Here is a 271,445-nt window from a genome sequence, read left to right on the forward strand (position 1 = left end):
CAAAATTAAAACCACCTTCTGCTGGATCCTGATATCCCGTGACCCCCTCTAAAATCAATCTGTAATCCTCTACAGTGTACTGCTGTCCCTTACACATCCTTTTCAAGTATGATACAGTGGCTGCGGGGGTTTTTCTGGGGTCTGGTGAATTCTTAATAATATCATTTAAGACAGTGGATGGTAATGGCTTCATTATCATTTGATTTCCCATTATTACAAAAGGGAATGCTTCAGCTGCTATGGGAGAGGTATCTTCTGGTTCAAACCCCTTAATCTTTGCAGCCCTTGCATATATTGTTCTACTGGGCTGTACAATAGGCTGATTAGCATGCTCAGACAAAACTTGTTCCACAGGTTCTGTAAAGCCAGGAGCCTGTGGTAGAGTCAAGTGTGCACATACCTCATCATCTGATTCTGTTGTTAATTTTGTTTCTACAGGGTACAATGGCAGATATGGGGGTGGACCAGGAGCTGGAATCACAATGGGGGTTTTACTTTGTTGTCTTGTGTTTGAACTGCACAAGTCAGTCCAAAATTTTTGCACAGATAGCCATGCTTGGCCACAAGTTTTCATATACATTTTATTCCAATGAGGGTCTCCTTTGTACCATGGAAAAGTGTCTATGTCATTCAGACATAGGCCCTTGATCATGGCCATATGAAAGTCTGAAAAAGACCCTTCTTTTGGGAACGGGTCAGTACATTTCATTCCTTCTGTCCATTTACACATATTATCAACCCAAGGATCAGTATAAAATGGACCTAAACACCTCTGGACAAACATTTTTGGACTTTCCCCCAATTCATTTTTAGGAGACAATTTTACCATAGAGTGATTCGCAGCAGACTTAGGAACATGATTTTCAGTTCTAAATTTAAAATTCAATTTCTTTTTGGGATCCTCCTTACCATAAGAATTGCCCATTTTTACTTAGCTAAAATATACAGTGAGATCAGCTGAATTTGGAGGTTTATCAAAAGGATGTTTGTGTTCAGTGCAAAAATACTTACTGATAAACCTTATGCTTATCAGTTCATGTGGGTTTTTATCCTATTTCTTCTAATTCAGGTTCATAACTACTCCTGAATTTATGGCAGATTTTAAACTATTGATGGCCAATTTTATACCTTCAATTTCAGCATGAACTCACATACAATCTATACATAATCTATACACAGTCTATATAGTAAAATTCAACCTTATATATATAACGACTAAAAATGCTTAAGCAACTATACAGCTATATACAGGTTTTAGCAAAGGATATTCGTTGCACACAATACAGTTTTTTTTTTTTTTCAGATTAGGGGACTACAGACCCCATTTTTTTTCAAGAATATCAGATTCTTGGGGGACATCAGATCCCTCTATTTCTTTAGGAATATCAGATTCCTGGGAGACGCTTATCAGAAGCGCTTACCGGGTTCAAATAATCCACTCTTACAGTATAGGGCAGTAATAATATATATCTTAAATATAGAATCACTTACCCGATACTGTATTTTGGTGGATCCCACCTTCTGACACCAAACTGTTAGCGGTTTTCTTCAGGCAGGTTTATGCTGGTACAAGATGAGGCATCAGACCTCCAACCCGTAAATATTTCCCTGTGCAATGAATATCCCTTTGCGTCTGATCAGAGAGATAAATAACAGCCCAGACCGAACTTAGGTTGCTAAATATCTGACATCTTTATTTTTCATCACATACTTATAGGGCTTTTTGGGGGTGGGCGCATATTGTTTCTCAAGGTCCAATTTGAACACTCCTGGTATTTCTAAAGAGGCTCTGGGAACATGTGTCACCAAATTACAGTTGAAACTTTGTTAAACAATGCTGGTATTTGCTGTATACAATACTTGCAAAAGAGCTATTTTACATTCAACAGGTTTCCCTTTATACGCTAACAAGGTGAATAGGCTATCTTAGGTTGTTTGATTGTATGTGAGGTGAGATGTTAAATAGCTCCTTTGTTCAGAGATGCTGCTATTGTGTCCAGGATGGCAGAGGGTGTGTTACGTGCTAATTCGATGTGATGCATGCATACGAGATGAGGCTTGTATAATATGTATCTTATCTGTGATGTATCAAACGATTTATGAGAATCCCTTTCACGGATGTTTAGAGGAAAGGGCTCGCAACTCTCCCAACCGCTTTGCTGATGTAATTGCGATTAGAAAGGACACCTTATAGGTAAGCCATTTGAAATCAGCTTGCTGGAGAGGCTCGAATGGAGAAGTCGTTAATCTTCTGAGTACCAAGGACAGGTCCCAGACAGGTATGGGTTCTCGAAAAACAGGTCTTAACTTCCTTATTGCTTTAAAGAACCGGACGATGAGCGGGTGATGAACAAATTTACTTTCGGTCATGGCATTGATCGCCGTCATATGTGCCCTTAGTGTATTGGGTTTGAGACCCTTTTGAAAACCGTCTTGAAGGAACTGCAGTATAGAAGAGATGTCAATGACTGAACAATTCGACTCACAGAGCCATTGTGAGAATTTATTCCAGATCTTGGCATACTTCATATTTGTTGATTGCTTCCGAGAGCAAAGAAGTGTATTGATTACTGAGTCTGAGAGTCCTCTTTCCTCTAGCGCAGATCTCTCAGCCTCCAGGCTGTGAGGTGTAGTCTGTCCAGATGCTGATGATATAGACCCTCTTGAAGCAAAAGATCCGGAACTAGAGGGAGCTTCCAGAATTCCCCCTTGGAAAGATGGAGAAGAAGGGGAAACCACGACCTTCTCGGCCAGAATGGCGCTATTAATATCGCCTGAGGCCTCTCTGCAAGGATCTTCCGAAGGACTCTCACAATGAGAGGGACCGGAGGAAAGATGTACACGAACAGGTGTCTCCAACTGAAGGAAAAAGCGTCCAGCCGTGTGGGTTCCTCCCACCTGTTCAGAGAGCAAAACCTTGGCAGCTTTTTGTTCCTTCTGGACGCCATTAGGTCCCATGCTGGCAGACCCCATTTGGCCACTATTTGCTGGAATATGTCTTGATTCAGCTCCCATTCTGCCGGTTTGATCATCCTCCGACTCAAGCGATCCGCTTGAATATTGCAGCAGCCTTTGATATGCATGGCTCTCAATTCTAAAAGGTGGGACTCTGCCCAGGAGAAGATCTGCTTGCACAAGCCTAGGAGAACCGCATTCCTCGTCCCTCCTTGCTTGTTCAGATAAAATACCGCCGGGAGGTTGTCTGACCGCACAAGCACTGGTCTTCCCTTTGTCTCTGCTGCAAACTGGTGGAGAGCCAAGTGGACCACTTTCAGCTCCCTGAAATTTGAAGATTGCTTCTTCATCTGTGGGGACCAGAGGCCTTGAACCCATCTGTCTTGGAGGTGTGCTCCCCAGCCTTGGCCAGATGCGTCTGTTGTGATTATGACCGGAGACATGAACTGGAAACTCTTCCCAGAGGAAAGATTCTTGGTCTGCAGCCACCAGTTTAGACTCTGAATTGTTGAAGGCTTCAATCTTACTTTTGCTTTCAGACTGTGGTGGGTGTGATGCCACGTCTGGAGCATATCCTGCTGTAGGTCCCTGGTATGGATCATGGCCCAGGGGACGGCATCCGCTGTCGCTGTCATATGTCCCAGCGTCTTCATGACTCTGCGCACTGAAGGACGATGTAAGGATAATAGGGTTCTTATCTCTCTCTTTAAAGTCCCAACCTTTACAGCTGGCAGGAAAAGTGTCATGCTGCGTGTGTCTATCCTGAATCCTAGGAAAGACTTGGAGGTAGTAGGAATGATTTCTGACTTCTTCCAATTTATTAGGAATCCTAGGGATTGAAGCAGTTTTATCGCTTTCTGGAGATGAATCTGCAGAAGGTGTTCGGATTGGGCGGCCAGAAGCCAGTCGTCCAGGTAAGGAAAGACTTGAATATTCTGGAGACGAAGAGTCACCGCTACTATAACTGCAATCTTGGTAAAGATTCTTGGTGAAGAGCAGAGGCCAAAAGGAAGAGCCTTGAACTGGAAGTGGAAGATACCTTCTCCCCTCTGCATAGCCAGTCTTAGAAACTTTCTGGACGACTCTTTTATGGGGATGTGTAGATACGCGTCCTTTAAATATAAGGATACCATGTACTGATCCCTTGTGAGTACTGCTGTTATTGATCTTATAGTTTCCATTTTGAAATGAACTTTCTTCAGGTACTGATTTAAGTAACGCAGATCTATGATAAGACGGCTTCTTCCGTCTGACTTGGGTACATGGAATACTCTGGTGTATACTCCCTTTCCCCTCTGGTGGTAAGGAACGGATTCCAGTGCGCCTTTTTTTACAAATTCTTCCAGTAAACGAACTAGTAGAGGATCTCTTCCCCTGTTTGTCAGAAATCTGTCCCTTGGGAAGTGGTCGAACTCCAGTTCGTAACCTTCTCTGACGATCTGGAGACCCCAATTGTCTGAGGTAATCCGCAGCCATTCTGGATAGTAGTTTGACAGGCGGCCTCCCACTTCCTGACCTGTGGCGTCAGAACTCCATGTTTGGTTGCTTGGAGTCGTCTGGCTTTTTTCCTGGCTTTTCAGGAGCTGGTCTGAATCTACGGTCAGATCTTCCCCTGGTTGAGCGTCCTCTAAAACTTGACCTCCTATACTCCTGTCCTCTATAGGGACGAAAAAACTTCCGTTTGTCTCTACGTCTGGTCTGAGGAAAATTCAAAGTCTTCTCCTCCATATTAGCTTCCAGAAGCTTATCCAGCTGAGAGCCAAAAAGTCTTCCAGGCTCAAACGGCAAGGAGCAGAGATTACTTTTAGACGAAGGATCACCGGACCATAGCTTCAACCAGAAGGCTCTTCTAACGGAGTTTGATAGAGCCATATTTTTCGCCGTCAACCTCAACGTATCCAGAGGAAAATCACAAAGGAACTCCGCCGCCATTTTCAAAGATGGTAGCTGTTGAAGCAATTCCTCCCTTGGTACTCCATCCTCTATATCCCTACCCAGCTGGCTTAGCCATACCCTGAGAGCCCGAGCTACAGGGACTGTAGCCATAGCAGCCTTGCTTAGGGAGGCCAGGTAGGTGTGCAGTCTCTTTAAGAGCCCATCCGCCTTCTTCTCCATAGGCTCCTTGAGCAAGGAGGAGTCATCAGTAGGAAACAGAGATCTTTTAGCTAAACGGGTAACCGCCGGGTCTACTCTTGCTGGGACTTCCCAGCTGGTGGATTCAGCAGGATCTGTTTTGTACGCTGCTCTAAATCTGGATCCCAGATTTATCTTTCCCACTGGCTGTTCCCATTCTTTGCGCATAATGGAGCTCAAGACAGGGTGACTAGGAAACACAGAGGCTTTTTTCTTAGGAAAATAAAAAAGATTTTCTTCCTCTCGCTCTGATGTCTTTTCTTTTTTAGACTCCATGCTCCTCTTTACTTCCTTAATCAATTGGTTAACGTTACTTTTATTAAACAGAAAGTTATCCTCCAGAATCGGTGGCTCGGACTCAGAGTCTGAAGAGACTTCACCTTCAGAGCGTGAAGACTGCTCAGAAGACGACTCAGAAGATAACCGATCTCTCCTGTTACTCTTCTTCCTAGTTTTAGCAAGAAATTTCTTAAATAGAGACATCATTTTCCTGGTTTCTGCATCAGAAGCCTCATCTGAATGAGAACAACTCTTACATATATTGGTGGAGCAATTAGGAGGTAACGGCTGAATACAAGATATGCACAATGCTTGTTTGGATTTGCGTTTCTTAGCAGATCTAGATGGGGAGACCTTAGGAGGATTCCCACTACACTGCTCACAGCGATCCTCTGGATATTCATCAGGCAGAGGCTGATCACATGAATGGCACAACCTGTGCCTGCTCTTCCTGGACCTCTTCCCTGTTCTGCTTGAGGAGCTGGACATCTGTAACACATAATACAGGAACCAGTAAACAAGGGAAGCTTATAGGAGGATTTGCCTGACACAGGACAGGCAGGAATTACCTTTACAATACCAGAGCTCTGCTGCCAGGCACATGCGGCAGCGAGCACTACAGGCAGCTAGTTTAAATACTCACAGCTGTATCAGGTAGGCGGCGGCATGCAGGATGACGTCAGACGCCCAGCGCCTGCGTTCCACCAGGCGCTACTTGCGCTCCACAGAACCGGAAGACCGGAACCGGAATACTGCTGCCGCCGAAGGAGGCACACGGGGTGACGTCAGACGCCCAGTGCCTGCGTTCCACCAAGCGCTTCTTGCGCTCCACAAACCGGAAGTTCGGCTGACGAGGAGGAGGCATGTGAAAAGACGTCAGACGCCCCGCGTCTGACAGAAAAATACACCCGGTAGTTGGTGCGGTAAGCGCTGCCTCCAATGCAGAAAGCGCGTCCTGGAAAAACACAGGAGCAAACGCTAGGGGCCAGGAAATATACATGGCCAAAAAGAAAGAAAAGAAAAAGAAAAAAAAAAGGTCAATCAGGCTACCTGATCCAGGTAACCAGCCGCTAGGTGGGCTTACTGAAGGACAATAAAAAAACACAAGGATGCATTCTGGTTGCCGCCCTATATTAGGGAGCTAATTAATTAATTAATTATTCTGATTTATCTAGGTGGGCGGTCCTACAATCTGAAGGGAATGGGATTAACCCGTGATGTGCTGCCGGAGTACGAAAAGGGAAATAATAGATGCAGTGTACAGACATATAGTATATACAGCAGTGTACTGATATGTGAGGTACAAGGTATAATAGATGCAGTGTGTACAGATATATAGTATATACAGCAGTGTACTGATATGTGAGGTATGAGGTATAATAGATGCAGTGTGTACAGATATATAGTATATACAGCAGTGTACTGATATGTGAGGTACGAGGTATAATAGATGCAGTGTGTACAGATATATAGTATATACAGCAGTGTACTGATATGTGAGGTACGACGTATAATAGATGCAGTGTGTACAGGTATATAGTATATACAGCAGTGTACTGATATGTGAGGTATGAGGTATAATAGATGCAGTGTGTACAGATATATAGTATATACAGCAGTGTACTGATGTGTGAGGTACGAGGTATAATAGATGCAGTGTGTACAGATATATAGTATATACAGCAGTGTACTGATGTGTGAGGTACGAGGTATAATAGATGCAGTGTGTCTAGATACATAGTATATACAGCAGTATACTGATATGTGAGGTACGAGGTATAATAGATGCAGTGTGTACAGATATATAGTATATACAGTAGTGTACTGATATGTGAGGTACGAGGTATAATAGATACAGTGTGTACAGGTATATAGTATATACAGCAGTGTACTGATATATGAGGTATGAGGTATAATAGATGCAGTGTGTACAGATATATAGTATATACAGCAGTGTACTGATATGTGAGGTATGAGGTATAATAGATGCAGTGTGTACAGATATATAGTGTATACAGCAGTGTACTGATATGTGAGGTACGAGGTATAATAGATACAGTGTGTACAGGTATATAGTATATACAGCAGTGTACTGATATGTGAGGTACGAGGTATAATAGATACAGTGTGTACAGGTATATAGTATATACAGCAGTGTACTGATATGTGAGGTACCAGGTATAATAGATACAGTGTGTACAGGTATATAGTATATACAGCAGTGTACTGATATGTGAGGTACGAGGTATAATAGATGCAGCGTACAGATATATAGTATATATAGCAGTGTACTGATATGTGAGGTACGAGGTATAATAGATGCAGTGTGTACAGAAATATAGTATATACAGCAGTGTACTGATATGTGAGGTATGAGGTATGATAGATGAGGTGTGTACAGGTATATAGTATATACAGCAGTGTACTGATATGTGAGGTATGAGGTATAATAGATGCAGTGCGTACAGATATATAGTATATACAGCAGTGTACTGATATGTGAGGTACAAGGTATAATAGATGCAGTGTGTACAGATATATAGTATATACAGCAGTGTACTGATATGTGAGGTATGAGGTATAATAGATGCAGAGTACAGATATATAGTATATACAGCAGTGTACTGATATGTGAGGTACGAGGTATAATAGATGCAGTGTGTACAGGTATATAGTATATACAGCAGTGTACTGATATGTGAGGTACGAGGTATAATAGATGCAGTGTGTACATATATATAGTATATACAGCAGTGTACTGATATGTGAGGTACAAGGTATAATAGATGCAGTGTGTACAGGTATATAGTATATACAGCAGTGTACTGATATGTGAGGTGTGAGGTATAATAGATGCAGTGTGTACAGATATATAGTATATACAGCAGTGTACTGATATGTGAGGTATGAGGTATAATAGGTGCAGTGTGTACATATATATAGTATATACAGCAGTGTACTGATATGTGAGGTATGAGGTATAATAGATGCAGTGTGTACAGGTATATAGTATATACAGCAGTGTACTGATATGTGAGGTACGAGGTATAATAGATGTGGTGTGTACAGATATATAGTATATACAGCAGTGTACTGATATGTGAGGTACAAGGTATAATAGATGCAGTGTGTACAGGTATATAGTATATACAGCAGTGTACTGATATGTGAGGTGTGAGGTATAATAGATGCAGTGTGTACAGATATATAGTATATACAGCAGTGTACTGATATGTGAGGTATGAGGTATAATAGGTGCAGTGTGTACATATATATAGTATATACAGCAGTGTACTGATATGTGAGGTATGAGGTATAATAGATGCAGTGTGTACAGATATATAGTATATACAGCAGTGTACTGATAAGTGAGGTACGAGGTATAATAGATGCAGTGTGTACAGATATATAGTGTATACAGCAGTGTACTGATATGTGATGTACGAGGTATAATAGATGCAGAGTGTACAGATATATGGTATATACAGCAGTGTACTGATATGTGAGGTACGAGGTATAATAGATGCAGTGTGTACAGATATATAGTATATACAGCAGTGTACTGATATGTGAGGTATGAGGTATAATAGATGCAGTGTGTACAGATATATAGTATATACAGCAGTGTACTGATATGTGAGGTATGAGGTATAATAGGTGCAGTGTGTACATATATATAGTATATACAGCAGTGTACTGATATGTGAGGTACGAGGTATAATAGATGCAGTGTGTACAGATATATAGTATATACAGCAGTGTACTGATATGTGAGGTATGAGGTATAATAGATGCAGTGTGTACAGATATATAGTATATACAGCAGTGTACTGATATGTGAGGTACGAGGTATAATAGATGCAGTGTGTACAGGTATATAGTATATACAGCAGTGTACTGATATGTGAGGTACGAGGTATAATAGATGCAGTGTGTACATATATATAGTATATACAGCAGTGTACTGATATGTGAGGTACAAGGTATAATAGATGCAGTGTGTACAGGTATATAGTATATACAGCAGTGTACTGATATGTGAGGTGTGAGGTATAATAGATGCAGTGTGTACAGATATATAGTATATACAGCAGTGTACTGATATGTGAGGTATGAGGTATAATAGGTGCAGTGTGTACATATATATAGTATATACAGCAGTGTACTGATATGTGAGGTATGAGGTATAATAGATGCAGTGTGTACAGGTATATAGTATATACAGCAGTGTACTGATATGTGAGGTACGAGGTATAATAGATGTGGTGTGTACAGATATATAGTATATACAGCAGTGTACTGATATGTGAGGTACAAGGTATAATAGATGCAGTGTGTACAGGTATATAGTATATACAGCAGTGTACTGATATGTGAGGTGTGAGGTATAATAGATGCAGTGTGTACAGATATATAGTATATACAGCAGTGTACTGATATGTGAGGTATGAGGTATAATAGGTGCAGTGTGTACATATATATAGTATATACAGCAGTGTACTGATATGTGAGGTATGAGGTATAATAGATGCAGTGTGTACAGATATATAGTATATACAGCAGTGTACTGATAAGTGAGGTACGAGGTATAATAGATGCAGTGTGTACAGATATATAGTGTATACAGCAGTGTACTGATATGTGATGTACGAGGTATAATAGATGCAGAGTGTACAGATATATGGTATATACAGCAGTGTACTGATATGTGAGGTACGAGGTATAATAGATGCAGTGTGTACAGATATATAGTATATACAGCAGTGTACTGATATGTGAGGTATGAGGTATAATAGATGCAGTGTGTACAGATATATAGTATATACAGCAGTGTACTGATATGTGAGGTATGAGGTATAATAGGTGCAGTGTGTACATATATATAGTATATACAGCAGTGTACTGATATGTGAGGTACGAGGTATAATAGATGCAGTGTGTACAGATATATAGTATATACAGCAGTGTACTGATATGTGAGGTATGAGGTATAATAGATGCAGTGTGTACAGATATATAGTATATACAGCAGTGTACTGATATGTGAGGTATGAGGTATAATAGATGCAGTGTGTACAGATATATAGTGTATACAGCAGTGTACTGATATGTGAGGTATGAGGTATAATAGGTGCAGTGTGTACATATATATAGTATATACAGCAGTGTACTGATATGTGAGGTATGAGGTATAATAGATGCAGTGTGTACAGGTATATAGTATATACAGCAGTGTACTGATATGTGAGGTACGAGCAGTGGCGTACCTACCATATAGGCAGACCACGCAGCTGCTATGGGTCCCGTGAGGAAGGGGGGGACCCTGCAGTGGAGGAGAGTCCCCGCCCCTGTCTATCTTCCTAACTGTCTCCCGTCTGCCTGCCCCGCCTCCTAGCTCCGCCTCCTGCCTGTTAGCTCCGCCCCCGCCTGATTCCTCTGGATTGCTACAACCAGTAATGAAGTATAAGTGAGGACTTGTAGGTGAGCTTTCCCAGGCTATTCCTCTGCACATATGCCATTCAGAACAGGATGGAAGCTGGGTGTTACTACATTATGTAATGTGACTCAGCTTTCCTGATGTCCTGCATGGCACAAGTGCAGAGGCATGAGAAGATATGAGGGTTGTGTCACTCAGCTTTCTCATGTCTCTCCACATGTGCCATGCAGGAGAGCAGAAAAGCTGGGTGCTATTACATCATGTAATGTCACTCAGATTTCCTGCTATCCTGCAAGGCATAAAAGCAGATAATTAGAACATGGAAAGGCAGGGGGAGGGGTTCACTCAGCTTTCCCAGAGACTCATGTCTCTTCACATGTGTTATGCAGGATAGCAAGTAATGTCACTGTATCCCAGCTGTCCTGCATGACACAGAGGATGGGGGAAGGGGGACACTCACTTCATCAAACTTTTCTCATGTCTTTTCTCATGTGCATGTGCCATGCTGGACAGCAGGAAAGTTGGGTGGTATTCCATCATGTAATGCCCCAGATTTTTGTCAATATATGCTGAACACTGCTGGAACCTACCGGATCACATTTACTATAATGGGTCTGTTGGGTTCCAGCGTGAGTACTGCTGCACGAGATGGGGCAGGGGAGAAGTTAGGGAGGGTAGTGAGAGGAGCCAGGGCGCATAGTGGGAGGGACTAGGAACGGGCATGGGGGCCCAATCTAAATTCTTGCTATGGGGCCCAATAATTTCTGTGTACGCCCCTGGGTACGAGGTATAATAGATACAGTGTGCACAGGTATATAGTATATACAGCAGTGTACTGATATGTGAGGTATGAGGTATAATAGATGCAGTGTGTACAGGTATATAGTATATACAGCAGTGTACTGATATGTGAGGTACAAGGTATAATAGATGCAGTGTGTACAGATATATAGTATATACAGCAGTGTACTGATATGTGAGGTATGAGGTATAATAGATGCAGTGCATACAGATATATAGTATATACAGCAGTGTACTGATATGTGAGGTATGAGGTATAATAGATGCAGTGTGTACAGATATATAGTATATACAGCAGTGTACTGATATGTGAGGTATGAGGTATAATAGATGCAGTGTGTACAGATATATAATATATACAGCAGTGTACTGATATGTGAGGTACGAGGTATACTAGATGCCGTGTGTACAGATATATAGTATATACAGCAGTGTACTGATATGTGAGGTATGAGGTATAATAGATGCAGTGTGTACAGATATATAGTATATACAGCAGTGTACTGATATGTGAGGTATGAGGTATAATAGATGCAGTGTGTACATATATATAGTATATACAGCAGTGTACTGATATGTGAGGTATGAGGTATAATAGATGCAGTGTGTACAGATATATAGTATATACAGCAGTGTACTGATATGTGAGGTATGAGGTATAATAGATGCAGTGTGTACAGATATATAGTATATACAGCAGTGTACTGATATGTGAGGTATGAGGTATAATAGATGCAGTGTGTACAGATATATAGTATATACAGCAGTGTACTGATATGTGAGGTATGAGGTATAATAGGTGCAGTGTGTACATATATATAGTATATACAGCAGTGTACTGATATGTGAGGTATGAGGTATAATAGATGCAGTGTGTACAGGTATATAGTATATACAGCAGTGTACTGATATGTGAGGTATGAGGTATAATAGATGCAGTGTGTACAGATATGTAATATATACAGCAGTGTACTGATAGGATTCAAGGTTGGGGTCCCTGTTTCTGGGAGCTCCTACTAACACAGCCTACCCCAGCAGGGGGGCTGGTTACACTGCCTAGAACTTTCCTTCCTCCCCCTGAAGTAGGATGTGGGAACATTCCACTCCTCCTCAGAAAGGGGGGAGCTAGCCTGGAATGGTCTGTTCCAGCCTAGAGATGCTAACTATCACCTCCTGTATACTGCTGCCACCTGCTGGTGTACATTAAGAATTACAGCATATATAAAACAGGCATAGAAATATATATAAAAAGGCAATGCACAGTTAGCTTACACCAGATGACAATACACATATACACTCAACATTATGAAGTAGGGTGGAAGAAGTTTAGTGACATACTTCAGGATGTTACATACCCCGTTACTTTAAATGAAGCCGTCCTCGGCGTATGCTAGGATAAGAGGAATAAGCTCTGGGTACCCAATAAAATACAAAGTGCTGCGTGAATATACATATAAAACATTACATAGACAAAACATTTAACGGTTTCCTCGAGGTTCCTGCCCGCTAGAGTAAGGTGTCCAACACACAGTTTCCTTCTCTTGGTATAACCAGTGAACCTATAACTGCACAAAGCAATACCTTCACTAACTGACTTTGTATGTCTTGAGCGCTTTTGACATCAAAGAAAGCATGGGGGGGTCTTTACTCCGTAATCCCGCCATTATGTAATGGAATGATCAAGCAAAGGAGTAGGGAAAGGAAGATACAGCGGCACTACAGCAAACACCTTTTGTCTAAGTACGTCCGTGCCAGAACCTGGGGAGGCAGCCGTGGTGAGGTGCACAGCAGGAGGTGGTGCTCAGCGTAGTTAAGCGGTAAGTCAATGAAAGTTGAGAAAGAGACGCGGCACTCACCAAACTTCTAAATGCTGGTAGCTGTTTATTGGAGATCGAGCATCATGCGCAAGCAGGGGGGGCGGTATGGCCACAGTGTGCGTCGGCGGCGACGGCCGTTTCGCGCTGGAATAGCGCTTCTTCTGGCCGGATATTCCATTATGTAATGGAATGCCCGCAAATGAAAGGGTGGCTTTATCCTGTATTCCCTTCCCTGCACCATAGCCTGAAGAAATTTGGCTTAAAGCACGATCACTATGATGACTAAGAGGAAGCTAGAATATATGTCTCTAAGGCTTGAGGCGCCTTACCTTAGGCAAACGCTCAGAAGGGGAGGTATTTATTGTCTCCGTGTCTTCTGGCAAGTCACAGGAGGAGGGCAGTACGTTCCCATGGATCTCCTGGAAATGAGACACCTCCGGATGGGAACAATCCGGAACATTAAACAAGCGGGAAGGAGCAGCCTAGGGCTTCTAACGATTCCCGAAGCAGCAGGGGTACCTGTGGAGTAACTGGATCTGTCTGGACTTACCACTTGGTCCTACCCTGGGTACCTATGGGTATCTATCACCGGGTGTAGGCCATTAGTATTCAATGTCCCTATGATGACAGTCCTTATAAAGGGGGGAGAGAACAAGAGCTGTGAAAAAGGCACACTTTAAGCAAGTTGCTACATTTTTGTTAAGTGCAATGGTTAAGTGCAATTATTAGAAACAGTGCATAAAATCACATTGCGGCACCTAGAAGGTTAACCCTAACCCTAATACACACAATAGGCATGTTATCTTAAACGTTACATAACAGTAAACTGGTTACAATAGTGCAAAAATTATCATAATAGGACAATCACAAAGAGCTCAGGTATCACGTTTGAGTCTTTTCTTTGGCACAAAGAGCTCAGGTATCACGTTTGAGTCTTTTCTTTGGGTGAAAGCTTTTATGTTGCAATAAAACATTTAATATAAAATAGTGCAATTTTATTAAGTGCAAGGATAGGCTCAACAATAACTTGAGTCCTTATTCCTGGAAGTGCTTGAAGTTGTAGAATCCTCTGGAAACTAATAAAAGTTCTTTGCAATCCACAGGGCAAAAGAGTTAATTGTAATCCAAAGGGTTAAAATGTCATAAAATAGCAGCAACAGGCTATCAAGTAACCTGAGAAAGGGGATAAAACTTTTAACTTGGATATGAGGGGGTTAAGTGCTAATGGGGGGAGTCCTAACTGACATGACCATCTGGATGAGGACAACACTGGCAACCTGGAACAAAACGGTTAAAACACACAAAAATGCCAAACAGGTCCTCACCCGTCAGGTAGCAGTCCACGGAGTGGCTCCCAAACAATGTCACTTGTTATATTTTTCTTATAGTGGGGACACCTTACAAGTAGGTGTCCAGCTCCTCATCACTGCTAGAGCTGCTAAACCTCATCAGAGGTTGCTCCAGCCTCTGCTGGTAGCTGAGGGTAGTGTTGGTAGTGGTGCGCCACTGCCCTCTACCGGTGGCTGCAGGGATTGGCTGTGCCGACAGCCTGGAAAATGCTGCAGTGACTTGCTGCAAACCGGAATCCACAGCCGGTGCAGGAACTGGCAGAACTTCTGGATGCAGGGGTGCAGGAAGCGCTGGAGCAGTTACTTGGTTTTGCTTCCAAGGAAGCACGTAGGGGGGCATGAAACATGGCTGGACCTTGGGATTGAAGGTCAGGACACTATTATTAATCTGTCCCACTCTCAAGGTTGGTGGTGGCGACAGGTCTGGGATCAAAGGTACAGGTGCAGGTTGGGACTTCTCCCTGAAGTGCATGCGACCATCCGGGGTCTCCTGTAGACAACGGGTCCTGCCTGCAGAGCCTGGATCCTCCTGCCAGGTCTCTGGGGTAATGGCAGGGGAAAGTGGCTTGTCCAGGAGCGTTACTCCGGCGGCAAAAAGTCCTTGCATGGACCGCATCGGGGGGTACTCGATTTGGTCACCCGAGTATAAATTGTGCCGGGCCTGAGGCAAGTAGTGCCTTTTAACTGAACGCCGGCCTACGAATAGTTCAGTGCCGGAGTGGCTGTCCTGCACAAATCCGACGCCACGTTCAACCGAGAACCACAAGACGGTTCCGGTTCTCCTGGTAAGCTTGGGGTCTCCGGGCTGGGGGTTGTCTATCACCTGCTTGACCCACTCTTCAACCGCAGATTTATACTCCCATGCGGTCTGGGCAAATGCAGTGATTTCATGCGGGAAGTCAGGATTTAGGCTCCGCAACTTTTCATAGCTGGGCGGCGGAGTGGAATCTCCAGCCACCTCCGCCGCACCAGTAGGCGGTAGTGGCGTGGTAGGCCTAAGGCTGATGACCGGTGCTGGGGTTTCAGGATGTGGTGCAGGGGCGGACATGGACCGGGCCGGGGCCTCAGGGAGCGCGGCAGCTCGTACCTGTGGTTGCGGCTGGTTCCGGTGCCTCCTGGTGGTACTCGTGAAACTCTGGCGCCATCTGGGTCACTGGCTTCTCCACAGCTGATGCAGCGAAGTCAGCGGCGTCCTCCGCGGAAGCAGGTTGTGCGTCTGTGCCCATCTGGGGTGGCGCTGGGGTGGCGCTTGATCTTCTGTGGGAGCGCTTGACAAGACGGAGGGATCCACGGCCTCCGGGAACTTGATTAAGTCCTTGTCTTTGTGAGTAGGAAGCGGGACTTCAGCGGTGACCTCCTCCGGAATGCTGGGTAAGGTCAGCGGGACATCCGTCTTGATCAGGTTGGAATCCACAGCCTCTGGTACGATAGCGAATACCGAGGGCCCACTTTTCCTCAGGATCTGGGAGATATGGATCTCCGGTGGACGCTCCTCATACACCGCTTCTCCACAGATTGCCATTTGATTCCACCGAGGTTAGGGAAACGCCATCTTGGTGTCTTCTTCCCTCTGGCAGATAGCAGGTTCTAAGGGCGCAGCCCAGAGGGAGGGGTCTTTATCACCTCTGCTTGCATTCGGAAGTGCATTGGGGGCAGTCTCTCTTTTTCCCGCTACCAGGGGGGCGTATTCGACATCATCGCGCTTTTCTTGAGGGGGTGTTGCTAGATTTTCCCACTTCTGGGGGGCGTAAACAGCATTTTCGCGCTCCTGAGAGGGCGTTCCTTTGTCCCTGGGCATGAAGATGAGGCGAAGATTTTAAACGAATATGGCGAATTCCACAATATCGAATTAACTCTGTGAATGCTGTAGCGCACGTTTAGCGCTTTCTGGCACAACAATACAAGTAAGAAAGTCACTTTTTAAGCGATTTTTGCACAATCTTCAGCCCTTATTAAACTGTGAAACATGCGGTTTTAAGTCCGTTTTTTTACACACAATTAGATCTGGTTCTGTTGTTAGGGATGGACACACAATTCAATCCTATCCTGTTCGTGACGCCACTTGTTGCAATGAGCAAGACACTGGGTCAGTGGGAATGCTATGCAGTGGGTCAGTTTACATGTGTATAAGTTCGTGACGCCAGTTGCAGCTTGCGCAGGTACTGTAGCAGGGCCCTTTAAGATGTAATAGCTCATGTACCAGGTGAGGAATGCCAGAGGGGGATAATGTCTCTGTGTAGTAGATATGGTAGTGTCAACGGTGTCTCCTACCTGTAGTACGGCTGGACTCCTGTATCCCGGCTCACATGCAACAAAATTGAGTGTTGTTAATAGGAGTAATTGAGGAATGATGGAAATCCACACAGATAATAGGGTCCAACTTGTCTGTTATGCAGCTTTGATCCATACAGTGTACAGCAATAGTCTAGGGTCCCAGCAGGTAGTGGCAATATGTGGCATCAATTTATAAGTATTCTGCATCTAATGATATGCCTAGAGAAACTGGCAGGAATCTGTCTTCTGCTCTGTCTATCTTCTGCTTAGTTTGGGCCTGACTAGCTGAAGAGGTACTTATCTTCTCTTTGTCTTAGGATCTTTACTTACAGGACTGCTCGCAGGGTATGGTGGTGGCTTCCTGGAGATCTGATAGTTCTGCGAAAGGCAGCTTTATTGGTCTACCAGCTGAGGTAAGGGACTCAGGCTGGGAAGGTTGATCTTGGGCCTCAGCCGAGGCTTGGATTCAAGGTTGGGGTCCCTGTTTCTGGGAGCTCCTACTAACACAGCCTACCCCAGCAGTTCCTTTCCTTCTCCATACTCTTCTCTTCCCATCACTCTGGTACAAGTTGATCTTGGTCTCATCTGTCCATAGGATGTTGTTCCAGAACTGTGGAGATTTTTTTAGATGTCGTTTGGCAAACTCTAATCTGGCCTTCCTGTTTTTGAGGCTCACCAATGGTTTACATCTTGTGGTGAACCCTCTGTATTCACTCTGGTGAAGTCTTCTCTTGATTGTTGACTTTGACACACATACACCTACCTCGTGGAGAGTGTTCTTGATCTGGCCAACGGTTGTGAAGGGTGTTTTCTTCACCATGGAAATAATTCTTCGGTCATCCACCACAGTTGTTTTCCGTGGTTTTTCGTGGTCTTCCGGGTCTTTTGTTGTTGCTGAGCTCACCGGTGCATTCCTTCTTTTTAAGAATGTTCCAAACTGTTATTTTGGCCACGCCTAATGTTTTTGCTATCTCTCTGATGGGTATGTTGTGTTTTTTCAGCCTAATGATGGCTTCACTGATAGTGACAGCTCTTTGGATCTCATCTTGAGAGTTGACAGCAACAGATTCCAAATGCAAATAGCAAGCTGGAAATGAACTCTGGACCTTTTATCTGCTCATTGTAATTGGGATAATGAGGGAATAACACACACCTGGTCATGGAACAGCCGAGAAGCCAATTGTCCCATTACTTTTGGTCCCTTAACAAGTGGGAGGCACATATGCAAACTGTTGCAATTCCTACACCGTTCACCTGATTTGGATGTAAATACCCTCAAATTAAAGCTGACAGTCTGCAGTTAAAGCACATCTTGTTCGTTTCATTTCAAATCCATTGTGGTGGTGTATAGAGCCAAAAATGTTAGAATTGTGTCGATGTCCCAATATTTATGGACCTGACTGTATATGTTCTGTGCAGTAACACATGAGGATTGTATGTTAGACTCCTTCTGGATCTGGATGGCTTCACCAATTCTATATGCTATATATGTTGTGTGTAGGAACACATGAGGATTGTATGTGATACTCCTTCTGGAGCTGGATGAGTTCATTTTTTCTATATGTTATGTATGTTGTATGCAGTAACACAAGGAATGTATGTAAGACTCCTTATGGATCTGGATGGATTCATTATTTTTATATGTTATGTATGTTGTGTATAGGAACACATGAGGATTGTATGTAAGACTCCTTCTGGAGCTGGATGACTCCATTATTCCTATATGTTATGTATGTTCTGTACAGTAATACATGAGGATTGTATGTAAGACTCTTTCTAAATCTGGATGACTTAATTATTTCTATGTTATATATTTGCGTGCAGGAACACATGAGGATTGTATGTAAGACTCCTTCTGGATATGGATGGCTTCATTATTTCTATATCTTATGTACAGCCAGGTCCATAAATATTGGGACATCAACACTATTCTAAAATTTTTGGCTCTATACACCACCACAATTGATTTGAAATGAAACGAACAAGATGTGCTTTAACTGCAGACTGTCAGCTTTAATTTGAGGGTATTTACATCCAAATCAGGTGAACGGTGCAGGAATTACAGCAGTTTGCATATGTGCCTCCCACTTGTTAAGGGACCAAAAGTAATGGGACAATTGGCTTCTCAGCTGTTCCATGGTCAGGTGTGTGTTATTCCCTCATTATCCCAATTACAATGAGCAGATAAAAGGTCCAGAGTTAATTTCCAGTCTGCTATTTGCATTTGGAATCTGTTGCTGTCAACTCTCAAGATGAGATCCAAAGAGCGGTCACTATCAGTGAAGCAAGCCATCATTAGGCTGAAAAAACACAACAAACCCATCAGAGAGATAGCAAAAACATTAGGCCTGGCCAAAACAACTGTTTGGAACATTCTTAAAAAGAAGGAACGCATCGGTGAGCTCAGCAACACCAAAAGACCCGGAAGACCATGGAAAACAACTGTGGTGGATGACTGAAGAATTCTTTCCCTGGTGAAGAAAACACCCTTCACAACAGTTGGCCATATCAAGAACACTCTCCAGAAGGTAGGTGTATGTGTGTCAAAGTCAACAATCAAGAGAAGACTTCACCAGAGTGAATACAGAGGGTTCACCACAAGATATAAACCATTGGTGAGCCTCAGAAAAAGGAAGGCCAGATTAGAGTTTGCCAAACGACATCTAAAAAGCCTTCACAGTTCTGGAACAACATCCTATGGACAGATGAGACCAAGATCAACTTGTACCAGAGTGATGGGAAGAGAAGAGTATGGAGAAGGAAAGGAACTGCTCATGATCCTAAGCATACCACCTCATCAGTGAAGCATGGTGGTGGTAGTGTCATGGCGTGGGCATGTATGGCTGCCAATGGAACTGCTTCTCTTGTATTTATTGATGATGTGACTGCTGACAAAAGCAGCAGGATGAATTCTGAAGTGTTTTGGGCAATATTATCGGCTCATATTCAGCCAAATGCTTCAGAACTCATTGGACGGCGCTTCACAGTGCAGATGGACAATGACCCAAAGCATACTGCAAAAGCAACCAAAGAGTTTTTTAAGGGAAAGAAGTGGAATGTTATGCAATGGCCAAGTCAATCACCGGACCTGAATCCGATTGAGCATGCATTTCACTTGCTGAAGACAAAACTGAAGGGGAAATGCCCCAACAACAAGCAGGAACTGAAGACAGTTGCAGTAGAGGCCTGGCAGAGCATCACCAGGGATGAAACCCAGCATCTGGTGATGTCTATGCGTTCCAGACTTCAGGCTGTAATTAACTGCAAAGGATTTGCAACCAAGTATTAAAAAGTGAAAGTTTGATTTATGATGATTATTCTGTCTCATTACTTTTGGTCCCTTAACAAGTGGGAGGCACATATGCAAACTGTTGTAATTCCTACACCGTTCAGGAAAGAAAAGATCAAGTGATTATGTGGCTGGAGGCATATTAGACAGTCATTGAATAACAATTTTACTGTAGGCCAGTAGAGTACAGGTCCCAAACATTAGGCATTCACAGGGAAGAAAAGATCAAGTGATTTTGTGGCTGGAGGCATATTAGACGGTCATTGAATAACAATTTTACTGTAGGCCAGTACAAATACATGTCAAATACATATGTTTAAAAGAACTAAAAATATAAAATTGGATTAAAAACATGGCTAACGAAATTCCCCTCTTGAATAAACCCCAAATGATAATAGGTGAAATTTGATAACACGTGGTCGTCACAGCTGTTGAATTCCTCCGAGGCCCCAACAATTAGGCATTCACCGGACAGAAAAGATCTAGTGATTATGTGGCTGGAGGTATATTAGACGGTCAATGGATATCAATTTTACTGCAGGCCAGTGGAGTACAGGCCCCAAACATTAGGCATTTACCGGACAGAAAACATCAAGTGATTATGTGGCTGGAGGTATATTAGACGGTCATTGGATATCAATTTTACAGCAGGCCAGTGGAGTACAGGTCCCAAACATTAGGCATTCACAGGAAAGAAAAGATCAAGTGATTTTGTGGCTGGAGGCATATTAGACGGTCATTGAATAACAATTTTACTGTAGACCAGTACAAATACATGTCAAATACATATGTTTAAAAGAACTAAAAATATAAAATTGGATTAAAAACATGGCTAACGAAATCCCCCTCTTGAATAAACCCAAATGATAATAGGTGAAATTTGATAACATGTGGTTGTCACAGGTGTTGAATTCCTCTGATGCCCCAACAATTAGGCATTCACCAGACAGAAAAGATCAAGTGATTATGTGGCTGGAGGTATATTAAACGGTCATTGGTTATTAATTTTACTGCAGGCCAGTGGAGTACAGGCCCCAAACATTAGGCATTCACTAAACAGAATAGATCAAGTGATTATGTGGCTGGAAGTATATTAGACGGTCACTAGATAACAATTTTACTGTAGGCCAGAACAAATATGTGAAATACATATGTTTAACCCCTTAAGGACGCAGGGCGTATCGGTACGCCCTATTTCCCGAGTCCTTAAGGACTCAGGGCGTACCGGTACGTCCTAACTTTAAATCGGGATTCCGGCGCCCCAGGGGTTAATCGGAACGGGATTTTGGCTGAAATCATTCAGCCGGCATCCTGTCACAACGACAGGGGGGTCATGTGACCCCCCCGTGTCGGCGATCGCAGCAAACCGCAGGTCAATTCAGACCTGCGGTTTGCTGCGCTTTTTGCAGTTTCTGGTCCCCGCGGTGGGGGCGTTGCGGGAGGCGGGCGGTGCGGCAGGCGGGATCGCAATTCCCCGCCCGCCTCCCCTTGAATGATCGTTGGCTTCTAGTGGGTATACCAGGGTGCCAGCACATTGCTGGCACCCTGGTATAAACGGCTGACATCTGTGCAGATGTCAGCCGTTTAACCCTTTCCATACCGCGGTTCGTACGGACCGCTGTATGGAAAAAGTTAACTGTCATCGGTCAGGGAGCTCCCTCCCTCTCCATCGGGGGGCTGCTGTGCCTTTGCAGCCCCCCGATGGAGAGGGAGAGAGCCCCCCGACAGCCCCCCTCAGCCCTGTGCTTACCCTTCCCCGTCTGCGAAGTTGTGGCAGACGGGGAAGGTTCCCATGGCAACAGGACGCCTGCTCAGGCGTCCTGCTGTCCATGGTGCTGAACAGATCTATGCTAAAAGCATAGATCTGTTCAGACAAAGTGTAAGTAAAATACTGTACAGTACAATATATATTGTACTGTACTGTATTATACAGACATCAGACCCACTGGATCTTCAAGAACCAAGTGGGTCTGGGTCAAAAAAAATCAAAAAAAAAGTGAAAAAAGTTAAGATAAAAAAAACAAACATTCATCACTGAATAAAAATTAAAAAAATAAAATACACTACACATATTAGGTATCTCCGCGTCCATAACGACCTGATATATAAAACGGTCATGTTACTTTCCCCGTACGGTGAACACCATAAAAATAAAAAAATAAAAACTATGAGAAAATTGAAATTTTGCCCACCTTACTTCCCAAAAAAGGTAATAAAAGTGATCAAAAAAGTCACATGTATGCCAAAATAGTACCAATCAAACCATCATCTCATCCCGCAAAAAATGAGACCCTACTCAAGATAATCGCCCAAAAACTGAAAAAACTATGGCTCTTAGACTATGGAAACACTAAAACATGATTTTTTTTGTTTCAAAAATGAAATCATTGTGTAAAACTTACATAAATAATAAATAAAGTATACATATTAGGTATCGCCGCGTCCGTATCGACCGGCTCTATAAAAATATCACATGACCTAACCCCTCAAGTGACCACCGTAAAAAATAAAAAATAAAAACGGTGTAAAAAAAGCCATTTTTTGTCATCTTACATCACAAAAAGTGTAATAGCAAGCGATCAAAAAGTCATATGCACCCCAAAATAGTGCCAATCAAACCATCATCTCATCCCGCAAAAAATGAGACCCTACTCAAGATAATCGCCCAAAAACTGAAAAAACTATGGCTCTTAGACTTTGGAGACACTAAAACTTTTTTTGGTTTTGAAAATGAAACTATTGTATAAAACTTACATAAATAAAAAAAATTGTATACATATTAGGTATTGCCGCGTCCGTGACAACCTGCTCTATAAAATTACCACATGATCTAACCTGTCAGATGAATGTTGTAAATAACAAAAAAAAAAAAAACGTGCCAAAAAAGCTATTTCTTGTTACCTTGCCGCACAAAAAGTGTAATGTAGAGCAACCAAAAATCATATGTACCCTAAACTAGTACCAACAAAGCTGCCACCCTATTCCGTACTTTCTAAAATGGGGTCACTTTTTTGGAGTTTCTACTCTAGGGGTGCAACAGGGGGGCTTCAAATGGGACATGGTGTCAAAAAAAACAGTCCAGCAAAATCTGCCTTCCAAAAACCGTATGGCATTCCTTTCCTTCTGCGCCCTGCCGTGTGCCCGTACAGCGGTTTACGAACACATATGGGGTGTTTCTGTAAACTACAGAATCAGGGCCATAAATAATGAGTTTTGTTTGGCTGTTAACCCTTGCTTTGTAACTGGAAAAAAAATATTAAAATGGAAAATCTGCCAAAAAAGTGAAATTTTGAAATTGTATCTCTATTTTCCATTAAATCTTGTGCAACACCTAAAGGGTTAACAAAGTTTGTAAAATCCGTTTTTAATACCTTGAGGGGTGTAGTTTCTTAGATGGGGTCACTTTTATGGAGTTTCTACTCTAGGGGTGCATCAGGGGGGCTTCAAATGGGACATGGTGTCAAAAAAACAGTCCAGCAAAATCTGGCTTCCAAAAACCAAACGGCGCACCTTTCACTCTACGCCCCGCTGTGCGGCCGTACAGTAGTTTACGGCCACATATGGGGTGTTTCTGTAAACGGCAGAGTCAGGGCAATAAAGATACAGTCTTGTTTGGCTGTTAACCCTTGCTTTGTTAGTGGAAAAAATGGGTTAAAATGGAAAATTAGGCAAAAAAATGAAATTCTCAAATTTCATCCCCATTTGCCAATAACTCTTGTGCAACACCTAAAGGGTTAACGAAGTTTGTAAAATCAGTTTTGAATACCTTGAGGGGTGTAGTTTTTGGGCGGTTTCTATTATGTAAGCCTCGCAAAGTGACTTCAGACCTGTAGTGGTCCCTAAAAATTTGGTTTTTGTAAATTTCTGAAAAATTTCAAGATTTGCTTCTAAACTTCTAAGCCTTGTAACATCCCCAAAAAATAAAATATCATTCCCAAAATGCTACAAACATGAAGTAGACATATGGGGAATGTAAAGTCATCACAATTTTTGGGGGTATTACTATGCATTACAGAAGTAGAGAAACTGAAACTTTGAAATTTGCAAATTTTTCAAAATTTTGGGTAAATATGGTATTTTTTTATGCAAAAAAATTAACTTTTTTGACCCAATTTTACCAGTGTCATGAAGTACAATATGTGACGAAAAAACAATCTCAGAACGGCCTGGATAAGTCAAAGTGTTTTAAAGTTATCAGCACTTAAAGTGACACTGGTCAGATTTGCAAAAAATGGCCAAGTCCTTAAGGTGAAATAGGGCTGAGTCCTTAAGGGGTTAAAAGAACTAAAAATATTAAATTGGATTAAAAACATGGCTAACGAAATCCCCCCTCTTTAATAAACCCCAAATTATAATAGGTGAAATTCGATAATTCCTCTGTGGCCCCAGCAATTAGGCATTCACTGTACAGAAGAGATCAAGTGATTATGTGTCTGGAGGTATATTAGACGGTCATTGGATATCAATTTTACTGCAGGCCAGTGGAGTACAGGCCCCAATCATTAGGCATTTACCGGACAGAAAACATCAAGTGATTATGTGGCTGGAGGTATATTAGGCGGTCAGTGGATAACAATTTTACCGCAGGCCATTGGAGTACAGGTCCCAAACATTATGCATTCACCGGACAGAAAAGGCCTTTTATGCCGCTGTATTTACATAAGACAGGGACCATTCTTTGTTTTGGGTGGTGGTGGATATGTGTGGGCTGGCATTAGGAAATTCAATTAAACGTGGTCGTCACAGGTGTTGAATTCCTCCGAGATTCATGCCTCATTCATTTTTAGAAATGTGAGGTAGTCCACACTGTCGTGAGCTAGGTGAGTGTGCTTATCGGTCACGATCTCCCCTGCTGCGCTGAGCGTCTTTTCGAACAGGACACTCGACGATGGGCAAGCCTAGAGTTCCATGCCAAATTGTGCCAGCTCTGTCCACAGGTCAAGCCTTCACACCCAGTAGTCCAGGGGTTCTCAGAGCGTCCACATCAGCCGTTAACCCAATGTAGTCGGACACCTGTCAGTCTAGGCGTTCCCTGAGGCTGGATGCGGAGGGAGGCTGTCGATGGGTTGGCTGGAAGAATGATTTCATATCTGAAGTGACCAACACATCTTCAAACCACCCTCTTCTTGCATGCATGGTAAGATTGTTAACCGCACCTGTTTCTCTGTAGGTGGAAATTCCTCTGCCAGCCCCAGCAACAGCAGAATGCAGCATCTCTCACAGCAAGGCCTGGAAATGCTGCATTCTGACAGCCCTCTATGATGCTGGTAACATTTCTGCCATTTTGTGTTTGTACCGGGGGTGGTCTAAGTACGTTGCCACCCAGTACTGATCCTTGCCCTTTATGCTTTTTATACGGGGGTCCATCTTTAAACACTGGAGCATGAAGGCCCCCATTTGCACTAAATTGGAAGCGGTGGAGCGCCCTGGCTCCTGCTCATCGCCCAGGAGAATTTCGTCCTCGGTCTCCTCCCCCTGCCACGGAAAACACCAGGGATCCCAGAAAAGTTTAAAGTCTGCTCCTCCTCCCCCCAGCAACCATCCTCCTCTGACTCCTCTTCAGACTCCTGCTGACTTGTCTCAGATGGAGTAGCCTCCCCTGGGAATTCATTTAGCATTGTGACTTCCTCATCTTCCAGCTCCTGCTCCTCGACGGCTTGATCAATGACATGACGCAATGCACGCTCCAGAAAGAAGGCGTAAGGTACGATGTCACTGATGGTGTCCTGGCTGTGACTGACCAGTTTGGTGATCTCATCAAATGGCTGCATAAGTCTGCATGCGTTGCGCATGAGCAGTCATTGGCGCGGTGAAAAGAAACCAAGCTCCTCAGAACCTGTCCTGCTGCAGAGTTCGTACAGGTAGTCGTTAATTGCACATTGCTGCTGTAGCAGCCTATCAAGCATATACAAGATGGAGTTCCAGCGCATTGGGCATTCACAAATCAGACGTCTGACAGGCAGGTGGTGTCGCCACTGAACATCAGCAAGGCGAGCCATGGCCGTGTAAGATCTTCTAAAATGGGCAGAGATTTTCCTGGCCTGCCGCAAGCCATCCTAGACCCCGGGGTATCTGGCCCTGTTTCAGCGCCCTCAGCAGATTGGCACCATTGTCGCACATCACTTTACCAACTTTCAAATTGAGCGTGGTTAGCCACTGATCAGCCTGTGACCGCAGAGCTGAAAGCAGTGCAGGACCCATGTGGCTCTTGGCTTCAAGGCAGAAAAGCCACAGAACAGCATGGCGATATCTCACCTGGCACGTCGAATAGGTTCTGGGGAGCTTGGGGGGCGCAGCGGAAGAGTCGGTAGCAGTGGAAAAGGAGGAATCAGCCGAGGAGGAGACGGGGGATTGAGTAGGAGGAGGAGAAGAAGAGGCCGGCCTGCATACAATCCGTGGCGGTAACACCAAATCCACACGGGTGCCACGGGTTGCATGCTTGACAGCTGTCAGAAGGTTCACCCAGTGGGCAGTAAAAGTTATGTACCTTCCCTGCCCGTGTTTGCTAGAAACATAGAATGTGTCGGCAGATAAGAACCATTTGGCCCATCTAGTCTGCCCCATATACTGAGTACTATGAATAGCCCCTGGCCCTATCTTATATGAAGGATGGCCTTATGCTTATCCCATGCATGCTTAAACTCCTTCACTGTACTTGCAGCTACCACTTCTGCAGGAAGGCTATTCCATGCATCCACTACTCTCTCAGTAAAGTAATACTTCCTGATATTACTTTTAAACCTTTGCCCCTCTAACCCTAACCCTTAAAACTATGTCCTCTTGTAGCAGTTTTTCTTCTTTTAAATATTCTCTCCTCTTTTACCTTGTTGATTCCCTTTATGTATTTAAAAGTGTCAAGACCACGTGTCTGTGGTCAGATGTATCTTGGCACCGATACTGTGTGCCAGAAATACATTCACTTGCCGATAAACATGGCCATATAGCTCTGGGATGCCCTTCTGGGAGAAATATTTCCTTCCGGGGGACCTTCCATTGCGATGTGCCAATGGCAACAATTTTTCTAAAGGCCTCCGAGTCCATCAGTTTATATGGCAGTAGTTGGCGGGCTAGCAGTTCCTGTGGCAGATGCAGCGCTATGCCTTTTGCACTGTGGCATTAGAAGAATTCTGATATCTCTGACTTTTAGTCTAACCAGACTGTCTATTACTCTGTAATTCCTCTAGCGCCGTTCTATGGAAACAGTAGGTTTAAAGAGCACACCAAATGCCTGAAATAACTTCTTTATTAACTTCAACTTTTCTTCATATATAACACTGCCGCCTCCACAGCAGATAGTCCATGTACATAACACGTGTTGAAAAGATATCACAAAATGGCGGTATGCATAAGATGGTGGTTCAACTGTTCAATCTTGTCATTCAACATAAAATGGTGGATATATTTATCTCTTGAGTATCTGTACTCTCACTTTGGGTTATTTAAGTACTTTATGATCTCTCTGAGAGGTTGCAATTTGCAGTATGCAGTTAGCAGTAACTATTTTCAGATTGGTTGAGTATGATCTGGTATGGTTTTATGCAATTTGGATTGCAATATGGAATTTGAATTTGGACTGTGAACAAGTTTGCAATTGGTGTAGCTGTAATCACTGTATTAACAGTAGGAACATTATATAACTGTTTTAAATTCATATTTTGGCCTCTCTGCTTCCATAAAACACAGCTCTTAGTGGAGTAAATGTCTATTCAGCTCCTCTCCTCTGGTGTAATGATTCTAGCAGCTCCTGTTAAGCGATTTCCCACGCTGGCTGTGATTGGTCAAGACTCCTGCCTAGCAACAACAGTTTAACTCTATGCTTTCTGTTGTTTTTGCTGTGTCATTGAGCTTACCTTACATTATATAATGAATCTTAAAGGCATTCTATCTTTTCTGCTTCTGTGAACACAAAATATAACTGTTACATGACATCCAAAACATTAAGTCACAGTAAATAACTCTGTTTTTGTCTTTGACACATAAACATAGGAACTGTATTTAGGTTATTGGCAGGTCTAGCTGTATAAACATATAAGCTATATTAGCAACCTAGGACAGGTCTTAGCTGGCCAGCTACAGTTCTGACAAGCCAGAGGTCAGCCATTGGGCAAGAGGGTTATCTGGCTTCATCAACTTTTTACGTTCGAACATTTTGGCCACGGAAGCCTGCCTTTTGCCAGATGAACTGGACAATGGCACAGTGGAAGGTGGAGCGGAGACAAATGGGAGAAGAGAGGAGAAGGAGAAGAGGCAGGATGTGGAGCGCCGGGAGTGTGGCTTAGTGGGTTCTGATGGTGTTACTCCCACTGGGCTTGGTGATGGGAGACCAGGTGCCTTCTTAAGACGGTCGTCCCTAGGTAAGTGTTAGACTTACCGCAACTTATGCGTTAATAGCACAGGCTGCAGATGGCAACAGTATTGTCAGCAGCTGACACGTTAAAAAAAGCCCACACTGCGGAGCCATTTGCCGGTATCCTGGGAGCGCCAGATGTGACAGACATTTGCTGTCTGCTTTTTGCCTCCTGTGCAGTGCGAGCTCTGCCTGCTTCTCCTCCTTCTCCTACCTATCTGCTGCTCCGTCTCTCCCTCTGAACCCCCCTCCTTTTCCTCTCTTGTAGGCACCCACATGACGTCCATCGACACGTCATCATCGTCACCTTCACCACCACTGACATTAGAGATCTCGGAGTAGGCAGCAACAGCGGGGACCACCCTCCTTGGGCTGATCTGGGTACTGTCGTCAGACCGCTGGGTGGTGACCGTTGCTACCTCCTCTACCTGATCCGATGCCAAGAATGGCTGCGCATCAGTAAGGTCTGGGAATGGATGGGAAAATAATTCCTCTGTCTCGAGTGGAGGGGCTATGGTGGTGGTGGTGTTAGTGTCTTTGGGGGTGCACACAGCAGATAGTGAGGAGGGTGCAGATGCAGAGGATGAGGAGGGTGCGGAAGGCTGTCTGAGCCACTCAACCAACTCTGGTGCATCCTTTGACGTAATCGCACGCACCTTCTCCAACTTCCCTCTTAGGCTCTGGCCTGGTGCACCTGCCCGACCCCTACCACCCATGCGGAACGGCCTGTCTCTTCCTCTGCCTGTCATTTTCAAAGTGACCCTGTGCCAAAGTCCCTAAAGAAGAGCAGTATTTGTGGAAGCAGGTATATGGCAGGCCTCAATCAATATTTGGTGGAAACCGGTATATCAATCCCCTCTATCAGTATTTAGTGGAAACAGGTATATAGAACCACTTAATGAGTATTTGCTGAAAGCTGGTATATCAAACCCCTTAATCAATATTTGGTGGAAGCTGGTATCTCAAATCCCTTAATGAGTATTTGGGGGAAGCAGGTATGCATATTCTATGTTAGAAAGTATATTATAAGTATTTCACACCCCTCAGTATATCTCACCTATCGATAGCACCCTTATACCAGTTCTTAAAAGGACTTTTGTGGCCCTATTAGCTAGCGTTTTGTGCCCCTAACAGTCTGTCCCTGCTCCACACAGCAACCTCTCTCTCTACACTGGCAAAACACAGAATGGAAAATGGCGGCCACATCAGGTTTATTTATAAGGTAGGGGGTGTGTCCATGTGCTGAAACATCTCAATTGGCTGTCCTGTCCCATCTGATGGATTTCATGGGTCAAAGTTCGGCGCAATACAAAAGAATATGGCACCAGCGGACATCGCCATATGTTTGCATGTTTGGCAAACTGCGAACAAGCAAAATTCGCCACAAAACGACCGCCGGGCGAACCGCAAGGCCATCTCTAATGTTATGTATGTTGTATGCAGTAACACATGAGGATTATATGTAAGACTCCTAGACCTAACTGACTTCATTATTTCTACATGGAAGCTGCTGATGTTTTTCCAGCATTAGAAGGAACAGGTTTCTACACAACTTGGGCTGGAGACGAGTGGAATCATTCGCTGCCAGGCTGGAGACAGGCGGTGGTTTCAGAGCTATAAAATCTCTGATCCCTCAACATCTCCTAGTTTAATAGAAAAATCAAAGGAAAATTTAAGAGTCTGAGAGGGAGTGAAGGAGGATTATGAAAATTCACACTTTAATCTGACTGTAAAGCACTTATAGAAGAAGCCCTGGGAAGAGCAATAACTCCATGAAATGAGCGTGTGTCTCACAGCAGCAATTACCAGCAGAAAAACTTCATGTCACATCAGGAATTGGAGGAAGAAGACAAGATTCCCTCTTCTCTGGGCGAAGACACACCTTTCACCCCCACCCAAGCCACTTATAAACCAGAGACTTCCAATGACGCTGCTTGACACCAGGAGGCTGAAGAGTGCAGAACCTGGAGGACTCACCTACCTTCACCTTCACGAACGGTAAGATGTCAGGGTTATGTAGAAAACTGATGGAGAAAATGTTCATTTATCTATCTATCTATCTATCTATCTATCTATCTATCTATCTATCTATCTATCTATCTATCTATCTATCTATCATCTATCTATTATGTATCTATCTACTGTATCTATCTATCTACTGTATCTATCTATCTATCTATCTATCTATCATCTATCTATCTATTATCTATCTAGGGTTGGGGGATGGGGACATATACAGGGTGGGGGTATAGGAGTCCATGGCATATCAGGCTCCCCTCAGTCTATGGCAGGCAGTAATATATTGTGCTGCTGTGGCCGCTGTGTTCTTCTCTTTCCCCAGCAGCATGGAGAGTCCCTCTTCCTCCTCCATGGAGATGAAGTCTATCTATTTATAGAACAAAAAAACAGCAGCACTTGTCAAAATTCATGTGGGTGCAATTCCTCCAGGCTGTAGGGCATTCAGCCTGAGCATTAACAAGTGCAAGATAAGGCAGCACTCCAATTCAGTGAAGAGGGGTGGTGGAGCACTTCATTTCACCCAAAAGCAACGTTTCAGCCCAACAATGAGGCCTTTTTTCAACCAATGTGACATGTGCAAACATAAGGTATATATACTGCAAGCTTAATGGCTCAAGTGAATAATTAACAATCTGAATAAAGCATCATAAAATATATTACATATTACAATTACCCAGTGGATACTCATATTCTGGCTTCAGTTAATCAGTGATACACACGGTGTATACATTATTCCTCCTCCTAGGACATATGATGTATGTAGATTATTAGTACCTGATCCTTCTATGCAAGTGACTGTCCAGTGTTACTCCCCCTAGGACATATGATGTATGTAGATTATTACTACCTGATCCTTCTATGCAAGTGTCTCTCCAGTGTTACTCCTACTAGGACATATGATGTATGTAGATTATTAGTACCTGATCCTTCTCTACAAGTGACTCTCCAGTGTTACTCCTCCAAGGACATATGATGCATGTAGATTATGAGTTTTCGATACTTTTTTACAAGTGACTTTCCAGTGTCACTCCCCCTAGAACTGTGATGGCTAACCTCTGACATTCCAGCTGCAGTAAAACTACAACTCCCAAGATGCCCACTTGCTTAGAAATGAATAGAGCATGCAGGGAGTCATAGTTTCACCATAGCTGGAGTGGCGGAGGTTAGTCATCACTGCCCTCGGACATATGATGTATGTAGATTATTAGTACCCGATCCTTCTCTACAAGTGACTCTCTAGTGTTACTCCTCCTCGGACATATGATGTATGTAGATTATTAGTACCTGATCATTCTCTACAATTGACTCTCCAGTGTTACTCCTCCTAGGACATATAATGTATGTAGATTATTAGTACCCGATCCTTCTCTACAATTGACTCTCCAGTGTTACTCCTCCTAGGACATATAATGTATGTAGATTATTAGTACCTGATCGTTCTCTACAAGTGACTCTCCAGTGTTACTCCTCCTAGGACATATAATGTATGTAGATTATTAGTACCTGATCCTTCTCTACAATTGACTCTTCAGTGTTACTCCTCCTAGGACATATGATGTATGTAGATTATTAGTACCTGATGCTTTTCTACAATTGACTCTCCAGTGTTACTCCTCCAAGGACATATGATTAGGGATGAGCGAACCCGAACTGTATAGTTCGGGTTCGTACCGAATTTTGGGGTGTCCGTGACACAGACCCGAACCCGAACATTTTCGTAAAAGTCCGGGTTTGGGTTCGGTGTTCGGCGCTTTCTTGGTGCTTTTTGAAAGGCTGCAAAGCAGCCAATCAACAAGCGTCATACTACTTGCCCCAAGAGGCCATCACAGCCATGCCTACTATTGGCATGGCTGTGATTGGCCAGTGCAGCATGTGACCCAGCCTCTATATAAGCTTGGGTCACGTAGCGCCGCACGTCACTCTGCTGATTCAAGCATAGGGAGAGGTTGCTGCTGCGACGTTAGGGCGAGATTAGGCAGATTAACTCCTCCAAAAGACTTAATTCAGTGATCGATCTCCAGCTGTGGATCATTGAAGTGCTGATAATGAATTGCTCACTTTTTTTAGGCTTCCCAGAGCGTTTTTATATCACTTTTTTCTGGGGTGATCGGCGCCCATTTTGTGGCTTGTGCTGCGCCAGCACAAGCTGTCACCAAGTGCATTTAACCATCAATAGTGTGGTTATTTTTTGCTATATCCTACATCAGGTGCAGGCTGAGCCTGTGTCACCGAAGTGCATTTAACCATCAACAGTCTGGTTATTTTTTGGCCATATACTACATCAGGTGCAGGCTGAGCCTGTGTCACCCAAGTGCATTTAACCATCAACAGTGTGGTTATTTTTTGGCCATATACTACATCTGGTGCAGGCTGAGCCTGTGTCACCCAAGTGCATTTAACCATCAACAGTGTGGTTATTTTTTGCTATATCCTACATCAGGTGCAGGCTGAGCCTGTGTCACCCAAGTGCATTTAACCATCAAAAGTCTGGTTATTTTTTGGCCATATACTACATCAGGTGCAGGCTGAGCCTGTGTCACCCAAGTGCATTTAACCATCAACAGTGTGGTTATTTTTTGGCCATATACTACATCAGCTGCAGGCTGAGCCTGTGTCACCCAAGTGCATTTAACCATCAACAGTGTGGTTATTTTTTGCTATATCCTACATCAGGTGCAGGCTGAGCCTGTGTCACCCAAGTGCATTTAACCATCAACAGTGTGGTTATTTTTTGGCCATATATTACATCAGGGGCAAGTTGAGCCTGTCACCCAGCGCCTAAAAAATAGGCCTGACATTTCTATTCCTCCAAATCAGTACAGTTTTAGCTGGTCAAGTTATATTTAGTGACCGTAAAAGCACAGTTTTTGTTCTGGGTTGAAAAACTATTCCCAAATTTGCCATTCTCATAAATAAGTAGTTTCTGCTATATCAGGCCTACTTTAAATCTATCCCAAAAAGGATATCTTAGATTCAAGGTGCTTATAGTGTCATTCTGAAAAACTTAACACACACGCTACCATGCAGATACAAGTCTAATTCTGTGATTAAAGGTATATCTGTCACACAGCGCGTAAAAAATAGGCCTGATATTTATATTCAACCAAATCTGTACTGTTTTAGCTGGTCAAGTTATATTTAGTGACCGTAAAAGCACAGTTTTTGTTCTGGGTTGAAAAACTATTCCCAAATTTGCCATTCTCATAAATAAGTAGTTTCTGCTATATCAGGCCTACTTTAAATCTATCCCAAAAAGGATATCTTAGATTCAAGGTGCTGATAGTGTCATTCTGAAAAACTTAACACACACGCTACAGTGTAGATAGAAGTCTGATTCTGTGATTAAAGGTATATCTGTCACACAGCGTGTAAAAAATAGGCCTCACATTTATATTCAACCAAATCTGTCATTACTTGTGTGCCTGTATTAGTGTAATACGGTACCTAAATAGATAGCCAGACAGTGTTAGGTGTCTGTAAAAAAAGGCCTGAATTTTAATTCAATACATTGGCCCGAAAAATATTTTTCTTATTGTGGTGAACGGTAACAATGAGGAAAACAACTAGTAAGGGACGCGGACGTGGACATGGTCGTGGTGGTGTTAGTGGACCCTCTGGTGCTGGGAGAGGACGTGGCCGTTCTGCCACAGCCACACGTCCTAGTGTACCAACTACCTCAGGTCCCAGTAGCCGCCAGAATTTACAGGGATATTTGGTGGGGCCCAATGCCGTTCTAAGGATGGTAAGGCCTGAGCAGGTACAGGCATTAGTCAATTGGGTGGCCGACAGTGCATCCAGCACGTTCACATTATCTCCCACCCAGTCTTCTGCAGAAAGCGCACAGATGGCGCATGAAAACCAAGCCCATCAGTCTGTCACATCACCCCCATGCATATCAGGGAAACTGTCTGAGCCTCAAGTTATGCAGCAGTCTCTTATGCTGTTTGATGACTCTGCTGCCAGGGTTTCCCAAGGGCATCCACTTAGCCCTTCCCCAGGGGTGGAAGAGATAGAATGCACTAACGCACAACCACTTATGTTTTCTGATGATGAGGACATGGGAATACCACCTCAGCACGTCTCTGATGATGACGAAACACAGGTGCCAACTGCTGCGTCTTTCTGCAGTGTGCAGACTGAACAGGAGGTCAGGGATCAAGACTGGGTGGAAGACGATGCAGGGGACGATGAGGTCCTAGACCCCACATGGAATGAAGGTCGTGCCACTGACTTTCACAGTTCGGAGGAAGAGGCAGTGGTGAGACCGAGCCAACAGCGTAGCAAAAGACAAAGAGGGAGCAGTGGGCAAAATCAGAATACCCGCCGCCAAGAGACTCCGCCTGCTACTGACCGCCGCCATCTGGGACCGAGCACCCCAAAGGCAGCTTCAAGGAGTTCCCTGGCATGGCACTTCTTTAAACAATGTGCTGACGACAAGACCCGAGTGGTTTGCACGCTGTGCCATCAGAGCCTGAAGCGAGGCATTAACGTTCTGAACCTTAGCACAACCTGCATGACCAGGCACCTGCATGCAAAGCATGAACTGCAGTGGAGTAAACACCTTAAAAACAAAGAAGTCACTCAGGCTCCCCCTGCTACCTCTTCTGCTGCTGCCTCCTCGGCCTCTTCTGCTGCTGCCGCCGCCTCGGCCTCTTCCTCCGCCTCTGGAGGAACGTTGGCACCTGCCGCCCAGCAAACATGGGATGTACCACCAACACCACCACCTGCGTCACCAAGCATCTCAACCATGTCACACGGCAGCGTATAGCTCTCCATCTCACAAACATTTGAGAGAAAGCGTAAATTCCCACCTAGCCACCCTCGATCCCTGGCCCTGAATGCCAGCATTTCTAAACTACTGGCCTATGAAATGCTGTCATTTAGGCTGGTGGACAGCTCATGTTGCTTGCTGTCCCACAGTATGTTGTTCCCAGCCGGCACTACTTCTCCAAGAGAGCCGTGCCTTCCCTGCACAACCAAGTGTCCGATAAAATCAAGTGTGCACTGCGCAACGCCATCTGTGGCAAGGTCCACCTAACCACAGATACGTGGACCAGTAAGCACGGCCAGGGACGCTATATCTCCCTAACTGCACACTGGGTAAATGTAGTGGCGGCTGGGCCCCAGGCGGAGAGCTGTTTGGCGCACGTCCTTCTGCCGCCAAGGATCGCAGGGCAACATTCTTTGCCTCCTGTCTGCTCCTCCTCCTACTCAGCTTCCTCCTCTTCTTCTTCCACCTGCTCATCCAGTCAGCCACACACCTTCACCACCAACTTCAGCACAGCCCAGGGTAAACGTCAGCAGGCCGTTCTGAAACTCATATGTTTGGGGGACAGGCCCCACACCGCACAGGAGTTGTGGCGGGGTATAGAACAACAGACGGACGAGTGGTTGCTGCCGGTGAGCCTCAAGCCCGGCCTGGTGGTGTGCGATAATGAGCGAAATCTCGTTGCAGCTCTGGGACTAGCCGGTTTGACGCACATCCCTTGCCTGGCGCATGTGCTGAATTTGGTGGTGCAGAAGTTCATTCGCAACTACCCCGACATGTCAGAGCTGCTGCATAAAGTGCGGGCCGTCTGTTCGCGCTTCCGGCGTTCACACCCTGCCGTTGCTCGCCTGTCTGCGCTACAGCGTAACTTCGGCATTCCCGCTCACCGCCTCATATGCGATGTGCCCACCAGGTGGAACTCCACCTTGCACATGCTGGACAGACTGTGCGAGCAGCAGCAGGCCATAGTGGAGTTTCAGCTGCAGCACGCACGGGTCAGTCGCACTGCGGAACAGCACCACTTCACCACCAATGACTGGGCCTCCATGCGAGACCTGTGTGCCCTGTTGCGCTGTTTCGAGTACTCCACCAACATGGCCAGAAGCGATGACGCCGTTATCACAGTTACAATACCACTTCTATGTCTCCTTGAGAAAACACTTAGGGCGATGATGGAAGAGGAGGTGGCCCAGGAGGAAGAGGAGGAAGAGGGGTCATTTTTAGCACTTTCAGGCCAGTCTCTTCCAAGTGACTCAGAGGGAGGTTTTTTGCAACACCAGAGGCCAGGTACAAATGTGGCCAGACAGGGCCCACTACTGGAGGACGAGGAGGATGAGGAGGAGGTGGAGGAGGATGAGGATGAAGCATGTTCACAGCGGGGTGGCACCCAAAGCAGCTCGGGCCCATCACTGGTGCGTGGCTGGGGGGAAACACAGGACGATGACGATACGCCTCCCACAGAGGACAGCTTGTCCTTACCTGTGGGCAGCCTGGCACACATGAGCGACTACATGCTGCAGTGCCTGCGCAACGACAGCAGAGTTGCCCACATTTTAACGTGTGCGGACTACTGGGTTGCCACCCTGCTGGATCCCCGGTACAAAGACAATGTGCCCACCTTACTTCCTACACTGGAGCGTGATAGGAAGATGCGCGAGTACAAGCGCACGTTGGTAGACGCGCTACTGAGAGCATTCCCAAATGTCACAGGGGAACCAGTGGAAGCCCAAGGCGAAGGCAGAGGAGGAGCAAGAGGTCGCCAACGCAGCTGTGTCACGCCCAGCTCCTCTGAGGGCAGGGTTAGCATGGCAGAGATGTGGAAAAGTTTTGTCAACACGCCACAGCTAAGTGCACCACCACCTGATACGGAACGTGTTAGCAGGAGGCAACATTTCACTAACATGGTGGAACAGTACCTGTGCACACCCCTCCACGTACTGACTGATGGTTCGGCCCTATTCAACTTCTGGGTCTCCAAATTGTCCACGTGGCCAGAGCTAGCCTTTTATGCCTTGGAGGTGCTGGCCTGCCCGGCGGCCAGCGTTTTGTCTGAACGTGTATTCAGCACGGCAGGGGGCGTCATTACAGACAAACGCAGCCGCCTGTCTACAGCCAATGTGGACAAGCTGACGTTCATAAAAATGAACCAGGCATGGATCCCACAGGACCTGTCCATCCCTTGTGCAGATTAGATATTAACTACCTCCCCTTAACAATATATTATTCTACTCCAGGGCACTTCCTCATTCAATCCTATTTTTATTTTCATTTTACCATTATATTGCGGGGCAACCCAAAATTGAATGAACCTCTCCTCTGTCTGGGTGCCGGGGCCTAAATGTGTGACAGTGGCCTGTTTCAGTGGTGGGTGACGTGAAGCCTGATTCTCTGCTATGACATGAAGACTGATTCTGTGCTGACATGAAGCCAGATTCTCGGTTACGCGACCTCTCTCCTCTGCCTGGGTGCCTGGGCCTAAATATGTGGCAGTGGCCTGTTTCAGTGGTGGGTGACGTGAAGCCTGATTCTCTGCTATGACATGAAGACTGATTCTGTGCTGACATGAAGCCAGATTCTCTGTAACGGGGCCTCTCTCCTCTGTCTGGGTGCCTGGGCCTAAATATGTGACAGTGGCCTGTTCCAGTGGTGGGTGACGTGAAGCTTGATTCTCTGCTATGACATGAAGACTGATTCTCTGCTGACATGAAGCCTGAATCTCTGTTATGGGACCTCTCTCCTCTGCCTGGGTGCCTGGGCCTAAATATGTGACAGTGGCCTGTTCCAGTGGTGGGTGACGTGAAGCCTGATTCTCTGCTATGACATGAAGACTGATTCTGTGCTGACATGAAGCCAGATTCTCTGTTACGGGACCTCTCTCCTCTGTCTGGGTGCCTGGGCCTAAATATGTGACAGTGGCCTGTTCCAGTGGTGGGTGACGTGAAGCTTGATTCTCTGCTATGACATGAAGATTGATTCTCTGCTGACATGAAGCCTGAATTTCTGTTATGGGACCTCTCTCCTCTGCCTGGGTGCCTGGGCCTAAATATGTGACAGTGGCCTGTTCCAGTGGTGGGTGACGTGAAGCCTGATTCTCTGCTATGACATGAAGACTGATTCTGTGCTGACATGAAGCCAGATTCTCTGTTACGGGACCTCTCTCCTCTGTCTGGGTGCCGGGGCCTAAATATGTGACAGTGGCCTGTTCCAGTGGTGGGTGACGTTAAGCCTGATTCTCTGCTATGACATGAAGACTGATTCTCTGCTGACATGAAGCCTGAATCTCTGTTATGGGACCTCTCTCTTCTGCCTGGGTGCCTGGTCCTAAATATGTGACAGTGGCCTGTTCCAATGGTGGGTGACGTGAAGCCTGATTCTCTGCTATGACATGAAGACTGATTCTGTGCTGACATGAAGCCAGATTCTCTGTCACGGGACCTCTCTCCTCTGTCTGGGTGCCGGGGCCTAAATATGTGACAGTGGCCTGTTCCAGTGGTGGGTGACGTGAAGCCTGATTCTCTGCTATGACATGAAGACTGATTCTCTGCTGACATGAAGCCTGAATCTCTGTTATGGGACCTCTCTCCTCTGCCTGGGTGCCTGGGCCTAAATATGTGACAGTGGCCTGTTCCAGTGGTGGGTGACGTGAAGCCTGATTCTCTGCTATGACATGAATACAGATTCTGCGCTGACATAAGGCCAGATTCTCTGCTATGACATGAAGACTGATTCTCTGCTGACATGAAGCCAGATTCTCTGCTATGGCATGAAGAGACTGATTCTCTGCTGACGTGAAGCCAGATTCTCTGCTATGGGACCTCTGTCCAATTGATATTGGTTAATTTTTATTTTTTTTATTTTTATTTTTATTCATTTCCCTATCCACATTTGTTTGCAGGGGATTTACCTACATGTTGCTGCCTTTTGCAGCCCTCTAGCTCTTTCCTGGGCTGTTTTACAGCCTTTTTAGTGCCGAAAAGTTCGGGTCCCCATTGACTTAAATGGGGTTCGGGTTCGGGTCCGGGACGAAGTTCGGGTCGGGTTCGGATCCCGAACACGAACATTTCCGGGAAGTTCGGCCGAATTTCTCGAACCCGAACATCCAGGTGTTCGCTCAACTCTACATATGATGTATGTAGATTATTAGTACCCAATACCTTTTCTACAATTGACTCTCCAGTGTTACTCCTCCTAGGACATAAGATGTATGTAGATTATTAGTACCTGATTTTTCTCTATAAGTGACTCTTCAGTGTTACTCCTCCTAGGACATAAGATGTATGTAGATTATTAGTACCTGATCCCAGGGGCATCGTTAGGTCAAAACATTCAGGGCTTGAGCCCCAAATGTTATGCTGGCAGAGCCGGCCGCTCTGACTCTCCTGCGCTGCGCAGCGCTACTCTACACCGGCCCCGCCATCCTAATCCGTATCCTGCAGTAACTGAACTTTAAATCAGCGTTCCTCTCAATACTATCTTACACACTCAGCTCCGGAAACATGCAGTGCGAGCGGCGTTTGCTTACTGACGTCACGTGCCTGCTCCTCCAACTATACCGTACCGCACAGGCGCGTGACGTCAGTGAGTGAGCGCCTCCCGCACTGCCTGTTACTGGAGCTGAGTGTGTAAGTCAAGATAGTAATGAGATGAGCGCTGATTTAAATTTAAAGGGCTTCTGTCACCCCACTAAACAGTTTTTTTTTTTTTTTGGTTAGTTATAATCCCTATACTGCGATTTAGGGTCCATTCACACGTCCGTTGTTTCTTTCCTGATCTGTTCCGTTTTTTGCGGAACAGATCTGGACCAGTTCTGTACCCATTCATTTTCAATGGGTCCTGAAAAAAAATCAGACATTGAGCTGTCCGATTTTTTTCAGGACCCATTGAAAATAAATGGGTACAGAACTGGTCCAGATCTGTTCCGCAAAAAACGGAACAGATCAGGAAAGAAACAACGGACGTGTGAATGGACCCTTATGCATACACCCTGTACAGAATTATTAGGCAAATGAGTATTTTGACCACATCATCCTCTTTATGCATGTTGTCTTACTCCAAGCTGTATAGGCTCGAAAGCCTACTACCAATTAAGCATATTAGGTGATGTGCATCTCTGTAATGAGAAGGGGTGTGGTCTAATGACATTAACACCCTATATCAGGTGTGCATAATTATTAGGCAACTTCCTTTCCTTTGGCAAAATGGGTCAAAAGAAGGACTTGACAGGCTCAGAAAAGTCAAAAATAGTGAGATATCTTGCAGAGGGATGCAGCACTCTTAAAATTGCAAAGCTTCTGAAGCGTGATCATCGAACAATCAAGCGTTTCATTCAAAATAGTCAACAGGGTCGCAAGAAGCGTGTGGAAAAACCAAGGCGCAAAATAACTGCCCATGAACTGAGAAAAGTCAAGCATGCAGCTGCCAAGATGCCACTTGCCACCAGTTTGGCCATATTTCAGAGCTGCAACATCACTGGAGTGCCCAAAAGCACAAGGTGTGCAATACTCAGAGACATGGCCAAGGTAAGAAAGGCTGAAAGACGACCACCGCTGAACAAGACACACAAGCTGAAACGTCAAGACTGGGCCAAGAAATATCTCAAGACTGATTTTTCTAAGGTTTTATGGACTGATGAAATGAGAGTGAGTCTTGATGGGCCAGATGGATGGGCCCGTGGCTGGATTGGTAAAGGGCAGAGAGCTCCAGTCCGACTCAGACGCCAGCAAGGTGGAGGTGGAGTACTGGTTTGGGCTGGTATCATCAAAGATGAGCTTGTGGGGCCTTTTTGGGTTGAGGATGGAGTCAAGCTCAACTCCCAGTCCTACTGCCAGTTTCTGGAAGACACCTTCTTCAAGCAGTGGTACAGGAAGAAGTCTGCATCCTTCAAGAAAAACATGATTTTCATGCAGGACAATGCTCCATCACACGCGTCCAAGTACTCCACAGCGTGGCTGGCAAGAAAGGGTATAAAAGAAGAAAATCGAATGACATGGCCTCCTTGTTCACCTGATCTGAACCCCATTGAGAACCTGTGGTCCATCATCAAATGTGAGATTTACAAGGAGGGAAAACAGTACACCTCTCTGAACAGTGTCTGGGAGGCTGTGGTTGCTGCTGCACGCAATGTTGATGGTGAACAGATCAAAACACTGACAGAATCCATGGATGGCAGGCTTTTGAGTGTCCTTGCAAAGAAAGGTGGCTATATTGGTCACTGATTTGTTTTTGTTTTGTTTTTGAATGTCAGAAATGTATATTTGTGAATGTTGAGATGTTATATTGGTTTCACTGGTAAAAATAAATAATTGAAATGGGTATACATTTGTTTTTTGTTAAGTTGCCTAATAATTATGCACAGTAATAGTCACCTGCACACACAGATATCCCCCTAAAATAGCTAAAACTAAAAACAAACTAAAAACTACTCAGAAATATTCAGCTTTGATATTAATGAGTTTTTTGGGTTCATTGAGAACATGGTTGTTGTTCAATAATAAAATGAATCCTCAAAAATACAACTTGCCTAATAATTCTGCACTCCCTGTACATACTGTAATTAATCATTTCGGTTCAGCAGATTATGTTAAAAACGTACTTTTAAAATATGCAAATTACCTTGCTACCAGCAAGTAGGGCGGCTACTTGCTGGTAGCAGCCGCGTCCTCCTATCCTAAAGACGCCCCCTCCGCATGTTGATTGACAGGGCCAACGGACAGGATCGTCCTCTGGCTGGTCCTGTCTGCTATCAAGATCTCGCGCCTGCGCCGTAACGGTATTCAGTCGGCGCAGGCGCACTGAGAGGAGGACGCTCGCTCGGCCGCTCCATCCTCAATGCGCCTGTGCCGATGACGTCATCAAGTACACCCGGAAGAGATTTATTATTAATAATCGTTGGTGGTATAGTGTTAATAACTGTCATTTTTATAAAATTATTTATTCCCATTTCGTTGGTGTTTTTTGTGGCAGCATGCTTATTACGTACATACTTACCTGATTCGAGCATCCAGCAACGTCACCAGACTCTCAGCCTCCTTCCAGCGATGCCGGCGTCTTCTCTTCCGGGTGTACTTGATGACGTCATCGGCGCAGGCGCATTGAGGATGGAGCGGCCGAGCGAGCGTCTGCCTCTCAGTGCGCCTGCGCCGACTGAATACTGTTACGGCGCAGGCGCGAGATCTTGATAGCAGACAGGACCAGCCAAAGGACGATCCCGTCCGTTGGCTGTCAATCAACATGCGGAGGGGGCGTCTTTAGGATAGGAGGATGCGGCTCCTACCACCAAGTAGCCGCCCTACTTGCTGGTAGCAAGGTAATTTGCATATTTATAAAGTACATTTTTAACATAATCTGCTGAACCGAAATGATAAATTACAGTATGTATGCAAAAATCGCAGTATAGGGATTAAAACTAACCAAAAAAAAAAAAACAGTTTAGTGGGGTGACAGAAGCCCTTTAAGTTACTGCAGGATACAGATTACTGATGGAATGATCTGTGGGGTTGCCCAGACTGATAGGCCCTTCACAGTAGTTATTAATCCCTTTCAGCAGTCCCCCATTCAATGAAGGGGGGACTGCTGAAAGGGGTTAATAACTACTGTAAAGTCGGGACTGCTGAAAGTGGTTAAAGTACAAGGGGGGTGGGTGGATGATCTGTGGGGTTGCCCAGATGGCTAGGCCCTTCACAGTAGTTATTAACCCCTTTCAGCAGTCCTCCATTCACTGAAGAGGGGACTGCAAAAAGGGGTTAATAACTACTGTGAAGGGGGGACTGCTAAAAGGGGTTAATAACTACTGTGAAGGGGTACCCGATGCGTCTCTATAACTAACTCTCTCATGTTACTTCACCTAGGACATATGATGTATGTAGATTATTAGTACCCGATCCTTCTCTACAAGTGACTCTCCAGTGTTACTCCTCTTAGGACATATCATGTATGCAGATTATTAGTACCAAATCCTTCTCTACAAGTGATTCTCCAGTGTTACTCCTCTTAGGACATATCATGTATGCAGATTATTAGTACCAAATCCTTCTCTACAAGTGATTCTCCAGTGTTACTCCTCCTAGGACATATGATGTATGTAGATTATAAGTACCCGATCCTTCTCTACAAGTGACTCTCCAGTGTTACTCCTCCTAGGACATATGATGTATGTAGATTATAAGTACCCGATCCTACTGTACATGTGACTCTCCAGTGTTACTCCTCTTAGGACATATGATGTATATAGTTTATTAGTACATGATCCTTCTCTACAAGTGACTCTCCAGTGTTACGCCCTCTAGCACATATGATGTATGAAGATTATTAGTACATGATCCTTCTCTACAAGTGACTCCGCCTTTGTTACTCCCCCTAGGACATATGATGTATGTAGATTATTAGTACCCGATCCTTCTCTACAAGTGATTCTCTAGTGTTACTCCTCCTAGGACATATGATGTATGTAGATTATTAGTATCTGCTCGTTCTCTACAATTGACTCTCCAGTGTTACTCCTACTAGGACATATGAAGTATGTTGATTATTAGTACCTGATCCTTCTCTGCAAATGACTCTCCAGTGTTACTCCTCCTAGGACATATGAAGTATGTTGATTATTAGTACCTGATCATTCTCTGCAAATGACTCTCCAGTGTTACTCCTACTAGGACATATGAAGTATGTTGATTATTAGTACCTGATCCTTCTCTGCAAATTACTCTCCAGTGTTACTCCTCCTAGGACATATGATGTATGTAGATTATTAGTATCTGCTCCTTCTCTACAATTGACTCTCCAGTGTTACTCCTCCTAGGACATATGATGAATGTAGATTATTAGTATCTGCTCGTTCTCTACAAGTGACTCTCCAGTGTTACTCCCCCTAGGATATATACAGTACAGACCAAAAGTTTGGACACACCTTCTCATTCAAAGAGTTTTCTTTATTTTCAGGACTATGAAGGCATCAAAACTATGAATTAACACATGTGGAATTGTATACATAACAAACAAGTGTGAAACAACTGAAAATATGTCATATTCTAGGTTCTTCAAAGTAGCCACCTTTTGCTTTGATTACTGCTTTGCACACTCTTGGCATTCTCTTGATGAGCTTCAAGAGGTAGTCCCCTGAAATGGTCTTCCAACAGTCTTGAAGGAGTTCCCAGAGATGCTTAGCACTTGTTGGCCCTTTTGCCTTCACTCTGCGGTCCAGCTCACCCCAAACCATCTCGATTGTGTTCAGGTCCGGTGACTGTGGAGGCCAGGTCATGTGGCGCAGCACCCCATCACTCTCCTTCATGGTAAAATAGCCCTTACTTTCAAAGTTTTCCCAATTTTTCGGCTGACTGACTGACCTTCATTTCTTAAAGTAATGATGGCCACTCGTTTTTCTTTACTTAGCTGCTTTTTTCTTGCCATAATACAAATTCTAACAGTCTATTCAGTAGGACTATCAGCTGTGTATCCACCTGACTTCTCCTCAACGCAACTGATGGTCCCAACCCCATTTATAAGGCAAGAAATCCCACTTATTAAACCTGACACGGCACACCTGTGAAGTGAAAAACATTTCAAGGGACTACCTCTTGAAGCTCATCAAGAGAATGCCAAGAGTGTGCAAAGCAGTAATCAAAGCAAAAGGTGGCTACTTTGAAGAACCTAGAATATGACATATTTTCAGTTGTTTCACACTTGTTTGTTATGTATATAATTCCACATGTGTTAATTCATAGTTTTGATGCCTTCAGTGTGAATCTACAATTTTCATAGTCATGAAAATAAAGAAAACTCTTTGAATGAGAAGGTGTGTCCAAACTTTTGGTCTGTACTGTATATGTAGATTATTAGTACCTGATCCTTCTCTACAAGTGTCTCTCCAGTGATAATCCTTCTAGGACATATGATGTATTTAGAATATTAGTTTTCGATACTTTTTTACAAGTGACTCTCCAGTGTCCCTCCACCTAGAACTGTGATGGCTAACCTCTGGCACTCCAGCTGCAGTAAAACTACAACTCCCAAGATGCCTATTTGCTTAGCTGTTTTCAAAACCCCATAGAAATGAATAGAGCATGCTGGGAGTCATAGTTTCACCATAGCTGGAGTGGCGGAGGTTAGCCATCACTGCCCTCGGACATATGATGTATGTAGATAATTAGTACACGATCCTTCTCTACAAGCGACTCTCCAGTGTTACTCCTCCTTGGACATATGATGTATGTAGATTATTAGTACCTGATCCTTCTCTACAATTGACTCTCCATTGTTACTCATCCAAGGATGTAACGGCACCTCGGGCATAAAAGGGGTTAAAACCATTTAGGCGATCTTCTCCTTCCAGAGCTACAGGCAGAGCTATGTACAGAACACCAAACTCCCGAACGGCATACAAGGGAATGCCCCAAACTCCCGAACGGAATACAGCATAGCACTCAAAACTCCCGAACGGAACCTCACGAATAGCTGCTAGCAGACCAATAGGAAATGCACCCAAGCGGCTTACACTGCTAGCAATCAGTCTCTAACAGCATACAGTGAATCTCCCCCAAGAACGAGACGAGGATCTGTGTTGAGGGTCAAGCAGTGGTCAGCCAGAGCTGTGGGTTTATTGTTCTTATACACATTCTTACACATTAGTAGCACCCACAGGGTTTTTGTAAAACAACCAGTAACCCCGTACAATACACTCAGACACTCCCACACAAAATCCTCCCCTCTGCCTATGATACAATTACCTTACACAATGGGTTAATGTAATTATCACAGGCAGGAGAATACACAGTTTTACACAATGTCTTCTGTCTTGGAGACAACCGAGGAGTAATTAAATTATCTCTCAGGACAAAGGGAAATCGCCAATACACACATGGGGACAATAGGACAGAAATCACTATTCAAATATACAATGTCACAACCATTACAGTAAACATAGACATTTAACATATCCCCAGATAGCTTGGATCTGAGCACATTTAATTATTAGGTGAATGGCACTCAGACTACACGAATACAGTTCAATTGCCATGGAGCCAAATTCTTTCACATAGTCTTTGCAGGGAAAAATCAAGCGTTTCAACATGGGGCCATAGTCTAAAGGAAGCAGGCGGGCAACCAGTCTTCTCCAATGCAATGTGGCAAGATTGGTCTCGTCACATCTCTCCCCTTTTCCAAACAGACTAACAGGGTATCTGACTTCCTGCCAGTCAGTGCCCTTGTTAGTCTAGCAGCCCACCCACAAAACATAAACAGCAGTACAGCCCACCCACAATAAATGGTTACTACACCTGAGCAAGGGAGAAACCTGTCCATGTCCATGTGCCTCATTACGGCTGTGTGGGGGACTGGTAGACTGCCTTGGTGGGTTGCTGGGCAGAGACCAGCAGTACTTTGCCCTGGTGCCAGCGCTACCACGGAAGAAACCTGGTTGTAGCCTGGTTGTTGGAGGGGGAGACCGACTGTCTCCCCTTTAGATAAACCACCATGCTGCTGTGGGGGGAGACCGACTGTCTCCCTTTTGGCTAAACAGCCCTGTTGCTGGGGGACAGGACCGACTGTCCCTACCCCCTGTGCTGTAAGTGCAGAGACCATGGTGTTGAGCTTACTGTCTCCCCCTGGTGCGTTAAGCTGCCGCTGGGAAGAGGGGGTAACGAGCTCCTCTCCCATACATACTTCCAGCCGCTGGGGAGGGCGATCGACCGTCTCCGCTCCCAATACAGTGTCCTGCTGCTGGGGAAAGGAGACTGGGCTCTCTATTCCCTGCTGGACACTCTGCCGCTGGGGGACAGGACCGACTGTCTCTGCCCCCTGTAACTCAGCCTGCCGCTGGGGAATGAAGACTGGGCTCCCAATTCCCAATAAATCACATTGCCGCTGGGGGACAGGACCGACTGTCTCTGCCCCCTGTAACTCAGCCTGCCGCTGGGGAATGGAGACTGGGCTCCCAATTCCCTGCAGGACCAGTGGAGAGACCTCAGTCCCATCTCCACCGGCCCCCTGGGGTTCTTCCCAGTAAACCTCCACAATATCTTCCCAGCTGAAGAGGTCTGGCTCTGGGTCTGTCACTCTGCTCTCCTGCTGAGCCTTCAAACTGGAGTGGAACAGCTGCTGGTAGCCCTGTTCCAGCTCCATCTCCCGGGTCACCAGGTGGACCAGGTCCTGCTCAATCTCATGAGTGTCGTCCCAGTCATACCTGCTCTCCCTCCATTCCAAGAGATCACGGAACCGGGCTTGTGTAGGGCACCCAAACTCCAACTCTGAAAAAGTCTCCCATAACAAGCCAGGACCATCAAACTCCTCTCCCTCTGGCTTGTCATGCTCAGCTGTCCTGGGTAGGTACTGTGCCCCATACCACCAGAGCGCCTGGTAGGCATCTTCCAGCCACAGCTCCTGCCATGCTAGGTGTTCCAATTTCTTTACCAATTCCTCCCGGGGCTGCTCTCCCAGAAAGGGCATCCACAGGGCTACTCGCTTCTGCAACTGCTGGTCTCCCGTGGGGAGTCTCTCGTCCCGCATATACTCCACTGTGGCGAAACCGACCTCGCCACTGGGTTTTGGAGAGGACTGGCTGCTGGCCTCTTGCCCCAGGATTATGGGCCATATACTAACTTTTAAACCCCTGAACCGATTCAAGTGAATTTTGGATAGGTTTGTCCCCAAGTTATACTGTTTAAATTGATGTAAGTTATATGTATGGCCAATGTAAACTCACAAAGTTGTAACAATTTATAATAAGTGTAACTTGTCAGCTTGGGAGGAAAATGCTGGGTGTGTTTCTATTGTGCCATTGTCCCATTGTGTGTTTAAATGGTGATGTCTGTTCTGTTGTCCTCACATGTGTATTGGTGATCTCCCTTTGTCCTCAGAGATAATTGAATTGCTCCTCAGGTTGTCTCCGGGACAGAGAGGAGGAGACCATGATGCATTGTGGGGATATGTTGTATTTGTCCTATGTCACAGTCTTCATTCTGGTCCTCTGGGGGCGTGAATGATTGGTTGCTGTAGTTACATTGTATGTGTTGTAAATTACTGATTGGTTGTATTTCAAACCCCTGTGGGCAGTACTATGTTTGTGGTTTATGAATAAAAGAGGCTGTACGTGAAGTACAGTCAGACCACTGCTTGACCCTCAAAACGGAGCCTTGTCTCGTTATTGGGGGGATTCGCTGTATGCTGTTAGAAGACCGATTGCCAGGATTGTAAGCTGATTCCTGTTCGTCTGCTAGCAGCTATTCGTGAGGTTCCAGTTTGGAGTGCTACTTTGTATCCAGTTCGGTCGTTTGGTGTTCTGCAGTAGCTGTGCCTGTCTCTCAGAAAGGGGCTTATCGCCTGAACGGATTTTAACCCCTTGTCTGCTGAAACGGTCCGTTACATTGGTGGCAGCAGTGGGATCGTTCCTACAGCCAGAAGGACAGCTACAGGAGACACCATTTCTGTGGATTCTACAATTTAAGGACAACGCATGTCCCAGTACAGCGTCCCTGACAGCAGCAGGATGGAACCAGCAGTGTTATACGAGGAGGAGGACCTGGATGGCCGGGATGCATTAAGGAAAGGCATCTGGTACCAGGCCCTGGATAATCTACAATACCAGCGGGGTGAGAGTCTCCCCAGTGAAGAGCAGCGGTTGCAGAAGCAAGTGGCCCTGCGGATGCCCTTCCTGGGAGAGCAGCCCCTGGAGGAATGGGTGAAGGAACTAGAGCACCGGGTATGGCAGGAGCTATGGCTGGAGGATGCCTACCAGGCGCTTTGGTGGTATATGGCACAGTATATACCCTGGACAGCCGAACATGATAAGCCAGAGGGAGAGGAGTTTTATGGTCCTGGCTTGTTATGGGAGTCCTTTGCAGAGCCTGACTTCGGGAGCCCTGTACAGTCCAGACTTCAGGACATTTTCTATGAGAGGGAGGCTAGGCATGAGTGGGATGACCCCCATGAGGTAGAGCAAGACCTGGCTCACCTAGCAACCCTGGAGTGGGAACTGGAGCAGGACTACCGAGATCTCTTCCACTCCATTGAGAAGGCTCAGCAGGACGGTAAGGTGACAGACCCAGATCCATACCCATTCAGCTGGGCAGATATTGTAGAGTGTTACTGGGAAGGACCCCAGGTGGCCGGTAGAGATGGGACCAAGGTCTCTCCACCGGTCCTGCAGGGAATTGGGAGCCCAGTCTCCATTCCCCAGCGGCAGTGTGAAGTGCAGGGAGAGGAGAGCAGCGTCCTCCCTCCCCAGCGGCAGGCTGAGTTACAGGGGGCAGAGGTGGTTGTTTCTGCCCCCCAGCAGCAGAGTGATATGCCGGGAAGGCAGTGTGAAGTGCAGGGAGAGGAGAGCAGCGTCCTCCCTCCCCAGCGGCAGGCTGAGTTACAGGGGGCAGAGGTAGTAGTTCCTGCCCCCCAGCAGCAGAGTGATATGCCGGGAAGGCAGTGGGAAATGCAGGGAGAGGAGAGCAGCGTCCTCCCTCCTCAGCGGCAGGCGGAGTTACAGGGGGCAGAGACAGTCGGTCCTGTCCCCCAGCGGCAGAGTGTCCAGCAGGGAATAGAGAGCCCAGTCTCCTTTCCCCAGCAACAGGACACTGTATTGGGAGCGGAGACGGTCGGTCGCCCTCCCCAGCGGCTGGAAGTATGTATGGGAGAGGAGCTTGTTACCCCCTCTCCCCAGCGGCAGCTTAACGCACCAGGGGGAGACAGTAAGCCCCACAACAGTGCAGATGGGACCGTGGTCTCTGCACTTACAGCACAGGGGGTAGAGACATTCGGTCTCCCCCTCCAACAACCAGGCTCCAACCAGGCTTCTTCCGTGGTAGCGCTGGCACCAGGGCAGAGTACCGCTGATCCCTGCCCACAAAGCAACCTCCACTCCAAGCCAGGGAGCAACACAGAGACCGGGAGTACCAGCTTCCAACATAACCTTGGTGGACTCACTGGACAGAGACAGGCTACTAAAGTCAACAGGTCCAGTATTTGGTTGTGGGTGGGCTGCCAGACTAACTCCGGTACCGACCAGCGTGAGGTCAGGTATCTGGTTAGTCTTCCCTGGGGGGGGGGGATGTGTGGCGAAACCGACCTCGCCACTGGGTTTTGGAGAGGACTGGCTGCTGGCCTCTTGCCCCAGGATTATGGGCCATATACTAACTTTTAAACCCCTGAACCGATTCAAGTGAATTTTGGATAGGTTTGTCCCCAAGTTATACTGTTTAAATTGATGTAAGTTATATGTATGGCCAATGTAAACTCACAAAGTTGTAACAATTTATAATAAGTGTAACTTGTCAGCTTGGGAGGAAAATGCTGGGTGTGTTTCTATTGTGCCATTGTCCCATTGTGTGTTTAAATGGTGATGTCTGTTCTGTTGTCCTCACATGTGTATTGGCGATCTCCCTTTGTCCTCAGAGATAATTGAATTGCTCCTCAGGTTGTCTCCGGGACAGAGAGGAGGAGACCATGATGCATTGTGGGGATATGTTGTATTTGTCCTATGTCACAGTCTTCATTCTGGTCCTCTGGGGGCGTGAATGATTGGTTGCTGTAGTTACATTGTATGTGTTGTAAATTACTGATTGGTTGTATTTCAAACCCCTGTGGGCAGTACTATGTTTGTGGTTTATGAATAAAAGAGGCTGTACGTGAAGTACAGTCAGACCACTGCTTGACCCTCAAAACGGAGCCTTGTCTCGTTATTGGGGGGATTCGCTGTATGCTGTTAGAAGACCGATTGCCAGGATTGTAAGCTGATTCCTGTTCGTCTGCTAGCAGCTATTCGTGAGGTTCCAGTTTGGAGTGCTACTTTGTATCCAGTTCGGTCGTTTGGTGTTCTGCAGTAGCTGTGCCTGTCTCTCAGAAAGGGGCTTATCGCCTGAACGGATTTTAACCCCTTGTCTGCTGAAACGCTTTGTTACATCCACAATACCCAGTGCCTGGTACCAGATGCCTTTGCGGACTGCATCTCGGTCATCCATGACACCCTCATCGTACTCCACTGCTGTTTCCATTCTGTTGCTCTTAGGGTCGCTGTACTGGGACATGTGTTGCCCCCAACTTGTAAATCCACGGAATGCTGTCTCCTGTAGCTGTCCCTCTGGCTGTAGGAACGATCCCACTGCTGCCACCAATGTAACGGAACGCCTTGCACCCCGACTGGGTACCTCCGTTGATGGGTGCTCCTAGTGCTTCCCGAGGACTCAAAGCACTCCGCTCTACACCGTAACTACCACAGGAACAAGGAACAGGAACAGCTCTTACAAGAGCTAGGAGTTATAGCCTTCCCCATACACATGAGCATATAGCCTTCCCCATACACATGAGACGAGGCTCTATGTTGAATGTAAAACAGGAACTCTTTATTGAACACACCAGCATTTACTTATATACACATTTTCCAACAAGGGTACCACCCCCGTGGACCTGGTTGAGAACTGAGGACATGACATAGTAGCCAATTCTTTACAGCTTTACGGTTTAAACACAAAAACTAACCCTATTCAACAAACACGATGGCATTGTCTGTGACGCAATTAACAAACACAATGGCATTGTATTTGACGCAATTAACTAACACAATGGCATGGTCTGTGACGCAATTAACAAACACAATGGCATGGTCTGTGACGCAATTAACAAAATACAATTACCAAAACACATTGGGCTCTGCCTGTGATACAATTACCAAACATAATGGGCTAATTTAAAGAGGACCTTTCACTTGTAAAAACATTGTGAACTAAGTATGCTGACATATAGAGCGGCGCCCGGGGATCTCACTGCACTTACTATTATCCCCGGGCGCCGCTCCGTTTTCCAGTTATGCCCTCCGGTACCTTTGCTCCTTAAGTTATAGTAGGCGGTGTCTGCCCTTGTCCTGTGGGCGTCTCCTTCTCCTAGGCTGCAGCGCTGGCCAATTGCAGCGCACAGCGCACAGCGCACAGCTCACAGCCTGGGAGGGTTTTTTCTCCCAGGCTGTGAGCTGTGCGTTGCGATTGGCCAGCGCTGCAGCCTAGGAGAAGGAGACGCCCACAGGACAAGGGAAGACCCGCCTACTATAACTTAAGGAGCAAAGGTACCGGAGGGCATAACGGGATAACGGAGCGGCGCCCGGGGATAATAGTAAGTGCAGTGAGATCCCCGGGCGCCGCTCTATATGTCAGCATACTTAGTTCACATAGTTTTTACAAGTGAAAGGTCCTCTTTAATCACTACCAGACAGAAAACACACATTTTTCCCAAAACACAGAAAACACCTCAAAACCCCACATATCCCCATAATGTATACATCCATGGATAGCTCTGATCTGGGTGAACAACACATCCAAAAATCACCCAGATCCGAGCAGGGGTTCCCGAATTCCATGGAAGTCACATTTGGCAGACTGCAAGCATGGCTTTCCTGCCCAAAACAGTTCCACAGATTTAGGCTGTGCGGCCGGTCTGTCTTCTCCTTCAAAGTTAGTATATGGGCCATAATCCTGAGGCAAGAGGCTGGCAACCAGGCCCCTCTAAAACCCAGTGGCGAGGTTAGTTTTGCCACAAAGGATTTATGATGTAAGTAGATTATTAGTACCCTATACTTCTCTACAAGTGACTCTATAGTGTTACTCCTCCTAGGACATATGATGTATGTAGATTATTAGTACCGGTCTTTTTCTACAAGTGATTCTATAGTGTTACTCCTCCAAGGACATATGATGTATGTAGATTATTAGTTCCCAATCCTTCTATATAAGTGACTCTCCAGTTTTACTTCTTCTAGGACATATGATGTATGTAGATTATTAGTTTTAAATACTTTTTTACAAGTGACTTTCCAGTGTCACTCCCCCTAAAATTGTGATGGCTAACCTCTGGCACTCCAGCTGCAGTAAAACTACAACTCCCAAGATGCCCACTTGCTTAGCTGTTTTCAAAACCCCATAGAAATCAATAGAGCATGCTGGGAGTCATATTTTCACCATAGCTGGAGTGGCATAGGTTACTCCTCCAAGGACATATGATGTATGTAGATTATTAGTACCCGATCCTTCTCTACAAGGGACTCTCCAGTGTTACTCGTCCTAGGACATATGATGTATATATGTAGAATATTAGTACCCGATCATTCTTTACAAGTGACTCTCCAGTGTTACTCTTCCTAGGATATAAAATGTATGTAGATTATTAGTACCTGATCCGTCTCTACAAGTGACTCTCCAGTGTTACTCCTCCTAGGACATATGATGTATGTAGATTATTAGTACCCGATCCTTCTCTACAAGGGACTCTCCAGTGTTACTCGTCCTAGGACATATGATGTATATATGTAGAATATTAGTACCCAATCCTTCTCTACAAGTGACTCTCTATTGTTACTCCTCCTAGGACATATGATGTATGTAGATTATTAGTATCTGATCCTTTTCTACAAGTGACACTTCAGTATTACTCCCCCTAGGACATATGATGTATGTAGATTAGTAGTTTTCGATACTTTTTTTACAATTGACTTTCCAGTGTCACTCCCCCTAAAACTGTGATGGCTAACCTCTGGCACTCCAGCTGCAGTAAAACTACAACTCCCAAGATGCCCACTTGCTTAGCTGTTTTCAAAACCCCATAGAAATGAATAGAGCATGCAGGGAGTCATAGTTTCACCATAGCTGGAGTGGTGGAGGTTAGCCAATACTGCCCTCGGACATATGATGTATGTAGATTATTAGTACCTGATCCTTCTCTACAAGTGACTCTCCAGTGTTACTCTTCCTAGGACATATGATGTATGTAGATTATTAGTATCTGATCCTTTTCTACAAGTGACTCTTCAGTATAACTCCCCCTAGAACATATGATGTATGTAGATTAGTAGTACCCCGATCCTTCTCTACAATTGAATTTTTAGGGTAACTCCACCAAGAACATATGATGTATGTAGATTATTAGTACCTGATCCTTCTCTACAAGTGACTCTCCAGTGTTATTCGTTCTAGGACATATGATGTACAGTATGTAGATTATTAGTACCTGATCCTTCTCTTCAAGTGACTCTCCAGTGTTACTCGTCCTAAGACATATGATGTATGTAGATTATTAGTAGCTGATTAGGGATAAGCGAACCCGAACTGTATAGTTCGGGTTCGTACCGAATTTTGGGGTGTCCGTGACACGGACCCGAACATTTTCGTAAAAGTCTGGGTTCGGGTTCGGTGTTCGGCGCTTTCTTGGCGCTTTTTGAAAGGCTGCCAATCAACAAGCATCATACTACTTGCCCCAAGAGGCCATCACAGCCATGCCTACTATTGGCATGGCTGTGATTGGCCAGTGCAGCATGTGACCCAGCCTCTATATAAGCTTGGGTCACATAGCGCTGCACGTCACTCTGCTGATACAAGTGTAGGGAGAGGTTGCAGCTGTGACGTTAGGGCGAGATTAGGCAGTGATTAACTCCTCCAAAAGACTTCATTCAGTGATCGATCTACAGCTGTGGATCATTGAACTGGTGCTATTCAATTGCTCACTGTTTTTAGGCTGCCCAGAGCGTTTTTCAGTCACTTTTTTCTGGGGTGATCGGCGGCCATTTTGTGGCTTGTGGTGCGCCAGCACAGGCTGCCACCAAGTACATTTAACCATCAATAGTGTGGTTATTTTTTGCTATATCCTACATCAGGGTCAAGCTGTCATCAAGTGCATTTAACCATCAATAGTGTGGTTATTTTTTGCTATATCCTACATCAGGGTCAAGCTGTCATCAAGTGCATTTAACCATCAATAGTGTGGTTATTTTTTGGCCATATACTACATCAGGGGCAAGCTGAGCCTGTCACCAAGTGCATTTAACCATCAATAGTGTGGTTATTTTTTGGCTATATCCTACATCAGGGTCAAGCTGTCATCAAGTGCATTTAACCATCAATAGTGTGGTTATTTTTTGGCCATATACTACATCAGGGGCAAGCTGAGCCTGTCACCAAGTGCATTTAACCATCAATAGTGTGGTTATTTTTTGGCTATATCCTACATCAGGGTCAAGCTTTCATCAAGTGCATTTAACCATCAATAGTGTGGTTATTTTTTGGCCATATACTACATCAGGGGCAAGCTGAGCCTGTCACAAAGTGCATTTAACCATCAATAGTGTGGTTATTTTTTGGCTATATCCTACATCAGGGTCAAGCTGTCATCAAGTGCATTTAACCATCAATAGTGTGGTTATTTTTTGGCCATATACTACATCAGGGGAAAGCTGAGCCTGTCACAAGTGCATTTAACCATCAATAGTGTGGTTATTTTTTGGCTATATCCTACATCAAAATTATTCTCAATAACTTCACACACACGCTACTGTGCAGATCCAAGTCTAATTCTGTGATTAAACGTATACCTGTCACCCAGCGCCTAAAAAATAGGCCTCACATTTATATTCATCCAAATTTGTCATTACTGCTTTAGCTGGTCAAGTTATTTAGTGTCCGTCAAAGCACAGTTTTTGTTCTGGGTTGAAATACAATTCCCAATTTTGCAATTCTCTAAATTAGTGGTTTCTGCTGTATCAGGTCTACTTTAAATCTATCCCTAAAAGGGTATATTAGATTCAAGGTGCTGATAGGGTAATTCTCAATAACTTCACACACACGCTACTGTGCAGATCCAAGTCTAATTCTGTCCTTAAACGTATACCTGTCACCCAGCGCCTAAATAATAGGCCTCAAATTTGTATTCAGCTAAATCTGTCATTACTGGTGTGCCTGTATTAGTGTAATACGGTACCTAAATAGATAACCAGATAGTGTTAGGTGTCTATAAAAAAAGGCCTGAATTTGAATTCAATACATTGGCCCGAATAATATTTTTCTTATTGTGGTGAACGGTAACAATGAGGAAAACATCTAGTAAGGGACGCGGACATGGTCGTGGTGGTGTTAGTGGACCCTCTGGTGCTGGGAGAGGACGTGGCCGTTCTGCCACAGTCACACGTCCTAGTGTACCAACTACCTCAGGTCCCAGTAGCCGCCAGAATTTACAGGGATATTTGGTGGGGCCCAATGCCGTTCTAAGGATGGTAAGGCCTGAGCAGGTACAGGCATTAGTCAATTGGGTGGCCGACAGTGAATCCAGCAGGTTCACATTATCTCCCACCCAGTCTTCTGCAGAAAGCGCACAGATGGCGCATGAAAACCAAGCCCATCAGTCTGTCACATCACCCCCATGCATATCAGAGAAACTGTCTGAGCCTCAAGTTATGCAGCAGTGTCTTATGCTGTTTGAAGACTCTGCTGGCAGGGTTTCCCAAGGGCATCCACCTAGACCTTCCCCAGCGGTGGAAGACATAGAATGCACTAACGCACAACCACTTATGTTTCCTGATGATGAGGACATGGGAATACCACCTCAGCACGTCTCTGATGATGACAAAACACAGGTTCCAACTGCTGCGTCTTTCTGCAGTGTGCAGACTGAACAGGAGGTCAGGGATGAAGACGATGCAGGGGACGATGAGGTCCTAGACCCCACATGGAATGAAGGTCGTGCCACTGACTTTCCCAGTTCGGAGGAAGAGGCAGTGGTGAGACCGAGCCAACAGCGTAGCAAAAGACAAAGAGGGAGCAGTGGGCAAAATCAGAACACCCGCCGCCAAGAGACTCCGCCTGCTACTGACCGCCGCCATCTGGGACCGAGCACCCCAAAGGCAGCTTCAAGGAGTTCCCTGGCATGGCACTTCTTCAAACAATGTGCTGACGACAAGACCCGAGTGGTTTGCACGCTGTGCCATCAGAGCCTGAAGCGAGGCATTAACGTTCTGAACCTTAGCACAACCTGCATGACCAGGCACCTGCATGCAAAGCATGAACTGCAGTGGAGTAAACACCTTAAAAACAAGGAACTCACTCAGGCTCCCCCTGCTACCTCTTCTGCTGCTGCCGCCTCGGCCTCTTCTGCTGCTGCCGCCTCGGCCTCTTCCTCCGCCTCTGGAGGAACGTTGGCACCTGCCGCCCAGCAAACATGGGATGTACCACCAACACCACCACCTGCGTCACCAAGCATCTCAACCATGTCACACGGCAGCATTCAGCTCTCCATCTCACAAACATTTGAGAGAAAGCGTAAATTCCCACCTAGCCACCCTCGATCCCTGGCCCTGAATGCCAGCATTTCTAAACTACTGGCCTATGAAATGCTGACATTTAGGCTGGTGGACACACACAGCTTCAAACAGCTCATGTCGCTTGCTGTCCCACAGTATGTTGTTCCCAGCCGCCACTACTTCTCCAAGAGAGCCGTGCCTTCCCTGCACAACCAAGTGTCCGATAAAATCAAGTGTGCACTGCGCAACGCCATCTGTGGCAAGGTCCACCTAACCACAGATATGTGGACCAGTAAGCACGGCCAGGGACGCTATATCTCCCTAACTGCACACTGGGTAAATGTAGTGGCGGCTGGGCCCCAGGCGGAGAGCTGTTTGGCGCACGTCCTTCCGCCGCCAAGGATCGCAGGGCAACATTCTTTGCCTCCTGTCTCCTCCTCCTACTCAGCTTCATCCTCCTCTTGTTACACCTGCTTATCCAGTCAGCCACACTCCTTCACCACCAACTTCAGCACAGCCCGGGGTAAACGTCAGCAGGCCATTCTGAAACTCATATGTTTGGGGGACAGGCCCCACACCGCACAGGAGTTGTGGCGGGGTATAGAACAACAGACCGACGAGTGGTTGCTGCCGGTGAGCCTCAAGCCCGGCCTGGTGGTGTGCGATAATGGGCAAAATCTCGTTGCAGCTCTGGGACTAGCCGATTTGACGCACATCCCTTGCCTGGCGCATGTGCTGAATTTGGTGGTGCAGAAGTTCATTCGCAACTACCCCGACATGTCAGAGCTGCTGCATAAAGTGCAGGCCGTCTGTTCGCGCTTCCGGCGTTCACATCCTGCCGCTGCTCGCCTGTCTGCGCTACAGCGTAACTTCGGCCTTCCTGCTCACCGTCTCATATGCGACGTTCCCATCAGGTGGAACTCCACCTTGCACATGCTGGACAGACTGTGCGAGCAGCAGCAGGCCATAGTGGAGTTTCAGCTGCAGCGCGCACGGGTCAGTCGCACTGCGGAACAGCACCACTTCACCACCAATGACTGGGCCTCCATGCGAGACCTGTGTGCCCTGTTGCGCTGTTTCGAGTACTCCACCAACATGGCCAGTGGCGATGACGCCGTTATCAGCGTTACAATACCACTTCTATGTCTCCTTGAGAAAACACTTAGGGCGATGAGGGAAGAGGAGGTGGCCTAGGAGGAGGAGGAGGAAGAGGGGTCATTTTTAGCACTTTCAGGCCAGTCTCTTCGAAGTGACTCAGAGGGAGGCCAGGTACAAATGTGGCCAGACAGGGCCCACTACTGGAGGACGAGGAGGACGAGGATGAGGAGGAGGTGGAGGAGGAGGAGGATGAGGATGAAGCATGTTCACAGCAGGCTGGCACCCAACGCAGCTCGGGCCCATCACTGGTGCGTGGCTGGGGGGAAACGCAGGACGATGACGATACGCCTCCCACAGAGGACAGCTTGTCCTTACCTGTGGGCAGCCTGGCACACATGAGCGACTACATGCTGCAGTGCCTGCGCAACGACAGCAGAGTTGCCCACATTTTAACGTGTGCGGAGTACTGGGTTGCCACCCTGCTGGATCCACGGTACAAAGACAATGTGCCCACCTTACTTCCTGCACTGGAGCGTGATAGGAAGATGCGCGAGTACAAGCGCACGTTGGTAGACGCGCTACTGAGAGCATTCCCAAATGTCACAGGGGAACAAGTGGAAGCCCAAGGCGAAGGCAGAGGAGGAGCAAGAGGTCGCCAACGCAGCTGTGTCACGGCCAGCTCCTCTGAGGGCAGGGTTAGCATGGCAGAGATGTGGAAAAGTTTTGTCACCACGCCACAGCTAACTGCACCACCACCTGATACGGAACGTGTTAGCAGGCGGCAACATTTCAATAACATGGTGGAACAGTACCTGTGCACACCCCTCCACGTACTGACTGATGGTTCGGCCCCATTCAACTTCTGGGTCTCCAAATTGTCCACGTGGCCAGAGCTAGCCTTTTATGCCTTGGAGGTGCTGGCCTGCCCGGCGGCCAGCGTTTTGTCTGAACGTGTATTCAGCACGGCAGGGGGCGTCATTACAGACAAACGCAGCCGCCTGTCTACAGCCAATGTGGACAAGCTGACGTTCATAAAAATGAACCAGGCATGGATCCCACAGGACCTGTCCATCCCTTGTGCAGATTAGACATTAACTACCTCCCCTTAACAATATATTATTCTACTCCAGGGCACTTCCTCATTCAATCCTATTTTTATTTTCATTTTACCATTATATTGCGGGGCAAACCAAAGTTGAATGAACCTCTCCTCTGTCTGGGTGCCGGGGCCTAAAAATATCTGACAGTGGCCTGTTCCAGTGGTGGGTGACATGAAGCCTGATTCTCTGCTATGACATGAAGACTGATTCTGTGCTGACATGAAGCCAGATTCTCTGTTACGCGACCTCTCTCCTCTGCCTGGGTGCCTGGGCCTAAATATGTGACAATGGACTGTTCCAGTGTTGGGTGACATGAAGCCTGATTCTCTGCTATGACATGAAGACTGATTCTCTGCTGACATGAAGCCTGAATCTCTGTTATGGGACCTCTCTCCTCTGTCTGGGTGCCGGGGCCTAAAAATATCTGACAGTGGCCTGTTCCAGTGGTGGGTGACATGAAGCCTGATTCTCTGCTATGACATGAAGACTGATTCTCTGCTGAGTCGCTGACATGAACCCAGATTCTATGTTATGGGACCTCTCTCCTCTGTCTGGGTGCCGGGGCCTAAATTATATGACAATGGACTGTTCCAATGTTGGGTGACGTGAAGCATGATTCTCTGCTATGACATGAAGACTGATTCTCTGCTGACATGAAGCCAGATTCTATGTTATGGGACCTCTCTCCTCTGTCTGGGTGCCGGGGCCTAAAAATATCTGACAGTGGCCTGTTCCAGTGGTGGGTGACATGAAGCCTGATTCTCTGCTATGACATGAAGACTGATTCTCTGCTGAGTCGCTGACATGAAGCCAGATTCTATGTTATGGGACCTCTCTCCTCTGTCTGGGTGCCGGGGCCTAAATTATATGACAATGGACTGTTCCAATGTTGGGTGACGTGAAGCCTGATTCTTTGCTATGACAAGAAGACTGATTCTCTGCTGACATGAAGCCAGATTATATGTTATGGGACCTCTCTCCTCTGTCTGGGTGCCGGGGCCTAAAAATATCTGACAGTGGCCTGTTCCAGTGGTGGGTGACGTGAAGCCTGATTCTCTGCTATGACATGAAGACTGATTCTCTGCGGACATGAAGCCTGAATCTCTGCTATGGGACCTCTCTCCTCTGTCTGGGTGCCGGGGCCTAAATTATATGACAATGGACTGTTCCAATGTTGGGTGACGTGATGCATGATTCTCTGCTATGACATGAAGACTGATTCTCTGCTGACATGAAGCCTGAATCTCTGCTATGGAACCTCTCTCCTCTGCCTGGGTGCCTGGGCCTAAATATCTGACAATGGACTGTTCCAGTGGTGGGTGACGTGAAGCCTGATTCTCTGCTATGACATGAAGACTGATTCTCTGCTGACATGAAGCCAGATTCTCTGCTATGGGACCTCTCTCCTTTGTCTGGGTGCCGGGGCCTAAATATGTGACAGTGGCCTGTTCCAGTGGTGGGTGACGTGAAGCCTGATTCTCTGCTATGACATGAAGACTGATTCTCTGCTGACATGAAGCCAGATTCTCTGCCATGGGACCTCTCTCCTCTGTCTGGGTGCCGGGGCCTAAATATGTGACAGTGGCCTGTTCCAGTGTTGGGTGACGTGAAGCATGATTCTCTGCTATGACATGCAGACTGATTCTCTGCTGACATGAAGCCTGATTCTCTGCTATGGGACCTCTCTCCAATTGATATTGGTTAATTTTTATTTATTTTATTTTTATTTTAATTCATTTCCCTATCCACATTTGTTTGCAGGGGATTTAACTACATTTTGCTGCCTTTTGCAGCCCTCTAGCCCTTTCCTGGGCTATTTTACAGCCTTTTTAGTGCCGAAAAGTTCGGGTCCCCATTGACTTCAATGGGGTTCGGGTTCGGGACGAATTTCGGGTCGGGTTCAGATCCCGAACCCGAACATTTCCGGGAAATTCGGCCGAACTTCTCGAACCCGAACATCCAGGTGTTCGCTCAACTCTATAGCTGATTCTTCTCTACAAGTAATTCTCCATTATTACTCCACTTGGGACATATGATGTACTGTACGTAGATTAATAGTACCTGAACCTTCTCTACAAAAGACTCTCCAGTGTTACATCCCTTAGGACATATGTTATATGTAGATCATTAGTACCCGATCCTCCTGTACAAGTGACTCACCAAGTGTTACTTAGAGATGTCGTGAACATAAAATTTTCCGTTCGCGAACGGCGAACGCGAATTTACGCAAATGTTCGCGACCGGGCGAACCGCCATAGACTTCAATAGGCAGGCGAATTTTAAAACCCACAGGGACTTATTCTGGCCACAATAGTGATGGAAAAGTTGTTTCATGGGGACTAACACCTGGACTCTGGCATGCCGGAGGGGGATCCATGGCAAAACTCCCATGGAAAATTACGTAGTTGATGCAGAGTTGGGTTTTAATCCATAAAGGGCATAAATCACCTAACATTCCTAAATTGTTTGGAATAACGTGCTTTAAAACATCAGGTATGATGTTGTATCGATCAGGTAGTGTAAGGGTTACATCCGCTTCACAGTGACAGACCAAACTCCCCGTTTAACGCACCGCAAACAACCGCAAACAGTCCATTTGCACAACCGCAAACTCCCCATTTGCACAAGGTTGGATACCAAGCTAGCCATGTCCCGTTCCTTGTCCTCACTGACGTCATTGAAGGTCTCTTCCTCCACCCAGCCACGTACAACACCAAGGGTCCCCGAAAGGTGACAACAAGCCCCCTAGGACGCCTGCTGTGGTTGGTCTTCCACCTCCTTAAAGCCACCTTCCTCCTCTGACTCCTCTTCTACAGACTCCTCTCTCTGCGTTGCCACAGGTCCAGCAATCGACGACGACAAGGCTGCTTCTGGTGGTGATGGTGACCACAACTCTTCCTCTTCATACTCATCTACGGCCTGATCCAGCACTCTTCGCAGGGCATGCTCCAGAAAAAACGCATATGGGATGAGGTTGATGATGTTGCCTTGGGTTTGACTGACCAGGTTTGTCACCTCCGCAAAAGGACGCATGAGCCTACAGCCATTGTGCATGAGCGTTCAGTAACGCGGCCAAAAAATACCCAGCTCCGCAGAGGCTGTCCTCTTTTTTTTTTATTAAAAAAAATCTGTTCTTCCCAGTTTAATCTCTGTTTTGTCCCATATCAGGGGCCGGTGTGGTGTATGGAATAGATTTTAGGAACCGGGAGATGGAAAAAGATGCTTGGTCGGTCCTCTTACTTCCAATTTGGGGCACTGCGCGTGCGCCGTGCAATTTACTGTGCTACCAGATATGAGTGGTATGTTAAGTAGTACTATTCCTATCAGTTTAATCCCTGTTACGTCCCCTATCAGGGGCCGGTGTATGGAATAGAGTTTAGGAACCGGGAGATGGAAAAAGATGCTTGGTCGGCCCTCTCACTTCCAATTTGGGGCACTGCGCGTGCGCCGTCCAATTTACTGTGCTACCAGATATGAGTGGTATGTTAAGTAGTACTATTCCTATCAGTTTAATCCCTGTTACGTCCCCTATCAGGGGACGTGTATGGAATAGATTTTAGGAATCGGGAGATGGAAAAAGATGCTTGGTCGGTCCTCTTACTCCCAATTTGGGGCACTGCGCGTGCGCCGTGCAATGTACTGTGCAATCCCAATATGAGTGGTGTGTTAAGTAGTACTATTCCTATCAGTCTAATCCCTGTTACGTCCCCTATCAGGGGACGTGTATGGAATAGAGTTTAGACAACCGCAAAGAGTTGTCAATAGTTGACACACTTATGACAGAAATTTTATTCCTCTATGCGTCAATCTTGGTGAAGTGATGACTGTGCTCGTGCGCACGTTTGGGAGATTGCAGGCGATGGCGGTTTTTCAAATCCTATGGTCGTGCTGAGGTAGTTCAGTGACAGTTAAGTGACCCAGAAAACAATGATTCTGCAGTATGGGCCCATTGTTGGCCTAGTAGGCTTTAATGATCACCTTAGATGATCACAAAGAAAATTATTGTTTTTTCTATACAAAATTATCCAGCCGATCGCTTTTGGTCTGTTCACAATGAAGCAACGACCTTATCTCATCTGGGGTGTGCCAACATCTCCATTGCCAACACACTCATAGTGGTGATTGCTTCATTGTGATACGCAAGCCCCTTCACCACAACAAGGTAACGATCACGAAGGGTAACTGACACTTGTATGTGCCTTTTTTTTTTGTTTTGTTTTTGCAGCCACAGTGCAGCACCAGAGGCCAGAAAAATGAGGCATGTGCACATGCCTGAAAAATTTGGTATTGTTGCAGGCAGAAAGTGCACTAAAACATTGCGGCTTGAACCCTAGTTGGTGGTGGAGAAGTCACGCAAGTCTTGCAAAGATTAAATACAGCAGCGTGTGGACCATTTTAAAGCCCAAGGCATCTCATCAGGCCTTTTTTACTCAAATGCATCCCCCACTGTCAGTCCCTTCGGGATCCATGCCTCATTCATCTTAATAAAGGTGAGGTAATCTAGTCTTTTTTGACCTAGACGACTTTTCTTCTGAGTGACAATACCTCCTGCTGCGCTGAAGGTCCTTTCTGACAGGACACTTGAAGCGGGGCAGGCCAGAAGTTCTATCGCAAACTAGGATAGCTCAGGCCACAGGTCAAGCCTGCACACCCAGTAGTCAAGGGGTTCATCGCTCCTCAGAGTGTCGATATCTGCAGTTAAGTTTTTTTGCTGATGACACAAAGATAGGTAACAGGGTTGATGTTCCTGGAGGGAAACGCCAAATGGAAAAGGATTTAGGAAAACTAGAAGAATGGTCAGAACTCTGGAAACTGAAATTTAATGTGGATAAGTGCAAGATAATGCACCTGGGGCGTAAAAACCCAAGGGCAGAATATAGAATATTTGACACAGTCCTGACCTCAGTATCTGAGGAAAGGGATTTAGGAGTAATTATTTCAGAAGACTTAAAGGTGGGAAGACAATGTAATAGAGCAGCACGTAATGCCAGCAGAATGCTTGGATGTATAGGGAGAGGTATAAGCAGTAGAAAGAGTGAAGTGCTTATGCCGCTGTACAGAACACTGGTGAGACCTCACTTGGAGTATTGTGCGCAGTACTGGAGGCCATATCTCCAGAAGGATATAGATACTCTAGAGAGAGTTCAGAGAAGAGCTACTAAACTAGTACATGGATTGCAGGATAAAACTTACCAGGAAAGGTTAAAGGACCTTAATATGTATAGCTTGGAAGAAAGAAGAGACAGAGGGGATATGATAGAAACTTTTAAATACATAAAGGGAATCAACTCGGTAAAGGAAGAGAGCATATTTAAAAGAAGAAAAACTACCACAAGAGGACACAGTTTTAAATTAGAGGGGCAAAGGTTTAAAAGTAATATAAGGAAGTATTACTTTACTGAGAGAGTAGTGGATGCATGGAATAGCCTTCCTGCAGAAGTGGTAGCTGCAAATACAGTGAAGGGGTTTAAGCATGCATGGGATAGGCATAAGGCCATCCTTCATATAAGATAGGGCCGGGGGCTATCCATAGTAATTCAGTATATTGGGCAGACTAGATGGGCCAAATGGTTCTTATCTGCCGACACATTCTATGTTTCTATGTTTCTATGTAAGGCGAGGTAGTCTGCTACCTGTCGGTCGAGTCGTTCTCTGAGGGTGGACCCCGAAGGGCTGTGGCGATGCGTAGGACTTAAAAAGCTCTGCATGTCCTCCATCAACAACACGTCTGTAAAGCGTCCTGTCCTTGCCGGCGTGGTCGTGGGAGGATTACTTTCACCTCTTCCCCTGTTAGATTCCCGTTGTGCTGTGACATCACCCTTATACGCTGTGTAAAGCATACTTTTTAACTTGTTTTGTAACTGCTGCATCCTTTCCGACTTCCGGTAATTCGGTAACATTTCAGCCACTTTCTGCTTATAGCGGGGGTCTAGTGGCGTGGCCACCCAGTACAGATCGTTCTCCTTCAGCCTTTTTATACAAGGGTCCCTCAACAGGCATGACAGCATGAAAGACCCCATTTGCACAAGGTTGGATGCCGAGCTACTCATGTCCCGTTCCTCGTCCTCACTGATGTCATTGAAGGTCTGTTCTTCCCCCCAGCCACGTACAACACCACAGGTACTAGATAGGTGACAACGAGCACCCTGGGATGCCTGCTGTGGTTGGTCTTCCTCCTCCTCAAAGCCACATTCCTCCTCTGAGTCCTCTTCCTCAGACTCCTCTTCCAGCGTTGCCGCAGGTCCAGCAAGCGATGATGATAAGGCTGTTTCTGGTGGTGATGGTGACCACAACTCTTCCTCTTCACGCTCATCTATGGCCTGATCCAGCACTCTTCGCAGGGCACGCTCCAGGAAGAAAACAAATGGGATGATGTCGCTGATGGTGCCTTCGGTGCGACTGACTAGGTTTGTCACCTCCTCAAAAGGACGCATGAGCCTACAGGCATTGCGCATGAGCGTTCAGTAACGTGGCAAAAAAATACCCAGCTCTGCAGAGGCTGTCCTAGCACCCCGGTCATACAAATACTCGTTGACGGCTTTTTCTTGTTGGAGTAGGCGGTCGAACATTAGGAGTGTTGAATTCCAACGTGTCGGGCTGTCGCAAATCAAGCGCCTCACTGGCATGTTGTTTCGCCACTGAATATCTGAAAAGTGCGCCATGGCCGTGTAGCAACGCCTGAAATGGCCACACACCTTCCTGGCCTGCTTGAGGACGTCCTGTAAGCCTGGGTACTTATGCACAAAGCGTTGTACCATCAGATTACACACATGTGCCATGCACGGCACATGTGTCAACTTGCCCAAATTCAATGCCACCAACAAATTGCTTCCGTTGTCACACACCACTTTGCCGATCTCCAGTTGGTGCGGAGTCAGCCACTGATCCACCTGTGCATTCAGGGCGGACAGGAGTGCTGGTCCAGTGTGACTCTTTGCTTTCAGGCAAGTCAACCACAAGACGGCGTGACACTGTCGTATCCGGGATGTGGAATAGCCCCTGGGGAGCTTGGTGGGTGCAGTTGATGTGGAGCAAGACACAGCAGCAGAAGAGGACTCAGCCGAGTAGGTTAGCGAAGAGGATGGAGTAGGAGGAGTAGAGGAGGTGGCAGCAGGCCTGCCTGCAAGTCGTGGCGGTGTCACCAACTCCTCTACAGAGCCACGCATTCCATGCTTGGCAGCCGTCAGCAGGTTGACCCAATGCGCAGTGTACGTGATATACCTGCCCTGACCGTGCTTTGCAGACCAGGTATCAGTGGTCAGATGGACCCTTGCCCCAACACTGTGTGCCAGACATGCCATGACTTCCTTTTCCACAATAGAGTACAGGTTGGGGATTGCCTTTTGTGAAAAGAAATTTCGGCCGGGTACCTTCCACTGCGGTGTCCCAATAGCTACAAATTTTTTGAAGGCCTCAGACTCCACCAGCTTGTATAGTAAAAGCTGGCGGGCTAAGAGTTCCAACAAGCCAGCTGTCAGACGCCGGGCAAGGGGGTGACTCTGTGACATTGGCTTCTTACGCTCAAACATTTCCTTGACAGACACCTGACTGTGGGCAGATGAGCAGGAACTGCTGAAGGTGAGAGGCGGAGTGGCGGATGGTTGAGAGGGGGCAAGGAGGACAGCAGTGGTTGACGTGGCTGAAGATTCTGGACCAGGAGGAGGATGGTGGCTTTGAGTTTGTGTGCTGCTTGTACTCATCTCAGGCGTTTGTGATGTGAGATCATGTGCCTTTGCAAAGAAGTTGTACCTAGGTGGGTGTTGGACTTCCCACGACTAAGTTTCTTTTGGCACAGGTTGCAAATGGCATTGCTGTTATCAGAGGCAGACACACAAAAAAAAAGCCACACTGCTGAGCTCTGCAATGACGGCATTCTGGTGGTGGCAACAGCATGCGTTGATTGGCGTGCTGTCTGGCTGACCCCGGGTGCCGATACATGCTGTCTGACTGTGCCACTAGCTCCTTGCGACGACCTCCCCCTGCTACCAACTCGTCTCCTCCTCCTCTCTGTCTCCCCATCTGAACTTTCCCCCTGTTCTTCTTCTCTTCGAGCAGGCACCCACGTGACATCCACGGACACATCGTCATCATCAACTGCTTCACTTGTATCTGACAACTCAGCAAAGGAAGCAGCAGCGGGTACAACATCATCATCATCACACCATACGTCCATGTGTGTAATGCTGCCTGACTGAGACATATCCCTGTTATCTCCATCCTCTGGCAATAATGGTTGCACATCACTCATTTCTTCCAACTGATGTGTAAATAACTCCTCTGACAGATCAAGTGAAGCAGCTTTGGTGCTAGTGTTAGTGGTGGCGGCAGGCGGGCGAGTGGTAACTTGAGAGGTGCCCGAAGCTGAGCTGGAGGAGGATGGTGCTTCAAGGTTCCGAGCGGAAGCTGTAGAAGATTGGGTGTCCTGTGTAAGCCAGTCAACTATGTCCTCAGAACTTTTCGAGTTCAGGGTACGTGGCCTCTGAACACTGGGCATTATTCTAGGGCCAAAGGGAATCACAGCACCACGACCACGACGGCCCCTGCGGGGTGGCCTGCCTCTGCCTGTCATTTTTTTTCCGATTAGTTGTACTATGCGGTCAAGCTACTGTGACACCAGATATGAGTGGTGAAACTGGGCACTGGCAGTAGTGGGCACAGTACACGCTGTAGGCCCGACACACACGCTTGCAGGCAACTGCAATTATATTACAGTGAAAAAATAGTTGTTTTTTTTAAAATGCAAGCTACTGTGACACCAGATATGAGTGGTGGCACTGGGCACTGGCAGTAGTGGGCACAGTACACGCTGTGGGCCTGACACACACGCTGGCAGGCAACTGCAATTAGATTACAGAGAAAAAAAAAGCAAAAAAAATAAAAGCAGACTGATGTACTAGCCCTAAAAAAGGCTTTTTGGGGTGCTGTCAGGACACTGTCCTTACAGCAGATCAGATGAGTCTTTGAGGACTGTAGTGGACACTGAATACACTGGCCTAGCTATCGATTTCCCTATTAAATCAGCAGCAGCTGCACTGTCCCTCCTCTCACTAACACTGCAGCTTCCGAATGAATCTATGATGGATGCTGTCATTGCTTTTTGATAGGAGGTGGGAGGGTCTGGGAGGGAGGGTCTGCTGCTGATTGGCTGGAATGTGTCTGCTGACTGTGAGGTACAGGGTCAAAGTTTGCTCAATGATGACGTATATATGTATATATATGATGTATGTTCGCCCACCGTGGCGAACGCAAACAAACAATGTTCGCCGGCGAATAGTTCGGGACATCTCTAGTGTTACTCCTCTTAGGACATATGATGTATGTAGATCATTAGTATCTGCTCATTCTCTAGAATTGACTCTCCAGTGTTACTCCTCCTAGTACATATGACGTTTGTAGATTATTTTTACCTAATTCTTCTCTATAACTTTAGCTTGCCTAATTATAGCTTGCTGCTTTTTCAAAGTCCTGATTTTTATAAGTGCATTGGAGATATTCAGGAGATACTCAGGAGGTAATCTGGAGGTGGATACAATCTAAACAAGTAAGATTTGTTTGTTTAAAATCTTTCCCCTCTTTAAAATGGCAGACCTGGTTCTGTGCAGGAATTGTTGTGCTTTTATTTCAGGTTCCACTCTTCGGAGGTTTGGATGCTGTCTGATCTGTAGACAGCTCTCCATAATGCAGCAGGAAATTGCATTTTTGAAATCTGAGATTTGTAAATTTACCGTTAAACAAACTCAGGCTGAGAACGTTGCAATGCCACTGCCACAGAGGCCCCCTAGAAATGGAAGATGGGTTACTGCAGGTTCTGGTAGACTGAGAGTTGTTGATATGTCACGAGGGTGTCAAGAGCCACGCCTGACTCCGTTGTACCCGGGGTCAGGAAGTCGCAACGGTTGGCTGCACGCTCTATGTAAGATAGGGCTGTTTCCTTATAGTAGCTTTCTGGGTTTGCTTTACAAACCCTTTTGGCTCACTCAGGGATCCGTAGCTCCTTCTCCTCAGCTGTTCCTTGTCCAGCACTCCCAACCTCCTTATATTCCCCTCTCACACTTCTCTGGTTGCCAGATATAGAGCTTCCTGCCTGGACATCTATTCTGACCCTCTGGAGCTGTGTTGCTGCGTTCTCTGGTAGTTGGTCCAGAACGCTACCCTCCGGATCCCTGTTGGGCCTTTGTGGTCTATTGTGGTCGCCCACCTGGGTGTATGTGTTTGTCTGTTTTGTCTGTCCTCTCCCTGGTGTTTCCCTCTTAGTGACAGTGGTGCGACCTAGCGATCCCACCGGCCCGTTCACTATCTAGGGCTCATTTTAGGGAAAGCCAGGGTTTAGGCACGTGATCGCCGCCCGGGTGAGGAACCCGTCTAGGGGACGTCAGGGCAGTCAGGTGCCAGCCGCAAGGTGAGTTAGGGGTCACCACCTTTCCCTCTCCCTTGGGCAGGGCTTTCCCTTTTTCCTCCCTGTGCGCGGTCATTACATTATATCTGGCCCTTATTTTGTGTAGGTAAAAAAAATGAAAATTTTTTTTTTTACCTACTTAGAATCCAGTATGGATCAAATTGCTGCTCTGTCCAAACAATTTCATGGCCTGTCTTTGGAGGTGGCAGGATTGAAGGCGTCGGTCCTCCAGCAACAGCAGCAATTACAACTGACCGCAAGCCCAGCGGTTGCTACTGGTAACCAGAATGTTGCGGAACCCAAGGTCCCTCTCCCTGACAGATTTTCTGGGGGAAGGGACAAGTTTTTGACATTCCGTGAGGCCTGTAAATTATATTTTAAACTGTGCCCTTACTCCTCTGGTAATGAAGAACAGCGGGTGGGGGTTGTTATTTCCCTGCTGCAGGGGGACCCGCAGTCCTGGGCGTTCTCTTTACCCACTGATTCCCAGGCTCTTCGGTCAGTGGATGAGTTTTTCGGGGCCTTGGGTCTCATATATGACGACCCTGACCGAGTCGCACTGGCTGAATCAAGATTACGGAGACTCTTACAAGGAGAGCGGCCGGTAGAGGAGTATTGCTCTGAATTCCGTAGGTGGGCTACGGATACCCAATGGAACGACCCGGCTCTCAGGAGTCAGTTATGCTCTGGGTTATCCGAAAGGGTTAAGGATGCATTTGCATTATATGAGACCCCCTTTTCCCTTGATGCGGTTATGGCCCTTTCTATCCGAATAGATAGACGCCTTAGGGACAGGTTGAAAAACCCGGAGCAATTGGTAACCCCTCCCAAGCAGCAGTTAGTCTGTACGGACTTAGACGAGCCTATGCAGCTAGGAGGAACTACTCGTCAGGTCCGTCCTCCTGAGGCTCGCCGTAGGCGTGGGGTTTGTTTTTTTTGTGGGGAGAGGGGTCATTTCATTAATGTCTGTCCTTCTTTCCTCAGAAACAAAAGACCGTCGGAAAACTACTAACTACGTTTCCTCCATACGTACATCGCAATTTGTGTTGCCAGTGGTTGTTGTTTTTGGTGATAAGACGGAGACTATTTCTTTCTTTCTAGACAGTGGAGCAGGGGTAAATTTGATAGATGCCCATTTTGCCCGCACTATGGGTTTGTCTCTCTGTACGCTACAGAGACCTATTTCCATATTCGCTATTGATTCTGCTCCTCTATCTCAGAGAAACCTCACCCACATTGTTCATAATTTACACCTTCGGGTAGGGGACCACCATAACGAGATGCTTTCATGTTATGTTCTGGAGGGGCTTCCCACTCCGGTAGTGCTGGGTCTTCCCTGGTTGGTAGCGCACAATCCAGTGGTGGATTGGCAAGCCAGGGAGATATTGGAGTGGAGTGAGCAGTGCAGAGAAAATTGCTTAAATAGCAATTGCTCAGTTGCCTCCATAACTACCCTACCTACATTTATTTCGGATTTTGAGGATGTTTTTTCTGAAAAGGGTTGTCAGAAGTTACCACCTCATCGTCCTTATGATTGCCCGGTTAACCTTATTCCCGGCACAAAATTACCCAAGGCCAGGTTATATAATCTTTCGGGTCCAGAGAGACAAGCCATGAATGATTATATCTCCGAGAGCTTGGCTAAGGGACACATCAGACCCTCTTCTTCACCCGTGGCTGCAGGGTGTTTCTTCGTTAAAAAGAAAGATGGGGGCCTGCGTCCTTGCCTAGATTTTTGCGAATTAAATCGGATAACCATCCGAGACCCATACCCTCTTCCTCTCATTCCTGACCTGTTTAACCAGATTGCGGGTGCTAGGTGGTTCTCCAAACTTGATCTTAGGGGGGCCTACAATCTGATTCGTATCAAGGAGGGGGATGAGTGGAAGACAGCTTTTAACACCCCTGAGGGGCATTATGAAAATCTAGTCCTGCCTTTCGGTCTGACCAATGCTCCTGCTGTCTTCCAACATTTCGTTAATTACATTTTTATTCATCTAATCGGCAGGTTTGTGGTAATATACCTAGATGATATTTTAATTTATTCGTCTGATCTGAGAACACATGAGGTGCATGTCAGACAAGTACTGCAGGTCCTACGGACGAATAAATTATATGCTAAAATTGAAAATGTGTCTTCGCCGTTCAGGAGATACAATTCCTAGGTTATTTTTTATCTGCTTCAGGTTTCCGTACGGATCCTAGGAAGGTCCAGGCAATTTTAGATTGGGATCTTCCTGAGAACCTCAAAGCACTACAACGGTTCTTGGGCTACGCGAATTTCTATAGGAAATTCATTAAAAATTATTCACTTATTGTAAAACCCCTTACTGACATGACTAGGAAGGGGACTGATTTTTCTAAATGGTCTGATGCCGCTAAAGTTGCTTTTTCCTCTCTAAAAGAGAGGTTTACCTCAGCACCTGTACTAGTCCAACCTGATGTCTCTCAGCCTTTTATTGTTGAATTCGATGCGTCAGAGGTGGGAGTGGGGGCGGTGCTGTCTCAGGGTCCATCTCCTGGCAAATGGCGTCCTTGTGCTTTCTTTTCAAAAAAACTATCTGCAGCAGAAAAGAACTACGATATTGGCAATAGGGAACTATTAGCTATTAAACTTGCGTTTGAGGAGTGGCGTCACTTTTTAGAGGGAGCAGTCCACCCCGTCACTGTGATTACGGACCACAAAAATCTTCTGTACCTCGAATCAGCTAAGCGTCTCACCCCTAGGCAGGCTAGGTGGTCGCTATTTTTTACCAGGTTTAACTTTGTGATTACCTATCGTCCTGGGGCAAAGAATACCAAGGCTGATGCACTATCTCGTTGTTTCCCTAGAGGGGGTAATGTGAGTGATCCGGTGCCCATTCTTCAAAGAGGAGTGGTTGTTTCTGCGGTACACTCTGTTCTGGAGGGGAAGGTGTTAGAGGCCCAGGGGGACGCCCCGGTCTCTTGCCCCTCAGAGAAATTGTTTGTACCGTTGAACCTACGTTTCGAATTATTAAAGGAACATCATAATTCGGCACTTGCTGGGCACCCGGGTAGTAAAGCAACCTTGGAGCTATTGTCTCGTCGTTTTTGGTGGCCAAGGTTGCGTCAGGATGTATTGGATTTTGTGTCTTCTTGTTTCACATACACGTCCTGCAGGGTCTCTATTACCACTCGTCATTCCCAATAGACCATCGACACATCTGTCAATGGATTTTATCACTGACTTACCTTTGTCTGCGGGTAAAACAGTTATTTTGGTAGTAGTGGACAGGTTTAGCAAAATGGTACACTTCATTGCGTTACCCGCACTACCTAATGCTAAGACTCTTGCTCAGGTATTTGACAGTGAAATCGTGAAGCTTCACGGGGTCCCCTCCGATGTTGTTCCGGATCGGGGTACCCAGTTTATTTCTAAATTTTGGAAAGCTTTTTGTTCCCGTTTGGGGGTACACTTGTCCTTTTCCTCAGCTTTCCATCCTCAGTCGAATGGACAGACTGAGCGTACCAACCAAAACCTGGAGACATATCTAAGATGTTTTGTGTCTGAAAACCAAGAGTTGTGGTCATCATATTTACCGTTAGCTGAGTTTGCCATAAATAATCGTCGTCAGGAATCCACTGGCAAGTCACCATTTCTTGGTGCATATGGTTTTCATCCCCAATTCTGTACTTTCAAAGAGGGGGGGTCTTCTGGGGTTCCCAAAGAGGAACGGTTTTCGTCATCTCTTTCATCGGTATGGCAGAAGGTGCAAGCTAACTTGAAAAATATGGGAGGTAAATACAAATGCATGGCTGATAAGAGACGGTCGCCAGGTCCGGACCTAGGAGTGAATGACTATGTGTGGTTGTCTACTAGGAATATTAAATTAAAGGTTCCCTCTTGGAAACTGGGTCCTAGGTTTATTGGCCCTTACAAAATTGTAGCATTAATCATCAACCCCGTGGCTTTTCGCCTGGAGTTACCTCAGACTTTTAAAATCCATAATGTTTTTTATAAGTTGTTACTCAAAAAATATGTTCCACCTCTAGAACCGTCACCACTGCCACCCCCTCCTGTTGTCGTGGATGGTAATCTAGAATTTCAGATATCCAAAATTGTTAATTCTCGTCGGGTCCGCCGCTCTCTTCAATATCTGGTGCATTGGAGAGGTTACGGTCCCGAGGAAAGAATGTAGGTTCCTGCATCTGAGGTAAAAGCCGACAGGCTAGTTCGGGTTTTTCATGCCTCTCATCCTGAGAGACCTGGTCCTGAGTGTCCGGAGGCCCCTCGTAGAGAGGGGGGTACTGTCACGAGGGTGTCAAGAACCACGCCTGACTCCGTTATACCCGGGGTCAGGAAGTCGCAGCGGTTGGCTGCACGCTCTATGTAAGATAGGGCTGTTTCCTTATGGTAGCTTTCTGGGTTTGCTTTGCAAACCCTTTTGGCTCACTCAGGGATCCGTAGCTCCTTCTTCTCAGCTGTTCCTTGTCCAGCACTCCCAACCTCCTTATATTCCCCTCTCACACTTCTCAGGTTGCCAGATATAGAGCTTCCTGCCTGGACATCTATTCTGACCCTCTGGAGCTGTGTTGCTGCGTTCTCTGGTAGTTGGTCTAGAACGCTACCCTCCGGATCCCTGTTGGACCTTTGTGGTCTATTGTGGTCGCCCACCTGGGTGTATGTGTTTGTCTGTTTTGTCTGTCCTCTCCCTGGTGTTTCCCTCTTAGTGACAGTGGTGCGGACTAGCGATCCCACCGGCCCGTTCACTATCCAGGGCTCATTTTAGGGAAAGCCAGGGTTTAGGCACGTGATCGCCGCACGGGTTAGGAACCCGTCTAGGGACGTCAGGGCAGTCAGGTGCCAGCCGCAAGGTGAGTTAGGGGTCACCACCTTTCCCTCTCCCTTGGGCAGGGCTTTCCCTTTTTCCTCCCTGTGCGTGACGCCGGTCATTACATGATAGAAGACATGTCCCACAGTCTGTGGCTCTCCATAATTCATTTGCAGCACTTTCAGAGTGCAAGAGCAACATGGAGGATGGCTCAAGCACAGTGGGTGAGAAACAATCATCCCCCATGCCTAAAGTATGCAAGACTGCAGCCAAAGACAAAAAGGATAGAGGGTGAGGACTGATAGTAAGCAGCTGATGGTGGGCGATTCCATCATAAGAGGTGTGAAGTTTGAGGAAAATGGTGTTGTGAGATGTCTCCCTGGTGCTACCACTAGCAGGGATAGACGACGGATCCTAATATTGTTAGGCAAGAAAAGCAGGAAAGGGAGGTGGATGTTATTGTCCATCTTGGGTCAAATGATCTGGCTTGCTATGAGGTTTCAAAAGTGAAAGAAGCTTTTCACACACTTGGAAATGATATACGGGAAGTTGCATCAACTGTTTCATTCTCTGCAGTTTTGCCTGTGCATAACCTTCAGCATGACAGGAAGATGCGCATTAAGGAATTCAATGTATGGCTTGGTGAATGGTGTCGAACCAAGGGTTTGGCTTTGTGTCTCATGTTAGCTCTCATTGGAATGGAAAAGAACTGTACAAGAAAGATGGTTTGCATCTTTCTCTCAAGGGAACGAATGTCCTCAGTGAACAGTTCCAAGTATTTGCTAAGGAACATTTAAACTAGGAAAGGGGGGCAAAAGAGTGATAATCCAGCAGTCCGACTGCCCCCCGCAACAATGCCAGAAGATGCCAATAGCACCAAGGTTAAGAAATGTCAAGCTCAGATTCTTGTCTAAAATGCTCGCAGTTTAGGGAATAAGATCAATGAACCTGAGGCTATGATGGCGACTGAGAATATAGATTTAGTGGCTGTTACTGAGACGTGGTTCAATGGGAGTAATGACTGGAATATAACAATACCAGGGTTCTCTCTATATAGGAAAGACAGAGAAGGCAAGAAGGGGGAGTGGTGGCCCTGTATGTAAAAGATAGCATAAAATCTAATTTGATACAAGTTAGCGAGAACAAATTACAGTCAGTTTGGGTTACTGTGCAGCTTGATAATCATAAGGTAACTTGTGTAGGTGTGATATATAGACCACCTAGCCAAGTCAAAGAATTAGATGATCAACTAGTTGAGGAAATAGCTAAAATGACATTGAAGGGGGAAGTTATCATTATGGGAGACTTCAATCTTCCTGATGTAAACTGGAAAACCAAAATAGCTAGTTCTGCCAGGAGTACAGATATTCTAAATTCCCTACTGGGATTATCACTACAGCAAGTAGTTCAGGAGCCAACCCGGAAGGAGGCCATTTTAGATTTAGTATTCACAAATGGGAATTTGGTATCTGATATTACTGTAGGGGAAAGCTTGGGATCTAGTGATCACCAGTCAGTGTGGTTTACTATAAGTACAGTGACTGAGTCACACCACACAAAAACAAAAGTTTTAGATTTTAGAAAAACTGACTTTTCTAAAATTAGATTAGTGGTTTACGAGTCCCTATCAGATTGGAACAGTTTCAATGGAGTACAGGAGAAATAGGACTACTTAAAAGTGGCACTATTGAAGGCAACAGAAAATTGCATTAGGGCTCTTTCACACTTGCGTTCTTTTCTTCCGGCATAGAGTTCTGTCGTCGGGGCTCTATGCCGGAAGAATCCTGATCAGTTTTATCCTAATGCATTCTGAATGGAGAGAAATCCGTTCAGGATGCATCAGGATGCCTTCAGTTCCGGACCGGAACGTTTTTTGGCCGGAGAAAATACCGCAGCATGCTGCGCTTTTTGCTCCGGCCAAAAATCCTGAACACTTGCCGCAAGGCCGGATCCGGAATTAATGCCCATTGAGAAGCATTAATCCGGATCCGGCCTTAAGCTAAACGTCGTTTCGGCGCATTGCCGGATCCGACGTTTAGCTTTTTCTGAATGGTTACCATGGCTGCCAAGACGCTAAAGTCCTGGCAGCCATGGTAAAGTGTAGTGGGGAGCGGGGGAGCAGTATACTTACCGTCCGTGCGGCTCCCCGGGCGCTCCAGAGTGACGTCAGGGCGCCCCACGCGCATGGGTGACGTGATCACATGGATCACGTCATCCATGCGCATGGGGCGCTCTGACTTCATTCTGGAGCGCCCCGGGAGGCGCAGGGACTGTAAGTATACTGCTCCCCCGCTCCCCACTACTACTATGGCAGCCAGGACTTTAATAGCGTCCTGGCTGCCATAGTAACACTGAACGCATTTTGAAGACGGATCCGTCTTCAAATGCTTTCAGTTCACTTGCGTTTTTCCGGATCCGGCGTGTAATTCTGGCAAATGGAGTACACGCCGGATCCGGACAACGCAAGTGTGAAAGAGCCCTTAGGCTTGTCAGTAAAAGCAAAAAAAGGAAGAGACCACTGTGGTACTCAGCAGAAGTGGACAAAATCATTAAAAACAAAAAGATAGCATTTAGTAATTATAAAAAAAAAATGTGAAAAAAGGCGATAAGGCATTCTTCAGATACATAAATGAAGAAAGGAAACTAAAACAAGGAATTGCCAAATTAAAAACAAAAGAAGGAAGGTTTATGGAAGAAGATAAAGAACTAGCTGACTGCCTCAATGAATACTTCTGTTCAGTTTTTACAAAGGAAAATTAAGGAAAAGGACCTCAGTTAGGAAAGAAGACTAATTAATATTTTGATGCATGTGTCTTTACAGAGGAAGAGGTTCTAAGTCAGCTGTCTAAAATCAATACAAATAAGTCACAGGGGCCTGATGGGATACACCCAAAGCTTTTAAAAGAGCTCAGCGGTGAACTAGCAAAACCATTAACAGATTTATTTAACCAATCACTGGCAACAGGAGTAGAGTTGAGCGAACACCTGGATGTTCGGGTTCGAGAAGTTCGGCCGAACTTCCCGGAAATGTTCGGGTTCGGGATCCGAACCCGATCCGAACTTCGTCCCGAACCCGAACCCCATTGAAGTCAAAGGCAGCAACATGTAGGTAAATCCCCTGCAAACAAATGTGGATAGGGAAATGAATTAAAATTAAAAAAATTAAAATGAACCAATATCAATTGGACAGAGGTCCCATAGCAGAGAATCTGGCTTCACGTCAGCAGAGAATCAGTCTCTTCATGCCATAGCAAAGAATCTGGCTTTATGTCAGCAGAGAATCAGTCTCTTCATGCCATAGCAGAGAATCTGGCTTCATGTCAGCGCAGAATTTAGACTTCATGTCATAGCAGAGAATCAGGCTTCACGTCACCCACCACTGGAACAGGCCACAGTCACACATTTAGGCCCAGGCACCCAGGCAGAGGAGAGAGGTCCCGTAACAGAGAATCTGGCCTTATGTCAGCGCAGAATCTGTCTTCATGTCATAGCAGAGAATCAGGCTTCACTTCACCCACCACTGGAACAGGCCACTGTCACACATTTAGGCCCAGGCACCCAGGCAGAGGAGAGAGGTCCCGTAACAGAGAATCTGGCCTTATGTCAGCGCAGAATCTGTATTTATGTCATAGCAGAGAATCAGGCTTCACGTCACCCACCACTGGAACAGGCCACTGTCACACATTTAGGCCCCGGCACCCAGGCAGAGGAGAGAGGTCCCGTAACAGAGAATCTGGCCTTATGTCAGCGCAGAATCTGTCTTCATGTCATAGCAGAGAATCAGGCTTCACGTCACCCACCACTGGAACAGGCCACTGTCACACATTTAGGCCCAGGCACCCAGGCAGAGGAGAGAGGTCCCGTAACAGAGAATCTGGCCTTATGTCAGCGCAGAATCTGTATTCATGTCATAGCAGAGAATCAGGCTTCACGTCACCCACCACTGGAACAGGCCACTGTCACACATTTAGGCCCCGGCACCCAGGCAGAGGAGAGAGGTCCCGTAACAGAGAATCTGGCCTTATGTCAGCGCAGAATCTGTCTTCATGTCATAGCAGAGAATCAGGCTTCACGTCACCCACCACTGGAACAGGCCACTGTCACACATTTAGGCCCAGGCACCCAGGCAGAGGAGAGAGGTCCCGTAACAGAGAATCTGGCCTTATGTCAGCGCAGAATCTGTATTCATGTCATAGCAGAGAATCAGGCTTCACGTCACCCACCACTGGAACAGGCCACTGTCACACATTTAGGCCCCGGCACCCAGACAGAGGAGAGCGGTCCCGTAACAGAGAATCTGGCCTTATGTCAGCGCAGAATCTGTCTTCATGTCATAGCAGAGAATCAGGCTTCACGTCACCCACCACTGGAACAGGCCACTGTCACACATTTAGGCCCAGGCACCCAGGCAGAGGAGAGAGGTCCCGTAACAGAGAATCTGGCCTTATGTCAGCGCAGAATCTGTCTTCATGTCATAGCAGAGAATCAGGCTTCACGTCACCCACCACTGGAACAGGCCACTGTCACACATTTAGGCCCCGGCACCCAGACAGAGGAGAGGTTCATTCAACTTTGGGTTGCCCCGCAATATAATGGTAAAATAAAATTAAAAATAGTATTGAATGAGGAAGTGCCCTGGAGTAGAATAATATATTGTTAAGGGGAGGTAGTTAATATCTAATCTGCACAAGGGATGGACAGGTCCTGTGGGATCCATGCCTGGTTCATTTTTATGAACGTCAGCTTGTCCACATTGGCTGTAGACAGGCGGCTGCGTTTGTCTGTAATGACGCCCCCTGCCGTGCTGAATACACGTTCAGACAAAACGCTGGCCGCCGAGCAGGCCAGCACCTCCAAGGCATAAAAGGCTAGCTCTGGCCACGTGGACAATTTGGAGACCCAGAAGTTGAATGGGGCCGAACCATCAGTCAGTACGTGGAGGGGTGTGCACAGGTACTGTTCCACCATGTTAGTGAAATGTTGCCTCCTGCTAACACGTTCCGTATCAGGTGGTGGTGCACTTAGCTGTGGCGTGTTGACAAAACTTTTCCACATCTCTGCCATGCTAACCCTGCCCTCAGAGAAGCTGGGCGTGACATAGCTGCGTTGGCGACCTCTTGCTCCTCCTCTGCCTTCGCCTTGGGCTTCCACTGGTTCCCCTGTGACATTTGGGAATGCTCTCAGTAGCGCGTCTACCAACCTGCGCTTGTACTCGCGCATCTTCCTATCACGCTCCAGTGTAGGAAGTAAGGTGGGCACATTGTCTTTGTACCGGGGATCCAGCAGGGTGGCAACCCAGTAGTCCGCACACGTTAAAATGTGGGCAACTCTGCTGTCGTTGCGCAGGCACTGCAGCATGTAGTCGCTCATGTGTGCCAGGCTGCCCAGAGGTAAGGACAAGCTGTCCTCTGTGGGAGGCGTATCGTCATCGTCCTGTGTTTCCCCCCAGCCACGCACCAGTGATGGGCCCGAGCTGCTTTGGGTGCCACCCCGCTGTGAACATGCTTCATCCTCATCCTCCTCCACCTCCTCCTCATCCTCGTCCTCCTCGTCCTCCAGTAGTGGGCCCTGTCTGGCCACATTTGTACCTGGCCTCTGGTGTTGCAAAAAACCTCCCTCTGAGTCACTTCGAAGAGACTGGCCTGAAAGTGCTAAAAATAACCCCTCTTCCTCCTCTTCCTCCTGGGCCACCTCCTCTTCCATCATCGCCCTAAGTGTTTTCTCAAGGAGACATAGAAGTGGTATTGTAACGCTGATAACGGCGTCATCGCCACTGGCCATGTTGGTGGAGTACTCGAAACAGCGCAACAGGGCACACAGGTCTCGCATGGAGGCCTAGTCATTGGTGGTGAAGTGGGTCTGATCCACAGTGCGACTGACCCGTGCGTGCTGCAGCTGAAACTCCACTATGGCCTGCTGCTGCTCGCACAGTCTGTCCAGCATATGCAAGGTGGAGTTCCACCTGGTGGGCACGTCGCATATGAGGCGGTGAGCGGGAAGGCCGAAGTTACGCTGTAGCGCAGACAGGCGAGCAGCGGCAGGGTGTGAACGCCGGAAGCGCGAACAGACGGCCCGCACTTTATGCAGCAGCTCTGACATGTCGGGGTAGTTGCGAATGAACTTCTGCACCACCAAATTCAGCACATGCGCCAGGCAAGGGATGTGCGTCAAACCGGCTAGTCCCAGAGCTGCAACGAGATTTCGCCCATTATCGCACACCACCAGGCCGGGCTTGAGGCTCACCGGCAGCAACCACTCGTCGGTCTGTTGTTCTATACTCCCCCACAACTCCTGTGCGGTGTGGGGCCTATCCCCCAAACATATGAGTTTCAGAACGGCCTGCTGACGTTTACCCCGGGCTGTGCTGAAGTTGTGTGGCTGACTGGATGAGCAGGTGGAAGAAGAGGAGGAAGCTGAGTAGGAGGAGGAAGAGACAGGAGGCAAAGAATGTTGCCCTGCGATCCTTGGCGGCGGAAGGACGTGCGCCAAACAGCTCTCCGCCTGGGGCCCAGCCGCCACTACATTTACCCAGTGTGCAGTTAGGGAGATATAGCGTCCCTGGCCGTGCTTACTGGTCCACGTATCTGTGGTTAGGTGGACCTTGCCACAGATGGCGTTGCGCAGTGCACACTTGATTTTATCAGACACTTGTTTGTGCAGGGAAGGCACGGCTCTCTTGGAGAAGTAGTAGCGGCTGGGAACAACATACTGTGGGACAGCAAGTGACATGAGCTGTTTGAAGCTGTGTGTGTCCACCAGCCTAAATGACAGCATTTCATAGGCCAGTAGTTTAGAAATGCTGGCATTCAGGGCCAGGGATCGAGGGTGGCTAGGTGGGAATTTACGCTTTCTCTCAAATGTTTGTGAGATGGAGAGCTGAACGCTGCCGTATGACATGGTTGAGATGCTTGGTGACGCAGGTAGTGGTGTTGGTGGTACATCCCATGTTTGCTGGGCGGCAGGTGCCAACGTTCCTCCAGAGGCAGAGGAAGAGGCCGAGGCGGCGGCAGCAGCAGCAGAAGAGGCCGAGGCGGCGGCAGCAGCAGAAGAGGCCGAGGCGGCGGCAGCAGCAGAAGAGGTAGCAGGGGGAGCCTGAGTGACTTCCTTGTTTTTAAGGTGTTTACTCCACTGCAGTTCATGCTTTGCATGCAGGTGCCTGGTCATGCAGGTTGTGCTAAGGTTCAGAACGTTAATGCCTCGCTTCAGGCTCTGATGGCACAGCGTGCAAACCACTCGGGTCTTGTCGTCAGCACATTGTTTGAAGAAGTGCCATGCCAGGGAACTCCTTGAAGCTGCCTTTGGGGTGCTCGGTCCCAGATGGCGGCGGTCAGTAGCAGGTGGAGTCTCTTGGCGGCGGGTGTTCTGATTTTGCCCACTGCTCCCTCTTTTGCTACGCTGTTGGCTCGGTCTCACCACTGCCTCTTCCTCCGAACTCTGAAAGTCAGTGGCACGACCTTCATTCCATGTGGGGTCTAGGACCTCATCGTCCCCTGCATCGTCTTCCACCCAGTCTTGACCCCTGACCTCCTGTTCAGTCTGCACACTGCAGAAAGACGCAGCAGTTGGCACCTGTGTTTCGTCATCATCAGAGACGTGCTGAGGTGGTATTCCCATGTCCTCATCATCAGGAAAAATAAGTGGTTGTGCGTTAGTGCATTCTATCTCTTCCACCCCTGGGGAAGGGCTAGGTGGATGCCCTTGGGAAACCCTGGCAGCAGAGTCTTCAAACAGCATAAGAGACTGCTGCATAACTTGAGGCTCAGACAGTTTCCCTGATATGCATGGGGGTGATGTGACAGACCGATGGGCTTGGTTTTCATGCGCCATCTGTGCGCTTTCTGCAGAAGACTGGGTGGGAGATAATGTGAACGTGCTGGATCCACTGTCGGCCACCCAATTGACTAATGCCTGCACCTGCTCAGGCCTTACCATCCTTAGAACGGCATTGGGCCCCACCAAATATCGCTGTAAATTCTGCTGGCTACTGGGACCTGAGGTAGTTGGTTCACTAGGACGTGTGGCTGTGGCAGAACGGCCACGTCCTCTCCCAGCACCAGAGGGTCCACTAACACCACCACGACCATGTCCACGTCCGCGTCCCTTATTAGATGTTTTCCTCATTGTTCCTGTTCACCAAAATTTTGAGAATGGCAAATTTGGGAATGCTTTTTCAACCCAGAAAAAAAAGTGTGCTTTTACGGTCACTACAAATAACTTGACCAGCTAAAACAGTGCAGATTTGGTTGAATAGAGATGTGAGACCTGTTTTTTTTTGCGCTGTCTGACAGGTATAGGTTTAATCACAGAATCACACTTCTATCAGCACGCTAGCGTGTGTCTTAGGTTTTTCTGAATGACACTATCAATACCTTCAATGTAAGATTTTCTTTTTGGGATAGATTTCAAGTAGGCCTCAAATACCAGAAACTAGTTATTTTGAGAATGGCAAATTTGGGAATGCTTTTTCAACCCAGAACAAAAAGTCTGCTTTTACGGTCACTACAAATAACTTGACCAGATAAAACACTGCAGATTTGGTTGAATAGAGATGTGAGACCTGTTTTTTTTTGCGCTGTGTGACAGGTATAGGTTTAATCACAGAATCACACTTCTATCAGCACGCTAGCGTGTGTCTTAGGTTTTTCTGAATGACACTATCAATACCTTCAATGTAAGATATTCTTTTTGGGATAGATTTCAAGTAGGCCTCAAATACCAGAAACTAGTTATTTTGAGAATGGCAAATTTGGGAATGCTTTTTCAACCCAGAAAAAAAAGTGTGCTTTTACGGTCAATACAAATAACTTGACCAGCTAAAACACTGCAGATTTGGTTGAATAGAGATGTGAGACCTGTTTTTTTTTGCGCTGTGTGACAGGTATAGGTTTAATCACAGAATCACACTTCTATCAGCACGCTAGCGTGTGTCTTAGGTTTTTCTGAATGACACTATCAATACCTTCAATGTAAGATTTTCTTTTTGGGATAGATTTCAAGTAGGCCTCAAATACCAGAAACTAGTTATTTTGAGAATGGCAAATTTGGGAATGCTTTTTCAACCCAGAAAAAAAAGTGTGCTTTTACGGTCAATACAAATAACTTGACCAGCTAAAACACTGCAGATTTGGTTGAATAGAGATGTGAGACCTGTTTTTTTTTGCGCTGTGTGACAGGTATAGGTTTAATCACAGAATCACACTTCTATCAGCACGCTAGCGTGTGTCTTAGGTTTTTCTGAATGACACTATCAATACCTTCAATGTAAGATTTTCTTTTTGGGATAGATTTCAAGTAGGCCTCAAATACCAGAAACTAGTTATTTTGAGAATGGCAAATTTGGGAATGCTTTTTCAACCCAGAACAAAAAGTCTGCTTTTACGGTCACTACAAATAACTTGACCAGATAAAACACTGCAGATTTGGTTGAATAGAGATGTGAGACCTGTTTTTTTTTGCGCTGTGTGACAGGTATAGGTTTAATCACAGAATCACACTTCTATCAGCACGCTAGCGTGTGTCTTAGGTTTTTCTGAATGACACTATCAATACCTTCAATGTAAGATTTTCTTTTTGGGATAGATTTCAAGTAGGCCTCAAATACCAGAAACTAGTTATTTTGAGAATGGCAAATTTGGGAATGCTTTTTCAACCCAGAAAAAAAAGTGTGCTTTTACGGTCAATACAAATAACTTGACCAGCTAAAACAGTACAGATTTGGTTGAATAGAAATGTCAGGTCTATTTTTTAGGCGCTGGGTGACAGGCTCAACTTGCCCCTGATGTAATATATGGCCAAAAAATAACCACACTGTTGATGGTTAAATGCACTTGGGTGACACAGGCTCAGCCTGCACCAGATGTAGTATATGGCCAAAAAATAATCAGACTGTTGATGGTTAAATGCACTTGGGTGACACAGGCTCAGCCTGCAGCTGATGTAGTATATGGCCAAAAAATAACCAGACTGTTGATGGTTAAATGCACTTCGGTGACACAGGCTCAGCCTGCAGCTGATGTAGGATATAGCACAAAATAAGCACACTATCGATGGTTAAATACACTTGGGTGACACAGGCTCAGCCTGCAGCTGATGTAGTATATGGCCAAAAAATAACCAGACTGTTGATGGTTAAATGCACTTCGGTGACACAGGCTCAGCCTGCAGCTGATGTAGGATATAGCACAAAATAACCACACTATCGATGGTTAAATACACTTGGTGATAGCTCGTGCTGGCGCACCACAAGTCACAAAATGGCCGCCGATCACCCCAGAAAAAAAGTGATCTAAAAACGCTCTGGGCAGCCTCAAAAAAGTGAGCAAGTCAATAATAGCACTTCAATGATCCACAGCTGCAGATCGATCACAGAATGAAGTCTTTTGGAGGAGTTAATCTGCCTAATCTCGCCCTAACGTCGCAGCTGCAACCTCTCCCTATACTGATCATAGCAGAGTGACGTGCGGCGCTACGTGACTCCAGCTTAAATAGAGGCTGGGTCACATGGTGCACTGGCCAATCACAGCCATGCCAATAGTAGGCATGGCTGTGATGGCCTCTTGGGCCAAGTAGTATGACGCTTGTTGATTGGCTGCTTTGCAGCCTTTCAAAAAGCGCCAAGAAAGCGCCGAACACCGAACCCGAACCCGGACTTTTACGAAAATGTTTGGGTTCGGGTCCGTGTCACGGACACCCCAAAATTCGGTACGAACCCGAACTATACAGTTCGGGTTCGCTCATCCCTAAACACGAGTCGTCCCAGAAGATTGGAAATTAGCAAATGTTGTGCCCATTCACAAGAAAGGTAGTAGGAAGGAATCGGGCAACTATAGGCCAGTAAGCCTGACATCAATAGTGGGGAAATTAATGGAAACCATACTTAAGGAGAGGATTGTGGAACATCTAAAATCCCATTGATTGAAAGATGAAAAACAGCCTGGGTTTACTTCAGGGAGATCATGTCAAACTAATCTTATTGATTTCTTTGATTGGGTGACTAAAATAATAGATGGCGGAGGTGCAGTAGACATCACTTATCTGGACTTTAGTAAGGCTTTTGATACTGTCCCACATAGAAGGCTTATCAATAAATTGCAGTCTTTGTGCGTGGACTCCCATATTGTTGAATAAATTAGGCAGTGGCTGAGGGACAGACAACAGAGGGTTGTAGTCAATGGAGTATATTCAGACCATGGTCTTGTTACCAGTGGGGTACCTCAGGGATCTGTTCTAGGACCCATATTGTTTAATATCTTTATCAGCGAAATTGCAGAAGGCCTCGATGGTAAGGTGTGTCTTTTTGCTGATGACACAAAGATTTGTAACAGGGTTGATGTTCCTGGAGGGATACACCAAATGGAAAAGGATTTAGGAAAACTAGAGGAATGGTCAAAAATCTGGCAACTAAAATGTAATGTTGATAAGTGCAAGATAATGCACCTGGGATGTAAAAACCCAAGAGCAGAATATAAAATCAGTGATACAGTCCTAACCTCAGTATCTGAGGAAAGGGATTTAGGGGTCATTATTTCAGAAGACTTAAAGGTAGGCAGACAATGTCATAGATCAGCAGGAAATGCTAGCAGAATGCTTGGGTGTATAGGGAGAGGCATTACCAGTAGACAGAGGGAGGTGCTCATGGCGCTCTACAGAGCACTAGTGAGACCTCATTTGGAGTATTGTGCGCAGTACTGGAGAACATATCTCCAGAAGGATATTGATACTTTGGAGAGAGTTCAGAAAAGAGCTACTAAACTAGTACATGGATTGCAGGACAAAACTTACCAGGATAGATTAAAGGACCTTAACATGTATAGCTTGGAAGAAAGCCAAGACAGAGGGGATATGAGAGAAACTGCTAAATACATAAAGGGAATCAACAAGGTAAAAGAGGAGAGAATATTTAAAAGAAGAAAAACTGCTACAAGAGGACATAGTTTTAAATTAGAGGGGCAAAGGTTTAAAAGTAATATCAGGAATATCAGGAATTTACTGAGAGAGTAGTGGATGCATGGAATAGCCTTCCTGCAGAAGTGGTAGCTGCAAATACAGTGAAGGAGTTTAAGCATGCATGGGATAGGCATAAGGCCATCCTTCATATAAGATAGGGCCAGGGGCTATTCATAGTATTCAGTATATTGGGCAGACTAGATGGGCCAAATGGTTCTTATCTGCCGACACATTCTATGTTTCTATGTTTCTATGAATTCAACACCACATGATGACCACATGTTATCGAATTTCAATTATTATCATTAGTTTTTTTTTCAAGAGGGGGGATTTCGTTATGTTTTTAATCCAATTTGATATTTTTTGTTCTTTTAAAAATATATATTTGAAATCTATTTGTACTGGCCTGCAGTGAAATTGATATCTAATGACCTTCTAATATACCTCCAGCCACATAAAAGGCCTTTTCTGTCCGGTGAATGCCTAATGTTTGGGACCTCAGAGGAATTAAACACTTTTGACGACCACATGTTATCCAATTTCAACTATTATCATTTGGGTTTTTTTTCGAGAGGGGGGATTTCGTTAGCCATGTTTTTAATCCAATTTGATATTTTTTGTTCTTTTAAAAATATGTATTTGAAATCTATTTGTACTGGCCTGCAGTAAAATTGATATCTAATGACCTAATATACCTCCAGCTACATAATTACTTGTTCTTTTCTGTCCTGTGAATTCCTAATGTTTTTGGCCTGTACTACACTGTATATACAAACTGAAAAGACTAGCGTGGTATTAGCAGGAGGTGCTCAAACCCACATGCAGTCGTGCATATATATATAGGGGAGCAAATCCTGCACTTGTGGCCCGTTGCTAATGGTGATCCCCAGCAAAAATGCATACTGTGGAGGATGCCCGCAGCGAACCACAAGTACCACAATAGACATCCTACACAAGGTAGCAATTGTGTGGATGTGATAATTAATATAACAATATAACAAAATAATAGCAAAGGCAGGTGCACTCTGCAGTCTTACTAAACCCTCAAACAGATTTTAAAATTGAGAGATTAGTCAACATGTCCTACGGTGTAGGACATGTCTAAGCCCGGGCACCACGCCAAGGTTTCTCAAGTAGCCCGGGACCTAACACTCTTCTAACTGAGCCGTATGGGCAATACCAGGAGCCAGTGGGCAAATTACAGGAGCATGAGGCCGACTCACAAACAACTCACCAGTTACCTCCAGCATGTAACCATGCTTGCAGTGGGAGGAGGGAGGAGTCTGCGAGTCCCACTGAAGACTGGCTGATATAGCCCAGGCCTCACAGGTGCACCTAAATGTGACCTGTAGATGGAAAACAGGCACATTTAAATTGGAGTTTATACACCTCCAGGCATCTCTATATATACAAACTGAAAAGACTAGCGTGGTATTAGCAGGAGGTGCTCAAACCCACATGCAGTCGTGCATATATATAGGGGAGCAAATCCTGCACTTGTGGCCCGTTGCTAATGGCGATCCCCAGCAAAAATACATACGGTGGAGGATGCCCGCAGCGAACCACAAGTACCACAATAGACATCCTACACAAGGTAGCAATTGTGTGGATGTGATAATCAATATAACAATATAACAAAATAATAGCAAAGACAGATGCACTCTGCAGTCTTACTAAACCCTCAAACTGATTTTAAAATTGAGAGATTAGTCCAACATGTCCTACCCTGTACTACACTGGCCTGCTTTAAAATTGAAATTGAATGGCTGTCTAATATACCTCCGGCCACATAATCACTTGATCATTTATGTACGGTGAATGCATTATTAATTGTGCTTTTCTGTACGGTGAATGAATCATTTTTGGGGCCTGTAGTCCGCTGGCCTGCAGTAAAATTGATATCCATTGACCGTCTAATATACCTCCAGCCACATAATCACTTGATCATTTATGTACGTTGAATGCATAATTTTTGGGGCCTGTAGTCCGCTGGCCTGCAGTAAAATTGATATACATTGACCGTCTAATATACCTCCAGCCACATAATCACTTGATCATTTATGTACGTTGAATGCATAATTTTTGGGGACTGTACTCCACTGACCTGCAGTAAAATTTATATCCATTGACCGTCTAATATACCTCCAGCCACATAATCACTTGATTATTTATGTACGTTGAATGCATAATTTTTGGGGCCTGTAATCTAACTGGCCAACAGTAAAATTGTTATAAGGTGACCGCCGAATTTACCTCCAGTTACATTATCAATTGTTCTTTTCTGTACGGTGATTATATAATTTTTGGGGCCTGTAGTCCACTGGCCTGCAGTAAAATTGATATCCATTGACCGTCTAATATACCTCCAGCCACATAATCACTTCATCATTTATGTAAGTTGAATGCATAATCTTTGGGGCCTGTAATCTAACTGGCCAAAAGTAAAATTGTTATACGGTGACCGCCTAATGTACCTCCAACCACATTATCAATTGTTCTTTTCTGTACGGCGAATGAATACTTTTTGGGGCCTGTACTCCATTGGCCTACAGTAAAATTGATATCCAATGACCATCTAATATACCTCCGGCCACATAATCACTTGATCTTTTATGTACGTTACATGCATAATTTTTGGGGCCTGTAATCTAACTGGCCAACAGTAAAATTGTTAGACGGTGACCACATAATGTACCTCCTGCCACATTATCAATTGTTATTTTCTGTACGGTGAATGCCTAATGTTTGGGGCCAGTACTCCACTGGCCTGCAGTAAAATTGATATTGAATGACCTTCTAATATACCTCCAGCCACATAATTACTTGTTCTTTTCTGTCCAGTGAATGCCTAATGTTTGGGACCTCGGAGGTATTCAACACCTGTTGACGACGACCACGTGTTATCAAATTTCAACTATTATCATTTCTTTTTTTTCGAGAGGGGGGATTTCGTTAGCCATGTTTTTAATCCAATTTGATATTTTTTGTTCTTTTAAACATATGTATTTGACATGTATTTGTACTGGCCTGCATTAAAATTGATATCCAATGACCATCTAATATACCTCTAGCCACATAATCACCTGTTCTTTTTTGTCAGGTAAATGCCAAATTTTTGGGGCCTGTACTCCTGTGGCCTAAAATAAAATTTTTCTAGGCTCCAGCAGGCCACATTTTTGAGAGTTTCCCTTTAAGACGCATAAAAATGGCCACTGATTAAAATACAAATTTTTTGTGGGAATTTTTGCCATTGATCCCCCTGTGGTATGTCACTGTCCATGTTGTGGGACGATTTGTGCACTTCTTGTATTTGGTGGGTGCAATAATGAGCTTAAGGTTTTTCAGGTTCACCTGCCATTAAAGTGAATGGGGCCCGCCGCGAACTTGCAGTTCGCGAACGATTGATCGAGTTCGCGAATCTTCCCGGCCGATGTTCGTCCGTCACTGCATATGATGTATGTAAATTATTAGTATCTGATTCATCTCTAAAAGTGACTCTCCAGTGTTACTCAATGTAGGACATATGATGTATGTAGATCATTAGTACCTGATTCTTCTCTACAAGTGATTCTCCAGTATTACTCCTCCTACGACATATGATGTATGTAGATTATTAGTACCTGATCCTTCTCTACAAAAGTCTCTCCAGTGTAACATCCCCTAGGCCAGGTGTCGGCAACCCGCGGCTCTTTTGAACCTTTGCCGCGGCTCCAGCATGGGCATGAGCAGTGTGTGTGCGGCGGCGGCTGGGCAGGCACTGAGATGAGCGCTTCCATTGTGGAAGCGAAGCGCTCATCTCTATAGTGATCTGTTTGTATCGCCGTCCTCAGGACAGCGATACAAACAGAAGGCTGTGCGGAGGAGCAGGGCAGGGAGGTGTGTCCCTTTCCTGTTCCTCTGATAGGCACTACTAGGCCGGCAGCCTATCAGAGGCCGGCGTAGGCGGCATCGCTCCAAAGAGGTAAGTATAAGTGTTAATTTTTTTTTTTTTTAACTGCCAGTCTGGCACATAATGGGGGGGCCCTGGTATTATACTGGCACATGATTGGGGAATTTGGGGGGGCCCTGGAATTACTGGCACATGATTGGGGGGGGGGTCTGGTATTACTACTGGCACATGATTGGGGGGGGTCTGGTATTACTACTGGCACATGATTGGGGGGTGTCTGGTATTACTACTGGCACATGATTGGGGGGGTCTGGTATTACTGGCACATGATTGGAGGGGGGTCTGGTATTACTGGCACATGTTTGGAGGGGGGTCTGGTATTACTGGCACATGATTGGGGGGTCTGGTATTACTGGCACATGATTGGAGGGGGGTCTGGTATTACTGGCACATGATTGGAGGGGGGTCTGGTATTACTGGCACATGATTTGAGGGGGGTCTGGTATTACTGGCACATGATTGGGGGAGTCTGGTATTACTGGCACATGATTGGAGGGGGGTCTGGTATTACTGGCACATGATTGGGGGGTCTGGTATTACTGGCACATGATTGGAGGGGGATGTGGTATTACTGGCACATGATTGGGGGGGATGTGGTATTACTGGCACATGATTGGGGGGGTCTGGTAAAGGTAAATTAAATATTTTAATTAGCTATTAATTTGCAAAAATATATTTTACATTGTTAAGTGAAAAAGTCCTTTTTTTTCTTCAGATTGACAGCTGACTGCACGATCCTGTATATAGCATTAAGGTAAGAAACAATATATGCAGTGTTATATTTGTTTTAAATGTCGCAATGGTTTTGCGGCTCCCAGGTTTTTTTTTCCTTCGGAAACTGGTCCAAGTAGCTCTTTATGTCTTAAAGGTTGCAGACCCCTGCCCTAGGCCATATGATATATGTAGATCATTAGTACCCCGATCCTTCTCTACAAGTGACTCTCCAGTATTACTCCCCCTAGGGCAGTGATGGCGAACCTTTTAGAGACCGAGTGCTCAAACTGCAACCGTACAACCCACTTATTTATCGCAAAGTGCCAACACGACAATTTACCCAGAATACCAATATAGTATATCTTCCATGTACTTTACCATTTAGCTACAATAGCCTGCCTACATACAGTGCGCTGCCTGTCCTGTTCATAGTGTGTCCTCTGCTGGTGAATGTCAGGAAAAGTGTAAGGCATATTGGTACACTATAGACTTTTTCCAGGCCGCCGGTGTCCACAGAGAGGGCTCTGAGTGCCGCCTCTGGCACCCGTGCCATAGGTTCGCCACCACTGCCCTAGGGCATATGATGTACTGTATGTAGATCATTAGTACCTGATCCTTCTCTACAAGTGGCTCCCTAGAGTTATTCCTACTAGGACCTATGAAGTATGTCGATTATTAGTACCTGATCCTTCTCTACAAGTGACTCTCTAGTGTTACTCCCCCTAGGACATATGATGTATGTAGATTATTATTATCTTTTCCTTCTGTACAAGTGACTCTCCAGTGCTACTCCCTCTCGTACATATGATGTATGTAGATTATTAGTACCTGATCCTTCTCTACAAGTGACTCTCCAGTGTTACTCCCCCTAGGACATATGATGTATGTAGATTATTAGTACCTCATCCTTTTTTACAAGTGACTCTGTCTTTGTTACTCCTTCTACTACATATGATGTATGTAGATCATTTGTACCTGATCCTTCTCTATAATTGACTCTCTGGTCAGTGGCGTGCATACTGTGCCCCCTTCATAGTATTGATGCTCACTCTGCCCCCTAATAGTAGTAATGCCCACTGTGCTAGTAATGCCCTCTGTGCTTCCTCCATAGTAGAAATCCCCATTGTGACCTGTTCACAGTAATAATGACCACTGTGCCCCCTTCACAGTAATAATGCCCACTGTGCCCCCTTCATTGTAGTAATGTCCTCTGGCTCTGTGCCCCCTTCATGGTAGAAATGCCCATTGTGCCCCCTTCACATTAGTAATGCCCTCTGTGGCCCCTCCAGAGTAGTAATGCCCTCTGGTTCCCCTCCAGCACCCTCAATCTGATGCGCAGCCTAGTGTCACAAGGAGGGAAAATTTTTGGAAGATGATGAAGGATTACCGTGTTAGCGTCCTCAATGATCCCTATGTGCCTTACAACTACCGGGTGTCCAAGCTGGACACGTGGCATGAACTGGCTCTCTACGCCTTGGAGGTGCTGGCCAACATTTTGTCAGAGCGGGTATTTAGTGCTGCTGGTGGCATAATAACTGATAAGCGCACCCACATTGCATTCCCATGCACCCCTTCCACCACAAAAAAGGGTATATGGTTCAATCTTCCTTTTCTCGCCCTCCTCCTCCTCCTCTGCCCTTGCTCCTAATGTTGTAGAGGGTCAGCTCACCAGCAGGCCCTCACCTACAATCTTTTAGAGGGCCAGCTCACCTGCAGGCCCTCGCATGTAATTTTTGAGAGGGTCAGATCACCAGCAGGCCCTCAATTACAATCTATTAGAGCAGTGGTTCTCAACCTTTCTAAAGCCGTGACCCCTTAATACAGTTCCTCATGTTGTGGTGACCCCCAACCATTAAATTTTTTTCCTTGCTACGTCATAACTAATTTTGCTACTGTTATGAATTGTAATGTAAATATCTGATATGCAGGATGTATTTTTATTGCTACAAATTGAACATAATTAAAGCAGAGTAATTAATCACAAAGACAAAATGTTATATATTGTCAAATATTTATTTCTAATTACAAATAAATGAAATTTTGTATTGAAGCATGGTGTATAAATCAGTGGTGCTTCAAGTCCCCACCAAATAAATAAATCAGACGTGCTCAGGGTCCCCCAAATAAGTAAATCAGCGGGGCTTCAGGTCTCCCCCAAATAAATAAATCAGTGGTGCATCAGGTTTCCCCCAAATAAATAAATCAATGGTGCTCAGGGTCCCCCAAATAAATAAATCAGAAGTGCTCAGGGTCCCACAAATAAATAAATCAGCGGTGCTTCAGGTCCCCCCCAAATAAATAAATCAATGGTGCTCAGGGTCCCCCAAATAAATAAATCAATGGTGCTCAGAGTCCCCCAAATAAATAAATCAGCGGTGCTTCATGTCCCCCCAAATAAATTAAGCCTTGCTCAGCCAAATAATTAAAATAAAATTAGCCAGGCTCAGCCAGGCTCAATTAAATCATTGGTGGCAGTGGTGCTCAGCGGCGGTGTCATTAACGAAAAAACTCGGACCTCAGCAGACAGGCGGTCCGACTTACCCGTCCAGACGTCAGGCTCCTTCAAGCACAGGCAGTGATAGGACATCACTTCCTGTGCGCGAGGATAAGGGGCCGCTGCCGTTGTGCGGGCGACCCACAATAGGAAGCCTCAGGCGACCCCCCGGAAAGGGCCGATCGACCCCCAAAGGGGTCGCGACCCCTAGGATGAGAACCGCTGTATTAGAGGGTTAGCTCACCTGCAGGCCCTCACATATAATGTTTTTGAGGGTCAGCTCACCAGCATGCCCTCACCTACAATGTTTTAGAGGGTCAGCTCACCAGCAGATTCTCACCTACAATATTTTATAGGGCCAGCTCACCTGCAGGCCCTCACCTACAATCTTTTAGAGGGTGAGCTCATCTGTAGGCCCTCGCATGTAATGATTTAGAGAGCCAGCTCACCTGCAGGTCCTCACATGTAATGTTTTAGAGATTCAGCTCACCAGCAGGCCCTCACCTACAATCTTTTAGAGGGTAAGCTCACCTGCAGGCCCTCGCATGTAATGTTTTAGAGGGTCAGCTCACCAGCAGGCCCTCACATACAATCTTTTAGAGGGTCAGCTCACTGACAGGCCCTCACATATAATTTTTTAGAGGGTTAGCTCACCAGCAGGCCCTCACCTACAATCTTTTAGTGAGTCAGCTCACCTGCAGGCCCTTCGCATATAATGTTTTTCAGCAGCAGCTCACCAGCAAGCCCTCACCTACAATCTTTTAGAGGGTCAGCTCACCTGCAGGCCCTCACATATAATGTTTTTTAGGGTAAGCTCACCAGCAGGCCCTCGTACATATTTTTTTTAATGGTTAGCTAAGCAGCAGGCACCTGCCCATTATTTGTTCGATGCTCAGATAAGCAACAGGTACTCCCCCCTAATGTTTTAGAGAGTCAGCTCTGCAGCAGACCCTCACCCCTAATGTTTTAGATGGACAGCTCAGCAGCAGGACCTCGCCCGTAATTTTTTAGAGAGTCACCAGCAGGCCATTGCTCTTAATGTTTTTAAGGGTCACCAGCCGGCCATCAATCATAATTTTTCAAGGGTTTATGATGCCCTCCTTTATGTGTAACAAAGGGTGTATTGTAGTGCCGGTTCCTTGTAATTTTTGGCAGCCCTTTCCCTTAACCTGTTTGGGACATAGGGCGTACAGGTGCGCCCTGATATCCTGGTACTTAAGGACACAGGGCGTACCTGTACGTCCTGTGTAGTTCCGAACACTGCCGCGCGGTGATCAGAACAAGGAGCCTGCTCAAATCATTGAGTACGGCTGTAGGGGGGGGACCCGATGGCATGGAAGGCAGCGCGATGCCTTCCTTAGGCATCGGCGCTGCCTCCCGGTGATGAGCCTGTGAGATCCAGCCCTCTGGATCTCACAGGCCGGAAGCTGTATGAGTAATACACACTGTATGAGTAATACACACTGTATGAGTAATACACACTGTATTACTCATACAGCCAATGCATTCCAATACAGAAGTATTGGAATGCATTGTAAAGGGGATCAGACCCCCAAAAGTTTAAGTCCCAAAGTGGGACAAAAAATAAAGTGAAAAAAAAGTTGAAAAAATAAAGTTTTCTCCCAAAAAAATTAAAAGTTTAAACTTAATTTCCCCCAAATAAAGTAAAAAAAAATTGTTAAGGAATAGGGAAAAAAAAAATAAGTTTACATATTAGGTATCGCCACGTCCGTATCGACCAGCTCTATAAACATATCACATGACCTAACCCCTCAGATGAACACCGTAAAAAAATAAAAATAAAAATAAAAACAATTTTTTTGTCACCTTACATCACAAAAAGTACAACAGTAAGCGATCAAAAAGGCGTATGCCCACCAAAAAAGTACCAATTTAACCGTCACCTCATCCCGCAAAAAATGAGCCCCTACCTAAGACAATCGCCCAAAAAATAAAAAAACTATGGCTCAGAATATGGAGACACTAAAACATCATTTTTTGGTTTTAAAAAAGCTGTTATTGTGTAAAACTTAAGTAAATTAAAAAAGTATGCATATTATGTATCGCCGCGTCTGTAATAACCTGCTCTATAAAAATATCACATGACCTAACCCATCAGGTGAACACCGTAAAAAATAAATAAAAAAAAACGGTGTAAAAAAAGCTATTTTTTGTCACCTTACATGACAAAAAGTGTAATAGCAAGCGATCAAAAAGTCATATGCACCCCAAAATAGTTCCAATCAAACTGTCATCTCATCCCTCAAAAAATTTTACCCTACCCAAGATAATCGCCCAAAAACTGAAAAAACGATGGCTCTCAGACTATGGAAACACTAAAACATGATTTTTTTTTGTTTCAAAAATAAAATCATTGTGTAAAACTTACATAATTAAAAAAAAGTATACATATTAGGTATCGCCGCATCCGTAATAACATTCTCTATTAAAATATCACATTACCTAACCCCTCAGTAGAGATGTCGCGAACATAAAATTTTCCGTTCGCGAACGGCGAATGCGAATTTCTGCAAATGTTCGCGAACGGGCGAACCGGGCGACCCGCCATAGACTTCAATAGGCAGGCGAATTTTAAAACCCACAGGGACTCTTTCTAGCCACAGTAGTGATGGAAAAGTTGTTTCAAGGGGACTAACACCTGGACTGTGGCATGCCGGAGGGGGATCCATGGCAAAACTCCCATGGAAAATTACATAGTTGACGCAGAGTTGGATTTTAATCCATAAAGGGCATAAATCACCTAACAATCCAATTTTTTTTTGAACAACGTGGTTTAAAACATCCAGTGTGTGTATACGATCAGGTATGATGTTGTATCGATCAGGTAGTGTAAGGGTTACGCCCGCTTCACAGACATTGACAGACCAAACTCCCCTTTTAATGCACCGCAAACAACAGCAAACAGTCCATTTGCCCAACCGCAAACTTCCCATTTGCACAAGGTTGGATACCAAGCTAGCCATGTCCCGTTGATGTCATTGAAGGTTTCTTCCTCCACTCAGCCACGTACAACACCAAGGGTCCCCGAAAGGTGAATTGAATAGATTTTTCGAACGGGGAGATGGTTAAAAAAACGCTGGCTCCCTCCCCTTTGTTTGAATCTACGCCACGGTCACTGCTTCTGCACCGTGCAATTTACTCTCACACCCGATATTAATGGTATTTTCTGTAGTTCTCTCTTCTCATCAGTTTAATCCCTGTTACGTCCCCAATCTGGGGTCCATTTATTAAATTGATTTTTCGAACGGGGAGATGGTTAAAAAAACGCTGGCTCCCTCCCCTTTGTTTGAATCCACGCCACGGTCAATGCGTCTGCGCCGTGCAATTTACTGTCACACCCGTGAGTGGTATTTTCTGTAGTACTATTTTCATTAGTTTAATTCCTGTATGGTCCCCAATCTAGGGTCCATTTATTAAATTGATTTTTCGAACGGGGAGATGGTTAAAAAAACGCTGGCTGCCTCCCCTTTGTTTGACTCCATGCCACGGTCACTGTGTCTGCGCCGTGCAATTTACTCTCACACCCGATATGAGTGGTATTTTCTGTAGTTCTCTCTTCTCATCAGTTTAATCCTGTTACGTCCCCAATCTGGGGTCCATTTATTAAATTGATTTTTCGAACGGGGAGATGGTTAAAAAAACGCTGGCTGCCTCCCCTTTGTTTGACTTCATGCCACGGTCACTGTGTCTGCGCCGTGCAATTTACTCTCACACCCGATATGAGTGGTATTTTCTGTAGTTCTCTCTTCTCATCAGTTTAATCCCTGTTACGTCCCCAATCTGGGGTCCATTTATTAAATTGATTTTTCGAACGGGGAGATGGTTAAAAAAACGCTGGCTCCCTCCCCTTTGTTTGAATCTAGCAATGAGCAGGACACTGGGTCAGTGGGAATGCTATGCAGTGGGTCAGTTTATATGTATATAAGTTTGTGACGCCAGTTGCAGCTTGCGCAGGTACTGTAGCAGGGCCCTTTAAGATGTTATAGCTCATGTACCAGGTGAGGAATGCCAGAGGGGGATAACGTCTCTGTATAGCAGATATGGTAGTGTCAATGGTGTCTCCTACCTTGGTACGGCTGGACTCCTGTATCCTGGCTCACATGCAACAAAATGAGTGTTGTTAATAGGAGTAATTGAGGAGTGATGGAAATCCACACAGATAATAGGGTCCAACTTGTCTTTACTTGGTGTTATGCAGCTTTGATCCATACAAGTTACAGCTTTAGTCTAGGGTCCCAGCAGGTAGTGGCAATATGTGGCAGGAATTTATATATATATTCTGCTTCTTGTACATACACCTATTATAATCTGGCAGGTATCTATCTTCTGCTCTGTCTTTATTCTGCTTGGTTTGGGCCTGACTAGCTGAAGAGGTACTTATCTTCTCTTTGTCTTTGGATCTGTACTTATAGAACTGCTCGCAGGGAATGGTGTTGTCTTCCTGGAGATCTATACGTCTGTGAAGGGCTGCTTTCTTTGTCTACCAGCTGAGGTAAGGGACTCAGGCTGGGAAGGTTGATCTTGGGCCTCAGCCGAGGCTTGGATCCTAGGTTGGAATCCCTGTTTCTGGGAGCTCCTACTAACACAGCCTACCCCAACAGGGGGCTGGCTCACACTCCCTAGAACTTTCCTTCCTCCCCCTGATGTAGGATGTGGGAACATTCCACTCCTCCTCAGAAAGGGGGGAGCTAGCCTGGAATGGTCTATTCCAGTCTAGATCTATTAACTAACCATGGTCTGCTTACATATTGCTGCCACCTGCTGGTGTACATTGAGAATTACAGCAAATATACAATACAAGCCTGGAAAATACATATACAGGAAAATGCACACTTCAGATTACACAAAATAAGGGACAATACACTCAACATGTTGTAGCAGGGAGACAGAGTTTTAGTGACATACTCTGGGATGTTACAAATCCACGCCACGGTTACTGCGTCTGCGCCGTGCAATTTACTGTCACACCCGTGAGTGGTATTTTCTGTAGTACTATTCTCATCAGTTTAATCCCTGTTACGTCCCCAATCTGGGGTCCATTTATTAAATTGATTTTTTGAACGGGGAGATGGTTAAAAAAATGCTGGCTCCCTCCCCTTTGTTTGAATCCAGGCCATGGTCACTGCGTCTGCGCCGTGCAATTTACTGTCACACCCGTGAGTCGTTGTCACGGCTGGGGATGGGGAAAACCCTCAGCCGTGCGATGCCAGAATATGGAAGGTCGCTACTTGGCCAGTACCACAGATTTAGGGAGCAGGTCACCTCCTAATGCATACCTAATCTGACCCTGACTCCTAGCTGCATGAGCCGACCTTGATGGTAGGAGGGCTCATGCTCGGGAACCTCGGATCCCTACTCACCCTCCGCCGATCCATGAACTAGGAGCTGGGTAGACCACCTGTTCCTCCTGGATGCGGAGAAACAGGAGTCTAAACTCCTACCTGCCACAGACACAGAGCCTGGAACCCAAGTATAAGTGCTGCTGTACACAACAACACAAGAGACAGAGCACACACCACACAGGAACCCAGGAAACCATACGCTGCAATAAATAAGCATAACACAAACACATCTTCATAACATCGTGTATCACAATTTATGACCACAAGGGTGGCCCTCACTGGCAGATGGAATAAGGGACCAGGAGGGTGCCTCCAGCTTACAAACAAGGCTGGAGTACCCCTCAGACATCAGGTCTCAACTGAATCTTTATAGCCCATGTAGCCACACCCACACAGACGCACCCAGTGTTCACACACACAGAAGGGAATTAACCCTTCTCACACCAGGGAAGGGAGAACAGCCACTTAAAGGAGAAAGTGCACACATAACTAAAACCCTGTGCACACCAGACATACAAAAGACACACCCAACAAAGATAGGTTGCCAGGTGCAACCGCACGCACATTGCAGCAAGCTGCCTAGCACCAGCTCAGGCTGCTAAACTGCAAAATAACTAAATGTTTCCAGCGGCAACCACAAGTGAGGCAACATACTAGCGGCCCTCACCTGTGGTTGAACAACCAAACCAAACCGCAGGCAACAGCATGCGGATAAGGAGTCACGACCATAACCATGGTCGTGACAGTCGTATTTTCTGTAGTACTATTCTCATCAGTTTAATCCCTGTTACGTCCCCAATCTGGGGTCCATTTATTAAATAGATTTTTTGAACGGGGAGATGGTTAAAAAAATGCTGGCTCCCTCCCCTTTGTTTGAATCCACGCCACGGTCACTGCGTCTGCGCCGTGCAATTTACTCTCACACCCGATATGAGTGGTATGTTCTGTAGTTCTCTCTTCTCATCAGTTTAATCCCTGTTACGTTCCCAATCTGGGGTCCATTTATTAAATTTATTTTTCGAACGGGGAGATGGTTAAAAAAACGCTGGCTCCCTCCCCTTTGTTTGAATCCACGCCACGGTCACTGCGTCTGCGCCGTGCAATTTACTGTCACACCCGATATGAGTGGTATTTTCTGTAGTACTATTCTCATCAGTTTAATCCCTGTTACGTCCCCAATCTGGGGTCCATTTATTAAATTGATTTTTCGAATGGGGAGATGGTTAAAAAAACGCTGGCTCCCTTCCCTTTGTTTGAATCCACGCCACGGTCACTGCGTCTGCGCCGTGCAATTTACTCTCACACCCGATATGAGTGCTATTTTCTGTAGTACTATTCTCATCAGTTTAATCCCTGTTACGTCCCATATCAGGGTGGGATTGCCTTTTGTGAAAAAAAATTTAGACCGGGTACCTTCGACTGCCTTTACAGTGACAGACCAAACTCTGATACACCAAACTGAATTGATTTTAGGAACCGGGAGATAGAAAAAGCAGCTTGGTCGGTCCTCTTACTCCCAAGTTGGGGCACTGCGCGTGCACGGAGCAATGTGCTGTGACACCCTATATGAGTGGTGTCTTAACTAGTACTATTCCTATCAGTTTAATCCCTGTTACGTCCCCTATCCGGGGACGTGTGTCGAATTGATTAACCATTGTCGAATTAACAAACCATTACGACATCCTGTAATAATTTAGTTCTGAGCTTTGTACTTGCTTTGTATTGGAATTGATCTGGATTATTTAAATTGTCTGCATTATTTCTAATAATTTATTAAGAGACTTTATTATGATTTTTTTTATTTTATGTATTAAAAACCCACCCATACAACTTAAAAAAATAATAATAAAAATTATGTTTTTTCTATGAAAAATTATCCAGCCGATCGCTTTTGGTCTGATCATAATGAAGCAACGGCCTTATCATCTGGGGTGTGGCAACATTGCCAACACACTCATAGAGGTGATGATCGCTTCATTGTGATACGCAAGCCCCTTCACCACAACAAGGTAACGATCACGAAAGGGGAATTGACACTTGTATGTGCCTTTTTTTTTTGTTTTGTTTTTGCAGCCACAGTGCAGCACCAGAGGCCAGAAAAATTAGGCATGTACACATGCCTGAAAAATAATGTTATTGTTGCAGCCGCTGTTGTAGCAGCGGCCGGAAAAATTTATGTTTTCAAGGCAGAAAGGTGACTAAAACATTGCGGCTTGAACCCTAGTTGGTGTGGAGAATTCACGAAAGTCATCCGGTATGCAGACATTAAATACAGCAACGTGGGGACCATTTTGAGGCCAAGGCATGTCATCAGGCCCTTTGTTAGTCAAACGTATCCCCCACTGTCAGTCCCTTCGGGATCCATGCCTCATTCATCTTAATGAAGGTGAGGTAATCAACACTTTTTTGACCGAGGCGACTTCTTTTGTCAGTGACAATGCCTCCTGCTGCACTGAAGGTTCTTTCTGACAGGACACTTGAAGCGGGGCAGGCCAGAAGTTCTATCGCAAACTGGGATAGCTCAGGCCACAGGTCAAGCCTGCACACCTAGTAGTCAAGGGGTTCATCGCTCCTCAGAGTGTCGATATCTGCAGTTAAGGCGAGGTAGTCTGCTACCTGTCGGTCGAGTCGTTCTCTAAGGCTGAATCCCGAAGGGCTGTGGCGATGTGTAGGACTGAAAAAGCTCCGCATGTCCTCCATCAACAACACATCTGTAAAGCGTCGTGTCCTTGCCGCCGTGGTCGTAGTAGGAGGAGGATTACTTTCATCTCTTCCCCTGTTAGATTCCCGTTGTGCTGTGACATCCCCCTTATAAGCTGTGTAAAGCATATTTTTTAGTTTTGTTTTGAACTGCTGCATCCTTTCTGACTTTTGGTAATTTGGTAACATTTCCGCCACTTTCTGCTTATACCGGGGGTCTAGTAGCGTGGCCACCCAGTACAGGTCGTTCTCCTTCATCCTTTTTATACGAGGGTCCCTCAACAGATATGACAGCATGAAAGACCCCATTTGCACAAGGTTGTATGCCGAGCTACTCATTTCCCGTTCCTCGTCCTCACTGATGTCATTGACGGTCTGTTCTTCACCCCAGCCACGTACAACACCACGGGTCCCAGATAGGTGACAACAACGAGCACCCTGGGATGCCTGCTGTGGTTGGTCTTCCTCCTCCTCAAAGCCACATTCCTCCTCTGACTCCTCTTCCTCATACTCCTCTTGCAGCGTTGCCGCAGGTCCGGCAAGCGATGATGACAAGGCTGTTTCTGGTGGTGATGGTGACCACAACTCTTCCTCTTCACGCTCATCTACGGCCTGATCCAGCACTCTTCACAGGGCATGCTCCAGGAAGAAAACAAATGGGATGAGGTCGCTGATGGTGCCTTCGGTGCGACTGACTAGGTTTGTCACCTCCTCAAAAGGACGCATGAGCCTACAGGCATTGCGCATGAGCGTTCAGTAACGTGGCAAAAAAATTCCCAGCTCCGCAGAGGCTGTCCTAGCACCCCGGTCATACAAATACTCGTTGACGGCTTTTTCTTGTTGGAGCAGGCGGTCGAACATTAGGAGTGTTGAATTCCAACGTGTCGGGCTGTCGCAAATCAAGCGCCTCACTGGCATGTTGTTTCGGCGCTGAATGTCTGAAAAGTGCACCATGGCCGTGTAGGAACGCCTGAAATGGCCACACACCTTCCTGGCCTGCTTGAGGACGTCCTGTAAGCCTGGGTACTTAGACACAAAGCGTTGTACGATGAGATTCCACACATGTGCCATGCACGGCACATGTGACAACTTGCCCAAATTCAATGCCGCCAACAAATTGCTTCCATTGTCACACACCACTTTGCCGATCTCCAGTTGGTGCGGGGTAAGCCACTGATCCACCTGTGCGTTCAGGGCGGACAGGAGTACTGGTCCGGTGTGGCTCTCTGCTTTCAGGCAAGTCAACCCCAAGACAGCGTGACACTGTCGTATCCGGGATGTGGAATAGCCCCTGGGGAGCTGGGGGGATTCAGTTGATGTGCAGCCAGACGCCGCAGCAGAAGAGGACTCAGCCGAGGAGGTTATGGAAGAGGATGGAGTAGGAGGAGTAGAGGAGGTGGCAGTAGGCCTGCCTGCAAGTCGTGGCGGTGTCACCAACTCCGCTGCAGAGCCACGCATTCCATGCTTGGCAGCCGTCAGCAGGTTGACCCAATGCGCAGTGTAGGTGATATACCTGCCCTGACCGTGCTTTGCAGACCAGGTATCAGTGGTCAGATGGACCCTTGCCCCAACACTGTATGCCAAAGATGCCATGACTTCCTTTTCAATCACTGAGTAGAGGTTTGGGATTGCCTTTTTTGAAAAAAAAATTTAGTCCGGGTACCTTCCACTGGGGTGTCCCAATAGCGACAAATTTTTTGAAGGCCTCAGACTCCACCAGCTGGTATGGTAAAAGCTGGCGAGCTAAGAGTTCCGTCAAGCCAGCTGTCAGACGCCGGGCAAGGGGGTGACTCTGTGACATTGGCTTCCTACGCTCAAACATTTCCTTTACAGACACCTGACTGTGGGCAGATGAGATGGAACTGCTGATGGTGAGAGGCGGAGTGGCGGGTGGTTGAGAGGGGGCAAGGAGGACAGCAGTGGTTGACGTGGCTGAAGATGCTGGACCAGGAGGAGGATGGTGGCTTTGAGCTTGTGTGCTGCTTCTACTCGTCATCATGTGTTGATCCCATAGGCGTTTGTGATGTGCAATCATGTGCCTTCGCAAAGCAGTTGTACCTAGGTGAGTGTTGGATTTCTCACGACTCAGTTTCTTTTGGCACAGGTTGCAAATGGCATCGCTGTTGTCAGAGGCAGACACACAAAAAAAATGCCACACTGCTGAGCTTTGCAATGACGGCATTCTGGTGGTGGCAACAGCATGTGTTGATTGGCGTGCTGTCTGGCTGACCCCGTGTGCTGATACATGCTGTCTGACTGTGCCACTAGCTCCTTGCGACGACCTCCCCCTTCTTCCAACTCGTCTCCTCCTTCTCTCTGTCTCCCCTTCTGAACTTTCCCACTCTTCTTCTTCTCTTCGAGCAGGCACCCACGTGGCATCCACGGACACATCGTCATCATCAACCACTTCACTTGTATCTGACACCTCAGCAAAGGAAGCAGCAGCGGGTACAACATCATCATCACACTGTACGTCCATGCGTGTAATGCTGCCTGACTGAGACATATCCCTGTTATCTCCATCCTCTGGCAATAATGGTTGCGCATCACTCCTTTCATCCAACTGATGTGTAAATAACTCCTCTGAGGGATCAAGTGAAGCGGCTGTGGTAGCTGTGGTGGTAGTGGTGGTGGTGGTGGCGGGCGGGAGAGTGGTATCTTGAGAGCAGGTGACCAAAGCTGAGCTGGAGGAGGATGGTGCGTCAAGGTTCTTAGTGGAAGCTGTTGAAGATTGGGTGTCCTGTGTAAGCCAGTCAACTATTTTCTCCAAATTTTTTGGGTTCAGGGTACGTGGCCTCTGAACACTGGGCATTATTCCAGGGCCAGTAGAAATCACAGCACCACGACCACGACGGCCCCTGCGGCGTGGCCTGCCTCTGCCTGTCATTTTTTATTAGATAAGTGTTACTATGCGTGCAAGGTACTGTGCCACCCTATATAAGTGGTGGGCGGTGGGCACAGTACAGTCTGTGTGGGCCTGACACACACTGGCTTGCAACTGTGATTATATCACAGAAAAATATTAAATATAATTTTTTTTTATCTGCGAGGTATTTGTGAGTGAGTGACACCCTGTAACGGTATAAGTGGAGGCCTAGCCACTAGCCAGTGGCCACAATACAGTCTGTGTGGGCCTGACACACATGGGCTTGCAAATGTGATTATATCACAGAAAAATATTAAATAGAATTTTTTTTTATCTGCAAGGTATTTGTGAGTGAGTGACACCCTGTAACGGTATAAGTGGAGGCCTAGCCAGTGGCCAGTGGCCACAATACAGTCTGTGTGGGCCTGACACACATGGGTTTGCAAATGTGATTATATCACAGAAAAATATTAAATATAATTTTTTTTATCTGAAAGGTATTTGAGTGAGTGACACCCTGCAACGGTATAAGTGGAGGCCTAGCCAGTGGCCACAGTACAGTCTGTGTGGGCCAGACACACACTGGCTTGCAACTGTGATTATATCACAGAAAAAGATTAAATAGAATTAGTTTTTATCTGCGAGGTATTTTCTGTCACACCCTGTATGAATGGTGTGCACACAGTACTGTCTGTGACTGAGCCTGCAGCCTCACACACACGGGCAGGCAACTGCAATATACACTCACCTAAAGAATTATTAGGAACACCTGTTCTATTTCTCATTAATGCGATTATCTAGTCAACCAATCACATGGCAGTTGCTTCAATGCATTTAGGGGGGGGGCTCCTGGTCAAGACAATCTCCTGAACTCCAAATTGAATGTCAGAATGAGAAAGAAAGGTGATTTAAGCAATTTTGAGCGTGGCATGGTTGTTGGTGCCAGACGGGCCGGTCTGAGTATTTCACAATCTGCTCAGTTACTGTTATTTTAACGCACAACCATTTCTAGGGTTTACAAAGAATGGTGTGAAAAGGGAAAAACATCCAGTATGCGGCCGTCCTGTGGGCAAAAATGCCTTGTGGAGGCTGGAGGTCAGAGGAGAATGGGCCGACTGATTCAAGCTGATAGAAGAGCAACGTTGGCTGAAATAACCACTCGTTACAACCGAGGTCTGCAGCAAAGCATTTGTGAAGCCACAACACGCACAACCTTGAGGCAGATGGGCTACAACAGCAGAAGACCCCACCGGGGACCACTCATCTCCACTACAAATAGGGAAAAGAGGCTACAATCTGCACGAGCTCACCAAAATTGGACTGTTGAAGACTGGAAAAATGTTGCCTGGTCTGTTGAGTCTCGATTTCTGTTGAGACATTCAAATGGTAGAGTCGGAATTTGGCGTAAACAGAATGAGAACATGTATCCATCCTCTGATGGCTACTTCCAGCAGGATAATGCACCATGTCACAAAGCTCCAATCATTTCACATTGGTTTCTTGAACATGACAATGAGTTCACTGTACTAAAATGGCCCCACAGTCACCAGATCTCAACCCAATAGAGCATCTTTGGGATGTGGTGGAACGAGAGCTTCGTGCCCTGGATGTGCATCCCTCAAATCTCCATCAACTGCAAGATGCTATCCTATCAATATGGGCCAACATTTCTAAAGAATGCTATCAGCACCTTGTGGAATCAATGCCACGTAGAATTAAGGCAGTTCTGAAGGCAAAAGGGGGTCCAACGCCGTATTAGTATGGGGGCACTAATAATTCTTTAGGTGAGTGTATATATATATATATATATAAAAAAAAAAAAAGCAGACTGATGTACCAGCCCTGAAAAGGGCTTTTTGGGGTGCTGTCAGGACGCTGTCCTTACAGCAGATGAGTCTTTCAGGACTGGAGTGGACACAGAACACTGCCCTAGCTAACGCTTTCCCTATTAGATCAGCAGCAGCAGCAGCACTGTCCCTCCTCTCACTGAGAATGCAGATTCCGAATGAATCTAAGATGGATGCTGTCCAGGAGGTGGGAGGGTCTGGGAGGGAGGGTCTGCTGCTGATTGGCTGGAATGTGTCTGCTGACTGTGAGGTACAGGGTCAAAGTTTACTCAATGATGATGTATAGGGGCGGACCGAACATCGCATATGTTCGCCCGCCGCGGCGAACGCGAACAAGCTATGTTCGCCGGGAACTATTCGCCGGCGAACTATTCGGGACATCTCTACCCCTCAAGTGAATACCGTAAAAAAAAAAAAACGGTGTAAAAAAAGCAATTTTTTGTCACCTTACATCACAAAAGAGTAATAGCGAGCGATCAAAAAGTCATACGCACCCCAAAATAGTGCCAATCAAACGATCATCTCATCCTGCAAAAATAATACCCTACCCAAGATAATCACCCAAAAAAAACTGAAAAAACTATGGCTCTCAGACTATGGAAAAACTAAAACATGATTTTTTTTGTTTCAAAAATGAAATCATTGTGTAAAACTTACATTAATAAAAAAATTGGTTACATATTAGGTATCGCCGCGTCTGTGAAAATCTGCTCTATAAAAGGTTGCTTGTGCTTTGTTAAGCGATCCCACCCTCCGGGGCCCTGGGGCGGCCCCCCGAAGCTCCTATTTTTTCCCATAGACTTTCATTGGAAAATTTTTAACTTTTGCCACTCATACAGGTTTTAATTAAATTCGCCAAACTTGGGTCACTTAGTCATGGGGTCAACCTGAAAATTTCTGTCACATTTTGGGGACTCTAAAAGTGGGCGGAGCCACAAACAACCAATCAGAATTCCCCTATTGACTTTAATGAGAAAATTGAAATTGCTGCCATTGTCACAGTATTTAAGCCAGAGTACCCAAACTTTTCACCATTGTTCAATGGGTGACTGAAGTTAAAATGTATGAAAAGTGGGCGGAGTCTACAAAAGCCAATCAAATTTCAGCCATTAGTTTAAATGGGAAAATTTAAAACTGCGGCTGCTCTTAGACTGTTAATGGCAGGGTTCTGAAACTTGGCACAGTTGGTCACTGGAGGACTGTGAGAATGTCTGTCTCATTTTGGGGATGCTAAAAAGTGGGCGGAGCCACAAACAACCAGATTTTCCCTATTGACTTCAATGAAAAACCTTTAAAAAGCTGTCATTCTCACAGTATTTAAGCCACAGCACCCAAACTCGGCAGGGTGGGTCAGTGTGTGACAAAGGTTAAAATTTATAAAAAGTGGGCGGAGTCTACAATGGCCAATCAAATTTTAGTCAGTTGTTTTAATGGGGAAATTTAAAAATGCCGCTGTTAATGGCAGGGTCCCCAAACTTGGTACAGTTGGACAATTTAGGATTAGGATTAAAATTCAGCAAAGTAGGCGGGCCAAAATAAACCAATCAGATTTCTTTAATTGATATCAATCGGAAAAATGAAAAATGCTGCTATTCTTACATTATTGATGTCAAGGACCTAATAAATCTAAAAAAAAAAAAAAAAAAAAATTTTTAAATGTAAAAAAATATTTTACTATTTTTTAAAAAAATCCAAAAAAACTTTAAAACCCTAACCCTAAAATTACTAAAATGTAAAAAACATATATAAAATTTTTTATAAGCGATCCCACCCTCCGGGCCCCTGGGGCGGCCCCCCGAAGACCCCACTTTATGTCATAGACTTTCATCGGAAAATTTAAAACTTTTTCCACTCGTACAGCTTTGAAGTTAAACTCACCAAACTTGGGTCACTTAGTCATGAGGTTAACCTGAAAATTTCTGTCACATTTTGGGGACTCTAAAAAGTAGGCGGAGCCACAAACAACCAATCAGATTTTCCCCAGTCATTCTCACAGTATTTAAGCCAGAACATTTTATTTTAAATCATAACAAAACAATACAAGGACCATTCCCAATAAAGGACTTAACCCGGCCAGTCTCCCACCCCACACCCCCCTTCTACATTTATAGTATCCATTCATGCACATCTATACACTATTTACATGTTTACATACACTCACCTAAAGAATTATTAGTGCCCCCATACTAATACGGTGTTGGACCCACTTTTGCCTTCAGAACTGCCTTAATTCTACGTGGCATTGATTCCACAAGGTGCTGATAGCATTCTTTAGAAATGTTGGCCCATATTGATAGGATAGCATCTTGCAGTTGATGGAGATTTGAGGGATGCACATCCAGGGCACGAAGCTCCCGTTCCACCACATCCCAAAGATGCTCTATTGGGTTGAGATCTGGTGACTGTGGGGCCATTTTAGTACAGTGAACTCATTGTCATGTTCAAGAAACCAATGTGAAATGATTGGAGCTTTGTGACATGGTGCATTATCCTGCTGGAAGTAGCCATCAGAGGATGGATACATGTTCTCATTCTGTTTACACCAAATTCGGACTCTACCATTTGAATGTCTCAACAGAAATCGAGACTCATCAGACCAGGCAACATTTTTCCAGTCTTCAATTTTGGTGAGCTTGTGCAAATTGTAGCCTCTTTTTCCTATTTGTAGTGGAGATGAGTGGTACCCGGTGGGGTCTTCTGCTGTTGTAGCCCATCCGCCTCAAGCTTGTGCATGTTGTGGCTTCACAAATGCTTTGCTGCATACCTCGGTTGTAACAAGTGGTTATTTCAGCCAACGTTGCTCTTCTATCAGCTTGAATCAGTCGGCCCATTCTCCTCTGACCTCTAGCATCCACAAGGCATTTTTGCCCACAGGATGGCCGCATACTGGATGTTTTTCCCTTTTCACACCATTCTTTGTAAACCCTAGAAATGGTTGTGTGTGAAAATCCCAGTAACTGAGCAGATTGTGAAATACTCAGACCGGCCTGTCTGGCACCAACAACCATGCCACGCTCAAAATGGCTTACATCACCTTTCTTTCCCATTCTGACATTCAGTTTGGAGTTCAGGAGATTGTCTTGACCAGGAGCACCCCCCTAAATGCATTGAAGCAACTGCCATGTGATTGGTTGGCTAGATAATCGCACTAATGAGAAATAGAACAGGTGTTCCCAATAATTCTTTAGGTGAGTGTATAAACATATTTACATAACTAAATAGGACAAAACTAAAAGAATAAATAAATTAAAAGACAACAATGTATACAATATATACAGGACCTATCCTTAACCCTAAATCTAACTTATAACCCATCACCTGTCCCCACCTAGCACACCAAGTGTTATTATAAGGTAATTACAGATCTTTTGACAATCATTGAAAGACTAAGGGCTCTTGCACATGAGGGGATGCCGTGCGTGTCATCCATAGCGTGAATGACAGCCAGACAGCAGAAACACGGAGCATTAACATGATTGATAATGCTCCATGCCTCTCTGTTATCTTTTTACTACAAAATTGCAATGAGATAAAGTTGTCACCGTGATTCTGTAGTAAAAATATCACAGAGAGGCACAGAGCATTATCAATCATGTTAATGCTCCGTGTCTCTGCTATCCAGTGCCGGGCTTGACTGTCATTCACGCTGCGGATGACACGCACGGGATCCGCTCATGTGAAAGAGCCCTAACTCAGGTATACATGCCTAGCTCTAATAAACTAGCAAATAAAAAAAAATTACCTTTACACTTTAACCCAGGACATCTAGTGACAAAACTTTTATTTCAAAAGATCAGTTCAGTAACTTAGGCTCCTGGCCATTTAAAGGTCCAACACAAACAATTTGGCTTCCGGACCTTTAACTTGCTGTTGCTCCTCACAACAATTGCTTTGCCCGCATCCTCCGCCAATCGTTAGCCTTTTAGATAAGAACACAGCAGCAGCCTTTTAGCGGTGAAAGCAAAGCAACGGTTGTCGTTTATTCTTGACAAAACAATCAGGCATTAATTGGCAGTGACGGGCCTGCTCCAGCCGGCGTTAAAGAAACAATAAAGTCCCGTATCTATAGAATCACACAGGTTTGGTTTTGCACAGTACCATAACCCCACAGGGTTTATGTGGACCTTGTTTTGTCCTCCGTCTTTCAGGTCCAGCATCTCCAGCTCAGAGAGGTCATCACCTCCCACCTGACATTGCTGGCTGTTTTTTGTAGGCCAGTCAAGACCTGGAACGTGGGGAGTAGTCACCCACCCAGCACTATGACTACTCTCAGTAACAGCCATCCCAGATCAGCTATTCACAGCTATACTAAATAACAGAGTGTCAACCAGCTACTGCCACTGACACCTAAAATACTGTCTCTTACTTCACCGAGGCCAGGAACCTCGGTGACACATATCTACCATCAATGTAGTCCCTTGTGCCTCCCTACAACAGTCAGCACAGGGGATGAATATATGTGTAATCAGCAAAGGGGATGAATATATGTGTAATCAGCAAATGGGATGAATATATGTGCAATCAGTACAGGGGGTGAATATATGTGCAATCAGCACAGGGGGTGAATATATGTGCAATCAGCACAGGGGATGAATATATGTACAGTCAGCACAGAGGATAAATATATGTGTAATCAGCACAGAGGATAAATATATGTGTAATCAGCACAGGGGGTGAATATATGTGTAATCAGCACAGGGGATGAATATATGTGCAATTAGCACAGTGGATGAATATATGTGCAATCAGCACAGGAGATGAATATATGTGCAATCAGCACAGGAGAAGAATATATGTGCAATCAGCACAGGGGATGAATATATGTGCAATCAGCAAAGGGGATGAATATATGTGTAATCAGCAAAGGGGATGAATATATGTGCAATCAGCAAAGGGGATAAATATATGTGTAATCAGCAAAGGGGATGAAAATATGTGTAATCAGCAAAGGGGATGAATATATGTGTAATCAGCAAAGGGGATGAATATATGTGTAATCAGCAAAGGGGATGAATATATGTCTAATCAGCAAAGGGGATGAATATATGTGTAATCAGCAAAGGGGATGAATATATGTGTAATCAGCACAGGGGATGAATATATGTGTAATCAGCAAAGGGGATGAATATATGTCTAATCAGCAAAGGGGATGAATATATGTGTAATCAGCAAAGGGGATGAATATATGTGCAATCAGCACAGGGGATGAATATATGTGCAATCAGCACAGGGGATGAATATATGTGTAATCAGCAAATGGGATGAATATATGTGCAATCAGCACAGGGGATGAATATATGTGTAATCAGCAAAGGGGATGAATATATGTGTAATCAGCAAAGGGGATGAATATATGTGCAATCAGCACAGGGGAAGAATATATGTGCAATCAGCACAGGGGAAGAATATATGTGCAATCAGCAAAGGGGATGAATATATGTGTAATCAGCAAAGGGGATGAATATATGTGTAATCAGCAAAGGGGATGAATATATGTGCAATCAGCACAGGGGAAGAATATATGTGCAATCAGCACAGGGGATCAATATATGTGTAATCAGCAAAGAGGATGAATATATGTGCAATCAGCACAGGAGATGAATATATGTGCAATCAGCAAATGGGGTGAATATATGTGCAATCAGCACAGGGGATGAATATATGTGTAATCAGTAAATGGGATGAATATATGTGCAATCAGTACAGGGGATCAATATATGTGTAATCAGCAAAGAGGATGAATATATGTGCAATCAGCACAGGAGATGAATATATGTGCAATCAGCAAATGGGGTGAATATATGTGCAATCAGCACAGGGGATGAATATATGTGTAATCAGTAAATGGGATGAATATATGTGCAATCAGTACAGGGGGTGAATATATGTGCAATCAGCAAATGGGATGAATATATGTGCAATCAGCACAGGGGATGAATATATGTGCAATCAGCATAGGGAATGAATATATGTGCAATCAGCACAGGAGATGAATATATGTGCAATCAGCAAATGGGGTGAATATATGTGCAATCAGCACAGGGGATGAATATATGTGTAATCAGCAAATGGGATGAATATATGTGCAATCAGCACAGGGGATGAATATATGTGTAATCAGCAAATGGGGTGAATATATGTGCAATCAGCACAGGGGATGAATATATGTGTAATCAGCAAATGGGATGAATATATGTGCAATCAGCGCAGGAGATGAATATATGTGTAATCAGCAAAGGGAATGAATATATGTGTAATCAGCAAAGGGGATGAATATATGTGCAATCAGCAAAGGGGATGAATATATGTGTAATCAGCAAATGGGATGAATATATGTGTAATCAGCACAGGGGGTGAATATATGTGCAATCAGCACAGGGGATGAATATATGTGCAATCAGCACAGGGAATAAATATATGTGCAATTAGCACAGTAGATGAATATATGTGCAATCAGCACAGGGGAGGAATATATGTGCAATCAGCACAGGGGATCAATATATGTGCAATCAGCACAGGGGATGAATATATGTGCAATCAGCACAGGGGATCAATATATGTGCAATCAGCACAGGGGGTGAATATATGTGCAATCAGCACAGGGGGTGAATATATGTGCAATCAGCACAGGGGGTGAATATATGTGCAATCAGCACAGGGGGTGAATATATGTGCAATCAGCACAGGGGATGAATATATGTGCAATCAGCACAGGGGATGAATATATGTGCAATTAGCACAGGGAATGAATATATGTGCAATTAGCACAGTAGATGAATATATGTGCAATCAGCAAAGGGGAAGAATATATGTGCAATCAGCACAGGGGATGAATATATGTGCAATCAGCACAGGGGATGAATATATGTGCAATCAGCACAGGAGATGAATATATGTGCAATCAGCAAAGGGGATGAATATATGTGCAATCAGCAAAGGGGATGAATATATGTGTAATCAGCAAATGGGATGAATATATGTGTAATCAGCACAGGGGATGAATATATGTGCAATCAGCACAGGGGATCAATATATGTGCAATCAGCATAGGGGATCAATATATGTGCAATCAGCACAGGAGATGAATATATGTGCAATCAGCACAGGGGATCAATATATGTGCAATCAGCACAGGAGATGAATGTATGTGCAATCAGCACAGGGGATCAATATATGTGCAATCAGCACAGGGGATCAATATATGTGCAATCAGCACAGGGGATCAATATATGTGCAATCAGCACAGGAGATGAATATATGTGCAATCAGCACAGGGGATCAATATATGTGCAATCAGCACAGGGGATCAATATATGTGCAATCAGCATAGGGGATCAATATATGTGCAATCAGCACAGGGGATGAATATATGTGCAATCAGCATAGGGGATCAATATATGTGCAATCAGCACAGGAGATGAATATATGTGCAATCAGCACAGGAGATGAATATATGTGCAATCAGCACACGGAATGAATATATGTACAATCAGCACAGGGGATCAATATATGTGCAATCAGCACAGAGGATGAATATATGTGCAATCAGCACAGGGGATGAATATATGTGCAATCAGCACAGGGGATCAATATATGTGCAATCAGCACAGGAGATGAATATATGTGCAATCAGCACAGGGGATGAATATATGTGCAATCAGCACAGGGGATCAATATATGTGCAATCAGCACAGGGGATCAATATATGTGCAATCAGCACAGGGGATGAATATATGTGCAATCAGCACAGGGGATCAATATATGTGCAATCAGCACAGGAGATGAATATATGTGCAATCAGCACAGGGGATCAATATATGTGAAATCAGCACTAGAGATGAATATATGTGCAATCAGCACAGGAGATGAATATATGTGCAATCAGCACAGGGGATCAATATATGTGCAATCAGCACAGGGGATGAATATATGTGCAATCAGCACAGGGAATGAATATATGTGCAATCAGCACAGGGGATGAATATATGTGCAATCAGCACAGGGAATGGATATATGTGCAATTAGCACAGTGGATGAATATATGTGCAATCAGCATAGGGGATCAATATATGTGCAATCAGCATAGGGGATCAATATATGTGCAATCAGCACAGGAGATGAATATATGTGCAATCAGCACAGAGAATAAATATATGTGCAATCAGCATAGGGGATCAATATATGTGCAATCAGCATAGGGGATCAATATATGTGCAATCAGCACAGGAGATGAATATATGCGCAATCAGCACAGGGGATAAATATATATGCAATCAGCACAGGAGATGAATATATGTGCAATCAGCACAGGGAATGAATATATGTGCAATCAGCACAGGGGATCAATATATGTGCAATCAGCACAGGGGATCAATATATGTGCAATCAGCACAGGGGATCAATATATGTGCAATCAGCACAGGAAATGAATATATGTGCAATAAGCACAGGGGATCAATATATCTGCAATCAGCACAGGGGATCAATATATGTGCAATCAGCATAGGGGATCAATATATGTGCAATCAGCACAGGGGATCAATATATGTGCAATCAGCATAGGGGATCAATATATGTGCAATCAGCACAGGAGATTAATATATGTGCAATCAGCACAGGGGATGAATATATGTGCAATCAGCACAGGGAATGAATATATGTACAATCAGCACAGGGGATCAATATATGTGCAATCAGCACAGGGGATGAATATATGTGCAATCAGCACAGGGGATGAATATATGTGCAATCAGCACAGGAGATGAATATATGTGCAATCAGCACAGGGGATCAATATATGTGCAATCAGCACAGGGGATGAATATATGGGCAATCAGCACAGGGGATCAATATATGTGCAATCAGCACAGGAGATGAATATATGTGCAATCAGCACAGGGGATCAATATATGTGCAATCAGCATAGGGGATCAATATATGTGCAATCAGCACAGGAGATGAATATATGTGCAATCAGCACAGGGGATCAATATATGTGCAATCAGCACAGGAGATGAATATATGTGCAATCAGCATAGGGAATGAATATATGTGCAATCAGCACAGGGGATCAATATATGTGCAATCAGCACAGGGGATCAATATATGTGCAATCAGCACAGGAGATGAATATATGTGCAATCAGCACAGGAGATGAATATATGTGCAATCAGCACAGGGGATCAATATATGTGCAATCAGCACAGGGGATGAATATATGTGCAATCAGCACAGGGAATGAATATATGTGCAATCAGCACAGGGGATCAATATATGTGCAATCAGCACAGGGAATGGATATATGTGCAATTAGCACAGTGGATGAATATATGTGCAATCAGCATAGGGGAACAATATATGTGCAATCAGCATAGGGGATCAATATATGTGCAATCAGCACAGGAGATGAATATATGTGCAATCAGCACAGGGAATAAATATATGTGCAATCAGCACAGGGGATGAATATATGTGCAATCAGCATAGGGGATCAATATATGTGCAATCAGCATAGGGGATCAATATATGTGCAATCAGCACAGGAGATGAATATATGTGCAATCAGCACAGGGAATAAATATATGTGCAATCAGCATAGGGGATCAATATATGTGCAATCAGCATAGGGGATCAATATATGTGCAATCAGCACAGGAGATGAATATATGCGCAATCAGCACAGGGGATCAATATATGTGCAATCAGCACAGGAGATGAATATATGTGCAATCAGCACAGGGAATGAATATATGTGCAATCAGCACAGGGGATCAATATATGTGCAATCAGCACAGGGGATCAATATATGTGCAATCAGCACAGGGGATCAATATATGTGCAATCAGCACAGGAGATGAATATATGTGCAATCAGCACAGGGGATCAATATATGTGCAATCAGCACAGGGGATCAATATATGTGCAATCAGCATAGGGGATCAATATATGTGCAATCAGCACAGGGGATCAATATATGTGCAATCAGCATAGGGGATCAATATATGTGCAATCAGCACAGGAGATTAATATATGTGCAATCAGCACAGGAGATGAATATATGTGCAATCAGCACAGGGAATGAATATATGTACAATCAGCACAGGGGATCAATATATGTGCAATCAGCACAGGGGATGAATATATGTGCAATCAGCACAGGGGATGAATATATGTGCAATCAGCACAGGAGATGAATATATGTGCAATCAGCACAGGGGATCAATATATGTGCAATCAGCACAGGGGATGAATATATGTGCAATCAGCACAGGGGATGAATATATGTGCAATCAGCACAGGGGATGAATATATGTGCAATCAGCACAGGAGATCAATATATGTGCAATCAGCGCAGGAGATGAATATATGTGCAATCAGCACAGGGGATCAATATATGTGAAATCAGCACAGGAGATGAATATATGTGCAATCAGCACAGGGGATCAATATATGTGCAATCAGCACAGGAGATGAATATATGTGCAATCAGCACAGGGAATGAATATATGTGCAATCAGCACAGGGGATCAATATATGTGCAATCAGCACAGGAGATGAATATATGTGCAATCAGCACAGGGAATGAATATATGTGCAATCAGCACAGGGGATCAATATATGTGCAATCAGCACAGGGGATCAATATATGTGCAATCAGCATAGAGGATCAATATATGTGCAATCAGCACAGGAGATCAATATATGTGCAATCAGCACAGGGGATCAATATATGTGCAATCAGCACAGGGGATGAATATATGTGTAATCAGCACAGGGGATCAATATATGTGCAATCAGCACAGGGGATGAATATATGTGCAATCAGCAAATGGGGTGAATATATGTGCAATCAGCAAATGGGGTGAATATATGTGCAATCAGCACAGGGGATGAATATATGTGTAATCAGCAAATGGGATGAATATATGTGCAATCAGCACAGGGGATGAATATATGTGTAATCAGCAAATGGGATGAATATATGTGCAATCAGCGCAGGAGATGAATATATGTGTAATCAGCAAAGGGAATGAATATATGTGTAATCAGCAAAGGGGATGAATATATGTGCAATCAGCAAAGGGGATGAATATATGTGTAATCAGCAAATGGGATGAATATATGTGTAATCAGCACAGGGGGTGAATATATGTGCAATCAGCACAGGGGATGAATATATGTGCAATCAGCACAGGGAATAAATATATGTGCAATTAGCACAGTAGATGAATATATGTGCAATCAGCACAGGGGAGGAATATATGTGCAATCAGCACAGGGGATCAATATATGTGCAATCAGCACAGGGGATGAATATATGTGCAATCAGCACAGGGGATCAATATATGTGCAATCAGCACAGGGGGTGAATATATGTGCAATCAGCACAGGGGGTGAATATATGTGCAATCAGCACAGGGGGTGAATATATGTGCAATCAGCACAGGGGATGAATATATGTGCAATCAGCACAGGGGATGAATATATGTGCAATTAGCACAGGGAATGAATATATGTGCAATTAGCACAGTAGATGAATATATGTGCAATCAGCAAAGGGGAAGAATATATGTGCAATCAGCACAGGGGATGAATATATGTGCAATCAGCACAGGGGATGAATATATGTGCAATCAGCACAGGAGATGAATATATGTGCAATCAGCAAAGGGGATGAATATATGTGCAATCAGCAAAGGGGATGAATATATGTGTAATCAGCAAATGGGATGAATATATGTGTAATCAGCACAGGGGATGAATATATGTGCAATCAGCACAGGGGATCAATATATGTGCAATCAGCATAGGGGATCAATATATGTGCAATCAGCACAGGAGATGAATATATGTGCAATCAGCACAGGGGATCAATATATGTGCAATCAGCACAGGAGATGAATATATGTGCAATCAGCACAGGGGATCAATATATGTGCAATCAGCACAGGGGATCAATATATGTGCAATCAGCACAGGGGATCAATATATGTGCAATCAGCACAGGGGATCAATATATGTGCAATCAGCACAGGAGATGAATATATGTGCAATCAGCACAGGGGATCAATATATGTGCAATCAGCACAGGAGATTAATATATGTGCAATCAGCACAGGGGATGAATATATGTGCAATCAGCACAGGGGATGAATATATGTGCAATCAGCATAGGGGATCAATATATGTGCAATCAGCACAGGAGATGAATATATGTGCAATCAGCACAGGAGATGAATATATGTGCAATCAGCACAGGGAATGAATATATGTACAATCAGCACAGGGGATCAATATATGTGCAATCAGCACAGGGGATGAATATATGTGCAATCAGCACAGGGGATGAATATATGTGCAATCAGCACAGGGGATCAATATATGTGCAATCAGCACAGGAGATGAATATATGTGCAATCAGCACAGGGGATGAATATATGTGCAATCAGCACAGGGGATCAATATATGTGAAATCAGCACTAGAGATGAATATATGTGCAATCAGCACAGGAGATGAATATATGTGCAATCAGCACAGGGGATCAATATATGTGCAATCAGCACAGGGGATGAATATATGTGCAATTAGCACAGGGAATGAATATATGTGCAATCAGCACAGGGGATCAATATATGTGCAATCAGCACAGGGAATGGATATATGTGCAATTAGCACAGTGGATGAATATATGTGCAATCAGCATAGGGGATCAATATATGTGCAATCAGCATAGGGGATCAATATATGTGCAATCAGCACAGGAGATGAATATATGTGCAATCAGCACAGGGAATAAATATATGTGCAATCAGCATAGGGGATCAATATATGTGCAATCAGCATAGGGGATCAATATATGTGCAATCAGCACAGGAGATGAATATATGCGCAATCAGCACAGGGGATAAATATATATGCAATCAGCACAGGAGATGAATATATGTGCAATCAGCACAGGGAATGAATATATGTGCAATCAGCACAGGGGATCAATATATGTGCAATCAGCACAGGGGATCAATATATGTGCAATCAGCACAGGGGATCAATATATGTGCAATCAGCACAGGGGATCAATATATGTGCAATCAGCACAGGAAATGAATATATGTGCAATCAGCACAGGGGATCAATATATCTGCAATCAGCACAGGGGATCAATATATGTGCAATCAGCATAGGGGATCAATATATGTGCAATCAGCACAGGGGATGAATATATGTGCAATCAGCATAGGGGATCAATATATGTGCAATCAGCACAGGAGATTAATATATGTGCAATCAGCACAGGGGATGAATATATGTGCAATCAGCACAGGGAATGAATATATGTACAATCAGCACAGGGGATCAATATATGTGCAATCAGCACAGGGGATGAATATATGTGCAATCAGCACAGGGGATGAATATATGTGCAATCAGCACAGGAGATGAATATATGTGCAATCAGCACAGGGGATCAATATATGTGCAATCAGCACAGGGGATGAATATATGTGCAATCAGCACAGGGGATCAATATATGTGCAATCAGCACAGGAGATGAATATATGTGCAATCAGCACAGGGGATCAATATATGTGCAATCAGCATAGGGGATCAATATATGTGCAATCAGCACAGGAGATGAATATATGTGCAATCAGCACAGGGGATCAATATATGTGCAATCAGCACAGGAGATGAATATATGTGCAATCAGCATAGGGAATGAATATATGTGCAATCAGCACAGGGGATCAATATATGTGCAATCAGCACAGGGGATCAATATATGTGCAATCAGCACAGGAGATGAATATATGTGCAATCAGCACAGGAGATGAATATATGTGCAATCAGCACAGGGGATCAATATATGTGCAATCAGCACAGGGGATGAATATATGTGCAATCAGCACAGGGAATGAATATATGTGCAATCAGCACAGGGGATCAATATATGTGCAATCAGCACAGGGAATGGATATATGTGCAATTAGCACAGTGGATGAATATATGTGCAATCAGCATAGGGGATCAATATATGTGCAATCAGCATAGGGGATCAATATATGTGCAATCAGCACAGGAGATGAATATATGTGCAATCAGCACAGGGAATAAATATATGTGCAATCAGCACAGGGGATGAATATATGTGCAATCAGCATAGGGGATCAATATATGTGCAATCAGCATAGGGGATCAATATATGTGCAATCAGCACAGGAGATGAATATATGTGCAATCAGCACAGGGAATAAATATATGTGCAATCAGCATAGGGGATCAATATATGTGCAATCAGCACAGGAGATGAATATATGCGCAATCAGCACAGGGGATCAATATATGTGCAATCAGCACAGGAGATGAATATATGTGCAATCAGCACAGGGAATGAATATATGTGCAATCAGCACAGGGGATCAATATATGTGCAATCAGCACAGGGGATCAATATATGTGCAATCAGCACAGGGGATCAATATATGTGCAATCAGCACAGGAGATGAATATATGTGCAATCAGCACAGGGGATCAATATATGTGCAATCAGCACAGGGGATCAATATATGTGCAATCAGCATAGGGGATCAATATATGTGCAATCAGCACAGGGGATGAATATATGTGCAATCAGCATAGGGGATCAATATATGTGCAATCAGCACAGGAGATTAATATATGTGCAATCAGCACAGGAGATGAATATATGTGCAATCAGCACAGGGAATGAATATATGTACAATCAGCACAGGGGATCAATATATGTGCAATCAGCACAGGGGATGAATATATGTGCAATCAGCACAGGGGATGAATATATGTGCAATCAGCACAGGAGATGAATATATGTGCAATCAGCACAGGGGATCAATATATGTGCAATCAGCACAGGGGATGAATATATGTGCAATCAGCACAGGGGATGAATATATGTGCAATCAGCACAGGGGATGAATATATGTGCAATCAGCACAGGAGATCAATATATGTGCAATCAGCGCAGGAGATGAATATATGTGCAATCAGCACAGGGGATCAATATATGTGAAATCAGCACAGGAGATGAATATATGTGCAATCAGCACAGGGGATCAATATATGTGCAATCAGCACAGGAGATGAATATATGTGCAATCAGCACAGGGAATGAATATATGTGCAATCAGCACAGGGGATCAATATATGTGCAATCAGCACAGGAGATGAATATATGTGCAATCAGCACAGGGAATGAATATATGTGCAATCAGCACAGGGGATCAATATATGTGCAATCAGCACAGGGGATCAATATATGTGCAATCAGCATAGAGGATCAATATATGTGCAATCAGCACAGGAGATCAATATATGTGCAATCAGCACAGGGGATCAATATATGTGCAATCAGCATAGGGGATCAATATATGTGCAATCAGCACAGGGGATGAATATATGTGTAATCAGCACAGGGGATCAATATATGTGCAATCAGCACAGGGGATGAATATATGTGCAATCAGCATATGGGATCAATATATGTGCAATCAGCACAGGAGATGAATATATGTGCAATCAGCACAGGGGATCAATATATGTGCAATCAGCATAGGGGATCAATATATGTGCAATCAGCACAGGGGATGAATATATGTGCAATCAGCACAGGGAATGAATATATGTGCAATCAGCACAGGGGATCAATATATGTGCAATCAGCACAGGGAATGAATATATGTGCAATCAGCACAGGGGATCAATATATGTGCAATCAGCACAGGGGATCAATATATGTGCAATCAGCACAGGGGATCAATATATGTGCAATCAGCACAGGAGATGAATATATGTGCAATCAGCACAGGGGATCAATATATGTGCAATCAGCACAGGGGATCAATATATGTGCAATCAGCATAGGGGATCAATATATGTGCAATCAGCACAGGGGATGAATATATGTGCAATCAGCATAGGGGATCAATATATGTGCAATCAGCACAGGAGATTAATATATGTGCAATCAGCACAGGAGATGAATATATGTGCAATCAGCACAGGGAATGAATATATGTACAATCAGCACAGGGGATCAATATATGTGCAATCAGCACAGGGGATGAATATATGTGCAATCAGCACAGGGGATGAATATATGTGCAATCAGCACAGGAGATGAATATATGTGCAATCAGCACAGGGGATCAATATATGTGCAATCAGCACAGGGGATCAATATATGTGCAATCAGCACAGGGGATGAATATATGTGCAATCAGCACAGGGGATGAATATATGTGCAATCAGCACAGGAGATCAATATATGTGCAATCAGCGCAGGAGATGAATATATGTGCAATCAGCACAGGGGATCAATATATGTGAAATCAGCACAGGAGATGAATATATGTGCAATCAGCACAGGGGATCAATATATGTGCAATCAGCACAGGAGATGAATATATGTGCAATCAGCACAGGGAATGAATATATGTGCAATCAGCACAGGGGATCAATATATGTGCAATCAGCACAGGAGATGAATATATGTGCAATCAGCACAGGGAATGAATATATGTGCAATCAGCACAGGGGATCAATATATGTGCAATCAGCACAGGGGATCAATATATGTGCAATCAGCATAGAGGATCAATATATGTGCAATCAGCACAGGAGATCAATATATGTGCAATCAGCACAGGGGATCAATATATGTGCAATCAGCATAGGGGATCAATATATGTGCAATCAGCACAGGGGATGAATATATGTGTAATCAGCACAGGGGATCAATATATGTGCAATCAGCACAGGGGATGAATATATGTGCAATCAGCATATGGGATCAATATATGTGCAATCAGCACAGGAGATGAATATATGTGCAATCAGCACAGGGGATCAATATATGTGCAATCAGCATAGGGGATCAATATATGTGCAATCAGCACAGGGGATCAATATATGTGCAATCAGCACAGGAGATGAATATATGTGCAATCAGCACAGGGAATGAATATATGTGCAATCAGCACAGGGGATCAATATATGTGCAATCAGCACAGGGGATCAATATATGTGCAATCAGCATAGAGGATCAATATATGTGCAATCAGCACAGGAGATCAATATATGTGCAATCAGCACAGGGGATCAATATATGTGCAATCAGCATAGGGGATCAATATATGTGCAATCAGCACAGGGGATGAATATATGTGTAATCAGCACAGGGGATCAATATATGTGCAATCAGCATAGAGGATCAATATATGTGCAATCAGCACAGGAGATCAATATATGTGCAATCAGCACAGGGGATCAATATATGTGCAATCAGCATAGGGGATCAATATATGTGCAATCAGCACAGGGAATGAATATATGTGCAATCAGCACAGGGGATCAATATATGTGCAATCAGCACAGGGGATCAATATATGTGCAATCAGCATAGAGGATCAATATATGTGCAATCAGCACAGGAGATCAATATATGTGCAATCAGCACAGGGGATCAATATATGTGCAATCAGCATAGGGGATCAATATATGTGCAATCAGCACAGGGGATGAATATATGTGTAATCAGCACAGGGGATCAATATATGTGCAATCAGCACAGGGGATGAATATATGTGCAATCAGCATATGGGATCAATATATGTGCAATCAGCACAGGAGATGAATATATGTGCAATCAGCACAGGGGATCAATATATGTGCAATCAGCATAGGGGATCAATATATGTGCAATCAGCACAGGGGATCAATATATGTGCAATCAGCATAGGGGATCAATATATGTGCAATCAGCACAGGAGATGAATATATGTGCAATCAGCACAGGGGATCAATATATGTGCAATCAGCACAGGAGATGAATATATGTGCAATCAGCACAGGGGATCAATATATGTGCAATCAGCACAGGGGATCAATATATGTGCAATCAGCACAGGGGATGAATATATGTGCAATCAGCACAGGGGATGAATATATGTGCAATCAGCACAGGGGATCAATATATGTGCAATCAGCACAGGAGATGAATATATGTGCAATCAGCACAGGGGATCAATATATGTGCAATCAGCACAGGAGATGAATATATGTGCAATCAGCGCAGGGGATCAATATATGTGCAATCAGCACAGGAGATGAATATATGTACAATCAGCACAGGGGATCAATATATGTGCAATCAGCGCAGGGGATCAATATATGTGCAATCAGCACAGGAGATGAATATATGTGCAATCAGCATAGGGGATGAATATATGTGCAATCAGCACAGGAGATGAATATATGTGCAATCAGCACAGGGGATCAATATATGTGCAATCAGCACAGGGGATGAATATATGTGCAATCAGCACAGGGAATGAATATATGTGCAATCAGCACAGGGGATCAATATATGTGCAATCAGCACAGGGAATGGATATATGTGCAATTAGCACAGTGGATGAATATATGTGCAATCAGCATAGGGGATCAATATATGTGCAATCAGCATAGGGGATCAATATATGTGCAATCAGCACAGGGGATGAATATATGTGCAATCAGCATAGGGGATCAATATATGTGCAAACAGCATAGGGGATCAATATATGTGCAATCAGCACAGGAGATGAATATATGTGCAATCAGCACAGGGAATAAATATATGTGCAATCAGCATAGGGGATCAATATATGTGCAATCAGCATAGGGGATCAATATATGTGCAATCAGCACAGGAGATGAATATATGCGCAATCAGCACAGGGGATCAATATATGTGCAATCAGCACAGGAGATGAATATATGTGCAATCAGCACAGGGAATGAATATATGTGCAATCAGCACAGGGGATCAATATATGTGCAATCAGCACAGGGGATCAATATATGTGCAATCAGCACAGGGGATCAATATATGTGCAATCAGCACAGGAGATGAATATATGTGCAATCAGCACAGGGGATCAATATATGTGCAATCAGCACAGGGGATCAATATATGTGCAATCAGCATAGGGGATCAATATATGTGCAATCAGCACAGGGGATGAATATATGTGCAATCAGCATAGGGGATCAATATATGTGCAATCAGCACAGGAGATTAATATATGTGCAATCAGCACAGGAGATGAATATATGTGCAATCAGCACAGGGAATGAATATATGTACAATCAGCACAGGGGATGAATATATGTGCAATCAGCACAGGGGATGAATATATGTGCAATCAGCACAGGGGATGAATATATGTGCAATCAGCACAGGAGATGAATATATGTGCAATCAGCACAGGGGATCAATATATGTGCAATCAGCACAGGGGATGAATATATGTGCAATCAGCACAGGGGATGAATATATGTGCAATCAGCACAGGGGATGAATATATGTGCAATCAGCACAGGAGATCAATATATGTGCAATCAGCGCAGGAGATGAATATATGTGCAATCAGCACAGGGGATCAATATATGTGAAATCAGCACAGGAGATGAATATATGTGCAATCAGCACAGGGGATCAATATATGTGCAATCAGCACAGGAGATGAATATATGTGCAATCAGCACAGGGAATGAATATATGTGCAATCAGCACAGGGGATCAATATATGTGCAATCAGCACAGGAGATGAATATATGTGCAATCAGCACAGGGAATGAATATATGTGCAATCAGCACAGGGGATCAATATATGTGCAATCAGCACAGGGGATCAATATATGTGCAATCAGCATAGAGGATCAATATATGTGCAATCAGCACAGGAGATCAATATATGTGCAATCAGCACAGGGGATCAATATATGTGCAATCAGCATAGGGGATCAATATATGTGCAATCAGCACAGGGGATGAATATATGTGTAATCAGCACAGGGGATCAATATATGTGCAATCAGCACAGGGGATGAATATATGTGCAATCAGCATATGGGATCAATATATGTGCAATCAGCACAGGAGATGAATATATGTGCAATCAGCACAGGGGATCAATATATGTGCAATCAGCATAGGGGATCAATATATGTGCAATCAGCACAGGGGATCAATATATGTGCAATCAGCATAGGGGATCAATATATGTGCAATCAGCACAGGAGATGAATATATGTGCAATCAGCACAGGGAATGAATATATGTGCAATCAGCACAGGGGATCAATATATGTGCAATCAGCACAGGGGATCAATATATGTGCAATCAGCACAGGGGATCAATATATGTGCAATCAGCACAGGAGATGAATATATGTGCAATCAGCACTGGGGATCAATATATGTGCAATCAGCACAGGAGATGAATATATGTGCAATCAGCACAGGGGATCAATATATGTGCAATCAGCACAGGGGATCAATATATGTGCAATCAGCACAGGGGATGAATATATGTGCAATCAGCACAGGGGATGAATATATGTGCAATCAGCACAGGGGATCAATATATGTGCAATCAGCACAGGAGATGAATATATGTGCAATCAGCACAGGGGATCAATATATGTGCAATCAGCACAGGAGATGAATATATGTGCAATCAGCGCAGGGGATCAATATATGTGCAATCAGCACAGGAGATGAATATATGTACAATCAGCACAGGGGATCAATATATGTGCAATCAGCGCAGGGGATCAATATATGTGCAATCAGCACAGGAGATGAATATATGTGCAATCAGCATAGGGGATGAATATATGTGCAATCAGCACAGGAGATGAATATATGTGCAATCAGCACAGGGGATCAATATATGTGCAATCAGCATAGGGGATCAATATATGTGCAATCAGCACAGGAGATGAATATATGTGCAATCAGCACAGGGGATGAATATATGTGCAATCAGCACAGGAGATGAATATATGTGCAATCAGCACAGGGGATCAATATATGTGCAATCAGCACAGGGGATCAATATATGTGCAATCAGCACAGGGGATCAATATATGTGCAATCAGCACAGGGGATGAATATATGAGCAATCAGCACAGGGGATGAATATATGTGCAATCAGCACAGGGGATCAATATATGTGCAATCAGCACAGGAGATGAATATATGTGCAATCAGCACAGGGGATCAATATATGTGCAATCAGCACAGGAGATGAATATATGTGCAATCAGCGCAGGGGATCAATATATGTGCAATCAGCACAGGAGATGAATATATGTGCAATCAGCACAGGGGATCAATATATGTGCAATCAGCACAGGGGATGAATATATGTGCAATCAGCACAGGGGATGAATATATGTGCAATCAGCACAGGAGATGAATATATGTGCAATCAGCACAGGGGATGAATATATGTGCAATCGGCACAGGGGATCAATATATGTGCAATCAGCACAGAGGATGAATATATGTGCAATCGGCATAGGGGATCAATATATGTGCAATCAGCACAGAGGATGACTATATGTACAATCAGCACAGGGGATGAATATATGTGCAATCAGCACAGGGGATCAATATATGTGCAATCAGCACAGGAGATGAATATATGTGCAATCAGCACAGGAGTTGAATATATGTGCAATCAGCACAGGGGATGAATATATGTGCAATCAGCACAGGGGATCAATATATGTGCAATCAGCACAGGGGATCAATATATGTGCAATCAGCATAGAGGATCAATATATGTGCAATCAGCACAGGGGATCAATATATGTGCAATCAGCACAGGGGATGAATAAAGTGCTCACAAAAAGTTAGGGATATTTGTCTTTCGGGTGAAATTTCAGGAAATTGTAAAACGTTGCAGCTCCAGTGATATTATATGATGAAAGTTGGGCATTAAGTAGAAGCATTAATGGTGATCTCCTCATCTCAAACAAGTTATTGACACAAAAGCCACCACCAGTGCTGGGTATACCGCCACAAAAATGTCAGTGTCTCCAGAACATGTCCTGTGGTCTTGAGCATCAATTCCAGCTTGACAACGACGTCTCCTGCTGTTCACAAGTCTCCTTATTGTATGCTGAGGCATGGCATCCCACTCTTCTTGAAGGGCGGCCCTGAGGTCATTGAGGTTCTAAGGTACAGAGTTATGAGCCTCTAAATGGCGACTCAGCTGATCCCATAGGTTTTCAATGGGATTCAGTTCTGGAGAAAATGCAGGGTGCTCCATTTGAGGTTCCCCAGTCTCCAGCAGCCGTTCCCTAGGGATGTGACCTCGATGAGCTGGGGCATTGTCCTCCATGAAGATGAGATTAGGCCTGTGTTGTTTCTGCAGAAGCACAATGACCGGATTACTGATGTTCTTCAGGTAGTATGGGCTGTCACTGGACCATTCACACAGTGTAGGGCAGTTCTGTATGGACTAGACACACCTGCCCACACTGTAACACCACCCCCACCACCAAAGGCTGGTCTGGTGACAACAGTGGCTGATGCATAACGCTCTCCTTGACTTGTCCAACATCGATGGCGGCCATGATTTCTGTTCAGCTTGAATCGCCTTTAATCAGTGAACAGCACTGAGGCCCACTGGTCCCTCGTCCAGCGTAGATGCTCCCTGGCCTATGTAAGCAGATGATGCCTGTGCCTGGTGGTGTGGTCAGGTACCCTTGCAGGTCGTCTAGCACACAGACCACGCTGAGGTAAACTTTTTTTAATGGTCTGACGTTACACTTGGGCGCCTCTCACCTCTCTTAAATGTGCCTGGAGTTGTGCGGCATTCGTCATCCGGTTCTGCAGGGTATTGTTCACAATGAAGCGGTCATCAGTGTGGGATGTGGCCAAAGGACATCCACTTCTTTACCTTTCTGTGACTCTTCCAGTCTCTCTGTTACAACCTGCTGATGACACTCTGTGACACTCTAAGCTCAGGGGCCACTTTCGTCTGAGAACATCCTGCTTCACGCCTCGCAATGGTGAGGTACTGCTTATCAATTGTTAGGCGTCGTCTTAGTCTCATGATGTCACAATGTGAACAGCATGATGAGGAGAACTGTTTAATACTAATTCTACTAATAGAGCCAGGAAAATTATTGGGCGATTCATGCAGTGTCGGACTAGAGTGCCTAAGTCCCACCAGTAAAAATCTTCTTGGGGCCCACTGGATAGCAACATGCAAATACTACCTGCGCACACAGTGGTAGCAGCAGCAAGATTCTACAATATGATTTATTATCGGGGCCCCTGCAGTGACATTGAGAGGGAAAGTCCCTGAGGAAAAAGGATACTGGCTAGCCTATAAGTCCCTAGAAGTCATCTTAGTCATCCATAATAATAAACTAGGTACTTTGTTAAATAATCTGGCCATTTTTATAGGATCAAATAGACTGGTTGTGACTGTTGTGAATTTTGCCATTAAGCTCCTTGTTAGAGAACAGCAAGTTGTGCAAAAAGTCCTAAAACACCGAACAGTTGGACATGTGCATTCAGAAGGTTAGAGAAGGGGACATTAAGTTCACCTGTAAAGGTTAGAGGGCATTTTAGGTTCACCCTGAAATTTCACCCACAAGCCAAATATCCCTAACTTTTTGTGAGCAGTGTATGTGCAGTCAGCACCAGTCATGAATATATGTGCAGTAATCATAGGGGATAAATATATGTGCAATCAGCACAGGGGATGATTATATGTGCGATCGTCACAAGGATGATTATATGTGCAATCGACACAGGGGATGATTATATGTGCAATCTGCACAGGGGATGACTATATGTACAATCTGCACAAGGGATGAATATATGGGCAAATGGGGGGATGCGCAAATGGCACAGGTGATGAATATATGTGCAAATGGCACAGGGGAAGAATATATGCGCAACTGCTGTTCACACTCTTTCAGTACAGTGTTTCTCCTCAATGCTTTTTAAAGGGGAGGAATCATAAAATAATAATAAGTTCCTGTCCACCCTGCTGTGGTTGCTGGAGACTACACAAGAGGAGACATTACAGTAATAGTCTTTGAACTTTCTGTCTGCTTTTCCTTGTAGCCTCTACGCTCCCTGTCCTATAAAGACACTTTACTTCAAAGCATAGTGAGGGACTCCAAACATAGTGAGGCACTCCAAACATAGTGAGAAACTCCAAACAGAGTGAGAGACTCCAGGATTCTAAACATAGTGAGGGACTCCAGGATTCCCAACATAGTGAGGGACTCAGGGATTCCAAACATAGTGAGGGACTCAGGGATTCCAGAGTGAGAGACTCCAGGATTCCAAACATAGTGAGGGACTCCAGGATTCCAAACATAGTGAGGGACTCTGGGATTCCACACATATTGAGGAACTCTGGGACCCCAAACATAGCGAGGAACTCAAAACATAGCGAGGGACTCCAAATCGAGTTAGAGACTCCAGGACTCCAAACATAGTGAGGGACTCCAAGATTCCAAACATAGTGAGGGACTCCAGGATTCCACACATAGTGAGGGACTCTGGGATTCCACACATAGAGGGACTCTGGGACTCCAAACATAGTGAGGGACTCCAAATTGAGTGAGGGACTCCAGGACTCCAAACATAGTGAGGGACTATGGGACTTCAAACATAGTGAGGTACTCTAAATATAGTGAGGGACTCCAAACACAGCGAGGGACCCCAAACATAGTGAGAGACTCCTGGACTCCAAACATAGTGAGGGATTGCAAAAATAGTGAAGGACTCCATAGTGAGGGACTCCAAATCAAGTGAGGTACTCAAGGACTCCAAACATAGTGAGTAATTCCAAAAATAGTGAGGGATTGCAAACATAGTGAGGGACTCCAGGACTCCAAACATAATGAGGGACTCTAAACATAGCAAGGGGATCCAAACATAGCAAGGGACTCCAAACATAGTGAAAGACTCCTGGACTCTAAACATAGTGAGGGACCCCAAACCTAGTGAGGGGCTCCAAACCTAGTGTGGGACTCCAAACCCAGTGAGGGACTCCTGGACTCCAAGCACAGTAAGGGACTTCAGGACTCCAAACATAGTGAAGGACTATGGGACGCCAAACATGATGAGGAACTCCTGGATTCCAAACATAGTGAGGGACTCTGGGAGTGATTTCACAAAGAGCTCCCATCCTGAAATCATCCTAAGTTGATATGTTAAAAAAGCTCCAGCCCATTTATTTTAGTCACGGCAATTATCATGTCATAGTCTTGATATTTTACAAATGGCCATTAGTAGTGAGAAGGTTACTAGGTGGCATTATACAAACCAGAGCTTCCATCCAGTACACAGCACAGGAGGCCTTCCTATCATACCGGTCATAACCTCCATATTCATTTCCATCTATAGGTTTCCTAACAAGGTCAAGAAGTCATGCTTCACATCATCATCTTCCTCACGTTTTGCCTTTGCTTCGTGGAGAGTCAGTTCCCCAGAGTCTGCACAACTGAAGCTGCTTTTCGCACCAAGACTTGTTGTCCACTTTGGAAGGATAAAAGCCCATGTGGTTCCCTGTTAGGTCGTGGGAGATGCCGAAGCTGGACAGCCAAAAAAACAATCCCCCAGTATAATGACGATCGACTAGACTGGCCAAGACACTATTATGAGAACACTTGTGAGTGCTTTGGGAACTATAGTGGCTTTGATTGTGGTGACTGCAGATTTGGCCACCATGGTGAGAAGTGTGAGAGAAAGAAGGTCATCATAAGGAGAGAGATCCGCGAGCTGTCACTCCTAGAACAAAAAAGATTATTCAGCTACCTGGCCTTGGCCAAGACCACGAAAAGTCAAGATTTTGTTGTCCTGAGCACAGGAGACCGACACCATCGTGAGACTTACCGCTTTGTAGACGCGTCTCTCTATGATGTCTTTGTTTGGATGCACTATTACTCCATGAAGGCTCTCATGATAAATAGCACATTCATCCCTGATAAGAACTTTGCTCACCAGGGCCCTGCATTTCCCGGATGGCACCGCCTAAATCTCTTATTTCTGGAAAGGCAAATCCAGCTCATGACAAGAGATGAAGATTTTGCCATCCCGTACTATGACTGGCGGGGGGACAAAAACTGCTCCATCTGTACTGATGAACTTTTGGGAACAAATGATGACCAAGGAGTGATCAATCCGTACTCCCACTTTTCGTTTTGGAAGGTAAATCACAGTACTGTATCTTATGTGGGTTAAATTATGATGAATGAATGTAGTAATTTTTCTACAGATGTAGCAAAGCTGTCTTTGTTTACTTCTACAGATGTAGCAGTGCTAGAGATCACAGGGGCATCGTGTGAGCGCATAGCAGTATTGTGCTTCCTTAGGTAGTAGATCGTGTTAAAAGAATTGCTAGAAAAATCAAGGGTGTAATGTGGTTTTAGCACCAGCAGGTGGCGCATGGAGCTACAGTATAGTAAGACAGGCAGTAAACACTTGCGGCATTCTGATAGCTGATCCTAGAGTTTTATCTACTGCTCCTCCCAGCATCCCTCTATCTCTGACCCACTCATTCTGGCACTGCTCCTCTCAGCATCTCTCCACTTCTGCCCACTCCACCTGCCATCCTTCCATCTCTGCCTGCTACTCCTGGTACCGCTCCTCCCCTCATCTCTCCATTTATGATCCTCTCCTCCTGGCACCGCTCCTCTTGGCATCCCTCCATCTCTGCCTGCACCTCCCCACCTTTTCTGCATGATCATTTCTGCATGATCCTCCCAGTACAGATCTTCCCCATATCCATCAGTCCCTGCCCTGCTCTTCCTTGTACGGCACCTCTCCGCATCCTTCCACCTCTGCCCACTCCTCAGCATCCCTCCATTTCTGCCCGCTCCTCCGCTTCCCTCCATTTCTGCCCACTCCTCCACTTCCTTCCACCTCTGCCCACTCCTCAGCATCCCTCCATCTCTGCCCGCTCCTCCACTTCCTTCCCTCTCTGCCCGCTCCTCCACTTCCCTCCATCTCTGCCCGCTCCTCCGCTTCCCTCCATCTCTGTCAACTTCTCCTCATCCCTCCATTTCTACTCCTCTACTCTTGGCACCACTCATCCTGGCATCCCTTCATCTCGGCCCATTCCTCAGCATCCTTGTATCTCTGCCTGCTCCTCCTCATCCTTCCACTCTGCCCACACTATTCCCTGCTCTATATAAAACAATGCTACAAGAGTAGCAGAGTAGAGTTAGTTCAACTATGGAATAGTTTACATACACAGTAAGGTTAAAGATACATAACCAAATGTGTATAAATAATTAAATAGGCGATGATAATGGTGGTGCAGCAGGTAATCAGATGAAGCAGTAAGTGAAAGGAAGGCTGAATGAAATACCTCAACTAAGGCCTCATGCACACGACGTATGTATTTTGCGGTCCGCAAAAAAAAGATTTGCAAAAAATACGGATGACGTCCACGTGCATTCCGTATTTTGCGGAACGGAACAGCTAGCCCCTAACAAAACAGTACTATCCCTGTCCGTAATGCGGCCGATAAATGTTCTATTTTTTTGTGGAACGGAAATAAGGACATACGGAAACGGACTGCACACGGAGTAACTACAGTTTTTTTTGTGGACCCATTGAAATGAATGGTTCTGTATACGGTCCGCAAAAAAACCCGGAACGGACACGGAAAGAAAATACGTTTGTGTGCATGAGGCCTAACTCAGCTCTGTTACACTTGTATACTTATTATCTACAGCACTGTCGGACTCAGCAAAACCAAGCAGGCAATTTATTAATTACTTGTTATAATTTATCAATTATTATTTAAATTATTTTTCGTTTATTAGCAATTATCATCTATTCACAAATAGATGTAGTATACCTGACTGTGAAGTCATTAAGTGTTAGGCTGAGGCGATACCTGAACATTTCAATCATGCTACAAATAATCACTTCCAAATCGCTGCAGCCAAAAGAGTATTGTCACGAAATTGATAGGAGTTGTCACCAGCGAGCAGTTTATTGGAGGTCACACATGAGGTTGCAGGTAAAGTTACAGATGTTCCAAGTTCCCATAGTGAAGAAAATCCAGAAGTTGAGAATGCCTCAGCTTGTTCTCACACTTACCAACATCTGACTACTACCCCCAGTGTGAGAGATATCCAGAATCACATCCCCCTCCCCTGTCTGTACTATGACTAGCAGGGGTCAGGGATCACTACCCCCAACATCTGACTACTACCCCTAGTCTCAGAGATATCCATAAACACATCCCCCCCCCTGTCTGTACTATGACTAGCAGGGGTCAGGGATCACTACCCCCAATATCTGACTACTACCCCTAGTCTCAGAGATATCCATAAACACATCTCCCTCCCCTGTCTGTACTATGACTAGCAGGGGTCAGGGATCACTACCCCCAATATCTGACTACTACCCCCAGTCTCAGAGATATCCATAAACACATCTCCCTCCCCTGTCTGTACTATGACTAGCAGGGGTCAGGGATCACTACCCCCAATATCTGACTACTACCCCCAGTCTCAGAGATATCCAGAATCACATCCCCCTCCCCTGTCTGTACTATCACTAGCAGAGGCCAGGGATCACTACCCCCAATATCTGACTACTACCCCCAGTCTCAGAGATATCCATAAACACATCCCCCTCCCCTGTCTGTACTATGACTAGCAGGGGTCAGGGATCACTACCCCCAATATCTGACTACTACCCCCAGTCTCAGAGATATCCAGAATCACATCCCCCTCCCCTGTCTGTACTATGACTAGCAGGGGTCAGGGATCACTACCCCCAATATCTGACTACTACCCCCAGTCTCAGAGATATCCATAAACACATCCCCCTCCCCTGTCTGTACTATGACTAGCAGAGGCCAGGGATCACTACCCCCAATATCTGACTACTACCCCCAGTCTCAGAGATATCCATAAACACATCCCCCTCCCCTGTCTGTACTATGACTAGCAGGGGTCAGGGATCAGTACCTCCAACATCTGACTACTACCCCCAGTCTCAGAGATATCCATAAACACCCCCCCCCCTCCCCTGTCTGTACTATGACTAGCAGGGGTCAGGGATCACTACCCCAATATCTGACTACTACCCCCAGTCTCAGAGATATCCATAAACACCCCCCCTCCCCTGTCTGTACTATGACTAGCAGGGGTCGGGGATCACTACCCCCAACATCTGACTACTACCCCCAGTCTCAGAGATATCCATAAACACATCCCCCTCCCCTGTCTGTACTATGACTAGCAGGGGTCAGGGATCACTACCCCCAATATCTGACTACTACCCCCAGTCTCAGAGATATCCATAAACACATCTCCCTCCCCTGTCTGTACTATGACTAGCAGGGGTCAGGGATCACTACCCCCAACATCTGACTACTACCCCCAGTCTCAGAGATATCCATAATCACATCCCCCCTCCCCTGTTTTTACTATCACTAGCAGGGGTCAGGGATCACTACCCCCCAATATCTGACTACTACCCCCAGTCTCAGAGATATCCAGAAACACATCCCCCCTCCCCTGTCTGTACTATGACTAGCAGGGGTCAGGGATCACTACCCCCAATATCTGACTACTACCCCCAGTTTCAGAGATATCCAGAAACACATCCCCCCCTCCCCTGTCTGTACAATCACTAGCAGGGGCTGGGGATCACTACCCCCAATATCTGACTACTACCCTTAGTCTCAGAGATATCCATAAACACCCCCCCCCCCCCCCTCCCCTGTCTGTACTATGACTAGCAGAGGCCAGGGATCACTACCCCCAATATCTGACTACTACCCCCAGTCTCAGAGATATCCATAAACACATCCCCCTCCCCTGTCTGTACTATGACTAGCAGGGGTCAGGGATCACTACCCCCAATATCTGACTACTACCCCCCAGTCTCAGAGATATCATAAACACATCCCCCTCCCTGTCTGTTACTATGACTAGCAGGGGTCATGGATCACTACCCCCCAATATCTGACTACTACCCCCAGTCTCAGAGATATCCAGAAACACATCCCCCTCCCCTGTCTGTACTATGACTAGCAGGGTCAGGGATCACTACCCCCCAATATCTGACTACTACCCCCAGTCTCAGAGATATCCATAAACACCCCCCCCTCCCCTGTCTGTACTATGACTAGAAGGGGTCAGGGATCACTACCCCCAATATCTGACTACTACCCCGAGTCTCAGAGATATCCATAAACACATCCCCCTCCCCTGTCTGTACTATGACTAGCAGGGGTCATGGATCACTACCCCCAATATCTGACTACTACCCCCAGTCTCAGAGATATCCATAAACACCCCCCCCCTCCCCTGTCTGTACTATGACTAGAAGGGGTCAGGGATCACTACCCCCAATATCTGACTACTACCCCCAGTCTCAGAGATATCCATAAACACCCCCCCCTCCCCTGTCTGTACTATGACTAGAAGGGGTCAGGCATCACTACCCCCAACATCAGACTACTACCCCCAGTCTCAGAGATATCCAGAATCACATCCCCCTCCCCTGTCTGTACTATGACTAGAAGGGGTCAGGGATCACTACCCCCAATATCAGACTACTACCCCTAGTCTCAGAGATATCCATAAACACCCCCCCCCCTCCCCTGTCTGTACTATGACTAGAAGGGGTCAGGGATCACTACCCCCAACATCAGACTACTACCCCCAGTCTCAGAGATATCACTATTATCACTAGCAGGGGTCGGGGTTCCAACCCCCAGGGAGAGGAATGCTTTGATGCACAGCCAGACCACTAAGACCCCTGTAAAAGTGTACGGATCCCAAACCTAACATCGGCTGAGAGTCACAGAGGTCATTAGTAGAGATGAGAGCATTTCAGGAAAAAATCGATTCGCACCAAATCTGAATTTCCTAAATTTTTTTCCTAAAATGGCTGCTGCACGTGTGAGGACATGGAGCAAGGAACTCTGGGAAGACGGGCTCACCCATAATGCCATGCATGCAGCCAATCAGCAGCCAGCCAGCCCTGTGATGTCACAGCCCTATAAATAGCGGCAGCCATCTTGGATTCTGCCATTTACCAGTCTACTTAGTGCAGGGAGAGACGTCAGCAGGCGCTAGGGACAGTGCGAGGAAAAACCTTCATTGTGCTTAAGAAAAAACGATTTACAAGTGCAGGGAAAGATTATTCAAGGTGCAGGGAAAGGACAGGGAGGAATCATTCCACAGCATTTATGTAGGCAGGGCCGGACTGGGGATAAAAACCAGCCCTGGAAAAAGTTGCACACCGGCCCCACAGCATTGCGTCATTATTTACTTGTTTATAATAGGAGAAAGCATTCATTTTAAAACACGTGTGTAAACACGAGTATGAACTTTACCCCACGATAGCTCTTTTGTAGAACCCCCATAAAAACTTACAGTTACTTGGCTTGGCCCTTGGGGGTCTCGGACACCACTTCACCACTTTGGCCGGGGGCTCGGTGGAGCTGATGTTGTGTTTTATCCTAATGAGAAAGATTTCATAATAAGGATTTGGAGAAAGGGCAGAGGGATAGCAGAGCAGGGAGAGGCTGGCGCTGCTACTAGGGGGTCATACCATGGGGGAGTAATAAAGCCCACCATAATGCCCCCCCCAGTAGAAATAATTCTCCTTATAATGTGCAAAACATACCCCTTTGTAATGCCCCCAGTTGAGCTAATGTTCCCATAATGTGATAATATAAAATACCCCTTCTCAGTGCCCCCGTAGATGACCCCCATAGTGCTCCTCCCCCCCCTTCCCCATAGTACCCACCATAATGTGTCCCAGTATAAAATGCCCCTATACAGAGCCCCCATATAAAATACCCCTTCTTTTTAGCCTCAGTAGATGCCCCTATAGTGCCCCCCAATAATCTGCCAGTAAGATGTGCCCCCATAGATGCCTCCAATCATGTGCCAGTAATAAGAGCCCCCCCACTATCATGTGCCAGTTGCCAGAGCCCCCCATATCATGTGCCAGTAGCAAGAGCCCCCCATATCATGTGCCAGTAGCCAGAGTGCCCCCCCTATCATGTGTCAGTAGCCCCCCTTATTATGTGCCAGTAGCCCCCTTTATTATGTGCCAGTAGCCCCCTTTATCATGTGCCAGTAGCCCCCTTTATCATGTGTCAGTAGCCCCCCTTATTATGTGCCAGTAGCCCCCTTTATTATGTGCCAGTAGCCCCCTTTATCATGTGCCAGTAGCCCCCTTTATCATGTGCCAGTAGTCCCCATATCATGTGCCAGTAGCAAGAGCCCCCCATATCATGTGCCAGTAGCCAGAGTGCCCCCCCTATCATGTGTCAGTAGCCCCCCTTATTATGTGCCAGTAGCCCCCTTTATTATGTGCCAGTAGCCCCCTTTATCATGTGCCAGTAGCCCCCTTTATCATGTGCCAGTAGTCCCCCTTATCATGTGCCAGTAGTCCCCCTTATCATGTGCCAGTAGCCCCCCTTATCATGTGATAGTAGCCCCCCTTATGTGCCAATAGCCCCCGTATGTGCCAGTAGCCCCCCTTATCATGTGTCAGTAGCCCCCCATCATGTGCCAGTAGTCCACCTTATGTGCCAGTAGTCCCCCTTATCATGTGCCAGTAGCCCCCCTTATCATGTGATAGTAGCCCCCCTTATGTGCCAATAGCCCCCGTATGTGCCAGTAGCCCCCCTTATCATGTGTCAGTAGCCCCCCATCATGTGCCAGTAGTCCACCTTATGTGCCAGTAGTCCCCCTTATCATGTGCCAGTAGCAAGAGCCCCCCATATCATGTGATAGTAGCCCCCTTATGTGCCAATAGCCCCCGTATGTGCCAGTAGCCCCCCTTATCATGTGTCAGTAGCCCCCCCCATCATGTGCCAGTAGTCCACCTTATGTGCCAGTAGCCCCCCTTATGTGCCAGTAGCCCCCTTTATCATGTGCCAATAGTCCCCTTATCATGTGCCAGTAGTCACCCTCAGGGTCGCCTTCTTCTTGTTTGGCCTGGATTTTTGGCCATTCTTATGTGTATTGGGGAGCGTTGAGAGCAGACGTGAGGAGGAGCGGACGGCAGTTAGGTTTCCGGCCAGAGGACTTGCAGGTCCGGTGGATTGGCGTGCGGGGTATGCTGTGGGGGCGTGTGTTACCTGTATTCCATGAATATGCTTCCCTGGATAGGTGTCCTGACATTGTGGTTCTGCATGTGGGGGAAAACGATTTGGGTGTTCGCCGCTCGAGGGATGTCATTCGTGATGTTAAGTTGGATTTGCTGCGTTTGACTGAGGAGTTCCCGGATTTGTTGGTGGTATGGTCTGATGTGGTGGCAAGGAGTGCTTGGCGTTTTGCGAGGTCGGTGGATCGCATCAACAAGGCGCGTGCGAAGGTGAACAAGGAAGTGGGGCACTTTGTGCGGCGGCTGGGCGGTTTTGTGGTACGTCACCGGGAATTGGAGGTTGCGTCACCTGAATTCCTCAGGGCTGATGGGGTTCATCTTAACGAGATTGGGATGGACTTGTGGGCGCTGGGGCTCCAGGAGGGTTTGGAGACAGCGTTCAGGGTGTGGCGGGACGTCCATAGGTGAGGTGTCTCCTATGTGCGCCGATGGCAGGTTAACGGGGGGTCATGGAAGGCAATTCTACGTTTTATTAGGTGCATGACACGTTGGAGCGTGCATCTTATGTGGTTTGGTAAGCTGAAAGCTGGGGGGCTCCTGTTGGGCTAAAAGGCCTACAGGGGTAGAGGAAGATATTGATTCTGGAGGATTCGGTGCCCTTGGGTCGGAGAGTGCGGCCGAGGGTAAAAGATAAGATGTGTGGAGTGAAGATAGCAGCTTGCTTGGGTTGCCTTCTAGGATCCTTCCGCAAAGTGATTGTTGGGAGATTGTACTGTTGATGTTTGCATATATGTATATCTCATGTTTGCATTATAATAATGTTGGATAAAATATTGTTATTTAATAAACGGCTGCTATGGCCTTTCCACCAAGAATTCAGGTTTTGTGTGCTTACTGGGGGTAGGGAGGAGTGGTTGGTGGGAAGGGTCTGGAATGATCTTACCTCCTTAAGTCAGTATGACAACGGAGCGAGGCGCAGATGTAGCGCAGTGGAAATTGACTGGAAAGGGGAAGTTTCCAGGCAGGTTAGGGTTAATGTGGTCAGGAAGGGGTGGAGTGTTTCTGGGAAGGGTTTGTGGGGGTGGCAGGGCAGTTCGCGCGCCGTATATAGGCTGGGGTTAGGGGCGGGAATGGCACCAGTGTCCGTTGCGCCTAGGCAAGTTGCCCACCCACCCGCCCTGTTTTAGGTTGTTTTGGGGGGCTTTTTTCATGTCATAGCAGGGGGCAGGTTAACGGGGGGTCCTGGAAGGCAATTCTACGTTTTATTAGGTGCATGACACGTTGGAGCGTGCATCTTATGTGGTTTGGTAAGCTGAAAGCTGGGGGGATCCTGTTGGGCTAAAAGGCCTACAGGGGTAGAGGAAGATATTGATTCTGGAGGATTCGGTGCCCTTGGGTCGGAGAGTGCGGCCGAGGGTAAAAGATAAGATGTGTGGAGTGAAGATAGCAGCTTGCTTGGGTTGCCTTCTAGGATCCTTCCGCAAAGTGATTGTTGGGACATTGTACTGTTGATGTTTGCATATATGTATATCTCATGTTTGCATTATAATAATGTTGGATAAAATATTGTTATTTAATAAACGGCTGCTATGGCCTTTCCACCAAGAATTCAGGTTTTGTGTGCTTACTGGGGTAGGGAGGAGTGGTTGGTGGGAAGGGTCTAGAATGATCTTACCTCCTTAAGTCATTGTTGTTTTTCTTTGAATGTAATCTACTGTTACACCAGATATGAGTTGCGCTGGTGACATTGACACTATGCACTTGAAGCTGGGCCTTAAACACACAAACACGTGTGTGCAACTGACTGCTATTTATTCACAGTCAAAATTGTTGTTTTTCTTTAAATGTAATCTACTGTTACACCAGATATGAGTAGCGCTGGTGACACTATGCACTTGCAGCTGGGCCTTAAACACACAAACACGTGTGTGCAACTGACTGCTTTTTATTCACAGTCAAAATTGTTGTTTTTCTTTAAATGTAATCTACTGTTACACCAGATATGAGTAGCGCTGGTGACACTATGCACTTGCAGCTGGGCCTTAAACACACAAACACGTGTGTGCAACTGACTGCTATTTATTCACAGTCAAAATTGTTGTTTTTCTTTAAAATGTAATCTACTGTTACACCAGATATGAGTAGCGCTGGTGACACTATGCACTTGCAGCTGGGCCTTAAACACACAAACACGTGTGTGCAACTGACTGCTAGTTATTCACAGTCAAAATTGTTGTTTTTCTTTAAATGTAATCTACTGTTACACCAGATATGAGTAGCGCTGGTGACACTATGCACTTGCAGCTGGGCCTTAAACACACAAACACGTGTGTGCAACTGACTGCTTTTTATTCACAGTCAAAATTGTTTTTTTTCTTTAAATGTAATCTACTGTGACACCAGATATGAGTAGCGCTGATGACACTATGCACTTGCAGCTGGGCCTTAAACACACAAACACGTGTGTGCAACTGACTGCTATTTATTCACAGTCAAAATTGTTGTTTTTCTTTAAATGTAATCTACTGTTACACCAGATATGAGTAGCGCTGGTGACACTATGCACTTGCAGCTGGGCCTTAAACACACAAACACGTGTGTGCAAACTGACTGCTTTTTATTCACAGTCAAAATTGTTGTTTTTCTTTAAATGTAATCTACTGTTACACCAGATATGAGTAGCGCTGGTGACACTATGCACTTGCAGCTGGGCCTTAAACACACAAACACGTGTGTGCAACTGACTGCTATTTATTCACAGTCAAAATTGTTGTTTTTCTTTAAATGTAATCTACTGTTACACCAGATATGAGTAGCGCTGGTGACACTATGCACTTGCAGCTGGGCCTTAAACACACAAACACGTGTGTGCAACTGACTGCTAGTTATTCACAGTCAAAATTGTTGTTTTTCTTTAAATGTAATCTACTGTTACACCAGATATGAGTAGCGCTGGTGACACTATGCACTTGCAGCTGGGCCTTAAACACACAAACACGTGTGGTGCAACTGACTGCTTTTTATTCACAGTCAAAATTGTTTTTTTTTCTTTAAATGTAATCTACTGTGACACCAGATATGAGTAGCGCTGATGACACTATGCACTTGCAGCTGGGCCTTAAACACACAAACACGTGTGTGCAACTGACTGCTATTTATTCACAGTCAAAATTGTTGTTTTTCTTTAAATGTAATCTACTGTTACACCAGATATGAGTTGCGCTGGTGACACTATGCACTTGCAGCTGGGCCTTAAACACACAAACACGTGTGTGCAACTGACTGCTAGTTATTCACAGTCAAAATTGTTGTTTTTCTTTAAATGTAATCTACTGTTACACCAGATATGAGTAGCGCTGGTGACACTATGCACTTGCAGCTGGGCCTTAAACACACAAACACGTGTGTGCAACTGACTGCTAGTTATTCACAGTCAAAATTGTTGTTTTTCTTTAAATGTAATCTACTGTTACACCAGATATGAGTAGCGCTGGTGACACTATGCACTTGCAGCTGGGCCTTAAACACACAAACACGTGTGTGCAACTGACTGCTTTTTATTCACAGTCAAAATTGTTTTTTTTCTTTAAATGTAATCTACTGTTACACCAGATATGAGTAGCGCTGGTGACACTATGCACTTGCAGCTGGGCCTTAAACACACAAACACGTGTGTGCAACTGACTGCTATTTATTCACAGTCAAAATTGTTGTTTTTCTTTAAATGTAATCTACTGTGACACTAGATATGAGTTGCGCTGGTGACACTATGCACTTGCAGGGCATGAAACACACGCGCGTGCCGGCAACTGACTGCTATTATATTACAGTCCAAATTATTATTATTTTTTTTTAATGCAAGCTACTGTGACACCAGATATGAGTGGTGGCACTGGGCAAGCCTGACACACACGCTGGCAGGAAACTGCAATTAGATTACACATAGGAAAAAAAAAGGAGACTGATGTTCTAGCCCTAAAAAGGGCTTTTTGGGGTGCTGTCCTTACAGCAGAGATCAGATGAGTCTTTCAGGACTGTAGTGGACACTGAATACACTGGCCTAGCTATCGATTTCCCTATTAAATCAGCAGCAGCTATACTGTCCCTCCTCTCACTAAGAATGCAGCTTCCGAATGAATCTAAAATGGATGCTGTCCAGGAGGTGGGAGGGTCTGGGAGGGAGGGTATGATGCTGATTGGCTGGAATGGTCTGCTGACTGTGAGGTACAGGGTCAAAGTTTACACAATGAGGACGAATAGGGGGCGGACCGAACATTGCATATGTTCGCCCGCCGCGGCGAACGCGAACAAGCTATGTTCGCCGGGAACTGTTCGCCGGCGAATAGTTCGGGACATCTCTAGACACAACCCTTAGCTGGCATGGCCCGGGAGCAGGCCCTGTTCCCTCACTTATCCTCAACCTGCCTTTGTCCTTTTCTGTTCCCTCACCGCGAGAAGTATTATATGCTGTGGGCTCATCTCCACTATATAGCGAGGACGAGCTACTAGAAGACAAGCTACTAGAAGACAGTCAGCAGCTACTGGCAAGCCAAGATGTACTGTATAGAGACATCCGCCACTTCCTCCACTAGGTGGGCAAGTAGTGATGACGAGAATGGCATGGGAGCAGGTGTTGCGAGCCGTCAGGCTCCTGACCCAGAGACTGTTGAGGAGGACTTCAGTGAGGTGCAGACAGTACTCGATGAGGATGATGTAGCTGCTTGCACTTGGGATCCGGGTGACGAAGGGGCTTCATAGTCGGGAGAAGAGGGTAGCGTAGTGTTGGAGGTAAAAATCCCCTACTCGGCTGTGTGGCAGTTTTTTGTTAAGCAGCTGGAGGAGGTGAACATGGACATATATAGAATCTATGGGCAGAAGGTAAAGCTTGGTCAGGGTGTCAATGTTGGCACCACGGCCAATGCGTCAACATATGCAGCGTCACCATAAAGTGGCCTGGGAGAACCGTGGCTCCGATGTGGTGGTCCAGCCTGCCGCAGCAACCACTGCATCATCCAGTGGCACGTACCCGAATTTAGGCAGTCAAGGCTCCACCACCTCAGCCAAAAGGAGCTGTCTGTCCTTCCCATCATCTGCTGCTCCTGATGCTCCTGCTCCTCCTCCTTCTACTTGTCATCAGTCATTCCGTCATCAATCAATCACCGAAGCGATTGCTAAGAGACAGCAGTATGCGTGCACTCATCCAACGGCGCAGATACTGAATGTGCTCCTGTTCCAGTTGCTGGTGCTGCAGTCCCTCACTTTCCAAGTGGTGGACTCTGCACCTTTCGGAGAACTGATGGCTTGTGCCAAGCCGAGGTGGAGAGTCCCAAGCCGTCATTTCTTTTCCAAAAAGGCAGTACCAACCCTGCACACACATGTAGAACAGAAGGTGGGCCAGTCCTTGAGCCTGTCGGTGTCTGCCAAAGTGCACGGCAGCGTTGACATGTGGAGCTGTAACTACGGTCAGGGACAATACATGTCCTTTATGGCCCACTGGGTGAATGTGGTTCCTGCACAGCCACACCCGCAACTTGGCTATGTGATGCCGCTTTCGCCTCCACGTTCTCACGCCTTTGGTCCTGCGACAATGTCCGCCTCTGCCTCCTCATCCTCCACTATGTCCTCAGCCTCCACTGCAAGGACAATTCACAGTGGCCCTCCAGCATACCACATGTGCAGGGCGAGGCGGTGTCACGCTGTTCTGCACCTCGTTTGCCTTGGTGAGTCACACAGGGGAGGAACTGCTCAGTGTCCTTTATGAAGAAATCGAATCCTGGCTTTCTCCACGACAACTAAAAATCGGAACTATGGTGACTGACAACGGGAAGAACATTGTGTCGGAACTGTGTCAAGGAGGGCTGAGCCATGCACTCTGCATGGCACACATGTTCAATCTGGTTGTCAAGCGGTTCCTGAAGTCTTCCACCCATCTGCAAGACATCCTAAAAATGTCCAGGAAACTTTGCATGCACTTCAGCCACTCGTACACAGCAAAGCACAACCTCCTTGAGCTGCAGCGGCAGAACGGCATCCCCCAACAAAGGCTGATATGAGACGTTTCCACCCATTGAAATTCCACCCTCAATATGTCGGACCGACTATACGAACAGAGAAAGGCTATAAATTATTTCTTAATGATCCAAGCGGACAGGAGTACTGTGTAACTTCGATGTCAGCCAGTGGCAGCTCATGCGTGACACCTGCCGTTTGCTAAGGCCCTTTGAGGAGGCCATGTTATTTGTCAGTCACCAGGACTACGGGATGAACAATGTCATTCCACTGCTTCATTTCCTGGAACAGATGCTGGTAAATCTGGCTGGTCAGGGGACTGGAGATGTGTCGCCTAGATCTAATGGCCCTATGAGCCCTGTGGGGGCTGAACTGGAGAAGGAGGAGGAGGACATTGGAGCACAAGCAATGTGTAGCGAAATGGGTGGTTTTTCTACACAGGTGACAGGAGAGGAGGAGCAGGAGCAGCCAGAGGAGCTACAGGGCGATGAGGAAGACAAGGCAGTGGACCCAGATACACCATGCCAGTATGCATTGGAGATGGAGGCAGGGAGTCCCTCCGAGTCGCTTGCAAAAATGGCCCGATGCATGCTCACTTGCTTGCGTAATGACAGCTGAATTGTCACCATTCGGCAGAGGGATGACTTCTGGCTCTCCCCCTTGTTGGACCCTTGCTCGGTCCAAAAGGGGGGCATTTTTTACACCCGCTGAGAGGGAGGACAAAATGAACTACTATAGAGACATCCTATGTAGTCAGTTGGCCGCTGCCTATCTGCACCATTGTCTATCCTCTCGCAGGTCTGACCAGAGGGGCCCTCTACGCCCACGTTCCTCTGCCTCACGTTCCTCTGCCTCTACGCTCACGTTCCTCTGATGTGGCAGGGAGGGGGGTAGGAGCAGTTCCAGCTCCATCAGCAACAACTTGAGTCTAGAGTCGCTGATGAGCAGCTTTCTTCACCCGCCTAGTGAAGAAACTACTCAACAGCAGCAGCATCTAGACCTGGAGCAGAACTTGAACCAACAGGTGGTGGCATACTTGGACAGCACCCTGCCATCCGCTGGACTACTGGGCAGCCAAACTGGATTTGTGGCCACAACTGGCCGAGTTTGCGCTGGAAAAGCTGTCCTACCCAACTAGTAGTGTGGCATCAGAGCGGGTGTTTAGTGCGGCGGGAGCCATAGTTACCCCAAGGACAACCCTAACCCTAACCCCAAGGCCTGTCCACCCTAAATGTGGAGAGACTGACCTTTGTCAAGATGAATCAGGCATGGATCAGCCAGGATTTCCACCCACTAATGCCTGATGCACCAGACTAGATCATCCATGGTGCCACACCAACACTTTGACAAAAGAGACCGGTTTCTTCTGGCTACCTGCCTCAGCTACTATTCTGATGCTGCCACCCACCTGATGCCACACATCAGATGTCAAGTGCTCCTTCTTTCACCCACCATCTTCAGCTGGTAGTGGTATTGCCACCCACCTCCCCATTCTGTCACTGGGTCACTCTGTGGTTTCCTAATGCTGCTGCCACCTCCACACTGTCATTGTGCCTGTCTGTGGCCTCCTCCTGATTCTGCTGCCACCTCCGCACTCTGTCATTGTGTCACTCTGTGGCCTTCTGATGCTGCTTCCTTCTCCACCATATGTCACCTTGCCACTCTGTGGTCTCCTGATGCTGTTGCTACCTTAACACTATGTCACCTTGCCATTCTGTGGTCTTCTGATGCTGCTTCCTCCTCCACTCTATGTCACCTTGCCACTCTGTGGCTTCCTGATGCTGCTGCTTCCACCTCCACACTGTCATTGTGCCACTCTGTGGGCTCCTCATACTGCTGCCACCTCCACACTATGTCACCTTGCCACTCTCTGGTCTCCTGATGCTGCTGCCACCTCCACACTATGTCATTGTGCAGTACGCCAGACCTGCAGGGTGAGCGAATGTGAGGTCACGGGGGTCAGTTAACAGACCGAGGGTTGCTCTTTATACTCACAATTTGTAGAAGACCCTGGGCAGGCGTACAGCAGTGATGGAGAGGCTGGCTGTCATGGTGGACAGGGTATAAGATACACAGAAAGATAAACAAACAAGTTTCTAGGCGAGAAGCTGGGGATCAAGGTCACCTCCTGACAATCCCTACCAGCTCTCCCTATACTGCTTTGCCCACGTTTAGACCCTTAAGATGGGAATAATGTGTCCTCGTGCCTGGGCTGAAAATACCCTAAAATCCCTAAGATGGTGAAAGAGGAATAGAGGCAGCCTGCTCCCTCAGAACCTGGAGGGGCAGACATCTCTCTAACAGCCTAGACAGCAAAACCACAAGAGAACAAAAAACCAACTTATCTTTCTGAGCAGGAACAGCCAATCCTTCCTTCCTTGCATACACAGAGCCAGACAGAAGCTATAACCCGCAGGGAACACTGGGAGTGGGTGTGATTTAAACTGAAACCAACGACCCCACCCAGTGCCACTAAAGGCTTTTCAACATAGCACTTGCACCCCAATAACAAGAACATGTTTCTAGAATGCCAGAGCTTTTTAATGGCTATTTGGATCCCAAATAATGTTTTCCTGCAATTGTAAATCACTTTTTTTTTCACAATGAGGTTTTTCTAGCACTGTCCCAAGTGCCTTCTGACGTCTCTCCCTGCACTAAGATGCTGTGAAATGATTCCTCCCTATCCTTTCCGTGCACTTATAAATTGTTTTTTCAGGTTTTTTTTTTTAAACATAGAGGTTTTTCCAGTTGCTGTCCCTAGCGTCTTCTTATGTCTGTCCCTGCACTCTGAACACTGGAAAATGTCTGGCTCTAAGATATCCGCCGTATTTATAGGGCTTTGACATCATGGATTGCATGCATGGCATTATGGGTCAGGCCCGCCTTCCCAGAGTTCCTTGTCCATGTCCTCACACGTGTAGCCGCCATTGTAGCCGCTATTTTAGAAAAATTGCGATTTGTTACCACGAAGCGTGAGGAAATTTGCATTCTTTGCGAATCGCTCATCTCTAGTGATGACTTCTAGAGATATTTGACAAGATGCACAAAGTGTACACCACACTGAGAAGTGCAATAGGACTATTTGGTTTCTGTGGTCATTTTTCTTGCATCCCTTGCACTAGTAATGTAACAGCTCTTAACTCTTCAGTTGGAATAATATAAACACTCCAAGGGGTTCTCCAAGAGTATAAAATGTCCCCTCATGTGCCGCGCACCCCACATGCAATATACTTACCCCGGTCCCCTCTCCCGGCGCCACTCCTGGTCCCCGCCACTGCTACTTCTCCCTGCACACCAATGAAAACATCTGGTGTCGGGGGAGCAGCCAATGGCAGGCGGGGGCGGGGATGAGCCTTCATAGCGTCACCGGCTATGCTAGGGAGGCTCGTCCCCATCCCCGCCTGCCATTGGCTGCTCCCCCCAACACCGGATGTTTTCATCCCTGTGCAGGGAGAAGCAGCAGCAGTGGTGCAGGGACCAGGAGCGGAGAACGGGGTAAGTATATTCCATGTCGGGTGCTCGGCACATGAAGGGACATTTAATACTCTTGGAGAACCCATTTAAAGGGAACCTGTCACCAGGATTTTGTGTATAGAGCTGAGGACATGGGTTGCTAGATGGCCGCTAGCACATCCGCAATATCCAGTCCCCATAGCTCTATGTGCTTTTATTGTGTAAAAAAAACTATTTGATACATATGCAAATTAAACTGAGATGAGTCCTGTACGTGAGATGAGTCAGGGACAGGACTCATCTCAGGTTAATTTGCATATGTATCAAATCGGTTTTTTTTACACAATAAAAGCACAGAGAGCTATGGGGACTGGGTATTGCGGATGTGCTAGCGGCCATCTAGCAACCCATGTCCTCAGCTCTATACCCAAAATCCAGGTGACAGGTTCCCTGTTTCTTGCACCCAGGAATTTAATCTTTGTCTTAACAGATCACCTGTAACATTATGGTAATGCTATTATTGTCATTCAGACCGGTAACATATGGTACAGTGCCAGTATCTATAGCTGTTTTTAAATCTATTACAATCCACAAAATCTTCACTCTGATTACATTTTGTAGGCAATTTGCAGCGGGTTCAATTTCCCAGATGAATATTGTCCATTGGCAGACTCTGAGCACAAGATGGAAAGACTGCATAGGAAACCTGGGACCACACCATATGCCACCAACTTGCCCACATTCCTGGATGTGGAGAACATACTGAAGCTTGAGAACTTTGACACTCCACCTTATAATGAGACATCTTTATACAGCTTCAGAAACGCCCTGGAAGGTGGGATACGTCTTATAACATCATAATTTTGGGCAGTTGTGTTCATATAGTCAATGTCATCTCTTCATTTTATCAACTCTAATTAGAGTTTCATTGGATACAATTCGTACACTCTGAATTATGTATTTCCAAATTCATTAACATCACAAAGACTTGTTAAAGCCCTACAGCTGACAAAATACACCAGAAATTCATCAGCCAACAATACAAGATAGTCATCAGCCAATAACACCAGATAGCCATGAGCCAAGCACACCAAATAGCCATCAGCCAAGAACACTCGATAGCTGTGAGCAAAGCACACCAGACAACCATCAGCCAAACACATCAGACTGCCGTCAGCGAAACATATGAGAAAGCCATCAGCCAAACACATCAGATAGCAATCTGGTGTTTTTGCTTGACGACTATCACCCAGACACACCAGATAGTCCTCAGACAAACACACCAAATAGCTGTGAGACAAACACATCAGATAGCCATTAGCCAAAAACACTAGATAGCGGTGAGTCAAGCACACCAGACAGCTGTCAGCCACAACACCTGATAGCCTTTAGCTAAGCACATCAGATAGCTGTCAAAAACAGCAGATTGCCATCAGTCTAAAACACAATATACCGTATTTTTCGCCCTATAAGTGGGGGGGAAATAGCAGTGCGCCTTATGGGGCGAATGCTGCGACCATCGGGTGTATCGGCTGAGAGGGAGGAGGGGCTGGGGGCCGGCATCTGTAATGGCAGCGGGGCCCGGTGCAGTCACTGTATTCTACTACACCGAGCGCGCTCACTGTAGTATAATCATATCTAACTTGTGGGTATTGTTAAAGTATTAAAATCATCTTAAATCCAGCGCTGTACTACTTACTACTAACTTCTTGGCAGTCAGGAGGCCGGGCGGGCGGTCGCAGCGTAGCTCACTATGTCAGGCGCCTGCGCCGCCCACTTTATAAATGAAGCAGGTGGCGCAGGTGCATGACGTAGTGAGCTACGCTGTGAGCGCCCGCCCAGCCTCCTGACTGCCAAGAAGTTAGTAGTAAGTAGTACAGCGCTGGATTTAAGATGATTTTAATACTTTAACAATACCCACAAGTTAGATATGATTATACTAGAGTGAGCGGGGCCCGGTGTAGTAGAATACAGTGACTGCACCGGGCCCCGTTGCCATTACAGAACCAGATGCTGGCCCCCATTCACTACACAAGGACACTGTTATGGGGGATCTGTGGATGACACATTAGATAAGATGCTAATATACAGTACAGACCAAAGGTTTGGACACACCTTCTCATTCAAAGAGTTTTCTTTATTTTCATGATTATGAAAATTGTAGATTCACACTGAAGGCATCAAAACTATGAACTATGAACATGTGGAATTATATACATAACAAACAAGTGTGAAACAACTGAAAATATGTCATATTCTAGGTTCTTCAAAGTAGCCACCTTTTGCTTTGATTACTGCTTTGCACACTCTTGGCATTCTCTTGATGAGCTTCAAGAGGTAGTCCCCTGAAATGGTCTTCACTTCACAGGTGTGCCCTGTCAGGTTTAATAAGTGGGATTTCTGGCCTTATAAATGGGGTTGGGACCATCAGTTGCGTTGAGGAGAAGTCAGGTGGATACACAGCTGATAGTCCTACTGAATAGACTGTTAGAATTTGTATTATGGCAAGAAAAAAGCAGCTAAGTAAAGAAAAACGAGTGGCCATCATTACTTTAAGAAATGAAGGTCAGTCAGTCAGCCGAAAAAATTGGGAAAACTTTGAAAGTAAGGGCTATTTGACCATGAAGGAGAGTGATGGGGTGCTGTGCCAGATGACCTGGCCTCCACAGTCACCGGACCTGAACCCAATCGAGATGGTTTGGGGTGAGCTGGACCGCAGAGTGAAGGCAAAAGGGCCAACAAGTGCTAAGCATCTCTGGGAACTCCTTCAAGACTGTTGGAAGACCATTTCAGGGCACTACCTCTTGAAGCTCATCAAGAGAATGCCAAGAGTGTGCAAAGCAGTAATCATCGCAAAAGGTGGCTACTTTGAAGAACCTAGAATATGACATATTTTCAGTTGTTTCACACTTGTTTGTTATGTATATAATTCCACATGTGTTAATTCATAGTTTTGATGCCTTCATAGTCATGAAAATAAAGAAAACTCTTTGAATGGGAAGGTGTGTCCAAACTTTTGGTCTGTACTGTATGTGTCATCCACAGATGCCCCCATAACAGTGCAATCCACAGATGCCCCCACAATAATCCCCCATAACAGTGCCTTCCACATATGCCCCCATAACAGTGCCATCCACATATGCCCCCATAACAGTGCCATCCACAGATGCCCCCATAAAAGTGCCATCCACAGATGCCCCCATAACAGTGCCATCCACAGATGCCCCCATAATAGTGTCATCCACAGACCACCATTAGTTCAAAACCCACCAAAAGAACACCTTTTGGTTCAAATTTTTTATTTTATTATTTTCCTCCTCAAAAACCTAGGTGCGTCTTATGGGCCAGTGCGTCTTATAGGGCGAAAAAATATGTAGCTGTAAGTCAAGCACACCAGAGTGCCGTCAGCAAAACACATGAAAAAGCCATCAGCCAAAAACACCAGATAGCTGTCAGACAAACATACCAGATAGCTGTCAGACAAACACATCAGATAGCCGTCAGCCAAAGACAGCACATAGTCGTCATCCAAAAACACCAGATATATTCAAAATAACTGTGGAGCCCCAGTTATGGGTCTTCAACACAGTGAAAGCCAGATATCCCTCAAAGGAAGGGAAACCGAGCAAAGGGGTGTCCCCATTACAGAGATCACCAAATCCACTATATTAAGTGGCCCCTATGTCAAGATCCCGCTCTTTTGCAAGCTTTACGGATGTGATGGGGAAGACCTAAGCCAGTTATCCATCCACAGACAGCTGTTTCGGGGTGTTGCCCCTCATCAGTGTGGAGTAGGATCAGCTATTGTTTTGTTTGAGTAGTCTCCAAGGCATTGCTCCCGGTTAGCCAGAATCCTAATCCACACTGATGAGGGGCAACACCCTGAAACCGTTGTCTGTGGATGGATAACTGGCTTAGGTCTTCCCCATCACATCCTTAAAGCTTGCAAAAGAGCGGGATCTTGACATAGGGGCCACTTAATATAGTGGATTTGGTGATCTCTGTAATAGGGACACCCCTTTGCTCGGTTTCCCTTCCTTTGAGGGATATCTGGCTTGCACTGTGTTGAGGACCCATAACTGGGGCTCCACAGTTATTTTGCATATTACTGTTTCCCAGGGAGCTTTGCACTTTGGATTGTTGTGTCGAGACTCTTAAATGAGGCTCCACAGTGTTTTCTGTAGCTGGTCTCGCTAAGATCAGCTATTGTTTTGTTTAAGCACACCAGATAGCCGTCATCCAAACACATCAGATAGCTGTCAGCCAAACACACCAGATAGCTGTCAGCCAAAAACATGAGATAGTCGTCATCCAAACACACCAGATAGCCGTCATCCAAACACATCAGATAGCTGCCAGCCAAACACACCAGATAGCTGTCAGCCAAAAACATGAGATAGTCGTCATCCAAACACACCAGATAGCCATCAGCCAAACACACCAGATAGTTGTCAGTTAAAGACACCATATAGTCGTCAGCTAAACACATGAGATAGCTGTCAGCCAAGGACACCAGACAGTCATCAGCGAAACACACAAGGTAGCTGTCAGTCAAGCACACCAGATAACTGTCAGCCAAGCACACCAGATAGTCGTCAGCCAAGCACACCAGATAATCATTAGCCAAGCACACCAGATAATCATTAGCCAAGCACACCAGATAGCTGTCAGCCAAGCACACCAGATAATCATTAGCCAAGCACACCAGATAATTGTCAGCCAAGCACACCAGATAGCTGTCAGCCAAGCACACCAGATAATCATCAGCCAAGCACACCAGATAATTGTCAGCCAAGCACACCAGATAGCTGTCAGCCAAACACACCAGATAGCTGTCAGCCAAATACACCAGATAGCTGTCAGCCAAATACACCAGATAGCTGTCAGCCAAACACACCAGATAGCTGTCAGCCAAAAACATGAGATAGTCGTCATCTAAACACACCAGATAGCCATCAGCCAAACAAATCAGATAGCCATAAGCCAAACACACCAGATAGTTGTCAGTTAAAGACACCAGATAGTCATCAGCTAAACACATGAGATAACTGTCAGCCAAGGACACCAGTCATCAGCGAAACACACAAGATAGCTGTCAGTCAAGCACACCAGATAGCTGTCAGCCAAGCACACCAAATAATCATTAGCCAAGCACACTAGATAGCTGTCAGCCAAGCACACCAGATAATCATTAGCCAAGCACACCAGATAATCATTAGCCAAGCACACCAGATAATCATTAGCCAAGCACACCAGATAATCATTAGCCAAGCACACCAGATAATCATTAGCCAAGCACACCAGATAATTGTCAGCCAAGCACACCAGATAATTGTCAGCCAAGCACACCAGATAGCTGTCAGCCAAGTGCGGTATGCCAGACCTTGCAGGGGAATTATGTGTGAGGTCACGGTGTGAGCAGTAGGTGGGCCGAGGTAAATACAGTTCTGGTTACTCACGGTTACGTCGTCCCTGGGCAGGCTCGCATAAGTGAAAAGGAGAATGGCACAAGGATTCTCTGGGGCACACTCTGCTGTAAGGGACACTGGCCAGATGGTGGTTTGAGGTGCCCTTGATGGTCTGTATTAATGTGCCAGTGGCAATGTCCCTTGTAATCGTGACGCCAGTACCTTTTGGATGGAGGTAAAACCATTTACTATAGTGTTAATAGAGGAATTGAATCTGAGGCAAGCAGGGTGAAACTAAAGGTGGAACTTTACTAAAGAAGACTCTTGATAACAGTTCATCCAAAGCATTTAACAGTCTCAATACAGAGATAAACCTGCTATGAGTCCTCTGCTGACAGGTGTAGGTCCCTCTCTAAATATGAGATAAGGAGATTGTAGCCTTACTGTTAGTAGAGCTCAGGAATGGTCCTGGTTTTCCTTATTCAGGCTTGTGAAGTAGCCAAAGGCTAAGATATCCTTTCACGGTGGAGTCCAAAGGTCCTGAGGCACTCAGAAGAGGTGTCCAATAATCCATTGGGGTTCTCCTTACAGTAGTCTTCTGGATAGATGAAGTACTTCAGCTCTGGGCTGAGATGTAGCTGAGAAAATGAGGATAACAGGCTGCATACACTGCTAGACTGTGCTCAACTGCCACTCTAGTCTCAACAGGAAATTATCTGAAAACTAGACTGAACAAGAGCTGGTCTGCAAACTAGACTGAACTGGCTAGGCCTGAGCTAACTATATATATGGGAGGTGTTATCTCCCCCTAGTGGTAATCTCCGTGTAAATGCATGCTAATACACCTGTTAGCAGGGATGATGCATGAGGACATATTGCAGCTTAACAACAGGCTATATAAAAGGCATTTAAAGTACAATATAACAACTTTGCAGTACCCACGAGGGTAGTGGGACGCTGCATACTCTCTTGTTAACCTGTGTCGGCCTCGACACGAAGATGTAGGTCTCCTGAAAAATACAAAAGAGAACAATCCTGCAGGCATAAAGAACAGCACCATAACCCATATAAATACTTTTTCTTGAGATCTGAAAAGCAATTGGTTAGGCACAATTGTAAATATCAGGCAATCATCAAAATTGGTAAACAAGTGAAAAAGGGGCGTTGTTTCTTTTTCTCTCTGAAGACTGATGAACAGTGGCGCTGACCTGGCACAGCGGAACAATAATACCAGGATAGTCCATAATGGGGAAATGATGAATATGGGTGAAAATCAGGAGGCTCACAGGGCATGAGTCCGTTCCCTGAGCATAGGGGAATGTAAAGATGATGAAAAACACAGAAGTTTAGATAGAGTCTATCTCCAGGCACAGTCTTGAACATTGCGTCAACAAAACAAAAAAGACTGTAGAGAGTCCTTTGAGCAAGTAAAGAAGTCTCTTACTCAGGCTCTGTAGTCTCATCAAAAAGTGAAATTTGTAATCCACATTAGACTGGAGTGTCTGGAAGGTCTCTCCGTTGATTCTGAATTAAGTACTCCCTATAACAAACAGGTGGTTGTCCCTTAGTAATCCGACTGGATCTGCGAAGTAGGGGTTCTTCTTCTGACCTTGGCTCAGGGGAACTTGGTACATCTGGAGTTTCTGGTATTTCTAGAATTTCTTCTTGAGGCGGTTCCTCTGGCTGATGTGACACTGTACTGACTGGTGCAGGCACAGCAATGTTTAACCAGGGTGTAAGGAACCATTGTATAGGCTCTACAGACTTAGGCTGGGTTCACACGAGCGGATGCCGTGCGTGACATCCGCTCCGTGAAAGAGTGCCAAGACCCGATGCAGACTGCAGAGGCACGGAGCATTAACATGACTGATAATGCTCCGCGCCTCTCTGTGACCTCTTTACTACGAAATCACAGTGACAACTATACATAACAAACAAGTGTGAAACAACTGAAAATATGTCTTATTCTAGGTTCTTCAAAGTAGCCACCTTTTGCTTTGATTACTGCTTTGCACACTCTTGGCATTCTCTTGATGAGCTTCAAGAGGTAGTCCCCTGAAATGGTTTTCACTTCACAGGTGTGCCCTGTCAGGTTTAATAAGTGGGATTTCTTGCCTTATAAATGGGGTTGGGACCATCAGTTGCGTTGAGGAGAAGTCAGGTGGATACACAGCTGATAGTCCTACTGAATAGACTGTTAGAATTTGTATTATGGCAAGAAAAAAGCAGCTAAGTAAAGAAAAACGAGTGGCCATCATTACTTTAAGAAATGAAGGTCAGTCAGTCAGCCGAAAAATTGGGAAAACTTTGAAAGTAAGGGCTATTTGACCATGAAGGAGAGTGATGGGGTGCTGCGCCAGAGGACCTGGCCTCCACAGTCACCGGACCTGAACCCAATCGAGATGGTTTGGGGTGAGCTGGACCGCAGAGTAAGGGCAAAAGGGCCAACAAGTGCTTAGCATCTCTGGGAACTCCTTCAAGACTGTTGGAAGACCATTTCAGGGGACTACCTCTTGAAGCTCATCAAGAGAATGCCAAGAGTGTGCAAAGCAGTAATCAAAGCAAAAGGTAGCTACTTTGAAGAACCTAGAATATGACATATTTTCAGTTGTTTCACACTTGTTTGTTATGTATATAATTCCACATGTGTTAATTCATAGTTTTGATGCCTTCATAGTCATGAAAATAAAGAAAACTCTTTGAATGAGAAGGTGTGTCCAAACTTTTGGTCTGTACTGTATATTAGGGTCTGGTTCATTTTTTCACAAAGTCCATTACCTTGGGGATGGTAAGCTGTTGTTCTGATTTTTTGGCAATTGTGAAGTGAACACAGTTCTTTGAAGAGTTGCGACTCAAAGGCAGATCCTTGATCTGTAAGGATTTTCTCTGGACATCCGTATGGTAACAGGAAATGTTTCCAGAAGGCATCTGCAGTTGTTTTGGCAGTTAAATCTTTAACAGGTACGGCTACAACAAATTTGGTGTAGTGGTCAATGATGGTCATAGCGTATGTGTAACCTGAGCGACTTGGTTCCAGCTTCACATGGTCAATTGCAACGATCTCCAATGGTTTTTGGCTTACAATAGGATGTAAAGGTGCTTTTTGGTCATGCTTTTCACGTCGTCCAATAGCACAGGCGGAACACTCTCGACACCACTTCTCAATGTCTTCTCGCATTCCAATCCAATAGAATTGTCTACGGACGGTAGCTTCTGTCTTCTGCACGCCAAAGTGTCCTGATTTGTCATGGTACATCTCAAGAATGATGCTTGCATCCCGATTAGGATTTGGTATACCCTGTCATAGGTAACTGGATCCAGGCTTCTTCTCAATAGTAGGCCCTTCTGCAAAAAGAGTTGTTTTCGGTGTCTCCACAGCTTCAACAGTTCTGGGTCTGCATTTCTTCTGCGGATTCTCTCAGGTGTTCTTCCACTGGTGAGGAAGTCTTGTAGTTCTCCGATTACTCTACTTTCCGACTGAAGTTTGATCCATCTCTCCTTTTCAATTTGGGATTCTGGATTGTTCTGTAGATTTAGGACTCTTTTGTTTTTAATGGAGAGGATGTCTTGTTGGGCGAAGTTTTTGTAGAAATTAGGCAATGTCCACTTCTTCCCAATCATCTATGTGTGTAGTAGGATCTTCTTTGGTAGGCAGGCGAGATAAGGCATCTGCATTCTCGTTGAATTTGCCCGTTCTGTATTTTACAGTGAAGTTATAGTTAGCAAGGCGTGAGGCCCATCTTTGTTCTAAGGAACCTAGCTTGGCTGTATTGAGATGCGCAAGTGGGTTGTTATCGGTTAAAGCTATGAAGGGAGTTGATGCAAGGTAATCCTTAAATTTTTCGGTGACAGCCCATACAAGTGCGAGGAACTCTAACTTGAAAGAGCTGTAGTTCCGGTCATTCCTTTCAGCTTTTAGGGATCTGCTAGCATAAGCAATTACTCTCTCTTCACCTTCTTGCACTTGAGACAGGACAGCTCCCAGGCCATTCTGGCTGGGATCAGTGTAGAGATGGAAGGGCGGTGATTCGGTCAGCTTCTTTTTCAAGAGTTGGAAGGCAATTTCCCTGTCTTCATTCCACTCTAAGTCTTCTGGTATTTCTTTGGGTGTCCTCTTAGGAGTTCCTGAATTGGCTCAGCAATCTGGGCGAAGTGAGGGATAAAGCGTCTGTAGTATCCTGCAAAACTAAGGAAACTTCTCACCTCTTTTACTGTAGTCGGAGTAGGCCAATTCCGGACTGCAGCTAACTTTTCAGCATCTGGTTTAACACCTTCTCCACTGACAACATGTCCCAGGTACTTGACTTCTAGCTTCAGCAGGTAGCACTTAGATGGTTTGATCTTGAGTCCATGTTTAATGAGGACTTGGAAGATTTTTGCAAGATGTTTCAAGTGGTCTTCGTAGGATTTGGAATAAATGATGACATCGTTCAGATAGAATAGGACAGTCTCAAAGTTTCTATGGCCCAAACAGCGTTCCATTAGACGTTGAAATGTTCGTGGTGCATTACAAAGTCCAAAGGGCATGGAATTAAATTCAAATAGGCCCATGGGGGTGGTAAAAGCTGTTTTCTCTCTTCAGGAGAGAGGTCTTCAGGAGCCATGGGTACATGCCAGTATCCACTGGTCAGATCAAGAGTGGAGAAATAGGCTGATGATCCAAGTGCTGTCAGGGATTCTTCAATTCTGGATAAAGGATAGGCATCCTTGTGGGTGATTTGATTAAGTTTTCTGTAGTCCACACAGAATCTGATGTTGCCATCCTTTTTCCCGACAAGAACTAAGGGTGCAGTCCATGGACTATGGCTGTCTTGGATAATATTGGAATCCTTCATCTCTCTGATCATTTGTTTCACAGATTAGTACATTGTTGGTGGTATAGGCTGGTACCTTTATTTTATTGGGGGGTGAGAACCAGTAGGGATAGTGTGTTTGATCCCACGGACTTCCCCATAATCCGTAGAGTGCTTACTGAAGGCTTGATAATGTTCCTTCACAATGTTCAAAACTCCTTCAATTTGGTTTTTGGGCATAGGGTTGTCTCCCACGTTGAGTTCTTCCCACCATGATGCAGGCGGAGTATGTTCCGGAGTACTGGAGCTCTGCGCAGATTGTCCTATTTTAGTTGTAGGCACACTGATAATATCCTGAAAAGAGACTTGTAATAACTGAGCAACAGGATAATGTTTATGGAGGGTAACATGGTGATCGTTCAGGTTTATGAGACGGACAGGCACTTTTCCTTGGGAAACAGTCATCTAGCGCTAGGGGCTCTACCATGGCTTGGTAGTCTTGACCTTGAATTCCCTGGGCGGCACGGCACCATAAGAGTGTCTCTGTATTTGGTTTAAGGATCACAGGCTGGTTACCTCGTATATGGACACAGCAGATTTCTCCCTTGCCATTGGCGAATTTCTGTTGTGCTCTTAGCACACGGATGGTTTGTTGTATGCTCCTTTTGCAAGCAGGTGAAGCATTAGGCATAGATTGGTGTAATGCCTCAAGCATTTCATTGTAACAATTCCTAAGGACATTCATTCCTAGGATCACTGCAGAACCACCTTTGTCTCCGTCTTGTACAACAATAACACCTTGTCTAGGTAGGGTGGTTTTTCCTACTTGTAAAGTTGGTTCCCAATAACCATGTATGGGTACGGGTTTCCCGTTACTAGCTGTAAGTTCCAACCAGGATTCTGGTGGTTGTGCAAGTTCTGGTACCAGTATTTATCAAATGCAGGCTGTAAGATGGTAGTGACCTGAGATCCGGTGTCCAATAGGGCTACAAAAGGAATTCCGTTAATTCGGATTTCTACTTTTGGACGGGATCCTATATCTCTGGGCATCCAGTTGGGATCTTGTGGACCTATTGGTTTAGCACTCGAGGGGCGGTCCTCAGCCTCGAGGGTTTCTCGTTTAACTGCCAGCACATTAGTTCTGTATGTCCTATCTTATGACAGTAAGCGCAAATAGGTCGCCTGCGAGCGTTGGAGCGGTCATTTGGGCGCCCGCCAGGACTTCTGGGATATATATCTTTGTAGTCAGGAGGGAAAAGTTATTTTTGTACAGGTCTCTTGTCCTCCAATAATAAAGGCTTCTCCCACTGTTCTAATTTCTGACACACCTTTTCCAGGCCTTTTGTCAAAAAGTTAACTTGTTCTGGGCTACCTGACTGGCTACCGGACAACATTTGGAAGGGGTAGCAGGTGTGTGGGCAAGAGTTTCAGCAATTTTAGAAGGCTCTGGCTGTGGACTCTTTCCTATAATGCTAATGGCTAGCTCTTTAAAGGGCTTCTGTCACCCCACTAAACTGTTTTTTTTTTTTTTTTGTGTACTTATAATCCCTATACTGCGATTTATCCATACATAATGTGATTAATCATTTTGGTTCAGTAGATTCTGCTAAAAACGGACTTTTATAATATGTAAATTACCTGTCTACCAGCAAGTAGGGCGGCTACTTGCTGGTAGCAGCCGCATCCTCCTATCATAATGACGCCCCCTCCGCATGTTGATTGACAGGGCCAGCGAACAGGATCTTTCTCTGCTGGCCCTGTTTGCATTCAAAATCTGGCGCCTGCGCCGTACCTGTCTTCAGTCGGGTGTAGATGTGACGTCATCGGCGCAAGCGCATTGAGGATGGAGCGGCCGAGTGAGCGTCCGCCTCTCAGTGCGCCTGCGCCGATTGAATACCGTTACGGTGCAGGCGCGAGATCTTGATAGCAGACAGGGCCAGCAGAGAAAGATTCCGTTCACTGGCCCTGTCAATGAACATGGGGAGGGGGCGTCATTATGATAGGAGGATGCGGCTGCTACCAGCAAGTAGCAGCTCCTACTTGCTGGTAGACAGGTAATTTACATATTATAAAAGTATGTTTTAGCAGAATCTACTGAACCAAAATGATTAATCACATTATGTATGGATAAATCGCAGTATAGGGATTATAAGTACAAAAAAAAAAAAAAACTGTTTAGTGGGGTGACAGAAGCCCTTTAAAGTCTAGGAATGTGACACTTGGATGTTGTGCAGCTAACATTCTCAACTGGCTTTTTAGATTGTCAGTGCTAACACCTTCAATGTATTGTTCCTTTAAAGTTTTGTCTTGGTTCTCTGCCTCACGGGGGTCTACCTGAACCACAGCTCTAAGGGCTTCTTGTAACGACAATGCAAAGTCTCTGAGTGACTCACAGGTTCGTTGTTTTGTGCTGAAGAACCTCATTTTGACTTCTGACATGGTCTTGGGTTCGAAGCTGGTGTAGAGTCTCTCAAAATTCTGTCCCAGGGTTCTTCTTTCAGAGCTAGTGCAGCACGCCAGACCTGCAGGGTATAGCGACAGTGAGGTCACGGTTATGGGCAATCGAGGGTTACTCACTTTTTGGAGGAGAACCCTGGGCAGGCATGCGGCAGTGAATGAGAGGTGGACACAAGTTCCTCTGGGGCACACTTTGTATAGAGAGACCTGGCCTGATGTTGGGTGAGGTGCCCTGGATGTTGCAGGTGTTTAGAGTGCCTGAGGCAAGGTCCCTTTAAGATTCGTGACGCCAGTGCCTGTAACGGTGGCACACCGATTTGTAGGAGTATTAATAGAGTACGCAGTTGGTAAACCAAACGTTGCTTTACTTCAGGAAACAATCCAACTTTATACAAGCAGTTGCAGTAGATGATAATGCAGTCCTTGACAATACAATTGCACAGCAGGTTTACTTCACAATAATGGCAGGTATAATCTTGCAAGATACTTGGAGGGCATACAGTTAATGCTTTGCAGTACAATGCTGCTCTATCCCCTCAGCTATTCTAGCTGGCTGGATCCAAGGCCCGGATGCCTAATTGCTGGCTTGAATCCTTGGTTATATAATCCTTCCTCCAGTATTGGCACTTGCTTTATATTAAACACTTCTGCCCCTCAGGTTACTTAGCTGTACTTGTGGTATTGTCCTTGCTGTGAGGGATACTACAGGTTGCTCCCAGGAGGTGCATCTCCTACTACTGGGGTGTCTTCTGAGCTAACTGCGGCTCACTTGATCTACAGGCAGGCTAGAGTTCTTCACTAGCCTCCTGGTCGTAGCTAGCAGCCAGGACTATCAAGCTGCATGTCAGGAGGAGGCCCTCAGCATATCTCGGGCTGGTGCCTTCTCACTTCTGTCTCCACAGACTCCTGACTATGATCTAACTCCTCCCTGTCTGGGCCTGGACATTTATACTAGGGGCTCCCTTTCTCCCTCTAGTGTCTAGGATGCCTAACTACACCCTAATAGGCCTGCTATGCATGACACAGGGGAAACATTGCATGTAAAAACACATAAAAAAATACATTAAATGCATAGTTAAATATAATATTACTGTCCCTTGTGAGCAGAAGTAACACGTAAACCAATTGACCCTTGTGTAGTGCCCACACCTACCTAGTGGGACACTACATACCCCCATGCTACAACGTTGCCCGTCCTCGGCGCAACATGAAGGGGCCCTGCCCAGCTGGATACTGCACCTGAAAGACAAAAATAATGCAAAGCAGGAAAATACATCTACATTTGCAAGTACGTATATATATCAGGCAGTTCTGCTGGCTTAGGAGCAAGTACGGTGAAAAGGGGCGTCGTTCTCTTCTCTCAGGATAATGTAAGGGAACAGGGGCGCTGACCTGGTGCAGCGTATCAGTAATACCCGGATAGTCCATATAATATTTTAAGTGCAAATTGTCCATAATAGAACAGTAGTAGTCCATAGAAAAAGGCAAACATCAAATAACAATTCTTGGAGGCTCAAAGTATATAAATGAGTCCGTACCATACCCAGGTTTCTTTCTTAATTATTCATTGAAAGTATCCCAATCCAGCAAAGGTACAAAATCTCAGAGGCTCACATGCAGTGGAGTCCATCTCTGGGCACATATCTTTAAAATAGCAAAATCTCAGAGGCTCATGTGCATTAGAGTCTATCCCTGGGCGCATTTCCTTGGAATTTATGTTGCACAATAAAAGTCACAGCACAATAAAAATAATCCACATTATTCACAATGGCGTATAAAAATAAGTGCTGCAAGATCCCTTAATCAACCTGAAAAGGGGGTTAAAAAGGGTTAAAGGTGCAAACAAAAATAGGCACAACTTTGCTTGCAGAATACTTGAAGCAGGCAGGAGGTCCTGTAAACAATATGGCCTTGATGCATGTGTTTCAGTGGTTTGCCGCCTCCACTGAGCCGTGGGTAACTGGCAGCAGCAACAGAGGACCAAAACAAAGGACTCCTGTCCTGGAAGGGTTAAATCCTCAGCAATAAGGTCCCTTTGGCAAAAGAAAACAAATCAATGGCCTAGCAGGCCAATTCACAGGGGCATGTCATATCCACTTGGCATCACAGTGGTGCTCCCTGGCTCCATTTGTAGATTGGGCCTGTAGTGAGAGTCAACAGGCGGATGTGCCCACAACACAGTATTGGGGGGCAGCTGCAGCATGAAAGGACCCCTAATTGGTATGGGCCCCATAGGCCTAGGGGTAATCACAGTTGGGGACCGCATCGGTCCAGGCATAACAATCGTGGGCTGCATTGGCCTAGGTACCGCTGCTGCAAGCGGTTTTGTGAGTTCAGCAATAACCGACTCAACGCGGCGGGATACAGTGTAAGAGGGCCTCCTTGGGGCCTCAACTCAGCCGCAGTAGGTGGCTGGCTGGTAGGGACAGGTACCCTTACCTCTGACCCAGCGATGTCCGAGTACTGGAGTCTAATTTCTTCTTTCCTAGGTGGAGTCCGGATTCTGGCAGTAGAAATCCGGCGCAGTTCGCGCAGCTGTTCCTCCAGACGGACGATCTGGTCATCCAGACTCTCGGTTTCTGGATCGCTGTCTTCTGGAGCTTCCACTGGTACAGGTAGGGGAATCGCATCCTGCGCAGCCGCTGCAGGTTCAGGTGACGCAGCTGGTCTTTTCCCTTTGCGAATGTTGTCCAGGGTGGCATGGAATCGCTCCAGGTTTTCTAACTCCTTTATGGTTTTCTCCCGGCGAGGCAGCTCAGGGGACGGATATGGGCTCACCCACTTCTCCACTACTGTTGGTTGCCAAAATACGTTCGGGCCAATGAAAGAGCCCCGCTCTTGAAAGGCATGATGGGCCGGTTCTGGAGAGCGCGCTGGTTCACGCTCGCAGCCAGTGTAGTCCTCATCAGTTTCCCAGTCCTCCGGTTCTTTTCTGGGACGGGTCACAGCAGTGGCATATGGGCCTCGCAGGCCCTCGGCAGGGGTGAACTCCACTTCCTCTCCCTCACGGAGGTTATGCATGTACTCTGAGAGGTAGCTCTGCTTGACGGACCTCTGATTCACGTACAAGTCTCTGCCGGTGGTATAATCTTGGATAAAACCGTAGCCACGGTCCTTGTCAAATGCCACAACCAACCCCATTCTCCTTTCCAGGCGGGGTTGGGTGTCAGTGTGGCGCTCATGAACGGTCTTTGCCAGTTCCTCATAGTAGATCTTGGCCTTGGTAGTTTTCTTTATGGTGGCCTCCCGTATCTCTGCCATCAGCGCCGACCATTTAAACTAGGGCTGGAAAAAGTCTCTCCAGGAGCCATAATAGTTCTCCGATTGCGTCCTCGGTGGCGGGCAGGTGGGTCTCTCCGGTCCCGGAGAGTAGGCCGGTGGAGCGTCCTCTTGCTCTACACCAGTACAGTCCATTTGTAATCCAGTGGGTGCCGACATAATATCAGAGCAGTCCTCACTCTTCAACATGCTCGATCCTTCTCTGGAGAGCGACAGGGCGGCACCAATAATTGTAGACAGATCCTCTCATTGCTCTGGAAGGCCGCCCCCCAGGTACTCCAGTATGGGGGAGGCGGAGTCCATCATTGCAGACATGCAAATGTCCAGACAGGGCGGTGGCGCGGACATATAGCCTTTCCCGCACTTTTCAGCAGAAGGCGCCAATTTTTCCCGCCAAACAAAGTATGAAGATGACGCAGCAATAAATCCAAGCAAGCTAAGCGGCCATCTTGAGCAAAACGCTGTCTATTCACTGACAGCAAGCGGTGGCTTTAAAACAGCAAAACAGTCCATAAAAAGCACAGTTTCACACCGCAAATTATTACAGTTCTTTGGCCTAGCAATTTTTCAATAAAGCAATAAGGGCTTGGTCACTTTAAGGCAAATAACGGCACACAGTTTTTGTATCCGCAATGGCGCAGGAATGATCGTATCCTGTTCGTGACGCCAATTTATGCAGCACGCCAGACCTGCAGGGTATAGCGACAGTGAGGTCACGGTTATGGGCAATCGAGGGTTACTCACTTTTTGGAGGAGAACCCTGGGCAGGCATGCGGCAGTGAATGAGAGGTGGACACAAGTTCCTCTGGGGCACACTCTGTATAGAGAGACCTGGCCTGATGTTGGGTGAGGTGCCCTGGATGTTGCAGGTGTTTAGAGTGCCTGAGGCAAGGTCCCTTTAAGATTTGTGACGCCAGTGCCTGTAACGGTGGCACACCGATTTGTAGGAGTATTAATAGAGTACGCAGTTGGTAAACCAAACGTTGCTTTACTTCAGGAAACAATCCAACTTTATACAAGCAGTTGCAGTAGATGATAATGCAGTCCTTGACAATACAATTGCACAGCAGGTTTACTTCACAATAATGGCAGGTATAATCTTGCAAGATACTTGGAGGGCATACAGTTAATGCTTTGCAGTACAATGCTGCTCTATCCCCTCAGCTATTCTAGCTGGCTGGATCCCAAGGCCCGGATGCCTAATTGCTGGCTTGAATCCTTGGTATATATAATCCTTCCTCCAGTATTGGCACTTGCTTTATATTAAACACTTCTGCCCCTCAGGTTACTTAGCTGTACTTGTGGTATTGTCCTTGCTGTGAGGGATACTGCAGGTTGCTCCCAGGAGGTGCATCTCCTACTACTGGGGTGTCTTCTGAGCTAACTGCGGCTCACTTGATCTACAGGCAGGCTAGAGTTCTTCACTAGCCTCCTGGTCGTAGCTAGCAGCCAGGGCTATCAAGCTGCATGTCAGGAGGAGGCCCTCAGCATATCTCGGGCTGGTGCCTTCTCACTTCTGTCTCCACAGACTCCTGACTATGATCTAACTCCTCTATGTCTGGGCCTGGACATTTATACTAGGGGCTCCCTATCTCCCTCTTGTGTCTAGGATGCCTAACTACACCCTAATAGGCCTGCTATGCATGACACAGGGGAAACATTGCATGTAAAAACACATTAAATGCATAGTTAAATATAATATTACTGTCCCTTGTGAGCAGAAGTAACACGTAAACCAATTGACCCTTGTGTAGTGCCCACGCCTACCTAGGGGGACACTACACTAGGCCAGGACTTCACCTCCCGGAGTGCCGCTCCTTCTAATTGGGCTAGAAGAATTTCCATTTGCTGCTCTGTGGAAACAGGGTACAATCTGAACAAGGCACACATTTTGTCTTTAAAGTCTCTTAGGGTGTGAGTTTCTCCAGAGTATCAGGGGAACCAAGGGGCCCCAAAGTAGTAGGGCATGGTTAGTGGCATAATGCTGGCTGCTGCAGTGGCTGGTGGTGAACTGGGGCCAGCTGCGGCTGCTGTAGGGGATCTGCTGAGGGCAAACTGCGCGGTTTCCTCCTGGACAGACGTGGCAATGATGTTTTATTCAAATGCTGCAGGCTAAATTAGATTTTGGACACTTTTTAGATGGGGTTGCTATAGGCAACCGTTGCGGGTGTATGGCTCTTTAAGAAGCGATCGGCCAGTGCAGGCCGGAGGTTATTGCAGAGTGAAACGGTGCTTAAATGTCCCTTTTTGATTGGCAATAGACTATTTATAGATTGCAGAGTTAAATTGGGGCTTGTACTTGCTTTTGTCTCTCCGTGGAGGCAGGCTGACAGTTCTGAACCTCCTTCTCTCTTCTCCGTACCAAATCTCGCGATGCGCGAGTCCCGTTCACAGCGTCTCCTCAGCGCGATTACCCAGCAGAGGGGCGGTAACACAATTTGCATATGACCCGGCCTCTCCAAACCATTACAAGAGCGGTAGGCGGCAACTTGAATAATCACTGTGTATAGGGGGGTGGTGCTAACATTCTCAGCACTGAAGGGGTGTACAATTTTGAATTTCCCACCAAGCTGCTCTATGATGGCGCAGCAAATCACTACAAGTCCGTTAGGCAGCAATTTTGAATGCAAAACAGTCCAGTCAAATACAGCAAGCAGCGCTACTAAATTTTCAAAAATCCACAATTTGGCAGTTTTAACGATGCGGTTTTGTAGTAGATGAATAGTGCAACACATGCAGACAGTCTTTACGCAGTTTTAACAGTTCTTTGGCCCAATAGAAGCAATAAACAATAGGGGCTTATTCACAATCGGAAATCCACAATAAAGCAGGGTTTTGCAAGTCCTGTTCACACACAGCGCCAATTTCAATTATTGCAGTGCAAAAAAATACAACAATGCACAAATCCAGTTCATTAAAGGCACAGAGGATATTTATCAGAAATCCTGTTCTATAAGGCACAAAGGAATATGAAATCCTGTTCGTGACGCCAATTTTAATTATGCGGTATGCCAGACCTTGCAGGGGAATTATGTGTGAGGTCACGGTGTGAGCAGTAGGTGGGCCGAGGTAAATACAGTTCTGGTTACTCACGGTTACGTCGTCCCTGGGCAGGCTCGCATAAGTAATGAGGAGAACGGCACAAGGATTCTCTGGGGCACAATCTGGTGTAAGGGACACAGGCCAGATGGTGGTTTGAGGTGCCCTTGGTGGTCAGTATTAATGTGCCAGTGGCAATGTCCCTTGTAATCGTGACACCAGTACCTTTTGGATGGAGGTACAACCATTTACCATAGTGTTAATAGAGGAATTGAGTCTGAGGCAAGCAGGGTGAAACTAAAGGTGGAACTTTACTAAAGAAGACTCTTGATAACAGTTCATCCAAAGCATTTTACAGAGATAAACCTGCTGTGAGTCCTCTGCTGACAGGTGTAGGTCCCTCTCTAAATATGAGATAAGGAGATTGTAGCCTTACTGTTAGTAGAGCTCAGGAATGGTCCTGGTTTTCCTTATTCAGGCTTGTGAAGTAGCCAAAGGCTAAGATATCCTTTACGGTGGAGTCCAAAGGTCCTGAGGCACTCAGAAGAGGTGTCCAATAATCCATTGGGGGTCTCCTTTCAGTAGTATTCTGGATAGATGAAGTACTTCAGCTCTGGGCTGAGATGTAGCTGAGAAAAGGAGGATAACAGGCTGCATACACTGCTAGACTGTGCTCAACTGCCACTCTAGTCTCAACAGGAAATTATCTGGAAACTAGACTGAACTGGCTAGGCCTGAGCTGGACTATATATATGGGAGGTGTTATCTCCCCCTAGTGGTAATCTCCGTGTAAATGCATGCTAATACACCTGTTAGCAGGGATGATGCATGAGGACATATTGCAGCTTAACAACAGGCTATATGATAGGCATTTAAAGTACAATACAACAACTTTGCAGTACCCACGAGGGTAGTGGGACGCTGCACAAGCACACCAGATAGTCCTCAGCCGAGCACACCAGATAGCTGTCAGCCAAGCAGGCCCTTAGCCAAAAACAAGAGATACCTGTCAGCTAAGCACTTTTTCAGCAACAGGTATCTTTCCTGTTTCTTCTATACGTATGCATGCTCGGCCAATAGTGCATATGTAATGAATGGGAGATGGGAAAAAACTGCTGGCAGTCTTCTCAGAAGCCAACATGACTGACAGGGGCAGATTAGAGAAAAAGCTAAAAGTGGCCCTATATTATAGGCGGGACTAAACTGGCAGAAGGTGGGGTTAACAGAAGTAGGCGAGGTCAGTGAAACATAGTGACATCTGTCACCATAGTACCCACTGTAAAAAAAAAGTGTCTAATGTTTTGTTTTTTAAACTTGTCAAAACAAGATGGAAAACATAGCATAACATTAGATGTGAACACAGTAAGGGCGGGTTCACATCACTGTTATGGATTCCGTTTTTGTTTTCCGTTATAACATGGTTATAACGGAAAATAACGGAATCCATAAGACGGAAGTCAAAGCGTAAGCCTTTAAGAGGTATTCCGTTTTTATCCGTCAAAATAGAAGTATATTCAAATTATAACGGATCCGTCTGGTTACCATTATGCAAGATGGAAAACAAAGTCCTGTCGACGGATCCGTTATGATTGCCCATGGACTTCTATTATGACAGAAAGCAAAACGGAATGCCTTTTAGAGGCTTCCGTTTTGCATTCCTTCATATTACTGGACTCCTGTATAACGGAAACCTGTACGGATCCATTATGCTGCCCATAGACTTGTTTTATGAAGGATCAAAACGGAATGCCTCTTAAAAGCTTCAGTTTTGACTTCTGTCTTATGGATTCCGTTATTTTCCGTTATAAACAAGTTATAACAGAAAACAAAAACAGAATTCATAACGGTGAATAGCCCTAAGGCTATGTTCACATCACTATTTAGCTTTACCTTCTTCTGATCCGTCAGAAAAAAAACTGTAATATACTCAGCCGGTCCGGTGTTGGGGGGAGCAGCCAATGGCAGGCGGGGACGGGGATGAGCCTCCCTAGCATGGCGGGTGACGCTACGAAGGCTCTTCCCCGCCTGCCATTGGCTGCTCCACCCCAACACCGGACCGGCTGAGTATATTACCAGTAAATGGCCCGGCACATGTGGGGGGGGGTTCTTGAAATTGGATAACCCCTTAAATGTGAGGCATATGGTCTTATTAGTTTAGGACCTCCATGTGCCTCACATTAATAGCAATGGTGACCCCATCCTATACCTCATATAATGAGCTACATGGGGTTAATGATTGTGTCAGTGTTAATGTGAGGACCATGGCAGTCCAAATTAATAACACCATGTGCCTCATATTAATAGTAACCCGTCAACTAACTCCTTACATAATGGACAACAAGTAGTTAATGGGAGGTACATGATGGAGTCACTTACTGTTAATGTGAGGTACACGATGGGGTTACTTACTGTTAATGTGAGGTACATGATGGGGTTACTTACTGTTAATGTGAGGTACATGATGGGGTTACTTACTGTTAATGTGAGGTACACAATGGGGTTACTTACTGTTAATGTGAGGTACACGATGAGGTCACTTACTGTTAATGTGAGGTACACGATGGTGTTACTTATTGTTATTGTAAGGTACACAATGGGGTTACTTACTGTTAATGTGAGGTACACAATGGGGTTAGTTACTGTTAATGTGAGGTACACGATGGAGTTACTTACTGTTAATGTGAGGTACACGATGAGGTCACTTACTGTTAATGTGAGGTACACGATGGTGTTACTTATTGTTATTGTAAGGTACACAATGGGGTTACTTACTGTTAATGTGAGGTACACAATGGGGTTAGTTACTGTTAATGTGAGGTATACGATGGGGTTACTTACTGTTAATGTGAGGTACATGATGGGGTTACTTACTGTTAATGTGAGGTACACAATGGGGTTACTTACTGTTAATGTGAGGTACATGATGGGGTTACTTACTGTTAATGTGAGGTACACGATGGGGTTACTTACTGTTAATGTAAGGTACACGATGAGATTACTTACTGTTAATGTGAGGTACACGATGAGGTTACTTACTGTTAATGTGAGGTACACAATGGGGTTACTTACTGTTAATGTGAGGTACACAATGGGGTTACTTACTGTTAATGTGAGGTACACGATGAGGTCACTTACTGTTAATGTGAGGTATACGATGAGGTCACTTACTGTTAATGTGAGGTACACAATGAGGTTACTTACTGTTAATGTGAGGTACACGATGGGGTTACTTACTGTTAATGTGAGGTACACGATGGGGTTAGTTACTGTTAATGTGAGGTACACGATGGAGTTACTTACTGTTAATGTGAGGTACACGATGAGGTCACTTACTGTTAATGTGAGGTATACGATGGGGTTACTTACTGTTAATGTGAGGTACACGATGGAGTTACTTACTGTTAATGTGAGGTACACAATGGGGTTACTTACTGTTAATGTGAGGTACACAATGGGGTTACTTACTGTTAATGTGAGGTACACGATGGAGTTACTTACTGTTAATGTGAGGTACATGACGAAGTTACTTACTGTTAATGTGAGGTACACGATGAGGTTACTTACTGTTAATGTGAGGTACACGATGGGGTTACTTACTGTTAATGTGAGGTACACGATGGGGTTACTTACTGTTAATGTGAGGTACACGATGGGGTAACTTACTGTTAATGTGAGGTACACGATGAGGTTACTTACTGTTAATGTGAGGTACACGATGGGGTTACTTACTGTTAATGTGAGGTACACGATGAGGTTACTTACTGTTAATGTGAGGTATACGAGGTTACTTACTGTTAATGTGAGGTACACGATGAGGTTACTTACTGTTAATGTGAGGTACACAATGGGGTTACTTACTGTTAATGGGAGGTACACGATGGGGTTACCTACTGTTAATGTGAGGTACACGATGAGGTTACTTACTGTTAATGTGAGGTACACGATGGGGTTACTTACTGTTAATGTGAGGTACACGATGAGGTTACTTACTGTTAATGTGAGGTACATGACGAAGTTACTTACTGTTAATGTGAGGTACACGATGAGATTTCTTACTGTTAATGTGAGGTACACGATGGAGTTACTTACTGTTAATGTGAGGTACACAATGGGGTTACTTACTGTTAATGTGAGGTACACAATGGGGTTACTTACTGTTAATGTGAGGTACACAATGGGGTTACTTACTGTTAATGTGAGGTACACGATGGAGTTACTTACTGTTAATGTGAGGTACATGACGAAGTTACTTACTGTTAATGTGAGGTACACGATGAGGTTACTTACTGTTAATGTGAGGTACACGATGGGGTTACTTACTGTTAATGTGAGGTACACGATGGGGTTACTTACTGTTAATGTGAGGTACACGATGGGGTAACTTACTGTTAATGTGAGGTACACGATGAGGTTACTTACTGTTAATGTGAGGTACACGATGGGGTTACTTACTGTTAATGTGAGGTACACGATGAGGTTACTTACTGTTAATGTGAGGTATACGAGGTTACTTACTGTTAATGTGAGGTACACGATGAGGTTACTTACTGTTAATGTGAGGTACACAATGGGGTTACTTACTGTTAATGGGAGGTACACGATGGGGTTACCTACTGTTAATGTGAGGTACACGATGAGGTTACTTACTGTTAATGTGAGGTACACGATGGGGTTACTTACTGTTAATGTGAGGTACACGATGAGGTTACTTACTGTTAATGTGAGGTACATGACGAAGTTACTTACTGTTAATGTGAGGTACACGATGAGATTTCTTACTGTTAATGTGAGGTACACGATGGGGTTACTTACTGTTAATGTGTGGTGCACGATGGGGTTACTTACTGTTAATGTGAGGTACACGATGAGGTTACTTACTGTTAATGTGAGGAACACGATGAGGTTACATACTGTTAATGTGAGGTACACGATGAGGTTACTTACTGTTAATGTGAGGTACACAATGGGGTTACTTACTGTTAATGTGAAGTACACGATGAGGTTACTTACTGTTAATGTGAGGTACACAATGGGGTTACTTACTGTTAATGTGAGGTACACGATGAGGTTACTTACTGTTAATGTGAGGTACATGACGAAGTTACTTACTGTTAATGTGAGGTACACGATGAGATTTCTTACTGTTAATGTGAGGTACACGATGGGGTTACTTACTGTTAATGTGTGGTGCACGATGGGGTTACTTACTGTTAATGTGAGGTACACGATGAGGTTACTTACTGTTAATGTGAGGTACACGATGAGGTTACATACTGTTAATGTGAGGTACACGATGAGGTTACTTACTGTTAATGTGAGGTACACGATGGGGTTACTTACTGTTAATGTGAGGTACATGATGGGGTTACTTACTGTTAATGTGAGGTACACGATGGGGTTACTTACTGTTAATGTGAGGTACACGATGGGGTTACTTACTGTTAATGTGAGGTACATGACGAAGTTACTTACTGTTAATGTGAGGTACACAATGAGGTTACTTACTGTTAATTTGAGGTACACAATGGGGTTACTTACTGTTAATGTGAGGTACACGATGGGGTTACTTACTGTTAATGTGAGGTACATGACGAAGTTACTTACTGTTAATGTGAGGTACACGATGGGGTTACTTACTGTTAATGTGTGGTGCACGATGGGGTTACTTACTGTTAATGTGAGGTACACGATGAGGTTACATACTGTTAATGTGAGGTACACGATGAGGTTACTTACTGTTAATGTGAGGTACACAATGGGGTTACTTACTGTTAATGTGAGGTACATGATGGGGTTACTTACTGTTAATGTGAGGTACACGATGGGGTTACTTACTGTTAATGTGAGGTACACGATGGAGTTACTTTCTGTTAATGTGAGGTACACAATGGGGTTACTTACTGTTAATGTGAGGTACACGATGAGGTTACTTACTGTTAATGTGAGGTACATGACGAAGTTACTTACTGTTAATGTGAGGTACACGATGAGATTTCTTACTGTTAATGTGAGGTACACGATGGGGTTACTTACTGTTAATGTGTGGTGCACGATGGGGTTACTTACTGTTAATGTGAGGTACACGATGAGGTTACTTACTGTTAATGTGAGGTACACGATGAGGTTACATACTGTTAATGTGAGGTACACGATGAGGTTACTTACTGTTAATGTGAGGTACACAATGGGGTTACTTACTGTTAATGTGAGGTACATGATGGGGTTACTTACTGTTAATGTGAGGTACACGATGGGGTTACTTACTGTTAATGTGAGGTACACGATGGGGTTACTTACTGTTAATGTGAGGTACATGACGAAGTTACTTACTGTTAATGTGAGGTACACGATGAGGTTACTTACTGTTAATTTGAGGTACACAATGGGGTTACTTACTGTTAATGTGAGGTACAGAATGGAGTTACTTACTGGTAATGTGAGGTACACGATGAGGTTACTTACTGTTAATTTGAGGTGCACGATGGGGTTACTTACTGTTAATGTGAGATACACGATGGGGTTACTTACTATTAATTTGAGGTACACGATGGGGTTACTTACTGTTAATGTGAGATACACAAATGAGGTTACTTACTGTTAATGTGAGGTACACGATGAGGTTACTTACTGTTAATGTGAGGTACACGATGGGGTTACTTACTGTTAATGTGAGGTACACGATGAGGTTACTTACTGTTAATGTGAGGTACACGATGGGGTTACTTACTGTTAATGTGAGGTACACAATGGGGTTACTTACTGTTAATTTGAGGTACACAATGGGGTTACTTACTGTTAATGTGAGATACACAAATGAGGTTACTTACTGTTAATGTGAGGTACACGATGAGGTTACTTACTGTTAATGTGAGGTACATGAGGTTACTCACTGTTAATGTGAGGTACACAATGAGGTTACTTACTGTTAATGTGAGGTACACGATGAGGTTACTTACTGTTAATGTGAGGTACACCATGAGATTACGTACTGTTAATGTGAGGTACACGATGAGGTTACTTACTGTTAATGTGAGGTACACGATGAGGTTACTTACTGTTAATGTGAGGTACACAATGAGGTTACTTACTGTTAATGTGAGGTACACGATGAGGTTACTTACTGTTAATGTGAGGTATACGATGAGGTTACTTACTGTTAATGTGAGGTACACGATGAGGTTACTTACTGTTAATGTTAGGTACACGATGAGTTTACTTACTGTTAATGTGAGGTACACAATGAGGTTACTTACTGTTAATGTGAGGTACACGATGGGGTTACTTACTGTTAATGTGAGGTACACGATGGGGTTACTTACTGTTAATGTGAGGTACACGATGGGGTAACTTACTGTTAATGTGAGGTACACGATGAGGTTACTTACTGTTAATGTGAGGTACACAATGGGGTTACTTACTGTTAATGTGAGGTACACGATGGAGTTACTTACTGTTAATGTGAGGTACACAATGAGATTTCTTACTGTTAATGTGAGGTACACGATGGGGTTACTTACTGTTAATGTGTGGTACACGATGGGGTTACTTACTGTTAATGTGAAGTACACGATGAGGTTACTTACTGTTAATGTGAGGTACACGATGAGGTTACATACTGTTAATGTGAGGTACACGATGAGGTTACTTACTGTTAATGTGAGGTACACAATGGGGTTACTTACTGTTAATGTGAGGTACATGATGGGGTTACTTACTGTTAATGTGAGGTACATGATGAGGTTACTTACTGTTAATGTGAGGTACACGATGGGGTTACTTACTGTTAATGTGAGGTACACGATGGGGTTACTTACTGTTAATGTGAGGTACATGACGAAGTTACTTACTGTTAATGTGAGGTACACGATGAGGTTACTTACTGTTAATTTGAGGTACACGATGGGGTTACTTACTGTTAATGTGAGGTACACAATGAAGTTACTTACTGGTAATGTGAGGTCCACGATGAGGTTACTTACTGTTAATTTGAGGTACACGATGGGGTTACTTACTGTTAATGTGAGGTACACGATGGGGTTACTTACTGTTAATTTGAGGTACACGATGGGGTTACTTACTGTTAATGTGAGATACACAAATGAGGTTACTTACTGTTTATGTGAGGTACACGATGAGGTTACTTACTGTTAAGGTGAGGTACACGATGGGGTTACTTACTGTTAATGTGAGGTACACGATGAGGTTACTTACTGTTAATGTGAGGTACACGATGGGGTTACTTACTGTTAATGTGAGGTACACAATGGGGTGACTTACTGTTAATTTGAGGTACACGATGGGGTTACTTACTGTTAATGTGAGATACACAAATGAGGTTACTTACTGTTAATGTGAGGTACACGATGAGGTTACTTACTGTTAATGTGAGGTACACGAGGTTACTCACTGTTAATGTGAGGTACACAATGAGGTTACTTACTGTTAATGTGATGTACACGATGAGGTTACTTACTGGTAATGTGAGGTACACCATGAGATTACGTACTGTTAATGTGAGGTACACGATGAGGTTACTTACTGTTAATGTGAGGTACACGATGAGGTTACTTACTGTTAATGTGAGGTACACAATGAGGTTACTTACTGTTAATGTGAGGTACACGATGAGGTTACTTACTGTTAATGTGAGGTATACGATGAGGTTACTTACTGTTAATGTGAGGTACACGATGAGGTTACTTACTGTTAATGTTAGGTACACGATGAGTTTACTTACTGTTAATGTGAGGTAAACAATGAGGTTACTTACTGTTAATGTTAGGTACACGATGGGGTAACTTACTGTTAATGTGAGGTACACGATGGGATTACTTACTGTTAATGTGAGGTACACAATGAGGTTACTTACTGTTAATGTGAGGTACACAATGGGGTTACTTACTGTTAATTTGAGGTACACGATGGGGTTACTTACTGTTAATGTGAGATACACAAATGAGGTTACTTACTGTTAATTTGAGGTACACGATGAGGTTACTTACTGTTAATGTGAGGTACACGAGGTTACTCACTGTTAATGTGAGGTACACAATGAGGTTACTTACTGTTAATGTGATGTACACGATGAGGTTACTTACTGGTAATGTGAGGTACACCATGAGGTTACTTACTGTTAATGTGAGGTATACGATGAGGTTACTTACTGTTAATGTGAGGTACACTATGAGGTTACTTACTGTTAATGTTAGGTACACGATGAGTTTACTTACTGTTAATGTGAGGTACACAATGAGGTTACTTACTGTTAATGTTAGGTACACGATGGGGTAACTTACTGGTTATGTGAGGTACACGATGGGATTACTTACTGTTAATGTGAGGTACACAATGAGGTTACTTACTGTTAATGTGAGGTACACAATGGGGTTACTTACTGTTAATTTGAGGTACACGATGGGGTTACTTACTGTTAATGTGAGATACACAAATGAGGTTACTTACTGTTAATTTGAGGTACACGATGAGGTTACTTACTGTTAATGTGAGGTACACGAGGTTACTCACTGTTAATGTGAGGTACACAATGAGGTTACTTACTGTTAATGTGATGTACACGATGAGGTTACTTACTGGTAATGTGAGGTACACCATGAGATTACGTACTGTTAATGTGAGGTACACGATGAGGTTACTTACTGTTAATGTGAGGTACACGATGAGGTTACTTACTGTTAATGTGAGGTACACAATGAGGTTACTTACTGTTAATGTGAGGTACACGATGAGGTTACTTACTGTTAATGTGAGGTATACGATGAGGTTACTTACTGTTAATGTGAGGTACACGATGAGGTTACTTACTGTTAATGTTAGGTACACGATGAGTTTACTTACTGTTAATGTGAGGTACACAATGAGGTTACTTACTGTTAATGTGAGGTACACGATGGGGTAACTTACTGTTAATGTGAGGTACACGATGGGATTACTTACTGTTAATGTGAGGTACACAATGAGGTTACTTACTGTTAAAGGGAGTCTGTCACCACATTTGAGCCTATTAGACAGATCAAATAGCGTATATATGTGCCACCCAGAAGTTTAAAACGGTACCTTTGTTGCATATACCGGAGTCTTGTTTCAGCCAAAAATGAACTTTGTAGGTTCTGTAAATGCGCCCTCTCAAGTGCCCAGGGCGGCGTCTCAATCTTCCGAGCCCAAGACCGGACCTCCCCAACGGCTCATAACCCTGCCCTCCGTGTGCCTCTGCCCGCCCGTTTACGCTCCTCCTCCCTCCTTTTCCACTGCGCCGCAGGAGAGAGGAGGAGCGTAAACGGGCGGGCAGAGGCACACGGAGGGCGGGGTTATGAGCCGTTGGGGAGGTCCGGTCTTGGGCTCGGTAGATTGAGACGCCGCCCTGGGCACTTGAGAGGGCGCATTTACAGAACCTACAAAGTTTATTTTTGGCTGAAACAAGACTCCGGTATATGCAACAAAGGTACCGTTTTAAACTTCTGGGTGGCACATATAACGCTATTGGATCTGTCTAATAGGCTCAAATGTGGTGACAGACTCCCTTTAATGTGAGGTACACAATGGGGCTACTTACTGTTAATGTGAGGTACACGATGAGGTTACTTACTGTTAATGTGAGGTACATGATGAGGTTACTTACTGTTAATGTGAGGTACACGATGAGGTTACTTACTGGTAATGTGAGGTACACGATGAGGTTACTTATTGTTAATGTGAGGTACACAATGGGGTTACTTACTGTTAATGTGAGGTACACGATGAGGTTACTTACTGTTAATGTGAGGTACACGATGGGGTTACTTACTGTTAATGTGAGGTACATGATGAGGTTACTTACTGTTAATGTGAGGTACATGATGAGGTTACTTACTGTTAATGTGAGGTACACAAAAGGGTTACTTACTGTTAATGTGAGGTACACAATGAGGTTACTTATTGTTAATGTGAGGTACATGATGAGGTTACTTACTGTTAATGTGAGGTACATGATGAGGTTACTTACTGTTAATGTGAGGTACACAATGGGGTTACTTACTGTTAATGTGAGGTACACGATGAGGTTACTTACTGTTAATGTGAGGTACACGATGGGGTTACTTACTGTTAATGTGAGGTACACGATGGGGTTACTTACTGTTAATGTGAGGTACACGATTAGGTAACTTACTGTTAATGTGAGGTACACGATGGGGTTACTTACTGTTAATGTGAGGTACACAATGGGGTTACTTATTGTTAATGTGAGGTACACAATGAGGTTACTTACTGTTAATGTGAGGTACACGATGGGGTTACTTACTGTTAATGTGCGGTACACGATAGGGGTTACTTACTGTTAATTTGAGGTACACGATGGGGTTACTTACTGTTAATGTGAGGTACACGATGGGGTTACTTACTGTTAATGTGAGGTACACGATGGGGTTACTTACTGTTAATGTGAGGTACACGATGGGGTTACTTACTGTTAATGTGAGGTACACAATGAGGTTACTTACTGTTAATGTGAGGTACACGATGAGGTTACTTACTGTTAATGTGAGGTACACGAGGTTACTTACTGTTAATGTGAGGTACACGATGAGGTTACTTACTGTTAATGTGAGGTATACGAGGTTACTCACTGTTAATGTGAGGTACACAATGAGGTTACTTACTGTTAATGTGAGGTACACGAGGTTACTCACTGTTAATGTGAGGTACACAATGGGGTTACTTACTGTTAATGTGAGGTACACAATGAGGTTACTTACTGTTAATGTGAGGCACACGATGGGGTTACTTACTGTTAATGTGAGGTACACAATGAGGTTACTTACTGTTAATGTGAAGTACACGATGAGGTTACTTACTGTTAATGTGAGGTACACGATGAGGTTACTTACTGTTAATGTGAGGTATACGAGGTTACTCACTGTTAATGTGAGGTACACAATGAGGTTACTTACTGTTAATGTGAGGTACACAAGGTTACTCACTGTTAATGTGAGGTACACGATGAGGTTACTTACTGTTAATGTGAGGTACACGATGAGATTACTTACTGTTAATGTGAGGTACACGATGGGGTTACTTACTGTTAATGTGAGGTACACAATGAGGTTACTTACTGTTAATGTGAGGTACACGATGGGGTTACTTACTGTTAGGGCTCATTCAGACGGCCGTATGCTGTCCGCAAAAATACTGAATGCTATCCGTTTTTTTGCGGATCCGCAAAAAAACGGATCTGCAAAAAAACGGATAGCATTCAGTATTTTTGCGGACCCATAGACTTCAATGGGGCCATGTCCTGATTTTCACGGACAAGTATAGGACATGTTTCATTTTTTTTGCGGATCCGCAAAAAAACGGATAGCATTCAGTATTTTTGCGGACAGCATACGGCCGTCTGAATGAGCCCTTAATGTGAGGAACACGATGAGGTTACTTACTGTTAATGTGAGGTACACAATGAGGTTACTTACTGTTAATGTGAGGTACACGATGGGGTTACTTTTTGTTAGGGTCCTTTCACACGTCTGTTATAATACTCCGTTTCCATTCCGATTTAAATCAGAATGTTTTTTCGGATCCATTAATTTCAATTGCCTCTGCAAAAATGCGGACACCAATCATAGTGCTGTCCAAATCACGGAATCTGTTCCGTTTTCCTATTTTCGAGTATGCGGATCCTGAAAAAAAATTAAGCTTATCCTACTTTCTGTCAGTTTTTCGGGTCCGTTGTCCATTCAAGTCAATAGATCCGCATAAATGCAGATGACATGCACAAAACCATCCGAATGTCAACCGATTTTGCGGATCCGTTGATGGATGGAATGTGAGGTAGACGATGAGATTACTTACTGTTAATGTGAGGTACACGATGGGGTTACTTACTGTTAATGTGAGGTACACAATGAGGTTACTTACTGTTAATGTGAGGTACACAATGGGGTTACTTACTGTTAATGTGAGGTACACAATTGGGTTACTTATTGTTAATGTAAGGTACACGATAGGGTTACTTACTGTTGATGTGAGGTACATGATTAGGTCACTTACTGTTAATGTGAGGTACACGATGAGATTTCTTACTGTTAATGTGAGGTATACGAAGGGGTTACTTACTGTTAATGTGAGGTACACGATGGGGTTACTTACTGTTAATGTGAGGTACACGATTAGGTCACTTACTGTTAATGTGAGGTACACAATGGGGTTACTTATTGTTAATGTGAGGTACACAATGAGGTTACTTACTGTTAATGTGAGGTACACAATGGGGTTACTTACTGTTAATGTGAGGTACACGATGGGGTTACTTACTGTTAATGTGAGGTACACGATTAGGTCACTTACTGTTAATGTGAGGTACACAATGAGGTTACTTACTGTTAATGTGAGGTACACAATGAGGTTACTTACTGTTAATGTGAGGTACACGATGGGGTTACTTACTGTTAATGTAAGGTACACGATGAGATTACTTACTGTTAATGTGAGGTACACGATGTGGTTACTTACTGTTAATGTGAGGTACACAATGGGGTTACTTACTGTTAATGTGAGGTACACGATGGGGTTACTTACTGTTAATGTGAGGTACAGGATGAGGTTACTTACTGTTAATGTGAGGTACAGGACGAGGTTACTTACTGGTAATGTGAGGTACACGATGGGGTTACTTACTGTTAATGTGAGGTACATGATGGGGTTACTTACTGTTAATGTGAGGTACACGATGGGGTTACTTACTGTTAATGTGAGGTACAGGATGAGGTTACTTACTGTTAATGTGAGGTACAGGACGAGGTTACTTACTGGTAATGTGAGGTACACAATGAGGTTACTTACTGTTAATCTGAGGTACACGATGGGGTTACTTACTGTTAATGTGAGGTACACGATGGGGTTACTTACTGTTAATGTGAGGTATCCGCTGTGTGGAACCACAGTCCCAGCTAACAGTTAGACACAGTGCTCTAGACTTCAGGATGAGTTGTATCAGGCAATTCATGATCGGGTTGCAGTGAGTAGACTCCGCTGATTCTATGCATGGATAGCATCAAATTTTAAATGTAAATTGATGGGCTTTAGGGAGGAATCACAAGTGACTGTAATGAGATATCATGAACTGACCGCTTCCTCACCAGTAACTGTAATGAGATATCATGAACTGATTGCTTCCTCACCAGTAACTGTAATGAGATATCATGAACTGATTGCTTCCTCACCAGTAACTGTAATGAGATATGAACTGATCGCTTCCTCACCAGTAACTGTAATGAGATATCATGAACTGATCGCTTTCTCACCAGTAACTGTAATGAGATATCATGAAATGATTGCTTCCTCACCAGTAACTGTAATGAGATATGAACAGATCGCTTCCTCACCAGTAACTGTAATGAGATATAATGAACTGACCGCTTCCTCACCAGTAACTGTAATGAGATATCATGAACTGATCGCGTCCTCCTCAGTAAATGTAATGAGATATCATGAACTGATCGCTTCCTCCTCAGTAACTGTAATGAGATATCATGAACTGATCGCTTCCTCACCAGTAACTGTAATGAGATATCATGAACTGACCGCTTCCTCCTCAGTAAATGTAATGAGATATCATGAACTGACCGCTTCCTCACCAGTAACTATAATGAGATATCATGAACTGATCGCTTCCTCCTCAGTAAATGTAATGAGATATCATGAACTGATCGCTTCCTCCTCAGTAAATGTAATGAGATATCATGAACTGACCGCTTCCTCACCAGTAACTGTAATGATATATCATGAACTGACCGCTTCCTCCTCACTAACTATAATGAGATATCATGAACTGACCGCTTCCTTACCAGTAACTGTAATGAGATATCATGAACTGATCGCTTCCTCCTCAGTAACTATAATGATATATCATGAACTGACCGCTTCCTCACCAGTAACTGTAATGATATATCATGAACTGATCGCTTCCTCCTCAGTAACTATAATGAGATATCATGAACTGATCGCTTCAACACCAGTAACTGTAATGAGATATCATGAACTGATCGCTTCCTCCCCAGTAAATGTAATGATATATCATGAACTGACCACGTCCTCCCCAGTAACTGTAATGAGATATTATGAACTGACCACGTCCTCCCCAGTAAATGTAATGAGATATCATGAACTGACCACGTCCTCCCCAATAAATGTAATGATATATCATGAACTGACCGCTTCCTCCCCAGTAACTGTAATGAGATATTATGAACTGACCACGTCCTCCTCCTCAGTAAATGTAATGAGATATTATGAACTGACCACGTCCTCCCCAGTAACTGTAATGAGATATTATGAACTGACCACGTCCTCCTCAGTAAATGTAATGAGATATCATGAACTGACCACTTCCTCCCCAGTAAATGTAATGATATATCATGAACTGACTGCTTCCTCCTCAGTAACTGTAATGATATATCATGAACTGACCACGTCCTCCCCAGTAAATGTAATGAGATATTATGAACTGACCACGTCCTCCCCAGTAAATGTAATGAGATATCATGAACTGACCACGTCCTCCCCAGTAACTGTAATGAGATATTATGAACTGACCACGTCCTCCCCAGTAAATGTAATGAGATATCATGAACTGACCACGTCCTCCCCAATAAATGTAATGATATATCATGAACTGACCGCTTCCTCCCCAGTAACTGTAATGAGATATTATGAACTGACCACGTCCTCCTCCTCAGTAAATGTAATGAGATATTATGAACTGACCACGTCCTCCCCAGTAACTGTAATGAGATATTATGAACTGACCACGTCCTCCTCAGTAAATGTAATGAGATATCATGAACTGACCACTTCCTCCCCAGTAAATGTAATGATATATCATGAACTGACTGCTTCCTCCTCAGTAACTGTAATGATATATCATGAACTGACCACGTCCTCCCCAGTAAATGTAATGAGATATCATGAACTGACCACGTCCTCCCCAGTAAATGTAATGATATATCATGAACTGACCACGTCCTCCCCAGTAAATGTAATGATATATCATGAACTGACCACGTCCTCCCCAGTAAATGTAATGATATATCATGAACTGACCACGTCCTCCCCAGTAAATGTAATGATATATCATGAACGGACCACGTCCTCCCCAGTAAATGTAATGATATATCATGAACGGACCACGTCCTCCCCAGTAAATGTAATGATATATCATGAACTGACCGCTTCCTTACCAGTAACTGTAATGAGATATCATGAACTGACCGCTAACTCCTCAGTAACTATAATGAGATATCATGAACTGACCGCTTCCTTACCAGTAACTGTAATGAGATATCATAAACTGATCGCTTCCTCCTCAGTAACTATAATGATATATCATGAACTGACCGCTTCCTCACCAGTAACTGTAATGAGATATCATGAACTGATCGCTTCCTCCTCAGTAACTATAATGAGATATCATGAACTGATCGCTTCCTCACCAGTAACTGTAATGAGATATCATGAACTGATCGCTTCCTCCCCAGTAAATGTAATGATATATCATGAACTGACCGCGTCCTCCCCAGTAACTGTAATGATATATCATGAACTGACCACGTCCTCCCCAGTAACTGTAATGAGATATTCTGAACTGACCACGTCCTCCCCAGTAAATGTAATGAGATATCATAAACTGACCACGTCCTCCCCAATAAATGTAATGAGATATCATGAACTGACCACGTCCTCCCCAGTAAATGTAATGATATATCATGAACGGACCACGTCCTCCCCAGTAAATGTAATGATATATCATGAACGGACCACGTCCTCCAGAGTAAATGTAATGATATATCATGAACTGACCGCTTCCTTACCAGTAACTGTAATGAGATATCATGAACTGACCGCTAACTCCTCAGTAACTATAATGAGATATCATGAACTGACCGCTTCCTTACCAGTAACTGTAATGAGATATCATGAACTGATCGCTTCCTCCTCAGTAACTATAATGATATATCATGAACTGACCGCTTCCTCACCAGTAACTGTAATGAGATATCATGAACTGATCGCTTCCTCCTCAGTAACTATAATGAGATATCATGAACTGATCGCTTCCTCACCAGTAACTGTAATGAGATATCATGAACTGATCGCTTCCTCACCAGTAACTGTAATGAGATATCATGAACTGATCGCTTCCTCCCCAGTAAATGTAATGATATATCATGAACTGACCGCGTCCTCCCCAGTAACTGTAATGATATATCATGAACTGACCACGTCCTCCCCAGTAACTGTAATGAGATATTCTGAACTGACCACGTCCTCCCCAGTAAATGTAATGATATATCATGAACTGACCACGTCCTCCCCAGTAAATGTAATGATATATCATGAACGGACCACGTCCTCCCCAGTAAATGTAATGATATATCATGAACGGACCACGTCCTCCCCAGTAAATGTAATGATATATCATGAACGGACCACGTCCTCCCCAGTAAATGTAATGATATATCATGAACTGACCGCTTCCTCACCAGTAACTGTAATGAGATATGAACAGATCGCTTCCTCACCAGTAACTGTAATGAGATATCATGAACTGATTGCTTCCTCACCAGTAACTGTAATGAGATATGAACTTATCGCTTCCTTACCAGTAACTGTAATGAGATATCATGAACTGACCGCTAACTCCTCAGTAACTATAATGAGATATCATGAACTGACCGCTTCCTTACCAGTAACTGTAATGAGATATCATGAACTGATCGCTTCCTCCTCAGTAACTATAATGATATATCATGAACTGACCGCTTCCTCACCAGTAACTGTAATGAGATATCATGAACTGATCGCTTCCTCCTCAGTAACTATAATGAGATATCATGAACTGATCGCTTCCTCACCAGTAACTGTAATGAGATATCATGAACTGACCGCGTCCTCCCCAGTAACTGTAATGAGATATTATGAACTGACCACATCCTCCTCAGTAAATGTAATGATATATTATGAACTGACCACGTCATCCCCAGTAACTGTAATGAGATATTATGAACTGACCACGTCCTCCCCAATAAATGTAATGAGATATTATGAACTGACCACGTCCTCCTCAGTAAATGTAATGAGATATCATGAACTGACCACTTCCTCCCCAGTAAATGTAATGATATATCATGAACTGACCGCTTCCTCCTCAGTAACTGTAATGATATATCATGAAATGACCACGTCCTCCCCAGTAAATGTAATGAGATATTATGAACTGACCACGTCCTCCCCAGTAAATGTAATGAGATATCATGAACTGACCACGTCCTCCCCAGTAAATGTAATGATATATCATGAACTGACCACGTCCTCCTCAGTAAATGTAATGATATATCATGAACTGATCGCTTCCTCCCCAGTAACTGTAATGATATATTATGAACTGACCACGTCCTCCCCAGTAAATGTAATGATATATCATGAACTGACCACGTCCTCCCCAGTAAATGTAATGATATATCATGAACTGACCACGTCCTCCCCAGTAAATGTAATGATATATCATGAACTGACCACGTCCTCCCCAGTAAATGTAATGAGATATCATGAACTGACCACGTCCTCCCCAGTAAATGTAATGATATATCATGAACTGACCACTTCCTCCCCAGTAAATGTAATGATATATCATGAACTGACCGCTTCCTCACCAGTAACTGTAATGATATATCATGAACTGACCACGTCCTCCCCAGTAAATGTAATGAGATATTATGAACTGACCACGTCCTCCCCAGTAAATGTAATGAGATATCATGAACTGACCACGTCCTCCCCAGTAAATGTAATGATATATCATGAACTGACCACGTCCTCCCCAGTAAATGTAATGATATATCATGAACTGACCACGTCCTCCCCAGTAAATGTAATGAGATATCATGAACTGACCACTTCCTCCCCAGTAAATGTAATGATATATCATGAACTGACCGCTTCCTCACCAGTAACTGTAATGATATATCATGAACTGACCACGTCCTCCCCAGTAAATGTAATGAGATATTATGAACTGACCACGTCCTCCCCAGTAAATGTAATGAGATATCATGAACTGACCACGTCCTCCCCAGTAAATGTAATGAGATATCATGAACTGACCACGTCCTCCTCAGTAAATGTAATGATATATCATGAACTGATCGCTTCCTCCCCATTAACTGTAATGATATATTATGAACTGACCACGTCCTCCCCAGTAAATGTAATGATATATCATGAACTGACCACGTCCTCCCCAGTAAATGTAATGATATATCATGAACTGACCACTTCCTCCCCAGTAAATGTAATGATATAACATGAACTGACCACTTCCTCCCCAGTAAATGTAATGAGATATCATGAACTGACCACGTCCTCCCCAGTAAATGTAATGATATATCATGAACTGACCACGTCCTCCCCAGTAACTGTTATGATATATCATGAACTGAACACGTCCTCCCCAGTAACTGTAATGATATATCATGAACTGACCACGTCCTCCCCAGTAACTGTAATGAGATATCATGAACTGACCACGTCCTCCCCAGTAAATGTAATGATATATCATGAACTGACCACGTCCTCCCCAGTAAATGTAATGAGATATCATGAACTGAACACGTCCTCCCCAGTAACTGTAATGATATATCATGAACTGACCACGTCCTCCCCAGTAACTGTAATGAGATATTATGAACTGACCACTTCCTCCTCAGTAACTGTAATGATATATCATGAACTGACCACGTCCTCCCCTGTAAATGTAATGAGATATCATGAACTGAACGCTTCCTCCTCAGTAACTGTAATGATATATCATGAAATGACCACGTCCTCCCCAGTAACTGTAATGAGATATTCTGAACTGACCACGTCCTCCTCAGTAACTGTAATGATATATTATGAACTGAACGCTTCCTCCTCAGTAACTGTAATGATATATCATGAACTTACCACGTCCTCCCCAGTAACTGTAATGAGATATTATGAACTGACCACGTCCTCCCCAGTAAATGTAATGATATATCATGAACTGACCACGTCCTCCCCAGTAAATGTAATGATATATCATGAACTGACCACGTCCTCCCCAGTAAATGTAATGATATATCATGAACTGACCACGTCCTCCCCAGTAACTGTAATGAGATATTATGAACTGACCACGTCCTCCCTAGTAACTGTAATGAGATATTATGAACTGACCACGTCCTCCCCAGTAACTGTAATGAGATATCATGAACTGACCACGTCCTCCCCAGTAACTGTAATGAGTTATCATGAACTGACCACGTCCTCCCCAGTAAATGTAATGATATATCATGAACTGACCACGTCCTCCCCAGTAACTGTAATGAGATATTATGAACTGACCACGTCCTCCCTAGTAACTGTAATGAGATATTATGAACTGACCACGTCCTCCCCAGTAACTGTAATGAGATATCATGAACTGACCACGTCCTCCCCAGTAACTGTAATGAGATATCATGAACTGACCACGTCCTCCCCAGTAAATGTAATGATATATCATGAACTGACCACGTCCTCCCCAGTAAATGTAATGAGATATCATGAACTGACCACGTCCTCCAGAGTAAATGTAATGATATATCATGAACTGACCACTTCCTCCCCAGTAAATGTAATGAGATATCATGAACTGACCACGTCCTCCCCAGTAAATGTAATGATATATCATGAACTGACCACGTCCTCCTCAGTAACTGTAATGATATATCATGAACTGACCACGTCCTCCCCAGTAAATGTAATGAGATATTATGAACTGACCACGTCCTCCCCAGTAAATGTAATGATATATCATGAACTGACCACTTCCTCCCCAGTAAATGTAATGAGATATCATGAACTGAACACGTCCTCCCCAGTAACTGTAATGAGATATTATGAACTGACCACTTCCTCCTCAGTAACTGTAATGATATATCATGAACTGACCGCTTCCCCCTGTTATTTTATATCCAGTTGTTTGTCTGAAGCTTCTTTCATGAATTTATGAAATATTCTAAATCCTTCGCCCTTCTTCCAGGTTTCCTCTCTCCAGATGGAGTGACATTACGAAGAAGCATGCACAACTTGGTCCACATCTATCTGGGGGGCACCATGTCTCAGATTCCAATCTCCAGCAATGACCCCATATTTCTGTTTCATCATAGTTTTGTTGACAAGTGAGTAAATAGATGAAAAATGAAGAAATGTGATCAATAGATGGTTAGCGGGGCCCCTGTGCAGGATGTGTGTATGGGTCCTCCCTTCATGCCCCTCCTGAATATACATATGCACACACTATATAAAATACTCACATACAGCAACACAGGGTGTGCATGGAGAGGAAGCGAGTAGTAGTGGTGAGGATGTAGGTGGCACATGATTAGTATCAAAGAAGAACCTGTTTTCATCACTGCTGTTTGCCACTTATGGCAGCATCCAAGATCACAATAGGCTTGGGAATGTCTGCTGCTATCATATATAGTGCTAGGAAATTGGTCTCTGGAATAGGTGCCTTATTCTCTAGGCCTTTGTGGCCCATGGCAAAGTGTCATGCCTTCTTCTCAGCCAGCTAAGCTCATCAAGGCCCTAAGGGTAAGACTGCGTGTACACAAGACTATACATCATCATCATATAGTGCAGAGACAAACAAGACCAGCACCAGGCATCATAGTGGGGGCGCCATTCCCATCTGGTATTGATGGAGGTGTCATGGTGGGGGCGCCATCAGCTACCAGCACTGTCTGGTATTGGGAGACACACAGGACCAGCACCAGGTGTCATGGTGGTGTGCCATTATCTACCATGGCTGTTCCCATCTTGTATAGGTAGAGAGAAAAATGATCAGCTTTCAATATGTACCTCACAATTCCAAGGGTGCTGCTCCACCTCAGTGCCTTCTCTGTGCTCCCCCGATGAGCACTGCGAGCCTCCACAGTGCTCCGACCGTGCTTCCCTGCCACATCACAGTTGCACAACCCCATTACCTCGCCAGAGCCTGAGACAAGCCCACACGTGGCCACAACTGAACCCAGATGTGCAGTTCAGTCCAGGGGGCCACCCCCTTCTGTCTTCTCTAACTGCAGCAGCTGTTAGCCCTGCTAACCCCTTGGACTACGCTTTAAAGGGTTTCTGTCACCTGAAAAATGGATATTAAGCTGGCTGACATTAGCAATGTGCTAATGTCAGCTGAACATAACTATATTAGTGCCATCTTACTGCCTGAAGCCTTTATTGAGAAGGGGGGTGTTGCACTTGCTCCTAGGAGCAGGGGGGGTGTTGCACTTGCTCCTGGAGGCTCAGTTTTCCCACCTCTTTTCACATCCTTTTTCTCTTGATTGACAGGGCCAGGGCAGGGCAGCGCTGCTCTCCTCCCGCCGGCCGTGTCTACTAAGAAAATGTTGCGCCTGCGCAGTCCCGTTCAGTAATTAGCAGCAGTGAGGGAAGAACGTTCTCCGGAAGCCAGCTTCCTCACTGCTCCTGGAGGCTAATTAGCATATTATAAAAGTTTGTTTTTCCTAATAAAGGCTTCAGTCAGTGAGATGGCACTAATATAGTTATGTTCAGCTGACATTAGCACATCGCTAATGTCAGCAGTGGCGTCTCTAGCTTTCAAATTATGGGGGGGGCAGCTATAACAACGATACATTTACACAAGTATGCTTAGAAATGCTGCAATACTTTACCCAATACCTAAAACCGCAACAGGGAAGAAAAGTCCAGCTGTCTGTGGATGACACTTTTATAGAGAGGGGGATCTGTGGATGACACTGCTATGGGGGGGATCTGTGGATGCCACATACCGTATATAGCATCTTATGCTATATGTGTCATCCACAGATCCACCCCATGACAGTGTCATCCCCATTTCCCCCTCCATAACAGTGTCATCCACAGATCTCCCTCCCCGCCTCTCACAGGAGTGTACAGTCGTGGTCAAAAGTTTTGAGAATTACATAAATATTGGAAATTGGAAAAGTTGCTGCTTAAGTTTTTATAATAGCAATTTGCATATACTCCAGAATGTTATGAAGAGTGATCAGATGAATTGCATAGTCCTTCTTTGCCATGAAAATTAACTTAATTCCCCTAAAAAAACTTTCCACTGTATTTCATTGCTGCAATTAAAGGACCTGCTGAGATCATTTCAGTAATCGTCTTGTTAACTCAGGTGAGAATGTTGACGAGCACAAGGCTGGAGATCATTATGTCAGGCTGATTGGGTTAAAATGGCAGACTTGACATGTTAAAAGGAGGGTGATGCTTGAAATCATTGTTCTTCCATTGTTAACCATGGTGACCTGCAAAGAAACGCATGCAGCCATCATTGCGTTGCATGAAAATGGCTTCACGGGCAAGGATATTGTGGCTACTAAGATTGCACCTCAATCAACAATTTATAGGATCATCAAGAACTTCAAGGAAAGAGGTTAAATTCTTGTTAAGAAGGCTTCAGGGCGTCCAAGAAAGTCCAGCAAGCGCCAGGATCGTCTCCTAAAGAGGATTCAGCTGCGGGATCGGAGTGCCACCAGTGCAGAGCTTGCTCAGGAATGGCAGAAGGCAGGTGTGAGCGCATCTGCACGCACAGTGAGGCGAAGACTTTTGGAAGATGGCCTGGTGTCAAGAAGGGCAGCAAAGAAGCCACTTCTCTCCAAAAAAAACATCAGGGACAGATTGATCTTCTGCAGAAAGTCTGGTGAATGGACTGCTGAGGACTGGGGCAAAGTCATATTCTCCAATGAAGCCTCTTTCCGATTGTTTGGGGCATCTGGAAAAAGGCTTGTCAGGAGAAGAAAAGGTGAGCGCTACCATCAGTCCTGTGTCATGCCAACAGTAAAGCATCCTGAGACCATTCATGTGTGGGGTTGCTTCTCATCCAAGGGAGTGGGCTCACTCACAATTTTGCCCAAAAACACAGCCATGAATAAAGAATGGTACCAAAACACCCTCCAACAGCAACTTCTTCCAACAATCCAACAACAGTTTGGTGAAGAACAATGCATTTTCCAGCACGATGGAGCACCGTGCCATAAGGCAAAAGTGATAACTAAGTGGCTCGGGGACCAAAACGTTGACATTTGGGTCCATGGCCTGGAAACTTCCCAGATCTTAATCCCATTGAGAACTTGTGGTCAATCCTCAAGAGGCGGGTGGACAAACAAAAACCCACTAATTCTGACAAACTCCAAGAAGTGATCATGAAAGAATGGGTTGCTATCAGCCAGGAATTGGCCCAGAAGTTGATTGAGAGCATGCCCAGTCGGATTGCAGAGGTCCTGAAAAAGAAGGGCCAACACTGCAAATACTGACTCTTTGCATAAATGTCATGTAATTGTCGATAAAAGACTTTGAAACGTATGAAGTGCGTGTAATTATATTTCACTACATCACAGAAACAACTGAAACAAAGATCTAAAAGCAGTTTAGCAGCAAACTTTGTGAAAACGAATATTTGTGTCATTCTCAAAACTTTTGGCCACGACTGTACATATATATAATAAACATATTTCACATGAACACTTACAGTTACTTGACTTGGCCCTTGGGAATCTCGGACACCACTTCACCATTTTGGCCGGGGGCTCGGCGGAGCTGATGTTGTGCTTTATCCTAATGAGAAAGATTTCATAATAAGGATTTGGAGAAGGGGCAGAGGGATAGCAGAGCAGAGAGAGGCTGGTGCTGCTACTAGGGGGTCATACCATGGGGGAGTAATAAAGCCCACCATAATGCCCCCCAGTAGAAATAATTCTCCTTATAATGTGCAAAACATACCCCCTTATGCCCCCAGTTGATGCCCTCAGTGTCCCCCATAATTTGCAAGTATAAAATACCCCTTCTTAGTGCCTCCCATAGATGATGCCATAGTACTCCTGTCTCCCCTTCTCCATAGTACCCACCATAATGTGTCCCAGTATAAAATGCTACTGTACAGAGCCCCCCATATAAAACACCCCTTCTTTGGGGCCTCAGTAGATGCCCCTATAGTGCCCACCAATAATGTGCCAGTAATAAGTGCCCTCAATACCGTGCCACTGCCAGTAACAAGAGCCCCCCAATGTGCCAGTAATAAGCCCCCATCACGTGCCAGTAATAAGCCCCCCATCACGTGCCAGTAATAAGCCCCCCATCATGTGCCAGTAATAAGCCCCCCATCACGTGCCAGTAATAAGCCCCCCAATGTGCCAGTAATAAGCCCCCCATCACGTGCCAGTAATAAGCCCCCCATTACGTGCTAGTAATAAGCCCCCCCATTACGTGCCAGTATTAAGCCCCCCATCATGTGCCAGTATTAAGCCCCCCCATGTTCCAGTATTAAGCCCTCCCATCATGTGCCAGTATTAAGCCACCCATCGTGCCAGTATTAAGCCCCCCCATCACGTGCCAGTAATAGGCCCCCCATTACGTGCTAGTAATAAGCCCCCCATTACGTGCCAGTAATAAGCCCCCCATTACGTGCCAGTATTAAGCCCCCCCATCATGTGCCAGTATTAAGCCCCCCCATGTTCCAGTATTAACCCCCCCATCATGTGCCATTATTAAGCCCCCCATCGTGCCAGTATTAAGCCCCCCCATCATGTGCCAGTATTAAGCCCCCCCGTCATGTGCCAGTATTAAGCCCCCCCCATCATGTGCCAGTCTTAAGTCCCCCCATCATGTGCCAGTCTTAAGTCCCCCCATCATGTGCCAGTATTAAGTCCCCCCATCATCATGTGCCAGTATTAAGTCCCCCCCCATCATGTGCCAGTATTAAGTCCCCCCATCATCATGTGCCAGTATTAAGTCCCCCAATCATCATGTGCCAGTATTAAGTCCCCCCCCATTGTAATAAGCCCCCCGCCATTGGGCCAGTAACACTATTGTAAAAAAAAAAAAAAAAAATGCCCCATATATCGTGCCCCAGTAGATGCCCTCAGTGTCCCCCATAATTTGCAAGTATAAAATACCCCTTCTTAGTGCCTCCCGTAGATGATGCCATAGTACTCCTGTCTTAATACTGGAACATGGGGGGGCTTAATACTGGCACATGATGGGGGGCTTAATACTGGAACATGGGGGGGCTTAATACTGGTACATGATGGGGGGGCTTAATACTGGCACGTAATGGGGGGCTTATTACTGGCACGTAATGGGGGGCTTATTACTAGCATGTAATGGGGGGCTTATTACTGGCACGTGATGGGGGGGCTTAATACTGGCACGATGGGTGGCTTAATACTGGCACATGATGGGAGGGCTTAATACTGGAACATGGGGGGGCTTAATACTGGCACATGATGGGGGGGCTTAATACTGGCATGTAATGGGGGGGCTTATTACTGGCACGTAATCGGGGGGCTTATTACTAGCACGTAATGGGGGGCTTATTACTGGCACGTGATGGGGGGCTTATTACTGGCACATTGGGGGGCTTATTAAGGAGTATTAAGCCCCCCCCATCATGTGCCAGTATTAAGCCCCCCCATGTTCCAGTATTAAGCCCCCCATCATGTGCCAGTATTAAGCCCCCCCATCGTGCCAGTATTAAGCCCCCCCATCATGTGCCAGTATTAAGCCCCCCCGTCATGTGCCAGTATTAAGCCCCCCCATCATGTGCCAGTCTTAAGTCCCCCCATCATGTGCCAGTATTAAGTCCCCCCATCATCATGTGCCAGTATTAAGTCCCCCCCATCATGTGCCAGTATTGAGTCCCCCCATCATCATGTGCCAGTATTAAGTCCCCCAATCATCATGTGCCAGTATTAAGTCCCCCCATCATCATGTGCCAGTTTTAAGTCCCCCCCATCATGTGCCAGTATTAAGTCCCTCCCCATTGTAATAAGCCCCCCCCATTGGGCCAGTAACACTATTGTAAAAAAAAACAAAAAAAAAACACTTATACTTACCTCAGTGTCAGCGATGCGATGCAGACTCTTCCTGTGTCCCGCGCTGTAAGGCTCAGGCGGCGCGATGTCGTCATCGCGCCGCCTGCGCCGACCTCTGATAGGCTGCCGGCCTAGTGCCTGCAACCTATCAGAGGAAGGGGAAGGGACACGCCTCTCCCTCCCTGCACCTCCGCTGGCACAGGCAGATTACAATGGAGATGAGCGCAATGGAAGCGCTCATCTCCCTGTGTCCGGCGGCGGCGGCTCACTTAGGGGGGGGGGCATTTTAGTTGGGGGGGGACATGGGGGGGCACAGCATGATGTAGGGGAGGCCGTGGCCCCCTCTGGCCCCCCCTGGCGACGCCACTGAATGTCAGCTAGCTTAATACCCATTTTTCAGGTGACAGAAACCCTTTAAGGCTGACGGCCCATCCCTTCTGGCCAAGAGTGTGCTCACCCAAGGTGTCTGACCTCTCAGAATTGTACCACAGGCCCCCACATAATCAACCACCTCCGGGGCCTCCTTCCAGGAGCAGGCTTTGGACCACCAGAGGCAGTGCCCCGGCTTAGTTGCTTGCCATTCATCCCCTCCTCTTGCCGCAAAAAGTACCCTTTCACCTCCTCACTCGCCTCGACCTTCCTTGACATCATCTCGGCACTGGTCCACCAGTTATTCATGGGGCAGCTCCCATCAACACGCGCCTAAGCCAACACCTTCTGTCTCTAAGAATTTAGCCAGCTTTTCGGCCATTCCTGCCCAGAGGTTATCCCTCCACTCCTCCCCAAGACCTCCATCTTCGGCAGATTTATTTGACAAGGACTCTAGACCACCACCATGGCAGATTTATGTGCCCTCATCTGTTCCTGCCCTCTAAAGCTGATCTCTCCAGTTTTGCAACCAACATCTTGCATGAATGCAAACACCCAGATACTCTCTGAGCTGGCTACCCTTGACACAAGAGTGGCACAAGATCATACAGCCATGTCTGTGGTTGTCAAAGTCTTGCAACACAAGAGCCAGGCTCATAACATCCATCTCTATGCCCTGCAACAACACTTGGATGATATAGAAATCTGCAGCTGCTGCAACAATATACAGATCAGTGGCCTCCCAGAGTCGGTTGCTTTAGCTGACTTACTATCAACAATTGTGGGAATATTCAATAACATCTTGGGCCACCCACCAGGAACTGCCATAGAGATTGACAGAGCCCATCGAGCCCTCAGACCCCCAACCCGGATGGCTCTAGACCAAATCACCGGACAATCACCTTCTTTTTCTTATGAAGCAGCTCTCGTTATGCTGCTGCAGGATCTATCCCTCCATACTCTGTCACAGTGGGCGACTCTACCTCCTTTTTTTTACCTCCTCTGGGATCGTGGAATTCTGTACCGATGGGGCGACCCTTTTGCCCTTATTGCGGGTCCCAAGGGACATGTTGCTACTCTTCGTGATCCAACAGATCTTCCACATTTTCTTCAACACTTGCATTTGCCACCGGTTGACCTGGGTCCTTGGCCTTCCATCCTTCCACCTGTCTCCGCCTCGTTGGGATATCCTTTGTCTTCTCAAGCTTCCAGAATCAAGACCTTTGGACCACCCACACATGCTCTTCGTGGGCGCAGACACTCCGCCTGTCCCCTGCGTGGATCTCTCCCTGACTCCGCTACCTGAAGGACTTGCTGCTGTTGCTGATTGGGACTTTTGACCTATTGCCACAACAGTTGTTTTCTTCTTTTTTTTTCCATTTCTTTAATTCACTTGCTTTTCCTTAGTAGTAGATGGTATTTTTTCAGATGTTGGATTGGATAGGGAATGCCACCGGCCTGCTCCTCGCTGGTTGCTACTTTCTCCCCATAGACTAAGACTATCCCTCAGGACTGTTTTGTTCCTAGTGATTGTCTCTTTAGACCTATTGGTCACATTAGATTGTTGTTTTTCTTTTTGTTGTTCTGGTTTTCTTTTTTTCTTTCATTCAATGGGAAAGGCCTTAACACTCCCAAAAAAAGAATGCAGGTACTTAATCACTTCCATCGCCAGAAGGTACACATTATTTGCTTCCAGTAAACACATTTTAAGGAGGGGAGTGCCCCTGACATTCAGCACCAGCACTACACGACCTGGCACTATGCGAATAACTCAGGGAATAAGACTAAAGGGGTTGCTATAGCATCCATAATTACCATCTCACCAAGTGCTGGGCTGCACTGTCGATGCCGATGCCAGGTAACTTATTCTCTCTTTGTTGATTGGTGGATGTGAATTCACCTTCCTCAATGTTTATGCCCCTAACCAGAACCAGGTTTATTTTCTTTTAGACTTTGTTGATAAAGCCCTGCCCATAGTTTGTTATACAATTGTCCTCTGTGGTGATCTTATCCTCACCCTTGATCCCACACTTGACAATTCAACTGGACAGGCTTCCCTTTCTTATTCGGCCATTAAAAAGGTTAGGAAAGTGCTTCTTCAATTGCAATTATGTGATTCATGGCATATTCAGCACCCTACAGACAAAGATTACACGTTCTTCTTCCCCCCCACACTCTTCCTATAGCCAAATCGATTACATCCTGCTTCAACAACATGCTCCTTCTTGGCTTGACTCCACACACATTGGCAATATCCTGTGGTCGGACAACTCCCCGGTATACTGTTCTTAATCCTTACATCTTCCTTTTCTTACTACATGGGAATGACATGGCGATTGAATGAGTCTCTCCTTCTTGACTCGTTGTGCGTTGTGGACCTCTCACGTACTGTAGAAAACTATCTTACTGATCATTGTACAGACCCCACTTCTCTCCCATCGTATTCTCTCAGCCTCAGTGAACTGAGTCACAAATGCACACCCATTTTATGGCGCAATGCGCCTTTTGGAATCGTCCTATAAGCATATGCTCCAACTTTGCTGAAGCAAATTCTACGAATATGGCAACAAGCGTGGGAGTTTGTTGGCTAGGGCTGTTCGGGAACAATTAGCTGCCTCTCGTATTCCTGCAATCAAAAACTCTGCCGGCCATGTAGTCTATACCCCTGCAAATATTGCCTCCTCCTTCCATTCCTTTGACCTCTATAACCTACCCTGCCCTGCTATGGGCCGGTCGGGACCTGGACCTGAACCCTCTCCTCAGACCTTTAGACTGTCTGAGCTAGAATCTTCTAGTCTGAAAGCTCCTTTTATGGATGCCGAATTGCAGGCGGTTCTTACGTCCCTACCTGGGGTTAAGAGCCCAGGCCCTGACAGGTTCACAGCTAGTTTCTACAAAACGTTCTCTGCGTCTTTCCCCTTTTTTGCTTTGGGTCTTTAACGTGGTGTCTTCTGAGCTCTCCTTTCCAGTCCAAACTACAGAAGCCCATATTGCTGTTATTCCTAAACTGACCCACAAGCATGTGCAAGCTATCTTCCTATTTCTCTCCTAAACGTAGACCTTAAAATGTATGCTAAACTATTAGCTAACAGACTAAATGCCTTTTGGCCTCTGTTATTCACCCCGATCAGGTGGGGTTTGATATTTTAGGAGTGCTCATTGGAGGTCATAAATACAAATGTGTGGCTTTCGTGGATGATCTTTTGCTTTATATAGCCAATCCCCTTATCTCTCTGCCATCTTTGCTCCATGAAATCTCTAGCTTTGGAGAATGGACCAATTTTAAGATTAACATGACCAAATCCAAAGCCTTAAATGTCTCCCTGCCTCGGTATTTAGTCTCTTCGCTTAAAACCTCTTTTCCCTTTGCTTGGCCACCAAATGGGATAACTTATTTGGGTATTAAGATCACCACTGACCTGTCCCACCTTTTTAGACTTAATATTATCCCTCTCCTCCAATGATTTCAGAAAGATTTAGGGTCCTGGCATCATAGGGATTTTTCTGCTTTGCTACAATTAGCATTTTAAAGATGAACCTTTTACTGAAACTTCTCTACTTCTCTACTACCTGTAGACCATCCCCCTCCACATACCATCAGCATTTTGGACCCAGATAACTTTGTTTTATGAGATTTGTATGGATTACTGGTAAACCAAAAATCAGATGGGAAATCTTGACCCTCTCCAAGGAAGCGGGAGGTGTTGGTTTCCCGGAATGTCGTCTTTATTACCATTCCACTGCTTACGCTAGGCTTCTGTGACAAACTGCCATTTGCCACTGGGCATTGTAGAAAACTTATGGCTAGCCTCCTGCCCTACGACTATGGCCCCGGGACATATTACCCTTCAAGAACAGTGTAACAGAACTATGCCGCATGTCTGGACTGTTAATAGGACCGAACACGGTTGGAATTTGTGACAGACCCATCCGTATGGACTAAAAAATGGCACCCAGATAGCTAATTTTATTGTATTTGTGTACTCTGAGCGGCATTCACCTAATGATATGCCCTCAGACTTGAGCTATCTGGGAATAGGTTAAATGTCTGTGTTTGCTGTGAGGGTGTGACATTGTGTGTTTGGGTGGTGATTCCTGTCCTGTTGTTCCCACATGTGTATTGGTGATTTTCCTTTGTCCTGAGAGATAATTGAATTGCTCTTCGGGTGTCTCCAGGGCAGAGAGGAGGAAACCATGATGCATTGTGGGGATGTGTTGTGTCTGTGTGTCCTGGGTGCTGCGTGTCTGTCCTGTGTCGCAGTCCTCCTTCTGGTCCCCTAGGGGCGTGTACACCAGATGGGGACCTGCATAAATACGGGCGGGTAGCCCTCAATAAAGAGTTCAGTTCTTCTTGATCCCTCAAAATGTAGCCTTCTCTCGTTATTGGAGGGAATTGCTGTATCACGCTGGGGATTGCTATGCTCTGCATATTCCCTGGAGCTTTAATCTCTTTCTTCTTGTCCCTGATACCCTCTCCTGGAGGAGAGATCTTTCCCACACGGTCCTGAATGCTGGAGGTTCAATTCAGGGTGGAAGGACGACGGCGCGGCTCCAGTTAAGCTACGACGGTTGTGGAGTCTGCGGTGGTTGTGGTGTCCAGTGCGGTGCTTGTGGTCCTCGGCGCAAGCTAGGAAGCGTCCATTAACGGAAGGTGATCTGTTACATTGGTGGCAAGTGGTGGGATGGCTTCCCTAGTGCGAGGAGCAGCATCCTGGGAACACCAAGCAAAACTGGAATATTGGTATAGTCACGTACGGTTTGACGCTATACTGAAGAGGCGGTTGGCTATCTACGGGCCCCACCTAACAGAGGAACTTGTACCGAAAGTGAGGAGAGAACTGGCGGAGTATCTGAAGAAGGAAGCAGAATATCGGGCAGAGATAGCGAAGTATTCCGTCCCTGCGCCCCAGCAAAAGCGTGAGTTACAGGGGGCCGAAGGTGTCGTCCTTCCCCCCCAGCGGCAGTGTGTACCCCAGGGGGCCGAAGGTGTCGTCCTTCCCCCCCAGCGGCAGTGTGAACCCCAGGGAGCTGAAGGTGCCGTCCTTCCTCCCCAGCGGCAGTGTGAACCCCAGGGAGCTGAAGGTGTCGTCCTACCTCCCCAGCGGCAGTGTGTGTTACAGGGAGCTGAAGGTGCCCTCCTGCCTCCCCAGCGGCAGTGTGTACCCCAGGGGGCCGAAGGTGTCGTCCTTCCCCCCCAGCGGCAGTGTGAACCCCAGGGAGCTGAAGGTGTCGTCCTACCTCCCCAGCGGCAGTGTGTGTTACAGGGAGCTGAAGGTGCCCTCCTGCCTCCCCAGTGGCAGTGTGTACCCCAGGGGGCCAAAGGTGTCGTCCTTCCCCCCAGCGGCAGTGTGAACCCCAGGGAGCTGAAGGTGTCGTCCTTCCTCCCCAGCGGCAGCCTGTGTTTCAGGGAGAGGAGCGCAGCACCCTCTCTCCCCAGCGGCAGCTTACAATAACAAGGGGAGACACCAATCGCCCAGACGGCGCAGATGGGACCGTGGTCTCTGCGCCTGACCTACCGGGATGCTGGACAGCCTGTCCAGATCCCCCACTACCCTCACCAGGACAACAGGAGGAGGGGGTAAGTACAAATTCCCCTCCCCAGTTAACTCCTAACGTGGCCTCAGGGTTAACAGAGGCGATGTTAACCCCTACTGACTCCCATGTTCCTCTGGCTACTGAGCCGGACTATGGTCTCAGCACCCCAGTAGAAGAGCTGGCAGCTGGGCAGAGTGCAGTCGGCCTCTGCCCTCCTTCAAGTCCCCACAGCAAAATACCCAGGTGCAGTAACTGTTTCTTGTGGGTGGGTCACCCTTGTACCTGTTTGTTGTGGGTGGGCTACTCGGGCATTTGGTTACTGTGGGTTGGTGGATCGACTAACGGAGGCACTGACCGACAGAAGGTCAGGTGTCTGGTTAGTCTTCCCCCCAAAGGGGAGATGTGTGACAAACTGCCATTTGCCACTGGGCATTGTAGAAAACTTATGGCTAGCCTCCTGCCCTACGACTATGGCCCTGGGACATATTACCCTTCAAGAACAGTGTAACAGAACTATGCCGCATGTCTGGACTGTTAATAGGACCGAACGCGGTTGTAATTTGTGACAGACCCATGCGTATGGACTAAAAAATGGCACCCAGATAGCTAATTTTATTGTATTTGTGTACTCTGAGCGGCATTCACCTAATGATATGCCCTCAGACTTGAGCTATCTGGGAATAGGTTAAATGTCTGTGTTTGCTGTGAGGGTGTGACATTGTGTGTTTGGGTGGTGATTCCTGTCATGTTTTTCCCACATGTGTATTGGTGATTTCCCTTTGTCCTGAGAGATAATTGAATTGCTCTTCGGGTGTCTCCAGGGCAGAGAGGAGGAAACCATGATGCATTGTGGGGATGTGTTGTGTCTGTGTGTCCTGGGTGCTGCGTGTCTGTCCTGTGTTGCAGTCCTCCTTCTGGTCCCCTAGGGGCGTGTATACCAGATGGGGACCTGCAAAAATATGGGCGGGTAGCCCTCAATAAAGAGTTCAGTTCTTCTTGATCCCTCAAAATGTAGCCTTGTCTCGTTATTGGAGGGAATTGCTGTATCACGCTGGGGATTGCTATGCTCTGCATATTCCCTGGAGCTTTAATCTCTTTCTTCCTGTCCCTGATATCCTCTCCTGGAGGAGAGATCTTTCCCACACGGTCCTGAATGCTGGAGGTTCATTCAGGGTGGAAGGAAGACGGCGCGGCTCCAGTTAAGCTACGGCGGTTGTGGAGTCTGCGGTGGTTGTGGTGTCCAGTGCGGTGCTTGTGGTCCTCGGCGCAAGCTAGGAAGCGTCCATTAATGGAAGGTTATACGTTACAGCTTCTAGACATGATGTGTATTGACACCTCTAAATCTTGGGTGCGCATTGCGCAGGTCTCCTCATCTTGCTCTCTGACAGTACTCCCCTGGTTGGTAGATAGCCAGCGTCGTGTCTAAACCACATTGTCTTTCACGGCCCATCATACTTTTGCGATACTTGCATCCATCAGCCCTCATGCCTCTCTTATAGAACCCAAGGGCCCCCTCTCCCCGATTACTGATAACCCACAGTTTTTCACTGGAAACTTCTCCTCTTCTTTTCTTCAGGGCATAAAAATGCACCCACTCCGATTCTGTCATGTCCTTTCGGGATCATCTTGAACCCTCTGCCTTTGTTGTTAGGGATTGCTAACCCACCAGCATGACACTCCTTTGCATACCTGTAGCTTTAGCATTTTTACTCTTCTCTGCGCTTGACTCATTCCCTCTCTCGAACCCTGTCAGCCTTTGAACAGCTTTGTTTGGCTCCATCCGCGGTGTTTCGGGACATATCATCCATATATAAACTGCTCTTGCACCAACGTTCCTCCCTCCCACCCTCCCTTCTGTCAGGCCTGGGAACGTTACCTAGGTATCCACCTCACGCCTTCCCAATGGAACAAGTGTTTTCTTACATTTCACAAAGCTTTGATCTCCACCAAATCTCAAGAAACTTGCTACAAGATTGTCGCTGGTATAGAGTGTCAACACTTCTCCACAATTGGTTTCCCATGGTCTCGGACCGATGTTGGAGATGTAACATGAAAGAAGACACACTGTTACATATTTGGTGGCACTGTGCTGCTTTACTCCCTTTTTGGGACTTTGTGCACAAGATAGTTCATGAAGTGACTGGCATTCCTATCCCAAAAAAAATTTGCTTTGATACGAAATTTGTCATAAATGAGTCCTTATCAGACTGGAACGGATTACATGGAGTCCAGGAGAAATGGGACTACTTAAAAGGTGCATTATTGAAGGCAACAGAAAATTGCATTAGACTCGTCAGTAAAAGCAAAAAAAGGAGGAGACCAATGTGGTACTCAGCAGAAGTGGCCCAAATCATTAAAAATAAAAAGCTAGCATTTTGTAATTATAAAAAAACCCAGAGCAATGAAGATAAGGAAATCTACAAGATTAGGCAGAGAGAGGCCAAGCAAGTTATAAGAACTTCTAAAGCGCAGGCAGAAGAAAAACTAGCTCAGTCTATGAAAAAAGGGGATAAGACATTCTTCAGATATATAAATGAAAAAAGGAAATTAAAACAAGGAATAACTAAATTAAAAACAAAGGACGGAAGGTATGTAGAAGAGAATAAAGGGCTAGCCGACTGCCTTAATGAATACTTCTGTTCAGTTTTAACAAAAGAAAAAGGAGAAGGACCTCCACTAGAAAGAATGACTATTAAATCGTTTGATGCATGTATCTTTACAGAGGAAGATGTTCTAAGTTTGCTGTCTAAGGTGAAGACAGATAAGTCACAGGGGCCTGATGAGATACACCCAAAATTATTAAAAGAGCTTAGTGGTGAGCTGGCAAAACCGTTAACAGATTTATTTAACCAATCATTAGTAACAGAAGTCGTCCCGGAAGATTGGAAATTGGCAAATGTCGTGCCCATTCACAAGAAAGGTAGTAGGGAGGAATCGAGCAACTATAGACCAGTGAGTCTGACATCAATAGTAGGAAAATTAATGGAAACCCTATTAAAGGATAGGATTGTGGAACATCTAAAATCCCATGGATTGCAAGATGAAAAACAACATGGGTTTACTTCAGGGAGATCATGTCAAACAAATCTTATAGATTTTTTTGACTGGGTGAATAAAATAATAGACGGTGGAGGTGCAGTAGACATCGCATATCTAGATTTTAGTAAGGCTTTTGACACTGTCCCACATAGAAGACTTATCAATAAACTGCAGTCATTGAGGATGGACTCCCATATTGTTGAGTGGATTAGGCAGTGGCTGAGTGACAGACAACAGAGGGTTGTCAATGGAGAACATTCAAAACAAGGTAATGTTACCAGTGGGGTTCCACAGGGATCTGTACTGAGCAGCACGAAATGCCAGCAGAATGCTTGGATGTATAGGGAGAGGTATAAGCAGTAGAAAGAGTGAAGTGCTTATGCCGCTGTACAGAACACTGGTGAGACCTCACTTGGAGTATTGTGCGCAGTACTGGAGGCCATATCTCCAGAAGGATATAGATACTCTAGAGAGAGTTCAGAGAAGAGCTACTAAACTAGTACATGGATTGCAGGATAAAACTTACCAGGAAAGGTTAAAGGACCTTAATATGTATAGCTTGGAAGAAAGAAGAGACAGAGGGGATATGATAGAAACTTTTAAATACATAAAGGGAATCAACTCGGTAAAGGAAGAGAGCATATTTAAAAGAAGAAAAACTACCACAAGAGGACACAGTTTTAAATTAGAGGGGCAAAGGTTTAAAAGTAATATAAGGAAGTATTACTTTACTGAGAGAGTAGTGGATGCATGGAATAGCCTTCCTGCAGAAGTGGTAGCTGCAAATACAGTGAAGGGGTTTAAGCATGCATGGGATAGGCATAAGGCCATCCTTCATATAAGATAGGGCCGGGGGCTATCCATAGTATTCAGTATATTGGGCAGACTAGATGGGCCAAATGGTTCTTATCTGCCGACACATTCTATGTTTCTATGTTTCTATGAATTTATTCGCGCAAATCGAGTAAAAAAAATGTCTATTTCCTGTCTGCAGAGAGCCTTTATAGTGGTGTAGAACACTGTGCCTTGCACTAACACACATAGGGAGTCTGCTGTGGTAGTGAAATAATACTGTCAGTCCATATGACGTGCAGATGACAGGCGTCACTCTTAGAATCACTGCACACTTCACTTATTTAGGCAGTCACGGGGCCAAAACTGACCAAATAACTCAAGTATGAACTCAGCCTTACAGGTCGATGTTAGCGCCAAGCAGAACCGCACTCCTTTTACACCATCGTCAGCTGATTCCCCATAGATGTCTATAGAACCTGTTCTATTAAACGCTTATACAAGTAGAGCCCCCGACAGAGTGGAGAGAGGGTCAGCAGTAAGTTTGTGTTGACGTCACTGATTATTTTGCCTTTCCTCTGATCCGTCAGAACAATAACCCACAAAAAACGTATCCTGTCTGTGGAACATCTGCCTTCACTCGGTCAGTATTTGGTCAGTAATCCATCAGTATTGCTAATGCCAAAAAACAGGAGTGGATCCAAAACAGAGATGACACATGAATGGAATATTTCCATGTCTTCTGTGTTTTGTACCCACTCCTGCTTTTGGATACCAAATCATAAGCCAATTCTGATGGGACCATACAGGTCTTACAGCTGCTACACAGACAGGATCATCTCATTTTTCCTTCCTTCTGACAGATCATCATTTATTTGACCCTTCTTCTGAAGTCAGCCAGGCCGAAAGGCAAAATAGTGGCCCAGTCATGAAGTGGGGAGGGTGGTAACAGCATGAGAAGTCCACAGAGTGGCCCTATGACATAGTGGTGTTGTCCCTGCAGTGGAGGCTGAGGACACGGTGGAGGATGAGGAGGCAGAGCCGGACATTGCCGCAGGACCAACAGCGTGAGAACGTGGAGGCGGAAGCGGCATCACATAGCCAAGTTGCTGGTGTGGCTGTGCAGGAACCAAATTCACCCAGTGGGCCGTAAAGGACAGGTATTGTCCCTGACCGTAGTTACAGCTCCACACGTCGGCGCTGCTGTGCACTTTGGCAGACACCGACAGGCTCAAGGACTGGCCCACCTTCTGTTCTACATGTGTGTGAAGGGCTGGTACTGCTTGGGACTCTCCACCTCGGCTTGGCACAAGCCATCAGTTCTCTAAAAGGTGCAAAGTCCACCAAAAAGGGAAAAGGGAGGGACTGCAGCACCAGCAACTTGGCCAGGAGCACGTTCAGCTTCTGCGCAGTTGGATGATTGCACGCATAATGTTGTCTCTTGCCAATCGCTTCGGTAATCGATTGCTGACGGAATGACTGACGAGGAGGAGCAGGAGCATCAGGACCAGCAGATGATGGGAAGGACAGACAGTTCCCTTTGGCTGAGGTGGTGGAGCCTTAACTGCATGAAATTGGATGCGTGCCACTGGATGATGCAGCGGTTGTTGCGGCAGGCTGGACTACCACATCGGAGTCACGGTTCTCCCAGGCCACTTTATGGTGACGCTGCATATGTTGACGCAGGGTTAGGATTAGGCTTCACCTTCTGGGGGCCACACTTCACCTTATACCCACAGATTCTACATATGGCCATGTTCACGTCCTCTGGCGGCTTAACAAAAAACTGCCACTCCGCCGAGTAGGTGATTTTACCCCCAACACTATGCAGTGACTGACTACTACTGCTACTGCTTCCGTGAACCCATGCACCGCTACTTTCCAGGCAGGTAAGCTCCTGCGAAGCGGGTCATCTACCCTGGGCACGTTTGGCTACGACCTCCCACTGCTGCCGCCCTGCTGACTCCCAGCCACACTAGCGACTTGCTGGCTCCGCCGCTGCCTCACGGGCCCATTGCCACCCTCTTCTCCCGATGATGAAGACCCTTCGAAACCCAGCTCCCAAGTGCGATCAGCTACATCATCATCATTGAGTACTGTCTGCACGTCACTGATGTCCTCTGGGTCAGGAGCCTGACTGCTCGCAACACCACCTCCCACACCACTCTACTCATCACTACTTGCCCGCCTAGTGGAGGAAGCAGCAGCTATCTCCTCCACATCTTGGCTGGGCAGTAGCTGCTGTCTTGTAGTAGCTCGTCCTCACTCTATAGTGGAGCTGAGCCCACAGCATATAGTACTTCTCTGGCTGAAGGAACAGAAAAGGGCAGAGGCAGGTTGAGGACAGGTGAGGTCTCGAAGAGACCCCTGCTGCCACGGCCCCTTACTCTGCTGCCACCTCTGCATGCTCCAGAAACATTTAGGCCTCTGCCCCTCCCATGTGCAGGGCCTGGGACTTCTCTGTATGACATACTGTTAGATCAAATAAATAAATAAAAAGGAAGTTAAAACACCCCAAAAAAAGTCTGCAATTTGTAATTTTCTCACTTCACCACACAACGGATAATAAGCCCTTTTTTTTACCCCACTAATACACACAAAAAAGGGCTTTAGAACATATAACTGCACCGCTGAACGGCAAATATATTTTTCTTTTGCCAATAATACACACCACAAAAGACTTTAGAACATATAACTACACCGCTGAAAGACAAATATATTTAGTTTTTCCACTATAACACGCCACAAAAGGCTTTAGAACATATAACTGCACCGCTGAACGGCAAATATATTTTTCTTCTGCCACTAATACACGACAAAAAAGTGCTGTAATTTTCTCACTTCACCACACAACAGCTAATAAGCCCTTTTTTCCCACTAATACAAGCCCAAAAATGCTTTAGAACATATAACTGCACTGCACAAGGGCAGTGCAGTTATATAAAGCCTGTTATATAAAGCCTGTTAATGCCTGTATCACACAGCACTTGCACCCCAATAGCAAGAACGGTTTGCTGGAATTACAGAGCTGTATAATGGCAATTTGGATCCCCAGTCAGTGCAGCAAGGTGTAATAGGATTGTTGTGGAATGATTCCTCCCTATCCTTTCTCTACACCTTGAATAATCTTTCCCTGAACTTGTAAATAGTTTTTTCACCACAATCAAGTCATTCCTCGCACTGTCCCTAGCACCTGCTGACGTCTCTCCCTGCACCAAGTAGACTGGAAAAATGGCAGAATCCAAGATGGCTGAGGCTATTTATAGGGCTGTGACATCACAGGGCTGGCTGGCTGCTGATTGGCTGCATGCGTGGCATTATGGGTGATCCTGCCTTCCCAGAGTTCCTTGCTCCATGTTCTCTTCTCACACGTGCAGCAGCCATTTTAGGGAAAAATTTGATTTGTTACCAGAAAGCGTGAGGAAATTCGGATTCAGTGCGAAACAAAAAATTTTCGTCAACTTCGATTCGCTCATCTCTAATAGTGACATATAGATCCTGATAGTGACTTATAGATCCTGAAAATGATATATAGATCCTGATAATGACCTATAGATCCTGATAGTGACGTATAGATCCTAATAGTGACGTATAGATCATGTAAGTCATGCATAGATCCTGATAGTGATATATAGATCCTGATAGTGACGTATAGATCGTGTAAGTCACATATAGATCCTGATAGTGATGTACAGATACTGATAGTGATGTATAAATCATGAAAGTCACATGTAGATCCTGACATATAGATCCTGTATGGTGACGTATAGATCGTGTAAGTCACGTATAGATCCTGATAATGACATGTAGGTCCTGATAGTGACTTATAGATTCTGAAAATGATATATAGATCCTGATAGTGATATATCGATCTTGATAATGAAGTATAGATCCTGATAGTGATGTATAGATCATGATAGTGACATATAGATCCTGATAGTGGTATATAGATCCTGATAATGATGTATAGATCCTTATAGTGACTTATAGATCCTGATAGTGACTTATAGATCCTTATAGTGACCTATAGATCCTGATAGTTATATATAGATCCTGATAGTGATATATAGATCCTGATATTGACGTATAGATTGTGTAAGTCATGTATAGATCCTGATAGTGATGTATAGAGTCTGATAGTGATGTATAGATTCTGATATTGATATATAGATCCTGTATGGTGACTTATACACTCACCTAAAGAATTATTGGGAACACCTGTTCTATTTCTCATTAGTGCAATTATCTAGTCAACCAATCACATGGCAGTTGCTTCAATGCATTTAGGGGGGTGCTCCTGGTCAAGACAATCTCCTGAACTCCAAACTGAATGTCAGAATGGGAAAGAAAGGTGATTTAAGCAATTTTGAGCGTGGCATGGTTGTTGGTGCCAGACGGGCCGGTCTGAGTATTTCACAATCTGCTTAGTTACTGGGATTTTCACGCACAACCATTTCTAGGGTTTACAAAGAATGGTGTGAAAAGGGAAAAACATCCAGTATGCAGCAGTCCTGTGGGCAAAAATGCCTTGAGGATGCTAGAGGTCAGAGGAGAATGGGCCGACTGATTCAAGCTGATAGAAGAGCAACGTTGACTGAAATAACCACTCGTTACAACCGAGGTCTGCAGCAAAGCATTTGTGAAGCCACAACACGCACAACCTTGAGGCGGATGGGCTACAACAGCAGAAGACCCCACCGGGTACCAATCATCTCCACTACAAAAAGGAAAAAGAGGCTACAATTTGCACGAGCTCACCAAAATTGGACTGTTGAAGACTGTAAAAATGGTGTCTGGTCTGATGAGTCTCGATTTCTGTTGAGACATTCAAATGGTAGAGTCCGAATTTGGCGTAAACAGAATGAGAACATGTCTCCATCCTCTGATGGCTACTTCCAGCAGGATAATGCACCATGTCACAAAGCTCCAATCATTTCACATTGGTTTCTTGAACATGACAATGAGTTCACTGTACTAAAATGGCCCCACAGTCACCAGATCTCAACCCAATAGAGCATCTTTGGGATGTGGTGGAACGGGAGCTTCGTGCCCTGGATGTGCGTCCCTCAAATCTCCATCAACTGCAAGATGCTATCCTATCAATATGGGCCAACATTTCTAAAGAACGCTATCAGCACCTTGTGGAATCAATGCCACGTAGAATTAAGGCAGTTCTGAAGGCAAAAGGGGGTCCAACACCGTATTAGTATGGGGGCACTAATAATTCTTTAGGTGAGTGTAGATCCTGATAGTTATATATAGATCCTGATAGTGATATATAGATCCTGATATTGACGTATAGATTGTGTAAGTCACGTATAGATCCTGATAGTGATGTATAGATTCTGATAGTGATGTATAGTTTCTGAAAGTGATGTATAGTTCTGATAGTGATGTATAGTTTCTGATAGTGATATATAGATCCTGTATGGTGACTTATAGATCATGATAGTGATGTACAGATCCTGATAGTGACATATAGATCCTGATAGGGATATATAGATCCTGTATAGTGACGTATAGATTCTGTATAGTAACGTATAGATACTTAGAGATATATATATATATATATTTATATTATAGTGGGGTTTTGCTCTGATATACAGGATTAGCGGATGCAGTACAGAGGCAACAACAAGTTCTTTGGATCAAACAGTTTAGTGTTTTATTCACACTTTAGGCAAGTGACAAAACAAGCAGTCATATTCAAGCAAAAAAGTCACCTTGCGGTGTTGGTGGTAATTCACACCATGCGGCACTTCTGCCTCAAAGAGTCCTTGCTCATAGCAGCACCAAGCGGTTTTCACACGAAACAGGTAGCAAGCCTTCATCCAGACACAAGGCTCCCAGATCCCAACACAGAGACATGGCTTCTGAGCCAAGCTGCCTATTTAAAGGGATTCTGTCACCTCCCCTAACCCAAAATCAGATTTTAAAGCAGTCATGCAGCACAGCTTACCTTGAATCGTCTGTGCTCTTCTATCTTGTAATCCGTCCAGTAGTTTATGAGAAAAACTACTTTTATGATTATGTAAATTAGCCCTGAAGGTGCCCAGAGGGGCGTTTTATTCCCCTTAGTGTGCCCAGTAACGCCCCTCTTACAGTGCCCAAAACGCCTTCCTTCCGACTGCCTAACCGCCCACAGCCTCTCATCCCTCTCCTCCCCCTCCCTCACGGCCGAACGAACTCTCGCGCAGGCGCAGTACCCACTGAGGGCTGCGCCAGTGCGATCTGCAGGAGATTGAGGGCAGGAGCTTCATCCTCGTCACTGGGCATGCGCCGAGCCCAGTGACGTCGGATGCTCGCTCTTCCCTCAGTCAGCCTGGGAGGAAGCGCAGAGGATTGCCGATCGGCTGCTGCACCCTGCGTTTTCTCCAGCCTGCCTGCCTGCCAGCGAATTCTTTCCCCACCCTCCCTCCTGGAAACAAATCATTATTACTGGGCTCGGCCCCTCACTGTGTCACATACCCCCCCCCCCTTTGTTCAACCCTGGGGGGGTGAACACACACCAGACAGTGTACCCGGGACAGGGCATCCGCGTTTCCCTGTAACCCTGTAACTGGCCTTCCCTGTGTTCCACCGAAAACTTAACGTTTTGTAGGGAGAGAAACCATCTTTTGATGTGCCCCCGCACCTGGGTATCCCTGGGTGGAGTGGCGCGGGATGTTGGGGTCATTTCTGGAGACCGGGATGATTCAAGCCGAAGTCCTCTTAGTTCTGTCCGCAGGGCCTGTACCACATCCTTCAGGCACTCAGATTCTTCAGACCCTGACCGGTCCCTTGTAGCATGAGTGTACTCACCACTCTCACCACCACAGGCATGTGCTCTTCCTCTCTCTCCACGGCAGCTAGGTAGATACTGTAGAATGTCATGTCAGTCGCCGTCTGGGTCATCTCTTGCAGCTTGTCCTGTAAGAATTTGTTGGAGAGCCCCACTATGAACTGATATCTTAGTAGAAGGTCCACCTCCCGGAAGGCCCCCATGGCCTCTGGGTCCCGCCGCTGTATTTCATTGAGCGTCTCCTGTAAGGCATTGGAGTACTGCATCAGAGTCTCGCCCTCTCGCTGTGGTCAGTTGAAGAAGTGGCTCCGCAGCTGCACTACTTTAGCACGCCCCCCCCCCTCCCCCGTGCTCTCTCCAGCAGGTCCAGAGTGCTGTTCAGACACGGTTATAACATGCAGCTTTCTCGGCTAGCCCAGCAGCCTCCAGGCCTCTGTCTACAGGTAACACACTCCCCCCTTTCTGACACTCTGGGAGGTGCCTTATGCCAGCCTGATTACCTCCAGCTTGTCTCACCTGTGGTGGAACAAGGGTGTGGACCGCACTATCCACGCCTTCCTTGCCTCCAACCTGCGTGAGACCTGTCACTGTCCGTATGACGTGCAAATGACAGGCGTCGCTCTTAGAATCACTGCACACATCACGTATTTGGGCAGTCAGGGGGCCAAAACTGACCAAATAACTCAAGAGTGAACTCAGCCTTACAGGTCGATGTTGGCGCCAAGAAGAAGCGCACTCCTTTTACACCTTCGCCAGCTGATTCCACATAGATTTCTACAGAACCTGTTCTATTAAAACACTTATTCAAGTAGAGTCCCCCGACAGAGTGGAGAGGGTGTCAGCAGTAAGTTTGTGTTGACGTCACTGATTATTTTGCCCTTCCTCTGATCCGTCAGAACAATAACCCCCAAAAAACGGATCCTGTCTGTGGAGCATCCACCTTCACTCGGTCAGCATTTGGTCAGTAATCCATCACTATTACTAATGCCCAAAAAAACAGGAGTGGATCCAAAACAGAGATGACACGTGAATGGAATATTTGCATGTCTTCTGTGTTTTGTACCCACTTTGGACCATACAGGCCTTATAGCTGTTTCACAGACAGTATCTGTTGAACGTCTAATCTTTCCTTCCTTCTGACAGATCAGAAGAAAGGTCAAATAAATTATGTCAGCCAGGCCGAAAGGCAAAATAGTGGCCTAGTCATGAAGTGGGGAGGGTGGTAACAGTATGAGAAGTCCACAGAGTGGACTTTTGACATATTGATGAGGTGGAAGCAGCATGAGGAGACCACAGAGTGGCCCAATGACAGAGTGTGGAGGTGGTGGCTGCAGCAGGATACCACAGAGTGGCAAGGTGACATAGTGTGGAGATGACAGCAGTAGCATCAGGAGACCACAGAGTGTCAAGGGGACATAGTGTGGAGATGGCAGCAGCATCAGGAGACCACAGAGTGTCAAGGTGACATAGTGTGGAGATCGCAGCAGCAGCATCAGGAGACCACAGAGTGGAAAAGTGACATCATGTGAAGATGGCAGCAGCAGGAGGATACCACAGAGTGGCAAGGTGACATAGTGTGGAGATGACAGCAGTAGCATCAGCATCAGGAGACCACAGAGTGTCAAGGGGACATAGTGTGGAGATGGCAGCAGCATCAGGAGACCACAGAGTGTCAAGGTGACATAGTGTGGAGATCGCAGCAGCAGCATCAGGAGACCACAGAGTGGCAAAGTGACATCATGTGAAGATGGAAGCAGCATCAGGAAACCACAGAGTGGCAAGGTGACATAATCTGGATATGTCAGCAGCAGCAGGAGGATACCTCAGAGTGGCAAGGTGGCATAGTGTGGAGCTGGAAGCAGCAGGAGGATGTCACAGAGTGGCATGGTGACATAGTGTGGAGATGGCAGCAGCAGAATCGGGAGACCACAAAGTGGCAAGGTGACATAATGTGGATATGACAGCAGCAGCAGGAGGATTCCACAGAGTGGCAAGGTGACATAATGTAGAGATGGCAGCAGCAGAAGGAGGATACCGCATGGTGGCAAGGTGACATAGTGTGGAGATGGCAGCAGCATCAGCATCAGGAGACTACAGAGTGGCAAGGTGACATAATGTGGATATGGCTGCAGCAGGAGGATACCACAGAGTGACATAGTGTGGATATGGCAGCCGCTGCAGGAAGATACCTCAGAGTAGCAAGGTGACATAGTGTGGAGATGGCAGCAGCATCAGGATACCACAGAGTGGCAAGGTGACATAGTATGGATATGGCAGCAGCAGGAGGATACCACAGAGTGGCAAGGTGACATAGTGCGGAGATGGCAGCAGCAGCATCATCATACTACAGAGTGGCAAGGTGACATAATGTGGATATGGCAGGAGGATATCACAGAGTGGCAAGGTGACAATGTGGAGATGGCAGCAGCATCAGGAGACCACGGAGTGGCAAGGTGACATAATGCGGAGATGGCAGCAGCAGGAGGATACCTCAGAGTGGCAAGGTGACATAATGTGGATATGGCAGCAGCTGTAGCAGCTGGAGGATACCACAGAGTGGCAAGGTGACATAATGCGGAGATGGCAGCAGCAGCATCATCAGACCACAAAGTGGCAAGGTGACATAATGTGGATATGGCAGCAGCAGTAGCAGCTGGAGGATACCACAGAGTGGCAAGGTGACATAATGTGGATATGGCAGCAGCAGAAGCATCAGGAGGATACCAAAGAGTGGCAAGGTGACATAATGTGGATATGGCAGCAGCAGTAGCAGCCGGAGGATACCACAGAGTGGCAAGGTGACATAATGCGGAGATGGCAGCAGCAGCATCATCAGACCACAGAGTAGCAATGTGACAGTGTGGATATGGGAGTAGCAGTAGCATCAGGAGGATACCAAAGAGTGGCAAGGTGACATAATGCGGAGATGGTAGCAGCAACATCATCAGACCACAAAGTGGCAAGGTGACATAATGTGGATATGGCAGCAGCAGCAGGAGGATACCACACAGTGGCAAGGTGACGTAGTGTGGAAATGGCAGCAGCATCAGGATACCACAGAGTGGCAAGGTGACATAATGTGGAGATGGCAGCAGCATCATCAGATCACAGAGTGGCAAGGTGACATAATGTGGATATGGCAGCAGCAGCCTCAGACCACAGAGTGGCAAGGTGACACAATGTGGAGATGGCAGCAGCAGCAGCAGGATACCACACAGTGGCAAGGTGACATGGTGTGGAGATGGCAGCAGCATCAGGAGACCACAGAGTGGCAAGGTGACAGTGTGGAGATGGCAGCAGCAGCTGCATCAGGAGACCACAAAGTGACCCGGTGACAGAGTGGGGCGATGTGTGGCAATACCAGTACCCACTGACGAAGGTGGCTGAAAGAAGGAGCACTTGGCATCAGATGTGTGGCATCAAGCGGGTGGCAGCATCAGAGTAGTAGCTGAGGCAGGTAGTCAGAAACCGGTCTCTTTTTATCAAAGTGTTGGTGTGGCACCATGGATGATCTAATCTGATGCATCAGGAATTGGTGGTTGGAAATCCTGGCTGATCCACGCCTGATTCATCTTGACAAAGGGTCAGGTCTCTCCACATTTTGGGTGGACCGGCGAGTTCTCCTTGGGGTAACTATGGCCCCCACCGCACTAAACACCTGCTCTGATGCCACAATACTGGCCGGGCAGGACAGCTTTTCTTGGGAAACTCTGCTAGTTGCGGCCACAAATCCAGTTTGGCTACCTAGTATTCCAGGGGATCTTCAATGTGGGGTGGCAGGGTGCTGTCCAAATATGCCACCATCTGCTGGTTCAGATCCTGCTCCAGGTCTACCTGCTGCTTCTGCTGATGAGTAGTTTCTTCACTATGCAGGTCAAGAAAGCTACTCATTAGCGACTGTAGACTTAGGCTGCTGCTGATGGAGCTGGTACTGCTCCTGCCACCCCACAGAAATTAAAACGCCCCTAAAAGCGACAAATATATGTTTCTTTTTGTACTGAAATAGGCCACTAAACGCTTTCACCACAATTAACTGCAGAAGTGAAGTGCGTATATATATTTTTTGTAGTACTGAAATACGCCCTATATGCTTTCACCAGAAATAACAGCAACAGTGCAGTGCCAGAGGCGTAGCTAAAGGCTCATGGGCCCTGGTGCAAGAGTTCAGCTTGGGCCCCCCTTCCCTCAGTACTTTGTGGCTAGGGGCAGGAAGGCACATAGCCTTCATGCTGCCTGAAGCAAAAATTGAGACGCCCCACCCCTAGCCAAATTGTTGACCTAACCCCTTCCCTCCTGCCAGTGGTGTAACTTGACCTGCATGCACTTTCTATAATACTGGTGTCTTCTTATGTGGCACAAGGGTCTTTGGGCCCCCTCAGGTTCCTGGGCCCGGTAGCGACTGCTACCTCTGCACCCCCTATAGCTACGCCCCTGTGCAGTGCGTATATATATATTTTTTTTTTCTGTAATATTCCCCTATACGCTTTTAACAGAAATAACTGCAGAAGTGAACTGTGAATATATTTTTGTTGTTGGACCGAAATCGGCCACTGTACGCTTTCACCAGAATTAACTGCAGAAATGCACCGAGAATATAATTTTCTTGTTGTACTGAAATAGGCCACTATATGCTTTGACCAGAAAAAGCTTAGAGTGAAGTGCGTATATATTTTTATTGTAGTACTGGAATACACCCCTATATGCTTTCACCAGAAATAACTGCAACAGTGCAGTGCGTATATATTTTTCTTGTTTTACTGTAATATGCCCCTATATGCTTTCAACAGAACTAACTGCAGAAGTGAGAATATATTTTTTTTGTTGGACGAAAATAGGCCACTATACTCTTTCACCAGGAAAAACAGAGTGAAGTGCGTATATATTTTTCTTGTAGTACTGTAATATGCCCCTATACGCTTTCACAAGAAATAATTGCAACAGTGCAGTGCATATATATTTTTCTTTTTTTACTGTAATATGCCCCTATATGCTTTCAACAGAAATAACTGCAGTAGTGAACTGAGAATATATTTTTCTTGTAGTACTGAAATACGCTCCTATACACTTTCACCAGAAATAACTGCAACAGTGAAGTGCGTATATGTTTTTCTTGTAGTACTGAAATACACCCCTATACACTTTCACCAGAAATAACTGCAACAGTGAAGTGCGTATATATTTTTCTTGTAGTGCTGAAATACACTCCTATACACTTTCACCAGAAATAACTGCAACAGTGCAGTGCGTATATATATTTATTTTTTCTGTAATATGCCCCTATACGCTTTCAACAGAAATAACTGCAGAAGTGAACTGAGAATATATTTTTCTTGTTGGACTTAAATAGGCCTCTATACGCTTTGACCAGAAAAAGCTTAGAGTGAAGTGCGTATATATTTTTCTTGTAGTACTGAAATACGCCCCTATACACTTTTACCAGAAATAACTGCAACAGTGCAGTGCATATATATTTTTCTTGTTTTACTGTAATATGCCCCTATATGCTTTCAACAGAAATAACTGCAGAAGTGAACTGAGAATATATTTTTCTTGTTGGACTTAAATAGGCCACTGTACGCTTTCACCAAAAATAACTGCAACAGTGAAGTGCGTATATATTTTTCTTGTAGTACAGAAATACGCCCCTATACACTTTCACCAGAAATAACTGCAACAGTGCAGTGCGTATATATTTTTCTTGTAGTACTGAAGGCTTTTCATCATAACACTTGCAGCGAAAAATAACAAATAGCTGGAATGACAGAGCTGTATAATGGCTATTTGGATCTCCAAATAATCGTTCCCTGCACTTGTAAATTGCTTTCCTATCAATGTCCCTAGCACCTTCTGTCGTCTCTCCCTGCACTAAGATGCTGTGAAATGATTCCTCCCTATCCTTTCCCTGCACTTATAAATCGTTTTTTCTGTCTTTTTTTCCCACAATCAGGTTTTTCCAATTGCTGTCCCCAGCGCCTTCACACATCTGTCCCTGCACTCTGAACGCTGGAAAATGTCTGACTCTAAGATGGCCGCCGTATTTATAGGGCTGTGATATTACCGGGCTGGCTGGCTGCTGATTGGCTGCATGCAGGCATGTTAATCTGGGTGGTCCCGCCTTCCCAGAGTTTCTTGCCCCATGTGCTCAGTCCTCACACGTGTAGCCGCCATTTTATGAAAAATGCGATTCATTATGATGAAGCGAATCAATAGTAGAATGAAGAGTTGAACACGGCGGCACTACCAGACAAGCAAACAATACCCCAACAGACGGTATGACATCGACCAAACAGCAAAATCTATCAGTGGTGCACAGCATGCAAAAACACAAGTCCAAAGGATGCGAATGATGAGAAAATGAAGATGCGGCACTCACCAGACAAAGACAACAGACAGGCAGGGGAGCGGAGCAAGCCATTCACTGTGGATCGGCTCCCCTGCCTGTCTGTTGTCTTTGCAGTAAGGAATAAAGGATTATCTGGTGAGTGCCGCGTCTTCATTTTCTCATCATTCGCATCCGTTATTAAGAAGCGTCAGGAAATTCACATTTGTTACAAATCAAATTTTTCCTGAAATTCTAAACGAATTCTATTTCATCAGCTTTGACTCGCTCATCTCTAGTTGTGACATCACAGCACTATGTCTGTAGCATGTATGTATGGACAGCAGAACCTATTGGCTACACTATATCACTATCTAACCTACACTGACTGTCTCCCACTATCTAATGGAATTGAATAAGTAATAGGATCCAGATGAAAGCACAGAGTACAGTAATGTCACTGCTCTCTCTCTCAGAACTGCAAAAAACAGCAGAAAATGGCTTCTGGGGAGGTTCTTATATAGTAAGGGGTAGGTAACTTTCCTATTAGTTGTTAGGGATGTTGCTAAGCTCAGACAAAGATATTGCAGCCTTCCCATTGGCCCACAAGCAAGAAGGAAGGTTACTGATGAAAAAAATCTAGAATGTTCGCAATTGCAAAGATACAGCACTATATTCTAAATCTTCGCGAATTCTCGAAGTGCCGATATTCACGATAAAAATTTGAGATTAGAATATTCGTGATCAACACTATACATGAGTTTCTGATCTTCTCACAGCGTTAATTTCCACTGAGAGCTAATTATCTACCTGGCCAGCGGCAGAGAAAAGGGCTTTGGCGGCCCCTTGGGAAATTTCCCTGTAAGGTCTATGGCTGCCCCTGGCTGCAACCGGGAATTCTGAGACAGTTATAAGACCATCTTAATCACTAGGTGTATATAAACCCTTAGGAGTCATATAGCAAATGTGCAAGTCCAGTATTGTGGCGTAAAGAAGTGATGACTGCACAAATTTGGTGCATATTCCTGCGACATTTGTAAGCCTCGCCACTTGTAGAACTGGGGTGAAAGGCAGGACAGGATTTTAGAATAGACCTAAGTCTCATTTATTATGTGAGGTGGGGCGACCCCCTCTACACACTGCACTACTGGGCGGCATTTCATAAATCTGCCGCCACCTAACAAAGTAAAGACATAAAAACCAACAGAAAAGATAAATGTCCCCTTCAGTGAGAAGAGCTCTGAGACAAATGGGCAATGGACTAATTGGAAGAGGCCAGGACACTGAAGCGTAGTTTCCTGTAAAGGGGGCGTGACCGTCAGTTCTAGGGCACTCTAGTGCAGGGGTGCACAACCTGCGGCCCCCAGAGCCATGGTTTGCGGCCCCTGCAATCAGCTGTGTTTCTGCACAGAGCGCCGCACAGCAGATGGATCACAGGCTTTGCTCGTGCACTGTAGCAGGAGCAGAAAGGGTCCCCTTTATTAGCGCTTTTGCCTTCTCCTCTATGAGCGCTGTGCAGTGTAGACCCAGCGATCACGTGATCTCTGGGTGTCTCGGGAACAGAGGAGCGCTGCCCTGGTACAAAGCCTCCGCAGCTGGCTGGTTCCCCTGTAACTGGGGCTCCTTTGGATGCTCCAGTTACAGTAGAAATAGTACAAAAAAAAGTCACTTATTGTCTCCCAAAGGTCTTTCAGTGACCTCTTGGGGACAAATTATGTGGTAAAAATATATTTAAAAAAAAAGTTTAAAAATTATTTTAAAAAATTTGAAAACTAAATAAATTAAAAAATAAAATAAAATATAAAGGAAAAAGTGCTTAATAAAAGAGAGTGTTCACTGTCCCACCACAGTCTTTTTATGAAAAAGTGCAAAATTTAAAAAAGTGACAGTGTCCCCCAAGGTCTTTTTATGACCTCTTGGGGGACATATTATGGAGCAGAAATATATTAAGTTAAAAAAAAAATCATACATAAAAGAAAAGACACCCAAACCAATCAAAACCGTCACCATTACCGCCCCATTCACGTGAAACTTTTCATATTATATAGCAAAATACACAAAATAGAGAACTAATTATAATAATTTATTTTGGTGTCAGTTTGCATATTTAAAGAATAAGGAGCTATAGTTTGAAAAAATCGATACTTTTTAAAAACGTTTTGTATAGTTTCCCCCAAATAAAAATTGTTGCAAAAATTATCTTGGTAGTCCAACAAATAAGATAGTTACAACCATTTGAACCACCGCGCGCTAAATCACAAAAAAGTGTCTGGTCATTAAGGCCTTTTCGGGCCTGGTCATTCAAGCGTTAACCAATAGGCGCCTTCCCCACTAGCAAGGTAATGTGCTTACTGGTTACTGCAGGACGCCTATAACTGGATTGGCAGGAGATGGTGATAACCAGTGAGCTCTGTCCTCTGCAGTGAAGGAAACCGCTGATTTATAAATAGGAGGCAGGATGGAAGGAAATGTCGCTACTTTTCTGGTAAAAATGAGGCCTGGAGCATGGCCTCTGAAATAGAAAATTCATAATTACCTGCTCCACTCCGCTCTGGTCCTCTGCGCTGCCTCCATCTTCCGGTTCCTGTTCTGTTTACACCTGACAGTGCATAACCATGGTCACTTGCACGGCTCCAGTCAATGACTGGCTTCAGCAGTGACACGCTGCTTGTGGCCACATCACCGCCTAAGCCAGTCATTGTGTGGAGTGGTGTATGACCATGTCCATGCACTGCCAGGTGTAAACAGCGGAGGCAGTTCGAAGGACCGGAGAGGCGGGGAGCAGTTAAGTATAACTCTTCGGTTTCAGTGGCTATGCTGCAGCACGATATTTGGGACAATTACTGGGAACAAGTGTTTATAGGAGCGCTCATATCTTATATCTGGCCAGTATAATCGCACAGCTGATCAGTCGATAAACAAGGAATAGCTCATTTGTCGGCTGATTTGCATATTTTATCAGGATGAAAGATGACCGATTATCTGCAGCACGACTGTGGCAGTGATCACTCCTCCCCAGTCACTTTGCACTGGCTTGTGTAATAGGCAGATGAGCGCCGATCAACATTTCTTTATTTGCGGCCCCTTGAAATAGAGCGATGTGACAATGCGGCCCCCAGACCAAAAAAGGTTGTGCACCCCTGCTCTAGTGTCACCTTATTTGTAAATCTGCCCCAACATCCTTCAGATCGCTTCCTAGTTAGTATGAATTCTTCCTAGTTGATAACTAATGGTGGGATTATCCGTGATGACTCCGGGGCATCGTCTTTTGTGTTTTGCAGGATTTTTGAATCATGGATGGCCCGGTACAAGGCTTTGCCTCTCAATTATCCTGAGAACGACCAGATTGGACAAGGACCAGATGATTGTGCAACCCCTTTCTTCCCCTGTTACAAGAACAAGGAGCTTATCCTCAGATCGGCTGAGTTTGGTTATGAGTTCTCCTCTTACCCGTGAGGATCTCGTCAGAGGTTTCGGCAGCTCGGTTCTTCATGGTTTTTGGGGACTGATTTTGTCATGAATATAAGTATCTGTTATCTGTATTATCTGCTTGATGGGTTTCCATGGGGTGGCTCATCCACTCGGGGCACCAGTTTGATGGGAGTATCTCTGCTGTGATCACTGACTGTGATGTAGATGATGGAATGAAGTCATCAAATCTCCAGACCTTGTTTGTACGGATTTCATTGCTAACATCACAGGGCGTTCTGGAATTTGGCCATTTTCCATAAACTTCTTCAACTTGAGAAATATGTAAAAACACCATAAGGTGACACCAGCCGAGTGCAAAAACGTGGCGCTAGTAACAATAACAAGAGGCAGCACATAAGGAAACCTATCTGATTACCACAGACCACTATGACTGATTATGTTACTGTGCCCTCCTGTGGCTCCTACAAACCGGATTCCAAAAAAGTTGGGACACTAAACAAATTGTGAATAAAAACTGAATGCAATGATGTGGAGATGGCAAATGTCAATATTTTATTTGTAATAGAACGTAGATGACAGATCAAACGTTTAATCCGAGTAAATGTATCATTTTAAAGGAAAAATACGTTGATTCAAAATTTCACGGTGTCAACAAATCCCCAAAAAGTTGGGACAAGTAGCAATAAGAGGCTGGAAAAAGTAAATTTGAGCATAACGAAGAGCTGGAAGACCAATTAACACTAATTAGGTCCATTGGCAACATGATTGGGTATAAAAAGAGCTTCTCAGAGTGGCAGTGTCTCTCAGAAGCCAAGATGGGAAGAGGATCACCAATTCCCACAATGTTGTGCAGAAAGATAGTGGAGCAATATCAGAAAGGTGTTACCCAGCAAAAAATTGCAAAGACTTTGCATCTATCATCATCAACTGTGCATAACATCATCCGAAGATTCAGAGAATCTGGAACAATCTCTGTGCGTAAGGGTCAAGGCGGTAAAACCATACTGGATGCCCGTGATCTCCGGGCCCTTAAACGACACTGCACCACAAACAGGAATGCTACTGTAAAGGAGATCACAGAATGGGCTCAGGAATACTTCCAGAAACCATTGTCAGTGAACACAATCCACCGTGCCATCCGCCGTTGCCAGCTGAAACTCTACAGTGCAAAGAAGAAGCCATTTCTAAGCAAGATCCACAAGCTCAGGCGTTTTCACTGGGCCAGGGATCATTTACAATGGAGTGTGGCAAAATGGAAGACTGTTCTGTGGTCAGACGAGTCACGATTCAAAGTTATTTTTGGAAATCTGGGACGCCATGTCATCCGGACCAAAGAGGACAAGGACAACCCAAGTTGTTATCAACGCTCAGTTCAGAAGCCTGCATCTCTGATGGTATGGGGTTGCATGAGTGCGTGTGGCATGGGCAGCTTGCATGTCTGGAATCAGAAAAATAGATTCAGGTTCTAGAACAACATCTGCTCCCATCCAGACGTCATCTCTTTCAGGGAAGACCCTGCATTTCTCAACAAGATAATGCCAGACCACATTCTGCATCAATCACAACATCATGGCTGCGTAGGAGAAGGATCCGGGTACTGAAATGGCCAGTCTGCAGTCCAGATCTTTCACCTATAGAGAACATTTGGCGCATCATAAAGAGGAAGGTGCAACAAAGAAGGCCCAAGACGATTGAACAGTTAGAGGCCTGTATTAGACAAGAATGGGAGAGCATTCCTATTTCTAAACTGGAGAAACTGGTCTCCTCAGTCCCCAGACGTCTGTTGAGTGTTGTAAGAAGAAGGGGAGATGCCACACAGTGGTGAAAATGGCCTTGTCACAACTTTTTGGGGATTTGTTGACACCATGAAATTATTATTCAACATATTTGTCCCTTAAAATGGTACATTTTCTCAGTTTAAACTTTTGTTCCGTGATTTATGTTCTATTCTGAATAAAATATTAGAAGTTGGCACCTCCACATCATTGCATTCAGTTTTTATTCACGATTTGTATAGTGTCCCAACTTTTTTGGAATCCGGTTTGTATGTTACATTATGTCTTTAAAGGTCTGCTCCCCTAAATGTAACAAAATAATAAGAGAAGACACATGGCACTTTGTCCTCACTCTCTCCAGCACCGCAGCCACGATGTAACCATGTACGGCATGTGACCACTGCAGCCAATCACTGGCTTCAGCAGTATTCAGCATGAGACCGCTGAGGCCAGTTATTGCAGAAGTCACGTGAGCTGAGGGCTGTGGTGCTGGAGACAGTGAGGGTGGGCCGTCCTCTTTTACTGCATCTACTCATGTTTAGGTATGAGTGAACCCAGACCGTACTGTTCAGGGTTATACATTACGGTCTGCAAGTAACTTGAAAAGAAATGGTCTCGGATACAAATAGAGATCCTCTTTAAAAACGTCTTCTTTATTAGTGCATTACATACACCGCAGACACAGCCACTTGGTACACAGAATCAAAGCGTTGACGCGTTTCGGGTACTAGACCCTTAGTCGTAACAGTGCTACATAGTGTGACCCCACCATTTAAATGAGTTTAATGCCCATGCCTCCAAATTCTGGAGGGAGGGCCCTTTGCTCTATTGGTTGTCTCACTATGTATCACACCCTTTTTTCTCCAACCTGCATAATCACAGGATTAATGTGTTGCACCATGTGCGGAAACTCCAGATCCACCTTTAACCCCTGGGGAACTGAAATCCCAACTTCATGATCATTTAAGGGAAAGGAAGAAACCGGCACAGTGTGAACAACATATTCCATATAACATATATATAAAATATAAAAACATAAATCTCAAATCTCAAAACCAATATACCCACATACCCCCAATGGATTGCGACATTACGGGAATTGCAGCCATAAATTGTTGCTAAATTACACTGAAGCAGGAAAATACATACAGTTTATATTTTTAATTAAATTTTTATTTTTATTACTGGTAAATGTACATCAGTTCTCTTTTCAGATTCAAGCCAGTTGGAACCCTGGTATTGAGTCTGAATATCCAAAAAGCCTCACGTAGGAGGAGTTTTTCCGGTGATCCCCCCCTCTCGTGGGTGCAAAAACCCTCTCTATTGCAAAGGCCTTAAAGCCCTTTACCTGGCGGGCATGCATTTGTATGAAATGTCTTGCTGCATTTGAGATGTTCAGTGCACTCAGATTATTTATGTAATTTAGGTGCTCCAGGAGTCGATTCTTAAATTTTCGGATCGTACTCCCGACATACATCAAATCACAGTTAGTGCACCGGATAACATAAACCACTCAGGCAGTGTTGCAGCTAATATAACTTTGTATAGGAAAACTGCATGAGTGGTCGGATTTTTCAAATGCCTGTGAGGGGATCACAAAATTGCAGGTTTTGCATGGGTTGCCCCCGCATCTTGTGAAACCCTTATATTTGAGACAGCTTGATTTTTTGTTTGCTGCTGATCTATTAGAGGAGAAGAGGGATGGAGACAGTGAGCAGGACAACGTGTTGGCTCTCCTAGAGACAATTTTACAACCTGATTTTAAGGCATTATATAAAATCTCATCATCAAATAAGATGGCTTTATTATAGAGCTAATTTTATTGAATTCCTTACTGTATGCTAAGGATAAAGTTGGAATGTTGTCCTGGTCACTGTCTCCATGCACCCCCCCCCCCCCCCCATCCGAGGTATTATACTTCTTACCATCCCCTCCCTTTCCAAAAAGAATTTCGCGTCTGTCTTTGCGCAGCGCAATATTTCTACCCCTTTGTATCATCCAGTCAGGGTAGTTCCTCGCTTTTAGCCTTATATCTACCTTGCCGAATTCTTCTTCTAGAAGCACAGATGAACTACAATTTCTAGCTGTCCTTATATATTCACCCACGGGGATCGCCCTGATAGTGTGTAAAGGATGATGACTCCTGGCATTCAGGATCGAGTTCCCCACTACCTCTTTCCTATATGTTCGAGTATGGACCACCTCTCCTGGACTACCACGGAGTGTCAAGTCAAGAAAATTGACAATGGAATCACTGGCTGTACAAGTAAAGCGCAAGTTGTAGTCATTGTCATTGAGATAGGCCTGGAGGTCCGGGACGGCAGATACATCGCCCGCCCAAATCATGAGCAGGTCATCGATGTATCTGCCGTACCAGACCAATCCAGGCCCAAAAGGATTTTCCAAACTATAAATATGTTTTTCTTCCCAATATGCCATTGTTAAATTCGCTAGGGACGGTGAAAATTTCGCCCCCATTGACACTCCGCGTGTTTGTAGGTAGTGCACACTATCGAACATAAAATAATTGTGGGTCAGCAAAACGCAGTGACCTCACACACATAGTCTATGTAGCTGGAACTGAATCCTGTGTATCTATGGAGGTGGTACTCCATAGCTAGCAGGGCGACCCCGTGGGGAATAGAAGGATACAGTGCTATAACGTCTGCCGCAATCCATTTGTAGTCGACTTCCCATTTTAAACTAAACATAGCTCTTAACACATCTGCTGTGTCCTTTAGGAACCCAGGTGTGCGCCTGACCAATGGCTGGAGAATATTGTCCAGCCAACTACCCAGGCGCTCAGTCAATGACCCCAAACCAGAGACTATGGGATGAAGGGGGGGAGGGTGGACACCCTTATGGATCTTTGGCAGAGCATGCATAATAGGAGTCACAGGCGCATCCACGCACAGGTACCTATGTTCCGGTTCATTAAATATACCCATATCTCTCCCTTTGTGTATTAGTGACAGATAGCCATCCTTATATTCACCAAGTGGGTCTTTACCTAGTCTCCTGTACGTGGATGCGTCTGCTAGCAAATCCCGCATCTGCCTACCGTATACCTCTTTGTCCATGATGACCACCGCCCCCCCTGTCCGCCATTTTGATGACAATTTTGTCGCACTGCTGCAACTCCATGAGGGCCTGGGTCTGATTATGGGTGAGATTCTCCCTGCTTTTAGCATCCCTGCTGTTTTTTTGGATTCCACCCAACTCTTTCTCCAGCACCTCCTGGAATACATCCATGCTACCGGTGCATGACATTACAGGGTAGAATCTAGCATTGCGGGTCTGAAATTTTTTGCCGGGTTTGGCTACCTCCACGATTCCCTGCTCCTCCTGAAGACCCGCAAGACAGCACAGAGATACCTGTTCTTTGAACAATAAATCCTTATAGGAATTCTCTTCATAGGTCTGTGCCTGTGTCAGCGGGGGATCAGGAGGAGCCGGGATATCATGGAAGTGCCGCGATGCTGTGATCAGTCTGACAAATGCATTGAAATACCGGATCCGTCTCTCTGTGTCATCCGGTAAAAAATGGATCCGGTATTAATTTTTTTTGCATTTTTAAAGGTCTGCGCATGGACAGACCGGAAAGCCGGATCTGTTTTGCCAGAACACTTGATGCCTGATCCAGCACTAATACACTTCAATGTAAATTAATGCCGGATCTGGCATTCCAGAAAGTGTTCAGTATTTTTGGCCGGAGAACAAACTGCAGCATTCTGCGGTATTTTCTCCATCCAAAAAACGTAAGAGGGACTGAATTGATGCATCCTGAACGGAATGCTCTCCATTCAGAATGCATTAAGATAAAACTTTTTTTCCTGTATTGAGCTCCTGTGACAGAACTCAATACCGGAAAACAAAAACGCTAGTGTGAAAGTACCCTTATACAGCTAGCCTGTCAGTACATCAGAGTCAGAAACAGATATAACAGAGTGGAGTTTGCCTACAGTTTCATGCTAAAGCCTGCTGCATCCAAGACAAAGCCTGTACACCGTTTTGGAGAAACCTTAATTCAAGTAAAGCTGCAATTGAACTTCATCTCAAGGTTTGGTCTGGAAGTTATTCTTTTATTCCTCAATTATTTCCCCTATTTATTGCTTTGGAGCCAAAGCCTGGGGTCCAGCGGTATCCAGGTAGGAGCACCGTGACACACATAAAGAGATATTTTAGGCCGCAACATACCACTCGGCATTCCTACACCCACCTGGGACGCGTTATATAGAGGGTCCTGGGGGGAGGCGCCCATTGCATATGTTCAGTACAGGGGAAGATATCACTGATAGAAATCGGGATGCTGTGAATGCAGCTGAAAGTGAAAGTAAAAACAGGTTTTACCCCCATTATTCCCGAATCGATTTCTAACAGTTATTTCTCCTCTGTTGCTTGGACTTTAGCTGTCCCCCCTCCAGTTAGCTAATTTTCCCACTGCCCGAGCTGGACTCGGTCAAAACTGTTAGGTGGTTAATCAGTCTTTTAATTGTGTCAGTGACATAATGCCTTTTGTGGGAGGGGAGATACACCTCATCTAACACAGAAATACAATTGTTTGTCAGCCATTTGGTGCCTCCAGTCCCTTCACATTGTCTTCCACCCGGTCCACGGGCATCCATCTTCCACCTCAACCCCTTGCACATCAGCAAAGCAGTCTATGCCCCAAGTCATACACAGTTACTTAGAGGTCACAAGACCTCAATGGCATCCCGGTCATTAGAGTGACGTCTGCAGTTTGGCGGAAGAGGTGGTGGTCATGCAGTGCCAACCGCACAGCAAAAGAGGGAGCAGGGTACAAAAGCAGAACTGCCATCCCCCAGCCAGTACACATGCTACTGCCCAATGCGCCCAGGGACATAACCAAAGCCAGCGCAAAGGAGTTCCTTGGCGTGACAGTTCTTCAGGCAGTGTGCTGACGACAGGACACGGGTGGTTTGCACGCTGTGCAGTCAGAGCCTGAAGCAAGGCAGAAATGTTTTCAATTTGAGCACCACCTGCATGACCAGGCATCTAACCGCAAAGCATGAGCTGCAGTGGAGTAGACACGTGAAGAACCACGAAAGATCTGAGACTCCTCCTGCTCTTTCTTCTGCTGCAGTCTCGGCCTCTTCCTCCCCCTCTGGAGCGACAGGGCCACCTGGCACCCCTCAAAGTGAGAATGTGACAGCAACACCATTACCACTGTCACCAAGCATCTCCACACTGTCCCATGTAAGCGTTCAGCTGTTTATCCACCAAACACTGGAGAGAAAGAGGAAGTACCCCCCACCTGCGGGCCCCGGACCTGAATGTCACCTTTTCAAAACTCCTAGCCTTTGAAATGCTGCCATTCCGTCTGGTGGAGATGGACAGTTTAAAAAACTTACTGACGGTGGCTGTCCCACATGGTTCCCAGCCACCACTACTTTTACAGGTGGGCTGTCCCTGCCCTGCACGAACAAGTGTGGAAAAACATCAGGTGAGCGCTGCGCAACGTTATCAGTGGTAAGGTCCACATAACCACCGACACGTGGACCAGTAAGCACGGGAAGGGCTGTTATATCTCCAAACTGCCCACTGGGTAAATGTAATGGCGGCTGGGCCCGAGACGGACATTTGGCGCATGTCCAACTGCCACTGAGGATTGCTGGACGTTTCTTGGTGCCTCCTGCTGACTCACTTTCCTCCTCTAGTTCATCCTCTACTACCTCCTCATCACGTCAGCGCAACACCTGCACCACCAACTTCAGCATAGCCAAGAGGAAATGACAGTAGGCTGTTCTGAAACTCCTCTACTTGAGGGAAACACCTCACACAAATAGACAAAAAACGACCCAAGGCGGCTCATTAAAATTAAAATATGAGAAATTCAATAGCTGCAGGCTTTAACCACTTAAGGACTCGGCCCTATTTCACCTTCTGGACTTGGCCATTTTTTGAAAATCTGACCAGTGTCACTTTAAGTGCTGATAACTTTAAAACGCTTTGACTTATCCAGGCCATTCTGAGATTGTTTTTTCATCACATATTGTACTTCATGACACTGGTAAAATGAGGTAAAAAAAATCATTTTTATTTTTAAAAAAATACCAAATTTACCAAAAATTTGTAAAAAAAATTTGCTAATTTCCAAGTTTCAATTTCTCTACTTCTATAATACATAGTAATACCTCCAAAAATAGTTATTACTTTACATTCCCCATATGTGTACTTCATGTTTGGATCATTTTGGGAATGATATTTTATTTTTTGGGGGATGTTACAAGGCTTAGAGGTTTAGAAGCAAATCTTGAAATTTTTCTGAAATTTTCAAAAACCCAATTTTTAGGGACCAGTTCAGGTCTAAAGTCACTTTGCGAGGCTTACATAATAGAAACCACCCAAAAATGACCCCATTCTATAAACTACACCCCTCAAGGTATTCAAAACTGATTTTACAAACTTTGTTAACCCTTTAGGTGTTCCACAAGAATTAATTGAAAATATAGATACAATTTCAAAATTTCCCTTTTTTGGCAGATTTTCCATTTTAATAATTTTTTTCCAGTTACAAAGCAAGGGTTAACAGCCAAACCAAACTAAATATTTATGGCCCTGATTCTGTAGTTTACAGAAACACTCCATATGTGGTCGTAAACTACTGTATGGGCACACGGCAGGGCGCAGAAGGAAAGGAATGCCATACGGTTTTTGAAAGGCAGATTTTGCTGGACTGTTTTTTTTTACACCATGTCCCATTTGAAGCCCCCCTGATGCACCCCTAGAGTAGAAACTCCATAAAAGTGACCCCATCTAAGAAATTACACCCCTCAAGGTATTCAAAACTGATTTTACAAACGTCGTTAACCCTTTAGGTGTTCCACAAGAATTAATGGAAAATAGAGATACAATTTCAAAATTTCACTTTTTTGGCAGATTTTCCATTTTAATATTTTTTTTACTTTTACAAAGCAAGGGTTAACAGCCAAACAAAACTCAATATTTATGGCCCTAATTCTGTAGTTTACAGAAACACCCCATATGTGGTCGTAAACCGCTGTACGGGCACACGGCAGGGCGCAGAAGGAAAGGAATGCCATACGGTTTTTGGGAGGCAGATTTTGCTGGACTGGTTTTTTTGACACCATGTCCCATTTGAAGCCCCTCTGATGCACCCCTAGAGTAGAAACTCCCAAAAATTGGCCCCATTTTAGAAACTATGGGATAGGGTGGCAGTATTGTTGGTACTAGTTTAGGGTACATATGATTTTTGGTTGCTCTATATTACACTTTTTGTGAAGCAAGATAACAAGAAATAGCTGTTTTGGCACTGTTTTTATTTTTTGCTATTTACAACATTCATCTGACAGGTTAGATCATGTAATATTTTTATAGACCAGGTTGTCACGGTTGCGGCGATACCTAATATGTATACTTTTTTTATATTTATGTAAGTTTTACACAATGATTTCTTTTTTGAAGCAAAAAAAAAACATGTTTTAGTGTTTCCATAGTCTGAGAGCCATCATTTTTTCAGTTTTTGGGCGATTACCTTGGATAGGGTATGATTTTTGTGGGATGAGATGACGGTTTTATTGGCACTATTTTGGGGTGCGTGTGACTTTTTGATCGCTTGCTATTACACTTTTTGTGATGTAAGGTGACAAAAAATGGTTTATTTAGCACAGTTTTTATTTTAAATTTTTTACGGTGTTCATCTGAGGGGTTAGGTCATGTGATATTTTTATAGAGCCAGTCGATACGGACGCGGCGATACCTAATATGTATACTTTTTTTCATTTATGTAAGTTATGTATACTTTATTTTTTATTTATGTAAGTTTTACACAATGACTTCATTTTTGAAGCAAAAAAAATCATGTTTTAGTGTTTCCATAGTCTGAGAGCCATAATTTTTTCAGGTTTTGGGCGATCACCTTGGGTAGGGAATGATTTTTGCGGGATGAGATGACGGTTTTATTAGCACTATTTTGGGGTGCGTGTGACTTTTTGATCGCTTGCTATTACACTTTTTGTGATGTAAGGTGACAAAAAATTGTTTATTTAGCACAGTTTTTATGAAAAAAAATATATGGTGTTCATCTGAGGGGTTAGGTCATGTGATATTTTTATAGAGCCGGTCGATATGGACGCGGCGATACCTAATATGTATACTTTTTTTTAATGTAAGTTTTACACAATAACAGCTTTTTTAAAACAAAAAAAATGATGTTTTAGTGTCTCCATATTCTGAGCCATAGTTTTTTTAAATTTTTGTGAGGTTATGGTTAGATTGGTACTATTTTGGTGGGCAAACGCCTTTTTGATCGCTTGCTGTTGTACTTTTTGTGATGTAAGGTGACAAATTTTTTTTTATTTAGCACAGTTTTTATTTTTTATTTTTTACGGTGTTCATCTGAGGGGTTAGGTCATGTGATATGTTTATAGAGCCGGTCAATATGGATGCGGAGATACCTAATATGTATACTTTTTTTCACCCCTATTTTTTACCAATTTTTTTTAACTTTATTTAGGGAAAATGACGTTTTTCTTTATTTTTACTCGAAACTTAAAATTTTTTGGGGAGAAAACCTTATTTTTTAAACTTTTTTTTTCACTTTATTTTTTGTCCCACTTTGGGACTTTAACTTTTGGGGGTCTAATCCTTTACAATGCATTCCAATACTTCTGTATTGGAATGCATTGGCTGTATGAGTAATACTGTGTGTATTACTCATACAGCTTCCGGCCTGTGAGATCCAGGGGGCTGGATCTCACAGGCTCGTCACCGGAAGGCAGCGCAGATGCCTCAGGAAGGCATCGCGCTGCCTTCCATGCCATCGGGTCCCCCCACAGCCCCATGGGGACCCGATGGCACCACTGCCGCCGCCGCACAAGGTAAAAGCCGCAAACCGCAGGTCTGAATTGACCTGCGCTTTGCGGCTATCGCCGACACGAGGGGGGTCACGGGACCCTCCCGCGCATTTAGCCGAGGTGCCTGCTCAATGATTTGAGCAGGCACCGGGTTCAGATCACCGCCCGCCGGGCGGCGGTGATCAGAACAACACATGACGTACCGGTACGTCATGGGTCCTTAAGGACTCGGGAACCATGCCGTACCGGTACGTCATAGGTCCCTAAGGGGTTAAAGTTGTTGTTTCTGGCCTGTTATAAAACTTAACCTTTAAAGGGAAACTGTCACCTGGATTTGGGTATACAGTCGTGGCCAAAAGTTTTGAGAATCACATAAATATTGGAAATTGGAAAAGTTGCTGCTTAAGTTTTTATAATAGCAATTTGCATATACTCCAGAATGTTATGAAGAGGGATCATATGAATTGCATAGTCCTTCTTTGCCATGAAAATTAACTTAATCCCAAAAAAAACTTTCCACTGCATTTCATTGCTGTCATTAAAGGACCTGCTGAGATCATTTCAGTAATCGTCTTGTTAACTCAGGTGAGAATGTTGACGAGCACAAGGCTGGAGATCATTATGTCAGGCTGATTGGGTTAAAATGGCAGACTTGACATGTTAAAAGGAGGGTGATGCTTGAAATCATTGTTCTTCCATTGTTAACCATGGTGACCTGCAAAGAAACGCGTGCAGACATCATTGCGTTGCATGAAAATGGCTTCACAGGCAAGGATATTGTGGCTACTAAGATTGCACCTCAATCAACAATTTATAGGATCATCAAGAACTTCAAGGAAAGAGGTTCAATTCTTGTTAAGAAGGCTTCAGGGCATCCAAGAAAGTCCAGCAAGCGCCAGGATCGTCTCCTAAAGAGGATTCAGCTGCGGGATCGGAGTGCCACCAGTGCAGAGCTTGCTCAGGAGTGGCAGCAGGCTGGTGTGAGCTCATCTGCATGCACAGTGAGGCGAAGATTTTTGGAAGATGGCCTGGTGTCAAGAAGGGCAGCAAAGAAGCCACTTCTCTCCAAAAAAAACATCAGGGACAAATTGATCTTCTGCAGAAAGTATGGTGAATGGACTTCTGAGGACTGGGGCAAAGTCATATTTTCCGATGAAGCCTCTTTCCGATTGTTTGGGGCATCTGGAAAAAGGCTTGTCCGGAGAAGAAAAGGTGAGCGCTACCATCAGTCCTGTGTCATGCCAACAGTAAAGCATCCTGAGACCATTCATGTGTGGGGTTGCTTCTCATCCAAGGGAGTGGGCTCACTCACAATTTTGCCCAAAAACACAGCCATGAATAAAGAATGGTATCAAAACACCCTCCAACAGCAACTTCTTCCAACAATCCAACAACAGTTTGGTGAAGAACAATGCATTTTCCAGCACGATGGAGCACCGTGCCATAAGGCAAAAGTGATAACTAAGTGGCTCGGGGACCAAAACATTGACATTTTGGGTCCATGGCCTGGAAACTCCCCAGATCTTAATCCCATTGAGAACTTGTGGTCGATCCTCAAGAGGCGGGTGGACAAACAAAAACCCACTAATTCTGACAAACTCCAAGAAGTGATTATGAAAGAATGGATTGCTATCAGTCAGGAATTGGCCCAGAAGTTGATTGAGAGCATGCCCAGTCAGATTGCAGAGGTCCTGAAAAAGAAGGGCCAACACTGCAAATACTGACTCTTTGCATAAATGTCATGTAATTGTCGATAAAAGCCTTTGAAACGTATGAAGTGCGTGTAATTATATTTCACTACATCACAGAAGCAACTGAAACAAAGATTTAAAAGCAGTTTAGCAGCAAACTTTGTGAAAACTAATATTTGTGTCATTCTCAAAACTTTTGGCCACGACTGTAGAGCTGAGGACATGGGCTGCTAGGGTAAAATCATTTTGACACAATAAAAGCACAGAGAGCTATGGGGACTGGATATTGCGTATGTGCTAGCGGCAATCTAGCAGCACATGTCTTTAACTCTATACCCAAAATCCTGGTGACAGGTTCCATTTAACCTCTTGGGGACACATGACTTAACGGTACGTCATGATGTCCCGCTACTTAAGGACACATGACGTACCGGTAAGTCATGTGTAGTTCCGATCACCGCCACGCGGCGAGTGGTGATCGGAACAAGGTGCCTGCTCAAATCGTTGAGCATGCACCCTGGGACAATGTGCGGGGGGGTCCTGTGACCCCCTTAGTCCCACCGCCGCCCCCCCCCCCCCCCCCGTGTCGGCAAAAAAACGCAGGTCAATTCAGACCTGTGGTTTGCTGCGTTTCCGGGTTATTCTGGTCTCTGGGCACCCGATAACCCGGAACAGGATGGCGATCGGTGGTGTGATAATACACCACCAAACACCATCCTGCGATCCTGAGAGGTGATGGTGACATCACCTCTCAGGATCGGCTCTGATTGGCTGCAGGAGCGGGCGGGCTGTTCAAATTTTTGCAGCGCTCCTCTCCTCCTCCTTTCTGTATCCGGGAGCCGAGGAGAGAGGGTCGATCTCAAGAGCCAGCACCCCCATCTGTGCCCAGCACCCCCTTCTGACCCTCCACAGTGCCATCTGGCACTAAATGGTATTTAGGGAAAGGTTAGGGACAGGTTAGATTTGGCAGGGATATTCAGGGAAAGTTTAGTGGAAAAAATAAAAAGTTCTTAACTGTTGCATCACCCTGCCCCCCTGCTTGCCCCCCTGCCCCCATACACACACACATTTTTTGGGGCGCAAGCATTTTTTGTATTTTTTTTCTGCGTACGCTGACTGTGGCCGGCACTCTTATCGTCCGGCCACTGTTAGCGCACCCCACCGCTGATCAGCTTCGGATGGCTGATCAGCGAGTTTGAATAAAAATAAAAAATAAACACATTTTTGGGCTTTTTTTTTTTTTTTCCTGTTAGTTTTAGGGCAAAGTCCGCGAACACCCGTGCCCCCACACACACGCACACTAAATAAAGATTTCCATGCACGCACACACACACACTCCCCTATGGCCCGCTGGATGTTCTCGGCCAAGGAGGCATACGCCCAGCTTACCTCCGACTCCGAGAGCCCCAGTGAGGACGAGGATGACCCCACTTTCATTTTGTCATGCGCCTCCTCCTCATCATCTAGCGGGACCATCATGCTAGGGACCCTGTGGCACACACTAGTGCGAGAAGCTCTGGGGCTCGTACTAGTTTTCCAGCCCACCAGTTAAGTCCACCGGAGCCCCCTACCAGTGAACTTGCATGATGTACCCCAGAGTATTTTGAGCCTGCAATTCCTGATTTTGTTGGCCAACCAGGAATCCAGATTCCCACAGTGGGCTTCACTGAATACGACTACTTTAGTCTTTTTTTCAGTGACCACTTTGTGAAACTGATGGTGGAGCAAACTAACCTGTATGCCCAACAGTTCATTGCTCAACACCCGGGCTCCTTTTTGGCTAGGGCCGGTGGCTGGACTCCGGTCAGTGCAGCCGAGATGAGGACATTTTGGGGCCTCGTGCTGCACATGGGCCTAGTCAAAAAAAACTGTGTCAGGCATTACTGGAGTGGGGACGTCCTCTACCAGACCCCACTTTACAGTACGGCCATGACACTTACCCGGTTTGAGGCCAACCGGAAATGCCTGCATTATGCAGGTAATGCAGCATGTCCCCCCCCCCCCCAAGGTGGTCCTGCCTATGACCGCCTGTACAAAATCAGGTCATCGATCACTTTGGGGCCAAATTTTTGGAGGTCTATGTACCTGGAAAGGAGGTCGCGGTTGATGAATCTCTCATTGCTTTCAAGGGGAGATTCATTTTCCTCCAGTATGTTCCCTCTAAGCGGGCGAGGTATGGCGTGAAGCTGTACAAACTTTGTGAGAGTACCTCAGGGTACACTTACAAGTTTCGTGTGTATGAGGGGCGAGATTCCCGTATAGAACCCCCAGAATGTCCCCCCACTCTGGGTGTTAGCGGGAAACTTGTGTGGGACCTTATGCACCCACTGCTAGTTAAAGGTTACCACCTGTACGTGGATAACTTTTATACTAGTATCCCCTTGTTCCAGTTCTTCGCCGCCAGATGCACGTCCACTTATGGGACCATGCGGAAAAATCAACGCGGCCTCCCTACCCACCCCCTCCAGGTACCTATCCCCAGGGGTGAGACCCGTGCCTTACCTTCTGAAACCTGTTGCTGGTCAGATATAAGGACAAGAGGGATGTCCTTGTACTGTCCACAATTCACGGTAACGGCATCACCCCTGTCCCTGTGCGAGGTACCACGGCAACTGTCCTCAAGCCCGATTGTATCGTTGACTACAATCGGTATATGGGAGGAGTTGATCTCTCTGATCAAGTCCTCAATCCATATAATGCCATGCGCAGAACCCGGGTATGGTACAAAAAAGTTGCGGTCTTCTTGGTACAGGTTGCCTTGTACAACTCTTTTGTGCTGTCCCGGAGCGCTGGCAACACAGGGAAATTCCTCCAGTTCTATGAGGCAGTCCTCAAGGCCCTGATCTTTTCTGACCGGGAAAGAGCAGGCCGGAGTACCTCGGGAACTGGAGGCGCCCGGATCGTCCCTGGCCAACACTTTCCAGGTGTGGTCCCCCATACTGGAAAGAAGGGACGGACCCAAAAAAGGTGCAGAGTGTGTCACAGGAGGGGGATACGGAAGGACACCACCACTCAGTGTTACACGTGCCCCGATCATCCGGGCCTCTGCATTATTGGTTGCTTCAGGGAGTACCACACTTCCATGGAGTACTAAATTTATAATCCCCTTCCCCAATTTTAATTCCATTTAGCCACTGACAATCGGAAAACAAAAACTATGGTTCTCAGACTTGATTTTGTAAAACTAAAATAAATGAAAAAAGTATTAGGTATCGCCGGGTCCATAAGAATCTGCTCTATAAAAGTACCCCATGACCTAACCCCTCAGATGAACACTGTCAAAAAAATAAAATAAAAACGGTGCAAAAAAAGGTATTTTTTTGTCACCTTACATCTCAAATAGTGTAATAGCAAGCGATCAAAAAGTCATATGCCCCCAAAATAGTGCCAATAAAACCATCCTGCAAAAAATGAGCCCCTACCTAGATAATCGGCTAAAAACAAAAAAATCTGACTCTTAGACTATGGAGATACTAAAATGTTTTTTTTTTTGTTTATAAAAGGATAATATAGAGTAAAACATAAATAAATAAATAAATAAAAAGACATATTAGGTATTGCCGCGTCCGTAAGAATCTGCTGTATAAAATTACCCCATGACCTAACCCCTCAGATGAACACGGTCAAAAAAATAAAATAAAAACGGTGCCAAAACAGTTATTTTTTGGCAAATATTCCATTTTAAACCGTTTTTTCCAATAGTAAAGCAAGGGTTAACAGCCAAACAAAACTTAATAGTTATTACCCTGATTCTGAAGTTTACACAAACACCCCATATGTGGTCGTAAACTGCTGTATGACCAAACGGCAGGGCGCAGAAGGAAAGGAACGCTGTATGGTTTCTGGAAAGCAGATTTTGATGGCCTTTTTTTTGGCACCATGTCCCATTTGAAGAACCCCTGATGCACCCCTAGAGTAGAAACTCCATAAAAGTGACCCCATCGAAGACACTACACCCCTCAAAGTATTCAAAACTGATTTTACAAACTTTATTAACCCTTTAGGTGTTCCTCAACAGTTTATGGCAAATGGAGATGAAATTTCAGAATTTCTATTTTTGGTAACCTTGCCTCACAAAAATGTGACAATTTTTGTAGCAACCAAAAATCATATGTACCCTAAAAATAGTCGCAACAACACTGCCACCTTATCCCGTATTTTCACAAATAGGGGTCACTTTTTTTTTTGGAGATTGTACTCTAGGGGGAGATTGTACTTTACATCAGGGGGGCTTCAAATGGGACATGGTGTAAATAAACCAGTCCAGCAAAATCTGCCTTCCAAAAACCACATGGCGCACCTTTCCCTCTACGCCCTACCGTGTGACCGTACAGTAGTTTACGGCCACATATGGGGTGATTCTGCAAACTACAGAATCGGGACAATAAATTTAGAGTTTTGTTTGGCTGTTAACCCTTGCTTTGTTACTGGAAAAAATGGATTAAAATGTAAAATGAGCCAAAAAATTGAAATTCTGAAATTTTATCTCCATATGCCATTAACTCCTGTGGAACACCTAAAGTGTTAACGACGTTTGTAAAATCAGTTTTGAATACCTTGGGGGTTTTAGTTTCTAGAATGGGGTCATTTTTCGGTGGTTTCTATTATGTAAGTCTCACAAAGTGACTTCAGACATGAACTGGTCCTTAAAAAGTGGGTTTTTGAAAATTTCTGAAAAATTTCAAGATTTGCTTCTAAACTTGTAAGCCTTGTAACGTCCCCAAAAATTAAAATGTCATTCCCAAAATGATCCAAACATGAAATAGACATATAGGGAATGTAAAATAATAACTATTTTTGGAGGTATTACTATCTATTATAAAAGTAGAGAAATTGAAATTTAGGGTTAGGGTTAGGGTTAGTGGGTACAAATTTTGTTAAATTTTTTTTTTTTAATAAATAAAAATGTCATTTTTTTACTCCATTTTACCAGTGTCATGAGGTACAATATGTGACGAAAAAAACAATCTCAGAATGGCCTGGATAAGTCAAAGCGTTTTCAAGTTATTCACACATAAAGTGACACTGGTCAGATTTCCAAAAAATGGCCTGGTCCTTAAGGTGAAAATGAGCCCAGTCCCTAAGGGGTTAATAAGATAATCCTAGAATATATAGTGCCCAATTATTATATTTTTTAAAAAGTGGCCTAGTTTACTATCATATAATTTATCTCCTCTTGCTCTTATTAGTTTTTTTGGGGAGTACCTAGTAAAAGGAGACCTACGGAAATATTTACTCCATATTCCCTAATAGGTTAACTGGAAGAACTTTTTTCAATGTAGCATTTTAAAGTCAGTGTATTATTATGTTGCCACTTTAGTATATCTTTAACAGCTAGCTGATTGATGTGCTTTAGTTTGTACAATTTGTTGTATCATCTATTCGCTTCTTATTGCTTGTGTTTATTCAAACGGCTACCTGTCAGATCAGATGTTACTCCCTCACTAGGCTCTTATCTCTGTCTAGGTCATTTGTACAGAGTGTCTGCAGTACGCTCCGCTGCTCAGTGAGATCTAAAAGCGAATTGCAGCTCCCCCGACACCAGTTGCAATGAAGCAACAAGGTCACAGGGTCCCTTTTAGTGATATGGTGGTAGGTGGTACCCAGGTGTAGGAATGCCAGAGTGGTGTAGGGTAGGGAAGTAGTATAATGTCCCCAACTTGTTGCACGTGTCACGGTTCTCCTACCTGGATATGCTGGACGCCAGGCGTGGCCTTCCGAAAGCAGAAAAAAGGGTAGTAGTAGCAGTAGGGGATGAAGAATAAATTATGTCCAGACCTTGTGATGGAGTTGATAACAGCTTTACTTGAATAAACTTTTCTCCAAACGATTTACAGGCTTTGTCTTGGTTTCCAGCAGGCTTTGGCATTAAATGTGGCAGTCAAGCTCTTCTCTACTACTTCTGTTGCTCTCTGGCTCTGCTGTGCTGACAGGCTGGCTATAGAACTCAGCTTCTTCTTTATGCTGTACCTCACTTTCTGTGGTCTGGTCTGTCTCTTGCTTTGTCCAGGCAACTTTACTCCTGGCTTCATAGGCTTCCAGCTTCTGCCTCCATGTTCAGCTGAGCTGAAGGTGCTCCAGCTGGCCTATACAGGACTCGTCAACCTACAACCTTACCCTAGCAGGGGTAAACTGAACTAACTCTAACTAGAATTCCACCCTCCCTGCAGAAAGTGGGACACTACAGAGTGGGGCCAAAATGGAAAGAAAGGTTCCATTCTAGATACCTGTAGCTCTGCCATGTTTGCCGCCATCTGCTGGTGAACCAGGCAAAATACACTTAAACACAACAGTTACATGAAAATAGATATGCACATTGTGGTAAACCTGTAATAAATACACAAGATGACATTTAGGTTTACCATAAGAGACAGTAGCAAGGTGCGAAGGTGGTAATGCACCTCTGGGGCGTTACACAGAGGTTCCTGAAGAATTACCCTGAGATGTCAGAGCTGCTAGAAAGACAAATCTGTGGATGCTACAGGTATGGTGGCTGTGTAACCTGTAGGTTCACAGCAAACAATTATCAGTCAGAGTACAGGGAGGAAGTATAAAATTGTAGATTTTATAAACTGCAAATCTAAAGGAGTAGTATATAAAATCACATGTCGTACTAAGGAATTCTTGGGAAAAAACCCTTACTGAGGTACAATGGAGAGTTGGTGAACATCTAGGGGACATTAGAAACAAGAGAGACAAAACAAGTATAAGCAAGATATTGCTGCATTTGTGGGAGGGGAGGCTGATTACAAGGCTATTCATACGCACCTGTGGGCCCAGGCTGGCTGATTAGTAGGCTATTTATAGGCACCTGTGGGCCCAGGCTGACGCCGATTCAGCTGACTTCACCCACCCACCCACACCATCTTACAGTCACTTCACATTAGGGTGGCCCACTTTAGGCTGCCCTACCACAGCAGTTATGGCATAACTCTACTGCTTGTTGTAGATGGGGTTAGATAGGTTAGGTTCACCTTTCTGATAGCCGATCCGACCACAATTGCTAAACATGTTCTCCTTGAACATAATAGGAACACTGATTGTTTAAAGTTTATCATATCAGAATTGATTTGACCGTTCCTATGTTGTGGCAGTTTTGATCAGATGTTGTTCCAACATGAGACCCAATGCATATTTAAACTAAGAACAATGGCCCCAAATGATCTCAGCAAGCAACTTAATTTCAGTTGCTTCATTTAAAAACCCACAATATAGGGTCCTACATTCCTGTCTAGCCAGGGCACAGTTTTGCAGGATGAGGAGAAGGAGAACCCCCGTTCACAGCAGGGTGGCACCCAATTCAGCTCACGGGTATCACTGGAGCGTGGCTGGGGGGATACAGAAGACACAGCCGATACACTTTTCTGCAGCTTGTCGTTGCCTCTGGGCAGCCTGGCACACATGAGCGACTACATGCTGCAGTGCCTGCGCAACATCCGCCGAGTTGCCCACATTCTAACCAGTGCTGAATACTGGGTGGCCACCCTGCTGGATCCCCGCTACAAGGACAGCATGTCCTTAACTTCATCACTGGAGCATGATCAGAAGATCGGAAGAACGCATGCTGGTAGAGCTACTGATAGCGTTCCCATCTGACAGCGGGGGCTCAGTGGAAGCACGAGATGGAGGAGGAGGAAGTCGCCAACACAGCAGGGGCACCATCAGCACATCAGAAGGGAGGGTTAGCATGGCCAAAATGTGAAAAAGCTTTGTCAGCACACCACAACAACCAGCACCACCATCTGATATGGACCATCTTAGCAGGAGGCAGGGTTTCAGCAACATGGTGGAACAGTACGTGTGCACACGTCTGCACGCTCTGACTGATGGGTCTGCCCCATTTAACTTTTGGGTCTACAAATTGGGCACATGGCCTGAGCTTGCCCTTTATGCCTTGGAGGTGCTGGCCTGCCCTGCAGCAAGTAAATTGTCCGAATGTGTGTTTAGCTCTGACGAAGATTAGCGAACTAATCGAAACGCGTTGGAGTAACTTTGGTCCTCCTCGTCCACCGTAGCTACTGCCGTGATGTCACGCAGCGCTCGGTGCGAGTGCAAACAAGCGACTTTTTCTAACCACGAGCTGTGCCACCGGCTGTTCCCCACACATTAGTGCTTCACCTTAATGTCCCCACACAGTAGTGCTCCCCATAATTTAAGTGAAGGCACACAGTGGTATAAGAAATATAAAAATCTGGGGCAGGCTGCTGCCCTGCACACAGCAGTTTTTGTCCAGCTGGTCCTCAGTAGGGATGAGCGAACTTCTGTGTTCAAGTTCGCCGTACAAGGTTCTGATTCGGGTTATCTAAGAATTCCGTTATGGATTCTGTTACCACGGGCCATCACTAGTTATTAGCATACTTGCCAGATTGTGGCAATGTCGGATCCATAGGACTAAAGCAAGTTGTTTCCTGCTGCAGGTGTGAAACTAAATATCACCATTTTCCGATGACCTAACCCTGGTTAGGGTTAGGGTTAGGGTTAGGGTTGGGTTTCTCGAGCACGGGGCTGGCGGGGCTTAGGCGCTGGCATCCCGGGTGATCGCAGGCCCCCAGGGCTGACGGCTTGGGGCGCTGGGAAGCCCAGCTGATGGCAGCCCCATAGCTGACGGGTTGGTGCTCTAGCATCCCGGGTGATGGCAGCCCCAGGGCTGACGGCTTGGGCGCTGGAAGCCCAGGAGATGGCAGCCCCATAGCTGACGGATTGGGCTCTAGCATCCCGGGTGATGGCAGCCCCAGGGCTGACGGCTGGGGCGCTGGCAGCCCAGGTGATGGCAGCCCCATAGCTGACGGATTGGGCTCTAGCATCCCGGGTGATGGCAGCCGCAGGGCTGACGGCTGGCATCCTGGATACGTAGAACTACAGGTAACAGCACTCTGCTATTCAATTGCGCAAAGATATAAGCAAACACTAAAAGAATAAATGCTTGGGGGTCATACTTACTGCAAATGCAGCTAGAAGCTTTTTGCGAATATAATTGATCAAAAATATTTCGGGCCCATCTACCGGTCGTCAAGGTCGCTTCTAATCAGATGGGTCCTACTCTGACATGCCTCTCCTGGGCTTACAGCCTACAATCTGGGCAAAGTAGTACCAAGCTGCATCCTACACATGCCTCTCCCAGGTTGCGAGCCTGCAGTATGGGCTGGGTAGAATACAGCTGTACAAGCTATCTAATTAAAAGCACATGGTAAATGGGCTGGTGGTGCACGGTTCAATCTCACCACCAGGGGGAGCCACTCCCCTAGTGGCAGTGACAATGGGGAAAAAATAAACGAACCAGCACCTCCACAATAAGTGAATATAAGAACGCAGGTGCACGCTACCTTGGCTAAAACACACTTGGATACGTAGAACTACAGGTAACAGCACTCTGCTAGTCAATTGCGCAAAGATATAAGCAAACACTAAAAGAATAAATGCTTTGGGGTCATACTTACTGCAAATGCAGCTAGAAGCTTTTTGCGAATATAATTGATCAAAAATATTTCGGGCCCATCTACCGGTCGTCAAGGTCGCTTCTAATCAGATGGGTCCTACTCTGACATGCCTCTCCTGGGCTTACAGCCTACAATCTGGGCAAAGTAGTACCAAGCTGCATCCTACACATGCCTCTCCCAGGTTGTGAGCCTGCAGTATGGGCTGGGTAGAATACAGCTGTACAAGCTATCTAATTAAAAGCACATGGTAAATGGGCTGGTGGTGCACGGTTCAATCTCACCACCAGGGGGAGCCACTCCCCTAGTGGCAGTGACAATGGGGAAAAAATAAACGAACCAGCACCTCCACAATAAGTGAATATAAGAACGCAGGTGCACGCTACCTTGGCTAAAACACACTTGGATACGTAGAACTACAGGTAACAGCACTCTGCTAGTCAATTGCGCAAAGATATAAGCAAACACTAAAAGAATAAATGCTTGGGGGTCATACTTACTGCAAATGCAGCTAGAAGCTTTTTGCGAATATAATTGATCAAAAATATTTCGGGCCCATCTACCGGTCGTCAAGGTCGCTTCTAATCAGATGGGTCCTACTCTGACATGCCTCTCCTGGGCTTACAGCCTACAATCTGGGCAAAGTAGTACCAAGCTGCATCCTACACATGCCTCTCCCAGGTTGTGAGCCTGCAGTATGGGCTGGGTAGAATACAGCTGTACAAGCTATCTAATTAAAAGCACATGGTAAATGGGCTGGTGGTGCACGGTTCAATCTCACCACCAGGGGGAGCCACTCCCCTAGTGGCAGTGACAATGGGGAAAAAATAAACGAACCAGCACCTCCACAATAAGTGAATATAAGAACGCAGGTGCACGCTACCTTGGCTAAAACACACTTGGATACGTAGAACTACAGGTAACAGCACTCTGCTAGTCAATTGCGCAAAGATATAAGCAAACACTAAAAGAATAAATGCTTGGGGGTCATACTTACTGCAAATGCAGCTAGAAGCTTTTTTCGAATATAATTGATCAAAAATATTTCGGGCCCATCTACCGGTCGTCAAGGTCGCTTCTAATCAGATGGGTCCTACTCTGACATGCCTCTCCTGGGCTTACAGCCTACAATCTGGGCAAAGTAGTACCAAGCTGCATCCTACACATGCCTCTCCCAGGTTGTGAGCCTGCAGTATGGGCTGGGTAGAATACAGCTGTACAAGCTATCTAATTAAAAGCACATGGTAAATGGGCTTGTGGTGCACGGTTCAATCTCACCACCAGGGGGAGCCACTCCCCTAGTGGCAGTGACAATGGGGAAAAAATAAACGAACCAGCACCTCCACAATAAGTGAATATAAGAACGCAGGTGCACGCTACCTTGGCTAAAACACACTTGGATACGTAGAACTACAGGTAACAGCACTCTGCTAGTCAATTGCGCAAAGATATAAGCAAACACTAAAAGAATAAATGCTTGGGGGTCATACTTACTGCAAATGCAGCTAGAAGCTTTTTGCGAATATAATTGATCAAAAATATTTCGGGCCCATCTACCGGTCGTCAAGGTCGCTTCTAATCAGATGGGTCCTACTCTGACATGCCTCTCCTGGGCTTACAGCCTACAATCTGGGCAAAGTAGTACCAAGCTGCATCCTACACATGCCTCTCCCAGGTTGTGAGCCTGCAGTATGGGCTGGGTAGAATACAGCTGTACAAGCTATCTAATTAAAAGCACATGGTAAATGGGCTGGTGGTGCACGGTTCAATCTCACCACCAGGGGGAGCCACTCCCCTAGTGGCAGTGACAATGGGGAAAAAATAAACGAACCAGCACCTCCACAATAAGTGAATATAAGAACGCAGGTGCACGCTACCTTGGCTAAAACACACTTGGATACGTAGAACTACAGGTAACAGCACTCTGCTAGTCAATTGCGCAAAGATATAAGCAAACACTAAAAGAATAAATGCTTGGGGGTCATACTTACTGCAAATGCAGCTAGAAGCTTTTTGCGAATATAATTGATCAAAAATATTTCGGGCCCATCTACCGGTCGTCAAGGTCGCTTCTAATCAGATGGGTCCTACTCTGACATGCCTCTCCTGGGCTTACAGCCTACAATCTGGGCAAAGTAGTACCAAGCTGCATCCTACACATGCCTCTCCCAGGTTGTGAGCCTGCAGTATGGGCTGGGTAGAATACAGCTGTACAAGCTATCTAATTAAAAGCACATGGTAAATGGGCTGGTGGTGCACGGTTCAATCTCACCACCAGGGGGAGCCACTCCCCTAGTGGCAGTGACAATGGGGAAAAAATAAACGAACCAGCACCTCCACAATAAGTGAATATAAGAACGCAGGTGCACGCTACCTTGGCTAAAACACACTTGGATACGTAGAACTACAGGTAACAGCACTCTGCTAGTCAATTGCGCAAAGATATAAGCAAACACTAAAAGAATAAATGCTTGGGGGTCATACTTACTGCAAATGCAGCTAGAAGCTTTTTGCGAATATAATTGATCAAAAATATTTCGGGCCCATCTACCGGTCGTCAAGGTCGCTTCTAATCAGATGGGTCCTACTCTGACATGCCTCTCCTGGGCTTACAGCCTACAATCTGGGCAAAGTAGTACCAAGCTGCATCCTACACATGCCTCTCCCAGGTTGTGAGCCTGCAGTATGGGCTGGGTAGAATACAGCTGTACAAGCTATCTAATTAAAAGCACATGGTAAATGGGCTGGTGGTGCACGGTTCAATCTCACCACCAGGGGGAGTGGCTCCCCCTGGTGGTGAGATTGAACCGTGCACCACCAGCCCATTTACCATGTGCTTTTAATTAGATAGCTTGTACAGCTGTATTCTACCCAGCCCATACTGCAGGCTCACAACCTGGGAGAGGCATGTGTAGGATGCAGCTTGGTACTACTTTGCCCAGATTGTAGGCTGTAAGCCCAGGAGAGGCATGTCAGAGTAGGACCCATCTGATTAGAAGCGACCTTGACGACCGGTAGATGGGCCCGAAATATTTTTGATCAATTATATTCGCAAAAAGCTTCTAGCTGCATTTGCAGTAAGTATGACCCCCAAGCATTTATTCTTTTAGTGTTTGCTTATATCTTTGCGCAATTGACTAGCAGAGTGCTGTTACCTGTAGTTCTACGTATCCAAGTGTGTTTTAGCCAAGGTAGCGTGCACCTGCGTTCTTATATTCACTTATTGTGGAGGTGCTGGTTCGTTTATTTTTTCCCCATTGTCACTGCCACTAGGGGAGTGGCTCCCCCTGGTGGTGAGATTGAACCGTGCACCACCAGCCCATTTACCATGTGCTTTTAATTAGATAGCTTGTACAGCTGTATTCTACCCAGCCCATACTGCAGGCTCACAACCTGGGAGAGGCATGTGTAGGATGCAGCTTGGTACTACTTTGCCCAGATTGTAGGCTGTAAGCCCAGGAGAGGCATGTCAGAGTAGGACCCATCTGATTAGAAGCGACCTTGACGACCGGTAGATGGGCCCGAAATATTTTTGATCAATTATATTCGCAAAAAGCTTCTAGCTGCATTTGCAGTAAGTATGACCCCCAAGCATTTATTCTTTTAGTGTTTGCTTATATCTTTGCGCAATTGACTAGCAGAGTGCTGTTACCTGTAGTTCTACGTATCCAAGTGTGTTTTAGCCAAGGTAGCGTGCACCTGCGTTCTTATATTCACTTATTGTGGAGGTGCTGGTTCGTTTATTTTTTCCCCATTGTCACTGCCACTAGGGGAGTGGCTCCCCCTGGTGGTGAGATTGAACCGTGCACCACCAGCCCATTTACCATGTGCTTTTAATTAGATAGCTTGTACAGCTGTATTCTACCCAGCCCATACTGCAGGCTCACAACCTGGGAGAGGCATGTGTAGGATGCAGCTTGGTACTACTTTGCCCAGATTGTAGGCTGTAAGCCCAGGAGAGGCATGTCAGAGTAGGACCCATCTGATTAGAAGCGACCTTGACGACCGGTAGATGGGCCCGAAATATTTTTGATCAATTATATTCGCAAAAAGCTTCTAGCTGCATTTGCAGTAAGTATGACCCCCAAGCATTTATTCTTTTAGTGTTTGCTTATATCTTTGCGCAATTGACTAGCAGAGTGCTGTTACCTGTAGTTCTACGTATCCAAGTGTGTTTTAGCCAAGGTAGCGTGCACCTGCGTTCTTATATTCACTTATTGTGGAGGTGCTGGTTCGTTTATTTTTTCCGGCTGGCATCCTGGGTGATGGCAGCCCAGGTGATGGCAGCCCAAGACAGGACCTTGGACCAGCATAATAAAAAAGATGCACACATCAAACACGGCCTAAAGAGTATGTATAAACAACACGTCTCACATTGCTGAGCACTGACAGGGCATAGGGAGGACTCGAACCCGTGAACACAGCTGTCAGCACAGCCCAAATACCATAGAAGAGAGAGCCTTTACCCACTTAGCTATTGGAGCACTTGAGGTGACGACCAGCCCATGCTCAGAGCATTTGAGGTGACAGAGTAGCCCATGCTCAGGGCCTTTGGGATGATGGATAACCCCAACCCTAACCTCAGGGCTCGTAGAGGGGGTCTAGGGCTACAAGGGGAGACCTGAAGCAAGTCTCTGGGACCTTCCCTCCGGGAATGGCAGCGGGTCAAAGTCAGACATTCTCACCCGCCTACAGTGCTCCTTTCCTGGGTAGAAATTTCCCAAGTCCCCCTCCTCCATGGAAGTCCCCTCCAGGGGTGAGCATTAAGCACACCCGGTGGTGCCCCCTCCAGGGGCAAGCATTAAGCCCACCCGGCGGCCCTCCTCCATGGAAGTCCCCTCCAGGGGCGAGCATTAAGCCCACCCGGCGGTGCCCCCTCCACGGGCGAGCATTAAGCCCACCCGGCGGCCCTCCTCCATGGAAGTCCCCTCCAGGGGCGAGCATTAAGCCCACCCGGCGGCCCTCCTCCATGGAAGTCCCTTCCCGGGACGAGCATTAAGCCCACCCGGCGGTACCCCCTCCAGGGGCGAGCATTAAAAACTTCCGTCCAGCAAGTCTCCGGGAGTCTCTGGGACTTGCCATCAAGGAATGGCAGCGGGTCAAAGTCAGACCGTTATCCGATTTCACATCCATAGCGCCTGGGGACGTTTTCCACCAAGTCCCCCTCCTCCATTTAAGTCTCAATCCAGGGGCGAGCATTAAACCCACCTGGCGGTACCCCCTCCAGGGGTGAGCAAGTCTCTGGGAAGGGTTAGGGAGAGTGCGCCACCGGCGGCCCGCTCTCCCCACTGCCAGGCAGCCCTGTGTCACCACAGACAGCCTGGGGGGGCACCGGACGCTACCGGGGCGCGACTCGCGATGTCTGGCCTTAAGGGGACGAAGGGGAAGGCGTTGGGCGCGCGGAGCAGAGGGGGAACCGCTTTCCCCGCTCTCCCTCCCCGACCCCGTGGGAAAAACCCACCCCTGCGACACCCCAGCCGCGCCGCAGCCGCCACAACCACCGGGAAGGGTTGGGGACGGCGGGGCGATTGATGGAGAAGCGACCTTCAGACGGGAGTAGCCCCGGGAGGAACCCGGGGCCGCAAGGTGCTTTCAAAGTTCTCGCACGGCTGGCGAGGTCTGGCCTTGGGGGGACGAAGGGGAAGGCGTTGGGCGCGCGGAGCAGAGGGGGAACCGCTTTCCCCGCTCTCCCTCCCCGACCCCGTGGGAAAAACCCACCCCTGCGACACCCCAGCCGCGCCGCCGCCACAACCACCGGGAAGGGTTGGGGACGGCGGGGCGATTGATGGAGAAGCGACCTTCAGACGGGAGTAGCCCCGGGAGGAACCCGGGGCCGCAAGGTGCGTTCAAAGTTCTCGCACGGCTGGCGAGGTCTGGCCTTGGGGGGACGAAGGGGAAGGCGTTGGGCGCGCGGAGCAGAGGGGGAACCGCTTTCCCCGCTCTCCCTCCCCGACCCCGTGGGAAAAACCCACCCCTGCGACACCCCAGCCGCGCCGCCGCCGCCACAACCACCGGGAAGGGTTGGGGACGGCGGAGCGATTGATGGAGAAGCGACCTTCAGACGGGAGTAGCCCCGGGAGGAACCCGGGGCCGCAAGGTGCGTTCAAAGTGCTCGCACGGCTGGCGAGGTCTGGCCTTGGGGGGACGAAGGGGAAGGCGTTGGGCGCGCGGAGCAGAGGGGGAACCGCTTTCCCCGCTCTCCCTCCCCGACCCCGTGGGAAAAACCCACCCCTGCGACACCCCAGCCGCGCCGCCACAACCACCGGGAAGGGTTGGGGACGGCGGGGCGATTGATGGAGAAGCGACCTTCAGACGGGAGTAGCCCTGGGAGGAACCCGGGGCCGCAAGGTGCGTTCAAAGTTCTCGCACGGCTGGCGAGGTCTGGCCTTGGGGGACAAAGGGGAAGGCGTGGGGCGCGCGGAGCAGAGGGGGAACCGCTTTTCCCGCTCTCGCTCCCCGACCCCGTGGGAAAAACCCACCCCTGCGACAGACCCCAGCCGCGCCGCCGCCGCCACAACCACCGGGAAGGGTTGGGGACGGCGGGGCGATTGACGGAGAAGCGACCTTCAGACAGGAGTAGCCCCGGGAGGAACCCGTGGCCACAAGGTGCGTTCGAAGTTCTCGCACGGCTGGCGAGGTCTGGCCTTGGGGGGACGAAGGGGAAGGCTTGGGGCGCGCGGAGCAGAGGGGGAACCGCTTTCCCCACTCTCCCTCCCCGACCCCGTGGGAAAAACCCACCCCTGCGACCGACCCCAGCCACGCCGCCACCGCCACCGGGAAGGGTGGGGGGCGGCGGGGCGATCGATGGAGAAGCGACCCTGAGACAGCCATAGCCCCGGGAGAATTGGTGGACAGCACCGCGCGGAAGGCAGCAGTAACGTCAACCCAGCTGTAGACGGTCGAGAGAGTGACACGGAGGGTGGTTCGGGGACCTGCTCAGAGCCCCCCCCGCTGGCCCAGCCAACCCCGTCTCCGCATCGCCTCTCCACCATCCCACCCGGGGCGTTTTGACGTACCACGCTTCCCAACACAGACGCCTCCGACTTCTCTCCAGCCCCCAAGCCCGACCCCGGCAAGACGCAGAAGTACGGCTGCGGGGGGCACGGGATGAAGGGATGCAGAGACCCCTTCTTCCCAACCGTCCAATCCACCTTCCCACCAACAGTCAACCGTTTTTTTTTTTGGGTGCGCCGCAGTTCCACATCTCTGCCGTCCCCGCTGCTTGGGATAGGCTGGCACACACCCCGTACGGGTGGTCACCCCTCCAGCGCGGCTGCTCGGTGCATTTCCATCATCTCGCTCAGCTCGGTGAGCTGAGCCCTGGTGTCCAGGCGCTCGGCCCTCCACCCTGGTTCGGTCGAGGGACAGCGAGGCTTCGAAACCTACCGCCTGACGGCATGCGATACCCGGATCGGCCTGCACCCGGGCAAGGCACCGCACCTCTCCCGGGATTTGGTTCCTTGTACCCTCGGCGGGAGGCTAACAGAGGGGGAGGGTCGGAGGACAGCACCGCATGTAAGGCAGCACCGCATGGAAGGCAGCAGTAGCGTCGACCCAGCTGGACCCGGTCGAGAGAGTGACACGGAGGGTTGTCCGGGGACCTGCTCAGAGCCGCCCCCCGCGGGCCCGGCCATCCCCATCTCCGCATCGCCTCTCCACCATCCCACCCGGGGGCTTTCGACGTACCACGCTTCCCAACACAGACACCTCCTCCGACTCCTCTCCAGCCCCAAGCCCGACCCCGGCAAGACACTTGTCGGTGAGATGCAGAAGTACGGTTGCGGGGGGCACGGGATGAAGGGATGCAGAGACCCCTTCTTCCCAACCGTCCAATCCACCTTCCCACCAACAGTCAACCGTTTTTTTTTTGGGTGCGCCGCAGTTCCACATCTCTGCCGTCCCCGCTGCTTGGGATAGGCTGGCACACACCCCGTACGGGTGGTCACCCCTCCAGCGCGGCTGCTCGGTGCATTTCCATCATCTCGCTCAGCTCGGTGAGCTGAGCCCTGGTGTCCAGGCGCTCGGCCCTCCACCCTGGTTCGGTCGAGGGACAGCGAGGCTTCGAAACCTACCGCCTGACGGCATGCGATACCCGGATCGGCCTGCACCCGGGCAAGGCACCGCACCTCTCCCGGGATTTGGTTCCTTGTACCCTCGGCGGGAGGCTAACAGAGGGGGAGGGTCGGAGGACAGCACCGCATGTAAGGCAGCACCGCATGGAAGGCAGCAGTAGCGTCGACCCAGCTGGACCCGGTCGAGAGAGTGACACGGAGGGTTGTCCGGGGACCTGCTCAGAGCCGCCCCCCGCGGGCCCGGCCATCCCCATCTCCGCATCGCCTCTCCACCATCCCACCCGGGGGCTTTCGACGTACCACGCTTCCCAACACAGACACCTCCTCCGACTCCTCTCCAGCCCCAAGCCCGACCCCGGCAAGACACTTGTCGGTGAGATGCAGAAGTACGGTTGCGGGGGGCACGGGATGAAGGGATGCAGAGACCCCTTCTTCCCAACCGTCCAATCCACCTTCCCACCTACAGTCAACCGGGTTTCTTTCGGGTGCGCCGCAGTTCCACATCTCTGCCGGCCCCCGCTGCTTGGGATAGGCTGGCACACACCCCATACGGGTGGTCACCCCTCCAGTGCGGCTGCTCGGGTACATTTCCGTCATCTCGCTCAGCTCGTGTCCGGGCGCTCGACCCTCCACCCTGGTTCGGGCAAGGGACTGCGAGGCTTCGAAACCTACCGCCCGACGGTGTGCGGTACCTGGATCAGCCTGCACCCGGGGCAAGGCACCGCACCTCCCCCAGGATTTGGTTCTGTGTGCCCTTGGTGGGGGGTGGTAACAGAGGGGGAGGGTCGGAGGACAGCACCGCATGGAAGGCAGCAGTAGCGTCGACCCAGCTGGACCCGGTCGAGAGAGTGACACGGAGGGTAGTTCGGGGACCTGCTCAGAGCCCCCCCCGCGGGCCCGGCCCATCCCCATCTCCGCATCGCCTCTCCGCCATCCCACCCGGGGGGTTTCGACGTACCACGCTTCTCAACACAGACGCCTCCGACTTTTCTCCAGCCCCATGCCCAACCCCGCCGAGATGCTTGGCGGTGGGACACGGCAGTGCAGCTGCGGGGGGCACAGGAGAAGGGATGCGGATCCCCCTTTTTCCCAACCGACCACCTTCCCACCGCCAGTCGACCAGGTTTCTTTCGGGTGCACCGCAGTCCCACATCTGCAGCAGCACTCGCTGGTCAGGATAGGCCGGCACGCACCCCTAATCTTGGAGACAAGCACATATACTGGCAGGATCAACCAGGTAGGTGGCGGAGCGAGGAGGGGGTTCCGGAGAAACCGCCCCCCGTGGAGAGGGAGGAGGAGGTGGAAGGAAAGATCCAGAGTCTGACCACCACCCCTGAAGGGCACACGCACCAACAAGCATGGCCCTCTTCCTCCCCTCCTAGCCGCTGAGGCAGAGGAGCAGACGAGGGTGGGGTGAGAGGGAAGGAGATTGTGGAGGAGGAGAAAAAGCCCCCAGGGCCAAGGCCAGGGGACAGGTCACCTGCCTCTCAGCTCCTTGTCTACCGCTTCAACCCTATTGTCTCTCTTCTCTGGCAACACAGGGCTATGCGGCATGGATGATCCCACACCCCCAGCCACCACAGGCAAGGTCACTCGGAAGGCACAGGTCATCCTGCCGTGGGTCACCAACAAGTGGATCGCACGGCCGCACCAGCCAGCCGGCGAGGAACCCAACAGCACAGAAGATGTTCTGCCGCCGCACTGGAAACACCTAGGAGATGGATCAGCTCGGGTTACTGGAGAGTGGCAGAAGGCAGACACCCCACGCATCCCTTAGGCCCGACGCAAATCGGGTGACTGGGGAGCAGCGGAGAGCATACAACCCACGCATCCCTTAGGCCCTTGAAGAACCTCCCATGGTGAGACCACACGACTTCAGGCACATTTTTTCTGGAAGTTCGGGTTTACGGGTGTCGACTGCAGAGATGATGTGCCGAAGCCACACAGAGAACACCACAGGAATGGAACAATTCAGGTTACTGGGGAGTGTCACAGGGAAGACACCCCACACATCCCTTAGGCCCGAGGCAAATCGGGTGACTGGGGAACAGCGGAGGGCATACGACCCAAACATCCCTTAGGCCCTGGAAGGTCCTCCCATGGTGAGACCACACAACTTCAGACACATTTTTCTGCCAGAAAGAGTGTCCAGCTGTCAACTGCACAGGAAAGGTGCCTCCACCACGCAGGGAACACCACAGGAAGGGAACAAACCGGGTTACTGGGGAGTGTCAGAGGGCAGACACCCCACGCATCCCTTAGGCCCGAGGCAAATCGGGTGACTGGGGAGCAGCGGAGGGCATACAACCAAAACATCCCTTAGGCCCAGGAGGTCCTCCAGTGGTGAGACCGCACGGTTTCAAACACATTTTTTCTGCCAGATCGGGTGTCTGGCTGTCGACTGCACAGAAAATATGCCTCTACCACATGGGGAACACCACTTGGACGGAACAAACCAGGTTACTGGGGAGTGACAGCGGGCATACACCCCACGCATCCCTTAGTCCCGAAGTGAATCAGGAAACTGGGGAGCGGCGGAGGGCATACGACCCACGCATCCCTTAGGCCCAGGAGGTCCTCCCATGGTGAGAATGCACGGTTTTAAACACATTTTCTGCCCGCTCAGTTGTTAGGGTATCGACCGCAGAGAAGATGTGCCGCCACACAGGGCACACCACAGGAATTGAACAACTCGGGTTACTGGGGAGAAGCAGAGGGCAGACACCCCACACATCCCTTAGGACCGAAATTAATCGGTTCACTGGGAAGCGGTGAAGGGCATACAAGACCCACGCATCCCTTAGGCCCGGGAGGTCATCTCATGGTGAGACCGCACGGCTTCAGACACCTTTTTCTGCCCGTTCGGAGCGAGCTCGACAGGACAGCCAGAGGGGTTCCCCCCCAACACCCACCACCAGCATCAGATGGGTAGGGGTTGGATTGATAAGGGGACCACCATAAGCGCCGCAACCCCGGCTAGAAGGGAGAGGGGAAAACCTCGCCTTACGCCAGCACGGACTCCAAAGTCCGGCCTAGCGAGGGTCCCATCCCGCGGGTCACAACATGCCAAATCGATCATGGGAGCAAGAGGTTCACACAGACAAGATCTGAGACTGGAGAAAGCAGCAGGAGGAGTGGGGGACTCCTACCCAGGCCCCTGGAACTGCCGGTGGGATGCGCCCACCCAGTTTGCTCCCCTGGGCCTCTCTACCTTCTTCCGGGAGGTGTTGGAAAGGGGTGCCCCCTTTCCTGTCACATGCCTCTGAGACCCAGGGGTGTCGAGCTGTCCTGCCCAACCCCTGGAACTGCTGGCGGCATGCGACGGCCAGGTTCGCTCTCATAGCTGGTTCTCTCGCTCAAACTGACAAAGTCTACCTTCTCTTGCTGGCGGGAGGAGTGTGGGACTCCTGCCCAGGCCCCTGGAACTGCCGGTGGGATGCGCCCACCCAGTTCGCTCCCCTGGGCCTCTCTACCTTCTTCCGGGAGGTGTTGGAAAGGGGGGCCCCCTTTCGTGTCACATGCCTCTGAGACCCAGGGGTGTCAAGCCATCCTGCCCAGCCCCTGGAACTGCTGTCGGTATGCGACGGCCAGGTTCGATCTCATAGCTGGTTCTCTCGCTCAAACCAACAAAGTCTATCTTTCTACCTTCTCTTGCCGGCGGGAGGAGTGTGGGACTCCTGCCCAGGCCCCTGGAACTGCCGGTGGGATGCGCCCACCCAGTTCGCTCCCCTGGGCCTCTCTACCTTCTTCCGGGAGGTGTTGGAAAGGGGGGCCCCCTTTCGTGTCACATGCTTCTGAGACCCAGGGGTGTCGAGCCGTCCTGCCCAGCCCCTGTAACTGCTGTCGGTATGCGACGGCCAGGTTCGATCTCATAGCTGGTCCTCTCGCTCAAACCGACAAAATCTAAAAGTCTACCTTCTCTTGCCGGCGGGAGGAGCGAGGCACTCCTGCCCAGGCCCGTCGAACTGCCGGTGGGATGCACCCACCCAGTTCGCTCCCCTTGGCCTCTCTACCTTCTTCCGGTAGGTGTCCGAAAGTACCCCCCCCCTGTCGCGTCACATGCCTCTGAGACCCAGGTGTCTCGAGCCGTCATGCCCAGGCTCTGGAACTGCTGTCGGTGTGAGACAGCCAGGTTCGATCTCATAGCTGGTCCTCTCGCTCAAACCGACAAAATCTAAAAGTCTACCTTCTCTTGCCGGCGGGAGGAGTGAGGCACTCCTGCCCAGGCCCGTCGAACTTCCGGTGGGATGCACCCACCCAGTTCGCTCCCCTTGGCCTCTCTACCTTCTTCCGGGAGGTGTTGGAAAGGGGGGCCCCCTTTCGTGTCACATGCCTCTGAGACCCAGGGGTGTCGAGCCGTCCTGCCCAGCCCCTGGAACTGCTGTCGGTATGCGACGGCCAGGTTCGATCTCATAGCTGGTTCTCTCGCTCAAACCAACAAAGTCTATCTTTCTACCTTCTCTTGCCGGCGGGAGGAGAAGGGGGCTCGTGCCCGGGCCCCATGGGACTGCCGGGGGTGGGGGGGGGACAACCCCCACCGGGTTCACTCTCCACGGTCGCCCGCTTCCGAATAGCAAGTCCCCCTTACCCTTTTGGCGGAGAAAGGGCCGGGGTGGGGGACTCCTGCCCGGGCCGCTGGAACTGCTGGCGGGATGCGCCTCTCGACTCCATCCCCTTGTCATGGTCCTCTCTCTCTCTCCAAGAAAAATGACAAAGTCCACACGCTTCTATGTGCCGGCGGGAGGAGTGGGCGACTCCTACCCAGGCCCCTGGAACTGCTGGCCGGATGCGCCCCTCGACTCCATCCCCTTGTCATGGTCCTCTCTTTCTCTCTCTCTCTCTCTCCAAAGAAAATGACAAAGTCCACACGCTTCTCTGTGCCAGTGGGAGGAGTGGGGGACTCCTACCCAGGCCCCTGGAACTGCGGGTGGGATGTGCCCACACAGTTCACCCCCCCTGGAGCCTCTCTACCTTCTTCTCTAGGAAGCCGAGACTTGAAGGGCTTGTAGAGGGGGACTTGTGCTCAGAGCGCCGCGACACACAGCGTCGAACCCAGGCTAGAAGGGAGAGGGGACACGCTCGCCGTATGCCGGCACGGACTCCAAAGTCCGGCCGAGCGAGGGTCCCTACCCGCCGGGTCGCGACATGCCAAATCGATCTAGAAGGGTGGAGGAGGTTCGCACAGACAACAGGATCCGAGGGTGGAGAAAGCAGGGGGAGGAGTGGGGGACTCCTACCCAGGCCCCTGGAACTGCTGGTGGGACGTGAACACACTGTTCACCCCCTGGAGCCTCTCTACCTTCTTCTCGGCCCCCTTCGGGGCTAGGGAGACGAGACTTGCAGGGCTGGTAGAGGGGGACTTGGGCTCCGAGAGGAGACCTCCAGCTTGTCTGTACCACCTTCCCTCCAGGAATGGCAGAGGGGGGAAATTCAGAAATTCTTACCCGCCTACGGTGCTCCTTTACTGGGCAGACATTTTCAAAAATCCCCCCTGAATCTGTGGAAGTCTTGCCTCCCAGCCGACACCTCGGATGTCATGGAACTGATGGTGGGATCGAAACACCCTGCACACCCCCCAGGGTTTTTCTACCTTCTTCCGGGAGGTGTTGGAAAGGGGGACCCCCTTTCGTGTCACATGCCTCTGAGACCCAGGGGTGTCGAGCCGTCCTGCCCAGGCTCTGGAACTGCTGTCGGTGTGAGACAGCCAGGTTTGATCTCATAGCCGGTTCTCTTTCTCAAAACCTCAAAACGGACACCCTTATGGAAGTTCAGCCCGGCGGCCCCCTCTCAAGCTAGGGACCCCAGACTTGCAGGGATGGTAGAGGTGGACTAGGGCTCCAAGAGGAGACCTCCAGCTTGTCTGTACCACCTTCCCTCCGAAAATGGCAGAGGGACAAAGTCGGATTGTGTTACCCGATTTGACTTCCATGAGCCTGGGGACGTTTTTCACAAAGTCCCCCTCCTCCATGGAAGTTGCCCCCCAGCGACTTCCCTTCGAGCTAGGAAGCCGAGACTTGCAGGGCTGGTAGAGGGGGACTTGGGCTCCAAGATGACACCTCCAGCTTGTCTTTACCACCTTCCCTCCAGGAATGGCAGAGGGGGGAAATTCAGAAATTCTTACCCGCCTACCGTGCTTCTTTACTGGGCAGACATTTTCAAAAATCCCCCCTGAATCTGTGGAAGTCTTGCCTCCCAGCCGACACCTCGGATGTCATGGAACTGATGGTGGGATCGAAACACCCTGCACATGTCATGGTCTTACCTTCTTGCTGTTCTCCTTCGTTTGACATGTGCTGGCGGCCATCTTGGTTTCTGGGTTTCTTGTAGCCTTCCACCCTGCGGCTCCTCCTTCCCACTGGGAGGAGCTGGATGCCTAGCTCATATATATAGGAGGTCTGTGGCTTCAGTTCCTTGCTTGGTCCTCCTGTGTTCACATGCTTCTAAGACTGCTGCTGCTTCTGGTTCCTGATCCTGGCTTCGTCTGACTACTCTGCTGGTTCCTGATCCTGGCTTCGTCTGACTACCCTGCTGGTTCCTGATCCTGGCTTCGTCTGACTACCCTTCTGGTTCCTGACCCCTGGCCTCTCAAAGACTCTGCTTCGGTTTCACCATCCGCTTGGACTTTTGCTTTACAGCTTTATTTTCAATAATGCCTTCTTATTTTCACTTATCTCTTGTTGTACGTCTGGTTCATGGTTCCGTGACATTAGGACCAAGCCATGAATTCTGACGGTACAGGGCCATCCTCGCTACCCATGCTGGTTGCCAGACTTGATCAGCAGGATCACCTGTTGGGTCGGTTCGCTGTGGCGTTGCTAACCCTGCTTGAACGCACGGCTCATTTCGCTCCCGTTGCCGATGGGTCGGTTGTCGCTCCTACTGCCGCTCCGGTTGTTGCGCCAGAGTCTACCCCGACACCTGTTGTTGCGCCTGCGGTGTTTCGGGGTATGACCGGTTCTGCCCCTCTTCCACAGCGCTTTGGGGGAGAGCCAACTCAGTGCCGAGGTTTCCTTAACCAGGTGGGCATTTATTTCGAGTTGCTGCCACATGCCTTTCCTACTGAGAGATCAAGGGTGGGCTTCTTGATCTCGCTGCTCTCGGACAAGGCCTTGGCCTGGGCCAGCCCTTTATGGGAGAACAACAATCCGGTGGTTGCCGAGTTTTCCGGTTTTGTTGCTTCTCTTCGGAAGGTATTCGATGTGCCGGCTCGTGCTGCCTCTGCTGCGAAGCTCCTTATGTCCATCAGACAGGGTTCACGATCCGTAGCTGAATACGCCATTGAGTTTTGTACCCTGGCAGCAGAGGTGGGCTGGAATAATGAGGCTCTGGTCGCTGCTTTCTCTCATGGTCTCTCGGATGCCTTGAAGGATGAGGTTGCAGCTAAGGACCTACCAGTGGAGCTCGAGTCTCTTATTTCTTTCCTGATTTTGATTGACACCAGACTCAGGGAGAGACCTTCCTTTAAGGAGAGCCTGCGGAGGTCTTCTAACAGATTGGCGCCTACGTTTGCTGTCCCACCCGTGCCTCCCTCTCCTCCCACGCCTCCTGGGGATGACTTGTCTGGGGGTGAACCCATGCAGCTGGGGTTTGCTCGCCTGTCCGAGGGGGAGAGGGTACTCCGGAGACGCGAGGGCCGATGCATGTACTGTGGTCTCGGTGGGCATTTTCGGTTGGCATGTCCGAACCGTCCGGGAGAACGCTCGCACCTGAGATCCTGTCGGGGGCAGATCTTGGGTGGAGTCTCCTCGTCCCCGGTTTCCCGTGTTGACAAACCACTGATCACTGTTGTCCTCTCCTGGGTCGGGGGCTCGGTGACGACCCAGGCGTTGGTGGACTCTGGTGCTGGTGGTTTGTTCATTGATAGTGTGTTCGCTGCCGCCAATTCCATTCCTCTGCAGGCTCGAGGTTCTCCACTGGCTCTTGAGGCGATAGACGGCAGACCCCTTCTGCCGCCACACGTGACTCATGAGACCCTTCCAGTGGGGATAGCCATTGGTGCCGTTCACAGAGAGTCGGTCTGCCTCCAGGTTATTTCGTCTCCACACTACTCGGTGGTCTTGGGGTACCCCTGGCTCCAGAAGCATAATCCGACTTTCGATTGGAGATCGGCCGAGATCCTCTCGTGGTCACCGCAGTGTGGGGCTAGTTGCATCCATGGGTCTGTCAAGTTGCTGTGTACTTTCTCGGACTCTCTGTTGCCTCCTGAATACGAGGAGTACCGGGATGTATTCGATAAGGTGCGCGCGGTTGCCCTACCTCCGCACCGCCCATACGATTGTGCCATAGAGTTACAACCTGGTGCCGTTCCTCCTCGTGGCAAAGTCTATCCACTGTCGGTAGCGGAGAATGAGGCCATGGAGGAGTACGTGAGGGAGGCGCTTTCACGCGGACACATTCGCAAATCCTCGTCCCCGGCAGGGGCTGGATTTTTCTTTGTGAAAAAGAAGGGCGGTGAGTTGAGGCCTTGCATTGATTACAGGGGTCTCAATCGCATCACGATCAAGAACGCTTACCCGATACCCTTGATTTCCGAGCTGTTCGATCGCCTTAAAGGGGCCACGGTCTTTACCAAACTCGACCTGAGGGCGGCATATAACCTGGTAAGGATCAAGGCGGGCGATGAGTGGAAGACCGCGTTTAACACCAGGACCGGTCATTATGAATCCTTGGTTATGCCCTTTGGGTTGTGCAATGCGCCCGCAGTCTTTCAGGAATTCATCAACGATGTTTTCCGTGACCTGTTGCAGCAGTGTGTGGTGGTCTATTTGGATGACATCTTGGTATATTCTGAATCCATGGAGGCCCACATTCTGGATGTCAGACGAGTGTTGCAACGGTTACGAGAGAACAAGCTGTTCGGTAAGCTTGAGAAATGCGAATTTCACCGATCCCAGGTAACCTTCTTAGGTTACATCATTTCCGCTGAGGGGTTCTCCATGGATCCTGAGAAGGTTTCGGCTGTCTTACAGTGGCCCCAGCCCAGTGGTCTTCGTTCCCTGCAGCGCTTTTTGGGCTTCGCCAATTATTATCGGAAGTTCATCAGGGACTTTTCCATGCTGGCCAAGCCTCTCACGGATCTGACCAGGAAGGGCAGTAATTCCCAGGTCTGGCCGCTCGAGGCCATCCGAGCTTTTGAGGCCCTAAAGTCCGCTTTTGTGTCGGCTCCGATTCTGTCGCATCCCAACCCTGGGTTGCCCTTTGTCCTCGAGGTGGACGCGTCTGAGACGGGAGTAGGCGGCCCTTCTGTCTCAGCGTAGAACACCAGAGGGTCCTCTGCTTCCTTGTGGGTTTTACTCCCGGAAACTGTCTTCCGCGGAGTGCAACTATCAGATTGGTGACAGGGAGTTATTGGCCATCGTGCAGGCCCTTAAAGAATGGAGGCACTTGCTCGAGGGTTCGGTGGTTCCGGTTCTCATCCTGACGGACCATAAGAATCTGACCTACCTTTCTGAGGCCAAGAGATTGACACCACGTCAGGCCAGATGGGCTCTGTTCTTGTCACGTTTTAATTACGTGGTCTCCTACCTACCCGGTTCCAAGAACATCAGGGCGGATGCCCTATCACGGCAGTACTCCGAGCTGTCCAGGGAGGAGTCGATTCCGACTTCGGTCATACCTCCGAATCAGATCCTGGCCGCCATTCGCACCAGCCTGACCTCTCCCCTGGGTGAGCAGATTTTGGCGGCTCAATCTGGTGCTCCCTCTGGGAGACCCAACGGCAGATGTTTTGTGCCTGAGGAGTTGCGCACTCGGTTGTTGCGAACCTACCATAACTCCAAGACCGCGGGGCATCCTGGAAAGAATCAGCTGTCCTGGGCTGTTTCACGTCTGTTCTGGTGGCCTTCCCTACGTTCCGACATCGCCGCATATGTAGCGGCATGCTCCGTTTGTGCCCAGAGTAAGTCCCCTCGGCACCTTCCGTTGGGCCTTCTGCAACCCATAGCCACCGGGGAGCGCCCATCGTCACACCTAGGGGTTGGATTTCATTGTGGACCTCCCTGCATCCCGAGGCCATACGGTCATTCTCATGATTGTGGATCGGTTTTCCAAAATGTGCCACTGTGTTCCTCTCAAGAAGTTACCCTCTGCACAAGAGTTGGCCACGATTTTTGCCAGGGAGGTCTTCCGGTTGCACGGTTTGCCCAAGGAGATTGTGTTGGATCGGGGGAGTCAGTTTGTGTCCAGGTTCTGGCGCGCCTTTTGCTCCCAGTTGGGGATTCATCTCTCCTTCTCCTCGGCCTACCACCCTCAGTCCAATGGGGCCGCAGAACGGTCCAATCAGGCCTTGGAGCAATTCCTTCGTTGCTATGTCTCCGATCACCAAGACAATTGGGTTGACCTCCTGCCTTGGGCTGAGTTTGCCAGGAACACGGCGGTGAACTCTTCCTCTGGGACGTCTCCCTTCATGGCCAATTATGGGTTCCAACCTGCCGTGTTACCGGAGGTATTCTCTCCCCAGGATATTCCGGCTGTGGAGGATCACCTTTCCCTCCTACAAGCTTCTTGGGTACAGATCCAGAAGTCCCTTGAGGCCTCTGCGCAGCGCCAGAGACTCCAGGCTGATCGCAGACGAGCGCCTGCTCCTTCCTACCAGGTCGGAGACCGTGTATGGTTGTCCACCCGCAACCTCAACCTTCGAGTGCCCACTCCCAAGCTGGCGCCTCGCTTTGTTGGTCCCTTCCGAGTGCTTCGCAGGGTAAACCCAGTAGCCTATGCCCTTGCGCTTCCTCCTGGCATGCGGATCTCTAACGTGTTTCATGTCTCCCTGTTGAAGCCACTGGTGTGTAATCGTTTCACTTCCTCGGTTCCTCGGCCTCGTCCGGTCCTAGTGGGCAATCATGAGGAGTATGAGGTGAGCAATATCCTGGACTCACGCCTGGTCCGCGGTCGGGTGCAGTTTTTGGTCCATTGGCGTGGTTATGGTCCAGAGGAGCGTTCCTGGGTTCCCTCCGCAGATGTCCATGCTCCTGCCTTGCTCCGAGCCTTCCACGCACGCTTCCCTCAGAAACCGTTTTTTGCTCCGCGGAGGAGGGGCCCTTGAGGGGGAGGTACTGTCATGGTCTTACCTTCTTGCTGTTCTCCTTCGTTTGACATGTGCTGGCGGCCATCTTGGTTTCTGGGTTTCTTGTAGCCTTCCACCCTGCGGCTCCTCCTTCCCACTGGGAGGAGCTGGATGCCTAGCTCATATATATAGAAGGTCTGTGGCTTCAGTTCCTTGCTTGGTCCTCCTGTGTTCACATGCTTCTAAGACTGCTGCTGCTTCTGGTTCCTGATCCTGGCTTCGTCTGACTACTCTGCTGGTTCCTGATCCTGGCTTCGTCTCACTACCCTGCTGGTTCCTGATCCTGGCTTCGTCTGACTATCCTTCTGGTTCCTGACCCCTGGCCTCTCAAAGACTCTGCTTCGGTTTCACCATCCGCTTAGACTTTTGCTTTACAGCTTTATTTTCAATAAAGCCTTCTTATTTTCACTTATCTCTTGTTGTACGTCTGGTTCATGGTTCCGTGACAGCACACCCCCCAGGGTTTTTCTACCTTCTTCCGGGAGGTGTTGGAAAGGGGGACCCCCTTTCGTGTCACATGCCTCTGAGACCCAGGGGTGTCGAGCCGTCCTGCCCAGGCTCTGGAACTGCTGTCGGTGTGAGACAGCCAGGTTTGATCTCATAGCCGGTTCTCTTTCTCAAAACCTCAAAACGGACACCCTTATGGAAGTTCAGCCCGGTGGCCCCCTCTCAAGCTAGGGACCCCAGACTTGCAGGGATGGTAGAGGTGGACTAGGGCTCCAAGAGGAGACCTCCAGCTTGTCTGTACCACCTTCCCTCCGGAAATGGCAGAGGGACAAAGTCGGATTGTGTTACCCGATTTGACTTCCATGAGCCTGGGGACGTTTTTCACAAAGTCCCCCTCCTCCATGGAAGTTGCCCCCCAGCGACTTCCCTTCGAGCTAGGAAGCCGAGACTTGCAGGGCTGGTACAGGGGGACTTGGGCTCCAAGAGGACACCTCCAGCTTGTTTGTACCACCTTCCCTCATGGAAATGGCAGAGGGACAAAGTCAGACTGTGTTACCCGGTTTGACTTCCATGAGCCTGGGGACATTTTCCACCAGGTCCCCCTCCTCCATGGAAGTTGCCCCCCAGCGACTTCCCTTCGAGCTAGGAAGCCGAGACTTGCAGGGCTGGTAGAGGGGGACTTGGGCTCCAAGATGACACCTCCAGCTTGTTTGTACCACCTTCCCTCCAGAAATGGCAGAGGGACAAAGTCGGACTGTGTCACCCGGTTTGACTTCCATGAGCCTGTGGACGTTTTCCACCAGGTCCCCCTCCTCCATGGAAGTTGCCCCCCAGCGACTTCCCTTCGAGCTAGGAAGCCGAGACTTGCAGGGCTGGTAGAGGGGGACTTGGGCTCCAAGAGGACACCTCCAGCTTGTTTGTACCACCTTCCCTCCGGAAATGGCAGAGGGACAAAGTCGGACTGTGTTACCCGGTTTGACTTCCATAAGCCTGGGGACATTTTTCACAAAGTCCCCCTCCCTTATGGAAGCGCCTCCAGCGGCCTCCCTTGGGGCTAGGAAGCCGAAACTTGCAGGGATGGTAGAGGGGGACTTGAGCTCCAAGAGGAGACCTCAAGCTTGTCTGTACCACCTTTTCTCCGGAAATGGCAGAGGGACAAATTCGGAACATGTTACCCGATTTCACTTCCATAAGCCTGGGGACATTTTTCACAAAGTCCCCCTCGCTTATGGAAGTGCCTCCAGCGGCCTCCCTTGGGGCTAGGAAGCCGAATATTGCAGGGATGGTAGAGGGGGACTTGAGCTCCAAGAGGAGACCTCAAGCTTGTCTGTACCACCTTCCCTCCGGAAATGGCAGAGGGACAAAGTCGGAACATGTTACCCGATTTCACTTCCATAAGCCTAGGGGCATTTTTCACAAAGTCCCCCTCCCTTATGGAAGTGCCTCCAGCGGCCTCCCTTGGGGCTAGGAAGCCGAAACTTGCAGGGCTGGTAGAGGGGGACTTGGGCTCCAAGAGGACACCTCCAGCTTGTTTGTACCACCTTCCCTCTGGAAATGGCAGAGGGACAAAGTCGGACTGTGTTACCCGATTTGACTTCCATGAGCCTGTGGATGTTTTTCACAAATTCCCCCTCTCCATGGAAGTTGCCCCCCAGCGACTTCCCTTCGAGCTAGGAAGCCGAGACTTGCAGGGCTGGTAGAGGGGGACTTGGGCTCCAAGAGGACACCTCCAGCTTGTTTGTACCACCTTCCCTCTGGAAATGGCAGAGGGACAAAGTTGGACTGTGTTACCCGATTTGACTTCCATTAGCCTGGGGACTTTTTCACAAAGTCCCCCTCCTCCATGGAAGTGGCCCCCAGCGACTTCCCTTCGAGCTAGGAAGCCGAGACTTGCAGGGCTGGTAGAGGGGGACTTGGGCTCCAAGAGGACACCTCCAGCTTGTCTGTAACACCTTCCCTCCGGGAATGGCAGAGGGGGGGAAGTCAAAAACCCTAACCCCCTCCCTTATGGAAGTGCCTCCAGCGGCCTCCCTTGGGGCTAGGAAGCCAAAACTTGCAGGGATGGTAGAGGGGGACTTGGGCTCCAAGAGGAGACCTCCAGCTTGTCTGTACCACCTTCCCTCTGGAAATGGCAGAGGGACAAAGTCGGACTGTGTTACATGTTACCCGATTTGACTTCCATGAGCCTGGGGACATTTTTCACAAAGTCCCCCTCCTCCATGGAAGTTGCCCACAGCGGCTTCCCTTGGGGCTAGGAAGCCGAATATTGCAGGGATGGTAGAGGGGGACTTGAGCTCCAAGAGGAGACCTCAAGCTTGTCTGTACCACCTTCCCTCCGGAAATGGCAGAGGGACAAAGTCGGAACATGTTACCCGATTTCACTTCCATAAGCCTAGGGGCATTTTTCACAAAGTCCCCCTCCATTATGGAAGTGCCTCCAGCGGCCTCCCTTGGGGCTAGGAAGCCGAAACTTGCAGGGATGGTAGAGGGGGACTTGGGCTCCAAGAGGACACCTCCAGCTTGTTTGTACCACCTTCCCTCTGGAAATGGCAGAGGGACAAAGTCGGACTGTGTTACCCGATTTGACTTCCATGAGCCTGTGGATGTTTTTCACAAATTCCCCCTCTCCATGGAAGTTGCCCCCCAGCGACTTCCCTTCGAGCTAGGAAGCCGAGACTTGCAGGGCTGGTAGAGGGGGACTTGGGCTCCAAGAGGACACCTCCAGCTTGTTTGTACCACCTTCCCTCCGGAAATGGCAGAGGGACAAAGTCGGACTGTGTTACCCGGTTTGACTTCCATAAGCCTGGGGACATTTTTCACAAAGTCCCCCTCCCTTATGGAAGCGCCTCCAGCGGCCTCCCTTGGGGCTAGGAAGCCGAAACTTGCAGGGATGGTAGAGGGGGACTTGAGCTCCAAGAGGAGACCTCAAGCTTGTCTGTACCACCTTTTCTCCGGAAATGGCAGAGGGACAAATTCGGAACATGTTACCCGATTTCACTTCCATAAGCCTGGGGACATTTTTCACAAAGTCCCCCTCGCTTATGGAAGTGCCTCCAGCGGCCTCCCTTGGGGCTAGGAAGCCGAATATTGCAGGGATGGTAGAGGGGGACTTGAGCTCCAAGAGGAGACCTCAAGCTTGTTTGTACCACCTTCCCTCATGGAAATGGCAGAGGGACAAAGTCAGACTGTGTTACCCGGTTTGACTTCCATGAGCCTGGGGACATTTTCCACCAGGTCCCCCTCCTCCATGGAAGTTGCCCCCCAGCGACTTCCCTTCGAGCTAGGAAGCCGAGACTTGCAGGGCTGGTAGAGGGGGACTTGGGCTCCAAGATGACACCTCCAGCTTGTTTGTACCACCTTCCCTCCAGAAATGGCAGAGGGACAAAGTCGGACTGTGTCACCCGGTTTGACTTCCATGAGCCTGTGGACGTTTTCCACCAGGTCCCCCTCCTCCATGGAAGTTGCCCCCCAGCGACTTCCCTTCGAGCTAGGAAGCCGAGACTTGCAGGGCTGGTAGAGGGGGACTTGGGCTCCAAGAGGAGACCTCCAGCTTGTTTGTACCACCTTCCCTCCGGAAATGGCAGAGGGACAAAGTCGGACAGTGTTACCCGATTTGACTTCCATAAGCCTGGGGACATTTTTCACAAAGTCCCCCTCCCTTATGGAAGTGCCTCCAGCGGCCTCCCTTGGGGCTAGGAAGCCGAAACTTGCAGGGATGGTAGAGGGGGACTTGAGCTCCAAGAGGAGACCTCCAGCTTGTCTGTACCACCTTCCCTCCAGGAATGGCAGAGGGGGGGGGAAGTCAGAAATTCTTGCCCGCCGACGGTGCTCCTTTCCTGGGTAGACATTTCCAAAAATCCCCCCCTAAATCTGTGGAAGGCTTGCCTCCCAGCCGACACCTCGGATGTCATGGAACTGATGGTGGGATCAAATCACCCTGCCCACCCCCCAGGGTCTCTCTACCTTCTTCCGGGAGGTGTTGGAAAGGGGGGCCCCCTATCGTGTCACATGCCGCTGAGACCCAGGGGTGTCGAGCCGTCATGCCCAGGCTCTGGAACTGCTGTCGGTATGAGACAGCCAGGTTCACTCTCATAGATGGTTCTCTTTCTCAAAACCTCAAAACGGACACCCTTATGGAAGTTCAGCCCGGCGGCCCCCTCTCAAGCTAGGGACCCCAGACTTGCAGGGATGGTAGAGGGGGACTAGGGCTCCAAGAGGAGACCTCCAGCTTGTCTGTACCACCTTCCCTCCGGAAATGGCAGAGGGGCAAAGTCGGACCATGTTACCCGATTTCACTTCCATAAGCCTGGGGACATTTTTCACAAAGTCCCCCTCCTCCATGGAAGTTGCCCACAGCGGCTTCCCTTGGGGCTAGGAAGCCGAAACTTGCAGGGATGGTAGAGGGGGACTTGGGCTCCAAGAGGACACCTCAAGCTTGTCTGTACCACCTTCCCTCCAGAAATGGCAGAGGGACAAAGTCGGAACATGTTACCCGATTTCACTTCCATAAGCCTGGGGACATTTTTCACAAAGTCCCCCTCCCTTATGGAAGTGCCTCCAGCGGCCTCCCTTGGGGCTAGGAAGCCGAAACTTGCAGGGATGGTAGAGGGGGACTTGAGCTCCAAGAGGAGACCTCCAGCTTGTCTGTACCACCTTCCCTCCAGGAATGGCAGAGGGGGGGATGTCAGAAATTCTTGCCCGCCGACGGTGCTCCTTTCCTGGGTAGACATTTCCAAAAATCCCCCCCTAAATCTGTGGAAGGCTTGCCTCCCAGCCGACACCTCGGATGTCATGGAACTGATGGTGGGATCAAATCACCCTGCCCACCCCCCAGGGTCTCTCTACCTTCTTCCGGGAGGTGTTGGAAAGGGGGGCCCCCTATCGTGTCACATGCCGCTGAGACCCAGGGGTGTCGAGCCGTCATGCCCAGGCTCTGGAACTGCTGTCGGTATGAGACAGCCAGGTTCACTCTCATAGATGGTTCTCTTTCTCAAAACCTCAAAACGGACACCCTTATGGAAGTTCAGCCCGGCGGCCCCCTCTCAAGCTAGGGACCCCAGACTTGCAGGGATGGTAGAGGGGGACTAGGGCTCCAAGAGGAGACCTCCAGCTTGTCTGTACCACCTTCCCTCCGGAAATGGCAGAGGGGCAAAGTCGGACCATGTTACCTGATTTCACTTCCATAAGCCTGGGGACATTTTTCACAAAGTCCCCCTCCTTCATGGAAGTTGCCCACAGCGGCTTCCCTTGGGGCTAGGAAGCCGAAACTTGCAGGGATGGTAGAGGGGGACTTGGGCTCCAAGAGGACACCTCAAGCTTGTCTGTACCACCTTCCCTCCAGAAATGGCAGAGGGACAAAGTCGGAACTTGTTACCCGATTTCACTTCCATAAGCCTGGGGACATTTTTCACAAAGTCCCCCTCCCTTATGGAAGTGCCTCCAGCGGCCTCCCTTGGGGCTAGGAAGCCGAAACTTGCAGGGATGGTAGAGGGGGACTTGAGCTCCAAGAGGAGACCTCCAGCTTGTCTGTACCACCTTCCCTCCAGGAATGGCAGAGGGGGGGAAGTCAGAAATTCTTGCCCGCCGACGATGCTCCTTTCCTGGGTAGACATTTCCAAAAATCCCCCCCTAAATCTGTGGAAGGCTTGCCTCCCAGCCGACACCTCGGATGTCATGGAACTGATGGTGGGATCAAATCACCCTGCCCACCCCCCAGGGTCTCTCTACCTTCTTCCGGGAGGTGTTGGAAAGGGGGGCCCCCTATCGTGTCACATGCCGCTGAGACCCAGGGGTGTCGAGCCGTCATGCCCAGGCTCTGGAACTGCTGTCGGTATGAGACAGCCAGGTTCACTCTCATAGATGGTTCTCTTTCTCAAAACCTCAAAACGGACACCCTTATGGAAGTTCAGCCCGGCGGCCCCCTCTCAAGCTAGGGACCCCAGACTTGCAGGGATGGTAGAGGGGGACTAGGGCTCCAAGAGGAGACCTCCAGCTTGTCTGTACCACCTTCCCTCCGGAAATGGCAGAGGGGCAAAGTCGGACCATGTTACCCGATTTCACTTCCATAAGCCTGGGGACATTTTTCACAAAGTCCCCCTCCTTCATGGAAGTTGCCCACAGCGGCTTCCCTTGGGGCTAGGAAGCCGAAACTTGCAGGGATGGTAGAGGGGGACTTGGGCTCCAAGAGGACACCTCAAGCTTGTCTGTACCACCTTCCCTCCAGAAATGGCAGAGGGACAAAGTCGGAACTTGTTACCCGATTTCACTTCCATAAGCCTGGGGACATTTTTCACAAAGTCCCCCTCCCTTATGGAAGTGCCTCCAGCGGCCTCCCTTGGGGCTAGGAAGCCGAAACTTGCAGGGATGGTAGAGGGGGACTTGAGCTCCAAGAGGAGACCTCCAGCTTGTCTGTACCACCTTCCCTCCAGGAATGGCAGAGGGGGGGGAAGTCAGAAATTCTTGCCCGCCGACGATGCTCCTTTCCTGGGTAGACATTTCCAAAAATCCCCCCTAAATCTGTGGAAGGCTTGCCTCCCAGCCGACACCTCGGATGTCATGGAACTGATGGTGGGATCAAATCACCCTGCCCACCCCCCAGGGTCTCTCTACCTTCTTCCGGGAGGTGTTGGAAAGGGGGGCCCCCTATCGTGTCACATGCCGCTGAGACCCAGGGGTGTCGAGCCGTCATGCCCAGGCTCTGGAACTGCTGTCGGTATGAGACAGCCAGGTTCACTCTCATAGATGGTTCTCTTTCTCAAAACCTCAAAATGGACACCCTTATGGAAGTTCAGCCCGGCGGCCCCCTCTCAAGCTAGGGACCCCAGACTTGCAGGGATGGTAGAGGGGGACTAGGGCTCCAAGAGGAGACCTCCAGCTTGTCTGTACCACCTTCCCTCCGGAAATGGCAGAGGGGCAAAGTCGGACCATGTTACCCGATTTCACTTCCATAAGCCTGGGGACATTTTTCACAAAGTCCCCCTCCTTCATGGAAGTGCCTCCAGCGGCCTCCCTTGGGGCTAGGAAGCCGAAACTTGCAGGGATGGTAGAGGGGGACTTGGGCTCCAAGAGGACACCTCCAGCTTGTCTGTACCACCTTCCCTCCAGAAATGGCAGAGGGACAAAGTCGGAACTTGTTACCCGATTTCACTTCCATAAGCCTGGGGACATTTTTCACAAAGTCCCCCTCCCTTATGGAAGTGCCTCCAGCGGCCTCCCTTGGGGCTAGGAAGCCGAAACTTGTAGGGATGGTAGAGGGGGACTTGAGCTCCAAGAGGAGACCTCCAGCTTGTCTGTACCACCTTCCCTCCAGGAATGGCAGAGGGGGGGATGTCAGAAATTCTTGCCCGCCGACGGTGCTCCTTTCCTGGGTAGACATTTCCAAAAATCCCCCCCTAAATCTGTGGAAGGCTTGCCTCCCAGCCGACACCTCGGATGTCATGGAACTGATGGTGGGATCAAATCACCCTGCCCACCCCCCAGGGTCTCTCTACCTTCTTCCGGGAGGTGTTGGAAAGGGGGGCCCCCCTATCGTGTCACATGCCGCTGAGACCCAGGGGTGTCGAGCCGTCATGCCCAGGCTCTGGAACTGCTGTCGGTATGAGACAGCCAGGTTCACTCTCATAGATGGTTCTCTTTCTCAAAACCTCAAAACGGACACCCTTATGGAAGTTCAGCCCGGCGGCCCCCTCTCAAGCTAAGGAACCCCAGACTTGCAGGGATGGTAGAGGGGGACTAGGGCTCCAAGAGGAGACCTCCAGCTTGTCTGTACCACCTTCACTCCGGAAATGGCAGAGGGACAAAGTCGGAACATGTTACCCGATTTCACTTCCATAAGCCTGGGGACATTTTTCACAAAGTCCCCCTCCCTTATGGAAGTGCCTCCAGCGGCCTCCCTTGGGGCTAGGAAGCCGAAACTTGCAGGGATGGTAGAGGGGGACTTGAGCTCCAAGAGGAGACCTCCAGCTTGTCTGTACCACCTTCCCTCCAGGAATGGCAGAGGGGGGGAAGTCAGAAATTCTTGCCCGCCGACGATGCTCCTTTCCTGGGTAGACATTTCCAAAAATCCCCCCTAAATCTGTGGAAGGCTTGCCTCCCAGCCGACACCTCGGATGTCATGGAACTGATGGTGGGATCAAATCACCCTGCCCACCCCCCAGGGTCTCTCTACCTTCTTCCGGGAGGTGTTGGAAAGGGGGGCCCCCTATCGTGTCACATGCCGCTGAGACCCAGGGGTGTCGAGCCGTCATGCCCAGGCTCTGGAACTGCTGTCGGTATGAGACAGCCAGGTTCACTCTCATAGATGGTTCTCTTTCTCAAAACCTCAAAATGGACACCCTTATGGAAGTTCAGCCCGGCGGCCCCCTCTCAAGCTAGGGACCCCAGACTTGCAGGGATGGTAGAGGGGGACTAGGGCTCCAAGAGGAGACCTCCAGCTTGTCTGTACCACCTTCCCTCCGGAAATGGCAGAGGGGCAAAGTCGGAACATGTTACCCGATTTCACTTCCATAAGCCTGGGGACATTTTTCACAAAGTCCCCCTCCCTTATGGAAGTGCCTCCAGCGGCCTCCCTTGGGGCTAGGAAGCCGAAACTTGCAGGGATGGTAGAGGGGGACTTGGGCTCCAAGAGGACACCTCCAGCTTGTCTGTACCACCTTCCCTCTGGAAATGGCAGAGGGACAAAGTCGGAAAATGTTACCCGATTTGACTTCCATGAGCCTGGGGACATTTTTCACAAAGTCCCCCTCCTCCATGGAAGTTGCCCACAGAGGCTTCCCTTGGGGCTAGGAAGCCGAAACTTGCAGGGATGGT

At 46.4% G+C, this 271,445-nt stretch overlaps 1 protein-coding gene across 2 annotated transcripts; it reads left to right on the plus strand.

Annotated features, from left to right (window-relative positions):
• Positions 1 to 30,609: 30,609 nt before the first annotated feature.
• Positions 30,610 to 221,714, plus strand: LOC121002080 (tyrosinase-like). 2 transcript variants are annotated; one of them, XM_040433379.1, is made up of 6 exons: positions 30,639 to 30,679; positions 91,493 to 91,531; positions 132,008 to 132,811; positions 149,783 to 149,996; positions 189,229 to 189,367; positions 221,169 to 221,714. In XM_040433379.1, the coding sequence occupies exons 3-6, from the start codon at positions 132,032 to 132,034 to the stop codon at positions 221,341 to 221,343; spliced, it is 1,308 nt and encodes a 435-aa protein (XP_040289313.1). In that variant the 5' UTR covers positions 30,639 to 30,679; positions 91,493 to 91,531; positions 132,008 to 132,031; the 3' UTR covers positions 221,344 to 221,714. The 2 variants fall into 2 exon arrangements, with proteins under 2 accessions (XP_040289312.1, XP_040289313.1); XM_040433378.1 differs by lacking the exon at positions 91,493 to 91,531 and having other exon boundaries at positions 30,610 to 30,679.
• Positions 221,715 to 271,445: the final 49,731 nt, after the last annotated feature.

This window comes from Bufo bufo, chromosome 5 (assembly GCF_905171765.1).
Source record: "Bufo bufo chromosome 5, aBufBuf1.1, whole genome shotgun sequence".
Classification (NCBI taxonomy): Eukaryota; Metazoa; Chordata; class Amphibia; order Anura; family Bufonidae; genus Bufo; species Bufo bufo.

Coding starts and splice junctions, on each gene's coding strand:
- LOC121002080 (XM_040433378.1), top strand. CDS start 132,032: ATGCTTCACATCATCATCTTCCTCACGTTTTGCCTTTGCTTCGTGGAG. Junction 132,812..149,782: donor CCCACTTTTCGTTTTGGAAG/GTAAATCACAGT, acceptor TACATTTTGTAG/GCAATTTGCAGCGGGTTCAA. Junction 189,368..221,168: donor CATCATAGTTTTGTTGACAA/GTGAGTAAATAG, acceptor TGTGTTTTGCAG/GATTTTTGAATCATGGATGG.